The sequence below is a fragment of the Elephas maximus genome, chromosome 5 (assembly GCF_024166365.1).
Source record: "Elephas maximus indicus isolate mEleMax1 chromosome 5, mEleMax1 primary haplotype, whole genome shotgun sequence".
Classification (NCBI taxonomy): Eukaryota; Metazoa; Chordata; class Mammalia; order Proboscidea; family Elephantidae; genus Elephas; species Elephas maximus.
Genome location: NC_064823.1, coordinates 4,074,031 through 4,362,388, shown reverse-complemented (window position 1 = coordinate 4,362,388; position 288,358 = coordinate 4,074,031). Strand labels below are relative to the sequence as shown.

Sequence of the window (288,358 nt, the reverse complement as noted above, 5' to 3'; positions counted from 1 at the left end):
CAGTATGACCTCATGTTAACTTACATAATTACATCTGCAAAGATCTTATTTCCAAAGAAAGTCACATTCACAGGTACCGGAGGTTAGGACTTCAACATATCCTTTGGGCACACAATTCGACCCATAATAACAACCTCTAATCCAGAGGCACCAATGATCCTGATCCTGCTAAACCACAACTTGAAAGACCCAAGGCCCCTAAAACGCCTGTAACACCTCTGATCATTGTAGGGAGCATAGGTTGAAAAGGGGAGGATGAGGCTAGAGTGTCACAATTGTCCAGATGAGAGATGGTGACATTCTAGCCAGGACAGCACCAGTGAGAATGGAAAAAATCATATTCGATCGACATGTCAGAAATAAGAACGGTAAGACTTGATGACAGCTTTTTCTGTGGCACATTTCTCACAGTAATTACGTACGGATTTACATACTTTTGATGATGATGATGATAGTGACATAGCAGAAGGAATTACTGGATTTACATAAACCTGCCTGTTCTTGGATCACATTGTGGGAAAAGAGGTTAAAAAAAATAAAAAACAATGCTGCATAGAAATTATATCTTGTAAAATTTTATTTTATGATTTAAAAAGAGAAAAGGGGAAGAACTTCAGAGACGATAAAGAAATGGAAGATGAAAAACTAAAAAACTAAGGCCACTCTGGACGTGAACAAGTAATAACGGGTTTTTCTGAGAGTGCCAGGAATTGCAAAATATCCCATATTCTCTGCCAGAAAGCCCTGATTTACACAACATCTTTTCTAGAGGACCAGGTAAAATTAATAAAAAAAAAAAAAAAAAGTGAGCTAGGACACAGTTACTTTAATTCCACCCATCTTAAATTCTCTTTTTGTTTACATCCTACATGGGTCAGAGTGCACACTTGCGAACAATATCATCTACTTTACCTGATTACCACTAAGGTATTTATTACTGTTTTCATGGAAGCTAAGATGCCATAATTTGTAAGACATTATTATTTTATAAACCACTAAGAATGATAGAACACTGCTATTAAATTATGATATGGCATTGACTGTAAAAAGCCTCCCAATTTCTGAGATTTAAAAAAAGAAAAAAGGCAGGAAAATGTACCTCTCAGAATTGATGGCATATGGTAAAATACACTAGGCAGCTTACAGACTTCCCAACAGGACCAGGGAAAAGGGTTTAGATGCCACAGAGCCGGGAGCAAAGTACCTATCCCAGACACGCCCACATCTGCTCCTTGGGGCCTAGAAGGCTTTAGAAACATTCGGGAAGGTGTTATAGGGTAAAAACATCAGAAAGTTTAGTAAAATGGAAAGAAAGTTTTATTTGGCATATATTCAAAAAGGCAAAAGTCTCACAGCGGACAGGCATGCTGCTGGAGCTAATGCCTGCTGTAGTCTGAGGAAAGTGTATATTAACATCACAAATGGGTAAAATAATTGAAAGCTTCACCTTTTCACTGATTGGCTAAAAACTGCTAGATCAACATGAGTCTACATTTCGAATCATTTTTCTTAATAGTCATTGGTACAGGTTTCAATAATGACAGTCAAGAAGGTCTTCACTGGTCCAACAAATTTTCTGTTCACTAAAGGCTAGTAGAAAAAATAAGAGTGGAAAGTCTTTTGTGTTCTGTTCGATTGGTTTGTGGGAAAGTTTCCCTAAAAGATCTTTTCCAAGATTGTCCTAACTATTTCTTTATATCGCAGGGCCCAGTTGATGTGTCCTTGTGAGTCCTCGTGAGTTCAGCTCCACCTGGATCACATATTTTATGCTCAAGGACAGGGAATCATGGATCCAATAATATCTCCTAAATCAAGGGGAAAAAGTGCCAGAGGGCAGGGGCCTCTGCCCTGCTCCCTTAAATCTTTCAAATGAGAAGTTTCAGCCACTGGGAATGGTGTACATGGGAACAGGAGTACCCACCAAGCTAGGTACCCACAGGCTTACTTGGGTTTACTCACTAATCTGTAGTCCACAATTTCCCCTATTTTTCAGCACATCAGTACCTTGCTTACTGGTTAATCCGCCCCTGGCACTGGGGAGGGTTTCCATGATGACAGAGTCACTTCCTTTCTCTTCCCTGGAGCTCTCTGCAGAGTGTTGTAAAAACCCAACTCCTTGGGTTGGGCCCTTTTTCCTCCACCCCCAGACACCTGAGCCCATCTGCCCTGGAGATTACAGAACCCAGCAGAGAGTCATCGGGCAGAATCATTCAAACCCATTGATGGGAAGACTATCTCCAGCTGCTACTCTAGCTGTTGGTCGGTGTCTCATGGTTTAGACAAGCTCTCTTCAAGGAAAACCTGGAACAGAAATTCTCAAACTTTTTAGTCTCAGGACCCCTTTATACTCTTAACAATTATTGAGGACCCCAAAAAGCTTTTTTTTTTTTTTCTGTGAGTTCTATCTATCAAGTTTTGCCACATTTAGAAGAGTAAACCGAGAAATTTTATTAATTCATGGTCAAGTAACAGTAATATGCTTATGACTGTTATTTGACCATGAATTAACAAAATTATTACATGTAAGCATAGCACATTTTTATGAAAAAAAACCTATATTTTATCCAAAACCAAAAATAAATTGTAAGAAGAATGATATTGTATATATTTTTGCACTTTCTCTAATGCCTGAGTTGATAAGCTAGATTCTCACATTTGCACCTCTATTCAGCCAGCTTCCCTACCACACATCATGTGGCACTGGGAAAACCCCTCTGTTCACATAAGAGAATGAAAGTGGAAAAGATAAGTAATGTGTTAGTATATATTATGAAAATAACTTTGACCTCATGGACTCTCTGAGAGGGTCTCAGAGATCCTAGGGGTCCCCAGATACACTTTGAGAAGAGCAAGCCTACAATAAACCCTCCTGTAGACGCCTTGACCCTCTGGCTGTTATTGATTGCTACTTGTCCCTGGCCAGGACCAGTCTTTGCTGTGAAGCTAAAGGAGCTTCTTAACCCCAAACCACCCCAGAGACAGAGAGTAGGGCTTTTTTTTTTTTTTAATAATTTTTATTATGCTTTAAGTGAAAGTTTACAAATCAAGTCAGTCTCTCACACAAAAATCCATATACACCTTTCTACACACTCCCAATTACTCTTCCCCTAATGAGGCAGCCTGCTCTCTCCCTCCAGAGTAGGGTTTTTAAGAGATGTGCTTACAGATGAGTATGGAACCCGGGTCCTGGGAGATAGCACATGGCAAGAATAGGCATGAATAGACTATTAAAACAAAACCAGGATGCCTCCGGGCTCTATCCTCCACAGTGAGATCACTTCATCTGCCTTTCTCCACAGGTGAGTCAACAACTCCCCATATTAGGTAAACTGTAACAGAGAGCAAGCCTGTTACGGTTAACCTGTTAGGATTAAGTTTAGCTGAATACTAGCACATTTTGTTTGTTTATTGTGGCTTAAACAAGATAGAACTTTATTTCTCTTTCACATAGACAGCTCAGGACTGGTATAGTGGCTCCACGAAATGACAGCAGTCCAGCATCCTTCCAGCACACTGCCTGTCCTCCCCACATTGTGGTGTTCATCTTCAAGGACCAAAGTGGCTGCTGAGCTCCAGCCACAGCAATCATATTCCACCAAGGAGGATGGAGAAAGGGAAAAAGAATACAGGAGCTGTATATGCTTTTGCTTACAGCTCATATTTACCTACAAAGGAAACCAGGAATGTATTCTTTTGGTTGGGCAACAATATGTCTAGATAATGAAGAAGAGAATAGTGGTTAAGAGCTAAGGCTGCTAACAAAAAGGTCAGCAGTTTGAATCCACCAGCCACTCCGTGGAAATCCTGTGGGGCAGTCCTACTCTGTCCTATAGGATCAATATGAGTCAGAATCAACTCAACAGCAAAGGGCTTGGTTTGGTTTTGGTTAAGGAGGCTTGGCCACAAACCGTCAATGAGGTGCTCTTCCCCCAGTGAGAACAGCAAAGCCAAATTGAGATATAGACATATGATTTAAAAAATAATATTGGAATCATTATTCCCTGTCCTTGAGCATAGACAGTGTGACCCAGCTGGAGCTGCGCTCACAAAGACTTGCAAGGACTTACAAGGACACATCAACTGGGTCCTGAGGTATAAAGACAATAGCTAAGATAATCTTAGAAAATATCTTTTAGGGAAACTTTCACATAAGTCAATCAAACAGAACATGAAAGACTTTCCACCCTTATCTTTTCCTATTAGCATTAAAAAAAAAAAAAACCAAACCAAACCCGCTAGGACAGAGTAGAACTGCCCCAGAGGGTTTCCAAGGAGTGCCTGGTGGATCTGAACAGTGACCTTTTGGTTAGCAGCTGTGGCCCTTAACCATTATGCCACCAGGGTGTCCCCAGAGGGTTTCCAAGGAGTGCCTGGTGGATCTGAACAGTGACGTTTTGGTTAGCAGCTATAGCTCTTAACCATTATGCCACCAGGGTGTCCCCCTCTCAACATTTAGTGAATGGAAAATTTGTTGGACCAATGATGACCCTCCTGACTCTCCTTACTGAAATCTGTACTAATGATTGTTGAGAAAGACAATTCAAAATGTAGGAGCACAGTTTCTAGCCAATCTGTGAAAACATGAAGCTTTCAATGGCTCTGCCCATTTGTAATGTTAATACATACTGATGATTCACGGCTGTGGCAGCGTGCTTGTCCGTTTTCCCATTCTTGCCTGTTCTGTAATGTTTCCTTGGACTCGAACAGACATGGCTCTTAGCAGCGTGCTTATCCATTTCTCAACTTTTGCCTTTTTGAATATATGCCAAATAAAACTCTTTTTGCTTTACTGAACTTTGTGATTTCTTTCACCTACAACACATATGGCAGCTGCTCTGTGATTCACCAGTCAGGTCAGGTGACTCCCTTCTGCCCACCAGCTTCTCAGCAAAATTATGTTTCTACATGTCATGGACCTTCCAGGTTGCTAGCATTATTTACAACCCTGAATGTTAAAGCCTTGAACGCAAACACTCAACCATTCTACACAATCTCTACAATTTCAAATTATATATTTTACATTAAAAGTAATATCTCTCTCAAACACTGAAGGTAAATACGCTTAAACATTAACCTCAAAGTTACAGGGCCTATCTGCATGGCATTTGCAGACAGGCTGTGCCTCAAACTTCTAGGCAGGCAGAAGACTGGTAGGAATGAGGCATGAACACCCACTGGCATCAACCATTCCATAGGTGCTACGTTCATCCGTGATCAAGCCGGACACACGAGTCACTTACACAGTGCTGGCAAGTGACAGCCATTATTATTATTTATAGAAAAATAATAACAGATCCTCCAATGGGAACCACTTACCTTTCCCCAAATTACCCACGTCCATTCTTCTGTAGCTAGGTAGGCATGCTGTGGTTCAGGTCAGATGCTATCTTCACGTCACCTCTGCCTCTAGCTAGTCAGTGCTAGTCATCTAGTGCTGCTATGACAGAAATACCACAATAAACAGAAATTTATTTTCTCACAGTCCAGGAAGCTAGAGGTCCAAATTCAGAGCGTCAGCTCCAGTGGAACACTTTCTCTCTGTGTCGACTCTGGAGGAAGGTCCTTGTCATCAATCTTCTCCAGTCGAGGAGCTTCTCAGCAAAGGTTCCCCAAGTCCAAAGGATGCACTCTGCTCCCCTGTTCCCAGTGCTGTTTCTTGGTGGTATGAGGACTCCTGTCTCTCTGCTCACCTCTCTCTTTTATATCTCAAAAGAGATTGGCTTAGGACACGATCCAGTCTTGCAGATATCATCAACATAACTGTAGCTAATTCATCTCATTAAAAACATAGTGATAGAATGTACAACACACAGGAAAATGACAAAATGGTGGACAGTCACACAATACAGGGAACCATGGCCTAGCCAAGTTGACAGATATTTTGGGGGAACACAATTCTTTAATCCACGACAGGAGGCCTGCATGGTTCCTAAGGTTTCTGCTCTGCCGCTGGGCCTCGCTGGGCCTTGCCTGGCTGGCAGAAGACCCCTGCACAGAATCTCCCATGCCTCTGCCACTGGGCCCTTCTAGGTTTCTACTGCTAGCTCCCAGGCCTGCGTAGTCCCTCTCTTGACACCACGCTACCCCGGCTGGTGCTGCTCAAAGGCCTGTGTGGCTCCTGCCACAGTGCCCAGGGGGTACACTCAGGCCTCTCCCCCTCACAGGCAAGTGCTACAGGTCTTTAGCAGCAAGCAAACCTCCTGCACGAAGGCACCCAGCTGTCTCCATGAGCTGGCAAGCAGAGACAGATAGGGTTAACTGTGCTGGCAGAATAAAAGGGCTATTAAAAGATTGCCATCTAGAGGTTAGGTAAACAGGAACCACACCTGGTCAACGTGAGATAAGGCTGAAACAACCCATGAATTACTGTCTCCTTCTTAGTGTTTTTCTAGTCCCTTCCCCCTTTTCAGGCTCTGCATGTGTGGAAGAACAAAGTGTGACCGCTGTTTAACCTTCCTTAGCCCTCCGAAGATGGCGATGTAGTGCCAGAGTTCAGTGCGCTTGCACTATGTGCTGTAATAATGATGCCAAGGGTTGCCAGGAGGACGCCATCTTGAATAACAGCTGGTTCCACCTTAAATTGCAGATGCCCATGCAACCTAATTAACAGGCACCACTATTCTGAGACGTACCCACCCCTTGAAAGAAGCCCACTAAATAGTCATTACTCTATTGTCTCCACCAAACCCACATAAGCCCTAGACTTGCTTCCCTTTTCAAGTGAGGTTTTTGAAGAGGCTTGGTCTTCCGCTGACTCCTTTTGCTCGACTCAAGCAAAATAAAGGTTGCCGAAGATAAAGTTTGTCTTTCGCATGTATTCTTACTTGGGAAAATATAAGGACCCTTCAAGTCAAATTGGTGATTGGTAACAAAGCCACCAGTGCTCTCTCTCTCCTTGGCCAGCCATCCCACCATCTCTCCATCTTCAGTGTTACGGCTCTCTCTCTGGGTCTAGGAGGTTCTCAGCGCAGGCACCCCAGGTCCAAAGACACGCTCCCCTCCAGACTCTTCTTGATGGTAGTGAGGTCCCCCCAACCTCTATGGGACTGGCCCTTACATAAGCCTAGCAGGAGGGCAAAACTAACAAATTCCCTAACTGGACCAACTACGAGGGGCTCAATCTTATGGGGTGGATTTTCCAAGCCGTATTTGTATAGTAAATTGACCAATCCCTTGCAAGATTGTGCCCCAGCCAATTATATTGTGGGAATTACAAGGCCATGACTAGAAAGACCATATAAAAGTAATTCACTGCACCACACAGAATTACAGGGCATTTTTCTTCAGTTTTTTTTCTGTAAGTAAAAATGTTCCTATAATATATACACACTAATTCTATAATTAGATGAAACAGTAATTTATTTTCAAGAGCCCAGCCTACCAGCTCTATCACTCATTAACTAAGGGGTTTATTCATCCATAATGCAAGTAACTGAGACCAGAAGATAATTTAGGAAATCCGATTCTTGAAACAGCACATTACCCCACGATTCATTCTACTTCCTTTCACGCCACGTTTCTTGAGTTAAATATAAAAATTACAGCATGACCTTTCTTATTATCTCAAAATTACATTTTGTGGTTTAAACAAAACCTAAAAATAAATGTGACCCTGTGAATGACATTTCTGAAGAACAGCCATCAAGGGATCATGTGTCTGACCTGCCACTACCATTAAAAGTGAGCCAGTGGAAGAAGAAAGCTGTAAAGTTTAGACTTGTAAGGAAATAAAGGAACACTCCCCAGGAGGAGTTCTCCTTCTGTGTTTTTGACTTTGTCATTTTAGAGTGTATTAGTTTCCTAGAGCTACTGTAACAAAGTACTCCAAGCAAAGTGCCTTAAAACCACAGCAGTTTATCTCACAGTTCTGAAGCCTAGTTCAGATCTAGGGTGCAACCAGGGCCATGCTCTTTCCAAAGGCTCTGGGGAAAGGTCTTTTGTTATCTGTCCCAGCTTCTGAAAGCCCCAGGCATTCCTTGGTTGTGACAGCATCTTTCCAGTCTCTGCCTTCGATCTTCACAGGGCTGTCTTCCCTCTGGGTGTGTCTCTGTATCTCTTCTTTTCTACAAAGACACCACTCATCCACCCTTCTCCAGTAAGATCTCATATTACCTTAACTGACCCAAGACCCAAAGACCCAAGCAGTACGCTCAAAGGTACTGGGGGTTAGGACTTCATCATATCTTTTAAGGGGATACAATTTAATCCATAACACAGAGGAAATTCTTTGCAACTGAATCTGGCAAATTCAAATGAAGACGACTTTAGAAACAACTGCCTTCCAAGATGTTTATCTGCACTGTGTTCACCATCCAGCCCTCAGCCTGGGGTGCAGCTGGCTCCAGGTGGGAAGGATGGGCAGCGCTGATTGAGGTGGCTGCAGATTCTGCTATGCAGAGGACACCTCCTTGGTTTCCAGAGGGTCCTGTTAATTACCACACCCCCACCCAGTGCTGCTTTCCCTCTAGAAAAAACATTCCCTGAAAATCTGGCAGTTGTTCTTATTTTTACAGTTATGCTTGTTGTTCTTACCCTAGAGTCTAAAGGCTGACAACCAACCAATTTAAACACGCCAGATGTGCTGGAGAAACACCCAAAGGCATGTGTATAAAAGCACTAACTTCACATTCAAGGAATAGCCCACCTGTATTTCTGGAAGCCTTCTATAGACCATCATGATACAGAGGTGAAATGAGTCTAGATGGGACACAAGGCTCAATTACTTGTCTCAGGAAAATAAAGAGGAAGCTGAGTATTGCACTGACTTGATCTAATCCATATCTAGCCACTAATTAGCACCAGAAAAGTAGTGGATCCTAACACACACATCATGGATACACAATAGCAGCCTTGCCCAGTGCAGCCTTAGCTGTCATAAATGTGCAATGCGCACAGGAGGCTCACGATACAGTGTAAAAGTTTGACGATAAACAGCAGTAGGTTCTCCATAGAGCTAAGGAAGCTTAAGCTTCAGGGCCCCGTCACTTACACAATCCCTTCCTGTTTTCCTTCTAAATAAATATTTGCTCTCTTATCTGATTTTCTATTTGTATTTTTTTTACTGAAAGAGGCCCCCAAATACTATAAGCTTCAGATCCCACAAAATCTGGATCCTCCTTTGTAACATTAGACCAATGAGTCATGTACTCTTACTTTTTTTTTTAAGATAAATGCATGTAGCCATTTGAAAAGCTATGTTCTTACTTTAGAGTTAGTTGGTTCTGTAAACACACAGTACCTGGCCTTTGTCAGTCACGTCTGTGTGAGGATTCAGTGACTTTCTTCTTCTGAGTTCTACGAGAAGTCATGAAGGGACAGTTATCTTTTCCTTGCCAGCTTTTGAACCACTTCCCCTAGCAAATAACACAGGCTTCATTTCCTCACCTGGGCATCCCATGCTTCTTTCTGTGTCTCTTACCTGTGTTGATATTATTTAAGTAACAATCATATGTTTTGAGAGATATTTGTTGTTGTTCTTACGTGCCGTCAAGTCAGCCCCGACTCATGGCAACCCCATGCACAACAGAATGAAACGCTGCCCAGTCCTGCATCATCCCCGTGATTGGTTGCAGATCAGACCGTTGTGATCCACAGGGTTTTTCATCAGCTGATTTTCAGATGTTGGTAGCCAGGCCTTTCTTCCTAGTCTGTCTTAGTCTGGAAGCTCCATTGAAACTTGCTTAACATCATAGTAACCAACACACAGGCCTACGCTGACAGACAAGTGGTGGTGCTTTTGCCCTGCAGGACAGAGTACAGCTGCCGCATAGGATTTCCAAGGCTGTAAATCTTTACAGAACAGACTGCCGCACCCTTCTTCTTTGGAGCCCCTGGGCAGGTTCAAGCCACTGACCTTTTGGCTAGCAGCCAAGCACTTAACTACAGCACCACCAGGGCTCCTTTCAGTAAGGTTAAAAAAAAAGAAAGCCCAGTTAAATTCACACTCCAGACTGAGAGAACACAAGCATGAGTTTTACCTACCTCAGAAACAGGGGTGGTTCAAGGAGCTAAAGGAACATTAAGGGAAGTATTATTTCCTTATAAATGAGTCAAGGAAGACTACCCAGAGGAGATGGCATTTAAACTAGGTGCTGAAAAAGGTATTTGTCTGGTGAAAAAAGTTGCAAAGGGTGTTCATGCACCATGAGCAGCATGAGCAAAACACTTGAAAGCCTTTGTTATGTTCAGGAAAAAGCAAACCCTCTGGGGCTAGAAGGCAGAATGCATTAGTAAAGGTAGGGGTGCTGGGGAGACTGGAACTAGACTGTGAAAGTCTTATGAGCCTCGCTAAGGAATTCAGATCTTTTCCCATGGGCAGTAGGGAGCCCCTGAAGGTCTTTAAGCTGGGGCAGGGACAGGACGCATCAAGACGAAACCTATGTTTTGGAAAGATCACCCTTGCACCAGTCTATCAACAGTGTACAGGGTAGGTTAGCATGAGGAGAAACCAGGAGGAAGGAAGCAAAAGCAGAAGAAAAGGATGGGGAAATCCCTAAATTTCAGTGAGTATTTAACCAAAAAGGTAATGCTTTTCCTCTGTCAGCAGAAAAGGGAAGTGATGAGCAAGTTGAATTCCACTATGAAAAAAAGAAAAAAAACTCACTTTCTGTGCATCTGAGTTCTAAAACTGCTACGTGTGTGTGTATGCAATGTTATACAAGAAAATGTTAATGTTGGCCATCTTTGGGGGGGGAGATTAAAGGCAGTTTTCATTTTCTTCTCTACCCCCTCCTCTATTTTCCAAATGTTCAATACTCAAATGTATTTCTTTTAGCAACAGGAAAAAAATATTTTTAAAAGACCATTTAGTTTCTAATTAACCTAAATTAGCTCTCTGGTGTGTTGGAAGTTTGTGTTATACTTTGGTTTTGGGTCAAGCTGGGGAGGGGAGCAGGAATGTCAAGGATGCTTCAAAACTCAGTTCCACTCTTCCCTGACAAAGCCCCCAAGGTAAGCTCCCAGGATAACGGATGTTTTCAAATCTCATTGCAAAATAAATGCATGTGGGCAATGGTGAGGGTGGTGGGTGGATATACCTATGAAAAAATGTGTGACTCTTGTATAGTCACATAAAAACAAAAAAACCAAACCCATTGCTGTTGAGTCAATTCCAACTCACAGCGACCCTATAGGACAGAGTAGAACTGCCCCATAGAGTTTCCAAGGAGCACCTGGTGGATTCAAACTGCCGACCTTTTGGTTAGCAGCCATGGCATTTAACCACTAGGCCACCAGGGTTTCCAAAATATTCACTTAGGCATCATATATATTATAAAAAGTCGCTCAAACAGATAATGAGGAGGATGGTTGTCTTGGTCATCTAGTGATGCTCCAGGAGAAGACTTTCTCTTTCTGTTGGCTCTGGAGGAAGGTCCTTGTCCCTGGTGGAGGAGCTTCTCAGGCACAGGGACCCCAGGTCCAAAGGATGCACTCTGCTCCTGGTGCTGCTTTCTTGATGGTAGGAGGTCCCCAACTCTCTGCTTGCTTCCCATGCCTTTTATCTCTTGAGAGATAAAAGGTGATACAGGCCATAACCCATGGAAGGTCCCTTTACACTGGATCAGGGGGGTGACCTGAGTAAGGGTGGTGTTACAGTCCCACCCTAATCCTCTTAACATATAATTACAATCACAAAATGGGGGACAATCACACAATACTGGGAATCATGGCCTAACCAAGCTGATATACACATTTTTGGGGGAACATAATTCAATCTATGCCAATGGGCATCAGAGAAAAGCACCCTCTGGGTGAGGTATTCAGAAATGGTGAGACTGGAACTAGTTTATCTTCGAAGGCTAGAAAAAGAAAGGATACAAGGATAATACTGCCAGCTGGCATAATGATGGGAGCAAACAGGAATGCATGGGAGTGTCTGGCAGAAGGTGAGGAGACCAGGTAACATGGAGGAAAGGAGTCATGCAGGAAACCAGGTTGGAAAGGTGGGCTTGAGGCCAAGAATCCCTTAGACAGTGGAGAATCACTGAGAGTTCTGAGTAATAGTTCTGACGTGAGAAACAGAGGACTTTAGGAAGACCAGTTTGAGGGTGGTGGGTAGAAGTGCCAGGAAGGAAACTGGGTGGCAGTGGGGCTTCCTGATTGCCACACAGGGAGATCTAACTGTATGTTGCCAAGGCTGTATTTTCACTGGTTCCTTCTAAACCCACTACTTCCTTCTGGACTTGATGTTCCTTCCTCTTAAAAACAAAAAACAAAAAAAACACAGCTTTATTAACATATAATTCACATAGTATATAATTTACCCATTTGAAGTACAGAATTCAACGTTTTTTGAATTGCATTGACTTGAAATCACAGTGTTGTACCCACAATCTAATTTTAGAACATTTTTGTAAAAGAAACACGCACATATTAGCAGCTCTGCTAACCATTCTTCTGTAACTATTGCCCCAGACCTGAGCAACCCCTGATCTGCTTTCTCTCTCTGTCTCTGGATTTACCTGTTCTGGACATTTCATATAAATGGAATCATACAGTAAGTGGCCTTTAGTGTCTGGCTTCTTTCACTTAGAGTATTTTCAATCCCCATTCATGTCATAGTCCTTTGTCTTTTTACCGCTGAATATTTCATTGTATTGATATACCACATTTTATTTGTTCATTAATCAGTGGATAGATGTTTGGGTTATTTCCACTTTGGGGCTATTGTGAATAATAATAATAACATAAACATTCATATGCAAGTTTTTGTGGGACATAGATTTTCATTTCTCTTGGGTGTGTACCTAGAGGTGAAATTGCTGAGTTACGTGGCTTCTTTTTCTGTTTTGACCTACTCCTTTGCACATTCTCTAATGAGCCTTACTGTCTGTTTTTGAAACTGGCTTATTTCTTACCCAGTAAAACTCTAAATTCCACCCAAACATTGAAGTGTCCACCCTAACTTAACCTCACCTGTGATCTGCAAAGCCAAGAAGGGAATAGGTAGTGTGTGTCCCAGTCATCTGCTCTGCTCAGGAAAGCAGATCTGATCACCGAGCAAGTCCCAGCCACCCGCATACAGGCTGCCCTTGTGCCTTCAACACTTTCATGGTAAATGAAACCAAATGTCGGTCTATCTTCAAAGTCTGGGCAAATCAGAAGCATCCTTTACGGAAGCAGATTTCAGCCCAAACAAGGCTCGTCCGCTAGGACTCTGTCCCGCTGTCTCCTGAGACGAGGATTCCTTAAGGGAGAATCTCAGGGTGTCAGAACCGGTGCCTGCCGGAGCAAAGGTGGGAGCCCGATCCTGTAGAAATGCACGTAAATTGGAAAGTGTTTTCTGTTCTAAGCAATAACATTTGAAAAACAAATGACAACCAGTGGAAAAGAAAAAAAGCAACACTTTGGAGTCCTAGGTCAAGGAGATGTCATTTGAAACGAACCAATTTTTTTTTTTAATGCAGCCACAGCTGAGGTAAAAGAGAGTTATGAGTAAATACCTTCTATCTCCAGATTCCAGAACACTTTCTGCCCTAGAAGCTAACAGACAGTCACGCTGTGTGTGATGGTAACCTAAGATACAGACAGTACTAAAAAGGTCAGGTTGGCCCAAACCAGCTAATTGACCTACGGTCGATACCAAAAGCTGTCAGCGTGTAGTTAAGCAATAGCAAATGACTAACCTGTACTGAAGACTTGACAATGGAAGGAGCAAGATTTATACCTCAATATTGTTCCAACAATATTTCAACATCCCTGCCAGCCCTGTGCGACTATAGATAGATTCTGCTAAGAGTAATAACCTTACTCCCAGAATCCTGTATGTATGGGAGATAGGGTGCTAGGGGAGCAGACATGCTCAGACAGGTGTTATAAAGCTTGAGTTTGGCAAGAGATGAATGTTCCAGTGTTATAGGACAAAGCATTCCGGGGAACACGAGATGATGGCCTGTCGTCCTGTTATTGGGAGCCTGTAACCTACAAAGAAACATGAGAGGTAGCAAGTAACTTGATGTTAGAAATAGCGAACCACCTGCCTTAAGAAAGTAAGGATTTAACTCTCCTGGCACCAAAAAAAAAAAAAGTATTGTTTAAACAGCCTTGCTAGTAATAATCAAGAATGTGTACTGTTCGATAGGAAGAGACAGATATCTACTTTCTCTTGTTTCCAAACTCTCTAATTTTGATTAACCAAAATATCTTCCAGAGAAATAATTCAAAATGTCTATTTTGAAAATTTCTCAGAAAAGGATCTTTCTGAGGAAATGGACACAGGTGTGGAGTTTCTCTTTTTTCAGTATTTTATTTTTGATGGCAATATACACAACCAAGCATACATCCATGTGTAATTTCTACATGGAAAGTCTAACATTGGCCGCATACCTCACGTTCTCACTGTCTCTACTCATACTGCTTCATCACCATTAATTTAGGCTCTCTGTGCCTTAAAGTTCTCATTTGGGCTTTAACTGTTGTCAGTTTAAATTCATACAGATAATTCTTTATAAGAGCACTATTCTTGAGGCAAACATTCTTTAATCACTGGACCAAACTATTTAGTTTAATGATGGCTTCATGGCGCAGTTTCGGTTCAAGGATTAAAGATTTTTTCTGGGCATTAGATTTGGGGGATCCCCCAGTCTCAGTGGATCCAGTAAGCCTGGTTTCCATTTGAGTTTGAAGTTCTGTTTCACACTTTTCCTCCTTCTGATCAGGATCCACCTGTTGACTCCTTGATCAAGTTGTTCAGTAATGGTAGCTGGGCACCATCCATTTCTTCTGGTCTCATGGTAATGGAGGTAGTAGTTTATGGAGACAATTAAGCCTGCAGTCCATTTCCTTCTCTGATTCCTAGGTCTCCTTCTTTCTCTGCTATTCCAGGCAAATAGAGACCAATTGTTGTATCTTGTGTGATTGCTATTCACCGAACTAGGTGGTAGAACAAAAACTCTAGAAACAATGTTAGGACAATTGCCTGGTTAGACTGAAGGTGTGGGGTTTCTGACAACAAAATATGTTCAGTCTCTGCCTTGGGGAACACCCTAGGCAATAGGTTTGCCTCTCCTAGCCCTTCTCAGCCACCACCCTGGTCCCTTCCAAAATTAAGGTATGCCTTCCTGTCCAAAGCAGGCTGCATGTATATAGGCTCAGGCCAGTGCTGGTGAGTGGGAATTCATTTTTGCTGCCTAGTTTCTGGTATGCTCAAGAAAAGTCCTGATCATTCATGCATCTGATTCAATCTCACCCAGTTCCTGCTCTGCTTATCCAGATGGGGCCCCGCCTCAGTTTTCCCGTATGAATTCCAGTTCCCTTGTCCTAAAACCAAATCTATCAGTCGAGGCTCTAATCCTCTGCCAAACCCTAATGGTCCTCCCTTCCCTGGCTTCCCTATATTTAGCCACATAATGATGCCTTTATCATAACCCTGCAGGTTCTTTGATGCCAGACACCAGCTCCACTTGACTGCCCCACCCTGAACCTTATAATTTGAACAGTTGTACTCCCCTTGTGGGCTCTTCTTTAGCCAGACACTTTCCCTGTTCCAAGTCCCAGATGCTCCCCTTTACCTCCTGGCTGATTGCCTCGTGATTGATTGAGGTTAGTACAGCAGAAATTCAAGGATATCCAGTACACCGTGAGGCTGGCCTCTGGCCTCTTGCATGTGGGTTTCAGTTACAACACTTCAATTTCCCTGTCCCCTCCCTCCCCCCTTTCCTGGCTTGCCCAAGAGCAAACATATTAAAAAAGAAAAAGGGAGGAGGGAAGGAAACAAGGAAGTGAGGAAAGGAAGAAGAAAACTCTAGGGCTTTAAATTTCACAGTAAGCCCCCAAACCCAGTAACAGACTTCAACCAAATAGCAATGCCTTAGAAAATCTTTCTTTTAATACTAAATTCCCAACAAGGAAACTTTGCATTTAGGTGAGTTCTTATACTCAATTTCTTACTTTTCAGCACCCAGAGGTGAAGGCCCAGCAGGCAGTTTTCCCAAGGTGAGAAGTAGAAATTGTGTTAACTGACATTTAATGAAAATAAATATTTTATCAATGAGAAAGCAATTCCCTCTACTTATGGTAAAAAAAAAAAACACCAAACCCCCTACCATGGAGTTGATTCTGATTCACAGCGACCCCACGAGGTTTCCGAGGCCGGCCATCTCTACGAAAGCACCCTTCTCCTGAGCAGCCACTGACGGTTTCCACCTGCCGGACTCTGTTTAGCAGCGGCTCACCTTAACCACTGCTAACGAACTTCATGGAATTTGGTCACAACCTCATATCTGCTAATGAAAAACAACACAGCAACCTGCACATTATATGAATTACGTTTCTCTCTCTTTTTTAAATCAATTTGAACACTACAAATATGCATATGTTGTTGTTTTATAAGAAAAACAATTGAACAATACAGAGGTATGTAGAGTAGAAAAGTCAAAATCTCTATCCACCTGTCCTCAGGCCCCAGGGGGAGAGACTCACCACATCACACTTCCCAGGGCAGCGACTGTGAACCGTCTGCAGGATGTCTTCCAGGCCTGTTTCTGTGTCTGTGAATTTACTTACATGTATAGGGTGTTGCAGTTTATTTCTAGCTTTTTTACATATGTTAGATTGTGCTGTACATATCATTCTGAAACTCGATTCATATTAACGTAAAAGCATTTTCAATGTCAAGACATCCACCAGTACCAGTGGCCACTGAGGCGACCGTGACTCATGGCAGCTCCACGTGTGTCACAGAGAGCTGTGCTCCTTAGGGCTTCCACCGGCTCTGTGATGGTTAGGTTATGTATCACCTTGGCTAGGCCATGATTCTAAGTACCTCACTTATCCCACCCCTTGCTTGTCAACATGGTTAGTTTCCAAAGACCAGGTCGTTGTGCGAAAATTGGCATTATGCAAAGATGGAGGATTTTCTTTTCCTGTTTTCAGATCATCCTTTTGTCTGATTTATATTTAGAAAATATGATCATAGCAATAATAACAGTTAAGACTTACTGATGTGGTCATCACTGTGATGAGTCCAAAACCAAAACCAAACCCATTGCCTTGAGTCAATTCCAACTCATAGCAACCCCGTAGGGCAAGGTAGAACTGCCTCATACAGTTTCCAAGGAGTGGCAGATGGATTTGAACCGCCAACTTTTTGGTTAACAGCCAAGCTCTTAACCTCTGTGCCCCTAGTCCAGTTGTGGGTTATTCCTCTGTGGAGAAGGGGGCTTGGAGAAGATAAAGCCAGGCTGTGAGGCTGGAGGGCCCATAGCTTAGCTACTTCACCTTCCACCTGTACTGGGTCAGAGCTTCCCTCTTGGAGCCACTTCCAGGACTGCACTCCCATCCCTGCAAGCCCTGCGTTCACAATCCCTGAGTGGGAGTCACTGAGGCACAGGGCTTCTAGCAAACGGCACTGGGAGCCAGGTGCATACCCAGCCCCACAGAATTCGAGGCTTCGGGCCCAGCACGGCTCACTTTGGGATATCATTAAACTCACACGTATTCTTTCCAAACACCCTCTCCAGTGCCTCTTTCCTCCCTTCCCACCCCACAGCAATTTTGAGCTGCAGGGCTTCAGGCCACATAGGAGCTGAGAACCCAGAACAGGTGTCTGCTGGCTTGGGGCTGCCTGTGCGTCATGCCTGCGCCATCGCCACAGCCTATAGTGAACAATTTCACATTTTTTCACCACCTCAAAGATTCTGCTTCTATGTATGGCTGGCATCTGTCTCTCTCTCAACCGCACAGCACCTTCCTACAGAGTCAAAGCCTTTTTTCAAATTTGCAGTCCCTGACAGGAGCAGATGACCCAATAAGCAAGGTAAGCAAGAGTTAACTTGTGCTAATTTACTAATATGTAGTGAACAATTTCCCATCTTTGATGTGGTGAAACCCATGTGAAGTCATTCACTACAGATGATCTGGTATGCAAGATAAGCACCACTGGATAATCCAACTCTGGGTACAGGGCAGCCAGCTTCCTGGAGGCCACCTGGAGACCCTCCTCGAGGGAGGGGATGTCCCACAGCTCTTGCCACCACACCTGCTACCTTGTTAATGCACAAAATAGTTGGATGATAGATTTTTTTGCTATTGTTGTAAATGCCAAATGCCAGCTAACAAAATAATGGATAAAGGAGGAGTAGGTGTATTATGTAATTATCCTGCATTTTGTGATCTGATGTAAAGGGAGTTTCCTTAAGTGTGTGGCCTGCAGCCAATATATATGGATGTTCTGGCAAAGATATCTCTCTCTCTCTCTCTTTCCATCCTGCTTCCAACTTGTCATCATCTGACATCTGGTTCTCGAGACTTGAGCCAGCAGCCTGTCACCTGATCTGCAGATTTGGAGATTTACCAGCTCCTGCTGCCCTGTGAGCAAGCAGCCTGCCATCTCACCTGCCGATTTTGGGTTCATCAGCCCCTGCAACCAAATGAGTCAGTAGAGGCCTCCCATGGATTTGGGACTTACCAGCCTCCATAACTTTGTGGGCCATTTCCTTGAAATAAATCTCTCTAAATATATTTATATCCATATGCTTCACTGGTTTTGCTCCTCTAGAGAATCCAGCCTAAGAGAGGGTGATTTTTCAGAAGTAGATGGCCAGGCCTTTCAGTTAGCTGACTTCCAGTTAAACAGATCTGCCAATCATTTCTTTATGGCTTTTGAGGTTTGTGACTCATTTGAAAGACCATCTTCACTCCCTAGATTGTTAAAAAACTACTACTATGTTTGCAGCCATCTAACATACTCCACTGGTCTCACCCGTTCGGGAGCAAGGGATGAGGAAGAAACCAAAGACACAAGGGGAAGATTAGCCCAGAGGACTAATGGGCCACAACTACCACAGCCTCCACCAGACTGAGCCAGCACAGCTAGGTGGTGCCCGGCTACCAACACCGACTGCTCTGACAGGGATCACAACAGAAGGTCCTGGACAGAGCTGGAGAAAAATGTAGAACAAAATTCTAACTGGCACACACACACAAATAAAAAGAAACCAGACTTACCCGTCTTACAGAGACTGGAGAAACCCTGAGAGTATGATCCCTGGACAACCTTTTAGCTCAGTGATGAAGTCACTCCTGAGGTTTACCCTTCAGCCAAAGATTAGAACGCCCATAAAACAGAGTGAGACTTAAGGGGCACATCAGCCCACGGGCAAGGAGGAGAAGACAGGAGAGGACAGTAAAGCTGGTAATGGGGAACCCAAGGTCAAGAAGGGGAGAGTGTTGACATGTTGTGGGGTTGGCAACCAATGTCACAGAACAATGTGTATTAATATTTTGAGGAGAAACTAGTTTGCTCTGTAAACCTTCATCTAAAGTACAATTAAACACACACACAGACAAAAAGCAAGGCTAAGCAAATTAGCCTCTCATTCTTGCAAAATTGCCAACCCTTATTTATGTATATAGTACTGTAGGGAAAAAAAATATAGCACTGTGTACTAAGCACACAATAAAATAAATTGGAATGAATCAAAAAAACGGCTCCTATACTTTCTTTCAGTGCTTTTATAGGAATGTTATAAACATTAGGATTTTTAGTTCATTTGGAATATGCTTCTGAGTATGGTATGTAACCAAGATCCAACTTTTTTTTTTTCAAAATGGGTAGTCTGTTGTCCCAACACCATTTATTGAGCAGTAAACGAACTGGTCTTGAAATGATTACCTTGAACCCTCCCATTATACCAGCTTTGTTTATTTTTTATTCTTTTTTGGGTGATAATTCTCAACTTTCTAAGTAGACTATAATAATATCATCTGCAAATAGTGAATTTTGTCTCTCATTTTCCAAAATCTGTACTTTTTCTTGTTTTATTATATTGGCTAGGACCTCCAGGACAATATTGCATAGTATGGTGATGGAATTCTTGTCCTGTTCCCATCTTTAAAGGAAATCTTCTAATATCTCATCATTAACTATGATATTTATTGTGTCTTCTGTGGTTTCTAACTTTATCAGAGCTTATTAATGTTTCTTTTTTAATAAGGAACACATGTTGAATCTATTAACTGCCTTTTCAGCCTCTAATGAGATGATCATTTGATTATTCTCCTTTAATTTACTAATACACTGAATTGCATTATTGGATTTCCTAATGTTGAAATTGAAGCCCTGGTGGCATAACAGTTAAGAGCTACGGCTCCTAACCAAAAGATCGGCAGTTCGAATCTATCAGGCGTTCCTTGGAAACTCTATGGGGCAGTTCTACTCTGTCCTATAGGGTTGCTATGAGTCGGAATTGACTCAATGGCAACAGGTAATGTTGAAATTTCCTTATTTTCCTGGGAGTTATATTTCTCAATTTTTCAGTATGTCTTCATTTTCTGATACAGAACGTAAAGATTTTTTATTCCACGTTATTTAAGAAGATTTGGAAATGAAAAGCAAATTATTCTGCTTTTTCAGTACCCAAAGCCCTGTTAAAAACCCAAGCCCATTCCGTCAAGCCGATTCCAGCTCACAGCGAGCCTACTGGACAGAGTAGAACTGCCTCATGGGGCCTCCTAGGAGCAGCTGGTGGATTCGAATTGCTGACCTTTTGGTTATCAGTTGAGTTCTTAACCACTGTGCCACCAGGGCTCCTAAAGCCATGTTAGTTGTACATAAAATGTTTTATTTTATTTCCTTCTTAAAAATTAGTCCTCAGGTTGATAGTGTAGCATGTGGCCCCCAGCATTAAATTTCCTTTCCTGAGACATCTGTCTCCTCGCTGCTTTCCTAAGTGCTCAGTGATGGGTTACAGGTAAGACAGGGAGCAAAGGCCCTGAGATTAGAGGGTGCCTGTTTGAGAAATAGCGAAAAGACTGGCATGTTTAGAGGAGAAGCAAGTAAAAGAGAAACAGACTATACAATCAGGGAGGTAATAGGGGGTTGAGCTTGGAACCTAGAAACTTAGTAAGACAGAGAATAGAGGGGCCCCAAAATCGGCTAACAAAGTAACAAGAAATGGGCCAGGGCACAGAAAGGAAGCCATTACCTAGAACAATGGGGCAGGGTATCTAAAAATAGCCCACAAATTGCTTTAGAGTTGCCTTTCAGAAGCAGTTGGAGAAGGCCAGGCCCAGGGACATGCGCAGAACATCCACCTGTGACCACTGTGTGTGACCTTCCACCAGGGGCAGTGCGGGACTACAGCCCCAGCCGGGGACTCGAACCTGGCGAGCGGAAGACTGCGCAGGCGCATCACCCCATAATAAGTCCTGCTACGAACCCCAGAGGCCTCAGGGGCAGGAGCCATCTTGGAAAGCTGCTGCCTGCTCACCTTAGTTAACATATCCGCGCCTGTGCCTATGAATAGACATGCATCTTTTCCCACCCAAGAACTTTTAAAAACTCGGGCCTGTCTTTTGTTCTGTGAGATGAGAGTGAGCATTGCTCCAGTCCCTCCTCATCTCCGCTTGCAAGCCTCTTCAATAAAGCTTTGCTCGTCTGGAAAACTACGTGCCTTACCTGCTCATTCCTGACCAGTGAGAGGCAAGAACCTCGTTCCGGTAACACAGGGATCCTGCGAAGCAATGAACGTTAATTAAGCAGTTTCCATGTGCCAGGTTGTGGGCTGGCTGTTGTGAGGTTTTCAAAATTAGTAAAAGCCAGTCAGTCCTCAGTCCACTGAAGCAAAACAGATTCATGAGAGCCTCATCTTTTGAATCTAAAAATTCAGCGAGGACCTGTGATTGTTACCCAGTTCACTGAAGGCACAATGTAAAATGTCTTAACGGCAGCCGCGACTTTGTTTTTATGCAGATAGAATTCTCTTCATATCTTCCACACATGGTATCGTGTATGGTTAAATAATTAATAATTATTTTAAATACTGTAGGTGGTGTTGAGAACAGGCAACCACAAGAAGCATTACACGTACACAAGGTCATTTAAACCATTAAATCAACGTACACCAGGTAATTTAAACCATCTTTGTATTCTTACTGGTGACGTTTGAATTGTTTTGAAATAGTCTTGGTGACCTCTCAACCTGAACTTAGTTCTTGTTTTCACTCATTAGAATCACGTCAGTTTTTTTGGTTTTTCCTCCTCTCTCAAGTATTCAAATAATATTAACTGGTACATTTCTACTTGCCAATAACTGATGATGAAATTTCCTGTCATATTTACTGGAAACATATTCTAGTAATTTGTATGAATGCATAATTTATGAATCAAATGTCATTTTCTCTGGCTCAATTATTTGTGAACACTTGCAGTAACATTTCAATAGACATAAATGGAAAAAAATAACCTCTTACAAAAACTTTTTCTATAAGACAAGTAGAAATGATATGAATAATAACATTAGAATAGTATTGAAGAAAACAAAATGAGGAAGTAACATTTTTAAAAGGTTGTTTCATTTCCTAGCTGTATCGCTAACTTCTTAGTTTTTTTTATTAGTTGTTAGAATAACGAGAAGAGTCAAGTGGGCGAAACTGCACCTTTTAAAACCACTACACACTGCTTTTTCAAAAACAAAATTTAAAACTAACATGATATGTGATGCTGAGTTATGCATTTTGAGAAAACAGAATTCGGGGAGAGATTTTGAAATAATGTTAAGAGAATGGAAAAAAATAATTGAAAAATCATTACTATGGTATCTAGGAGATGGGCAATCATTTTGAAATTTTTACTGAAAATGTCCTTTCCAGAAGTTTTTAAACTAAAGGCAGCTTTGCCTAGAAAAGTAAGAAGAATATTTGCTTACAATGGAAAATCAGGTTTCAGCTGAAAAAGAAAGCATATTAAAAACAACAAAAGCAAAAATTCCAACCACACTTAAGGCAATTCCAAAAGAACGTTTGTGGGTTTTTTTTTTTAATTTATTTCTAGTGTTTTCTTTCCCCAAAATTGCAAAGAGACTGAGAGAGCTAAATGACCTACTAGTGAGTTACGAAGAAATTATAGTCACAGACAATAGTAAAACAAATAAAGAATTTCTCTTTTCTATTTCTTTTCCAAATTATCTTTTCTTCGTAATTATCTTTTCCAATGCTAAATGATAGAGATGAATTACTACCGGTAAATTCAAGAGGCCAGATTCCTGTGGTTTCCGAACTTTTAAAATAAGGGCTTTTTTTGTTTTAAATTGGTTCTTTAAAAATTAGGAAAAGCACATCCTTGTTGAAAAATTATTTTAACACAAATATACACATAGGAAAACATGAGCATCCTCCACTCCACCTCACTCATTTCCACTTCCACTTCTGAGTAGACACGTAGTTTTACATGTGAATATAAACATATACTTATTTTACATGTTGTTCTACAACTTCTTTTTTTTATATTTAATATGCCCAAGTTCACACAGTTGGAAAGACCTAGGTCTGAGACATGACATCCAGCCTGTCTGTCTCTAGAACCTACTTTGTTTCCAATGTACAGTTGGAAGGACATGGCACCAATTTGGGAATACTGGTTTGGTGGTATTTGTATAGTTACATGACATCAGTTAAGTATAAAATATATCACTAAACCCTTTGTCGTCAAGCCAATTCCACATAGTGACTCTATAGGACAGAGTAGAACTGCCCCATAGAGTTTCCAAGGAGGCTGGTGGATTCAAACTGCTGACCTTTTTGGCTAGCAGTGGAGCTCTTAACCACTGCATCACCAGGGCTCCTAGGCAACTGTTCATTATTATTTTCCTACAAATGAGAGATGCTCTTAAAATATTTTTTTAGAATGGGGTTGGAGAGAACTAACATTTTTCGAGAACCTGTGATGTTCTAGGCTCCATGCTAGGTGCTTTACCTATTTTATTTAGTTCTTTCATTTTATAGATGAGGGATATGAAGCTCAGAAGTTATGTGCCCAAGCTCCCACAGTTGGAAAGGCTGAGGGTAAGGCTCTGCTTCCAAAGCCCACAAGGTTTCAGTCCACCGTTGCCAAGGACACAACATTGAGAAGGCTGAAGTGGCAGAATCGTGTATGGTGATGTTACACATCAGTTAGAACAGAACCTTTGCCCAGCTGACGCAGACCTTCATGGTCTCTCTGAAAGGCGTGTCGACATCTCTTGACTTTCAAAAATGTTTGCTTATAGCACTCAAGCTTCGTAATCTACCAACTAGCAGTCAGTTAAGTGCTGTACTTTTTAATCAAAAGTTAACTATAATGCTGAGATTGTGAATAAATAACACCATCTATTTATCTATGGAGCCCTGGTGGCACAGTAGTTGAGAGTCCAGCTGCTAACTAAAAAGTCGGCAGTTCAAATCCACCAGCTGATCCTTGGAAACCCTATGGGCAGTTGTACTGTGTCCTATAGGATCGCTTTGAGTCGGAATCGACTCGATGGCAGCAGGTTTGGTTTCAGTTCTTTATTTATAGATTTTCATATTGAATAGGAGAAGTAAAACTCAACATGGTATACTGAGGTAAATGATTCTTTCTTCAAAAAAGTACCAACACAGACAATATTTTAATATCTAATAAGCTTCATATTCTACTCTTCAAGAACTGCTAGCTGATAAATGATCAAGCTTGTTTCTAGGATATGAAAGCCCATTAAACCGTTAGTTTATAAAGTTATTAGGGTGTATACTTAAGAATGCAGACTCTGGAGCCAGACTGCCTGAGTTCTAACGTACACAAAGACACATGCTAGATAGGTAAACAGTGGGCTGCGTTTCAGCCCCCACTCAACTGCTTCAGTTGGACATTCTTGTGCAGGACACAACCTGCACAACCGCACATGGCAACTCTGCAAGCTGATGTCCAGCTCCTTGGACTATGGATGCTAGTGTTCTCCATGTCATGCCAATTTATGAAAACATCACACTTGTGAAAAAAGGAGGCAAAACAATCTACAAGTTCAAAACCACTTAGTATATTTGCGATATTGTAATTGAACACCTCTTGGGTTCTTGTCCTGGCCTATTAGCAGATCAAAATAAGACAGACACCAGTTGCAAGGGAAACAGAAAGTGGCAAACTTATTGTCTGTGCAGACAAGGAGCAACATAGAGCCTAGTGGCCAAAAGACCACGTGCTCCCTGCCCCAGTGGATCAGGGATCTTTTATGTCCTCAGGTGGGGGGGGGCCGGGGGAGAAGGACAGGGATTGACACCTGAAATCCTACACCCAGCCCTCCCATACCCAAATTTGGAGATGTGGATGCTGAGTCATTCTTCATAGGAAGCTCGAGTTATGGCACTTCTCACTTTCCAAGGGGGCTCAGGTAGAACTGTGGACTGGAGAATATCCTCCCTTCCAGTGATGCTGGGTGGTGGGGGGTGGGGGGTCGGAGGTCAGGTAAAGACAAGATTCCTTTGCTTTGTGCCTGTGCCTAGATCTCAGTTCGAGTGTGCTCAAAGATCTACCACACAGAACAAACCGTGATTTGAAGCTGAGATTTGCAAGAATGGCAAAGCGGGCTTTCAACATTGATAATGAAATCATCCACCCCTTCCCCCACGTATGAATATAGAAACTGTAGTATTACTCAATCACCATAGTTTTCCTCAAGTGGAGCCACTTTTGGAGGAAATGAAAGGACTACAACTGTGTGGTATTGGGATTTAACTAGTGTGGGGGTTGTTATTTGCCATTGAGTCCGTTCCAACTCGTGGCCACCCCATGTGTGCAGAGTAGAACTGCTCCATTGGGTTTTTGAGGCTGTGACCCTTCGGAAGCAAATCACCAGGCCCTATTTCTAAGATGAATCAGGATGGGTCCGAGCCACCAAACTTTCAGTTAATAGTCCAGTTCTTAATGGTTTGCACCACCCAGAGACTCCGTAGCCCTTGCAGGCTCATCTGATCAGATCAGCATGCAGTAATCAGGAACATGAGACCCTGGATGTGGTTCAAGATATGTGTCTCCAGGAGGACTAATTAGCAGCTCGTAGAGATGAAGCAGTTCTCTGGTGCCCCATTAATTACAGTGCTGCTGGCAAGTCACATGAACGCCTCCTGCACAAAAAGTTCACACCCCTGGTGTTGCTAGTCAGATCTGTGCAAGATCTTATTGCTGTTCATGGTTATTTCCCTGATAATTGCTCCCCAGAGGTTGGCCTGGCTACAGCCTAGAATATTTGAGCACAGTAATTTGCAAGATTTATGGAAAACAATTTTTCAGAAAAGTGCTCTCAATTTTTATTGGGCAAATTCCTCTTTCTCTGGTAAGTGCTGGAGCACTGGAGAAGGCAAATGTTTTAACGGACAGCATAAAAGTAACATTTTTCTTCTGAAGTTGATGGTGTGCGCTTAGGGCTTCTAATCCCATTTTTTATTATGGCAGGTGTTGAACACAAATTAAAGGGAGAGGAAAAACTCCGAGACTTCAGCCTTGTGATCTGCACAGCTCAGTAATGGCTGCATCATTTTACAGACTTGAATCACCCACCTCTAGTTCTTCCATCCTCAGGGAGGACACTTTTACTGAATTTCTCTCCCCCAGGTTCTAGCCACCTACTTGTCTCTTGTTTTACACACACTGAACTCATTACTTTCTAAGATTTAACACAGAAAATGAAAATGGCCAAGAGCAGTCTTTCTAGTCTCTGGGAGGAAAGATTAATGGCAGAAACAATCATCTAATGAGAATGTTAGGAAAAAATGTAGTGCAGGTAAACATTACCCATGTGAGTGCATACAGCGCCTGGTTGTTTTTTAGAATCATAGCAGTTGCGACCATTATCAGCTTGTTTTTTCTTCTATGGCAGGAAAGAACAACAATGGGGACTTGGAATGAGCCATCTAGCAATTTGAAGGTATAATGACAGCAATACAATTCATTCATTCATTCAACCATGTGCATTTATGAAGCACTCAGCTCCTAAATGAAAGGTTGGCTGTTCAGATTCACCCAAAGGTGCCTTGGAAGAAAGGCCTGGAGATCTAATTCTGAAAAAATCACAGCCATTGTACTCTGAAACACATGGGGTCATCCTGAGTCAGAACTGACTCAACTTGACATCGACTGTTTTTTGTTGTTTTTTTTTTTGGTACTATGATTTACACAATAATGGACTCAAACATACCAGCAATAATGAACATGGCACAGGACCAGGCAATGTTTCATTCCATTGTACATCAGGTTGCCATGAGTTGGAGGTTGCTCAACAGTAACTTATAACAACAACAATGTTTTACACACCCCTTTTTTTGTATTTCCAAATGTAACCCACTCTCCTACTTTTCTTACATATGGGTAAGGTGGCCCCCTTCTTTTATCTCTTAACACCGTCTGTGCATCTCTATCAATGCATTTATCACTTTGTGTTGTAATTTTGTGATTATATGTCTGTATTCTCTGTTGACAGTGGACTGAGTAGGGAAGGCCTTGATAGAGCCCACTCTCCTTTAGATAATCAGCATCTGGCCCAGGTGTTGAGTTAATGAATGACAGCATGTGTTCAACAAAATAATGAGACCTCATATGGTAGCCAAATAAACTCTTATTATCCTAAAGCCTTCTCTGAGAATCAATGGAAAGTTTGGGCATTTATGAGGAGTTATGAAGTTAAAAGAAAAAGCTTGTTCTCCGAGAGTGAAATAAAATAGGACTTAATGGCACAGTGGTTGAGTTCAGCTGCTAACCAAAAGGTCAACAGTTTGAATCTACCAGCTGCTCCTTGAAAACCCTGTGGGGCAGTTCTGCTCTGTCCTATAAGTCAGAATTGACTTGACGGCAATGAGTTTGGTTTTCTTGTTTTTTTCTTTTGAGTTTTAAAAGCTGTTGTTAGATTAAAAAAAAAAAAAAAAGGAATTGTAGAGATCACGTGGCAGATTCCACTCCTTTCTCTGTCTTCCTCCATTGTCATTGTTAGATGCCAGGATTCTTTGCCCTCCTCTACAAGTAGAAAAATGTAGGTTATGAAACCTACTTAAGGTCATGCAACTTGTCAACGACTGAGGCATAATTAAGCCAAAACCAAACCCCCTACTGTCGAGTCGATTCAAACTGCGGTAACCCCATGTGTTAGAGTGTAGCACTGAGCTAGCTCCATAAGGGTTTTCTTGGCTGTAATCTTTACGGAAGCAGATCACCAGGCCTTGCTTCTGTGGTGGTGCTGTGTGGGATCAAACTTCCAACCTTCTGTTTAGTAGTTGAGTGTAAACCATTTGCGCCACCCAGGGACCTACGGTATAATTAGGATCCAGGTTATCGGACTTCCCCAGTTCACATGCCTTGAAAGGCAGAGCTGACCAACTCTGCAAGGCAGACCCACACACAGGTACTGAAAATACTAGCCAAGGGCATTTCCTGATTTACAACTCTTGGCAGAAGTTACCAGGAGTATGCCCACGTGACTCCTGAAATAGGCAGGGATAGGGTGGAAGGCATCAGCTTAGAAGTCCAACACACCTGCTTTGAATCTTGTCTCTGTCACTTACCAGGTGTGTGACCTTGGGCAAGTTTCTTAGCCTCAATGACCCTCAGTTTCCTCATCCATAAAACAGAACAACTCTATCTCTTAGGAATGCTATGAAGATTAAAGAAGACTAGGCTGGTAAATCACTCGGCACAGTGCTTGGGACATGACAAATGTTCAGTGAATGTTAATTCCCTTCCCTGAGACTTTTTACCTATTCTGAGTCGTATGATCATTCCTTCTGCACTTGCTCTGGTCAAAGGTTTTTCCACCGAAATGTTAAATGCAGCAAAACCTGCAAAAGCTTAAACCTATATAACGCAGAAAACTGTCAGAGAAGGAAAATTTAAATATTTTCCACTAATAGAGAGTGACAGAACAGTGGTAAGACTGCACCTGTCAAAGGCAGAAAACTTGCAAGACCCAGAAAAACAAGGCCATCCTGTCAAGTTCCGGCTCTCACAGGTTTCACTGTGAGAGTATAACTGCCCCATAGAGTTTCCAAGGAGCACCTGGTGGGTTTGAGCTGCCAGCCTTTTTGCTGGCAGCCATAACTCTTAACCACTAAGCCACGAGGGTTTCCATATATATGTGTGTGTTTGTGCATGCATACGTAGGTATATGTTTCATTACATACTAGCTAGAACGTCCTACTGTGCTCCTAGAGTTTATTATTGTATTATTAAATGCAAGAAATTATGCTCTTTATTAATTAGCTATATCCTGGATTCATTCTTTCTGATGTGGGAGGACACAGTCTTCTCCCACTTTGAAAACATCTTCCAGTTCCACAGGGATCAATGGTGATTCAGTGGAAGAATTCTCTCCTTCCATGCAGGAGACCTGAGTTCGATTCTGGCCAATATACCTCACATGTAATCACCACCCGCCTGTCAGTGGAGGCCTGAGTGTTGTTATGATGCTGAACAGGCTTCAGCGAAGCTTCCAGACTGAAGCAGAAAGGCCTGGCAATTTACTTCTGAAAATTAGCCAAAGAAAACCCTTTGGATCACAACAGTTTGACCCACAATCCATCATGAGATTGGTGAAAACCGGGCAACTTCACAGCAGCTAACAACAACACCCTGTTCAACAAGCCTACCTGGGTAGAAGGACAGGAAATTAATATTTACTTAGCCCTGTTGGTGCGGTGGTTAAGAGCTTGGCTACTAAGCAAAGGGTCGGCAGTTCAAATCTACCAGCTGCTTCTTAGAAATCCTGTGGGGCAGTTCTACTCTGTCCTATAGGGTCAACTCGAAGGCAACAGGTTAGGTTTTTGGTTTTGGTTTTTATGTGCCAAGGTGGCAGTAAGGCTCTGAGGTTAACTGCATGGGCTCTGGAGCCACAATGCCTAGGTTTAAATCCAGGATCCACCATTTAACTAGATGGGTGGCCTTGGGCAAGTAACATAATTTCTTGATATCTAGAGTTTTATCTATAAAATTGTGGTGATTGTATTTACCTCATAGGATGGTTGTGATAATTAGTTAACTGGAGCAATGCTCACAAAATAAACACTCAATAAATATTAGGTATTCTTACTTTCTTATGTTATATATAGCTTGATACTCCCAGTAACCCTTCAAGGGCTATGCTTTTCTCTCTAATCTCCTCTGAATGAGAAAACTGTTCTGGAAAACCTGCCCCAGAGCACAAGGCTAAGGCTCAAAAGGCTAAGAAAAAGGTTGGTGGCTCGAATCCACCCAGTGGCTCTGCAGGAGAAAGACTTGGTGATCTGCTCCCGTAACGATTACTGTTGCCATCGAGTACGTGTCGACTCATAGCGACCCTACAGGGCAGAGTAGAGCTGCCCCAACGTGTTTCCAAGGCTGTGAATTTCTACAGAAGCAGACTGCCACGTCTTTCTCCTGCAGAGCGGCTGGTGGGTTCAAATCGCCAGCCTTTCAGTCAGCAGCAGAACACTTAACCACTACACTACTAGGACTCCTTCCTGTAAGGATTACAATCTAAAAAAGCCTGTGAGGCAGTTCTACTCTGTCATATGAGGTTGCTATGAGTTGGAATCAGCTCAACTGCACCTAACAACAATAGCAGCGTTTAGCTAGCACACAGCAGCCCTAATGTTCTGGCCCAGGGTCTCATGATTCCGGAGCCCTGAACTTTCCTCTACAGCCTGGTGCCTTCCAGAAAGCAGAGACTTTTGAAATATTAAAACAATAGACAAAACATTAATTATGAGACGGATATCACATATGTTCTAAAGCATGGTTAACATAAAACTTATTCTCCCGCATTTGTATGGCTTTAAATGAGTTTAAGAGCTTTTGTTCCAGGTTAAATAACAGCCAAGGTCATGGTGACATAACCCTGTAGTGACTTGGCAGCCAGAAGACAGCCTTTGAAAGCAAAGGCCACATAGCTGTTTCAGTAAGCAAAAGAGGAAAGGAACTCACATTTAAAGAGCACCAATATGCTATGCTACACACTGTACATTTGTTATTTAATTCCCTCAGCCAAGTGGTATGGATTGAATTGTGTCCCCCCGAAATATGCATTCTAAACCCTACCCCTTGTACCTGTGGAAGAAAGATGTTTACCTATGTTTTATTGACTATACAAAGGCATTCAATTGTGCGGATCATAACAAATTATGGATAACATTGCGAAAAATCAGAATTCCAGAACACTTAGTTGTGCTCATGCAGAACTTGTACATAGACCAACAGGCTGTCGTTCAGGGTTGTATCCTTTCACCATCTTGTTCAATCCATATGCTGAGCAAATAATCCCAGAAGCTGGGCTAAACGAAGAAGAGCAGGCATCAGGATTGGAGGAAGACTTATTAACAATCTTCGATATGCAGATGACACAACCTTGCTTGCTGAAAGTGAAGAGAACTTGAAGCACTTACTGATGAAGATCAAAGACTACAACCTTCAGTATGGACTCTACACCTCAACATAAAGAAAACAAAAATCCTTGCAACTGTACCTATAAGCAACATCCTGATAAACAGAATACTGAAATTGTCAAGGATTTCATTTTACTTGAATCCACAATCACCACCTACGGAAGCAGCAGTCAAAAAATCAAACAGCATATTACACTGGGCAAATCTGCTACAAAAGACCTCTTGAAAGTGTTAAAAAGCAAAGATGTCACTTTGAGGACTAAGGTGTGCCTGACCCAACGCACAGTATTTTTAATCACCTCATACCCGTGCGAAAGCTGGACAACGAATAAGGAAGACAAAAGAAGAATTGATGCCTTTGAATTATGCTGTTGGTAAAGAATATTGAACATACCATAGACTGCCAGAAGAACGGACAAATCTATCTCAGAAGAAGTACAGCCAGAAGACTCCTTGGAAGCAAGGATGGTGAGGCTTTGTCTCACATTCTTTGGACATATTATCAGGAGGGACCGTTCCCTGGAAAAGGACATCATGATAAGTAAAGCAGAAGGTCAATGAAAAAGAGGAAGATCCTCAATGACATGGATTGACAGAGCAGCTGCAACAGTGGGCTAAAACATAGCAACAATTGTGAGGATGGCACAGGACAGGGCAGTGTATAGTTCTGTTGTACATAGGGTCTCTTTGCATCGGAACTGACTAGACAGCACATAAAAACAACAATAATGTACCTGTGGAAGGAGTCCTTATGGCACAGTGGTTAAGTGCTCATTTGCTAACTCAAAGGTCAGTGGTTTGAACCCACCAGCAGCTTCAAGGGAAAAAGACAACCTGCTCCCGTAAAGATTTACAGCCTTGGAAACCCTATGGGACAGTTCTACTCTGTCCTATAGGGTCACTATGAGTTGGAATCGACTCAATGGGAATGGGTTTGCTTTTTTTGGTACCTGTGGATATAATGCCATTTGGGAATAGGCTTTTCTTTGTTATGTTAATGAAGCCATATCAGAGTAGGTTGTGTTTTAAACTAATCACTTTTGAGATATAAAAAAGGCACAGAAGAAGGCAGACACAGGAGGAAGACCAACCCTATCTGAAGAAGACAGTCTACAATCCCAAGAACTCCAGGAATGACCAGCTAGAGAAGCTGAGACAAGGATTTCCTCTGAGGAAACAGAGACAGAGGTTTCCTTCCTGTGAGGCAGTGCCCTGAATTCGGACTTCTAGCCTCCTAACTGAGAAAATAAATTTCTGTTCGTTAAAGCCACACACTATTTTTTTTTTTTTTTGTGCTTTAAGTGAAAGTTTACAAATCAAATGTCTCTCATACAAAAACTTATACATACCTTGCTATGTACTCCTAGCTGCTCTCCTGCTGTTGAGACTGCACACTCCTCCTCTCCACCCTGTATTCCCCATGTCCATTCAACCAGCTTCTGTCCCCCTCTGCCTTCTCATCTCGCCTCCAGACAGAAGCTGCCCACATAGTCTCCTGTGTCTACTTGATCTAAGAAGCTCACTCCTCACCAGCATCATTTTCTGTCTTATAGTCCAGTCCAATGCCGGTCTGAAGAGTTGGCTTCAGGAATGGTTCCAGTCTCGGGCTAACAGATTGTCCAGGGAACATGACCTCTGGGGTTTCTCTAGTCTCAGACTTTAACAGTCTGATCTTTTTATGAGAATTTGAGGCCTGCGTCCCACTGTTCTCCTGCTCCATCAGGGATTCTCTGTTGTGTTCCCTGTCAGGGCAGTCATTGGTGATAGACGGGAACCATCTAGTTCTTCCAGTCTCAGACTGATGTAGTCTCTGGGAGCCCTTTCTGTCTCTTGAAAGCCACAGACTTTTGGTGTTTCTGTTATAGCAGTACTAAGAAACTAAGACACAAAGTAGGTACTATTTCCTCCATTTATAAGATGAGGAAATTAAAGACCAGACAGGTTATGTGACTTCCCTAAAAGCCAGGCAGCTAGTAAGTGTCAGAGGTAGAAAAACAACACAGATCTACTTGGTTCCAGTGCATTAGAAATAAATCATCTCCATAGATATTTGACATATCTTTATGACATCCTCCCAAATCCCTTGCTTAATAAATACTAGCTAAGACTTATCAGAGGGCAGCAGTGGTTCAGTGGTAGGTTTCTCACCTTCCATGGAGGAGACCCAGGTTTGATTCCTGGTCAGCATACCTTAAGCACAGCCACAACCTGTCAGTGGAGGCTTGCGTGTTGCTATAATGCTGAACAGATTTCAGGGGAGCTCCCAGACTTAGAAGAACTAGGAAGAAAGGCCAGGTGATCTACTTCTGAAAATCAGCCCATGAAAAACCTATTGATCACAATCGTCCGAACCTCAGCCAATCATGGGGATGGTGCAGGACTGGGCAGCTTTCGTTCCACTGTGCATGGGATCCCTGTGAGTCGGTGACAACTTGATAGTAGCTAGTAACAACAAGGCTTATTATGTTTACCATGTGGTAGATCCTGTTCTAGACACTTACAGGCAACATTGCAGGGTACTAACGCCAGTCTTAGCAGGCTGTTAACATTATCTTCAGCTTACTAATGGGGGACTAGGGTGTTGGGGAGTGGATAGCTTGTTTCAGGTCACAAATCCTGGAGGTGGAGCCAACTGAGTCCAGAGTGTGTGATCTTAAATGCTAAGCTCTGCTGCCTCCCAATATAAAGAACTATGAGTATGGAAAGCAAACCTAGTAAAGATTCGTTAGCAACATGCTAAATCAGAAAGGGCACTGGACTAGCACCATTGATCTGAATTCTAATCCCGACTTGCTCATGGGGCAATGTTGAAAAAATTCATCCTCCTGGGGCTCAGCTTCCTCATCTGTAAGTTAGAAAAGTTGGGCTTGGATTTATTCTAGTGCTAAAATTCTATGATTTACAGAATATCAGGATAAGTGACATAAGCAAATCAATAAAGAAAATTTTATTTGGCCATAGATATTTTTCCTCATTAAAGAGACCACTTAAGACTCTAAGGCAGTTTGTTAGTATTTCCCTGAGCTAGAAACTTACTTTAAACCTCATATTTTACCACTCTGGGGAATGCACTTAATGTATTAATTTAGAATTCACGTGTTCATGTGAAAGTGATAGATAGGTAGGTAGGTAGGTAGGTAGGTAGATAGGTGGTAGATAGATAGATTAGGTCGGTAGGTAGGTAGGTAGGTAGTAGATAGATTAGGTAGGTAGGTAGGTAGATAGGTGGTAGATAGATTAGGTAGGTAAGTAGGTAGGTAGGTGGTAGATAGATAGATTAGGTAGGTAGGTAGGTGGTAGATAGATTAGGTAGGTAAGTAGGTAGGTAGGTGGTAGATAGATAGATTAGGTCGGTAGGTAGGTAGGTAGGTAGTAGATAGATTAGGTAGGTAGGTAGGTAGATAGGTGGTAGATAGATTAGGTAGGTAGGTAAGTAGGTAGGTGGTAGATAGATAGATTAGGTAGGTAGGTAGGTAAGTAGGTAGGTGGTAGATAGATAGATTAGGTAGGTAGGTAGATGGTAGATAGATAAATTAGGTCGGTAGGTAGGTAGACAGATGTCGCACTATAAGGAGCCCTAGTGGTACAGTGGTGAAGTGCTGGGCTGTTAACTGAAAGGTTGGTGGTTCCAACCCACCAGAGGCTCCTCAAGAGAAAATACCTGGCGATCTGATCCCTTAAAGATTACAACCTAGGAATCCCTATGGGGCAGTTCTACTCTGTCACAGGGGGTCGCTGTAAGTCAAAATCAACGTGACAGTACCTAACAACAACACATCACTATAGTGACCCTTAACTTTAACAATGCGAAGATTGGCAGCAAAAAAAGAGAGAGAGAGAGAGAAGGACGACAGTGAACTGAAAAGGTGGATTTCTTAGGGGTGTCCATCTAAATTCAAATGTATCCTTCAGTGGGGACAGGATTAGACGAGAGGATCAAGTCACAGTGAAATCACAAAATGGTGCAATGAGTGATGTTTACTGACTTCTTCCCCACTCGCTTCCTCCCAAGCTTTGGGGAACGTAACAGAGCTCTAAACTCTAATTTTGCATCTCATGGACACTCCCATGGGAATTCATGTTGTAATTCACTAATGTCCCTGTTGCCAACTTTAACCACTTAAAATCATAGAAATCAGCTGAGGAAATGTTTGTGCTGCTTCCCATAGAGGCTGGCAAGCAGCAGATCCCTTTGACATATTTAAAGAAGCCATGAGAAGCACTTTGTGGTGAACTGCAACAGTTCTGGGGCTCAGGAAGAGAACAAGTACAAAGCCTTCCTAACAGGTCAAGGAAAATGCCAAGAAAGGGAGCCAGAGAACTGACCAAAATAACAAGCAGATTTTACCCACCCTCACCTCCTTTTTTTTTATTGTAAGTTTTCATTGTGAGATAAATATAGGTTTACACACAGTTGTTAAGAAATAATGCAGAGCAATCCCCTGTACCTTTATCCAGTTTCCTTCAAAGGTAACAGTATCACAACTGGATATTGATAGAGATACAGTCAGGATACAGGATACAGAACATTTCTATCAGCACAAAGATCCCCGTGGAGCCTTTTTATAGCAACATCCACTTCCCTCATACAATCACTCTTTCCTTAAACCTTGAAACCATTAATTTCTTCTCCGTTTCTAGAATTTTGAGAGTGTAAGAATATTATAAAAATGGAGCCTTACAGTATGTAACTGTCCCAGATTGAATTGTGTCCCCCAAAAATATGTGTATCAATTTGGCTGGGCCATGATTCCCAGTATTATGTGGTTGTCCTCCATTTTGTGATTAACATAGTTTTCCTATGTGTTGTAAATCCTAATCTCTGCCTGTGGTTAATGAGGCAAGATTAGATTATGTTAAAGAGGATTAGGGTGGGATGTAACACCCTTGCTCAGGTCACATCCCTGATCCAATGTACAAGGATTTTCCCTGGAAAGTGGCCTGCACCATCTTTTATCTTACAAGAGATAAAAGGAAAGGGAAGCGAGCAGAGGGATGGAAACCTCACACCACCAAGACAGCAGCATCAGGAGTAGAGCGCATCCTTTGGACCCAAGGTTCCTGTGGTGAGAAGCTCTTAGTCCAAGGCAAGATTGATGAGAAGGACCTTCCTCCAGAGCCAACAGAGAAAGCCTTCCTCTGAAGCCGAGACCCTGAATTTGGACTTCTAGCCTTTTTTTTAGCCTACTAGACTGTGAGAAAATTAATTTCCCAATGTTAAAGCCATCCACTTGTGGTATTTCTGTTACAGGAGCGCTGCATAACTAAGACAGTAAACTTCTGGGAGTGACTTTTGTTCACTCAGCATAATTCTCTGGTGATTGAGCTAGGTTGTTCCATGTATCAACAGTTTGTACTTTTTACTGCTGAGTAGCAGTCCATCGTCCTGATGTAACAGTTAACCATTCAGCCATTGGATGACATCTGGGTTGTTTCCAGTTTGGGGCTATTGTTAATAAAGCTGCTACAAACATTTATGTTTAGGCTTTTGTGTGAACATTGTCTTCATTTCTCTGAGATAAATGCCCAGAAGAGCAATTGCTGGGTCATATGGTAACTGTATTCGACTCCACGGCAGCAGGTTTAGCAGGTATGGTAACTGTATGTTTGTTTTATAAGAAACTGTCTGTTTTCCAGAAAAAAAAAATTTTTTTTTTGTTTTTTTTCCAGAGCAGCTATAAAATTTTGTATTCCCACCAGCAATATATAAGAGGTGCAGTTTTACCATATCCTTGCCAACATTTAGCGTTTCCCTAGTTGTTATTTTAGCCATTCTGATAGATATGCAGTCATATTTCATTGTGATTTTAATTTGTATTTCCTTAATAACTAAAGTTGTTGAACATTTTTCATGTGTTTATTTACCGTTTCTGTGAAATGTCTCTTCACGTCTTTTGCCCACGTTCTGGCTCGATTATCTGCTTTTTTCCTATTGAGTTCTTTATATCTTCTAGATACTAGTCCTTTTTTATATATGTGGTTTCCAAACATTTTCTCCCACTCTGTAGCTTGTCTTTCTGTCCTTTCAACAGTCTTGTGGAACAAAAGTTTTAATTTTGAGGAAGTCGAATTTATTCAAATTTTCTCCTATGGGCTGTGCTTTTGGTGTCAAGTCTAAGAACTCTTCACTTAGCTATAGATCCCAATGACTTCCTGTTTTTCTCTAAAAGTTTTACAGTTCACATGTAGGTCTATGTCCCATTTCAAGTTGATTTTTATATGAGGTATAATACTCAGGTTGAGGTTCATGTTTTTGCCTGTCAATATCCAATCACTTCAGCACCATTTGTTGAAAAGGTATCTTTCCTCCGTTGAATTGCTTTTGCATCTTTGTCGAAAATCAGTTAGGCATATTTGTGTGGCTCTATTTTTGGATTCTCTATTCTGTTTCATTTACTTTCTATCCCTCTACCAGTACTGCGCAGCCTTGATTACTATAGCTATATAATTTCTAAATAAAGTGATTTTTCTCACTTCATTCTTTTTTTTTTTGAAATTGTTTTAGCTAATCAAAAATAAATTCACTTTACCTAGAATAAATTTTAGAATAATCTTGTTTATATCTAGAAAAAAATCTTGCTGGGATATTTTTATAGTTTATTTTTGTTGCTGTTGAGAATATACACAGCAGAACGTACACCAATTCAACAATTTCTATATGTCCAGTTCAGTGACATTGATTACATTGCTGGAGTTGTGCGGCCATTCTCACCCTCCTTTCTGAGCTGTCCCTCCCTATTAGCATAAGCTCACCACCCCCTAAGTTTCCTATCAAATCTTTCCAGCTACTGTTGTCAATTTGATCCTTATAGCTAGATCTTAAAAGTCTTGCTGGGATTTTGATAGAAATTGCATTAAACCTATAGATCAATTTAAAGAGAATTGTCATCTTTACTATGTTGAATCTTCCAATCCATGAGCATAGTGTAAAAAAATGTGCCTCTCCATTTATTTAGATCTTTGATTTCTTTCATCAGTATTGTGTAGTTTTCAGCATACACCTCCTGTGCATGTCCTGTTAGATTTACATCTAAGTATTTCTTTTTTTTCCCAATAGTTGTAAGTGGTATTGTATTTTTAATTTTGGTGTCCCCATGTTCATTACTAGTATGTAGAAATAGAACTGAGTTTCGTATGTTTATGCTGTAACTGCAACTTTGCTAAACTCACTTATTAGTGCTAGCGGTGATTTTATTGATTCCTTGGGACTTTCTACATAGACAATTACGTTACCTGCAAATAGAAACATTTTTATTTCTCTCTTAGCAATCTGTACTGCCCTGACTAGAACTTCCAGCTCTGTCATTGAAAAGAAGTAGTGAGAATGTGTATCCTAGCCTTATTCCCAATCTTAGGGGGAAAGCATTCAGTCTGTCACTATTAAGTGAGTATAATGTTAGCTACAGGTTCTTTGTAGATGCTTTTCGTCAAGTTGAGGAAGTTCCCTTATATTCCTATTTTTCTGACAGTTTTCATTGTAAGCATTAAATTTTGTGAACTGCTATTCCTGCATCAAATGATATGTTCATGTGGCTTTTCCTGTTAACATGTGGGTTACACTGGTTGACTGTCAAATATTAAGCTAGCCTTGCATCTCTGGAATAACTCCCACCTGGTCATGGTATATAATTCTTTTCATATGTTGCTGAATTCTATTTGCTAATATTTTGTTATATTTTTCCATCTATACTCATGAAGGATACTGGCCTGTAGTTTTCGTCTTAGTTATCTAAACCCATTGCTGTCAAGTCTATTCCAACTCATAGTAACCCTATAGGACATAGCAGAACTGCCCCATAGGGTTTCAAAGCAGCAGCTGGTGGATTCGAACAGCTGACCTTGGATTAGCAGCCAAGTTCTTAACCCCTGTGCCACCGGGCTAGTTATTTAGTGTTGCTGTAACAGAAATACCACAAGTGGGTGACTTTCACAGACAGAAGTTAATTTTCGCACAGTTTAGGAGGCTAGAAGTCTACATTCAGGGCACCGGCTCTAGGGAAGGGCGCCCTTTCTCTGTTGGCTCTGGAGGAATTTCCTTATTTCTTTGGAACTGCTGCTCCTGGGTGATTTTCATGTGGCTTGAGCTCTCTCTTTCCCCATCTCTGCTTCCTAGCTTGCTTGTTTAATCTCTTTTATACCTCAAAAGAGATTGACTCAAAATATGCCCTACAATAATCCTGCCTCATAGCATAAAAAATAATTATTTCCAAATGGCATTATAACCACAAGTATAGAGGTTAGGATTTACAACACATGTTTTGGGGGGGGGGGGGCATAACAGTTTTCATTTTTTGCGCTGCCTTTATCTAGTTTTGGAGGTTTTTAGTTTCATCAAATTAATTGTAAAGTGTTTCCTCCTCTTCTAGTTTCTGGAAGAAATTTTGTAGAATTGGTGTTAATTATTTTTTAAACGTTCGGTAGAATTCTCCAGGGAAAGCACCCGGGCCTGGTGATTTCTTTCTTGGGAGCTTTTAAATTATAAATTCAACTTACTTAATAGTTAGAGAACTGTTCAAAGTATCTATTTCAGATTGAGTGCGTTCTGGAAATAAGATCCTGTTTTAATAACTTTTCCAAGTATCATGGCAGTATAGATAGTTTCATATTTTCTAATTTCATTGAAAGTGATTATCATATACTTGATAGAAAAAATAAGAAACCAGTTCGTTTTGGTAATTTCATTGATATTTTCATTATTCGTCATCATTTTCATTATCATCTACTAGTATTTCCCCAGTTCCTGTTGGAGATTATACGACTTGGTGACACAGATCCTATGACCCAGTCACTGAATCATCACACGTGCAACTAGGACATTCAAAGTGCCCAAGGATCCACACTCACATGTAGTCTCTGCCCACTACCCTCTTCCCCAAATCTAGAAAAGAAGCTGAGAAAAGATCTTACCCAAACTTTGGGGCCTTGAGTCCCAAGTTGTCCTACGGCCCCTCTGTTTTCTTCACACACGCACAGGCTTTTCCTACAGTGTTGGGATCCAGAGAGAAAAAGTCCCCACAGTCAGGGAGAGAGTGATTGAAGGCGGAGAATCTCCAGATCCCATTGTTTCCCAGGAACCCACAGTCTCCAGCTAAGGAGTTGCTGAAGAGTAGCTGAGTCTGATTCTATCCTAACTACACCCTCACAACCCATTCTTCAATGAGCAACCAAATGTTTTACATTTTGTTTTTCAACTTATAATTGGTATTTAAAAACATAAATCAGATGTTGCCGTGCGCTTCACGGCTTACCCTCCAATGGCTTTCCATTTCTCAAACGAAATCTGAATTCCTTATATGACAGTTGTAATCTGGCTCCTGTCACTTTGGCTTCCTTTTTGTTCCTCAGCACCACCCAGTAGTCCCTGGGTGGTGCAAACAGTTAAGCACTTGATAACTAATTGAAAGTTCAGTGGTTCAAATCCACCCTGAAAAACAAAGGACTAACGAACCACATGAACCACAGCTCCACCAGCTTGAGCACAGAAGAACTAGATGGTGCCCCGCTACCACAACCAACTGCTCTGACAGGGGTCATGATAGAAGGTCCCAAACAGAGCAGGAGAAAAGTAAAGGACGAAATTCAAGATCACAAAAAAAGATCAGACTTACCAGTCTGCCAAAAGTCCACCTTTCAGCCAAAGATTAGACAAGCCTATAAAACAAACAATAACACACATGAGGAATCCACTTCTTAGTTCACCCAAGTATGCAAGACCAAATGGGCAACACCTGCCCAAAATCAAAGACAAGAATGCAGAAAGGGACAGGAAAACTGGATGAATGAACACAGGGAACCCAGGATGAAAAGGAAAATGGGAAGAGTGCCGACACATTGCAGGGATTGCAACCAATGTCACAAAACAATTTGTGTATAAATTTTTTAATGAAAAACTAATTTGTGTTGTAAACTTTCACCTAAAACACAATAAAACTAAAAAAAAAAAAAAACCCACCCCGATGCATCTCTGAAGAAAGGCCTGACGGTCTGCTTCGAAAAGGTCACAGCCTCAAAAACCCTATGGAATGCAGTTCTACTCTACACACATAGGGTCACCATGTGTCCAGATCAACTTGATGGCAACAGGTTTGGTTTTTGGTTTAAACACCACCCGTCTGTTAATTTGCTGTACTGGGGTGGCTTGCATGTTGCTATGATGCTGGAAGCTATGCTATCAGTATTTCAAATAACCAGAAGGGTCACCCGTGGTGAGCAGGTTTCATCAGAGATTCCAGATTAAAACAGACTAGTAGGAAAGGCTTGGTGATCTACTTCCAAAAACTAACCAGTCAAAACTTTATGAATCACAACAGAACGTTGTTGATATAGTGCTAGAAGAGGAACTCCCAAGATTGGAAGACACTCAAAATATACAGTGGCTGCAACAATGGACTAGACCACACCAGTGACTGTGAAGATGGTACTGGAGAGGGCAACATTTTGTTCTATTGTACATGGGGTCACCATTAGTTAGAACCAACTTCATGGCAACTAACAACAACAAACACCAAATGCTTCCCTATCTCAAGGCCATTACCCTGACAGTTCCCTTGCCCCAGCTCTTCCCATAGTGGGGCCCATGCTCATCCTTCAGCCTCAGTTCAAATGTTACTCACTCTCGATTGCATGGCCCTATTTACTTCCTCCATAGCACTGACCACACTGTGTAATTACCCTGCTTACTTTGCTGGCTTGTTGTCTGTCTCACTCAACTGGAGTAAAACCTCCATCACTGCTGTATCCCCAGCATCCAGCACTGTGCCTGGCACCTGATGGGTGCTCAGTATAAATCCTTGTAGAATGAATAGATGAAGGAGTACTTAATGATCCCTATTCCCTCTGCCCCAAATAGGAGATAATAGTGACAACTCGTTTTAATTCTCCCGGAATCCAGATTTCTGGGTTCATGGCATTGGGGTGACCCACTCAGACCATCTACCCTTGGTGTCCTTTTGAACCTTGAGGCTTTAAGAAACTGTTTTCCTAAAGTCACCCTCAGGTCGAATAACTGCTTAGTAAACAGCTTAGAGGAGATTGTTTTGCCTTAGGCACTGGGTTCTTTTGGAAAATTATCTATGTGCAGCTAGCTTCGAGAAGCAGTAACTCCAGGGTCTGGTTATAGGTTGTGGTTTTAGAATGTACTGTGGTTTTGCCCTTAGGAAACCCTTGTGGTATAGTGGTGAAGTGCTATGGCTGCTATCCAAGAGGTCGGCAGTTCTAATCCACCAGGCGCTCCTTGGAAACTCAATTATTCAGTTCTGCTCTGTCCTATAGGGTCGCTCGGAGTCGGAATCGACTCGACGGCAATGGGTTTGGTTTTTGGTTTGGGTGTGTCCTTACGGGACAGGGAGCGAAGGCCCTGAGATTAGAGGGTGACTATTAGAAATAGTGAAGAGACTGGTGTGGTTAGAGGAGAAGCAAGTAAAAGAGAAATAGACTATATTATAAGAGAGGTAATAGCGGGTTGAGTGTAGAACCTAGAGACTTAGTAAGACAAGGAACAGACGGGCCCCCAAATCTGCAAACGAAGTAACAGGAAATAGGCCAGGGCGCAGAAACAAAGCCATTCGCCAGACCAATGGGGCCGGGTATCTAAAAATAGCCCACAAACTTCTTTAAAGTTGCCTTTCAGAAGCAGCTGCAGAAAACCAGGCCCAGGGACATGTGCAGAGCATCCACCTGTGACTGCTGTGTGACCTTCCACCAGGGGCAATGAGGGGTTACAGCCCCAGCTGGGGAATCGAACCCAGGAAGCAAGAGACTGTGCAGGCATGACACCCCATAAATCCTGCTACAACCCCCAGAAGCTTCCAGGACAGGAGCCATCTTGGAAAGCTTCTGTGAGCGCACCTTAGTTAACATATCCCCGCCTGTGCCTATGAATAAACATGAGTCTTTTCCTGCCCAAGAACTTCTAAAAACTCGGGCCTGTCCTTTGTTCTGTGAGATGAGGGTAAGCATTGCTCTAGGCCCCCTTTGTCTCTGCTTGCAAGCCTCTTCATAAAGCCTTGCTCGTGTGGAAAACCACATGCCTTACCTGCTCATTGTTGACCAGTGAAAGGCAAGAACCTTATTCCAGTAACACTTAGTGACTCTGTAACAAACTGACCCTGAAACCCTGCTCATACTTTGATGTTATCTCCTGATAGATTAACATAACAATGGCCTATATAACCCGATTTCACCATCCCCTCTCCAGAGCGCCTTTTTGAATAGGTTAAGATGCTGCCCATTCAAATTGTACCTACTTAGAGTAAATATATTCTGTTACACTAACTTTTGGTGTTTCTCTGCACATGTTGTGGAGTAAAAGTGTCCCGTAATTTAGGAATTTATAGTCTGAGGTTGGTTCTTAAATAAAAAGGCAAAAAGTCAATCTGCGAAGAATTACAGTTAAGATGAAGTTGGGATGAAATTACCATTTTGAAAACAAAACACATAACAGCTTATATCCACATCTTCAGGTGTGGTTTGCTAAATCATCCAGAGTGTATCCTCAAGAAGAGATGACAGGAATGCAGAGACTTAAGCCTCTTTTGCTATGAATTGCATGGGGTCTAGAAAAAAATGAGCACCCAAAGCGAGAATTTGCCTGTGCTTATCAAAAAAAAAAAAAAGTTTTTTTATCAAACACTGAGCCCTGGTGGCACAGCGCTTAAGTGCTTGGCTCCTAACCCAAAGGTCGGCAGTTCAAATCCACCAGCGGCTCCATGGATGAAAGATGTGGCAGCTTGCTTCCATAAAGATTACAGCCTTGGAAACCCTATGGGCAGTTCTACTCCATCCTACAGGGCTGCTATGAGTCGGAATCAAATTGACAGCAATGGGTTTTATCAAACACTATACATTTTAGGAGAAAGAGTATCTGTTTCTAAATAAGCAGCCCTTCTTTAAACATAATTACTCCCAAAATGCAGAAAATCGATTCTTTCATAGCTAACAATAAGCCAAGGGGGAATGGTGAGAGAGGCCCTGTTTGCTCTGGTGCTGCTTCCCTCTCAGGCGCCTTCTCTCCCCTCCATTTTTCCCAGCCTACGAGGCCCTAGGCACTACAGCCTTAGATTCTCCTCGGTGCTCCAGGCAAACTCCATCCCAGGAAGCTGCTAATAAGAGTTACCTGGAGGAGGAGACAATTGGAGTGAAGCTGCTCCTTTGTTGTTTGATTTATTGAATGTCTTAAAGTGAGACTGTGTTCGTGTCTGCCTTATGTAAAAATTTAAAACACCGAGTTACTGAGGTCAAGAGCTGGGGACTGTGGTCTTGGGGCACATCTAGGTCAACTGGCATAACATAGTTTATAAAGAAAATGTTGTACATCCTACTTGGGTGAGTAGTGTCTGGGGTCTTAAAAGCTTGTGAGCAGCCATTTAAGATACTCCACTGGTCTCACCCCATCTGGAGCAAGGGAGAACAAAGAAAACCAAAGACACAAGGGCAAGATTAGTCCAAATAACTAATGGACCACAACCTCCACCAGACTGAGTCCAGCACAACTACACGGTGCCCAGCTACCACCACTGACTGCTCTGTCAGGGTTCACAGTAGAGGGTCCTGGACAGAGCTGAAGAAAAATGTAGAACAAAATTCATATTCACCAAAAAAAGAAAAAGGTCAGACGTAATAGTTTGACAGAGACAGAAAGAACCCCAAAACTATGGCCTCTGGACACCCTGCTAACTCAGAATTGAAGCCATTCCCAAAGTCCACCTTTCAATCAAAAATTAGACAGGCCTATAAAACAAATAATAACACACGTGAGGAACATGCGTCTTAGTTCAATCAAGTTTATGAGACCAAATGGGCAACACATGCCCAAAGGCAAAGACGAGAAGGCATGAAGGGACAGGAAAACTGGGAGAATGGACATGGGGAACCTGGGGGGAAAGGGAGAGTACTGACACATTGTGGGGATTGCAACCAATGTCACAAAACAATTCATGTATAAATTTTTCAATGAGAAACTAATTTGCACTGTAAACTTTCACCTAAAGCACAACACAATTTTAAAAATAAAATTTTTTAAAAGAAAAAAATTAAAATTAATAAAAATAGAAAATAATTTTACTTAAAGAACAAACCTCCAGCTCACCTTCACAGAATGAAGATGTCTTCCTGACAATCACTCAAAAACCAGTGTCAAAAACCTAAATTCCTTAGAAAAACACCAAAAATTTGCAATAACATAATATATTTATTGTGAGTAGATACGATTCGAATCGGGCAACATCACCTGAACATGTCAGGAAGGCACTCAGAAGTGAGGACGGTGAAAGCAGTATATAGGTCATTGTTATGTTAATTTCTCAAGTGATAGGAACAGTCAGTCATCAAGGATATGCCATACAGCCAAAAACAACTTCTAACCAGACCCTGGAGTTTCTGCTTCAGTTCCTGCTTCTATGTGCAGCCAGTTCTCGAAGCTGGCTGCACTTAGATAATTTTCCAAAAGAACCCAGTGCTTAAGGCCAAACAGTCTCCATTAAGCTGCTTACTAAGCTATCGTTTGACCTGAAGGTGACTCCAAGGAACCAATTACTTCAAAGTTCAAAAGGATAGCTAAAGGCAGATGGCCTGAGTAGGTCACCCCAGTTCCATAAACCCAGAAATCTGGATTCCAGGAGAATCAAAACATTCTTGTCATTCCCTCCTTCTGATCATGATTCTACCACAGAACCTTGGATCACAAACATTCAATAATGATAGCTGGGCACCATCCAATTCTTCTGGCCTCATGGCATAGGAGACAGCTGTTAATGGAGGTGATCAGACACGGAGTCTAGTTTCTCCTCCACCTGGCTCTCCTTTCTTCTTCTGCTCTGGATGAACAGAGGCCAATTGTTGCAACATGGCTGGCTACTTGCAAACATTTAAGTCCCCAGATGCTATAGGTCTTTGTACCAAGAAAACAAATCCCATGAGGCATTTGTTTTTACATTAAGCAGCATCGGTAGCTGCTTTTCCTGTGCCTCAGCAGCAGCTACATTCTGCAAAACCTCGGATTGCATATTATTAATATAAACACAGCAATGTTCGTCTATTAAGGCTCAAACTCCTCAATGGGAAACTAATGCTAGTCTATTTTCTAAAATCACAGCTCAAACTTCAAATACTTCTCTAGTTATGCTCTTTATAACTTTGCTAAGGTTATCAACAGAAACTCCTAATTTGAGAATTACAATATCTAAACCAATTTAAAGTCTGGTGATTTCCCTTAAGGCAAGAATCAGCTATTTCAGTAACTAAAAACACTATGCTGGCTACAGAATATTCTATGATAAGGGTTTTTCTCATCTCCTGATTCTTCTTTTAATCATCTTAAACTTTCTATTCTGGTCTTACCTTTTCATTACCCTCATACTTCTTATTTTTTCTTCTGGCTAATCGATCATATACACATATAGAAATAGAATAAGAAGATTTGGTATGAATCTGCAGGGAAAAAACAAAACAAAACCCATTAGTTAGATAATTTAGGGGAAGGGAGGAAAATGGTTTCTTATATCCAGAAAATGGAATATTAAAACATCAGCAATATTCCCACATAAAACCCACAGTAATCGTTGAGTCCACTCTGTCCTATGTAGTTAATTTCTGTTCTATGCAATTCTCAATCAGCCACAGTCTGTGAACCTATCTAACACAAAAGTATTAGAAATCTTGATTCTATCTGGTTGTATTCACATTCAAAATATCACAGTCCTTTTCATATGTCCAATAGAGTCCATCTTTTGTTGAAATATTTTGATCAAACACTTTCAGCAAGCCAGCAAAGTAAAACTTATCTACAGATGACAAAACTTAATATAGCCATGATCAACTTATAATAATTCTTAAAAGTGAAAGCTGTGAAGGAAATTAATTACAAAAGTAAAGCAAAGCAAAAAAAAAAAAAGCCAATTAAAAAAAAATCTTTATACAAAGATATCTCTGAACATAATGATAAACCTTATTGCCAAAGAGTTTCACATGTAACACATAATAACTTTGAGATGTAATACCATATAGTCAGGATACACCAAGAATATATCAAGATTATCAAGTCTCTAAACATCTGAATAGCAGAAAAAACTCCACAGCTAAATGATGTGAACTCTGCAGATAAAACCACTGGTTTTGATGATGCTAGACTCAAAATAAATAAAATTGTGACCAAGTTATCAGGTAAAAAATAATAATAAAATTATGACATAATATTATGCATTTATTGTCTAATATCAGGCAAACATCACTGACACATAAATTTTTAACCCAAAGAAAATTTGGCACTCTGATTTCACAACATGCTTTGTGTAACTCATAAAACATTAAATAACCCGCCCCCCCTTTTTTTTTCTTTTAGCACTTTTTCCATTATAAAGCAGGAACAAATCTTTTGTGGCTTTCCAAAAAGTTTGAAAGTTGTCAGCAATTTATCACAGGTCACAGAGAAGCAATACTTGTGGCTGGTTTTGAGCATGAACCCAGTAATTTATTCTAATATGATGCTAAACCCTTGCCTTCAAGGCAGATTACTCAAAGAATAAAATTAACTCTTCAACCCAATAATATTTTTAAAAATATATTAACACCAAGAAACCGTTTTTTTTTTTTTTTGGTCTATATGCTATTTGACACTAAAAACACTTAAAAATCTCATAAATTAATCCATCAAATTTTAGCTATGACAAATTAAATACTTAGACCATATTAAATAAATTTCCAATTAATAAACCTTTTAAACTTTCTGTCTTTGTTACATATCTCTTATGGCACAATGCTTTAAGTGGCAAAAATGAACATTCTCATTAGCAGACCTAAATACACATATATTCTTTCTCTGTGGCATGAAAAGCAAAAGTATATAAACTTAAATTGTAACAAATATTCATCAACTTAATCTAATATCAGTAAGTTACCCGAAGATCTGGGAAATTATTTTAAGCCTATATATTACAAAATACAGTTACTGTTGAAACAGAGTACAGGTGCTGTTGGGTGGATTCTGACTTATAGCCACCCAATGCACAACAGAACGAAACACTGCCTGGTCCTACACAATCCTCACAATCATTGCTTTATTTGAGCCCATTGTTGCAGCCACCATGACAGTCCATCTCCTTGAAGGTCCTTCTCTTTTTCACTGACCCTCTACTTTAGTCACCAGCGTTCAATGCATCAAATCTATTATTGAGATGGTCTCTAAATTCAGGTGGATATACTAAAGGTTGTACTTTGGCTCTCATGAGCTTGTTTTCATATTCTTCAGATTCAACTTGAACGTGCATGGGAGCAATTGATGGTCTGTTCCACACCTGGCCCTTGACCTTTTTCTGACTGATGATATTGAGCTTCTACATTCTTTCCACAGATATAGTCAATTTGATTCCTGTGTATTTCATCTAGTGATGTCCACGTGGATTCTGTTGTTGTTGTTAGGTGGCGTTGACTCAGTTCCTTACAACAGAATGAAACACTGCCTGCCCCTGCGTTATCCTCACAATTGTTGATATGATTGAGCCCATTGTTGAAGCCACTGTGTCAATCCATCTCATTGAAGGTCTTCCTCTTTTTCCCTGACTCTCTACTTTACCAAGCACGATGTCCTTCTCCAGGGATTGGTCTCACCGGGTAACATGTTCAAAGTACTTGAGACGAAGTCTCACCATATTTGCTTCTAAAGAGCATTCTGGCTGTGCTCTTTCCAAGACAGATTTGTTCGTTCTTCTGGCAGTCTATGGTATAATCAATATTCTTCACCAACACAGTAATTCAAAGGCATCGATTCTTCTTTGGTCTTCTTTATTCATTGTCCAGCTTTCACATGCATATGAGGCAATTGAAAACACCATGGCTTGGGTTAGGCACCCCTTTTCCTTAAAGTGACATCTTTTTTTTTTTAAACATTTTCAAGAGGTCTTTTGCAACAGATTTGCCCAATGCAATGGGTCATTTGACTTCTTGATTGCTGCTTCCATAGGCATTGATTGTGGATCCAAGTAAAATGAAATCCTTGACAACTTCAATGTTTTCTCTGTTTACCATAATGTTGTATATAGTCACCGTTTATGTTGTTGAAAAAAGGTATTTGCAATGAATAAGTCGTTGGTCTTGCAAAATTCTATCATGTGATCTCTGATGTTGTTTCTATCACCAAGGCCATGTTTTCCAACTACCAGTCCTTCTTTGTTTCCAACTTTCACATTCCAATCACCAATAGTTATCAATGCCTTTTTATTGCATGTTTGATCAATTTCAGACTGCAGAAGTTGGTAAAAATCTTCAGTTTCTTCATCTTGGGCCCTAGTGGTCGGTGCATAAATTTGAATAAGAATCAAATTAACTGGTCTTCCTTGTAAGCATATGTATATTATCCTATCACTGACAGTGTTGTACTTCAGGGTAGATCTTGAAATGTTCTTTTTGAGGATGAATGCCATGCCATTTCTTTTCGTCATTGCCGGCATAATAGACCATATGATTCTCTGATTCAGAATGGCCAACACCAGTCAATTTCAGCTAAGGCCTAGGATATTGATCTTTATGCATTCCATTTCATTTCTGACAACTTTCAATTTTCCTAGATTCATACTTCGTATATTCCATGTTCCAATTATTAATGGATGTTTCTTCTGATTTTTGTCGTGCCACATCAGCAAATGAATATCCCGAAAGCTTGACTCTGTCCACATCATTAAGGTCAACTCTACTTTGAGGAGGCAGCTCTTCCCCAGTCGTATTTTGAGTGCCTTCCAGCCTGAGGGGCTCATCTTCCAGCACTATATCAGACAATGTTCCACTGCTGTTGATAAGGTTTTCACTGGTCAATTTTTTCAGAAGTAGATCACCAGATCCTTCTTCCTAGTCTTTCTTAGTCTGGAAGCTCAGCTGAAACCTGTCCAACATGGGTGACCCTGGTGGTATTTGAAATACCAGTGGCATAGCTTCCAGCATCACAGCAACACACAAGCCATCACAGTACGACAAACTGACAGACGAGTGGTGGAAAGTTTGTTTCAGTAGTCTGTATTTTCATTCAATCTTTTACCGTTTCCCATATTATTCTCAATCTAACCTTAGATTTTATTTACTGGATTTTTAAATAAAAAATGCCTCTATTCCACCGTATCATGTCATTTCAGGTGTTTCTCACTATGATTTCCATCTCTGTGTCTCTTAAAATTCCTCTATAATAGAGAGAACTTGGTTATGGTTCCTTTATGATAGGGATCCACCCAATTTCTGATAACCGTATGAAAACAGTGTTTTTCTTATTTTAAACCTGGTCAACGTCCACAGTATTTATCTTCCTTTCCTTTGACTTAAAAGGTCTTCACGTGGCTAGGGGGCCCTAGGTCTTCAAAAATATCCTAGGAGCAACATTGGCCTCAGAGGAGGCCAAGGAGGCCTGATCCTGCCCCTCCCTGCCTCTCTAAAGCTCACTGTCAAAGAAAAGAATGAGTCAATCTCAATTCATTTGCATATATTTAAGATGGCCTAGGTATTTTGAAAGAGGTAAGATAACCAAGTTCTTTCCCTTTTACTACTGTCTTGGTAAATAGTTTTGCCTTCTCTTTATCTTAATCTTTTACCTATCCAGTAAATCCCAAAGCTTTTCAGCAATTTTGTAAATGAACCCATCAATTCTTGGCTAGCCAATTCTTTTTCCACCTAGGTTTGTCCTATGCCTTCCTTTTTCCCATTCTGGGAAAAGGCAAAATTACCCCCTTTCCCTTAAATAAAACACATTTCACATAATATCTACCTTAAGTTACTTAAATTTTGCTTTTGAGGTTGACATAGTACAGAACATAAAAATAGTTGTCAGAATGAATTCACTTTCATTAATTCCTGGAAATATTCAGACTATTAAATTTATATAAACATTTATCACTAAACTGATCAGAATTACATTTTTTGTTGGAATATTATAATCTAATTCAGTGATACCATCCAGACATAGGGAAATATTCCCTTTTCATAACCTTATCTTCTATATGGATATTTTCCTATCACTGTGGTTAAAAGCTTGGCTGCTAACCAAAAGGTCGGCAGGTTGAATCCACCAGCCACTCCTTGTCCTATAGGGTCACTATGAGTTGGAATGGACTCAATGGCAAGGGGTTTGGTTTTTGGATCTTCTGTGTTCTTTAAAGAGCAATTTAGAAGAATTTGTTCTTTTTTAAGGCCTTGTTATACCAATCAAAATAAACAATCCATCCTTTTTCAGTGCATTTTTCAAATAGACTAATTTATATCAAAACTTCTCAAACTAGCTACTAAAAACCCAGATCATAAGACAGCCACAAGAAGCAGTTTTACTTGGAACAAAAAATTTAAAAAACCAGGACCAAAGAAGGCCTTATGAAAAATCAGCAACTGCCAACCACAGCCTTCTGAGGCAAGACAGAAACACAATGATCTTTCTAGATCAGAGTCAAGCTCTCAGAATAAAACAAGACAGGAAAATCACAAAAACTCACTGAACTGTGAGGCCAGCTCAAAAAAAAAAAAAAAAACAGGCTTATACTCTTAATATAACAGAAAACAAAGCAAACGGGAAACCCAGTTTCTTAAAATATAGATGGTAATTGTTTGCTAAGATCAACTCAATTCAATAGAAAAACAAGTTCTAGAAAAAACTTACTAACTTTCCAGATCCTCAGGTGGAGGGATCTCAGGCCCTCTGACAAAATCTGAGCACCAAACAAAAGTTCCCCAAAGAGGCAAGAAAAGACAATGCAAATGAGAACTCATTTTCCCAAAATGAAAAGAAAAAGACAGAAGATGGGAACTCATTTTCCTCAAGCGATTACTGAAATTCCAGATTACTTCTAGTATCTTACTGGGTTTCTAGTATCTTCAGCTGATAGTGTAACCCAACGCCACTCGGGTTCTTGTCCTGTCTCATTAGCCGATTGAAATAAGACAGACACTGACTGCAATGGAAACAGAAAGTGGCAAGTTTATTGTCTGCGCATACAAGGAGCGCGTGGGGTCTAGTGACCTAAAGGCCACGTGCTCGCTGACTAAGGGGGCCGGGGAGCTTTTTGTTTCCAATGGCGTCAGGGGGTTGGGTTTGGTACCGGAGACTTCTGCCTTTAGCCCTCCCATGCCTATATTTGTGGGGGGGGCGGTCAGTTGAAGGATGTGATTTCAAGCTGTGCTTGCTTCAAGGTGTAACTAGGGCTAGTCAGTGGACAGAGCCACTACCTGCTGTGACTTCCTGCTCAAAACAAGCTTGTGGTTAGCAAGACAAAGAGGGGGGGAAGGGGTGTTGATTGGGGTTTTCAATATGACCAAGAGGTCTGTTTCAATAGTGTTTTGGATCATGGACCCCAAACCAGCATTGTGGTGTGGGGGAAGCTCCAGGTTCACTTCTCTTAGATGTCAAAGATTCTATTCTCTTAGGTTGAAACTTAGGTTTCCCAGAATCAAATAAAATTTCTAGCAGGGATTCTGCTGTGGGGTTTGGTCAGTTTTTTTCTTTCACAGTGTATGTAACTCCAGTGCATAAGAGTTTTCTTGTGGCTGGTGGGCAGCCTAATGCTCTGCCCTATTGAGACAGATAGGGTTAACCGTGCCAGTGGCTGAACAAAAGAGCTTTTAAAAGATTATCATCTAGATAGTTGGGTAAAGAGGAACCACACCCTCTGCTGAGACAGATAGGGTTAATTGTGCTGGTGGAACAAAGGAGGTTTTAGAAAGATTACCATCTAGAAGTTGGGTAAACAGGAACATGAGCTAAGATTGGGGTAGCCCAATTACTACCTCCTTCTATAGGGTCGCTATGACTTGGAATGGCATTGGTTTTGGTTTGGTTTTTGGTCTTAGTGTCTTTCTAGTCCCCTCCTCCTTTGCAGGCTCCGCATGCTCAGAGGAGCAGAATGTGACTGCTGTTTGACCTTCCTTAGCCCTTAGAAGATGGTGATGTGCCGAAGATCAAGTGCGCTTGCACTATATCCCATAATAAGTGATGACAAGGGCTGCTGAGAGGACTCCATGTTGAATATCAGTGGGTTCCATCATAGATTCCAGATGTGCATGCAACCTAATTAACATACACCGCCATTCTGAGAAGTACCTGCCCCTTGAAAGAAGCCCACTAAATACTCATTGCTGTATTGTCTCCACTGAACCCATATAAGCCCTAGCCTTGCTTCCCTTTTCCAGTCAGTCTTTTGGAAAAGCTTAGATCCCTGCTGACTCCTTTTGCTTGACTCAAGCAAAATTAAGCTTGCTGAAGATAAAGCTTGTCTTTCGCATGTATTCTTACTCGGGAAAAGACAAGGACCCTTTGTGTCAGACTGGCAATTGGTAACGCCATCTCCTGTCCCAGCTTATCCTACACAAGTGTCTTTCTGTTGGTGGTGAGCACCCTAGAGGCCCTTACAGTGCTCAAACTTGTGCACATATATTTTTGTGGCATAAGAAACTTTGGGTTCCTTTTGTAATAACTATATGGAACTTAGTTTCATTCTTTCTAAACCTAGTTCATTCTGCCAGGTAGAAACCCAGTCTCTTACAATTTAGAATAGATGTCTTTTTTAAAACAATGTCTTTCAGAGAGGCTATTTTAGAATTGTGAATATGTTTGGAAGCCTGAAAAATACCAACAAAATAAACATCCCACTGTTCTTGTCTGGTTTTGACACCATGGTTTTCTAATTTAGACCTTAAATATACTAGTCTCTCCAATTGAAAAGTTCCCCAAAGTGGCCACTGATTTGACAAACTGTTGTTAGGGAGCTCAAACAAAAATACAAACAAGGCCTAGACCCATAGTTCTTGGCCATGCAGTGAGCTGGGTTCCACTAAGAAAGTCCACTGCTTTATTGGATTGGGTATATCCCATTTTGGGACAACCCTAAGTGCTACGAAACAACAAATTCACTAAACTCAAAATAAATGTTGAATATAAGCTCAAAATGCAGGAGTGGAGCTCAAGAATCTGTGAGGGCTTGTGGAGACAGTAAGCAGAAGGGACTTCTGCAGATGTCACACCTGTGTCTAGACAGGGCTCTGGGGGATGTCCATCAGCTACTACAGGTCCCACTTCTAATGTTAGAAATTGTCAAAAACCTAAATTGCTTGAAGAAACACCAAAAATCAGTGTAACAGAATATATTTATTGTGAATAGATATGATTCAAATTGGGCAGTGTCACCTGAACATGTTGGGAGGGTACTTTAAAGGGGGAACAGTGAAAGCAGGTTATATAGGTCATTGTTAGTTTCTCAAGAGATAGCATTAAAAAGCACAGAGCAGGTTACAGAAACAATCACCAAAGACATGCCATATGTCTTAGTTATGTAGTACTGCTATAATAGTAATACCAGAAATAGGTCCAACAGAAATTTATTTCCTCACAGTTTAGGAAGGTATAAGTCTGAATTCAGTGTGCCAGCTCTAGCAGAAGGCTCTCTCTGTCAGCACAGGAGGAAGGTCCTTGTCTCTTTTGAGTTTCTGTTCCTGGGCAATCTTCATGTGGCTTGGCATCCCTTTTCCCCCATCTCTGCTTCTTTCCCTTGCTTAATTTCCTTTATATCTCAAAAGAGATTAACTCAAGACACATCATACGCTAATCCTACCTCATCAACATAAGAAAGACAACCCATTCCCAAATGGGATTATAACCACAAACATAGAGGTTGGGCTTTAAAACACATATTTTGGGGGTCACAATTCAACCCATGGCACCGTATATCCTATAACAGTGTCTAGTCAGATCTTAGAGTTCCTCTTTCTCGAAACTGACAGCCTATGGATAATTTTCCAAAAGAACTCAATGCCTAAGGTCAAATGGTCTCCACTAAGCTGTTTACTAAGCTATTGCTTGACCTAAGGGTGACTCCAGGAAGCCAGTTCCTTCAAGGCTCAAAAGGACACCTAAGGGTAAATGGCCTGGGTGGGTCTGGATTCCAGGAGAATCAAATGATTTTGTTACCAGTTTGGTAGTTTTTTTTAAGTGCATTTGCCATACAATCTAGCAATTTCTTTCCTAGGCATTTACCCAAGGGAAATGAAAACATATGTCCACATAAAGACTGGTACATAAATGTTTATAGCATTTTCTTCTTAAAAGCAAAAAACTGGAATCAATCCAAATGTCAAACAACAGGAGAATGAATAAATAAAATTGTAATATATATGGAATACTACTCTGATACAAAGAAATCAATTTGTCCTTTGTCTTAGGTTCCTGAAAGATAGCCCTTGGAATTCCCCAGCAATAGAGGTGTACTTGTCTTCTAAAAATAGCCAGAAAACACTTAAATATGTGCAAAGGAGTGGGAGCTACACAGATCCCACTCAGTCAGCTAAGCTTAGGAAACGAGGAGGGCATGATTAAATTAGTCTAGAGTATTTGGTGATTCAATCAGTCGTGACCATGTTGAGGCCCTAACCATGACTACACAATGAAGCCAATAAAAAGACTTTGATCATGGAAGTTCGGAGGCTTCCTGGATTGGTGAGCGCATGTACACTTGGGTGGATGGTGTAGTGTCCCTGGGGACAATGGAATTCTCATGCTGGGACCCCTCACAGACCTTGTTCTGTGTATCTCTTCATTTGTATCCTTCTGGTTATAATAAATGGGTAACTGAAAGTATAGTACTCTCCACGGATTCTGTGAGTAGTTTCAAGGACTTACTGAACTCAGTTGGTGGACAGTAAGAGTCAGCAAGATCTGGCATCTGCCTATTTGGCAGTCCGAAAGATTGTGTCCTTTTAACTTGTGTGCTCTGACTTAGTTCGGCTAGGATCAGGGAAAGAGTTGACAGGTCTGAAGTGGAGGAAATACGTGGATTTCTGAACATGCAGCTGATGCCTGCTGACCTGCCCCTGGGTGGTCAGGGATGAGAGAAAAAGCAACAGCCGGTCTTTTTTTGGCGTGGGGGGGAGGGGAGATCTGAAGTCTAGGGAGTTGTGTGGACCCCTTTTCTTGTGGCTGGTACCCTTTGACCTGGCCCCAGACAGCTGGGGATGATAGTGCCACTTTGAGTGGCGACAAGGAAAGAGATACAGGAAGGTGAGGAATGGATCCACTTCCAGGTGGGGATTAGATGTCTTCGTCATCTAGTGCTCCTATAACAGACATACCACAAGTGGATGGCTTCAACTACAGAAATTTACTCTCTAACCGTCTAGTAGGCTAGAAGTCTAAATTCAGTGCACCAGGTCCAGGGAAAGGTTTTCTCTCTGCCAGCTCTGGAGAAAGGTCCTTGCCATCAACTGTCCCCTGCTCTAGAAGCTTCTCAGGCACAGAGACCCCAGGTCCAAAGGACATGCTCTGCTCCTGGCACTGCTTTCTTGATGGTATGAGGTCCCCCACATCTCTGTGCTCCCTTCTTTCTTTTATATCCCAAAAGAGATTGGCTTAAAAAGTAATCTAATCTTGTACATCTCGTCAATATAACTGCCACTAATCTATCTCATTAACACCACAGTGAGAGGATTTACAACACATAGGAAAATCACATCAGATGACAAAATGGTGGACAATCCCACAATACTGAGAATCATGGCCCAGTCAAATTGATACACATATTTTTGGAGGGCACAATTCAACCCATGGCGATGCTGATCCTTAGCATGCAGTTAGCAGTAGAGGTGTGATTTGGCCATTTTGCCCCTTGCTTAGTTTTTTTTTTTAGTGCAGTTTAGTGCAGTTCGGGCAACTACCCAGCTGCTGGATGCACAGGTGTGCTATATTATAATTGCTCGGTCACCATCTCCCTAGCTACTAACGGACGTAATAGCTGCTAATGGACATAAAGTAAAGCATGCACTTAGAGGGAAACGATCGCCCTCTGAAGAAACTCAGAACTCTATCTTAGTGGCGTAAAGGGGGAAGGAATGTTCCTAAAGCCAGCAAAATAGCCCACTCTGAACAGGGGCAGTGACGTCTATTGCCTTCAGAGGGCTTTCCACCTTTATTGCCACCTTTTACCTTTTGTTACTGCCTTTCATTGCCCCTTCCCCTACCTATTCTCTGTACCTGCTATTTGGCATGTAGACATGGCTGTCCAATTAGTATTTAATCCCAGGAGAGAGGAATTTAGGAGCTCTCCTCCCAGGACGTGAACTGGGGCACGCTCGGAAGCCATCTAACCCCGTGGGTGGAAGCCTAACTCTGGGGAACCTAGGCTGATGATGATGTGTGCTGTTTTACTCATCCCTGTCCTGTTTATTCTGTAAATAATAAATGCCTATTGGTCACACCATTAGAAGTGTCTGGTCTGTGCTCTGCTCCAAACGTTCTTTCACTAAGAACTTGTGAATGTGGTGACGTTGCACTCTGCTTCACCAGCCATAAAGTATGATCTTCACTCTCATATTTCAAACTGGAACTCCAGAGTTGTGGTCAGCACATCCACATTCACGGAAACACGGAGAATTAGAAAGAAAGGTATATACCTTTTTTTAAAGAATTCTTAGAAATACCAAGTAATACTTCCTCTTGCACTTCTTCACCAGAATTTAGTCGTATTACTGTTATTTAGTCATATCACTGTTAACTCAGAACTGAAACCATTCCTGAAGCCCACTCTTCAGACAAAGATTAGACAGGACTACTAAACAAAAAATAATACATGTGAGGAATGTGCTTCTTAGTTCAATCAGACATACGAGACCAAATGAGCAGCTCCTGTCCAAAAGCAGGATAAAAAGGCAGGAAGGGACAGGAAGTGGTCAAATGGACACAGGGAACCTGAGGTGGATGGGGCGGGGGGAATGTGCTGGCACATTGTAGGAATTGCAACTAACGTCACAAAGCAATAGGTGTATAAATTTTTGTACGAGAAATTAACTTGAGCTGTAAACTTTCACCGAAAGCATAATTTAAAAAAATTTTTTTTTTTTTTAGTCATATCAACTCACCTTCCTGCAAAGAAAACTATAAAGTATAGACTTTTAACTGGCTGGTTCTGTGCCCAGCTAAAACTCAGAAGCTGTTACTCAAGAAGGGGGAAATGCATAATGCCACTGTAAGACAGGCATTGTTATCTCCAGTTTATAGTTGAGGAAACTGAAACTCAGACTGGCTAAGTAACTTGGCCAAATTCCTCCAGCTTATTACATGTTATAGCTGGAATTCAGCTTAGATCTATCTCATTCCAAACCCCTGCACTTTCCAGGACCCAGCACTAACCCGGCCTCTCCTACCACAAGGGTTTGGTTCTGAGCAACATGCCAGAAGATTCTTTGAAGCTACACAATAAACATAGCACATCTTCTAGTCATACACATTTTATTCCCAAGATTTAGGATAAAACAGTTTCATTTAAAACAAACATAATTGTCTTATGGTACAGAAGACCAAATTTGCAATCATTTTTATGATGGAACAGGAAACTAAAGAAATTTTACAATTGTGTTGGGCCCTGTGGGCTAACCAAGTTTAAGAAGTCCCTCCCTGCCCCGTCTCTGCTATACCTCATGGTTGTATGTTGACACTGGTCATTTCTGGTTTCTGTCTTTATCATCATTTGCAGGGTATTCCTTCTTTGGTACCTATAGCCTTCTAGGCCCCAACTACACTTACTTAATATCAGCTTTCCAAGCTGCCAATTGATAAAAACTCTGATTTTCAATTGAAATGGTCTGTTGGCAGTGTTGAACCTTAGGGTTCCATTTGTATAGAATTCCTGTGTAATAATGTTATTACTGTTACAAAATATAATTATCCAGTCAGTTCAACCAGGTTTGGAAATACCTACTGATTTGCAAAAAGTGTTCTCAATTTCAATGTAAATAGTTCTATGTATCCCTGTGGACACACAGTCTTCATTCAGGGTTGTTACATCACAGCCTAGCTGTTCCTTTGATTCCCACGCAGAGGAATTCTGCCCATCGATTTTTCATGGGTGGAATTTTTTAATTGTGGAGCTTCATGTGGCTGATGAGATCCTATTATGGTATCTGCTTGAAGGTTGTGGTTCACTTTTAAATAAAGCTTTGGCAGAATTATTACCAGTTTTAGTGTTTGCCCTCTACAATTATTGTACAAGCTGATGGAGAGTTTAAGAATACAGTTTGGAAGACTGTCAGATTGGCTCCAGACATCTGATAGATGGACATGAAAATGAGTAGGAGATTTAGATACACATGAAAAAATTATTTCCTATTTTTTTAGTCTATAGATACACAAGGCCTTCTTCAAGGGGTACCAAAGTTTGATTACAACGAGATAAATTGGTTGTTATTTGTATGCACAAGTATCTCAGAGACTTACTCTCTGATGTCGACAAAAACCAGAGTGGTTAGTTTGTCCTAGCCCTGACACACAGCTTGCTGGTTACTGGATGGGAAAAAAGGAAGCAGGGGAGAGAGGGCGTATCTGAAATATTAGAAGTGGGGAATTTCATTTTCTAATAGCTTGGACTCATGAACAGATGATGTTCAAGCCAGACCAAAAGTAAGATTGTGGTCACTGCATTTGCCACACTGGGGCACAGGATATTTAGATATTGAAAAAAATGAGAACACCCTGAGAGTCAAAGAACTAGTGTCCTTTGGAACCCAGGACTCTGGTTCTATGATGACCCTGTTATTAACACAGCTTGGGCTGGCTGGGCCTAACTCATCCCAGCCAGGATTTAACTTAATTAGTAAAGAATGTCTGCCTTGAGCATTGTGCTCTTTTAAAGCACTATCCATATGGGATCAAATTGACAATAGCGACTCAAAAGGCTAGAGAAGAAATGTAGGGGGCAGTGAGTTCAAGTTAATGGTGTAGGAGTAACTCAGAAAAGGAGGGTGAGAGTGGTGGCACAACTTGAAGAATGTAATCAGTGTCACTGAATTATACATGTACAAACTGCTGAATTGGCATATGTTTTGCTTTTACATTTTCGGCAACAAAAATAAATAAAATAACCTTTTTAAAGGGTTGGGAAAATATCAGTTATAATTTACATCTCTAGTGAGTGTAATTATTGTATTTCATTGAATTTAAAAGGCAGTTACAATTTCCGAGGTGTTAAAATGTAAAAAAATAAAATAAAATACCAAAAACCCTCATGTATCTTAGAATTGAGGACATATGGTAGATGAGGGTTGGACTGGGAAACACATTACCAAAATTGGGAAAGAAACCAAAAGAAATGCGTGTACAAACATAATGATGTTTATTTTAAGCTGGCAAGAATATTGTCTCAAAGGCCATATTTGGGACAAGATTCAGAATGAGTATGTCAGGGCAAACTATATGTCAGGGCAAACTGTAGACCATGTTAATTAGAAGCCCTGAGTCGGATGACTATTATTTGGCAAGAGTCCATTAAAAAGAGGATCTGTGTCAAGATCCAAAACAAAACCAGCTGTCCTCAAGTCTATTCTGACTCACGGCAACCCCACGTGTGTCAAAGCAGGACTGTGCTCAGTAAGGTTTTCACAGCTATGAACTTTCAGAAGCAGCTTACCAGGCCTTTCTTCCAAGGTACCTCTAGGTGGATTTGAACATCTGTCCTTTTGGTTAGTAGCCTAGCACTTAACTGTTTGTACCACCCCCGGACTCCTATTCGTTAGTTTGTACTGAAGCACTTACACCTACCTAAGCCCACTGCATTACCTGTAAAGAGCTATCTAAGGAGAATCTTTTCAAACGGCTTCTCATTCCCAGGAAATACTTTCGAGGAAGACTGGAACTTAGTACGCTCACTTAAACTGATCGGTGTATTTTAAGTTTTTTGGTCGTGGGTTTAAAGGTTCAAATAAATTTTAGTTGCCATGTAGGCTTGGGATTCTGTCAGCTAGAGACTGATGATAACTCTAGTCAAAAATGATGCTATTCCATCATGTTTATATTTATAATTACAGTACGATATTTTCTCTGCTATTTACTTACATTTTGAATGATTAGCTCTGGGCCATTGGTCTTAATATCCTACATTTCTAATCTTGTCAATTGTCTGTAAAACCAAGATAATTTATATTTTGCTGCTTCGCTATCAATAAAGAGTTGTTGATATTAATTGCTATCTAGTTGATTCCAATTTCATGGTGATCCCATGTGTACAACGTAGAACTGCTAGGGTGGAGTTTTCAACACTGTGACCTTTTGGAAACAGATCGCCAGGCCTCTGGGTGGGTTCAAACTGCCAAGCTTTTTGCTAGCGGTGGAGCTCTTAACAATTTGCACCACCCAGGGACTCCATCAATAAAGAGGGGCTCTGCTTAATAACAGTGCATTGTCTGTTTTCTAATCCTACTCTTCAACCTGAAGCCTGGGAGATAGAATGTTCAGCTCCCTACATTGTACCCACTCAGCTACACCATAGAATCCTTGGTCCAATTTCTATAATGAGGAGACTGCCCTAAATAGAATGCTGAGTAGGTAGGGAGGGATTGAAAAGTTAGAGAAGTTTGGACTTAATAGAGTAAGTAATAGGATGAAATTATTTGGCAGAAGTATAATATAATTGGAAGTGGTATTTTCGGTAATTGGGCTGGCCACCACAATGGGGAAAATGGATGAGAGAAGGTAGGGAGTTTACAGTCTGAAAGCAGGTCCACACAAAAATAAAACAGTGACATAGATTAATCGAACAATGTAACATGAGATGATGTAACAGTATGTCATAGATTGAATTATGGCCCCCCAAAATATGTGTCAATATGGCCACCCCATGATTCCCAGCATTGTGTGGTTGTCCTCCATTTTGTAATCTGATATGATTATCTTCCATTTTGTAATGTGTTATAAATCCTAACCTCTAAATGTTAATGAGGCAGGATCGGAGTTGGGTGTATCTTGAGTTAAAGCCCTATGAGTCACACACTTACTCAAATCACACCCTTGTTTGAGTCACAGCTTTTATCTTACAAGAGATAAAGGGAGAGAAAAGGGAGTAGACAGGAGGGGGACCTCACTGCCACCAAGAAAGGAGAGCCGGGAGCGGAGCATGCACTTTGGATCTGGGGTGCCTGCTCTGAGAACCTCCTAGACCCAGTGGAAGATTGATGGACACATGAGGATTTCCAAGGAACACCAGGCCCACAGATGTTGAAAGGAGACAAGGACCTTCCCACAGAGCTGACAGAGAGAAAAAGCATTCCAAATTCAGATTTCTAGACTTCTAAACGAGGATGGAATAAATATCTGTTTGTTAAAGCCATCCACTTATAGTATTTTTTTATAGCAGTACTAGATAACTAGGACATAGTATGAGAAATTTTCCAAGAGGGATTAATATTTATTGAACACCTCTTTTACTATGTGGTAGGCTTTATTGCTAGGAGTATTTCTATGATCTCATCTATCTAACTAACTATCTAACTGCATGAGATAGGTGTGGTCATTCCCATATAATGGGAATACAGATTTAAAAAAGTAGTTTGGTGAAATGATGGACCTTGGCCATCACTCAGCTTCTCGTAATAAAATTGATTAGAATCCAGGCCTCACTGACTCCAAAGCCATTGCTCTTTCTGCAAAATCAGGTAGTCCTTCCTTATACTCTGAAAACTACAAAATACTGTTCAAAGAAATTAAAGATTTAAATGTGTGGAAAGATATTCCATGTTCTTGGATCAGAAGACAATATTGTTAGGATGGCAATATACCCCAAAGTCATTTACGGATTCAATACAAGCCCTATCAAAATCCAAGATAGTTTGTGGTTGTTTGTTTTGTTTTGTTTTGCAGAAACTGACAAACTGATCCCAAAATCTATATGAAAATTTAAGAAGCCCAGAATAGCCAAAGCAATCTTGAAAAAGAACAAAGCTGGAAGACTCATCCTTCCTGATTTCAAAACTTACTACAAAGCTACAGTAATTGAGGCAGTGTGGGACTGGCATAAGGATGAACATATAGAGGGTAAACATATAGATCAGTGGAATAAAATTGAGAGTATAGAAAAAACCCTCACATTTATGGTCAATTGATTTTGACAAGGGTACCAAGACGATTCAATGGGGGAAAGAACATTTTTTTCAATAAATGGTGCTAGGAAAACTGAATCTCCACATGTAAAGAATAAAGTTGAACCCCTTTCTCATGCCATATAAAAAATTAACTCAAAATGGTTCATAGATTTAAATGTAAGAGATAAAACTCTTAGAAGAAATACAGGAAGTAAATCTTTGTGACCTTAGGTTAGGCAATGGTTTCTTAGATATGACATTAAAAGCACAACTGACAAAAGAAAAAATAGATACATTGAACTTCGTCAAAATTAAAAATGCTCCAGGTATGCAAGGATGGTTCAACGTTGAAAATCAATCAACGTAATCTACCACATAAATAAAGCAAAAGAAAAGAATCACATGATCATCTCAATCAATGCAGAAAAGGCATTTGACAAAGTCCAACACTCATTCCTGAGAAAAAATTTTCAATGAAATAGAAGTAGAACAGAAATTCCCCAGCATAATAAAGGGCACCTGTACAAAACCAACAACCAACATCATTCCCAATAGACAGAGGCTGAAAACATTCCCCCAACAACAGGAACAAGACAAGGATGCCCTTTATCACCACCCCTATTTAACATTCTGCTAGAAGTCCTAGCTAGAGCTATAAGGCAAGAAAAAAAAAATAAAGGAAGGAAGGAGTAAGGAAGAAGTAAAACTATCCCTATTTGCTGATTATATAATACTATACATAGAAAGCCCAAAGGACTCCACAAGAAAACTACTAGCACTAATAGATTCAGCAGAGTAGCATAATACAAGATAAACATACAAAAATCAGTTGGATCCCTATATACAAATAAAGAGAACTACAAAAAGGAAATCAGAAAAGCAATACCATTTATAATAGCTCCTAAAAAAAAAAAAAAACTTAGGAATAAATCTAGTCAGGGATGTAAAAGATCTATACAAAGAAAACTACAAAACAGTACCGCAAGAAACCAAATGAGACCTACATAAAATGGAAAAACATACCATGTTCATGGATTGGTAGACTCAACATTGTGAAAATGTCAATTCTACGAATACAATACAGTCCTGATCCAAATACCAACAGCCATTCTTTAATGAAATGGAGAAACTTTATATGGAAGGGAAAGAGCCTCAGATAAATAAAGCACTATTGAAGAAAAATAATGAAGTAGGAAGACCCATACTACCTGACCTCAGAAACTACTATAGTCAAAACAGCTTGGTACTTGTACAACGTCAGACACATTGACCAGTGGAGCAGAACTGAGAACCCAGCTGTAAATTCATCCACCTACGGTCACCTGATCTTCGGCAAAAGCCCAAAGTCCATTAAAAGGGGAAAAGACAGTCTTTTTAGCAAATGGTGCTGGCAGAGCTGGATGTTCATCTGTAAAAAAATGAAATAGGACCCATACCTCACATCATACACAAAAACTAATTCAAAATGGATCAAAGGCATATATATATAACCAAAAAATATAAAAATCCTAGAAAAAAATAGGGTCAATGCTAAAGGCCCTAATACGCAGCATAAATAGCATACAAATCACAACTAACAATATGCAAACTCCAAAAGATAAGCTAGATAACTGGGATCTTCTAAAAATTAAACACTTATGCTCATCAAAAGACTTCCTAAAATAGTAAAAAGAGAACCTACAGACTAGGAAAAAAAAATTGGCTATGACAAATCTGACAAAGATCTTATCTCTAAAATCTACAGGAAAATCTAATACCCTACAATAAAAAGACAAATCACCCAATTAAAAAATGGGCAAAAGATATGAAGAGAGACTTCACCAAAGAAGACATTCAGGCAGCTAACAGACATGTGAGGAAATGCTTGAGATCACTAACCATTAGAGAAATGCAAATCAAAGCCACAATGAGATACCATCTCACCACAACATTACCAGCAGGAACCAAAAACACAGAAAATAAGAAATGTTGAATAGGTTGCAGGGAGCTTAGAACTCTTATGCACTGCTGGTGGGAATGTCAAATGGTACAACTGTTTTTGGAAAACGGTATGGTGCTTCCTTAAAAAGCTAGAAATAGAAATACCATACAATCCAGCAATCCCACTTCTAGAAATATACCCTAGAGAAAAAAGAACCCTCACACAAATAGATATATGCACACCCATGTTCATTGCAGCATTATTCTCACAATAGCAAAAAGAAGGAAACAACCTAAGTGTTCATCAACAGATGAATGGATAAACAAACTATGGTACATACACACAATGAAATACTATGCAACAATAAAGAACAATGATGAATCTGTGAAACATCACACTACATTGATGAATCTGGAGGGCATTAAGCCGAGTGAAATAAGTCATCACAAAAGGACAAACGATATATGAGACCACTAGTGTAAAAACTCATGAAAAGGTTTAGACACAGAAAGAAACAATCTTTAATGATTTCTAAGGAGGCGGTAATTTAAGCCAAGAGTAAGACAGTACACAATACTGAGGAAATCAGCACGACTTGACTAAGGCAAGGTCATGGGCCCTTCATAGACACATCCAAACTCTCCAAGGGACCAAATTACTGGGCTGAGGACTGAAGACCATGGTCTCAGGAGATATCTAGCTCATTTGGTATAACACAGTTTATAAAGAAAACTTTGGTGAGTAGCATCTGGGGTTTTATGAGCGGCCTCTAAGATACTCCACTGGTCCCAGCCCATCTGGAGCAAGGGAAAAGTGAAGAAAACCAAAGTCACCAGGGAAAGATTAGGACCACAACTACCAGAACCTCCACTAGGCTGAGTCCAGCACAACTACATGGTGCCTGGCTACCACCACCGACTGACTGGACAGGGATCACAACAGAGGGTCCCGGACAGAGCTGGAAAAAAATGTAGAACAAAATTCTAACTCAAAAAAAGACGAGACTTTCTGGTCTGATAGAGACTGGAGAAACCCCAAGAACATGGCCCCAGGACACATTTTAACTCAGTACTGCAGTCAGTCCTGAGGTTCACCCTTCAGCCAAAGATTAGGCAGGCCCATAAAACAAAATGAGACTAAATGGGCATACCAGCTCAGGGGCAGGATGAGACGGCAGGTGGGGACAGGAAAGCTGGTAATAGGGAACTCAAGGTCCAGAAGGGGAGAGTGTTGACATGTCGTGGAGTTGGCAACCAATGTCACAAAACAAAATGTGTATTAATTGTCTAATGAGGAATTAATTTGCTCTGCAGTCCTTCATCTAAAGTACAATTAAAACACACACACACATGCACACACACAAACGAGATACCATTTCACTCCCACAAGGGTGGTTAAGATAAAAAACAAAATATAAATGTTGGTGAAGATGTGTGGAAATTGGAACACTTATCTATTGTTGATGGGAATGCAAAATGGTATAACCACTGTGAAAAACAGTGTGGAAGTACCTCAAAACACTAAAAACAACTACTTTATAACCCTGCAAGTCCATTCCTAGGTATATACCCAAAACACTTAAAAGCAGAGACTCAAAAAGAGACTTGTATACCAATGTCCATTGCAGCGCTATTCACAATGGCCAAAAGGTTGAAACAACCTAAACACCCCTCAGCAGATGAACAGATAAACAAAAGTGGTACATACACGCAATGGAATACTCTCAGCCAGTAGGAGAAAAGAAGCCTTGATAGATGCTACAATATGGATGGAGGTGGAAGACATTACGCCTAGTGAAATAAGTCAATCACGAAAGAACAAATATTGTATAACCTCACCTATATTAGCGGTTACTAGGGCTGGGTGTGAGGGGGGAAGAGGGAGGGTTAAGGGTGATGGAAGTATCACATTGATTAAGGGTAAGGTTGCACAGCTGATTATTGTCATCACTATCAATAAGTTGCAATAAAAAATTGAATTGGCAAAAAAATTAAATAAAAACCCTTGTGTTTTAAAAGTCACCATCAAGAAACTGTACTTTTTAAGTCATACCTTTATCACGAAATATTCACTCACTTATTTTTTATTGTCTATATGTTCCTGCTGGAATGTAAGCTACACAAGGGCAGGAAATGGTACTTAACTTACTCAAGTATCCTAAGCGCCTAGAACAGCACCTGGCATATAAAACCCAAAACCCGTTGCCATGGAATTGATTCCAACTCATAGCGACCCTAGAGGACAGGGTAGAGCTGCCCCTCCATAGAGTTTCCAAGGAGTGCCTGGTGGATTCAAACTGCCTACCTGTTGGTTAGCAGCCATGGGTCTTAACCACTACGGCACCAGGGTTTCTGCCTGGCATACAGGAAACATTCAAATATTTGTTACAGGGCTTGGAACCAGTTCGGAATATTCAGTAATTGCAGAGGTAAAGGCGGGCAGCGTAACACATTGCACAGCAACCAAATATGTTGCCCCCTAGTCGGAAACAAACAGCGGCGCCCTGCTCAGTGATGGCGGCCCATCATGCCTCTTTGAATGTGCGTCACTCTCACAGTCCTGCCAATAATCCAATCTCCCGGATCAGGCTCCTGAAACTTTGGGAATCCATGCAGGAAACTGGATTATTGGCAGGACTGTGCAGAGTGACACACTTTCAAAGTGGAGCGGACAGGGCACCTGCTGTTTGTTTCCTACTGTGGTCAAAATCCAACAGGCAACAGATTTGGTTGCTATGCTCTTGTTTATGTTGGCGATTACTGCCTGAGCCCTTCAAAACCAGTTCAGAGCCCTGAATTTTTATAAGAATAAATGAAATAGGGAAAGGTTTGTTTTTTAATCATTATCATTGGCTCCAACATTGAAATGGCAGGATTAGATAGCAGGTTGCAACAGAACTGAAAGGTGAATGTGTTCCTGTATTCCATACTTTGGTATTATTTATCAGGCACAACTTAATCTTGAATCATTTATGATATGCTTAACTCAAATATAAAAGTTGCATTCCTTAGGTCTTCTATATAACAAAAACTGCTAGCTGCCGATGTAATTTCAGGCTGTTTTGTTTTCTTGTAGGCAATGTGCTCATCATCTAGAATGCCACATTTCCCCATCGCCCTTGCAGACAGGTGTGGCTGGATGACTAATGAGATATATGTGGAAATTGTTGGAGGTCCTCCTAGGATAGCTCTTTGAAATGGGAACACATAGCTGGTGTAATCCTTTTTTTCCCTTCATGGGAGTCAGAATCTCTGATGATGCAGAGACAACCACCACCCGCCCTGTACTGCCTGCCTCCACACTACTTTAGACAAGAAAGAAAACAAGCTCTATCCTGCTTAAGCCACCACCATGTCAGGCCTCTTTCCAGCTAAACACAAATCCTAACTGATAACACTATACTGTCATCTTCCTTGAAGCTGTGAGGATTTCAATAACAAATGTTCTATAAAAAATAATGACAAATCTTTTGCTTTATGCATTTATCTTTTAAAGAATAAGATGTGCACTTTGTATTCTGAGCAAATCACCAATCTTTTTTTTTTTTTTAATATTAATCATTCAAAAGAATGTTTGGTTCTTAGATAGGAAGTAGGGAATAATAATCATTTCATTTGACATCATTGTGTTACAAGATTAGGGTCCATGCCCTGGAGCAGTTGAGCCAATGAAACATACTCCAAGTCACAAAGAGTGTGCAAGTTTATTAAGGAGATGTATATACATCGCTGAGGACTCAGAAGCAACACCAGCTGCCTCTATGGAGTCCCAAAGAGCAATTTTACCTTAGAGCTTATAAAGAATCTTCCAAGGGTTAGAAGTGTCTTTGTAGTTACCTGTCCCGAGGTATGCACAAGAGGAGTTATTCATTACAGGAAAGCGACAAAAGACATCTGCCAGACATCTCTTTATTAGGCTAAAGATATACATATCAGATACCTGGGCTCTGATTTTCCTGTGGCGGTTGTAAGCCACCGGTGGTCGGACAGAACAAAAGGTTATTTGCATCAGTTTAAAATAATGTACAAAGTCATTAACATTAGGTCAAAACAAAGTCATTAACAAAGATATGGGAAGGAGAAGGCAAGCAGAGGAAGAACAACTTACAGGTTCATCATGACCAAGCTCTCAATTGCCCACTTTAAAAAAGGAGAAAACATGCTGGGGAGGATTGGGGTCACAATTGGGCCTGAACTTCTATGAGTAAGATCATGAAATACTTGGGCTTTGATGTTATGACTGTTAAAAATCATTAAAACTCACTGGAATTTGAACATAACGTTTATTCTGAGCAGTTACTCCATATGCGTATAGAAAGCCCATTTTGATCCCAGTAAGAGCAAATGCCTCAAAGAAGCTAGGTACCGTGGACCTCATAAAGAGAAGAGGAGGAAAGAGATATAGAAGATCAACTGTTCGCTAATCTTAACAAGATTGATTGAACCCTGCCTTCCGCCTTTACTGAAATCAACTGGTATCAGTTTACTTTTGGTCTGGCTGCTAATAATCTGGCCCCCCACCCACCTGTAGCCTTTAGGTTTTTTAATATTTAAATTAGGAGGCAATGGTTTGACAACTAGCCTTATCTAGCAGGCTAGGACAAATTTACATTGCTATAGGGCAGCTTCTGGGAGGCTTTTGCAGTTTGGGTTAGGCTTTTTGTGGTTCAGATTTGGCTTCCTGGATTAGAAAATCTTAAAATCAAAGAAAGATATGTTATTAATTTTCCTAGTCAACAGGACTCAGGAATAAAGAGAAAGTCTGATGGTTCCTTTAATCCCACGTGTAAATAAGCCTAAAAAAGAGATTAAAATTTAACTTCTCTTGGTCATGGACTTCTCGACAGTTTGAGTGTCTATTACTGCTTCACAGAAAAGAAGCAAAGGTTTTTTATTAATTTGCTCTTTTTATTTGTGTCTGTGTAAGTCTGTGTCCTCTGATTTAGGAAATAATATTCCCTGTCCTTGACGATACAGAATGTGTCCCAGCTGGAGCTGGACTCACAAGGACACATCAACTGGGCCCTGAGGTATAAAGACGATAGCTAGGATAATCTTGGAAAATATCTTTTAGGGAAGCTTTCACTTTTCACATAAGCCAATCAAAAAGAACACTAAAGACTTTCCACTCTTTTACTGTTAGCACTCAGTGAATGGAAAATTTGTTGGACCGATGAAAACCCTCGTGTCATTACTGAAACCTGTACCAGTGATTGTTAAGAAACACAACTCAAAATGTAGGATCAGTTTCTAGGCAATCTGTGAAAAGGTGAAGCTTTCAATGATTTTGCCCATTTTCAATGTTAATATATACTGAGTCTGCAACATTCGGGCAGACATGACTCTAGCAGCATGCTTGTCTGTTTTCCCATTCTTGCCTATTCTGCAATATTCCTCCGACTCGGGCAGACATGGCTGTGGCAGCACGCTTGTCTGTTTTCCCACTTTTGTCTATTCTGTAATATTGCCTTGGATTTGGGCAGACATTTGCTCTGGCAACATGCGTGTCCAAGTCAAAATACGCCAAATAAAACTTTCTTATTGCTTTACTAAACTTTTTGATTTTTTTTCCCTACAACACCTCCAGGAAATAGTAAACACCAAGAAGTACTCAGCTGTGAAAACAGAAACCACCTACCTTACTGTCTCCATTAACATGAGTTTATGATTCCATTATTTTCATTAACATAGCTGGACTATTCCTGGAAACACTTATTTAGGCAAATGCTTTATTGTTCATTACAAGAACTCCGAAAGACTCATCAGCTCTTTAACAGAAAGCATCAACAGTATACCTATCAAGACTCTTTGGACCTCTGGCCTAACAATCTTCACCTTGCTGTTTCTATCATTTCTAAATTATTATGTTCCATTGAAAGGCCTGCCTTAAACCAAACTACAAAATCTCAATAAAATCAATCCTTCCTTCTTTGAGACACTCCCCTCAACCCCCTACAGTACTCTTTCTCTGCTGGGTTTGCTAATTCACTGTAACAGCTCACAGAGCTCACAGGCTATAATTACGGTTGTATGGTTTATTTGGGTAAAAGAATACAACTCAGGATCAAAATTAAGAAAAGGTACACGGGCAAGATCTGGACCTCCCCAAAGCAGAGAGCATGTTCTTCCCTTCATCAACCAGGGCACCCTCAGCCAGGACAGCTCTCAGAGCAGAAAAGCTCCCTGAGACCCCAGATTCCAGGGCTTTTATCAGCCAATCCATGTGCTCCTTGTCCATTACCGAGTGGCCTCCCTAGATAGGTCAAAAAAAAACACCCAACCAAAGGCACTGCCATTAAGTAGATTATGACTCATAGTAGAACTGCCCCATAGTGTTTCCAAGGAGCAGCTGGTGGACTTCAACTCCCGACGTTTTGACTAGCGGCAGCTGTTAACTCCTGCGCCACCAAGGCTCCTAGTTAGGCCTAACAAATCCTCAAGGGTTAAAGGCCAAATAAGGGACTTCATTTCACCACAGGAAACATTCATAACTGTATCGAAGAGCAAACTGGAGTCTCTATTAAAATTAAAGAGCTTTACTGGAGAAATAGAGCGACCCAGATTGGGCAGCACTTGATGAGGCTTCACAAAAGTACTCCTGGGAAAGGAATTTTTCATAGAGTTTAAGTACAGAAAATTCAGGAACTTTGAAGGAAAAATTTCTGATTGGTTGACTTTTTTTAAAAAAAAATCATGCTTTAAAAGACAAAAGACAATTACAAGATCCCTTAAGCACTGTTTTGTTAATCATAAAGTTTGAGTCAATTAACATCTATGGATATTTTGGAGGACAGCCTGAGTAAGTGTTCTTCCTGGGACCAAGCTGTGAGAGGAAGGGAGGGGAGGGGAGCCTCAGGCTTTCTAAGGTATTCTGGCTTTCTGACTTTAGAGTGGTAAATACTAAAAATGGAGTTCAGCCTACGTCTTTGAAGGAAGACTCTCCTTATGCAAAGCATCTAGATTTTGGGATTTCCTTTATAACTGTTACATTCAAAGCTTTCTGTTCCTTTACTTCTAAGTTCCTGGCTCTCCTTCTCTGACCAAGTCTCAAGTTTCTTCCTCTTCTGTAAACTCCTTAAACGTAGGTGTTTCACAGGGTTTTCATTCTTAATATTTTTCCTATCTTACTCAAAAAACATTTGTGTGTGATCCCATTATCTACGGCTTCAACTATAGAACTCCCAAGTCTTTGGCCCTGACCCTGCTATGAACTCCAGGTCCCTAGGTTCAGTTGCCTACAAAGTGTCTCCACCTGGATTTTCCAAGGGCCTATCGCACTGATATGTTCAAAACTGAATTCAGTATCTTCCCTGAGAGTGGCATCTTCACCTGTTTCCCATATTTGGTACTATTATCCACCAGTCACCCAAGTTATCCCTAGACTCTATCCTCTCCCCTCTTGTCCCCTGTCTTAGTTACCTAATGCTTCCGTAACAAAAGAGGACACACGTGGGAGGGTTTAAAGAACAGAAATTTGTCTTCTCATGGTTTAGGAGGCTAAAGTTGGAATTCAGGTTGTGGCTCTAGGGGAGGTCCTTCTTTGTCTATTTCCATTCTAGTAGCTGCCAGCAGTCCTTAGCACTCCTGGGCTTATAAATACCATCTGCTGTGTACCTGTCTGTCTTCTTATGGCATCTTCCCCCTGTGTGTATCTCTGTATTTATTTTGTTCTTTTTATAACTCAGAAATGATTAGGTTTAGGACGCACCATTCTCTGATATGGCCTAAATAACATAATGAAAGAAAACCTTTATTTCCAAACAGGGTCATATTTACAGGCAAAGGGGCTAGGATTTCAACACATATTTTGGGGGGACACATCCCTAGATTCAATCTCACAATCCTATGGCCTCCTTCATAACTCTTAAATGTGTGTCCTGCCCACTGGTTAATAAACCGCATCCAATTTATTTGTCTGGGTGGTGGCATTGAGGAAGATGAGGGTGTGCGTCAGAATCACCTGATTAGTATTCTTTTTGAATAGGTATATATGCCCTGTCCCTACTCCGGAGATTCTGACCCAGTAAGTGTTCTTCCTCACCTGCACTGCTCTTAATTCTATCCCCAGTCTCCAATCTATCTTCCACATTGCTGACAGAATGATCTTTCAAAAAATGCAAGCCTGCTACAGCAACCTATCTATTTAGTCTTCAGAATCATCAGGATAAAGCTCAAACTCCTTTTAAAACCCTTAGGCTTTGGTCCTTGCCCACAGCTTCCACCTCATCTCTTGTCACTACCTTATGGGCACCCTACACTTATGCCTTATCAAAGTATGGTACCTGATGTTCCTGGAACATGCATCCTTTCCTCACTTTGCTGTTCTTTTCTCTGTGAATGTCCTCTCTGATCCCTTTGCTTGATCTTCTTCAAAAACCTCTTCTGACTTCTTCAGGAAATTAGGTATTTCCTCTTCTGTGTTTCCATGATGCCTTGTTCATATCATGATTCTGTATTTATTATCAGATAATTATTTGTGTTTATACAATGTCTCACACACTAAACTCTAAACAGACTTTGTTCAATTCATCTTTGTATGTCCTAACATAGACCCTGGCACATGATGTGTATTCAATAAAAGTCTACCAAATGATTTTTTTTTTTAATGTACTTTAGTTGAAGGTTTACAGAGCAATCTAGTTTCTCATTAAACAGTTAGTACACATATTGTTTTATGACATTGGTTAACAACCCCACGACATGTCAACACTCTCCCTTCTCAACCTTGGGTTCCCTATTACCAGCTTTCCTGTTCCCTCCTGCTTTCTAGTCCTTGCACCTGGGCTGGTGTGCCCTTTTAGTGTCGTTTTGTTTTATGGGCCTGTCCAATCTTTGGCTGAAGGGTGAACCACAGGAGTGACTTCGTTACTGAACGGAAAGGGTGTCCAGGGGTCATACTTTCAGGGTTTCTCCAGTCTCTGTCAAGCCAGCAAGTCTGGTCTTTCTTTTTGAGCTGGAATTTTGTTCTACATTTTTCTCCAGCTCTGTCTGGGACCCTCTATTGTGATCCCTGTCAGAGTAGTCAGTGGTGGTAGCCAGGCACCATCTAGTTGTACTGGACTCAGTCTGGTGGAGGTCATGGTAGATGTGGTCCATTAGTCCTTTGGACTAATCCTTCCCTTGTATCTTTAGTTGTCTTCATTCTTTCTTAGTCCCGAAGGAGTGAGACCAGTGTAGTATCCTAGATGGCCATTCACAGGCTTTTAAGACCCCAGATGCTACTTACCAAAGTAGAACGTAGAACATTTTCCTTATAAACTGTTATGCCAATTGAGCTAGATGTTCTCTGAGACCATGGTCTCCACAGCCCTCAGCCCAGTAATTCTGTCCCTTAGGGAGTTTGGATGTATTTATGGAGCTTCCATGACTTTGTCTTGTACAAGTTGTGCTGGCTTCTCTAGTATTGTTTACTGTCTTGCCCTTTGCCAAAGTTATCGCCTAACTATTGTCTATTCGGTGTTTCTCCATCTCCACCCCCCCGCCCCCTTAACCATCAAAGATTGTTTCTTTTTTGTGTGTAAACCTTTTCATGAGTTTTTACAGTAGTGGTCTCATATAATATTTGTCCTTTTGTGATTGACTTATTTCACTCAGCATAATGTCCTCCAGATCCATACATGTTATGTTTCATAGATTCATCTTTGTTCTTTATTGTTGCGTAATATTCCATTGTGTGCATGTACCACAATCTGATTATCCATTTATCTGTTGATGGGCATCTAGGTTGTTTCCATCTTTTTGCTATTGTGAACAATGCTGCAATGAACATGGGTCTGCATATGCCTTATTTGTGTGTTGGCTCTTATTTTTCTAGGATATATGCCTACAAGTGGGATTGCTGGATCATACGGTATTTCTATTTCTACCTTTCTAAGGAAATGCCATATCGTTTTCCAAAATGGTTGTATCATTTTGCGTTCTCACCAGCAGTGTATAAGAATTGCGATCTCCCCGCAGCCTCTCCAACATTTGGTACTTCCTGTTTTTTTGATTTGTGCTCCAACATTTGTTATTTCCTGTTGTTTTTATTAGTACCAGTGATGCTGGGGTGAAATGGTATCTCATTGTGATTTGGATTTGCATTTCTCTAATGGCTAGTGATCGCATTTTCTCATGTGTCTGTTGGCCTCTTGAATGCCTTCTTTGGTCAAACGTCTGTTCCCAAATGAATATTTGAAGCAAGTTTTAATTTATATTTTTCTAACGGCTTAAAGTATACAGTGTGTCATGGATTGAATTATGTCTCCCAAAAATGTGAATCATCTTGGCTGGGCCATAGTTCCCAGTATTGTGTGGTTGTCTGTCATTTTTCATCTCATGTAATTATCCCATGTGTTGTAAATTCTAACCTCTATGATGTTAATGAGGCAGGATTAGAGGCAGTTATGGTAATGAGGCAGGATTAGAGGCAGTTATGGTAATGAGGCAGGACTCAATCCACAGGATTAGGTTATATCTTGAGTCAATCCCTTTTGAGATATAAAAGAGAGAATTGAGCAGAAAGAGAGGGACCTCATACCACTCAAAAGCATGGGAATGCAGCTTATCCTTTGGACCTGGGGTGCCAGTGCTGAGAAGCTCCTCGACCAGGGGAAGAGTGACGACAAGGTCCTTTCTCCAGGACCAATAGAGAGATAAAGCCTTCCTCTGGAGCTGGCATCTTGAATTCCACCTTCTAGCTTCCTAGACTGTGAGAGAATAAATTTCTCTTTGTTAAAGCCATCCACTTGCAGTATTTATATTATAGCAGCTCTAGAAAACTAAGACACAGTGTTTAATACATAACAAAAACAACACTACTGACCAATTTTCAGGATAGCATGTTCTCTGAATTCCTTTTTATAATGACAGTTTTTATTTGAACAGTACCTTTACTTTTTCAAAGAATTTTCCCCCCATCATTTTATTATAAATGTTTCCAAACACACAGAAAAGAAAAAGAATTGTAAATGAACACTCATATACCCACCACCTAGCTTCTACAATCAACAATTTGCTATGTTTGCAAAGCACTTTTTATGGACTAATTTTATTATCAGTTTTTATTTCACCTAATGACTCAGGTATGATTCTATTTGTTTTATAGATAAGGAAACTGAAATTAAGATGGTTTGATGACTTGCCAATGAGATGTCTCACATGAGTTGAGATCAGCATGTGCCAGCTGACTCATCCACACCCTCTGGGTGTTAGATATATAACTTAGGTCTGAAAAACATTTTGAATATCCTTGGTGATAAATAGCTTCCAATTTCACAAGGCAGAGAATCAAGGAAATCACGGGAAAACCAACAAAAAACATTTCTAAGTCAAAGAGCTATTCTTTCTGTGAACTCAAGCACTCTGTGGATTCTGTGACTAACTCACACATCATTCAGAGAGGAATTCAGTCTTAGGTTTCACTCCGCCTCACCCCACTTCCATTCCTAGTTGGTCATCATTTCCTGCCCTATCTATCTGAGGTTTCTCTTTTAGACATTTTTTTCCCCAGTAGCATCAACTTGATGTAGGTCCAGAATCTCACCTCACCTGGTCTCCTGTCTGCTACCTTTTCATGTGCCAGAGGAATATGGCATCCAATTAAACCCAGACCAAACCCACTGCCATGGAATGGATTCCAACTCTTAGCAACCCTATAGGACACCGTAGAACTGCCCCATAGAGTTGGCAAGGATCACCTGGTGGATTCCAACTGCCAACCTTTTTGGTTAGCGGCCATAGCACTTAACCACTACACTACCAGGATTTCCTAATTAAAGCACCAAAAAAAAAAAAAAAAAAACCCAGTGCCATTGAGTCGATTCGGATTCATAGCAACCCTATAGGACTAGCGTTTCCAAGGAGCGCCTGGCAGATTCAAACTGCCGACCCTTTGGTTAGCAGCCGTAGCACTTAACCACTATGCCACCAGTTTCCAATTAAAGCACAGTCCTTACCATATCCCTTCCTGTCTCACAGATCATCAAGAGTCCACCAGTGCCTGCCACAGTAAGTCCGATATATATTAAGTGCCTACCTTCCACAATATAACCTATCGAAGCATCTCTCACTCCCTGGCTTCCATCCTACCTAACAAACGGGAGTCGTTTTCACAAACACACCAAGCGTTTTTCTGCTTATTTCCTTTTTTTCATGTATAACCCCCCTCGCCACCCGCATTCCACATGCGTGAATTCTAGACCTGAATCAACATACTGATCACCGCCCAACTTCGCCCAGAAAACCTTTCTCCATCCCCTCCCCTTCACCACAGTAACCTTTATCACCAACTTGATGGCACCTTGTTTTTTTTTTTTTTGTTACACAGATTTTACTCTGCCTTGTGGCGCTTTATGGTTTGATTTGTCTTGCACCTCTGTCCCCTTTGCCTGAGTGTTAGTCCTTTGTGTTAGTCACCGTTGCCCTCGCACACAGCCGGTGTTTTAACGTATTTACTTTCGTTTAATACAATCACACCCCGGCAGAACGGTCGGCGGCGAACGCCCTTTGCTGCAGCCACACGCACACGCACACACGCCCTATCCCACTCGGACACACACTTGTCCCCCGGGCCACAGCTGTGCAGCGGCCTCGGACTCCCAGTCTGTGGGCGCTTCCATTTCAGCCGGCGGAGGGGAGGCCTATTTCTTAAAACCACTCCAGCAAACACTAGTTACTTTAAATGTCCGACAGACGCCATCCTACGTAGTAGTTCAGACCCTTTCTTTGCGAACAGTATTGCCCCACGTCTACAACCCCAATCTGGTGGGCCGGGTCCGGCCCCACCATCACCGCTTCCCCTCCCTCTTGGCAGCGCCCGCTCTGTCGGCGCGGCGCCGGCTGCTTACCCTCCCGGTCCCGCTCGCCGGCGGCAAGTTGTGTCGCCGCGGCTGCCGCTGCCCCTGCGTCTCCTCACGGGACTTCCTCCACAGGCCTGGGCCGAGCGAGAGGGAGCCCGGCGAGGGGGAGCCCGGCGAGGGGGAGCCCGGCGAGGCGGCGCCCGGCGAGGCGGAGCGCCCACCCCGCTGCACGGCCTGAGGGTCAGCTCGCCCTCCGGCCTCGGCCGGGCTCCGCTCCTCCGGCGCGCGACGAGCCGCGGCTGTGGGGGCTGCGGTGCCCGGCATGTATCGGAGCCCGCGGCGGCTCGGCTCGGCTCTGCTGCGGAGGGACGCGCCCGGCCTGCGCCGCCTGCCCGCCCCCGGCCCGCGCCGCCCGTCGCCCCCGCCGGCGGCCGTCCCCCGGCCCGAGTCCCCCCGGCTCCTGGCGGCGGCCGCGGCGGCCTCCGGCGCCGCGAGCTCGTCTTTCCGAGCAGGTGAGTGCGCGGCGGGTCCGGGCGGAGAAGGCCGCGGGAGCGGAGGCCGCGGGAGCGGGAGCGGGGCCGCCGCCGGAGACGGCGCGGAATGAATGGCGAGCCCGGGGCCTGGGCGGGGGAGGGCGCACTGGCCGGGAAGCGGGGCCTGCCTTCCCGAGCAGTGCTCACGTCGTCTCCCTTTTCCTCTTCGCGTCTCCCTTTTCCTCTTCGCGTCTCCCTTTTCCTCTTCGCGTCTCCCTTTTCCTCTTCGCGTCTCCCTTTTCCTCTTCGCGTCTCCCTTTTCCTCTTCGCGTCTCCCTTTTCCTCTTCGCGTCTCCCTTTTCCTCTTCGCGTCTCCCTTTTCCTCTTCGCGTCTCCCTTTTCCTCTTCGCGTCTCCCTTTTCCTCTTCGCGTCTCCCTTTTCCTCTTCGCGTCTCCCTTTTCCTCTTCGCGTCTCCCTTTTCCTCTTCGCGTCTCCCTTTTCCTCTTCGCGTCTCCCTTTTCCTCTTCGCGTCTCCCTTTTCCTCGTGCCCTCCCTTGCCTGGGGCTCGCATCACGCAAGGTAAGAACCGGGACACTGTGTTTAGGTTCCCGTTTGATTCTTGGATGCCGAACTTTCAGCAGCTCTCGCTCCTACAACAACGTTAAATACCCCTTTTCCAAGGCCGCAAATTGTATGTGTTGGCTATATTTTTTATTATGCTATTTGTGGAGAATTTTATGCAAAAAATGGCACTTAGTTGATGCTGTGGCTTGCATGGCCTAGATGGTCTTTCTTAAGTCGTGTTAACAAGGTATTTGAACGTATTGATTGGTTTTCCGTTTATTTGGAGCCTTCTACTCTTAATACTTCTGTCATTCTTTGTCCTGTATGCCTGGGTCAAGATTTTGTGAAGGTGGATGCTTTCTGTTTGCCAAGAGCCAGTTTTATACATCATGAAACCCTGGACTTGGCCTCTTTGGCACCTTAGTTTCTGCCTGAGGACACATTACAGTGGCCACAAATTAAATAGAAATTAATCATGCTTTTTTTAAAATTGAGAAAGGGGGTTTTGCTTTCAAAGCTGACAGTTACAACAGTAAGAAAGCAAATTTTGCTTGCGTTCAAATTGATGTTTCTGTTGAAGACATCTGTATAACCGTACAGATTATAACGACATTTTCAGCAGAAAGTTCTTAATTCATTTAAGAACACCAAATTGAGCAGTAGGAAGAATATATAAAGATGCATTGTGGCTCGCTTTAATTGACAAAAGTGATCATCCAAAATCTGATTGAAGCCAAAACTAAATTCTATTCAGATTATTGGTCGATGTTTAGGCCAGGATATACTTTCAAAATTAGGGTGTTAATCTGGTTACTGGAGACTCTGAACTCTTAAATTCTTATTAAAAACCCATTGCCGTCGAGTCGATTTGGACTCAGCCACCTTACAGGACAGAGTAGGACTGCCCCACAGGGTTCCAGGGAGCACCTGGTGCGTTTGAACGGCCGGCCGACCTTTCGTTTAGCAGTCAGAGCTCTTCACCACCACACCAGCAGGGCTTCCATTGTTCTTATTAGGAGTGACTCTGACAGTCATAGATTTTTTTTCCCTCAGCTCTGTAGGAATTTGGCACATTTGTGAAATAACTGTTAGAATGAGTCCCACCTAATAACTGTTAGTGTGGATTTTATTTATTTTTTGCTGGAAATTTTCAAGTGAAATGTGATTTTTAAGGTGAGAGAAAAGTAAAACCAGTTGGTATCTTCTCCTGTATTGGCTCACATCATAAATCCCTTCAAAGCCCCTCAAAGATGGGGTTAATCAGCAGGTAAGTCTTGGGAAAACAGATAGCTTAGTCTCCGTGACACAGATACAGACAGCTGTGCTGTTAACTGAGCAGTAAATGCTCAAGTCAGAACATCTGGAATGTTAAGCTTTTGACATAGGGAAGTTCTGATAAAGTTTTTTAAAAGTTCTCTGAAATCCTCTAGTTTTACAGATAAAGAAAGTGAACGATTTTGTGGTGCTTAAACTACTGTAGACAATTACAATGAAGTCTGGGCAGTTTTCCTGTTTGCTGCACTTTAGCTTCAGCAACTGTTGGAAGAAACATATGTGAAGGCATCCCCCCCCAAAAAACCAACCCACTGCCGTCGAGTCGATTCTGACTCATAGCAACCCTATAGGACAGAGTAGAACTGCCCCATAGAGTTTCCAAGGAGTACCTGGCGGACTTGAACTGGCGACCTCTTGGTTAGCAGCTGTAGCCCTTAACCACTACACCCCCAGGGTTCATGCATTCATTGCTTAATCACTCATACATTCAAGGTGTTTAGACAGAGTGTCTCACACACTGTGGGCGCTTTACTTTAGAGGAAGTAAATGGACATGAGCTCTACTCTGCCCTTAAGGAGCTTACTGCCCAGTAGAGAAAGAGATTTGCACAAAGAAATGACTGTTCAATGAAATGGAAACACCTTTTATTCTTTTGTAGTTAACGGTTTGCAAATGGCACCAGACACAGGAGTGCAGAAAGTCCCTTTCGGCAATGTTAATCCTCTTAGGCTTAAAGAGTAGTTGGCAGCTGAGCTGGGCCTTGAAACATGGTTAGGACTGACAGATTAATATAGAGCGTTTTGTTTGAGAAAAAGCACAAGTGGAAGGGGGAAGGCAGAGGTGTGGATGAGCAAGGGTGAGAGGAGAGGTAGGATCAGCATTGGGGGCTTTTTAAAAACGCAAGTTCTTGGATCCTGCCTTACTCATTGCCATCAAGTCCGATCCAACTCATAGCGACCCTACAGGACAGAGTAGAGCTGCCCCATGGGGTTTCCAAGGAGCGGCTGGTGGATTCAAATTGCTGACCTTTTGGTTAGCAGCCATAGCTCTTAACTACTGCACCACTAGGGCTCCAGCGTCCTACCATAGACCTTATTGAATCTGAACCCCCTGATGGTGGGCCCCACATTCCCAAGCAAAATAACAACAAAACTCTCCAGATTTTCCTATGCCACAGAGTTTGGACATCTGGCCCCCACATGTGAGAGGGGCCTTGAAGAAGCTAAAAGCTACTCTTCCCTCCAGAGTCTTTTTTGGGGATGGGGAGAAGTAATGAACCCCAACACCTTGCCTCCTTTGATAATCACTTAAGAGTTCCTAACTTATGTCTCCTTGGCAACAGAGGTTACCGGGAAGACGAGTATAGCTCCTTAAGAGCCATCAAATCAATGGTTGTTAGAATTTGAGGGGGACCTTGGAGATGATCTCATTGACTGTTTTGGTACCTTTCCTCAAGCAAGGATAAAACCCCCAAAAAAAAAAAAAACAACCCAGTGCCATCGAGTCGATTCCAACTCATAGCGACTCTATAGGACAGAGTAGAACTGCCCCCATAGAGTTTCCAGGGAGCACCTGACGGATTCGTACTGCCGACCCTTTGGTTAGCAGCCATAGCACTTAACCACTACGCCACCATAAAGAGGCAGCAGTTGCCACGCTCCTGGATGAAATGGTAGCTGGAGGTCATCCGTGGGCTTATAAATGCCGTCCTCCGGATCCCTCCTCAGATAATGAAGAGCTGGCTGAACTACTGTTCTCCACTCTTGGAACATGCTGCTTTTTTTCCTTGGTACAGTATTAAAGGCAAATACCAGCTCATTTGAGGAGGCGGCTTTATTTCGGATGTCTCTGTTTTCTTAGCTATGTGAGTAAGCTGCTTATGAGAAGGAAGAAATGGTAAAGCTTGTAATTACCAGGCTTCTACAGAATAAATTGCTTTGCTTGTGAGAAAACTAAGGTGTCGTCTGCCTGTAGCATTCAGTGGTAAGCACAGTGAACTAACTGGGAGCTTTTGAGTTAATAACCAGGTCTCCAGAACCACATTCAACACACTTATATATGAACATTTGCAAACCATTGGACCTTGCCTAATGTCTCTCAGCAACACTGAACTTTACCTAGGAAGAAAGCATAAATAAGATCAATTGATATCCGTTGATCTATGAGCTTTACTAAAGCCTTTAAATGTCAAATATTACATTGTGCCACACGGGAATTGTGGCAGGAATTCAGAAGAAAGGGACATTCTTGTGGTTGGATTTGTTTGGAAAAGATGACTTTGAGTAGATGAAAGGAAGGCAGTTTGATGGGAGGGAACAGGGTGGGTGGGGCAGGGAGAGAAGACCACACAATGCCTGGAAGAAGATGGGGGTGTGGCACAGAGATAACACCTTCGGAAAAGGGCATTATGGCTCTTTGTGTGCTTCTGATGCCTCCCAGGAAACCCTGGTGGCTTAGTGGTTAAGTGCTGTGGCTGCTAACCAAAAGCCTGGCAGTTCAAATCTGCCAGGCTCTTCTTAGAAACCCTGTGGGCCATTTCTACTCTGTCCTGTAGGGTCACTATGAGTCAGAATTGACTCTATGGCAATGAGTTTTTTTGTTTGTTCAGTGCTCCCCAGAGTCATTAAAATGCAGATTTCTGGACTTTTAAAATACAGACCTACCTGAATCATTTCCTGAGGCGAAGCCTGCATAATTGTGTGATTAACAAGTGCCCCAGGTGATTCTTTCTGGAAAGCATTTTACAAGCCCCATTCTTTCCTTTCCAAAAGTACTTATCCCTGGCAAGTTTGAGAAACCCTGAAAAGACTCTGGAAGAGTGTTAAGTCCTCTAGGCTTGGGGCCTCAGGCAGTTCTAGAGATCCTTGAGCTAGACCATTTACCTCAGTGAAACCAGCCCTTAGGAGTGGAAAGGAATTAGAGTTAAGTATTTATGCCATTATGGAAACCCTGTAGTGGTTAAGTGGCACAGCTGCTGACCAAAGGGTCAGCCATTCGAATCCTCCAGGTGCTCCTTGGAAACTCTATGGGGCAGTTCTCTTCTGTCCTATAGGGTCGCTATGCGTCAGAATTGACTCGACAACACTGGGTTTTGTTTTGTTTTTTATTTATGCCATTATTATGCCCTGGGTAGTGCAAACAGTTAAATGCTGGGCTCAAACTCCCCAGAGGTGCCTCAGAAGAAAGGCCTGATCATCTACTTCTGGAAGGTCACAGCCATGAAAACCTACAGAGCACAGTTCTACTCTGAAACACATAGAAGGAAAAAAACACCTTGTTGCCGTCAGTTGATTCTGACTCATATTGACCCTACAGGACAGAGTAGAACTGCCCCATAGAGTTTCCAGGGAGCACCTGGTGGATTAGATCTGCCTACCTTTTGGTTAGCAGCAGCTGTAGCTTTTAACCACTATGCCACCAGGGTTTCCATAGGGTCACCATATATATGTGTGTGTGTATATATATATATATAAGACATAGGTTTCTTTGATGTTTTTTAAGAGAAGTGAGATGTCTTGGAAGGAGACAGGAAAGTAGCCTCACAGCATCTGCGTTTGCTGTTAGGAGTCACTCCTGACTAATCAGCATTTGTAAGGCCTTGATGGCCACTTAAAATGGTTATCATTCTTGAATAAATACTTAGAGATCTGCAGGATGATATTCATGGGTGTCTGGCCTCATGGTAGACCCACTTGAACTTTCGTGGACAGCAGCGAAGATATTTTGGATTTGTCCTCATCTTTAAAATGGGGGAACATCAGCCTTCCCACAGGAAGGACTTAAAAACATCAGTTGTCCCCTTGTTTCTACCTGGTTTCAAAGCAACACGCAAACATACAGTTCCCCTGACATGTAGTGTCAGGGATGTGGGCAGGGTGCCCAGGAGAAAAAGGGCGAAAGAAAGTTATTACCATCTGTTTTGGATGTTAATATAAAGTACCTTTTTCTCCTTACGGTGTCCAAAAAAACACTTGGGCGCCACTTGTATCTTCTGAATTACAAGCTTTGTGAGTGAGGTCTGGGCATCTAGTGATTTTGGCATATAGCCAGGGTTGACACAACTTACTGACAACGCAAGTGGACAGCCAGTGGGGAAACTTGTTTTACTAAATGCTTGGAATCCTGTAATAAGTTTGTTACTAACGTGTTGATTCTCATGCCTCCAAAAATTAGAGACTGGTGTTGGGCTATGGGAGCCCTGGTGGCGAAGTGGTTATCAGCTGCTAACCAAAAGGTCGGCAGTTCGAATCCACCAGCGCTCCTTGGAAACGGAATGGGCAGTTCTCTTCTGTCCCATAGGATCACTATGAGTCAGAATCAACTCGATGGCAGTGGGTTTGGGTTTAGGATTGGATTATAGGGCGCCCTGGTGGTGGAGTGGTTAAAGTGCTCAGCTGCCAACCAAAAGGTCGGCAGTTTAAACCCACCAGCAGCTCTGTAGGAGAAAGATGTGGTAGTTTGCTTCCGTAAAGATTACAGCCTTGGAAACCCCATGGGGCAGTTCTACTCTATCCTATAGGGTCACTATGAGTTGGAATCAACTCAATGGCAGCGGATTTTTTTTTTTTTTTTTTAATTGCATTACACATGGTTTCTGGGTGGCACAAATGGTTTGTGCTTGGCTATTAACCTAAAGGTGAGTGGTTCAAAGCCATCCAGCAGTGCCACGAAAGAAAGGCCTGGCTATCTGCTTCCATAAAGATTACAGCCAAGAAAACCCTATGGAGCAGTTCTACTCTGTAACACATGGCATTACCCTGAGTCAGAGTCAACCCGACAGCAACAGATATTGGATTATGGGGGGTTGTGCAGAAAGAAAAATACTAAAACCACTTTTATTCAATCTTCAGAATTGGAGTAGTATGAGAAGTTCATCAAAATAAACACTTAAAAATTACAGCGCAACCAAAATTACATTATTTCTTGCTGTCTTCCTTTCCTACCCTTCTTTTCTATCCTCATCTCTTTGAGCTTCCGGTACTTGGGCAGGTTCATTTGCCAGTCTGCAAATACGCTCTCTCAATATCTTGTCCAATACAACCCCCCACCCCCCAAAAAACTAAACCCGTTGCCATTGAGTCAATTCTGACTCACAAGGTACAGTAAATTACATTGTAGGTTCTAATAATACCTTGAATATAACACTTTTCATTTCCTTTTTGTGTTTTGTTTTCATGGGTGTTAACCATGATTGAGAGTTTGCTGAAGGAAGACGTTTGCCTTTCAAATCTTGTAGGTCAAATACATGTGCTGAGATGTAGTTCTAGAATTTTTCTTTCAGGTGGTTCATTCTTCTGAATTTTATTTGAAAATAATTTCATGGCTTGATATTTTTAAACTACATAAGTAACACATACCCAGTAATAAAATTTTTTTTTCCTCAGAATGTTAAATATCTTTGTGAGTACTAATTATCTCTAGAATCTTAGAGGGTTTCCTTACTGTTGGTATTCCAAAGTGTCAGCAGGAGAAATGCCTCAGCATCGCATGATCCCTTTCCTTGTAAAGATAGCGCAGGAAATTTTTCCATCATTTCTTGCATTATTTTATGTACTGGATTATCTCTTATTCTCATGTTCTTGAGTTCCTGTTAGATTGTTGCCCATACGGATTCATCCTCCATGTCTCTTCTCTCATGTTTTAATACCTTTATCTCTTCTGTAGTTCAGGAGATTGCCTGAACATTTATATTTTGCAGTCATTTTAAGTTTCTGAACATTTTCTAGTTCTCTAATTGTTCCATTCCTCATAGAAGCCTATTCTTCTTTTGTGTCTACAATATTCTCTTGTATCCTGAGATACACAGAGGGTATGTATGCCTGTTTCTTCCTCAGGCCTCTTTGCGAAAGAGGAGAGCTGTTTCCATGGGAAGGTTGTGTGGCGAGTGGGCAGCCAGGATGCACTGTAGAATGTGTGAGAGGGGGCACAGGCTGGGGACCTCCACCTTTGCCAGTGTAAGGAAGGTTTCATTCTGTTCCTTAGTCTGCTTAGCCCCTCAACATGTCCTCCCCGCTCCCTTTTTCTTTTTTTTTAATATTGCTGACTCATTTAGAGGTTCAGAGTTAGCTCCTGATCTGGTCTGCTTCTCTTTCGGGTTCATTACCCTCAGGAGCCTTTCCAAGGCATGTCATCCACTTTTCTTTGACGCAATTCCCTGGTTCTATCTAGAAGGCAAAACCACCTGTGCCAGCATTTTTCTGTGTTGGAGGCGGGGCAGGGTATAACTAGTACAGCAGTTTCATATTCCAGTCTTCAATCAATTACCCTGGCAATTGCTCCTCAGCCTCTCCTGCTGTTTGTATTTGCTGACTCTGGGCCTGGAGTTTCTTCAAGGCACCCTTGGGAAGAACCATGTTTACTGTTGGTGGTCCTACATTTTCTTCCACTCTGATTTCCCTGGTAATTCAAACCTGTCTGTTTCTGTCTTCTTGGAGTTCCTCCAAATTTTTGGCCTTTTCTTGTTTCCAATGTTATTGTTTCATTCTTTTGACATTTTTTTGAATTTATGTACTTTATTTCTAAAAGATCTTAGGAAGGAGACACAGTAAATGTATGTCTGACTTCACTGTCTTGATCTAGAACCAACATGCTCAGTGACCTATTGATTGCATGCAGTAGATCAATTCCCCTTTAAAAATGAGTTGTTGGATAATAAAGGGCATTTGTACAAAGCCAACAGCCAACATCACCCTAAATGGAGAGAGCCTGAAAACTTTCCCATTGAGATTGGGAACCAGACAAGGATGCCCTGTATCACACTCTTATTCAACATTGTGCTGGAAGTCCTAGCCAGAGAAATTAGGCTAGGTAGAGAAATAAAGGGCATCCAGATTGGCAAGGAAGAAGTCAAAGTATCTCTATTTGCAGATGACATGATCTTAAACACAGAAAACCCTAAGGAATCCTCCAGAAAACTACTGAAACTAATAGAAGAGTTCAGTAGAGCATTGGGATACAAGATAAACATACAAAAATCATTTGGATTCCTCTTCGCCAACAAAAAGAACATCGAAGGAGGAAATCACCAAATCAATGCCATTTACAGTAGCCCCCAAGAAGATAAAATACTTAGGAATAAATCTTACCAGAGATGTAAAAGCCTTATACAAAGAAAACTCCAGTACACTTCTGCAAGAAACCAAAAGAGACTTACATAAGTGGAAGGACATACCTTGCTCATGGATAGGAAGACTTAACATTATAAAAATGTCTATTCTGCCAAAAAGTGATCTATACATTTAATGCAATTCCGATGCAAATCGCAAGGACATTCTTTAATGAGATGCAGAAACAAATCACCTATTTCATATGGAAGGGAAAGAGGCCCCGGATAAATAGGGCATTACTGAAAAAGGAGAACAAGGTGAAAGGCCTTACTTTACCTGATTTCAGAACGTATTATACCACCACAGTAGTCAAAACAGCCAGTACTGGTACAACAACAGATACATGGACCGATGGAACAGAATTGAGAATCCAGACATAAATCCATCCACATATGAGCAGTTGATATTTGACAAAGGCCCCAAAACAGTTAAATGGGGGAAAGACAGTCTTTTTAACAAATGGTGCTGACATAACTGGATATCCATTTGCAAAAAAATGAAACAAGACCGATACCTCACTCCATGGCCAAAAACGAACTCAAAATGGATCAAAGACCTAAGTATAAAATCTAAAATGTTAAAGATCATGGAAGAAAAAATAGGGACAATGTTAGGAGCCCTAATACATGGCATAAACAGTATAGAAAACATTATAAAGAACGTAGAAGACAAACTAGATAACTGGGAGCTCCTAAAAATCAAACACTTATGCTCATCCGAAGACTTCTCCAAAAGAGTAAAAAGACTACCTACAGACTGGGAAAAAGTTTTTAGCTATGACATTTCTGATCAGCGCCTGATCTCTAAAATCTACATGATACTGCAAAAACTCAATTGCAAAAAGACAAATAACCCAACTAAAAAATGGGCAAAAGATATGAATAGATGCTTCACTAAATAAGACATTCAGGTAGCTAACAGATACATGAGGAAATGTGCACGATCATTAGCCATTAGAGAAATGCAGATCAAAACTACAATGAGATTTCATCTCACTCCAACAAGGCTGGCATTAATCCAAAAAACACAAAAGAATAAATGTTGGAGAGGCTGTGGAGAGATTGGAACACTTCTGTACTGCTGGTGGGAATGTCAAATGGTACAACCACTTTGGAAATCGATTTGGTGCTTTCTTGAAAAGTTAGAAATAGAACTACCATACGATCCAGCAATCCCGCTCCTTGGAATATATCCCAGAGAAGTAAGAGCCTTTACTTGAACAGATATATGCACACCCATGTTTATTGCAGCACTGTTTACAATAGCAAAAAGATGGAAGCAACCAAGGTGCCCATCAACGGATGAATGGATAAATAAATTATGGTATATTCACACAATGGAGTATTAAAAACCCTACGCATAGATAAAGAACAGTAAGGAATCTGTGAAACATTTCATAACATGGAGGAACCTGGAAGACATTAGCTGAGTGAAATTAGTTACAAAAGGGCAAATATTGTAGAGACCACTATTATAAGAACTTGAGAAATAGTTTAAACTGAGAAGAAAACATTCTTTTGTGGTTATGAGAGGGCGGGGAGGGAGAGGGGTATTCACTAATTAGATAGTAGATAAGAACCACTTTAGGTAAAGGAAAGAGCACACAATACAGGGGAGGTCAGCACAACTGGACTAAACCAAAAGCAAAGAAGTTTCGTGAATAAACTGAATGCTTCGAAGGCCAGCGTAGCAGGGGCAGGTGCCTGGGGACCATGGTTTCAGGGGACATCTAAGTCAATTGGCATAATAAGATCTATTAAAACATTCTGCATCCCACTTTGTAAAGTGGTGTCTGGGGTCTTAAACGCTAGCAAGCAGCCATCTAAGATGCATCAATTGGTCTCAACCCACCTAGATCAAAGGAGAATGAAGAACACCAAGGACACGAGGCAATTACGAGCCCAAGAGACAGAAAGGGCCATATGAACCAGCAACTACCTCATCATGAGACCAAAAGAACTAGATGGTGCCCAGCTACAACCGATGACTGCCCTGACAGGGAACACAACAGAGAACCCCTGAGGGAGCAGGAGAGCAGTGGGATGCAGACCCCAAATTCTCATAAGACCAGACTTTTAATGGTCTGACTGAGACTGGAAGGACCCCGGTGGTCATGGCTCCCAGACCTTCTTTTGCCCCAGGACAGGAACCATTCCCAAAGCCAACTCTTCAGACAGGGATTGGACTGGACAGTGGGTTGGAGAGGGATGCTGGTGAGGAGTGAGCTTCTTGGATCAGGTGGACACTTGAGACTGTGTTGGCATCTCCTGCCTGGGGGGGAGATGAGAGGGTGGAGGGGGTTAGAAGCTGGCGAAAAGGACACGAAAATAGAGAGTGGAGGGAAAGAGCGGGCTGTCTCATTAGGGGGAGAGTAATTGGGAATATGTACCAAGGTGTATACGGGTTTTTGTGTGAGAGACTGACTTGATTTGTAAACTTTCACTTAAAGTACAGTAAGAACTGTTTAAAAATATATATATCGTTCATGGGTAGCAGAAACCGTTTGCACTGAACTGCTAAAGACTGGTATTTTGAACATACCAGCAGTGCTATAGGAAGAAGGGCTGGTGATCTACTTCTGTAAAGATTACAACTAAGAAAACCCTGTGGAACAGTTCTACTGTATAACAAAAAGGGTTGCCATCAATTAGAATTGACTCAATGGCAACAGTTTTGGTTTCTTTTTTTTTTCTCCCCATAAAATATTATTGCTCTTTAGATTTTCTTCCCCCCAGCCATTTAAAAACGTAAAAGCCATTCTCAGTTCACAGGCGTCACAAACACAGGCAGCAAGCCAGATTTGACTCACAGGCCATAGTTTGCAGACTCCTGATGTGGAGAGAAGAACCTAGTAGTGTCAGTGAAATACTTCCTTTAGCTTCTACCATTCCATTCATTACTGCAAAAATGGGCCTTTTTTTTTTTATTGTGCTTTAAGTGAAAGTTTACAGTTCAAGTTAGTTTCTCATACAAAAATTTATATACACATTGTTATGTGACCCTAGTTGCTTTCCCTCTAATGTGACAGCACACTCCTCCTCTCCACCCTGTATTTCCTGTGTCCACTCATCCAGCTCCTGCCCCCTTCTGCCTTCTCATCTTGCCTCCGGACATGAGCTGCTCACTTAGTCTCATGTGTCTACTTGAGCTAAGAAGCACACTCCTCACCAGTATTATTTTATGTCTTATAGTCCAGTCTAAACTTTGTCTGAAGACTTGGCTTTGGGAATGGTTTTAGTTTTGGGCTAACAGAGTCCGGGGGCCCTGTCCTCTGGGGTCCCTCCAGTCTCAGTCAGACCATTAAGTCTTGTCTTTTTACTAGAATTTGAGTTCTGCATCCCACTTTTCTCCTGCTCCATCAGAGACTCTCTACTCTGTTCCATGTCAGGGCAGGCATTGGTGATAGCTGGGTACCACCATCTAGTTCTTCCAGTCTCAGGCTGATGGAGGAGTCTCTGGTTTATGTGGCCCTTTCTGTCTCTTGGGCTAATATTTTCCTTATGTCTTTGGTGTTCTTCATTCTCCTTTGCTCCAGGCGGGTTGAGACCAATTGATGTATCTTAGATTGCCACTTGCTAGCTTTTAAGACGCCAGATGCCACTCACTAAAGTGGGATGCAGAACATTTTCTTAATAAACTTTGTTATGCCAGTTGACCTAGATGTTCCCTGAAACCATGGTCCCCCAGACCCCTGCCCCTGCTACTCAGTCCCTCGAAGTGTTTGGTTATATTCAGGAAACTTCTTAGCTTTTGGTTTAGTCCAGTTGTGCTGACCTCCCCTACATTGTGTGTTGTCCTTCCCTTCACCTAAGACGGGCCATTTTCTTGAGTAACCCAGAAATGCTAGTGATGGGTACGTGAAGTGACATAGACCCGTGTGTGTGCATAGAGTATCCTCCAGTTTTTTTTAATTGTGTTTTAGGCGACAATTTATAGCGCAAATTAATTTTTCATTCAAAAATAGTATCCACAGATAGCTTTGTGACATTGTTGCAATTTCCGCAATGTGTCAGTGCTCTGCCGCTTTCCTCTTCCACCCTGGGTTCTCCATGTTCATTGGTCCAGTTTTCCTGTCCCTCCCTGCCTTCTCAACTTTGCTTTTGGGCAGGCGTTGCCCGTTTGGTCTGTTATACTTGATTGAACTAAGAAAGAAGCACGTTCCTCACATGTGTTACTGTTTGTTTTATCTTTGGCTAAAAGGCAGACTTCTGGAGTGGCTTCAGTTCTGAGTTAGCAGGGTGCTGGGAGGACATAGTCTCGGGGGTGAAGTATCCTCCAGTTTGGTTGACCTTTGTGCAGGTGACGTTTGGCACACATTTTATTAATGTCTTAGTGGGAAGCAAATTTAGTTTCTGCTTTTTCACAGTTCACTTCAGAGCATTGTACTAAAAAAGCCTGACTTGTAGAAATGACTGGCCCACCAGCTAACAATTGAGCTTATATTGTGGAGAGATTTCTTTTTCCATAGAAATATTTTCTAGATGAATTCGGCATGACTAAAGGTACGACTCAGCCTTGCCTGGAAAACCCTTTGGCATTCTTGTCGAGTCTGCAACTGCTGCATCATAAAGAAAGGTCATTGGATTGTCAGGCTGTGTCTAGGTGCTTGTATTTTTAGACACGTTAGTTCGAGAGTCCTTCCCTTCACTTAATATCTCTGTTAATGTCATGCGGATCATGACACTGCTTTGTACACTTTGTTCTTTGCCAGCGTGTGTGCCTTGATGGTGGTGACGTTGACAAATGGAGGGAGGTGGAACTTGACCTCTGTTTATTCCTGGCACTAAGAATGAGCTGCTGTGTGTGCCTTTGGCAGGCTCCATCCCAGCTGTGGTGACTCGGTTGCAGCACTGTGGGAAATGCTGATGAGCAGGAGTCCAAGGTTCAGGTAACCCTGCAGAACCAAATCGTCTTACTTAGTAGTTGTGCGATCCTGAGAAAACTATTTAATCTCTTAACCTCAGTACCAGAGTCGGCAGAAATGGTGAATACAGTACCTTCTTCAGCAAATTGTTGGAAAGAGTAAATGAAAATACCCGGAAGTAGCATGACATATGGTAGGCTGTCTGTTAATAGCCCTCTCCTTAAACCCAACAAGTGAATTTCATGAGGTTTAACAGAATAGCTGACATTTAACTGATCGCTTTTAAATAAATCCTCACAGCAACCCAGTGACACAGTTATCACCAAATGAAAAAAGCTGAGGCACGGAAAGGTTAAATTGTCCAGGATCATTTTAGTAAAAGGTGGAGTCACGATTTGAAATCAGCCAGCCTGACTCCAGAGTTCATGTGTTTTAACTCAACTGAACTGTCGCCTGCTCGCACAGAGCAAAGCTGAGGCTTCAGCCACGAAGCATTCATATACTAACGTACTCTGTTGCTAAGTACTCCAGGCCTGCCTGTGGCATTTAGTCAGAAGAGCTCCTTAAACAGGTTTGAAGACTGGTCACTGACTGAAGTATGGACCCTCACCAGAAAGTAGTATCTTCCTAAATTGGCACTTAAAACCCAATTTCTAGGACCCAGGAGTGAATGTATTATTATTCCAGATTCATACTAATGCGCAGAATTTGAAGGTGTCCACATGCGTTTACCAGGTGGACCTTCAGTGGACTTGTAGCACTGTTTGAGTTTTGGTGTTCTAGCTAGCAGGGTGCATACTCACAGAGAGGACCCTGATCACAGCCTGACGAAATTCCAAAAAGACAGAGTTGCATTTAATAGTGACTCTGGACATTTAAACTTCTGAACCTCTGTCCTCATCATTGGTGTTAATAATAGCTGACTCACCTGCTTCGAGGGGTTCTTGCGAGGATAACAGGAAGTACTCTACCGGTGCAAGGCAGTTCCTTCGTCTGTGTGACAGGATTCCTTGGCACATCGCTGTCACTTGCCACCTCTTATTAACATTTTTAAAACATTGGGCTGGATACCAGGAAAGTGGTGGACAAGGTAGAAGCAAACCCCGCCCTCATGGAGCTTCCAGTCTAATGGGTAAAGGATAGGAATTGTAGTTCAGATATCCAAGGGCAACCTAAGTAAGAGAAGCCGACCAAAAAAAAAAACAAAACCCAAACCCCTTGCTGTTGCGTCAATGTCAGCTCATAGTGAGCCTATAGGACAGAATAGAACTGCCCCATAGGGTTTCCAAGGAGTGCCTGGTGAATTTGAACTGCCGACCTTTTGGTTAGCAGCCATAACTCTTAACCACTTCGCCACCAGGGTTTCCATGTAAGAGAAGCAGACCAGGTGTAAGGAAAAGAGAGCAGTTGGCTTGATGAAAGAAGAGGAGGCTACAGCTGTATGTGACACCCTGTAGGCTCGGGGGCTAAGAATCTTTGCTGGTTCCTTCAGTAAGTCTTAAACATGTACCCCGTATCCTCCGTCCTGGGCTACCAAGCAGTTTTACCTTGATGGGTATCTTATGGGCGTTTTCACTCACTTATCTTGAAGGTGGGCACACTTATGCAGGAACTTCTCTAAGAAACCTTATGAAAATTAGCTGTTTTGTCTTGTCTAAACTTTGAGGTGATTCAATTCATGGCCAGTAGATGGCAGCATTGGACAGATGTTTCAGTGAAGCGTTCCTGTGACGTTGTTTGTCGTTTTTTGTGTACTTTTTTCCCTTAAGGTTTTCTTGGGCTCAAGGTTGATGAGCTCCCCCAGTTTCCCAGGTGTGTATCCAAGACAATTGTGGCTTTTGTTCATTCTTTGGTTTTTAATTGTTGTTTTTGCTGAGCCACCGTTTGAAGAGACTAAGGTCTAATTGTGAGAGAAATTACTCAGACTCTGAATGGTTTGGACAAAGCCCAGGACAAGCAGTTGCTGGGTAACTAGAGAAACACTATGTGAAGAGAGGTGTCTTTTGTGACTTCTGAGTGATATTAGGACTGTTGGGAATGTGAGGCACAGTCAGTTTGGGTCTCACTGTTGAGGTTCTCATCGAATGTTGTAATTATTGATGGCAAGGTGTTTCATTAAACCCTGGTCATTTTCTTCTAATGGTCAGCACACTTAGGAGCTTGTATCTGCCTGTCGATCTATTTTTAAGAAGTATGTATTAATGGAAAGTGTTAGGGGGCAGCATGTGTTCTAATATTTTAGTGATTGGCCCACTTCTCTCTTGCTTTGTTTTTTAGGAAAGGAAAAAACAAAACAAACAGAAAAACCCATTGTCATCTAGTTGATTCTGAATCATAGCGACCGTATAAGACAGAGTAGAACTGCTCCATAGGGTTTCCAAGGAGCAGCTGGTGGATTCAAACTGCCGACCTTTTAGTTAGGAGCCTAGTTCTTAACCACTGTGTCACCAGGGCTCCAAGGGGTGAAGGGAAACGAAATTCCAGGAGAATGTGCACGCCTGCTGAGATTTTTATACTACAGTATTTCAGGAATTTAAATAATCTGAATTCTCGAGCCAATCCTTACAGGCGGTTATAAGAGTAAGATGAATCATTACTCCTCTAAAGTAAAATAAGGTTCAAGGAATGAAGACTTCCTGTTCTGAATGTGTATGGAAGTATGTGGATGGAATTAATAAATGGCCGGAAATGGGGGTGCTGCTGCTAAATGAATAGCCATGCATAAGAAATAAAGCTATAAATTATATATCATGTATATCGCATTTAGAATGAGGGCTGATACTTTTTTCTAGTGAAATGGCTGAAGAAAATGAATTCAGGGTAAAAAAAAAAAAAAGAGTACATACAGAGTCAAATAAAAAATGCTCACCTCCAAACAAATATAAAACTGGACCTAGAATCCAGTATGAGTGCCAAATAAAGTTCAACAGAGGTTTTGCCAAGATTTAGTTCTTTTCAGTTTCTTTCCACAGGGATGAATTGTTTGTGCTGTCTAGCCTCAGGAAATAGGCTTTGAATATTGAGTTATTCTACTTGAAGATCTTTTTGAAGTTCGTTATAGCAACCCTTATTAAGGTATATAACTAAGGTATATAACCTCTATAGAAAGAATTGAAAGCTTGGGATCCGACATATATTTATGTGTGGAAGCAATTGTTTTGAAATAAAGTTATTTTTAAAAATGAGTGGGAAACAATGAGAATTGTTACCAAGTTATTCCCTCATGTTTAAAATGGGGATAATAAATAGTTACCTCCCAGAATTGTGATGAAATTTAATTGAGAATGCAATTAAAGCGAGCAGATTTTGTGATTGGTGAATATTAAGTACATAATAGTCATTAGCTATCATTGTTATCCTTCAGGTGGGAGGGAGAGAAACGTGCCCTGTAATATAATCTTCAACCTTATTTTGTTGTCAAATTTAAATAAATACACTTTCTACGTTGCAGTCTTTAGCAAGTCTAAGCCATGTATCACCAGAAAGTTTTGGAAAACATACCCTTCAGAATGACGCACATGTAAGTGCATATGTTCTTGGGACTAGAAGTAGAAAAGAAAAACCGAAGATGGGAGAAGTGAGTTGGGGACTTTTCCAAATCCCTTAGGACTTGATTCAGTGACAGGACTTTATGAGAAGAGTATTTTTGAAGTATAGAAAATCCAGTTTGGATGTTAGGAAGATAAGCACAGAGGTAACAGATTACCCGTGACTTTGGAGGTAGTTTTAGTCCCTGGAGCAGCGTGGAGACAGCCTTACTGTCTAGAAAAGAGCATCGGTCTCCAAGCTTTTTTGGTCGTATATTCTATCACTTAAAAAAAGAAAAAAAATTAGATATATGCTGTGTATGTGTATGAACTGTATACATGTCTACTTTCAATGTCTATATTAAACATTTCATTTCAGCGTTTGCAGATAAAAGATAGAAGTTCTCGTTTTCTTTCCAGGGGATCGATTGGTGTCTGCTGGGATGGAACCACCCGCACTGAGAAGATGATTGCTGCAGAGTAGAAGTTCTCAGACTCTTTATTCTCAGAATCCCTTTTGTTGTTGTTTTTAATTGCCATCGATTCGATTCTGACTCACGCATTCTTTAAAAATATTGAAGGCCCCAGAGAACTTTTGTTTATATGGATGATATCAGAAAATAAAACTTGAGAAAAATTTTAAATGGTTATCAATTTATTTCATAATAATGAACTCATTAATGTTAATAAGTAACATTTTTAAGGAAAAATAACTATATTTTCCAAAACAAGAAGAATTTAGTGAAAAGAGTTGCATTGTTTTATATTTTTGGAAATCTCTTAAAACCCTGCTTAGTAGGAGGAGATAACTGCATTCTCATTTCCGCTTCTGTGCTGAGCCCGTTGTGATAGGTGGTTTGGGTTGAAGTATATGAAGAAAATTCAGTCTGTGTTATTGAAAAAGAATATATTAGTACCCTTTTTGGATATTGTAGTATTTGTGGTAGCTTCTTAAAGGTTGATGGTTGGCAGCCACGTGGACTCTGAAGCCGTATCTACGAACTTTTGCTATCCTCTTGCATTAAAATGCGTTGATGTGTCTGGTACTTTGAGTGCAGCTTTCACCCACGTGTGATTTTGTAATACCAGCATTGGTCATTTGGAAAATAGCGGTTCACCGGGTTACCCAGGTCTTCCAAATGTTATACGGTATCAGAAAATAACAGTTGATATGAGCACCATGTTCGTCAGACAAGTCATTAAGTATTGAGAACCTGTCACGCTCACCATGGCAAATACAAGTTTTCACTTGAAAATTTTTGTCATTGACTCAAATACTCTCAATAGTTTTCCTTTTAGGTGACAGGCTCACTTCAGACATTTTAGATAAAATGTCTGCCTAATATCTATATATAGTCAACCAGAAGGTAAAAACGATGTCCATGAAAAGAGGGGCCGGATCACCTTGTAGTGCAGGCAGTCGCACAAGTGCTTTTCTTCAAGACATCGTATTTTGGTCTGCAGCAGCGGTGCTTTATGTGTACTTTCCATTTGTCACACTGAAGATTGAAAAGACACGGATTCAAGCCTCCAGATTTAACAACCGGCGTTTTAACTCGAGTACGTGGTGGCGAAGAATACAGTGGCTGCTAGTACCGTTTGATACTGTTGTCTTCATTCATGCTAAGACACCAGGAGTTTTAGCTACTGTAAACAAGGATCCGCAGCACAGTGAAAAAGGCAAATGATGTGTGGCAGTCTGCTTCCATAAAGATTTACAGCCTTGGAAACCCTACGGGGCAGTTCTACTCTGTTCTACAAGGTTGCTATGAGTTGGAATCGCCTCAACAGCAGTGGGGTTTTTTTTTTTTATTATTATGAAAATAGTTTTGATTTTGTATACCTCCTAACTATTGCCAAGGCCATCTTTTCCAACTATTAACCCTTCTTCTTTGTTTCCAATTTTTGCATTCCAATCACCAGTAATTATCAATGCATGTTTGATAAATTTCAGACTGGAGAAGTTGGTAAAAATCTTCATCTTTGGCCCTAGTGGTTAGTGCATAAATCTGAATAATAGTCAGATTAACTGGTCTTCCTTATAAGTGTTGTACTTCAGGATAGATCTTAAAATGTTCTTTTTGACAATGAATGTGGTGCCATTTTACTTCAATTTGTCATTCCCAGTATAGTAGACGTTAAGTATATCCAACCTGAATTTAGAGACCGTCTCAAGAATAGATTTGATGCATTGAACACTAATGATTGAAAACCCGACGAGTTGTGGGATGACATTAATACATGACAATCATACATGAGGAAACCAAAAGTCACTAAAGGGGAAAGAAAAAAAAGATCAAATTGGATGTCAGAAGGGACTCTGAAACTTGCTCTTAAACGTAGAAATGGAATGGAAGAAATGATGAAGTAAAAGCTGAACAGAAGATTTCAAAGGGCGATTCAAAAAGAAAAAGTAAAGTATTATGACAAAATATACAAAGACCTGGAGTTAGAAAACTAAAAGGGAAGAATACACTCAGCATTTCTCAAGAAAGAACTGAAGAAAAATTTCGAGCTTTGAGTTGCAATACTGAAGGATTCTATGGGGAAAATATTGAACGACGATGCAGGAGGCATCTAAAGAAGATGGATGGACTATGCAGTCACTCTACGAAAAATAATTGGTTGACGTTCAACCAATGGTCCTGAAGGAAGAATTCCAAGCTACACTGAAGGCATTGGTGAAAAACAAGGCTCCAGGAATTGATGGAATACCAATTGAGATGTCTCAGCAAATAGATGCAACGCAGGAAGCGTTTACTTGTCTATGCCAAGAAATTTGGAAGATAGCTACCTGGCCAACCAACTGGAAAAGATCCATATACGTGCCTATTCCAAAGAAAGGTGATCCAGCAGAATGTGGAAATTATCGAACAATATCATTAATATCACTTGCAAGTAAAATTATGCTGAAGATAATTCAAAAATGGTTGCAGCAGTACATTGACAAGCAACTGCCAGAAATTCAAGCTGGATTCAGAAAAAAATGTAGAATGAGGGGTATCATTGCCAATATCAAATAGATCTTAGTTGAAAGCAGAATGCCAAAGAGATGTTTACTTATTTTTATTTATTGACTATGCGGTCATTCGACTGTGGACCATAACAAATTATGGTTAACAAATTGCGAAGAATGAGAATTCCGGAACACTTAATTGTGCTCATGAGGAACATGTAAATAGATCAAGCGGCAGTTGTTCAAATAGAACTAGGGGATACTGTGTGGTTTAAAGTCAGGAAATGTGTGCTTCAGGGTTGTATCCTTTCACCATGCTTATTCAGTGTGTTCGCTGAGCAAATAATACAAGAAGCTGGGCTACCTGAAGAGGAAAGTGGGATCGGGATTGGAGGGAGACTCATTAACAACCTGTGCTATGCAGATGACACAGCGGTTCTTGCTGAAAGAGAAGAGGACTTGAAGCACTTACTGATGAAGGTCAAAACTAAAGACTTAAGTATGGATTATATCTCAACATAAAGAAAACAAAAATCCTCACAACTGGGCCAATAAGCAGCATCATGATAAATGGGATAACATTGAAGTTGTCAATGATTTCATTTTACTTGAATCCACAGTCAATGCCCGTGGAAGCAGCAGTCAAGAAATCAAAAGACACATTGCATTGGGCAAATCTGCTGCAAAAGACATCTTCAAAGTGTTAAAAAGTACCCTGAGGACTAAGATGCACCTGACCCAAGCCATGGTATTTTCAATCACCTCATACTCATGGAAAGCTGGGCAATGAATAAGGAAGACCAAAGAAGAATTGATGTATTTCAATTATGGTGCTGGCAAAGAATATTGAATATACCATGGCCTGCCAGAAGAACGAACAAAATGTCTTCAAAGAAGCACAGCCAGCGTGCTCCTTAGAAGGGAGGATGGCAGGACTTCATCTCACTTTGGACATGTTATCAGGGAAGACCAGTCCCTGGAGAAGGACATCATGCTTGGTAAAGTAAAGGTTTAGCAAAAAAAAAGAGGACCCTTAACGGAATGGATAGACATAGTAGGTGCAACAGTGGGTTCAGACATAGCAATGATTGTGAGGATGGCACAGGATCGGGCAGGGTTCTGTTTTGTTCTACACGGGATTGCTATAAGCCGGAACCGACTCAGTGACACCTAACAACATACCTCCTAAAGGGTTTCAAACATTCCAAAAGGTCTGTGGTCTTATCTAGAGTAGTGTTTCCTACTGAGGATTCAAAAAACCAAACCCCTTGCCATTAAGTCGATTCTGATTCATAAGTAACCCTGTAGGACGGAGTAGAACTACCTCATAGGGTTTCCAAAGCTGTAAATCTTTATGGGAGCAGATTGCTAGGTCTTTCTCCTTTGGAGCTGCTGATGGTTTGAACTACCGACCTTTTGGTTAGCAGCCAAGTACTTCACCACTGTGCCACAAGGGCTCCTTTACTGAGAATTAGTGGTATGGAAAATAAGTTGTGTTAAGACAACCATTTCAAAAAAGTGAGATGGAATAGAATAGAAAATATCAACATGCATTTCATGTAGCAAAGGTAATTGTTTCATGAAGTTTGTTTTAGATATTTATATATGCCAAGCATGTACTGGGTTGTGAATGTAACTTAATAAGGTAAAAATAAGGCTTTCCTTTCCTGGTAAGGGGACTTGAGAGCCGAGGTGATTGTTAATGTAAAACTTCCCCGTCTTTGACTTCTGACTCCAAATGATTTAATTCCAGGAACACAAGCTGCTAGAGTATTGACTTGTTTGCAATCCAAAGGAGGACTTGCCCAATATGCTTTTTAATTAGGACGAAAATTAATAAATTCAGTGCTGCCTGCAGTGGTTTCAGGGGCCTTTTAAAGAACTTGTAAACGTTAACAGTCTGTTTTTTATATAGCATAATTAAGGTGTGGTATTCGGATGTTGATTCATCCTACCTGGAATTGATAGGTATTCCTACCCTGTTTCTGCATGATAGTAAGAAGAACATTTCTGCTAAACACCAGCAGGTAGATAATATTGGAATGAGCCCCCTTGAAAAGTCAGACAAATTATTCAAGGATGTTAATCTAGGAATCACCCTTCTTCTCTCTTTATCAGGCTTTGTTGTTGTTGTTTTTTCCCTAGCTTTAAGTATAATTTACACTCCATAAAATTCACCAATTGCACGTATACATCTCAGTAGTTTTTAGTGAATTTATAGAGTTGTGCAAATATCACCACCACCCAGTTTGATAAAATGTCTCCGTGCCCTCAAAATTCCCTCAAGGCCCTTTTCAGTGAAGCCTCACTTCCATCCTCAAACGTAGGCAACCACTGATCTGCTTTCAGTCTTTATAGATGTACCTTTTCTGGACAAAACCTCAAAACCCAAACCCATTGCCGTCGGGTCGATTCCAACTCACATTGGCTGCAGAGTAGAACTGCCCCACAGGGTTTCCAGGACTGTAATCTTTGCAGGAGCGGATTGCCGTGTCTTTTCTGCCATGGAGCTGCTGGTGAATTCAAACCTCCAGCCTTTTGGTTCGTAGCCACGTGCTTAACTACTGAGCCACCAGGGCTCTTATTTGAGTGGGTATGTAGTGGCTATCTCCTTGTAGTTTTAATTTGCATTTCCTTAATGACAGATAATATTAAACATCTTTGCATGTGCTTATTTGCTGTTCTGTGTCTTCTTTGGTAAAACGCCTGTTCAAGTTTTTTTTTGCCTGTTTTTTAATTGATGAATTCTTTTATATACATATTTTGGATAAAAGTCATTTATAAGATACATGATTTGCAAATGCTTTGTCTCAGTCTAGTGGCTTGTCTTTTCATTTTTTTTAATGGTGCCTTTTTAAGAGCAAAATATTTTAATTTTAATGAAATTCAGTTTATTAATACTTTTTTCTTTTAGGCTTAGCATAATGCTTTTTCAGGTTCATCCACGTTGCATGAATCAGCAACTTGTCCTTTTTCATCTCCAAACAGCATTTCATTGTATGGATGTACCACAGCTGCTTAGCCATTCACCTGTTGAAGGGCATCTTGGCTGCTTCTGGGTTTTGGCAATTGTGAATACAACTGCTAGAAACATTTGTGTGCATATTTTCTGTGAACGTAATTTTCACACACCTGGGAGCGTGATTTCTGAGTCAGAACTGACTGTACAGCACATAACGACAATATGCTAAATCAATGCTTAATTTATTAAACTGCCAAATGGTCTTCCAGAGTGGCCTAACATGGGAAGCAATAATGAATGGCAAAGGAATAATATATTATTAAATATTTGATGGAATTCACTAGGGAAGCCATCAGGGTCTGGACTTTTTAAACTAGCAATTCATTTTCTTTGCTGTCATGATTAAAGGACATCCATAGAGCCAAGGGGGAAGCGGGGGGTGGGATCGGGAGTACCCCTGGGCAAGAATTTCACAGACTAGCACTCTTCTCACATAAAGTTCAATAGTTGTTTTTTGTTTTTTTTTTTTAACTTTTATTAAGCTTCAAGTGAACGTTTACAAATCCAATCAGTCTGTCACATATAAGTTTACATACATCTCACTCCCTACTCCCACTTGCTCTCCCCCTATTGAGTCAGCCCTTTCAGTCTCTCCTTTCGTGACAATTTTGCCGGCTTCTCTCTCTCTCTCTCCTCCCATCCCCCCTCCAGACAAGAGTTGCCAACACAATCTCAAGTGTCCACCTGATATAATTAGCTCACTCTTCATCAGCATCTCTCTCCCACCCGCTGACCAGTCCCTTTCATGTCTGATGAGTTGCCTTCGGGGATGGTTCCTGTCCTGTGCCAACAGAAGGTCTGGGGACCATGGCCGCCGGGATTCCTCTAGTCTCAGTCAGACCATTAAGTATGGTCTTTTATGAGAATTTGGGGTCTGTATCCCACTGATCTCCACTGATCTCCTGCTCCCTCAGGGGTCCTCTGCTGTGCTCCCTGTCAGGGCAGTCATCAATTGTGGCCGGGCACCAACTAGTCCTTCTGGTCACAGGATGATGTAGGTCTCTGGTTCATGTGGCCCTTTCTGTCTCTTGGGCTCTTAGTTGTCGTGTGGCCTTGGTGTTCTTCATTTTCCTTTGCTCCAGGTGGGTTGAGACCAATTGATGCATCTTAGATGGCCCCTTGTTAGCATTTAAGACCCCAGACGCCACATTTCAAAGTGGGATGCAGAATGTTTTCATAATAGAATTATTTTGCCAATTGACTTAGAAGTCCCCACAAACCATGTTCCCCAGACCCCCGCCCTTGCTCCGCTGACCTTTGAAGCATTCATTTTATCCCGGAAATTTCTTTGCTTTTGGTCCAGTCCAATTGAGCTGACCTTCCATGTATTGAGTGTTGTCTTTCCCGTCACCTAAAGCAGTTCTTATCTACTGATTAATCAATAAAAAACCCTCTCCCACCCTCCCTCCCTCCCCCCCTCGTAACCACAAAAGTATGTGTTCTTCTCAGGTTTACTATTACTCAAGATCTTATAATAGTGGTCTTATGCAATATTTGTCCTTTTGCCTCTGACTAATTTTGCTCAGCATAATGCCTTCCAGGTTCCTCCATGTTATGAAATGTTTCACAGATTCGTCACTGTTCTTTATCGATGCGTAGTATTCCATTGTGTGAATATACCACAATTTATTTACCCATTCATCCGTTGACGGACACCTTGGTTGCTTCCAACTTTTTGCTATTGTAAACAGAGCTGCAATAAACATGGGTGTGCATATATCTGTTTTTATGAAGGCTCTTGTATCTCTAGGGTATATTACCAGGAGTGGGATTTCTGGGTTGTATGGTAGTTCTATTTCTAACTGTTTAAGATAACGCCCGATAGATTTCCAAAGTGATTGTACCATTTTACATTCCCACCAGCAGTGTATAAGAGTTCCAATCTCTCCGCAGCCTCTCCAACATTTATTATTTTGTGTTTTTTGGATTAACGCCAGCCTTGTTGGTGTGAGATGGAATCTCATCGTAGTTTTAATTTGCATTTCTCTAATGGCTAATGATCGTGAGCATTTTCTCATGTATCTGTTGGCTGCCTGAATATCTTCTTTAGTGAAATGTGTGTTCATATCCTTTGCCCACTTTTTGATTGGGTTGTTTGTCTTTTTGTGGTTGAGTTTTGACAGAATCATGTAGATTTTAGAGATCAGGCGCTGGTCGGAGATGTCACAGCTGAAAATTCTTTCCCAGTCTGTAGGTGGTCTTTTTACTCTTTTGGTGAAGTCTTTAGATGAGCATAGGTGTTTGATTTTTAGGAGCTCCCAGTTATCGGGTTTCTCTTCATCATTTTTGGTAATGTTTTGTATTCTGTTTATGCCTTGTATTAGGGCTCCTAGGGTTGTCCCTATTTTTTCTTCCATGATCTTTATCGTTTTAGTCTTTATGTTTAGGTCTTTGATCCACTTGGAGTTAGTTTTTGTGCATGGTGTGAGGTATGGGTCCTGTTTCATTCTTTTGCAAATGAATATCCAGTTATGCCAGCACCATTTGTTAAAAAGGCTTTCTTTTCCCCAATTAATTGACACTGGTCCTTTGTCAAATATCAGCTGCTCATATGTGGATGGATCTATGTCTGGGTTCTCAATTCTGTTCGATTGGTCTATGTGCCTGTTGTACCAGTACCAGGCTGTTTTGACTACTGTGGCTGTATAATAGCTTCTGAAATCAGGTAAAGTGAGGCCTCCCACTTTCTTCTTCTTTTTCAGTAATGCTTTGCTTATCCGGGGCTTCTTTCCCTTCCATATGAAATTGGTGATTTGTTTCTCTATCCCCTTAAAATATGACATTGGAATTTGGATCGGAAGTGCGTTAAATGTATAGATGGCTTTTGGTAGAATAGACATTTTTACTATGTTAAGTCTTCCTGTCCATGAGCAAGGTATGTTTTTCCAGTTAAGTATGTCCTTTTGAATTTCTTGTAGTAGAGCTTTGTAGTTTTCTTTGTGTAGGTCTTTTACATCCTTGGTAAGATTTATTCCTAAGTATCTTATCTTCTTGGGGGCTACTGTGAATGGTATTGATTTGGTGATTTCCTCTTCGATGTTCTTTTTGTTGATGTAGAGGAATCCAAGTGATTTTTGTATGTTTATTTTATAACCTGAGACTCTGCCAAACTCTTCTATTAGTTTCAGTAGTTTTCTGGAGGATTCCTTAGGGTTTTCTGTGTATATAATCATGTCATCTGCAAATAGTGATAACTTTACTCCTTCCTTGCCAATCCGGATACCTTTGATTTCTTTGTCTAGCCTAATTGCCCTGGCTAGGACTTCCAGCACGATGTTGAATAAGAGCGGTGATAAAGGGCATCCTTGTCTGGTTCCCGTTTTCAAGGGAAATGCTTTCAGGTTCTCTCCATTTAGAGTGATATTGGCTGTTGGCTTTGCATAGATGCCCTTTATTATGTTGAGGAATTTTCCTTCAATTCCTATTTTAGTAAGAGTTTTTTTATCATAAATGGGTGTTGGACTTTGTCAAATGCCTTTTCTGCATCAATTGATAAGATCATGTGGTTTTTGTCTTTTGTTTTATTTATGTGATGGATTACATTAATGGTTTTTCTGATATTAAACCAGCCTTGCATACCTGGTATAAATCCCACTTGATCATGGTGAATTATTTTTTTGATGTGTTGTTGGATTCTATTGGCTAGAATTTTGTTGAGGATTTTTGCATCTATGTTCATGAGGGATATAGGTCTATACTTTTCTTTTTTTGTAATGTCTTTACCTGGTTTTGGTATCAGGGAGATGGTGGCTTCATAGAATGAGTTGGGTAGTATTCCGTCATTTTCTATGCTTTGAAATACCTTCAGTAGTAGTGGTGTTAACTCTTCTCTGAAAGTTTGGTAGAACTCTGCAGTGAAGCCGTCCGGGCCAGGGCTTTTTTTTGTTGGGAGTTTTTTGATTACCGTTTCAATCTCTTTTTTTGTTATGGGTCTATTTAGTTGTTCTACTTCTGAATGTGTTAGTTTAGGTAGGTAGTGTTTTTCCAGGAATTCATCCATTTCTTCTAGGTTTGCAAATTTGTTAGAGTACAAATTTTCATAATAATCTGAAATGATTCTTTTAATTTCATTTGGTTCTGTTGTGATGTGGTCCTTCTCGTTTCTTATTCGGGTTATATGTTTCCTTTCCTGTATTTCTTTAGTCAGTCTAGCCAATGGTTTATCAATTTTGTTAATTTTTTCAAAGAACCAGCTTTTGGCTTTGTTAATTCTTTCAATTGTTTTTCTGTTCTCTAATTCATTTAGTTCAGCTCTAATTTTTATTATTTGTTTTCTTCTGGTGCCTGATGGATTCTTTTGTTGCTCAGTTTCTATTTGTTCAAGTTGTCGGGACAGTTCTCTGCTTTTGGCTCTTTCTTCTTTTTGTATGTGTGCATTTATCGATAGAAATTGGCCTCTGAGCACTGCTTTTGCTGTGTCCCAGAGGTTTTGATAGGAAGTATTTTCATTCTCGTTGCTTTCTAAGAATTTCCTTATTCCCTCCTTGATGTCTTCTATAACCCAGTCTTTTTTCAGGAGGGTATTGTTCATTTTCCCAGTATTTGATTTCTTCTCCCTAGTTTTTCTGTTATTGATCTCTAGTTTTATTGCCTTGTGGTCTGAGAAGATGCTTTGTAATATTTCGATGTTTTGGACTCTGCAAAGGTTTGTTTTATGACCTAATATGTGGTCTATTCTAGAGAATGTTCCATGTGCGCTAGAAAAAAAAGTATATTTTGCAGCAGTTGGATGGAGAGTTCTGTATAAGTCAATGAGGTCAAGTTGGTTGATTGTTGTAATTAGATCTTCCGTGTCTCTATTGAGCTTCTTACTGGATGTCCTGTCCTTCTCCGAAAGTGGTGTGTTGAAGTCTCCTACTATAATTCTGAAGGTATCTATCTCACTTTTCAATTCTGTTAAAATTTGGTTTATGTATCTTGCAGCCCTGTCATTGGGTGCATAAATATTTAATATGGTTATGTCTTCCTGATCAATTGTCCCTTTTATCATTATATAGTGTCCTTCTTTATCCTTTGTGGTGGATTTAAGTCTAAAGTCTATTTTGTCAGAAATTAATATTGCTACTCTTCTTTTTTGCTTATTGTTTGCTTGGTATATTTTTTTCCATCCTTTGAGTTTTAGTTTGTTTGTGTCTCTAAGTCTAAGGTGTGTCTCTTGTAGGCAGCATATAGATGGATCGTGTTTCTTTATCCAGTCTGTGACTCTCTGTGTCTTTATTGGTGCATTTAGTCCATTTACATTCAGTGTAATTATAGATAAATAAGTTTTTAGTGCTGTCATTTTGATGCCTTTTTATGTGTGTTGTTGACAATTTCATTTTTCCACATACTTTTTTGTGCTGAGGCGTTTTTCTTAGTAAATTGTGAGATCCTCATTTTCATAGTGTTTGACATTATGTTAGTTGAGTCGTTACGTTTTTCTTGGCTATTATCTTGAGTTATGGAGTTGTTATACCTTTTTGTGGTTACCTTATTATTTACCCCTATTTTTCTAAGTAAAAACCTAACTTGTATTGTTCTATATCACCTTGTATCACTCTCCATCTGGCAGTTCAATGCCTCCTGTATTTAGTCCCTCTTTTTGATTATTTTGATCTTTTACCTATTGACTTCCATGATTCCCTGTTATGTGTTTTTTTTTTTTAATTAATCTTATTTGTTTGTTTTTGTGATTTCCCTATTTGAGTTGATATCAGGACGTTCTGTTTTGTGACCTTGTGTTGTGCTGATATTTGATATTATTGGTTCTCTGACCAAACAATATCCTTTAGTATTTCTTGTAGCTTTGGTTTGGTTTTTGCAAATTCTCTAAACTTGTGTTTATCTGTAAATATCTTAATTTCGCCTTCATATTTCAGAGAGAGTTTTGCTGGATATATGATCCTTGGCTGGCAGTTTTTCTCCTTCAGTGTTCTGTATATGTCGTCCCATTCCCTTCTTGCCTGCATGGTTTTTGCTGAGTAGTCTGAACTTACTGATTCTCCCTTGAAGGAAACCTTTCTTTTCTCCCTGGCTGCTTTTAAAATTTTCTGTTTATCTTTGGTTTTGGCGAGTTTGATGATAATATGTCTTGGTGTTTTTCTTTTTGGATCAATCTTAAATGGGGTTCGATGAGCATCTTGGATAGATATCCTTTTCGTCTTTCATGATGTCAGGGAAGTTTTGTGTCAGGAGTTCTTCAGCTATTTTCTCTGTGTTTTCTGTCCCCCCTCCCTGTTCTGGGACTCCAATCACCCGCAGGTTATCCTTCTTGATAGAGTCCCACATGATTCTTCGGGTTTCTTCATTTTTTTTAATTCTTTTATCTGATTTGTTTTCAGCTATGTTGGTGTTGATTCCCTGGTCCTCCAGATGTCCCAGTCTGTATTCTAATTGTTCGAGTCTGCTCCTCTGACTTCCTATTGCGTTGTCTAATTCTGTAATTTTATTGTTAATCTTTTGGATTTCTACATGCTGTCTCTCTATGGATTCTTGCAACTTATTAATTTTTCCACTATGTTCTTGAATAATCTTTTTGAGTTCTTCAGCAGTTTTATCAGTGTGTTCCTTGGCTTTTTCTGCAGTTTGCCTTATTTCATTTGTGATGTCTTGAAGCATTCTGTAAATTAGTTTTTTACATTCTGTATCTGATAATTCCAGGATTGTATCTTCATTTGGGAAAGATTTTGATTCTTTTGTTTGGGGGGTTGGAGAAGCTGTCATGGTCTGCTTCTTTAAGTGGTTTGATATGGATTGTTGTCTCTGAGCCATCACTGGGAAACTAGTTTTTCCAGAAAATCCGCTAAAAAAAAAATGCAGTCAGATCCCTATCAGAGTTCTCCCTCTGGCTCAGGCTATTCGGATGTTAATGAAGCCGCCTGGGGAGGGTGGGGGAGGGAACAGAGAGATAGGAGAGTAGCACCTCAGAATATAGCCAGAGTTGCTTGTCTTGCTTGGAATGACTATTATATCTGAGACTCCCGCGGGGCGTGTCGCCTATGTGTGCTGGGTGTGTGGAGATTGCCCCCGGGGGGTCTGGCCCGCTGGAGTCAAGGTCAGATCCTCCGCTTCCAGCCCCACGCCCAGCGTCAAGGCTCCCCTACTGGGACAGTGCACTCTCTACTCCAAAATCAGTCGCTGCCTCCTGGGGACTTCATGTCCCTCCAGCCGCGTTGTCGTGCCACTCATGCGAACCAGTTGGGCCGCCTCCCGGGGTTATTTCAGGTGGGTGGAGCAGCTCCCCGTGCTTGTGCCGTGACCGAGTGTCCCGGCTGGGATGCTGTTCTCCCCGCTCCAATACCAGTCGCTGCCTCCCAGGGACTTCTCCTACCGGCTGCATCCCACGCCGCTCACGCGACCCGGCTGAGCCCCCTCCTGGGGTTAGTTCAGGGGGGTGGAGCAGCTTTCCGTGTTTATGCCGTACCTGCGTCCAGTCCAAATCCCGGCGGGATGGTTCCCCGGCTGGGACGCTGCTCTCCCCGTTCCAAGACCAGTCACTGCCTCCCGGGGACTTCTTCTACCGGCTGCTTCCCACGCCGCCTGCGGAACCGGCTGGTCCCCCTCCTGGGGTTAGTTTAGGGGGGTGGAGCAGCTGTTTGTGCTTGTGCCGTACCTGACTGGTACGCTGGCTCCAGGCTCTGAAAACAATCGCTGCTTCCCCGTATTAGTTCGTTCTCCGTCTCTAAATCTGTTTGTTGTTCAGGGTTCATAGATTGTTGTGTATGTGATCGATTCACTTGTTTTTCCGTGTCTTTGTTGTAAGAGGGATCCGAGGTAGCGTCTGCCTAGTCCGCCATCTTGGCTCCGCCTCTCCTCAGATTCAGTTCAATAGTTTTTATGAGTAAAAGCTGCTTAGCTTATTGTACACCTTTGGCTGATATCCAGAGCACTACAATATGATTGTTTTTGACGGTTCTTTATTTCCCTACAGTGTATTTTTAATACATCAACCAGTGAGGTATTTTTAAAATATAAATCTGATTCTCATACCTGCATAGTACTCTCCAATGGCTTCCTTTCTCAGAGAAAGGCCAAAGCCCTTAGAATGGCCTGTAAGATCCTACATGATATATTCCCTTGTCTCTCATTATCTCACTGACCTCATCTCCTTCCGTTCATTCTGTTCTGGTCACACCAATCTTTGTGTTCATCCTACTTGCCAAGCATAGTCCTTCCTCAGGGCCTTTGCACTTGCTATTCCCTCTGTTTGGAATTTTTTCCCCGTTGGATCATTACAAGGCTTATTTCCTTACCACCTTCGCATTTCTGCAGAAACCTTGGTGGCGTAGTGGTTAAGTGCTACAGCTGCTAACCAAAAGACCGTAGTTTGAATCCACCAGGTGCTCCTTGGAAACTATGGGGCAGTTCTACTCTGTCCTATTGGGTTGCTATGAGTTGGAATCGACTCAGTGGCAACGGGTTTGGTTGTTGGTTTCATGTTTCTGCTCAAATCCCATCCTTTAGTGGAGGCCTTCTTGAGCATTCCATATAAAATAGTAACTCCCTGTGTTAGTGGTTAAGTGCTACAGAGGTCGGCAGTTCGAATCCGCCAGGCGCTTCTTGGAAACTCTGGGGCAGTTCTACACTGTTCTGTAGGGTTGCTATGAGTCGGAATTGATTCAACTGCAGTGGGTTTGTTTTTTTTGTTGTTGTTTGTTTGGCCATCTAGCATTTCCTGTCCCCTTTTTCACATTTATTTTTCTCCCTAACACTTTTCACCATATGACAAACTCTGTTTTCATTTGTCTCTCCCCAATAGAAGGTAAGCTCCATGAGGACAAGGATCTTAGTCTATTTTGTTCACTGTGCATCTCAAGTAGGCTAGAGTAGTGGCTGGCACATAGTAGGCACTGTGAGGGACCATTTGTGTGTGTGAGAGAGTGAGGCAGAGGATGGTATTGGCTACCAAGTGGTGTATGGAGAATTAGAGCTCCATATCTAAGTCCTGTTTGAATTTTAAGTCTTTTTCTGGTTACTCTTATCCATTCTGATTGTTTTAATCCTTATTGTACCCTAGGCCATTGCATATAGTTAGCACTTAGTTTTTCTCTTGTAATTCATGTGTATTAATCTTTCCCCAAACACTAATCTTTTTGAAGGAAAAGGTTAGCAAATTATTTCATTGGCATGAGGCACCCTTCCCGAAACTCAGAGAATAGGGAAATAAGAATGTACAGTTAGCCAACAGATTATCCCTTAGGCCTGTGGGATTAGATTAGATCAAGAGATTAGCTGGTGATGGTCCCACAGCCTGAGAGTGAACTGCAGAAGGTGATCAGCAGAGAGCACAATGAGGACAGAGCCCGGCACATTGGAGGCCCTCAGTAAGAGGTATGAAGGAAGGCGGACTACTGGAAATCCCTCTCAGGGCCGTCCGTGTCTTTCTGTCCTAATTTTGTGCTCACTATGCAACAGGCTGATTCATTAATCAGCTTCCCAGGTACCTTCGTATCAGAGGGGCATGTCCTGTCACCGTCCCTTTGTCACCAAATAATCGGGCATCCAGGTTTGCGTTAGTCTATCCTGGGGACCGTCTTTGGATTTTCCGCAAGATCTAAGGGCCAGACACAGGACTGTAGTAAATGCCCCCTGACACTTCCCCTGTATCTCGTCTCTTACTCAAATTTTTGCCTTGTGACAGCTTTCTGAGGTGAATGAACCTATAGTGAGACAGCAGCGAAAGGTCTATGCCAGTAAAGCTTCCTTTAAAAGCAAGTTTGATACATTATTCCAAACCTGAGTAGTTATCACATCTCACAGAAATTGTCCATTCTGGATCTCAGATGTGAGGAAACGAAAAGCCTTTCTGAATACAACATCCAGGTTTTCTTAACAGAAACGATATAGTTTAATAGAGAAAAATGTGTCTGTCTCTAGTGAAAATAACAGAGACATTCTATGAAGAGCACATGACCCTGCGTTTGAAAGCTTTCCACCGGTTCTAACCAACATGCATTTTCCAAATAATCTTGAAGAAATTGTGATCATTTAACAAGTCCTCATCATAAAGTTACATAAGCAGAACTGGAGAGTTGTGACCCAGATGAGTAATCATAGACCTGGGACTAGAATCAGCGCTGTTGATGGCCCATCTCAGGTGAGGCTCAGTATTGGGCCATGCCACAGTGTGTCCTGTAAAGCTTTGTTTTTTGGCAGTAGGTTTAGTTTTGGGAAACCATCAGAAGTCTTTCAGAGCCAAGTCACAAATAAGGTAGATGATCAGATTTAATAGTCTGCTATTGGTCCAAAATGCGTTGACTCTAAAAAGAATGTTTTCCTTGAGTATTGTAGCTAATAGCCTATGAAGGCATTTCAAAAACTAGAATTCCAAAAAATATTTTGAATGGTGGTAGCAACAACACTGGACTCAGTAGCCATCTAGGTAACTTTTGAACGACAGCGCATTGGGATGAGTATATCGTATAGTAGCAACCTAACGTCTATTGAGTACCGCTTACTTTTTATTTGGATTCTTGCATTTAACCCAAAAACCCAGTGCTGTCGAGTCGTTCCAACTCATAGCAACCCTATAGGACAGAGTAGAACTGCCCCATAGAGTTTCCAAGGAGCACCTGGCGAATTTTAGTCTGCACAGTAATCTTATAAAGAATGTAAAAGGTACTTAACATGCATAATTTCATTTATTATTCTTTTAAATTTATTTTTAACAATAATGTGTCTTAAGGATTAAGGACCCTGGTCTTGGACTCAGAATGCCTGGGTTCAAGTCCCAGCTCCTCCACCTGATGGCTCCTTCACTTCTGTGACCTTGGGCACAATATCTAACTTCTGTACAATTGCCTAATCTGTAAAATGGGCATAAATGTATTTCGTTGTGATTAAATGAGTTAGTGCATGTTAAATACTTAAACCAGTGTCTGGCATATAAAGGTGCAAATATTAGTACTAGTAGTAGGTTTGATGCAAATTATAAGGAAATACATACAATAAAATAAAACATCAGCCCTGTCCCCATCTCCCAATTTTACTCCCCAGAGGCAGCCACCTCATTCCTTTCCCCTGGTGTTTGCCTCCAAATAATAGGATTTTACTGCTACTTTTTGATTTTCTTAGTTGCAGGCATTATCTGTTGACCTGAGTCCTGTTTTCCTAACCTCCTTCTCTCCAGTTATCTATTGAAGTTCTTTCTCCTCTCATCGATATTCGCCTTTTTTTTTAATCCTTGGCTTACTCTCCCATTTTGCTGAAGTGCATTCTGTAGAAACTTACTGACAAAAGGGTACACAAGAATAAATTTTTGGATTTTGTTCTCTGGAAATGCCCTTACTCAGCCATTGTACTTGAGTGATAGTTTAGTTAGGAATAAAGATGGAAATTGAAAATCACTTTGTCAGAATTTTATTGCTCGATTGTCTTGTGGCTTCTTAGGAAGCCAATATGTTTCTTCGTCTTTGTATGGCACTTCCTTTTTTCCCCCTTCTCAAAGCTTTTAGAATCTCCTGCCATCCTCTTGGTTAGCGGCCGAGCGCTTAACCATTGTGCAACCAGGGCTCCTCCTCTATCCTGGTGTTGAGAAACTTCTCAGTAAAGTGCCTTATTGTAGGCCTGCATTTATTGTGGGCTCTTTCAGTCTGAAAATTCATCCTTCGGTTCTGGGAAACACCCCCCCCCGCCCCTTTCTTTTTTAAATATTCCCTTTGTGTTTTTTTTTTGTTTGTTTTTGAAGCTCTTGGACTGATCTTCAATTTTTTATCTTTTTGTTCTATGTTCTGATAATCTTTTTAGGCTTTATTGTCTAATCACATCCAGTTTTTATCTTTGAATCTTTATATTTGATTTCTAAGAGTTCTTTTTTCCTGATCATTTCACTCAGTGTTTTTATTATAAAATAATATACAAATACAGAAAACTACACAAAACAAATGTATAGCTGAGTGGATTATTTATAAGGTCTGGAAAGGACTTTGCCAGCTACTTGGGGACACCATCTCATTCCCAACTTCTTCCCTCTTTCCAAAACTAACCACTGTCCTTCTGTAGTCATCATTTCATCACTTCCTTACATTTCTGTATGGTTTTGTCAATCAACTGTACATCCTAAGGCATTATAATTTAGTTTTGAGCCCGTTTTTTAAAAATATGATACCTTAAGTTTTTAATCTATGGGTTAAAAACGTAAGGAAAACTCCATCCTTTTCCTCACAATTGATCTTTTGAAGAACTAGGATACTTGGTTTGTAGAGTGGCCTACAGTCTGGATTTTGCCAGCTGTGTAACTGTGGTGCAGTTCAACATAGTACTCTGTCCTGGGTGTTTTATGCAAATTGGCATCTGGACCCAGATGCTTAATCAACCTTTTATCACTTTGGCAAGACTATATAGTGTTGTGTTTTTTCATCAGGAAGCATGTAATGTTTGGTTGTGTCTACTTTTGTGATGTTAGCTGCTATTGATGTTCATTATCTAAATGCATTAGTTCACTGGGAATTGCAAAATGATGTTATTCCAATTCTATCGTTCCATTTTTATGTATTAGCTGCAATATTTTTATACCACTACACTGGTAGCGTAGTGGTTAGGAGCTACAGCTGCTAACCAAAAGGTCAGCAGTTCAAATCCACCAGATGTGCTCCTTGGAAACCCTATGGGGTAGTTCTACTCTGTCCTGTAGGGTTGCTAGGAGTTGGAATCGACTTGACGTCAACGGGTTTGTTTGTTTTGGTTATTTGGCTATCAAGTTGTACAGTTCATAAAGGAAAGGCAGGACAGAGTCTTGGTTTTTTCTCTTTGTTTTCTAATTTTCAAAATAATATGTTGGTTCCCTGCTATCTTTGGAAGGTGACTATTTGATCTTTTTATTAAAATGTGGTAAATATATATATATATTATGTACAATTCTGTGACATTAATTATATTCATGGCATTGTGCACCACTATCCACTTCCAAAATTTTCCGTTGCTGTCCATAGAAAACTCACTGCCCCCCGACCGATAACTCCCTTTTTCCTCCTCCCTCGGGTCACCACTAATAAAATTTGTTCTCTATACACTTGCCTGTTCTAGATGTTTCATGTAGGTGGGATCATACAATATGTGTCCTCTTGTGACTTATTTCACGCAGCACAATGTTCTCAGGGTTCATCCTTGTTGTAGCGTGTATTAGGACTTCATTGTTCTTTATGGCTGAGTAATATTCAATTGTGTTGTGTATATACCACATTTTGTTTATCCATGCATGTGTTGATGGTCACTTGTGTTGTTCCTGCCTCTTGGCTGTTGTGTCCAGAGTTCTTTTGACATGAGTCTTGTAGTCTTTCCTAGCTTCCCTGCTATCTGCAATGACAGAATATTTCAGAGTCATATACTTCCTTACCCAGACCTAGAATCAGCCATTTCTGCAAGAAGCCCTCATTTCCTTTAGTGGAAATTGCCTTCCAACTCTGCATTTGAACTCCCTGTGGGCACCAGCGATGCTCATTGCTATTTGGTCATCGTTTTTAGGCCTTTTCTGTGGACATAGAATACTTCATAAGCTCATACTGATACTTCCAATTAAGAACTATAGGGTTTTTACTGAACCCTCTTTTCTTTAAAGGAATGATAGAATTGGAATATCTCATAATTATTCATATGTTCATTTTTGGATCATATAGCTATTACATATTATACTTTCCCTTTTAACCTTATTTAAACTTGATTTTCTCTAAGTAGCTATATGTTTAATGCTCACCACCAGTTCTTAAACCAGTGTCCCTGGTTATTTTGGTTTGAAGCTTGTTCTCTAGTTCCAGAGGTAGCAAAACTTTTCTGAAGAGGCCAGGATAGTAAATATTTTAGGCTTTGTGTGCCGGAAGTGGGCTTATTCTGTGTGTTTGTATATTTAACAGCCCTTTAAAAATGTAAAAACCATTCTTAGCTCAAGGACCCTGTACAAGACCAGGCCTGTCCATGAGGCAGTATTCCAGGGGTTCTTGTATATTGATAAAACCCTTAGCTCACATTTTCTTTCCTTGTGTGTTTTAAATACGTTACTTCATTTTCTTCTGGCATGAAGCGCTGTAGTTGAAATCTGATAATCTAATTTTATTTTTCCTGCAAGCCACTTGTTGTTCTTGCCTAGATGCCCAAAGGATATGTATATTTTTTTGTACAGTCCGGTTGGTGTTGGTCATTTTTTGGTTGATATCGTTAGGTATGCAATGTGTTTTTTCAATATATAGTTTCAAGGTTTTTTTTTTTTTTAGGGAAATTTTCTTGATTTATAGTTTTTAGTTCTTGTTTTGCACCTTTGCATTTATTTTCAGCTATAAAAACTATTATCCGTATGTTGGATCTTTAATATTTGCCCCTTTCTCTTAAATCATTTATCATTTCTTTTTTATTTTTGTTGCTAATTTTTTTCCTGTTGCCTCATTTCTAAGTTTTCTAATTCTGATTGATGCTATTCTTTCTTGTCATAGGGTACAGTTTTGATTTGTTTTATGGGCATGTCCTTCTGTCATGTTTTCATTATCTGAACGACTGTTATTCTGTTCCTTATCCTCTTTATGTGAAATTGGTTTTTCTAAATTTTTAGAAGGAAGTGTGATTCAGGATGGTTCTTATGACATCAGATAACTCCTCAAACCTTGGAAGTACTATACCCCCATCTTTTTCCCTTTAATTTTCATATGGTACTTACTTTTTATCACAATAAGAATCCCAAGGCCCAGCTTGGGAAAGATATGTTGCCATCAAAAGGAATGTAGAGTGATTCTATTGGAACTGAACTACATCGAGCTAGTAGTTCACCTGGAGCCTGATGGAGGCCAAATATCAGTTTATTTCAAATCTAAAATAATTCCACAGTGCGCTTGTGAGTTTTCTGTGGTGTCCTGGGTGGGACACCTTGGCACACGGTTTGGTGGGGGGTCACAATTCCAGGTGAGGCTGCTGCACCTGATCTTGCAGCCACACTTTGAGAACCACTAGGACATTTAATGGCTTTTTTTTTTTTTTTTAAACTAGAAGTGTAAGAAGAAAGACATCAAAGTTGTATTGTCAGCCAAGAATAAAATTTCTTTCTCTGGACCCGTGTAGTCAGATAGGCAGGCAGATCAGTTAGACTGAATTAAATACATTGAAGTCAAACCGTTTGGAAGCATGTGTGTTTCTGTTTGTGTGTGAACTTATACATGTACATTTAAATGTATGTTGGGAAAATTGGTATGTGTTACATTGTCTTAGGCTAGTTTCCTTACTGAAAAAGTTAAAAAAAAAAAAAAAAACTATACTGAATTGAGGAAAAGGCACAATACAGAGCACACTTACATGTTTGTTGATCTTGATGTTCAAGGACTTTTGCTGGTGAATTTGCTTTTGTGACCTGCACAGTGAATTTGATTGCCTGCCAGTTTCCGATACAGTCAGTCAGCCTGTCATCTTATTTTATAAAGGAAACCTTGTGTCTTTCAAGAGATGGCAAGGATATGACATGGTAGGGAAATCCAAATTGCTTGGTACCAGGATTCATCATATGCAGATCTTGCCAGAGTTAGAGGTTGCTCCAAGTAAAACTTGCCCCTAATTTATATGGTAATGACGAGAAAGCACAGTTGACCTCTAAAAGAGCAGTCAGCTGCTTACAAGTGAACTGACAGGTACACCTCCCCTCACGCTACTTAGTTGAAGATTGTGCTCTATTCTCCTAAATGAATTATAGTCTGCTGGGATAAAAATGCTCTTGAAGACAATGTGACTGGTGCTTCTTGCACCTTTCCTCGCTCCTTTTTCCAGGAGCCCAGGATACACAGGCTACTCATGAGAATTTGGTGTCCTGAGTGCAAACTTGGTAGGCAAGCAAAATCAACTGTGTTGTGCCCTCTTCCCATTCTGGGTTTTTAAAAGAATGTATCAGTTGATCTTAGATTATAGACTGTATTGCTCATTGTTCAGAGTTCTACAGAAAGTCAGAGCCCTGATTTACAGTTACGATCTAAGGGAAATGGAGTGTGGATCCACTCCAGCCGTTACTTTTCCTAACAGAAGGGTCCCTGTGGATGGTGTGGCCAGAGCAGCCGCCTGCTGAAACTTGGCCTTGGCGGCAGGATTCACATGGGCTTCGTAACATCTGGCTCGTTATGAACTGTTCACGTTCTTACTGAGATACGTAGAAAAGGAGGGCATATTCTGTTTAGTCATGCTTTTGTAAGACTAGTTCTACAAAATATAAAGACAAACCCTAGAAGAGGACATAAAGATCAAAGTATTTCTCAAAGAGTTAGTTATCTTAATTCATCAGAGACAGTTTTAATAGTAGTATTTAAATTGCCTGCCCTAGTAGGAAGTCGAATCTGCAGACTCCTTTAATCCATCTCTGTAGACCTGGCTTTGTACGTGAACGTGGCGACATTGCCCCAAATTGAGCTCCTGGCTTCTACGGACACCAAATGCTTTATCGTACAGTTGAGCTAGGTGAGAGTGGAAGGGCGGGCAGGAAAAGGAGCTGAGTGTGTAACTGTGCTTTCCTTTCCTGTAGTGTGTTCCATGGGAAACGGTCCGAGCAGACTTTATAGTGTTCTCGCCAAGACGCTGAACAGCAGCGCTGCCTCCCAGCACCCAGAGTATTTGGTACCTCCTGACTCAGAACATCTGGAACCCATTGATCCTAAAGAGCTCCTTGAGGAATGCAGGGCTGTCCTGCACACTCGACCTCCCCGGTTCCAGAGGGACTTTGTGGATCTGAGGACAGATTGCCCCAGTAGCCACCCACCTATTAGGGTCATGCAATGGAATATCCTCGCCCAAGGTATGCCTCATGCTTTGTGCCTGAGCAGTGCACTGATGTCTTAGGTGGAGGGAAGAAGTGTGGGCAGATGGAGGTGTAGGAGGATGGGGTGATGAGGGGAGCATGAGAAACTCTCGGGGAGGGGGGTGGTGGTGGTGGTTAGGAAAGCCAGTCATCTGGTTTTCATCAATAAAACTGGAAACTCAAGATTTATTCATTACCTTCCATGTTTGTGGGCAGTCTTAAGTACCATGAAGGTCTGTTATGTTACTTCCCAACAGATAGAAATTTAAACAACCTCAAATTTAATCAGTCAGTTAAATGGAACAGCCTCAAACTTTCTGTTGACCCCAGCTTTCAGTCCGTAGCACTGACATAGCATTCTTGCAGGGGAGAAACCGAGTCTACTGAACTGGCAACACGTAGAACTTTCTGCAGGGAGTGGGGTCTGTGGTTGGGTGGTGGTGAGTCTGAGAACTCGCGAGCAACCAGATTCTTATCCACATACACCTGTATAGCTTGAGGCCAGTGTTCTGTAAAGTAGGAGAATGTGTGAAAACTTTCTGCCTTCCTTTACAAAATAGCTAAAGAGATGTTTTCAGTTCTCTATTCATTAAGATATTTATTACGGTTAAAAGGATTCCATTTCTGAGCCTGCTGGATTAAAAACCAGATGTGTCAGTCAACTCTGTAGCATTGCCTTTCGTGTAGCAGTTTAAATTTTGCTAGACTTGCCAATATGATTCTTTTATTCGTCTAGCTGTTAATGTATAAGTAAGAGAAGCTTTCTATTTAAAGTAGATTCCATTCATCCTGAGTGGTGTCCATTTTCACCCTGTATTTGAATGGCTCTATTTTTTTTATTATTATAGTCAGTGTTAAAATCATATAGAGTTAAACATATTTGCCTCACTTGACATAGTTTACGCCCCTGGGACTGCAAAGAACACTGCTTCTTCAATTAAGGCAAAAACCAAAGATCTTATGTCTGGAATATAGTTAAATGAAATAGTTTTATTACAAAAGAAAATCAATGTCTTGCATCATCCAGATGGTAAGAGGCGCTTTAGTTCGAGTGGGCTGATGCAGTTTAGACAAAGAGCCACTGAAAGCATCTGAAGGAGAGGAAGCCTTGTGAACGTGTTGAATAGTGTCAAACCTAAGGAGACTCCCGGGTACTTTGAAGTTTTTCTTCTGTAGTAGCTGACAACTGACTGGCTTTTTTATTTCAGCTCTAGGAGAAGGCAAAGACAACTTTGTACAGTGCCCTGTTGAAGCACTCAAGTGGGAAGAAAGGAAATGTCTCATCTTAGAAGAAATCCTAGCCTACCAGCCTGATATACTGTGCCTCCAAGAGGTGGACCACTATTTTGACACCTTCCAACCACTCCTCAGTAGACTGGGCTATCAGGGCACTTTTTTCCCCAAGCCCTGGTCGCCCTGTCTAGATGTAGAACACAACAATGGGCCAGATGGCTGTGCCTTGTTTTTTCTCCAAAACCGGTTCAAGCTAGTCAACAGTGCCAATATTAGGCTGACAGCCATGACGCTGAAAACCAATCAGGTGGCCATTGCACAGACCCTAGAGTGCAAGGAGTCAGGTCGACAGTTCTGCATCGCTGTCACCCACCTAAAAGCACGCACTGGCTGGGAGCGGTTTCGATCTGCCCAAGGCTGTGACCTTCTCCAGAACCTGCAGAACATCACTCAAGGAGCCAAGATTCCCCTTATTGTTTGTGGGGACTTCAATGCAGAACCCACAGAGGAGGTCTACAAACACTTTGCTTCTTCCAGCCTCAACCTGAACAGCGCCTACAAGCTGCTGAGTGCCGATGGGCAGTCAGAGCCTCCCTATACTACCTGGAAGATCCGGACCTCGGGGGAGTGCCGGCACACCCTGGATTATATCTGGTATTCTAAACGAGCTCTGAGTGTGAGGTCAGCTCTCGATTTGCTCACTGAAGAACAGATTGGACCCAACCGACTACCGTCCTTCAATTACCCTTCAGACCACCTGTCTCTAGTGTGTGACTTCAGCTTTAATGAGGACCCTGAAGGACTTTTATAAATACTTGTCTGTGTCTTTTTAATCACAAGAGTCTTAACCAGGGATGTTTCAGGAAACTGAAATAGGACAAGAAGTTGCCTGAGGAAGGCTTCTTGGCTTCTCTCTCTCTTCATGTTTCCAGCATGCCCTTGGGAAGGAATCCCATTAGTTCACTAACTTTTTTCAATTAAAACCTACAGCAAAAAAGGTGTTTGCACTCCAGTTTGGCTTGTATTGTTTTCTTTCCCTTAGTATTAACGTTTTGATAATTTAAGGGCATTATAAAATCTCAGACTTGCTTGAGTCTCCCACAATTAACAATAGGTATGCAGGAGCAGTTTATCTAGACAGCATTTCAAGGTATTTATTTGTGGGTTTTTAAATATCATCAAAAGTTATGCATGGTAATATTTATTTTTTAAATATCTTCATGTAAAATTAATAAATTATGGCAGTATGAGCATTTTGTAACTGTACAAAACACAAGTTATAGTGACTATCTTAAAGCTTTAAAATGTTTGCATTTGGGGTCTAACAAAATAGTTGTGCACAAGGGAACTGTTTCCTCGAGGGGTTTTGTGTGTTTGTTATTCAAGTGGAAGAAATCAAGTCTCCCAGATAGGTTGTTCATACATAATCCTTGCTATAGCTCCATGTGCCCCATTGTTGTGTTTCTTGAAGAGATTCCATGGTCAGTCTGTCTTCATTATTTAATCACATTAGGCATTTATACTTTTCCATTAGAATGCTACTGGTATACATTTGAGGTCACTCCAAGTCGTCATTTGTACTGCAATCTGCTTTTCACAGTAGATGATTTAGGGGCTGTTATGTGGCAATAGCTAAGAATGTCAGTGGGACCTTCTTTTCACAGATGGGAAACTAGAAAGCCTGTTAGTAGGGGTGTCATTGAAATTTCCCCAGACAGCTAGATGACTGTGGTTTAGACAGCAAGAAAGGAGAGAGTTAGGCGGAAAGATAACCTGGAATTCTCTTGTATCAGAAAAGAAAGCGGTAAAAAGATAACAGGTGAAATCCCTTTCCCAAAAAATCCCCAACAAAGTAACTTATTCGTAATTCATAAATATTTTAATTTGTGAGTTGTAAATATCAAAGATTAATAAATGATCTTTTAAAGCTAGTGCTTGTAGTATTTTTGTCTTTTTAGCCCCCCAAAGAATCTGGGTATAGACTTGGTCTTTTGATACTATTATGTGGTGGCCTACACTACCCATTTATACAGACCCTTCATTTTAAAAGTGGGCGAAGGTGGGTCTACAGCAGCACATCGAAGGCATCAATCCTGTGGTTATAGGGATCTCTCAGCGTCAAAGCTGGAGTTCTCTAAAATGGGCTCACTCAAACATTCTGCATTGGAACTAGTTTTGAAAACAAATGAAGTCGTGAGTATATTGCATACACAAAATTTGGGGGCTACGTGGAAGGAATGGCAAGGAGGAAGAATATCTATACCAACTGCAGTACTGACTCAAATTTTAGCACGATTAATAGTACTCATGTGTCAACTGAGAAAAAGAACACTGATGAGAATTCTAATTAGGCAGGCGTTAAATATTGTGTGCCTACCCCCAAAGTCCACCAGCCTGATATTATCATGAGAGCCTTAAGCAAGTAAATCCAGGTGAGAACTGAAAGCCAAAATTATGTTTGAATTTTGTATGTTGTCCACCGTATATGAATGGGGTATGAGTTGAAGGTGGGGTCGGGGTGGTTGGGAATGCCATTGAGTAAATCAAAGACTTCTGGAGATAACGTGATTGAGATGTGATTGTAAATTGTCTTAGCATTAAGAAAAAAAATTCCCAGTGGAACTCTGTGAGTTATCCTTCAGAGTTACTATGTTGTTGTGGAAGCTGCCATCGAGTTGGCTCTGAAATCATGAGGACCCCACGCACAACAATGGGGTTGGGCTATTGTGATCCATAGGGTTTTCAATGGCTGACTTTTCAAGTAGATCTTCAGGCCTTTCTTCCTAGACCGTCTTAGTCTGAAAGCTCTGCTGAAACCTATTCAACGTCATAACCCACATGGCAGCATGCAAATCTCCACTGACGAGATGGGCGGTGGCTGCGCTTGAGGTGCACTGGCTGGGAACCGAACCCAGATTTCCCTCATGAAAGGCAAGAATTCTACCGCTGAACTGCCACATGCCCCAGAGTTATCATAGGGGGGGGAAAAACCCCGTTGCTATGGAGTCAGTGCCCACTCATAGCGACCCTGTAGGTCAGAGTAGAACTGTCTCCACCGGGGTTTCCTGTCCTGTCATATGCTGTCGTTTCATAGCAAGAGACCACTTATTTCAACGATGCTCTTGCATTTATCTTTGTTTGAAATGTAATTGTGTGAACACTTTGTGTGAAGAATAAGCATTTTTTAGCTAGTAGTATGTAAATCTTGTTAGGTCTCACTTCTTATTTGTGCTTTACCTTAGGTCCTTCTTTATAGACAGCTTCGCCTTTTGAACTATCAGAGGAACCTGAAGGCATGAGGGTAGATAACACATCTCTGCTACTCAGGGCCAAGCAGTTCAGGATTGTTAAGTATGTTCCACGCATGAATTTCTCGTATTCCTTCCCTGTGTAACTTTTGGTTCGGCCTTTCCTTTCATATCCCGTATTTTGATTGTCGTTTTAAGAGTTCTGCAGATTTGAAGAGGGGGTGACAGTGGCCATGGATTTGTTCTTCCTTTATGCCAGCTTTCAGTAGACTCCATTCTACATGGTGATGGGAATGACTGCCTAACTTATGTAAACAAAGCATTATGGTGTACACATGGGGAGAAACTAACATTTGAGTTCCTTATCTTTGAGAGCTTTACATGTGATGTTAAAGCTACTCAATTTATAGGTTGGGGCTCAAAAAATCAAGCAATTTGACCAAAGTGACAGCTAATAGTAACATAATCAGAATTCAAACCCAGGTCAGCCTTGATTCCAATGTGTTTGCCTCTTCTCCACCACGTTCCCTTGGTCTTGAGCACAAACGGGAAAAAAAGTGATGTGGGAAGAGATTTGCTCATTTATAAGTGATGAGTTATCACTTATAAATATGACATCACATCAAATATGACAAATGGCAAATACAATATTGGAATAGAATCAAGAGTGGCTGGATGAAAAAATTTTAATTATCCTAATACAGGAAAATTTCAGTTTTGCCAAAAGTAATACATCTGATACCGTGGGTACTTTGAAGGTGGCTTTTTAAAGAAGCGATAAGGAGAGCAGCTACTCTACTACTGTTTCAAACTAAAAGATGAAACTGATGCAAATACTCCCCATCTGAACCATTTTTTAAGACATGCAAGATTTGATAATAATGAAGGGAATGCTGCATAGAATTAGTGTGTCTTGGACTTGAAAAAGGATTTCCAAGATTTTTTTCTTTTAAGTCTAGAGAGAAAAACACATGCTCATAATCATAGTTGGTTTCAGTTTTAGAAAAGGAAAGGCATCCCAAGCAGGACTGTGCTTGCAGAAGGAACTCCGACGGACGTTTTTTTTTAATGGGTTGTGTAAAAATATTGCAGAAGCAGGCTTTTTATCCAGAGTGGGTGGAAACCAGAATGGCAAAGGTCTGGAAAGGATTGGGCTTATAAAATAAGAAGAAAAAAACCCAACCCACATTATGCAGAAGGGCACAGCTTTGTCAGAGAAAAGACTTAGACGGGACTGGTGTGATCTTGAACAAGCCACTGCATCTCTAGGGCTGCAGTTTTCTCATCTGCAGAGCATATCGTTATACCTGCCCTTGTTGACCACATATATTTTAAGGTGTTAACAATATCTGTAAATGGTAACAAGATATATATATATGTAAGCTACTGAATAATAATGCTTAAGGTTCACAGCAAGGTAAGGAAGGGAAGGACACTACTTAGTATCTTAAAATATTCGTGGATGTCGTAACACCCCACCTGTAATTGTTTTTAGCCAAACAGAATAATCCTCCAATCTGAAAGGGTGGAACTAATAGTGTTAATAGGAAATTATGCCCAGAATAGGTGAGGGCCTGACAAAATGGCAAGAAATTTTTTTCCCCCTAGTTCCTCTTCCAGGCAGATTTGAGTTTGTGGGAGAAGACTCCTTATTTCTTGAGGATGTCAGTCCTACTGTGGTTTGTATAAATGTATGCCTTTGAGTGACAAAACGGAATACCTGCCCAAGTTTTTGTGGAAAGCTCACTTCTAAGAAGATTCATTTAAAATTAGACGTGCAGACACAGCCATTCCTTTTGACAGAATACTAGGAAAAGCTTTGCTGCTTCTAGGCCGCTGGTCAACTTGACTGGATGACTCTCATAACTGACCAATTATTATTATTATTTTGCTTTGGCTGTGAAGACATTCGAAACCAAATATTGTAGCTAAATTTTAGTTGTGTAAAATTTTATAGCATGTATTTTATATATTTTTCTTCTTGCCATCCTTTTTTTCTTTGCCTGATTTTCTCCCACCTGTTTAGTGTTAACTTTATTTGCATAATATTATAAACTATCTGAAGTTCTTTTGAGAATAAAATCAAAATCAAACCCATTGCCATCAAGTTGATTCTGACTCTCAGCAACCCTACACGACAGGGTAGAACTGCCCCGGAGGGTTTCCAAGGAGCGGCTGGTGGATTCGAACTGCTGACTTTTTGCCACATTAGACTCAGGCCTCTAGACGTAGACAACTTATATATAAGAATGTGGAAATACAATTACAGTGTCCTGTGGAAACCCTGGTGGCTTAGTGGTTAAGTGCTATAGCTGCTAACCAAAGGGTCAGCAGTTCAAATCCACTAGGCATTCCTTGGAAACTCTACCGTGTCCTATACGGTCACTATGAGTCAGAATCAACTAGACGGCAATGGGTTTTTTGGGTTTTGGTGTGTATAATGTTGAGAAACACCGGTAAAGAAACAGGATGGAAGAATGGACACGGAATATGCCTGGCTCCTAACTCTGGTTTCCAGAAATAAGTTAACTTGGAGAGAACACAGCGAAATTCTGCAGCATTTTAAAATTTAAGTAAGGATTACTGTATACAGGCTCATTCATATAGGGGCTTTATTGTCTGTCCCTCCCCTACCCTTTTTTTTCAGATGGGTGGGAGTGGGGATTGAGACTAAAGTTTTAAACTGGGTGCCAGAAGATCTATTTCTAGGTCTTCCACTGGCTAGCTGAGGTGAGACTGGGAAGTCAGACATTTTTCTGAACCTTAGTTTCTTCCTTATCAGACCAAATAATTTCTAAAGCTTTAAAACTCTGATTTGAACTTAAAAACAGTTTCAGTACTGCTGTCACTGTTCAAAAATATTTTTGGAACTGTCTCCAGAGCTAGTTTTACGAAGCACTCAAGAAAACCAGTGTGAACTTTATAGTCGTGTTTCATTTTTGGACCAAATATGGCATCACCTAGAGCTTGACTCAAATCAATTTGTTAACCTCAAATGACTTAGCTGTTTCTAAAACTAAACTCTCCTTCATCAGGAAATTTACCTCTATTAAGTATGTTTAAGACTCAGATTCTGTTCCAAGAAGCTGTTCCGAAGTACTTTGAACAATGTAGCATTGTTGGCATTAGTATATAGCTTTCCAAAGTAATTTCTTTAAAGGGTCAGTGCACATGAATACAGTAAGTATACTGTTTAAGACTGCTCATCCTCGGATGTTAAAACCAAGAAAAAGGCATTAGAACTGATGAAATACATACAATGTGGAGGGTTTTTCTTTTTAAGGTAGTTGTTGTAATACTTAATATACTTTTACACAAATAACATGCGCCCCTCCCCCACAAAGACCACCTTGCCAATTGTCTTCCACATGTTGCTGTGGAAAAAATTAGTATGGGGAGGAGGGCGTGGCACTTGCATAAAAATACGTTGACATATCTTCAACTAGCTTCCTTTTCCTGTTAGACATTCTAGAAAAGCATAGGTTAGGACATAGATCCCTACTGCCAAAGCTTGCCTTATTGAAGCTATAAAGTCAGTGGTCCAAACTCTGGAACCACCTAGAGATATCTGGACAGTACTGATAAAAAGCCTGCCTCCTCACCCCGAACACTGTAATTTAGTTGGGATGGAGCGAGATTTGGGCAACAGGATTTTTAAAAGCTTCCCAGGTGATTCTAATCTGCAGCCAAGTTTGGGAACACTGTTAAATTGCATCAATGTCCTACAACCCAAATAATCGGCAGATTATGTAAAATTGAGATTTCTCCTTTTACGACTGATAGTATCACTTCACTAAAGAAAAACGTAAGATTTTTCTCAAAGTGAAACAACATAATACAATGGGATGGGAGGAAACAGTATCTTGGAAGAAGGCAACTCTTCTGTTAAATTTATGGCCTTACAGTTTTTTTTTAGCAGAACGTTCTGCATTAAACAGTTTTATGTTTTCACTTTGCAAATTGTGATAATGTTAAGTCCTGAACCCACAGGAAGTGTTACTACTGAGTCAGGGTTCAAAAGCACAGTTAACGCTGCCCAAAAGCTGAAGTAGGTACATGTCGACCAAGGCTTCCTGCTGCACTTGAGTTTTTCAAAGGTCTTGAGGCTACGAAGCCAGGAGGAGGCCAATCAGCGCCTTTGCAAAGGGTTCACAGTATCTGCTCATTCTCCCATGAGAACTGGAATCACTATGCACTGAGTTGCTAAAGAATACCACTAGGTTTTGACTACTGGGGACAATGATAAGGGGGTTGAAGTACAAATGAATCACAGCTCCGTGGGCTTGTAGCACTATGAATGGCTGAAGGCTGTAATAAAGGGCAAAGTCACACTGATACCAGGGGGATTGGAGTAGGGCTAGTTACTCTTGGCTCCTCACAATCATGTGCTCTGGAGTGCCCTCAGAGCAGATCAGGATCACAGGAGACTTTGCAAATAACCCTAAGCCCAAAATTTCATCTTTGGGAAGTTTGTCTGATTACTAGTAATGAAGTAGTTTGTATACAGTGGTCAGAAATGTACATTCCTGACTGAAGTACGCTGTGCCAGAGGCCTCATCCCCAGTCCCTTTCTAGAGCTGCGCTCATTGTCACTGTCTTTATCAACAGTCTCAGTGGCCTTTTCTTTGGCCTAATTTGCTTTGCCCTCCCTGCTGCCCTTGACAGTGTTGCCCACCACTATACTACCTCATCCGTCCTGTTTTATTTCCTATGAATACTCCTCTCCCCATCCCTTGTCTTTATATACTTTGTATTTTACCTAAGAGTTTACTCAGAGTAAACTACTCCCCATCCTGAATTCTTTCCAAACCTATTTCAGAATTTTTTTTTGATGTCTATAGCCTTCAACTCAGGAGATAAAACTGAACTCAAATCTAGGTGAAGGAGGAAAAGAAGAGTGGTCTGGAGCGAAGTCATCAGTGGAACAGCTCAACGAAGGATAAAAAACCAAAACCAGACCCATTGCCATTGAGTTGATTTCAACTCATAGTGACCCTATAGGACAGAGTAGAACTGCCCCATAGGTTTCCAAGGAGTGGATTTAACTGCCAAACTTTTGGTTAGCAGCCGTAGCTCTTAACCACACGCCACCAGGGTTTCCCAATATAGGATGGGTTCTTGAAATATTTGAGAAAATGAAACAGTATGTTTGTAGCCCAGAGAGGCCTATTAAAACAGGAGTGGCAAGAGAACGAGATTGGCCAGACCGAAGGACTCTAAAAGCTATGCTTTCAATTTTTGTCTTTTCAGCAAGACACAATTGAAGAATTTAAAGAAAAAAGTAAATGAGATTTGTTTTAGAAACCTCTCAGCTGGTAGCATGGAGAATGAGTTAGGAAATAGTTGTAAGGGAATAAGGGTAGGGATGATGGGAAAGAAGGTTTTTAGAAAGTACTTTAATCAATCAGACGTGGTGCATGACTGGATGTATAGGTAAGATGTCTAGAATGACCCTCAGGTTTCTTCTGGCCCAAGTCATGGGTTGCTGGTAACGTCATTTACTGAGCTAAGGAAGTATGAGAGAACAGATTTTAGAGGGAAGAGAGTTCAGCTGGATATTCGCGAGGAGTTGGCCAGTAGGCAACCCATCTAAACTCAGGGAAAAGGTTTAGGCTGGAACAACAGATGTGGTAGCCAGCAATAACCACATTCAAGTGAAATCGTAGTAGTAAACGTTTTATATACTACTTGCTATATGCCAGGCACTGGTTCTAAATTCTTAGTAACCCATTTAATCCTTACAACAACCCTATGAGGGAAAAAATCCCACAGACAGAGCCTTGGTGAGTACGAACATTAAAGGAATGCTAAGGGAAGCAAAGTAGATTGAGTCAGTCAGGCAGGAAGCAAGAAGAGGGGTGTCATGGAAAACTAAAAAAGTTTTAAGAAGTAGGTGAGATGTGAAACCTCATTATAAAACAAAGTGTCTGCCTGATCTGACAACTGGGCTACTGGAGACCTCAGTGAGGTCTTCTGAGCCAGAAATCAGAACTGCAGGTTATTAGCTGAAGCGATGGTTTGTAAGGTGTGGAAGGGGAGGAGACAATGAGTACAGGAGGACACCTCCTTCCTGAGACAGGTGGTCAGGATGGATGCTAGAGTAAGTAGAGGCTCTACAGCAAGAGGTCCAGAAATTAAGCAGTGTGCAACTCAGGACCCCGGCGTTCTCTGTAAAGAGGAGTGTGTACCGGTCATTTGTCGAGAGGGTAGCATGGCCTCTAAGAAGGATGGTGAAGGCTGGAATTGTTCCTGGAAAATGGCCTAAGGCATATGTAGACAGATTGTTAATCATTGTTTAAAGGTCTGGTGGGGCTGGAAAATGTCATGGCATCAACCCATGGTTGTGTGTTTTTTCCTTCAACATGCTGGACATAAGCAAATATATGGTTATCCTGATTTCCAGTACAGTTTGGAGAACTTGAGATAAAAATCCAAACCATTACATAATTTCAGTTAGCAGGAACACTGATCAGTATGTACCGTCAACATATATATGTCCAAATCTAGACTTCGGTGTACTTATTCTGAAAGAGAGGTTGAGCATTTTTCAGGTAAAGTAGTGGCGGGGGACGGGGGTTAAGTTAGGTAGGCCTGGCTTAACCTAATGAGAACCAATTAAGAATGTAGCATAAGAGGCAAGATTTACTTTAAATAAAATTTAAATATCCATTAGCATGTGAGTTAGATTCTTAGCAAATATGTTATCAAAATCAATAAATGAGTGTCTAATATACTCAGAACTTGGGGAGGAAGGTAGGTATGCTTTAAAATATAATCTTTGCCCCGGGATCGACTCGATGGCACTGGGTTTTTGGGTTAAAGGAGTATTATAGAAGACACGACAAAACAAATAAAACCACAGTACAAAAAATAACATAATACAATTAAATGCCAAAGCATATAGTGCAGATTTTGAAATCTTCACCCAAATGGGGTAAGAATCAACTGAGTTTTTCTTTAAGCTTTATTTAAAAAGTACTATCAGATATGTTTATGTAAAAGGTAGAAGATTATAAAAGTGCTGTTATAAAAATCTTAGCTAACCTAACTGGACTGAAGCAGTACCCGATCAAGAAGTCCCTGGGTGGCTCAAACGGCTAACTGCTCCTCTGCTACCCTGTGGAGCAGTTCTACTCTCCACACACACCACACACGGGTCGCCATCAACTGCAATCAACTGGGTGGATCAAATGCGCAATTAAAGGCAAGAAGATGTTAAATACCAGTTTATCTAAATTTCTAAAACATGTGAAAAATAGACTTTTCTTTGTAGGAGAAACAGCATTAAAACTTGGGGCCTTAGGACCTAGTTTTGTGTGAAATTAGGAAATTCCTTTAATCCCTGGTACCTCAATTTCCTATTCTGTAAAAAGGGTAGAGTATTACAGTCATGCGTAGCTTAATGTCCCTGACACAGTCTATGAAACAGACACCGTGATTGGCACGTTGTGTGAACACCCTATCATAGACAGGCAGCCCCTAGACTACCACTCGGCTCCGTTCCTAAATCTGTCTTTAAGGTGAAACTGTACTTAATTTGGAAGAGTTAGGTACAGTTTGTATCTAACATCAGTCAGTCAAATGTTTGTCTTAGTATGTAGTATGTAGTCTACCTTTCTCTGCATAAAAAACATTAAACACTTCCAGACAGACTAAAACATGTTTAACATAATCATCCAGCAACAGTAATAATGTTTTGGTGCCTGTTTGTTATTATGAACCACCGTACGTGCGGTGAACTTTTTCTTTCCACAGATTGAGTTTTTAATATAATAGGCTTTACCAGGGTTGGGACCACAGACGTATATGCGGTAGGATGTTAGATGGCACACGACTGTACTTGTTCTTTCTCACCTTCAGAAGATGGCTTGAGAAACAAATGATCTGATTTGAAAGTGTTTTATAAGTTCTTTTAAGTGTGGCCGACTAAATTACTAAATTAATTATAGTAAGTAGAATGTTATTTAGTTCAAGACAATAATCAGGAAGTGGCAACATACAGATTATTTGCCAAATATTAATGTAAAGGAACAAAATCAGGAATAGAATTTCTTCACACAGGAGTTGGGAAGGAGAAATAGGACGTCCGTGACTTTAACTAAAACAGCATCTCCATACTGGCTTTTGATTATTATTACTATAAATACCACCAGAGACCAAAACACACAAGATAAATTTCATTTCTATATTTCAGAAAACCTACTTGAATACACTTTGAAACAAGAGTACAACAAAATAGAATATACTTCAAATGTTGAATATACAAACTATTATAGTTCAAATCTGAACACTGGTACTTGCCCTCTTAAACTTCAACTAAAAAAAAAAAAGAACGAACAAAAGAACGAACTCCAGGTTTGAGAGCTACCTGACAAAAATTCATGCTAAGCCTGAACTTCCACGTGACCGCAGAACTGACTGACGTGTCCGCACAGATGCCAGGGCTAAGTGAGTGACACGGGCATGTTACAGCGAAAGGCCGGAGCCAACTGTTAATTTGTCCACAATTAAGAAACTGACAGACTTAAACTACCATATAAAAATGTTACATGTAAATTCTATAACAATACTGTGCTAGGTACAAGATTTTTAAAATTTTTCTTTTAATAAAAAAGCTTTACACAAACAAGCCGTTAGCTTATTTCAAGAAAGAAAACCAAAAATGTCTAAGGCCTTTGTTTTAAATCAGCTTAAGCTATATGATAAAAAAAAAAATTCGCACTAGATCTTTTCTGCTATCCTCTTTCTGAAGCTTTTGGATCCATCCTTCAATTCACATTCTAAAATACCTATATTAGCAGTCTTCACATAGCACCAGTTAAGTGAGTACTGTGCGAACACAGTAGTAATTGCTGGTATGCATATAAAATGCATCAAAAATTGCTATATGTAACAATGAGATCGCCCATCCTAACCCCTCCCCACTGAAAACTATGTAACCTCTTACAGCATTTTAGTGTTCCAAGTCTTAGTGTAACTTGAGATTGTAGTGAGCTGCTTGGTCCCTTTCCATCCTTTTTCTAGTTGACGGATTCAGTTGTTTCCTACAGTAAGAGGCAGTTTTCTGTCAGCATCTCAGTACGTAGTTCATTTCCCACTGAAACATGGGATAGGTAATTTATTTCCAGTAAGTTTGATTGTTTTTTATATGCATTAAAAATGTTTTAAAGTCTTCTTTTGACTTTTCTTGATGACTCCCTTCCAAGTATTTATGTCAGCACTGTTCAACCAATCACTACCAGTCTGCAGCAGAGCTGCTGTTTTATTTCTCACATGTCACCAGTCCTTCTGTTTTCATAGTTACAGGAAGGGCAATAGCTGAGGGTGCACTGACAACCACTACATGGGTTACTGTCTTATTTCCATCTGCTGGCTTTTCGTCTTGTACCAGCTGCAACGTTTTTACATCATGTTCCTGTTTTTTTGCCACTGCTTCCGATTTAACCTCTGGCCCTTTTATGACAGCACTGATAACTCGTGGAGGAGTCTGGCCAGATGCCTGCTGAGCAGGCACTGATAGTCTCATCACAGGTGTGCCGTGGGCTAAGGACACAGGGGTAAGTGCTCTCACAGCCAGCGGGGTTCCGACAATGTTAATGCCCCCTGACCCAGTCAGACTGGACTTTGTCTGCAGTTGACACTGTGCAAGCTGGGCAGCTGGGATGGTGATAATTTTAGCAGGCTGCATGGTGATTTTGTCTCCGTTTTCAGTAGAGGCTGGCATCACAGTAGGGATTGTCTGAATGACCACCTTTGGAGAGGCTGCTGTTGTGGGACTAGTGCTGGTTATTAATGGCGCACCGGCGTTCACTGACTGAACGGCCACAGTTGAAATCTTCTGACCCAATGACGTCATTACTACAGGTACTTGCATTGCCACACGAACTGTCCTAATAGGGGGAAAAAAAAAGAAAAGTTGATTATATTTAATGCCGGATTAGAAAAGGAGTCTCTTAAAGCAAAAAGATGAATGCAAATCCAAAATGTGCAAAACAAGTGCTCCCAAATTTTAGACGTACTGACAATCCTTGAAGTTTACACTAAGAGATATGACAAAATAAATATACAAAAACTAAAGCATACATTAAACTCTTTCTAAAAAACCAGTTCAGATCAGCTATCTACTTTAACAGCATCAAAACATACATTTAAAACACCAAGCACTTTTCAAAACCTTGACGATAGTGAGTTCTTAGAATGCTAATATATCTTAAGAAGAGACATTTCATTTTCACCAAGGAGCCTTCTAAAAGGTGAAGACAGTATTACAGCAATGGTTTACCTCACCTTGGAGCTGCTGTTGCTGGCACAGATGCTGTGGTGGTAGGAGACCTGGATGAAGCCTCGTGACCCGGGGAGGTGATATTCACAACCCGAGCCACACTCTTCTCTGCTCTGGAGCAGTTTAGAGGAGATGAATTTTTTCCACCACGAACAGAGGTTGCTGCTTTCAGGAGACTTTCTGCAGACAGTGACACTCGCTCTAATGATTTTTCATCAGGGGCTGCTGTTAAATCTTCGTTACAGGTTTCACTTTTGTCATCATCTATGACCACTATGTTCTTGGGCATATCCTTGAACTGATACACCAGCCGCTGTCCTTCTACCTTGGCAAGAATCCCCCTTTGGTAGTAGTATCTGCAGAGGGAACAATTACTCAATGAGCCATTTTATAGTTTTGTTTTTAATACAAGTGTATTAGTTTATTTTTCTCATTTTTATCTGGTTTTATACAAATTCTAATATGGATACAAGAGCCAAAAATAGTGTCCTCTTAAATCCCATTCTTTAAGATATAAATGTGTTCTATACAGAAGAGACCCAAAGCCAATATAGTAACTGGTCTTAAAACTTTAATATCCTTATACTCCACTGAAATCAGCCCTTTTAGTTCAGTCATATATTTCTATTTTCTGTACATCCTAGAAAGACGAAAGCTAGGCAAGGACAAGAAAAAAGGTTTCCTTTCCTCAAATTAAATGGGAAAATTGAATTGTGGACTTATTTTTAGAATAATAAATTATACTTATTACTCTGCCCATTCTTAAAAGTAATTTTCATAAATTATGCAATAGGAAAACTGATATTACATCACCCTGTCAAATAACTATAGTTAACTACATACCTAAGACAACATTACCGTAACTTAAATGTGATACAAAGCAATACTAATGCCATTTTCAGAGGACTAAAAAGGACTCAAGATGGTCTGTTTGCGGACTTGTTTTCATCTAGTGGTTAGTGAGTATGGTTCCTGTACTGCCTAAACTAAAAAAAAAAAAAAAACGCCACATAGAGCACACACTACCATTTTACTTATTCCTGTAAAAGCTGAGAAAGCAGCTCGTGCTGCAGTGATCGCTCAAAAGGCCAAGGGTTTAGAACAGGAAAGAAAATTAAACCCAGCGCCTTGGTCCTGTGAACTTCAGATCTATGGAGCAGCTACAGGGTCATTCTCTTTGTTAAAGGGAATAATTTAATCCAACTATAGGATATTTCACTCTATCTTACTGACACTGGTAGAAACTTAATTCCAATTTACACAGGCTATAAAAACAATCTAATGTTATGTGGAAAAAATTACCTGAACTACGCTCTCTGGGATATGTGAATGCTATCACATAAACTGTGTGGTCATTTACAAACGTCCTTCGCAAGTAATACACATTACGATCAAAGAGTTTTGTACATTTTTTAAGCTGACAAAACTTGAGAGAAACTTTCATGTCAAAATATATTTCATATAAACTTACAAGAACTATAAAGCAAATTAACAATCTGCAAACTCTATTCCATTCGGTTTTTGTTTTTAAGGCGTGTAACTTTTTTTTTTTTTTTTATAACTTGGTTTTCTTTTAAGAAACAGTCCTAAATACAAAAGCACATTTTCTGGGGAAAACAAAAGGATTTTCAATGATGTTGAAATTGTAGACATCTAGACCGAACTCCTCTCTACCTATCTCCAAATCCAAGAAGCATTCTAGAATATCACTAAAAGTTAAAAAATTACATGGGGTTTTTAGACCTTCTCTTTAATTAGCTAATAGATAACAAAGATATTTAAGTTTGGTTTGACTACTAACTCATTTGTATTCTTACCTCAAAGCTCGTCCCATGGTTTCATAGTTCATGTCTGGTTTGTTCTTATGCTTTCCCCAAAGCTTAGAGACAGCCTTTGAATCCACAAGCTTGAATATGCCTTTCTCTCTCTGAGTCCACTTAATATACCGAGGACAAGTATTTTTATCTTGAAGTAGATCTAAAAGAAACTCCCATAAATAGGTTGTGTTTCCTTTAAAAACAAAGAGAAAACAATGGTAGAAATTGATTATAAATTCATTAACATAATTAAAAGCAAATATTTAATTACGCTGGGAAAAACCATCCATTTCCGACTGGTAAAACACACATATCATAAGAATTTCGTTAAGTACTTGACCGTATCATAATCATCTGTACAGTCTGTCTACTTATGTTGTCTGTTAGATGACATATAAAGTGTCTTTTAACATAAAAATCCTGAGTATACTTATCTGCTGTTTTTTTAAAACAGTATCCTATGTAGCTGAATTCCAAGTTGTGTGATAAGATATATTTACAACAAAAGAAAAAAAAAAACAAGTAGCTGCTGAGGCTGCTTATGTACAACCAAACGCCTCCCGGGATTTGGCTCCTTGGTTTGGCGGTTAGAGTTGTGGTTTTATGGGAAATCCCAGTTAACTGGCTTCCTGACGAGTTCAGAACTTCTGTTCTACCTGCTGGCTGGCTGGCTGAGTAGCCTAAGGTCTTAAACGCCTGCCATCTGCCACCCAAGGCAGGACAATCGGTCTCAACCTGCCTGGAGCAACAGAAGAAGAAATCAGGAACAGGAGGAGGAAATGGCAAGTGTGGCCAACTGCCTCCATGAACAACTGCTTCCTTCCTCATGAGAACAGAGGAACCGAATGCTGCCCAGCTACCGTTACTAAACATTTTGATCAAATAATCTGTAGAAGAATCTTGATTAGGGCGGGGGAGGGGAATGCAGAGCAGAATTTCAAATTCTCATGGAATCTAGATCTTCTGGAGCCATGGAGGCTGGAGGAACCCCTGAAACTACTGCTCTGAGATAATCTTTAAACCTTAAACCAAAAATACCCCCTACAGTCTTCTTAAAACCAAACAATAGTTTAGCTTAGCTAGCTAAGGATGTCTGCCTTGAGCACCGTCCTCTTTTAAGAACTATCTATAGGGGAATCAAACTAACAGCAGCTCGAAACATTAGACAGGAGTCTTAGAGAGTAAGTTTACGTTAATGAGAAAGGAACAACTTGAAAAAGGAGTGTGAAAATGGTTGCGCAACTCAAGTAATGTAATCAACGTTGAAGAATTATACTCACAGAAATTGTTGAGTTGGTATATGTTCTGCTGTGTATATTAACAACAAAAGACCCCTCCACCCAATAGTATCCTATTTATGTTTCACGTTGTGATCATGAAACGATTAAAAGGTCCTGGATTTTGTACTGTCACGTATCATCAGTAAAGGCAAAGGTGTAATGCCTAGCACGAAGTTAACGTGAATTAAATAGAACCTAATTTATTAACTAAAGGACCCCAGGCAGCACAGTGGTTAAATGCATAGTTGCGAACCAAAAGGTTGGCAGTTTAAACCCACCCAGTTGCTCTGCAGAGAAAGATGTGGTAATCTACTTCTGTAAAGGTTACAGTCTTGGAAACCCTAGGGAACAGTTCTACTCTGTCCTATAAGGTCGCTATGAGTCAGAATTGACTTCATGGCAACAGATTTTTAATTTATTAACTTAAACATAAATTTAAATTCTGAATATCATGAATATAAAAAATGAATGTATTTTATTACATGGTAAGCCCAAATTCCATGATTAAAATTCCTTGAAATGCATATTAATTTTATTGAAAAGGCAGGCAATATGCAATGACGTTTGCAAAAATTTTAGGCATCAGTCCTAGGATCCTTTTGTAAAAAACATACTTTTGATTCACCTATGATGAACTCTGAGGTACATGTCTTACGTAGTACAAATGACCCATAACCATTTAAAAATTCTCTTACCACTACCCACTGGACTACTGGTCAGTTTAGACTCTTTCTATTGATCACATCCAGAGGAGTGAAGATAATCTATTAAAAGGATTCATTACATGTGACCAACTCAGTTATTACAGACATTTGAGCTTCAGTCTTAAAATGAGCTCTTAAAAACAGAAAGTAATATGAGGAGTCCCTAAACTAGTCAAGCATTCATCAAATGTTAATGATATATAACACTAGCTCTGGATCATTCTACTGGCAAAATCCGAAAGTGAAGAAACATTAAAATATTTCTGTAGGATAAAATACTCCCACTCCTCACTTACTGACACAGTTATTAGGTTCCCAAGACCAGGTTGTTCTATGAAAATGGAGAATGAGCACATCATATCACAAAATGGAGAATGGCTACATCATTACATAACTGCCAAACCGCTGAGAATCATGGCCCAGCCAAAATGACACATAACCTTAACCATCACAGCCAGTGTTACTCTCACCTCGGTGTCTGTTGCTGCCAGACTGTTAATATACAAAATAGCTGGACAGTAGATTTTTTACTATTGCCATATGTGAAATGTCAGATAACGAGATAGTCAACGAGTGCACAGTAGGTGAACAAGTGTAGTAGAGGATAGAAACACATTAAAAATCTGGTCTTTGCCCTCAAGGAATTTACAATTTAGTTGGAAAGAAAACAAGAAATAAGTAGATGACAAGTTAAACAATATAAAAGATATGTAACAGTTTGAAATAATATATTGCAAGGCAATGCATAATTATTTTCCAAACGAATGCTAGAAAGTAGTATCTCAGATCTGAAGAGTTAAAGTAAAATGGATTGGTTAAAAAGCATCACAAAAGTCTTGAAAAATGGCTAAGATTTGCACAGAAGGGATGGGAGGAATTTGGGTAGATAAAATAAGGAACTGAATCCCAAAAGGAAGAAAACATCACTTTTTTTTTCCATTTGAAATGAGGAAAGAGTAATGGGCAGTGGGCATCAGAAAACCAGGCTTTCAGGCTGCTGGGATTTTTGTACTTCCTCCGTAGCCTCCAGGAGCAGAGACTCTTAAATTGATGAAAAACAGAAAAGAATCCTGAGGAGATAAGAATATATTTGCCTTACGTAGCATGGCGTCTGTTCTATTACCAGTTGCCAATAAATGGCATATAACAATAAACAATGTATGTGCCACCACTGAGTCACCAGGTCATCTCTGAGCTCCCGCTATCTATCCCTCTATCCCTCTTGTATCCTCAAATGCAGATTCAAGTTACACGCTATGTGAGCACCTCCAGGTGGGAAGCTCTCAAACCAAGCCCCCAATGTGAGCACTGACACTCCTCCTCTGGCACTTCCTTTAAATTCTGGATTTCCTTTAAAAATCAAAAAAACTCACAAATAACCCACAGTTGAGCCCAATGTGCATCTCTTGACCTAAAAGACCATCAGTATCTTCAACTTCACAGTGTTACGTTCGTATCTCTGAAGCACTATTTAGAAGATCACCAGCACTACCTACAACTCTTACACAACCTTCAACTCCCTCAAGATGTGTAGCTGGGGGCCTTTTTATTTTGTTCACAACCAGGATATTATTAGGAGTCCCTGGGCGGCCAATGATTAAGCATTTGACTACCAGTTGAAAGGCTGTCAGTTCGAACCCACCCAGAGGACGCTCGGAAGACAGGCTTGGCGATCTGCATCTGAGAGGTCACAGCCTTGAAAACCCTACGGAGCAGTTCTACTCTGCACCGTGGCATCACCCTGAGTCAGAATGGACTCCACAGCAACCAGTATCGATGGTAACGAGCGGACACAGGGAGGGTGAGCAGAGAACCTCGTCTAGAGGACACTTCTGTGTGCCTTAAGACAATGCCTTGCACATAGCAGGGATATGAATGCTTCTCTTTGTTCAGTTAGATTCATTAACATTCCTCAATTAATTAGACTCATCAGCATTCCTCAGACTATCTTTAACAAACTCCGTATTTAAAGATAAATATGGAGTATTATTTTAAAAAATTAGTCTTTAAATACTAGTTCCCATTCCCAAATTAAAATTAACAATTCTATTTCTGCTTTTTAAGGAAAACTGGATTCAGAAAGGGAAGCCTTCATCAGGCACAGTAGTTCGTTAAGCCTATGACAGACGTTGTCGTGATTTTACAGAAGTAGAAAGGAAACAAGCTGATTCTGAATCCAGTTTTGACTGTATTAAGTTTACTCTTCCCGTTACAACAAGCTGCCTCCAGTTTAATAACAAAAGGTGATTTTAACTGGTAAAAACAGGTCATCGCATTTCCCCGGTGTTAGGCGTAAGTACAAGAGATACCACTAGTGATGGAAATTCTTAAACAAAACCAAAAACGGTAATGGTTTTGCTTCCTAATATTTATCACTACTATGTAACTTCTGAAGTTTTCAATATAAATTAAAACATAAAATCTAAGACCTAAAAAATATGAAATGACCAAAAGGAAATAAGCATCCTAAACGTGCCCCAAACTGAATCATCCGCTACCAAATAAATAAGAATCCAACGTAACCGAAGTTTCTAACTCGACACCAGAGGCGTGACTTCCACTAGCGACTTAATTTCTGCTTTTATTAATGATACAACAAACTTGTGTCTATTAATCAAAAATTTACCCAACTATTGAATACTGGTCTCAAGACACAGCAGTGGCAGATTTTTTTATTACCCGATTCTGAGAAAGAACACAGCTAAAACCACTACTGAAATGTTACTTGGCACCAGCTCACTCAACAAACAAGAGGGGAGGCTTGCTGTGGTTTTTGTTTTCAATTAGAACATACAAATTCTAAAGCAAAAGTATGGTGAGTTTTGTTCTGACTTTTGACTGAACTTGTTGACTGGGGAATTCAGCTTTCCATGAATCCTCGCACTGCTTCTGTCAATGAAGAAATGAAGTCTCAGAAACAAGTCTCAGCTGCAAACCTCCTTTAATTCTAAGTGACTGTGGGGATGAACGCTATACACACAGCCCCGCAAACTGGCTCTTCAGAAGGGTGTGTGTCAGACTTCCCTTGGGACCTTTTCCAAAGACGAATGCCCGTCCCCGTTTCTATGACCATGGAATCTCTGTGGGGTAGGGACTGGGCATGGAGATTTTGAAAACGCTGCCCCATGTGATGCTGAGACCTACCCTGGTTAAGCACCACTACCAGAGAAAGCACTACCATATGTGCATGTACCAGAAATAATTTTCTTACAAATGCTAAAATGTCACCTGACTGAAAAAGAAATCTCAGCTACAAAACAGCCCTCCCCAAATTACCTTTTCCTTCTCTGGGTTTCTTCTTTATACCTAACTCAGGAGACCCATTGGAAATTGGTGATTGCTGGGTCTTTGGTTTACGGCCAACTGAAAAAAATAAGATATTGAAACCATACGTTGAAAACAGGAAAACAAGTAGAAGCATGATTAGCAAACTCTGATAACACATTACAGGCAGCCCCCGGTTATGAATGAGATCAGTTCCCCAATCTGCCTTAAGGCCAGTCTGTAGGTAAGCCGGGACAGGTGTGCACAGTTCTCACTGAGCCAGGCCAGTCTGTAGGTAAGCCGGGACAGGTGTGCACAGTTCTCACTGAGCCAGGCCAGTCTGTAGGTAAGCCGGGACAGGTGTGCACAGTTCTCACTGAGCCAGGCCAGTCTGTAGGTAAGCCGGGACAGGTGTGCACAGTTCTCACTGAGCCAGGCCAGTCTGTAGGTAAGCCGGGACAGGTGTGCACAGTTCTCACTGAGCCAGGCCAGTCTGTAGGTAAGCCGGGACAGGTGTGCACAGTTCTCACTGAGCCTTACTTTAGTGCAAGAAAGGCTTGAAAACTTATCGACAAGTTAAAAGTTGCACGTGCGGCAAGCGAAGGTGACTGATGAGAATCTGTTGCCAGTAGGGGTTAATTCGGTGGGAAGTGAGGGCAAGTTTACATAACACTGAAGGGCAAGGTGAGCTGTCAGTATTCATGAAATCCGGCACTAATCTGTGGAGTAGCATACTCAGTGTAAGTGGGAATTCCTTCTAAAAGGAGCGTCAAGAACTTACGCAATTTTAGATTAAGGAAGTTAATCAGATACTACTAATCTATCATTTACATGGTCAGAGCCTCAATGTAGCAATGGAAGCTCCCAATATCAAGTTATTTTCTGTCCTACAGGGTTATTACAAACAGCTTTACCTACCTATTGCAAAAGATCTGATAATTTGCAAGGCACTTTGAACTCAAATGAGGAAAAGTAAAAACTATTATTTTAAACATGTTCTAACTCTCTGAGCCAATCAATTTACCAGAATTTAAATATACGTGTTCAAATTTCCCCATCTCAATGTGCAGGTACATAAGAAGGGTTAAAAAAAGAAAAACTTCCAGTAATTTCTTTGTATGTTTAATAAATGTGTGTGCCGTTTCCCCTTGTAAGGCTCCTTCAAACAGACTTTGAACAGAAAAGCCAGGGCTACACTCCTCTCTCTGCTGAAGAAGCCTCAGACCAGAAACCAATCGTACCTGATCCTCAGCACTACTGGATGAACACAGACGGGGAAGGGACGGACGCCTCAGGAAAGAGGATGATAATATTCACATACATTATATTTGCAGATTAAATATCTTACTACTGTTATAATTGTTGTACATCTGGGATTTCTATTATCCCTCTACTCATTGGCAAGGGTTATCAAGATTAACGAAAGAACTAACTAAAGTGTCTTAATTTATATTTCAAAATACATAGCTATTACTTTCTAGGATTTCATTCTGGTAATCCTAATCAATAAGAAGCCTGGTTTGGCAAAAATTAAAACACAAAGTTTGCTGGCCTCCTTGTTTGAAAATAGAGCTTCAGTTCTCAATTTAAATATTTGTATGTATAAATCAGCACCAAGACTAGCATCTTCACCAGCTCCTAAATTCAGCACAGAAGTCCAGCTTCCTTAATGGAAATATTAGCCCAATAGGGGATTTCCCAAATCATGTTCCTTGAGACATTAAGAAATTAATCTTCAATAGGAAAAAAGGTTCTATAGTCAAGTAACTTTAAGAACAGTGCATGCTATCCTTTCTTGGGGATTCATAATGTATATAGTAAATCAAAAGAGGTCAGAATAAAAAGAAGGCTCTGCTATTTAAACATAATCTATCTAACTTTGTATGTTCCAAATGTATTTAGCCAGAAAAGCTTTTTTAATATAAATAAGGGTGTTATAGGTAATTTTAAAATGATCATTAAGAATTCTCAAAAAGATAAAAATAGTACTAAACTGGCAAATCATTTTTCCTGGTTTATATCATACCGTATGGGCTGATCAATCTACTTATCTTCAGTTCTGATTCCCTAAATGACCTTTGCTTTTCACAGTTTTTCCATCTTCTTCTTTTTCTTTCAGTTTTTTTCTTTCAATGGTGAAGCCTACTATTTACAGGCAAAACAGAAGAACCAATTTCCGTCTTATTTTAAATGTAAAAATCTCTGAAGTATTTTGTAAGAGCTCCCAGTGGATGCAACCCCTGGAGGGAGGGCTACAGCGGGCAGTGGGTAAACAAGGCTGTAGGGGGGAGGCGGGGGGGGGGGGCGGTGGTGAACAAGCCTATTGGTATGTAAGCCTTTTCTTTAAACATTTATAGCAGGAACTGACGTTTCCTTCTGAATTCTCTCCTTCCTACCTCTCTCAAGATACAATCTACATATACTAGATGGGGAAAAGGACTCTGTCTTAATCTTCACTGTATCCCCCCCCCCCCCCCCGACAACGAGCACCCAGCTGTGCACACTGCAGCAATTCAAAACACATCTGTCTAATGAAGGAAAGAAAATACGATTATTTCTCACACACATTTCCACTTATTTTTGCCTTTGATGTTTTTCACTCTAAAATGTGAACAAAGCTAATGGGAAGAACGTGGAATCAGATGAGTACCCAGTTACTCAGGATTCCATTTCTCTGAAGCTTTACTTCTGATTCGTCAGGGACAAGGACCTGCTTACGGCCCACCTTCTGGTGGCCTCAGAGATGTGGGGGAGCCTGGGCCTTGCCCACTAAGGCCAGGGGAGCAGGAGCCAATCAAGTGCTAAGTGGAACCGCCCCTTACTTCTCCCACCGGTGAGCTGCAAAATGCTTTCATGTAACTCTCTCTCCTGGACAGGAAAAAGTTTATTCCACTTAGAAGTCTCCCGGCAATCTTGGTGTCTCAGAGCAGAAGGTACGGGAAGCAAGTAATATTGGTTTTGTTTCTTTGTTTTTAATGTCCACAAAAGAGGGAGAAGGTAAGACTATGAAAATAGAGAAAATAAAAAATAAAATGGTTTTGCAAAAGGTCCAGAAAGTAGAAGAACAGCTAAGACAAATGTACAGGGCATCTCTATCTCCCTTCTGTCAAGTCCAACACCTGTTAAAATCTCATCCTCAGGCAAGCACTTTGACTACTCAAATACTGAATTCTTGAAACAGTATAAACATGTTAGAACAAAACTAAAGCCTTGTCAATTCTTTGAAAATATCTAGTTAACATCAACCTTAAACCTATATTATAAATTATTTCTGTATCCGTTGATGGGGACAAACATCAGAAAAGAATTTCACTTGCTTTCTCAGAAATTTAGGAGACTCTACCTTTTTTCTTTTTCATTGGTTCATGGCTATCCGGGGACGTAGGAATAGGAGAGGTGTCCATGGGTTCAGACCCTTCAGTTGACACCTCCACCACAGTCTCTGTAATGACATCTGGCCTCATAGCAGCGTGGATAAATTCTGGAGTTGATACACAAGGAGGGACAAACACTTCCACTATAAAAAAAAGTTGAGAAATTAAAATTTCCACCCCCATTAATGTTTCTTATGTGGACAGTTCAAGTGGTGAGGCTTATTAAGAATTACTCAAAGCACGATAAGCACTTAATACTCAAAAAGTTAATTTGCTGAATATGATCTAAAGTACATAAGGAAATAAATGCAAACAAAATCAACCTGAAAGAAATATTATCTGCATAAGGCCAGGATCACAAGTCGTGACCCCCACACCCCACCTTTCTTCACACTTTTAGATGCTTCCAAGCTCACTGAAGAAAACTCTGGATTATTCTGACAATTGGGAAATTATTTGAAAATAAAGTCATAGTGTAATAGTGAGTTCTTTACCAATTACTTTCTTCCCACGTGCCCACCATTTTTCTTTAACTAGGTAATACAGGCACATGGTACGAAATTAAAAACATTTATAATGGGTATTCAGTAAAAAGTAAGCGCCTACAGTTCATTTTAGAATATAAAGAAAAGGAAAACCTGGACATTACAGAATATCATCTTTCAATAGTTAAAAATTTTACTTAACAGAACAAGGGTCTGTTCTGGGTCACTAAAATACATACAGATGGCTATTTGGTATTCTACTACATGGGGGCAAGAGTAATTCAGTTGTAGAATTCTTGCCTCTCACGAGGTAGATCTGTGTTCAGTCCCCGGGCAACGCACCTCATGCGCAGCCACCACTTCTCTGTCAAAGGAGGCCTGCGTGTTACTAGGAGGCTCAACAGGTTTCAGCGGGACTTCCACAAAGTAAAATGGGCTAGGAAAAACGGCCTGGTGATCTACTTCCAAAAATCAGCCAATGAAAACCCTATGGATCACAATGGTCCAATCTGCAATTGATCATGCAGACGGTCCCAGGCAGCATTTCCTTCTGCTGTGCATGGGGACGCCATGAGTCAGGGGCTGACTTGATGGCAGCTAACAACATTCCACCACATACAATAATGTTGCTCCAACCACCTTCCCATACGCTGAATAATCAGGATATGGGACTCTTTAAGAGATGCAGTTAATACATACTACCGTGGATTAATATATTGACCAATAATGTCCTAATTTTCTTCTCATATAATACATGAGATTCCAAATAAAAAATATGGTTGCTCTTAGCACTTGTTGTAAATCCCTATGAGAAGAGGGCCATAACTGTAACAAGTCAAAGTAACATTTTAAATTAGTACAAATTAAAATTAGGACAATATGACTATCAAGGGAAGTCTCAAAGAAAAAAAGGATCAAGGAAAAAAAAAACTCACAGACTGAAGGGAATATGAAGCTATCTCCTCTCTCCTTCATGGACGGTTCCCTGAGTTACTACCTATTCATCACCGAATAAACATGTGAAGGTGGTCAGGGGAGGCAGCTGCCTAGTCTGCCACGCTCCGAGGGATTACAAAGGCTACGGACGTGGTACTGGAAGTGGCAGCACACGTTTGGCTATGATGACATTTTATGTATCATTTATTATGAAAATTAAGTTATTTAAAGTACTTAAGATTTGGGAACTTTGACAAGTAAAGATCAGTTGTTGCTTTCAATTCATGATAATAGACTTTTGAGAATTCTGACAATCCCCTTGCATTAAAAACAAGAAAACCTTTGTTCTTGAAATATGAAGTGATGTTACATGTTTAATATAAAAATGAACAATTCACATACCAGGACTTCTTGAATCCCTCAAGCAGGTAGGAGATTCCATGTGAAGCAGGGCTTCAGCAGCTTCAATGGTCTTATCCGTACAGTGTGCATTACTGCTATGAACTGACGCTTCCACTGGGGAAAAAAAGTTCTACTCAATTAAAAAAGCACTTTAAGTACATTCACATTTGTTACTAAACACATTACTAAAGGAAAACACATTACTGAAAAATAAATATAAATTCACACCTATGTAAGTAACTCTAAATAAGCCACTGATATGTCTACATAATTTACAGAAATAATTTAAAAATCAAAGCAAGCCAGTATCTACACTTTGTAAAATGAATGTCGATTACAGAGCAACCAATGAGACTGATAAGAAATTACTGAGATGTTCCTACATTTTATCTAAAAGAAAACAATGAAAAATCCTTGAAATTTTAACACTGCAACAACTTTAGGCCAAAACTAACTGGGGTGGGGAGGGTGGGGAGAAGGACAGCTGTAGATGAACAATCCCACGAAATCAATGATATATTCTGATGTGCTCCAACTAAAGCCAAGGGATAGTACCTAGCAGAATCAGTCAGAAACACATCATATTTCTAATTTAATGATTCTGTTCAATTCTTACAGACTTTCCTAGGTAAACAAAAACTCTCTAGTCAGGGCTGCCTGGAGATGGATAACCACAGGCATTATTAGCTTTAGCTCCCGAGCACGTGGGAACTTTCTTCACAGTAACTTTGCTCTATTCTTTCTTCAGGACCTCACTGGACTTTGGTAGGCTTTTCCTAAGACATTTTAGAAAAAGAGTTTCCATGCTTCTGTGAACCTTTTCTAATTCTACCACCCTCTGTATCTCTTCTAGCACTTATTTTATGCTCTGCTTGATTAAGTTACTCATGAAACAGTAATGCTTCGCACCACAGCAGCTTGGTTTTCAGGTCCAAAACTGGAGTTCCAGCTTAACTTAACAGAGCTTAAGCCCCTATTTCCTTTTTTACAAAACAGGACTACGTATTACCTGTGAGAACTAAAAGTACAATGATTCCCACAAAACTTTGGGCAGTGCCTAACATATAGCTTAATAAACGGTGGTAACTGCTTATTTTAACACTCCTACATTATAAACTGTTTCAGGTCCAGGGGGCTATTTTAACTCATCTTTGTGTTTGCTGTAGTTCCTAACGTAAGATTCCCAAATAGTAGGCACACAAGTATTTCTTTTATGTATTGAATTTAAGGAAAACCCACCGACCTTTGAGGACAAACTTAAGAACTTATTATCCTAATAATAGATTGATCTCACGTCCTGACTTAAAATACTGAATAGTCTACTACAGAAATATGTAGTAGTTACCAATTTGATTGTCTCAAGATATCCCCCCCGCAAAGGAGCTAAAAGGAAACATTTACACAAATTTCATCAAACCATACTACAAACCCACAAGTTCTACATACTAAAAACATGCATCCTTTTAAATTGTTTCCAGGAAACTTTTAATTAAAAAATAAAAAGTCCACTTAGTCTCAGAACGCTCAAATGCTGGCGCCTCAGTCCTAAGCCCCAGCCGTGTGGACGGCATTTAGGAACACCCAGAGCTGGTTTTACCACCTGTCGCACATCACCCACACTCTCACCAAGGTGCCGGTTCTCTCCAGTTGCTCTTTCCATTTATGGAAATCTGCTCAAAGCTAAATGGTTCCAGAGAGGCAGCCAAACCTCTACGTGAATCTATCTTTAGGTGACCCTGCTTACTCTCATCTGCAGCTTCACTGAAGCAAAGGATGCGATCAGTCCTTCTAGCTCAACTTTAAGAAACTTAGTAAGTATAAAATATATTACCACTTGCAACTATTTTTTTCTAAGTCCCTCCCTACAATACTCACACTAAGGAATCTTTGAAAGCAACTTCTCAGGTTTTTGAAATTTATCCTAGGAACCTCATTCTCTTTAAAGTCGGCTTGTGTTGCAATTTAGCTGTTTTCTTAGGTGCTATTAATAAACCATCCTGGATAAATTAATTCCTTACATAATTGTATTAAGACACACCCTACAAACTCTACCATATTAAAACCAAGAGCTTCAAATATACAGCAACAGAATTTTATGAGATTTTCAAATGTTTTAAGATATAAACAAAATGAAATTTGCCTAAGGGTCACATATTATGCTACCCTGAATTCTTAAGTAAGGTGCATTTCCAAAACCATCGTTTTATGGTTTCTTATGTCAGTGGAAGTTATTTCTTAAAAAATGTACTTTCTTGTTCGTACCTCCAATCCCAGCCTTCCCCACCCCTCAAAATTCAACATATTATCCCAGATATACTCTACAGATTAAAACAAGTTCATATAAACTTAAGAAAATTTACTTATTCATACTTTAAATGTAAAAGGATATGAATGTAAGATTATGCATAAATCTCTGAATTACCAACTAGAAGATCTATTACTCTTGGTAAACTCAGCACATGACATAAGGATTTACCATGTGTCAGCCCTGTGCTATGAACCAGGTATACAAGCGTGAATAAATCTCTAGCCTCATGAAGCATATACTAATAGTTCAGAGAGCATTAAAAACATAGCTGGAAGTAAAAAATTTCAAAGCTAAATAAAGGTGTAAGATAATTTAAAGGCACTCTGTAAACAAATTGTTAAGAAAGCACTGATTTCTCTTATTTTTGATGCTCACTCATTTTACCTGTTATCTTTATATACTTACACAAAACAAAAACGCTAAACACATTCAAACAAAAATCTGAGAGCCAAATCTCAGATCAATTTTTAAAATAATGTAGTGTCCACGAATACTTCACGTTTTTATGTAAGCACTCTTTACATAAGTCAACGAGTAACTTTTGATAACAGAAATTTATTCGAGTCTGTGTAAATTTTTGAAAACTTTTCAATACTAATTTGCTCAGATAAATAGTTCAAATAAAATTTTAAATTCCATACAATTCTTGAGAATAAACATGAATTTATTGGTATCGTTTAGCAGTATTATGCACGCTATAACCAAAAAACCAAACCCACGGCCGTCGAGTCGATTCCAACTCATAGCGACCCTACAGGACAGAGTACAACTGCCTGATAGAGTTTCCAAGGAGCGCCTGGCAGATCCGAACTGCTGACCTCTTGGTTGGCAGCTGTCGCACTTAACCACTACACCACCAGGGTTTCCATGCATGCTATAAGCAAAGATTAAAAAATAAATTTCCTTATTTCTTGCTTAATGCTTGATTGACTGTTATCTTTCTAGCCCTGCAGAGAAAAAAAAACAAGCAACTCACTTAAAAAACAAACAATGAAACTAAAGGTAATCTGACAGATGTCATTTTCTAGTCACCACTAGCTGGTGTTGCTGGTCAATATTACTTCGAGAAATAAATGCCTCAAATAAAATTTGAAAACAATTATAATTTTATTCATAGTGCAAAAAAAAAAAATTGCTTATCCTTGCCTTTACTATAGATAAAAGTCTTCTTGTTTCATTTCTATCTTTCTAATCAAACTGTGTTTGTATGGTAGACTACTCCAGCCTCACTCAGCAGCTGTTAGCGAATACCAAACTTGGTAAGTAAGTCTGACAAGAAGCATACCTCTCCGCTTTGCAGAAGAGAATGCTGGCAATGCCTTCAGTTCATAACAATGTTCTCAGGTCAAAAATAAAACTTAGTTTGCAAGTAACAGAAAAAAAAAGAGTGGGAAACAATTAGGTGGTGGTGGTATCCCCCAACAAGCAAGACCATGAACTACCACTACAAGGCCACCACTCAACTCCTGCACCTGACTGACCACAGCTCTCTGCTAATGCCCCAAGGCTCCAACAGTTACAGGTGAGAGAAGAACACAAATGAAAGTAAGAAGGAAGGACAAGAGGTAAAGGTCTGGGACTAGTGTAATTTTAAATCTTCCAGTAGCCACATTAAGCAAAATGGTGAAACTAATACCTTTTATTTAATCCAGTATTTCCAAAATATTGTCTTTTCCATATGTAACCAATATAAAAAAATTTTCCGTTGCTTTGGAATTTAAAAATTCAGTTTCTCAGCCACATTTCAGGTACTCAGTAGCCACATGTGGTTAGTGGCTACCATGGGGACCTGAACAAAGCTGTAAATCAGCTACCCTCAAACTTTTTTTGGTCAAAGGACCCTTTTACACTCAAATTATTTAGGAATACAGAGTTTTGTTTTGTTTTTTAATAGATCCTTCTTATAATTATATTTGAAATTACAACAGAAAATTTGAAATATTTATTAATTCATTTTAAAATCAATAAGCCCACTACTTATAAACAGTACTTTTATGAAAAGTTACTTTTCTAAAAGAAAAATAAAGGAGTAGCTTTGTTACAACGTTTGCAAAACTCTAACGTTTAATCTAATGGAAGACAGTGCATTCTCATTTTGCATTTTCATGCAATCTATTGTAATATCACGCCATGTAGCCTCTAGAAAATTCCTCCGTACACTTATGACAGTGAAAAGACCAGTAATAATGTCTTAGTATTATTTTGAAAACAGTTCTGACTTCATGAAATGAGTAGCCATCAACACTGATTCCAACTCAAGGCGACACCCCACGTGTCACAGCGTCAGCGTGTGTCACAGCAGAGCTGCACCCACAGGGTTTTTAACGACTGCTTTTCTGGAAGTAGGTCACCAGGCCTTTCTTCCATGTCACCTCTGGGTGGACTTGAAACTCCAACCTTTCAGTTAGCAGCTGAGTTCACCAATCGTTTGCACCACCCAGGGGTTCCTCTGACTGCCTAGACCCCTCTGAGTCCCCAGGCCATGTTTTAAGAACCACAGCTGTAATTTGTTATGAAATGTAACTAATAACAACCAAATTCTACGCTCACCTATATATAAACTTGAGCTTTTAAACATAAACATCTGTGTAGATGAAAATCTGTGATTCCATTTCCACAGTAAAACAGTATTTTGTCCACTTACCTACACAAAAGATTTTTTTAAAGTTTTTATAAGTATTTCTTTGCATCGTTTTGAAGATTTAAGATATAGATACATAAGAAGTTTAAACAGTTATCAAGAACACTCTCCTGACAGCCTTTTCCCACCAATCAATGTTTCTAAAAGATACCGTTTCACGTTGAATTATCCTCATTGACTCTGCTCACACTGACATTCTTTAACTCAGTTTTTACATAAAATGTAACACCAATGCTGCCATTAATTCTGAAGGGTAATTTCTTATAACACATTTTTAAAATAATTTTTAAAGCGAAATTAATGCCATTCCTCCAGTTTTATTTCAACACATGCTTCATCTTTTCACATACTGCTAAATTTAATTTTTTCAAGTTGATGACCTTTACAAGACTGACACTACCTCTTTCAACTTACAGTGAATGAGAAAATGTGATTTTCAGGTTCAAATTTCATGATGAACTTTGATAGACTAAACACATTTGTGTTGTCAGTAAAAACATTTAGGCTAAATTTCCCCTTTCCATTGAATAGCAGCCTTAAAGTAGAGCAAAACTTCTGGGGATGCTATTTCTCCAATTAAAAAAAAAAGAAAAAGAAAGTCAAGGTGAGTATACTTGAAAATAACGCAGAATATTTTAAATTGAAAATTTTCCAGAAAACCCAGACCATATATGTACACAACATTTTCACATAACCAGTAGGAAAGTTAACAGTGCTAGACATTCATTTTTGCCCCCCCAAAAACCCCAAAAAACAAAAGCCTGGCTAAACCCACTGACATCAAGTCGATTCTGACCCGCAGTGTAGTAGAGCTGTCATCTTTTCAGAAGCAGACTGCCACATCTTTCTCCTGCAGAGCAGCTGGTCAGTTATAACCTCCAACCTTTCCGTTAGCAGCAGAGCGCTTTAACCGCTGTGCCACCAGGACTCTGTATAATAGGCTACATACACTAGAAATCAGCCTAAATTATTAAAAAAAAAACCCGTACATAGACTTATTCAACATACAAACAGGACCTCAAACTCTAACATGGCACGCATTTGTATTTTCAAAGATTGGCTAAAAAAAAATTAACCTCCCAGTCATGCATCAAGCAACCTTATAAAACCACAAGAACGTGTTGCCACTGAGTGGATTCGGACTCACGCGGCAACCCTATAGGTCAGAGTACAACTGCAGCATAGGGTTTCAAAGGAGCAGCTGGCAGAGTCCAACTACCCACCTTTTGGTTAGCAGTTGACCGCTTACTCATAGAGCCACCCGGGCTCCAGCAACCTCAGAGATACAGTCAAATCAAATGATGTAAAAAAATCCAATAAAGAGAAGCCTTCACTTTCCATTAAATATTTCTGAGCCACTTACAATTTTGGAACGTTGAAAGTTATCAGAGTCATCTAGTCAACCCTGTTCTCTTATGGAAAATGAAGCACCAAAGGATATAGTCACTAACATACAGCTAGTTTAGTGACAGCTAGATGTAGCTCGTCTCCTGACTTCAGAGCCTCATACATCATGTTGCCATTAGAAGTTTTATGAAATATCTCAGATTTTACCACAAAAATATTATGTACGTCAAAATGACAGTGATTTTAATAAGCAAGCTTATACAGCAATAAATAGGCACTATTTACTTTATCCTTTACTCCAACTTCTATGGCCGCAGAACTGTTTATCTGGTAGTGAAACAGCGCCCGTACGTAGTATCTAAGCCTCTAAAATGAGGGAGGACACCTTTTGTAGCAATAGTAGTGGTAATGCCTACGTTCCTTGTACTTGTTTAGAAATAACACTTACACTAACAATATTCAACTCAAAGCTTATCTCCTCTAGAAGTTTTCTTTAATATTAATCATCCAATACTAATCAACATATTACAGCAATCACTGTAGCTATATTAACATTCACATATTATACAGATTTTGATCTGTCTCACTTAACACTGTAAAATTTTTGTGAGAAAGAATTATGTCTAACACTTGCTTATCTTCCCCCTCCCCAAAAGCAAGATAAAAAGGTATCATTCTGTCCATTTTACAAAATAAAAATTTTACACCCAACATCACTGGAAATTAAAAAAAAATTAGCAGTAACAAAAACTATAAACGTGATTCTCCATTTGCTGGGCCACTTTTTCTCCCCAACGTTTGACTCATTAAATTAACCTTAGGTAAATTAGCAAACCTCTCTCGATTTCTCTTCTAAAATAGTGCTTGTAAAGGAGCTTCGAATTACAGGAACATGATTGAGAAAATACCTTTGAAACAACCATATGTAAAACACATTATTTACAAAACATTATTATCATCAAAGGGAACTTCATTTTTTAAGGTTTGCATATACTAAAGAAATGTAATAGGACTAGTAAACTGTATTTAACCTTTTTGTAAACCCTTTTCAAAGAGAGAGAAAACATTTGTACTTTCAAACTGAGAACTGTCTCTATCCACTCAGAGCAAAGTACTCACAGGTTACATATAGTTTCACTGGTAATTCCGAAAGCTTGTGAAACATCTTCCATTGGCAAAATTAAGCCTTCTAACCTTTTACAATTATCTTTTAAAAACTCTTACTGCAGGGGCTATTCTAAGGTTCTCTAGGCTTTCACAACCACTGAGACAGTATCTCTTTAAATGTACATGCTTAATACCCATGGAAATACCATCACCCCCAAAATTTATCAGTATCATTAATACCAATAACATAAAGTCAAAAGTTCTATCCCTTGATTCATATTATGATACCAATGGCCTAAAGATACACAAACCAAATTCTCATTGTGCTCTGCCTCTTATTCACTAAAACTTAAGTTCTTGATCTAAGCAGAAAATAACCGTCAGACAAATGGGTTTTAATGACAACTCAGTGATTTTTCCTTCGGGATCTTTGAGCCGTGTAGTATAACATTTTGCAAAAAAAAAAAAAAAAAAAAAGGTTAATCGCTTGGTGTATTATACAATACATTCGGTTGTATCACTCCAGAGTGAATTTAAAGCTCTGCTAAAATTAAAGAAACGTATCTTGTTTCTGCGATTTCCCCCTATCGAAGTGAATCACGCAGTTTCACCAAACAATTACAAGCCCCCTACCTAAAAACAATGGGTGGAAAACAGAAGGTAAAATCTTTTACACATTACGATTCGCTGGACGTTTCTCGTCCTCCTATTTCCAATAATGGCGATACAAAACGGGACCCGGGGAAAACTACATGTACGTTCATTAATAACGTAAATTGCACTTAATCACTGCCACACCAATTCAGGGCCCTCACTGCGCAGACTATTAAGTAAAGCTGCTTTTTCCATGTAACCCAAGCCCGTGCCCTTCCGCTGCAGCAGCGGCGCTGCACATCCCCCACCCCTGCGGCCACTTCCGTGTTTACACTCCTCTTCCCTCCAATTCCATGCGTACATTGTCAGCTTCACTCCCGCCCAATCTCCATTGGCCCAGCGCAAACCCCTAGTCCCGCCCCCAGAAATCAACGTTCTTATTTGGACCGTCTCAGAGAGCAGATTGGAACCAGAGGCCTGTCAATCCCGTCTCTTCTGTCCTCTCCGCTGCGCTTCCGCTATGGTGGGAGGTTGGGGGGGAGGGGAAAGGGGGCAATTCCGTGCTGAGACTTCCCCAGGGCCGAGACTCCTTCCCGCCCGCCCCACTTCTTTACATTCACCCACTGTTTACAAAAACAAATGTTCTTCCCTGACGCCCCAGCGCTCCAGGTCAGGGCTACAAAAAATATTCCGTGTCCTGCCCACTACCCCCCCAGAGAAAGAAAAAAAAAAAAAAACAGGAGGGAAGGGGCATAAACCTAGTTTCTCCGTAAGCACCCCATTATATGAGGAAAGGCGGGCCCCTGAGACGAACACCATCCCGGTTACCTAACATTATTAAAATGACCCTTTCCAGAACCGTTACTCCTGAGGCTGCACAAGGTGGGGATGTGAGCGGGATCAGAGCATTTTTTTTTTTTTTGGTGGGTGCTGGTCTGACCTATTCCGGGGCTGCCCGTCCATGCGGAAGTCATGATCTGCGGCCGAAGTCCGAAAGGCGAACGCGGCGGGGGCGGCCAGCGTTCACGGGAGAAGCCCGCCGCCCCCGACCGCCGGCAGCAGCGGCCTCTCCGGCCAGACAGCGTGGCAGGCGCAGCCGAAAGACAACAGCCTCACTCACTTCCTGGTTCCTCAGCAACTGGGGTGAAGCGCACAACTCGTCCGCCCCCGAGTCCCAACTTACCCGTGGCTGGGTTCTGCAGCACCCACCGCCAGCGCTCTGCTCGGCGGCTGCCTCCCCGCTCGCCAAACCCACCCAGAAGCGACAGCGCCAATTTCGAGGCAGGTTACACACCAAGGTGATCACTTCCTGATTCGTCGCCTCCATTACTTCATTCACTACCCCCCTTTCCCCCGGCCGCCCCAGTGACTGAGATAGACACTGTACCCCCTTGCACTGACCGCTGAAAAGGAGTCACCCCGCTTTCTGTGCACCCCTTCTCCTGCTGCACCGATGCACAGGACCAAAGTTCCCCGATCCTTACCGGCCCGGATGAGCAAATCCAGCTGGTTCGTGGGTCCCTCATGCAGAGACGTCGCCATGTTTATCCCGGGGCTGGAGCTGCTGCTTCACATTGACTTCCACCGTGAGCAGCGGCGGCGGGGAGGAGGCGGAACCGCGGCCGGAGACACACGCCGCGCGCCGACCGACACACTCACGCACTCGCAGACACTCGGACGCCCGGATCCCTGCGCGTCCTCCGACAGGAAGCCGAGGCCGCCGCGCCTCCCGCCGCGGGGCCGAGAAACCCCACCACCTAACGGCAGCAGCGGGGGCGGCGGCAACAGCAGCAGAGGCGGCGGCGGCGGCGGCGGCGGCCGGGACTGGCAACGCGATCCTTCCGCCCCGCGCTCAGACAGGAAGTCCGGGCGGCCGCTCTGGAGAGCGCACACGACCGGCGGCGGGCAGACACCTGAGGCGGGGAGGTCGCTCCGGGAGCCGCAGCTGGGACTCTGCCCCTCCGCAGGAAGACGCGCGTTTACGCTCTGGGGAGGGAAGGTCTGCGATTGTGCCCCTCTGGAAAAGAGCCACTAATCAAATTTTCTTCCAGGAAGAGATGTAATAGCTAATCCCACAGCTGTAAATAAAGGTGGCTATTTAACCTGTTCTGGCCTTTTCAAAGCTTATGCTACGTGTAAAACGTTTATTTTAAAGAGCAGCATTTTAAAACAGGAACAACAAAAACTCATACCTAGAAAACATTTAAAAGCTTTACTTGGAAGGTAAGGAGCTTCCAACTACTTTGAGACCGACTTTCTTTTCCCTTTACAGAAGCCTCAGGAGAGTACACTGAACAAGTATTTAGTAAACAAGAGAACACGCCAACCTCTGGAAAATTAGCTTGTTGTCAGGGTGCCCTCCCAATCGGTTCTGACTCATAGCGACCCTACAGAGCGAAAACACTGCCCGGTCCTGTGCCGTCCTGATAATCATCGCTATGTTTGAGCCCATTAGATTAAACCAAAACCAAACCAAACCCAGTGCCGTTAAGTCGATTCCGACTCACAGCGACCCATTAGATTAGACTTCCCCAATTAGCTAGTCGTGAAATCCACGTACCCTTCCATTTCTATTTGGTTCATCTGAAAACCAGGGAACGTATTAATTTTATATCATCATCTACTTAAAGAAAAACCTTTTTGACAGAAACTAATCTTACTACAAGTACATATTAAAATATAATACCCAAAAAATGGCAGTAAGTTGCCATTTAGTGACTATTTATAGAAACTAATCTTACTACAAGTACATATTAAAATATAATACCCCCCAAAAAAAGAGGGCAATAAGTTGCCATTTAGTGACTATTTATAGAAATACATACAGGAAATCAGCGATGATGAAGATGAGGCTTCACTGAAACAAGAAAACTGTATCCTGGTTTCAGAATTCCGTGATATTAAAAAAAAGTATGAAACAAAATGTTGCCCTCAAGTTGCTTCTACACAAAATTTATGTGAAACAGTGCCTCCTACAGAATAAGTGCTGGGTATTTGCTGAATAAACACAAAAAAGAGATTTGGCAATTATAAATTTAAAATAACTGACAATTTTATGATCTGAATTAACTGAACCTTGCTAATAGTCTAGAGAAAGAAAATGTTCCCCAGTGGTAATATTAATACAATATCCTTTTATAAAAAATTTGCTAGAAGTCAGTAGAGAGAACAGATTTACACAGCCCATGACCTTTCTTATTTCTTCTAATATTTATTTTCCCCTAGCCCTACCACCAACCCCTTTTCCCCCAAAAAAGAACCTACATGGCTTTTCCAAAGTACAATTTCCCTTTAACCAAATAAGAGTAAAATTTCCTGAAGTGGGTAAACTTTCCATGAATAGGAGAAAGGAACTATGTAACTGTTAGCCCTTACTTTTTATTTCTAATCGTTTTAAAATTAGGATCATCCACTGATAGGCATCATCTTACACTGAGACAGTAGCCATGTGCGGGATGCTAAGGAACCCTAAGGGGTGATTTCTGGCTTTAGGCCAGATAACAAATCTCAATTTCCACTCCTATCAGTCATTAGTTTTTCATGTATTCCGTTTAGAAGGGAAAAGAGTAACGTAAGCTAAGGTGTTTTTTTTTTTTTTTTTTTTCTGGAGGTGACAGATCAACTGGGCTTAAGAAGAATGAGTACTCTCTTCAATGTAAGAAAGAACTTTTACCTGTTTATTTGCTCCTTGAGATACATCTTAAGTAGTGAATAGTTTATGGATGTGTATTTTACTTTATTCTCTGTACATAAATATCCAAGACAGCCCTATAGTTTAAGCTCTAAGAGACCAGAAGCTGTATCTACTCCTGAAGAGAACCTGAAGTACTTACTGATGAAAATCATAGACTACAACCCTCAATATGGATTACACCTTAACATCAATCAAAAATCCTCACAACTAGACCAATAAGCAACATCATGATAAATGGAGAAAAGACTGAAGTTGTCAAGGATTTCATTTTACTTGGATTCACAATCAACATCCACGGAAGCAGCAGTCAAGAAATCAAATGACGTATTGCACTCAGCAAATCTGCCACAGAAGACCTCTTTAAAGTGTTAAAAAGCAAGTATGTCACTTTGAGGACTAAGATGCGCCTGACCCAAGCATGGTATTTTCAGTGGTCTCATATGCATATGAAAAACTGGATAACGAGTAAGGAGAACGTAAGAAGAACTGATGGCTTAGAATTTTGGTGTTGGCAAAGAATACTGAATATACCATGGACTAATGAAAAAACCTGTCGTGGAGGAAGTACAGCCAGAACGCTCCTTAGAAGGGTGGCCTCCTGTACATACTTTGGACATGTTGTCAGAAGGGATCATTCCCTGGAGAAGGACATCATGCTTGGTAAAGTAGAGAGTCGGTGAAAAAGAGGAAGAACCTCAAGGAAATGGATTGACACAGTGGCTACAACAGTGGACTCAAGCATAACAATGATTGTGAGGATGGTGCACAACAGGGAAGTGTTTTGTTCTTTTGTACACAGGGTCACTCTGAGTCATAAGGAACTCAATGGAACCTAACAACAACACCCGTAACTAGGCTTTCAAAAGCCACCAATGCTTTTTAGAAACCAATAATACTGTACTGAGAATATCAAAAACAGGTAGGATGCTACTGGAAATATAAACTGGTATAAACTTTTAGGAAAGCAATCTGGCATTATATATCACAAGTCTTAAGAAAGGTTCATATTTCAGAAATATTTCAGGAATTTCATTTCTGAGACTTAGGCCTGAGAAAATAATCAAGACATTCAATGGATTTTTCTTTTTAAAATAATGTTTGATGAATTTTTAACATGAGAAAATACAGTGTAAATGTGGCAAGATTTAAATATATTTTCCCTACTCTATGTGACTCAAACCATGTACATGTGAGAGAGAAAGAGAGTGTGTATGTATGTGTTTATTCATCCATCCATCCGCGGGTGGTACAGATGCTCGGCTGCTAACCAAAAGGTTGGAGGTTGCAGTCCACGCAGTGGCACCTCAGAAGAAAGGCCTGGCGATATACTTCCAAAAAATCAGCCATTGAAAACCCTATGGGGCACAGTTCTACTCTGATACGTATGGGGCCGCCAGGAGTCGAAGTTGATGTGGAGGCAACTGGTGATATATGTTCTTCTTGTTCAGTGCTATTGAGTTGGTTCCAACTCATATGGACCCTATGTACAACATAACACTGCCCGGTCCTGTGCCATCCTCACAATCTTTGCTACGCTTGAGCCCACTGTTGTAGCCACTGTATCAATCCACGCTCAGCATTTTGATGGTATATATATGTCACGCAGTGGTTAAGTGCTTGGCGGCTAACTGAAAGGTTGGCGGTTCAACCCCACCAGCCACTCCACGGAAGAAAAACATGGCAGTCTGCTTCCACAAAGATTACATACAGCCTTGGAAATCCTATGAGGAGGTTCTACTGTCCTACATGGTCACTATAAGCCAGAATCAACTGGACAGCAATGGGTTTGACTTTGTATGTACATACTTATCTGCATTTTCAAGTCTTCAACACTAAGCAGGTATTTATAAGCAGAATTTTAAAAAACAGAATAGGAATATTTAGGCTAATATGGTAGATATTTCAGAGCAAATTCATATTCTGCTAATAACATTATAGAAAGGTGTCCTCTATATCAAAGTTATTGCTGTGTCCCACCAGCGGGAAGAAAAAAAAAGCTAACTCTTATTTAATGCTTACCAAATAGAAGTCACTATGCTCAACGCTTTGCCTTGTATTTTCCACTTATTCCTCCCTATGTTCCTCTGAAACAGATATTACTATTATGCTCATTTTATAGATGAGGAATCTAAAATTCCTTGCCTGAGGTCAGATAGTTAATGAGGGGCAGGATGGGATTTGAAACCAAGCACTCTGACTTCAGAGCCCTTAAACACTCCCAAGTACCAAAGTAACATTGCTTGTTTATCTGTTATGATGATTTAGTACCTATGGATTTCCTTGCCATAAATTTTTATATTCTTCCCTTCAAAAGGCAGAACCTAATCCCTCCCCTTTGAGTGTATGCTAGACTTCATAAAGCTCAGTAAAGCTGAAGTGATGGTGTGGAACTTCAGAAACCCTGTAGTAATAGGCACAGTGGCATTCTGCTTACTCTGTTCCTCTTGGGTCACAGCCACTTGCTCTTGGAGAAGTCAACTGCCATATTACGAATATACTCAACAGCTCTGTGGAGAGGTTCACGTGGCAAGGAACTCTGGCATCCTGCCAAGAGCCATGTGTCTCAGCTCTCTTGGAGACAGGCCCCTCCTCTCTTGCCCTAACCAAGCCTTCAGATAACTCCAGCCTTGGCTAACAGATTGCAACCTCATCAAAGACCCTAAACCAGAACAATCCAGCTAAGCCACTCCCTAGATCTTTAACCACAAAAACTGTGACATAATGCTTGTTGTTCTAAAGTACTGCTAAATCTATCTAGCAATAGATAATTAATACAGGGAAACCAATTAAATAAACCCAAACCAGCTGCTATGGAGTTGATTCCAACTCATGGCGAACCCATGTGTACACCGTAGAACTGCTCCACAGGGTTTTTGAGGCAGTGACCTTTCCAGAGTAGAGGTATCTTCAGGTGTACCTCTTGGGTGAGTTCAAACCGCCAATCTTTCAGTTAGTAGTTGAACACTTAATCATTTGTGCAGGAGGAATGGACAATTTAAACTCCCAACCTGGCGTATCTTATTCACAGCTTGGAGGAAAAAAGGCTGAAGTTTATAAATGCCCTGTAACTTTCAGCTACAGAGTCCTGTGCAGCTCTTTTCATTAAGTCTTTATAGTCTGGGCATCAACTCTTTCATCTTCCAATCTCTGCATTTTGTAAACAATTCTTTATTAATATAAATCTTTATAATTAAAGTCTGTGAGGGTCAACAAGCTGGAATCAGGTGATTCAGGATCATTAAGGAAAGCTTAGGGGCCCTAGTGGTGCAGAGGTTAAGTGCTTGGCTGCTAACTGAAAGGTGGGCAGTTCAAACCTACCCGCCATCTCGAGGGAGAGATATGTGGCGATCTGCTTCCATAAAGATTACAGCCTTGGAAACCCTATGAGGCAGTTCTACTCGGGTCCTATAGGGTCACTGCATGAGCTGGAATCGACAGCAACAGGTTTTGTGTGTGTGTGTGTGTGTGTGGTTTAAGTAAAGCTTGGTTCATTAACATTAGATAATAGATAACAGACAAAGGAGTGCAGTCCACAGACTGGAAAAAAGAGGAATTATTTCATGTTTTCTACTAATATTTAATTCTGTGTGTGAAGTTTCTTATAATGCTGATCTGTTTTACTTAATAGGTTTATAAAACATTAAGATGAAAATGTCTGAAACTATAGTTACATAGTCATCCATTTATCCAACAAATCATTACCCAAGACCCACTCTGTGTGACTTCCTGTCCTAGAAGGCAGTTACTATCAGTGACTTCCTGTCCTAGAAGGCAGTTACTATCAGTGACTTCCTGTCCTAGAAGGCAGTTACTATCAGTGACTTCCTGTCCTAGAAGGCAGTTACTATCAGTGACTTCCTGTCCTAGAAGGCAGTTACTATCAGTGACTTCCTGTCCTAGAAGGCAGTTACTATCAGTGACTTCCTGTCCTAGAAGGCAGTTACTATCAGTGACTTCCTGTCCTAGAAGGCAGTTACTATCAGTGACTTCCTGTCCTAGAAGGCAGTTACTATCAGTGACTTCCTGTCCTAGAAGGCAGTTACTATCAGTGACTTCCTGTTCTAGAAGGCAGTTACTATCAGTGACTTCCTGTCCTAGAAGGCAGTTACTATCACTATCCAGTATTAGTGAATTAGGTGACCAGAGGAAAAATTAAACCCTCTCAATCTGCAGAGAACCAGCATCAGGGGTGAAATTCTTAAAGACAGTATGATAAGTGTCATGGCTACTTTTAGATTCTCAAAGAAGTCCAGAGCTCCCAAAAGTTATTTTATTCTGTTATCTTATTATATGCTAACAACATTTCAGGGCATGGATCATGAAAAGCCTATTAGTGCAGGTCCAGTATGCACCATTTTTGAAGACTGATGACTTGCCTTAGATTCTTGTTTTTTTGCACTCTACTTAAGTTCTTTCTGGGCCAGACTCTCCTGAGCTTGTTGATTCTTCACTTTCTGATTGATACTAGACAAAACACTGCTTCCAATTCTTAGCGCATGTCACCTAAATATTGCAGCTAGTCTTTTTTAATGGATGTTACACAAACAACTGTTTTCCAATAGCATTAAGCACTCATATGTGCATGACACTCTATAAGGTGAGTTAAAATAGTTAACGATCTCTATTTTAAATAACATTTATGACAACCGATTTCAAGGGCTTGGGCCCTTTAGCAATTATCATTAGAGAATATATAGTATCTTTAATACACTGGAAAAATTTCTTTAAATTCCTGTGAAACTTTATAAGGACTAATACATTATTATTTAGCATGTGTATGAAAAAATTACAATGGCATTTTTAACTAAAATGTATTATAACTATGTCAAATTCCATTTTGATTAATTCCAAATGGAATATTTTTAAGAGAGGGGAATATTCAAATTAACTCATTTATTACCCTCTTTTTATAGCATAGCTCCTACACTACACCCATTGAAAAGTTCTTCAGAAGCTGACACTGTGCTTTTAATTACCAAACCTAGTGACCACTTCATCTGACTCTGCGTCTCCAAACAAATGACATTACTGACCACTCCTTATTAAAGCCCCATGATAAACTGTCTGGCTTTGTGTTTTTCCTATTTCGTTTCGGTTGCCTTTACCCACTTCTAGGCCAGATGCTGTGGACTAGAATCTCCAACCTTTTGGTTAGTACCACCCAGGTATTCCTAAACCTACTTCTATAAAAAAAATGTGACTGTTCTCCCCAAAGTGTTATCCTTAGCTGCCTTCTCTTTTCATTCTCCACTCTCTCCTAAATGCTACTGTCCATTCACCCCCAGGGTTTTTAATATTATCTCTACACTGATTCTAAAATCAGCAGCTACAGTCTTGACTTATTTTTTTTAATGCTCTAGATACTAATTTCCAGTTGTACGGTAAACATCTCTATTTGGAGGGCCACTGGTACTTTAAGGTCTTTTATCTACAAATTCCTCCCTTTGTTTCCTCTATCAATAACATCACCATCTTTCCAGGCTAGAAATCTTGAGTCCTCTAAGTTCCTACTTTAAAGAGTCATCTCTTACGATTTTTGAGGGAGATTTAGAACATACAGGAAACTAAAGAAAATAATATAACAAATACCCGTGTTCCCATCACCAAGAATCAACAACTATTAACATTTTGCTATTTGTGCTTTAAGGGTTTTTTTTTTCCTTTTAAAAAAAGAATACAGATAAAGGTAACATCTTTATGTATACATCTATGTATCTATGTATGTTTGCATATATCCCTGAAAGATATACAGTATTATTTTACATGCTTTGCTTACATAAATGCCATTATACTCTACATACCGTTCTAAAATCTACTTTTTTCATTCAAGATTTGCAATCTATCTATGTTGGTATATGTAAATGTTAGCTTACACTTTTTTTTTTAATTAACTTTTATTGAGCTTCAAGTGAACGTTTACAAATCAAGTCAGTCTGTCACATATAAATTAATATACATCTTACTCCTTACTCCAACTTACTCTCCCCCTGACGAGTCAGCCCTTACAGTCTCTCCTTTCGTGAAAACTTTCCCAGCCTCCAACTCTCTCTATCCTCCCATCCCCGCTGTAGACAGGCGATGCCAACACAGCCTCAAGCGTCCACCTGATATAATTAGCTCACTCTTCATCAGCATCTCTCTCCCACCCACTGTCCAGTCCCTTTCATGTCTGATGAATTGTCTTCGGGGTTGGTTCCCGTCCTGTGCCAACAGAAAGTTTGGGGACCATGACCGCCGGGATTCCTCTAGTCACAGCCAGACCATTAAGTATGGTCTTTTTATGAGAATTTGGAGTCTGCATCCCACTGATCTCCTGCTCCCTCAGGGGTTCTCTATTGTGCTCCCTGTCAGGGCAGTCATCGATTGTGGCCGGGCACCAACTAGTTCTTCTACTCTCAGGATAATGTAGGTCTCTGGTTCATGTGGCCCTTTCTGTCTCTTGGGCTCTTAGTTGTCGTGTGACCTTGGTGTTCTTCATTTTCCTTTACTCCAGGTGGATTGAGACCAATTGATGCATCTTAGATGGCCGCTTGTTAGCATTTAAGACCCCAGACGCCACATTTCAAAGTGGGATGCAGAATTATTTCATCATAGAATTATTTTCCCAATTGACTTAGAAGTCCCCTTAAACCATGGTTCCCATACCCCTGCCCTTGCTCCGCTGACCTTTGAAGTATTCCGTTTATCCCGGAAACTTCTTTGCTTTTGGTCCAGTCCAGTCCAGTTGAGCTGACCTTCCATGTATTGAGTGTTGTCTTTCCCTTCACCTAAAGCAGTTCTTATCTGCTAATCAATCAGTAAAACACCCTCTCCCTCCCTCCCTCCCTCGTAACCACAAAAGTATGTGTTCTTCTCAGTTTATACTATTTCTCAAGATCTTATAATAGTGGTCTTATACAATATTTGTCCTTTTGCCTCTGACTCATTTCGCTCAGCATAATGCCTTCCAGGTTCCTCCATGTTATGAAATGTTTCACAGATTCGTCACTGTTCTTTATCGATGCATAGTATTCCATTGTGTGAATATAGCACAATTTATTTACCCATTCTTCCGTTGATGGACACCTTGGTTGCTTCCAGCTTTTTGCTATTGTAAACAGAGCTGCAATAAACATGGGTGTGCATATATCTGTTTGTGTGAAGGCTCTTGTTTCTCTAGGGTATATTCCGAGGAGTGGGATTTCTGGGTTGTATGGTAGTTCTATTTCTAACTGTTTAAGATAACGCCAGATAGATTTCCAAAATGGTTGTACCATTTTACATTCCCACCAGCAGTGTATAAGAGTTCCAATCTCTCCGCAGCCTCTCCAACATTTATTATTTTGTGTTTTTTGGATTAATGCCAGCCTTGCTGGAGTGAGATGGAATCTCATCATAGTTTTAATCTGCATTTCTCTAATGGCTAATGATCGTGAGCATTTTCTCATGTATCTGTTAGCTGCCTGAATATCTTCTTTAGTGAAGTGTGTGTTCATATCCTTTGCCCACTTCTTGATTGGGTTCTTTTTTTTTTTTTTTAATTAACTTTTATTAAGCTTCAAGTGAACATCTACAAATCCAATCAGTCTGTCACATATAAGTTTACATACATCTTACTCCGTACTCCCACTTGCTCTCCCCCTATTGAGTCAGCCCTTTCGGTCTCTCCTTTCGTGACAATTTTGCCAGCTTCCCTCTCTCTCTATCTTCCCATCCCCCCTGCAGGCAAGAGATGCCAACACAATCTCAAGTGTCCACCTGATATAATTAGCTCACTCTTCCTCAGCATCTCTCTCCCACCCACTGACCAGTCCCTTTCATGTCTGATGAGTTGTCTTCGGGGATAGTTCCTGTCCTGTGCCAACAGAAGGTCTGGGGACCATGGCCGCCGAGATTCCTCCAGTCTCAGTCAGATCATTAAGTATGGTCTTTTTATGAGAATTTGGGGTCTGCATCCCACAGATCTCCTGCTCCCTCAGGAGCTCTCTGTTGTGCTCCCTGTCAGGGCAGTCATCGATTGTGGCCGGGCACCAACTAGTTCTTCTGGTCGCAGGATGATGTAGGTCTCTGGTTCATGTGGCCCTTTCTGTCTCTTGGGCTCTTAGTTGTCGTGTGACCTTGCTGTTCTTCATTTTCCTTTGCTCCAGGTGGATTGAGACCAATTGATGCATCTCAGATGGCCGCTTGTTAGCATTTAAGACCCCAGACGCCACATTTCAAAGTGGGATGCAGAATGTTTTCATAATAGAATTATTTTGCCAATTGACTTAGAAGTCCCCTCAAACCATGTTCCCCAGACCCCCGCCCTTGCTCCGCTGACCTTTGAAGCATTCATTTTATCCCGGAAACTTCTTTGCTTTTGGTCCAGTCCAATTGAGCTGACCTTCCATGTATTGAGTGTTGTCTTTCCCTTCACCTAAAGCAGTTCTTATCTACTGATTAATCAATAAAAAACCCTCTCCCTCCCTCCCTCCCTCCCCACTTCGTAACCACAAAAGTATGTGTTCTTCTCAGTTTTTACTATTTCTCAAGATCTTATAATAGTGGTCTTATACAATATTTGTCCTTTTGCCTCTGACTAATTTCGCTCAGCATAATGCCTTCCAGGTTCCTCCATGTTATGAAATGTTTCACAGATTCGTCACTGTTCTTTATCGATGCGTAGTATTCCATTGTGTGAATATACCACAATTTATTTACCCATTCATCCGTTGATGGACACCTTAGTTGCTTCCAGCTTTTTGCTATTGTAAACAGAGCTGCAATAAACATGGGTGTGCATATATCTGTTTGTGTGAAGGCTCTTGTTTCTCTAGGGTATATTCCCAGGAGTGGGATTTCTGGGTTGTATGGTAGTTCTATTTCTAACTGTTCAAGATAACGCCCGATAGATTTCCAAAGTGGTTGTACCATTTTACATTCCCACCAGCAGTGTATAAGAGTTCCAATCTCTCCGCAGCCTCTCCAACATTTATTATTTTGTGTTTTTTGGATTAATGCCAGCCTTGTTGGTGTGAGATGGAATCTCATCGTAGTTTTAATTTGCATTTCTCTAATGGCTAATGATCGAGAGCATTTTCTCATGTATCTGTTGGCTGCCTGAATATCTTCTTTAGTGAAATGTGTGTTCATATCCTTTGCCCACTTCTTGATTGGGTTGTTTGTCTTTTTGTGGTTGAGTTTTGACAGAATCATGTAGATTTTAGAGATCAGGCGCTGGTCGGAGATGTCACAGCTGAAAATTCTTTCCCAGTCTGTAGGTGGTCTTTTTACTCTTTTGATGAAGTCTTTAGATGAGCATAGGTGTTTGATTTTTAGGAGCTCCCAGTTATCGGGTTTCTCTTCGTCATTTTTGGTAATGTTTTGTATTCTGTTTATGCCTTGTATTAGGGCTCCTAATGTTGTCCCTATTTTTTCTTCCATGATCTTTATCGTTTTAGTCTTTATGTTTAGGTCTTTGATCCACTTGGAGTTAGTTTTTGTGCATGGTGTGAGATATGGGTCCTGTTTCATTCTTTTGCAAATGAATATCCACTTATGCCAGCACCATTTGTTAAAAAGGCTTTCTTTTCCCCAATTAACTGACACTGGTCCTTTGTCAAATATCAGCTGCTCATGCGTGGATGGATTTATATCTGGGTTCTCAATTCTGTTCCATTGGTCTATGTGCCTGTTGTTGTACCAGTTCCAGGCTGTTTTGACTACCATGGCTGTATAATACCTTCTGAAATCAGGTAGAGTGAGGCCTCCCACTTTCTTCTTCTTTTTCAGTAGTGCTTTGCTTATCCGGGGCTTCTTTCCCTTCCATATGAAATTGGTGATTTGTTTCTCTATCCCCTTAAAATATGACATTGGAATTTGGATTGGAAATGCGTTATATGTATAAATGGCTTTTGGTAGAATAGACATTTTTACTATGTTAAGTCTTCCTATCCGTGAGCAAGGTATGTTTTTCCACTTAAGTATGTCCTTTTGAATTTCTTGTAGTAGAGCTTTGTAGTTTTCTTTGTATAGGTCTTTTACATCCTTGGTAAGATTTATTCCTAAGTATTTTATCTTCTTGGGGGCTACCGTGAATGGTATTGATTTGGTTATTTCCTCTTCGATGTTCTTCTTGTTGATGTAGAGGAATCCAAGTGATTTTTGTATGTTTATCTTCTAAACCTGAGACTCTGCCAAACTCTTCTATTAGTTTCAATAGTTTTCTGGAGGATTCCTTAGGGTTTTCTGTGTATAAGATCATGTCATCTGCAAATAGAGATAATTTTACTTCCTCCTTGCCAATCCGGATGCCCTTTATTTCTTTGTCTAGCCTAATTGCCCTGGCTAGGACTTCTAGCACGATGTTGAATAAGAGCAGTGATAAAGGGCATCCTTGTCTGGTTCCTGTTCTCAAGGAAAATGCTTTCAGGCTCTCTCCATTTAGAGTAATGTTGGCTGTTGGCTTTGCATAGATGCCCTTTATTATGTTGAGGAATTTTCCTTCAATTCCTATTTTGGTGAGAGTTTTTATCATAAATGGGTGTTGGACTTTGTCAAATGCCTTTTCTGCATCTATTGATAAGATCATGTGGTTTTTGTCTTTTGTTTTATCTATGTGGTGGATTACATTAATGGTTTTTCCGATATTAAACCAGCCTTGCATACCTGGTATAAATCCCACTTGGTTGTGGTGAATTATTTTTTTGATATGTTGTTGAATTCTATTGGCTAGAATTTTGTTGAGGATTTTTGCATCTATGTTCATGAGGGATATAGGTCTGTAATTTTCTTTTTTTGTAATGTCTTTACCTGGTTTTGGTATCAGGGAGATGGTGGCTTCATAGAATGAGTTGGGTAGTATTCCGTCATTTTCTATGCTTTGAAATACCTTCAGTAGTAGTGGTGTTAACTCTTCTCTGAAAGTTTGGTAGAACTCTGCAGTGAAGCCGTCCAGGCCAGGGCTTTTTTTTTGTTGGGAGTTTTTTGATTACCGTTTCAATCTCTTTTTTTGTTATGCATCTATTTAGTTGTTCTACTTCTGAATGTGTTAGTTTAGGTAGGTAGTGTTTTTCCAGGAATTCATCCATTTCTTCTAGGTTTGCAAATTTGTTAGAGTACAAATTTTCATAATAATCTCATATGATTCTTTTAATTTCAGTTGGGTCTGTTGTGATGTGGCCCTTCTCGTTTCTTATTCGGGTTATTTGTTTCCTTTCCTGTATTTCTTTAGTCAGTCTAGCCAATGGTTTATCAATTTTGTTAATTTTTTCAAAGAACCAGCTTTTGGCTTTGTTAATTCTTTCAATTGTTTTTCTGTTCTCTAATTTTTTTTAATTCATTTAGTTCAGCTCTAATTTTTATTATTTCTTTTCTTCTGGTGCCTGATGGATTCTTTTGTTGCTCTGTTTCTATTTGTTCAAGTTGTAGGGACAGTTCTCTGCTTTTGGCTCTTTCTTCTTTTTGTACGTGTGCATTTATCGATAGAAATTGGCCTCTGAGCACTGCTTTTGCTGTCTCCCAGAGGTTTTGATAGGAAGTATTTTCATTCTCGTTGCATTCTATGAATTTCCTTATTCTCTCCTTGATGTCTTCTATAACCCAGTCTTTTTTCAGGAGGGTATTGTTCAGTTTCCAAGTATTTGATTTCTTCTCCCTAGTTTTTCTGTTATTGATTTCTAGTTTTATTGCCTTGTGGTCTGAGAAGATGCTTTGTAATATTTCGATGTTTTGGATTCTGCAAAGGTTTGTTTTATGACGTAGTATATGGTCTATTCTAGAGAATGTTCCATGTGCGCTAGAAAAAAAAGTATACGTTGCAGCAGTTGAGTGGAGAGTTCTATGTATAAGTCAATGAGGTCAAGTTGGTTGATTGTTGTAAGTAGGTCTTCCGTGTCTCTATTGAGCTTCTTACTGGATGTCCTGTCCTTCTCCGAAAGTCGTGTGTTGAAGTCTCCTACTATAATTGTGGAGGTGTCTATCTCACTTTTCAGTTCTGTGAAAATTTGATTTATGTATCTTGCAGCCCTGTCATTGGGTGCATAAATATTTAATATGGTTATGTCTTCCTGATCAATTGTCCCTTTTATCATTATGTAGTGTCCTTCTTTATCCTTTGTGGTGGATTTAAGTCTAAAGTCTATTTTGTCAGAAATTAATATTGCTACTCCTCTTCTTTTTTGCTTATTGTTTGCTTGATATATTTTTTTCCATCCTTTGAGTTTTAGTTTGTTTGTGTCTCTAAGTCTAAGGTGTGTCTCTCGTAGGCAGCATATAGACGGATCGTGTTGCTTTATCCAGTCCGAGACTCTCTGTCTCTTTATTGGTGCATTTAGTCCATTTACATTCAGCGTAATTATAGATAAATAAGTGTTTAATGTTGTCATTTTGATGCCTTTTTATGTGTGTTGTTGACAATTTCATTTTTCCACATACTTTTTTGTGCTGAGACTTTTTCTTAGTAAATTGTAAGATCCTCATTTTCGTAGTGTTTGACTTTATGTTTGTTGAGTCGTTACGTTTTTCTTGGCTTTTATCTTGAGTTATGGAGTTGTTATACCTCTTTGTGGTTACCTTATTATTTACCCCTATTTTTCTAAGTAAAAACCTAACTTGTATTGTTGTATATCGCCTTGTATCATTCTCCATATGGCAGTTCTATGCCACCTGTATTTAGTCCCTCTTTTTGATTATTGTGATCTTTTACATATTGACTTTAGTGATTCCCTGTTATGAGCAATTTTTTTTTTTTAATTAATCTTAATTTGTTTTTGTGATTTCCCTATTTGAGTTGATATCAGGATGTTCTGTTTTGTGACCTTGTGTTGTGCTGGTATCTGATATTATTGGTTTTCTGACCAAACAATATCCTTTAGTATTTCTTGTAGCTTTGGTTTGGTTTTTGCAAATTCTCTAAACTTGTGTTTATCTGTAAATATCTTAATTTCGCCTTCATATTTCAGAGAGAGTTTTGCTGGATATATGATCCTTGGCTGGCAGTTTTTCTCCTTCAGTGTTCTGTATATGTCGTCCCATTCCCTTCTTGCCTGCATGGTTTCTGCTGAGTAGTCTGAACTTACTCTTATTGATTCTCCCTTGAAGGAAACCTTTCTTTTCTCCCTGGCTGCTTTTAGAATTTTCTCTTTATCTTTGGTTTTGGCAAGTTTGATGATAAATATGTCTTGGTGTTTTTCTTTTTGGATCAATCTTAAATGGGGTTCGATGAGCATCTTGGATAGATATCCTTTTCGTCTTTCATGATGTCAGGGAAGTTTTGTGTCAGGAGATCTTCAGCTATTTTCTCTGTGTTTTCTGTCCTCCCTCCCTGTTCTGGGACTCCAATCACACGCAAGTTATCCTTCTTGATAGAGTCCCACGTGATTCTTCGGGTTTCTTCATTTTTTTTAATTCTTTTATCTGATTTTTTTTCAGCTATGTTGGTGTTAATTCCCTGGTCCTCCAGATTTCCCAGTCTGCATTCTAATTGCTCGAGTCTGCTCCTCTGACTTCCTATTGCGTTGTCTAATTCTGTAATTTTATTGTTAATCTTTTGGATTTCTACATGCTGTCTCTCTATGGATTCTTGCAACTTATTAATTTTTCCACTATGTTTTTGAATAATCTTTTTGAGTTCTTCAACTGTTTTATCAGTGTGTTCCTTGGCTTTTCTGCAGTTTGCCTTATTTTGTTTCTGATGTCTTGAAGCATTCTGTAAATTAGTTTTTTACATTCTGTATCTGATAATTCCAGGATTGTATCTTCATTTGGGAAAGATTTTGATTCTTTTGTTTGGGGCGTTGGAGAAGCTGTCATGGTCTGCTTCTTTATGTGGTTTGATATGGACTGCTGTCTCGGAGCCATCACTGGGAAACTAGTTTTTCCAGAAAATCCGATGATTGGGATGCTGGCTCCAGGCTCCGAAAACAGTCGCTGTTTCCCCGTATTTGTTCGTTTTCCGTCTCTAAATCTGTGTCTGTTGTTCAGGGTTCGTAGATTGTTATGTATGGGATTGATTCCCTTGTTTTTCCGAGTCTTTGTTTCAAGAGGGATCCGAGGTAGTGTCTACCCAGTCCACCATCTTGGCCCCTCCTCCCCCAGCTTACACTTTTTAAATGCTACAAAGTATTCCAGTGAATAAATTTTATTTATCAAACTATCTGCTGGTAGGCAAATAAAGTTGTTTCTATTTTTCAACAATGCTAAAAAAAAAAAAAATCTTATCTATTTTTCTTAACCGCGTCTACTAAGTCTCTCCCCAGTATATACCTATAAATTGAATTTCTAGGTCATAGAATAAGCACACTTTTAGTTTTATATGTCACTCTCCAAAGTGGCTGTACAAATTTAAAATTCCACCAGTGTGTAAGCGTTCCCATTTCCCCCATAGTTTTGTCAATACAAGGTATAATCAAACTTTAAAATTTTTCGCCATCTGTTGAGTGATATTTTTCATTGCTGGATTAATTTGCATATACTTGAGAAGTACTGAGAATAAGCATTTTAAATATATTTATTAGCCATTAAGGTTTCTCCTTCTATGAACTGCTTGTTAATATCCTTTGCCATTTTTCTATGGCACTTTTTGTCTTATTGATCTGTAAAAGTTGTTAATGTATTATAGTTCAGATACATATTCAGATCTAGTATGTAGGTAATATTTTGTGCCAGCCTGCTGCCTGACTTTTAACTTGGTTGGTCCACAATATCTTTTTTCTACAAAAATTTTAAGAGTTGATACAGTTTTCCTTTATAGCGTATGTTAAATAACCCTTGGAATAAAAAAGAAATCATAAAATCAAGAAATATTTAGAAATGAATGACAATTAAAATATATATCAAACTATGTGTAACCCAACTAACACAGTACTTAGAAGTCAAGAAATGAAAAGGTTTAAAAATATTCAATTCACTGAAGAACACCAAAGAAACAAGGAAAATATGAGCCCAAGAGATAGAAAGGGCCACATAAACCAGACACTCCGTCAGCCTGGGACCAGAACTAGATGGTACCTGGCTACCACCAGTGACTGCCCTGACAGTGAACAGAACAGAGAGTCCCTGATCGAGCAGGAGAAAAGTGGGGTGGAGAACTCAAACTCTAGTAAAAAGACCGCACTTTATGGTCTGACTGAGACTGGAGGGACCCCAGAGGACATGCCCCCTGGGCACTCTGTTAGCCCAAAACTAAAACCATTCCCGAAACCAATCCTTCAGACAAAAATTAGACTGGACTATAAGACATAAAATGATACTGGTGAGGAGTGTGCTTCTTAGCTAAGTAGACACATGAGACTAACTGGGCAGCTTGTTTGGAGGACAGATGAGAAGGCAGAGGGGGACAAGAGCTGGTTGAGTGGACGTGGGGAATACAGGGTGGAGAGGAGAAGTGCAACGTCACATTATAGGGAGAGCAACTAGGGTCACATAACAATGCGTGTATAAGTTTCTGTATGAGAAAGTGACTTGAATTATAAACTTTCACTTAAAGCACAATAAAAAAAACATTCAATTCCCTAAGGAAAAAACGGCAAACTCAAAGAAACAAGAAGTGAGGAAATATAATAAAGGGGCACAGAAAAAATGAAATAGATAACAGTAATTTAAAAAAAGTCAAAAGATAACTTTAAAGAGATTAATATGATAAATAGACCTTGCCAAGAGTCACGAAGAAAAAAAGCTGCAAATAAAGTACAGAGCAAAAGGGAGAAATAACCACAAATACAACAGATATAAAAAACAATAAATTAGTATTATGAACAATTACATGCTAATGATGGCAATGGGTTTTTTTTTTTTTAAGAGATGAAATCTAGATGAACTTATAAATTCCTAGAAATATATAAAATTCTCAATAGGTACAAGAAGAAAAAAAAAAATTGAATAGTAACAAAGAAATTGAAATGTTACCCAAAAACCTTTCCCTTCACCAAAAAATATCGACTATCTTTTTAGGCAAATTTCGCCAAATTTTAAAATTAATTCTCATATAACTTGTTCCAGAAAATAGAAAAGAAAAATAAGCAAAAACCTGGATTACTTTACGAGCCTAGTATAATCTTCATTCTAAAACCAGATAAGGATACACGAGAAAAGAAAATTATAATTCCATTTATGAATATAGATGCAAAGGTCCTTAAAGCAAAACAAACAAAATATATCCTCAAACTGCAAGGAAGTTCAAGGTCTAAGAATCTGACCCCAGTAACAGACTGCCGTTGTTGTTAGCTGCCATGGGGTCAGCCCCCAACTCATGGTGTGATGAAGAAAAACTAAAGGCTTTATCAAAGAATGCCAACAAAAGCATTTGATAGGAATCCATATGGATGGCGCCAAGACAGGGCAGCATTTTGTTCTGTTGTACACAGGGTTGCTATGAGTAGCAGTGGACTCAATGGCATGTAACACCACCACAAAAAACAGAACCAAAAGAGTAAGAAGGAACTTCCTTAACTTGGTCCATATTTTATACCACCACCTACAGCAAAAGTGTTAAACTTCACTTAAACTGAAACTTCAAATATACCTTTCAAGATTAGGAATGAAACAGGGATCCCCGATAGTATTGCTACTCTTTAACAAAATATTGGAGTTCTTGACCAACATCATAAGAAGTGAAAAAGAAGATGACAGGAAACAAAAGAAGAGGGCTAAACTGTCCCAAGAGAGGCCCTCCTAGACCATTCAGCTCCCAGCTGATCCACCACCAGGCGACCTGGAGATAAGAGGATTCACTCAATCCCAATTAGCAGAACCACACAGCTAACCCACGAACATAAGAGAAATAACTGTTGTTGTTTTAAGCCATTAAATTATGGGATGGTTTTTTATGCCGCAATAGCTAATCTAAGTAGGGAGTCATGGGTATCTATGCCTGGGCAAGTTGAAAAGTAAAATGTGGTAGATCTATAGTATGCAGTGTTGTGCAGCAGTTAGGAGAAACAGATTAAATATATACAAAGCAACATGCATGGATGTTAAGAATAGGGCTTACTGAAAAAACTAAGAACAGTAAAATACATAATCCCATTTATATAAACTTTACATACAACACAATATACATTTTGCTAAAATACTCAATAAACACGCATACGTTAATCAAATTAAATTTAATGCTTATGAGGAAGGGAGGAAGATGAGATGGTGATAAAGAGGAATAAATCAATTCAAAAATAAATAAAACAAGAAAGGGCATAAAATAGAGATATAATTTTACTTTTGTTCCACATACAAGGCCAATTATCCTAATGTATTTTTTTGAATAGTACATCCTTCCCACTGATTTATAAATCCATGTTTATTATGTATCAAATAAAATTTTTTACATATATTTGTTTCTGGGCTCTCTATTCTATACTACTAAACCACATGGCTGTAGGTCAATAACGCACTTTTAAAATTTCTATAGCTTTAGAGGAATTCTTTATTATCTAGTAGGGCAAGTACCACATACTTTATTCTTCCGCAGAATTGTTTAGACTATATTAATGGCTCTTTATAGTGCCATGCACACTAAGAAAGTTTGTCAGATTCTACCAAAACAAGTCTGTTGGGATTCTGACTGGAATTGTACTCAATTTACGGATAATTAGGGAATAGTTTTGACATATTGAGTTTTCGAACGCATTAGTGGGTTAAAGATTAAAGGAACCAAATAGTTTTGGCCTGCTTCGGTTTTCCATTTCCTCTGGAGTAAGCTATGTTTTCTTTTATTTTTGTCCATTGATAAAGTTAAATAATTATCTTCATAAAGGTATTGTACATTACTGTTAGATTTATTCGTAGACACTTAAGTTTTTGTTGCTAGTTTGAATGGGATCTTTTTTGGTTCGTTTTCTTAATGACTACTGTCTTATATACACTATTCCGATTAATCTTCCTGGCAGTTTTAATAATTACTAATATTAGTTAAGGGTATTAATAATTAAAATTATCTGTACAGTCTCTTAGATTTTGTTAATTAAGCTGTCCGCAAACAACAATTTTGTTTCTTCTCTTCTACTCTCCATAGCTATTTTTTTGTCTTATTGCATTAACTATAATCCCCGGTAATGCTCATTAATAAGGATGTTTTTATTCCTGAAGTTTCCCCATCAACTATGATATTTGCTATAGATTTTTTAATATATACCCCTTATTATAGGTTGAATTATGTCCCCCCAAAATATGTGTTATAATCCAAACCCCTACACATGTGGATGTAATCCCATCTGGGAATAAGGATTTCTTTGCTATGTTAATGAGGCTGGATCAGTATAGGGTATGTCTTAAACTTTTAAGTATAAAAGGAGTAGATGAGGCACAGAAGTAAGCAAGCATGAATAGGGAAAAGCAAGATTTCATGTGAGATCTCCAAGGAATGCCAAGAGGAATTCTAGGAAAGCTGAGACAAAGGTTTTCCCCCAGAGGGAACAAAGAGAGCCTTACCCTTGAGCTGGGGCCATGAATTCTGACTTTTACCCTCTTAAGCTGGGAGAAAATAAATTTCTGTTCATTAAAGCCACCCACTTATATTTCTGTTACAGCAGTACCAAGAAACTAAGGACACCCCTTATCAGGTTCCAGTACAGATTAAGTCTTTATTCCCAGTAGGTGTGGAATTTCAGCAAATGCTTTTTTTGATGATTATGTTTCTCTTTTTATCTATTAATGTGATTAATTATATTAATAAATTTTCTAATACTTAGCCATCCTTGCCTTCCTAGAATGCATTTAATCATTATGTATTTTTTAAACAAAGTGAGGCTTGCTATTCTTTATTTAGAATATTTATAGCTTATGATCATAGAAGAGATGAGTTTGGCAAGAAATTTTCTATCCTTATACTGTATCAGTTTGGGAGTTAAGATTATACTAGCTTCATAAAATGTGTTGGAAAGCTTTCTCTCTTGCATTGTTTCCTATGACAGTTTGTGTATGACAGGGATTATGTATTCCTTGAAATTTTAGCAACAGACCTGCGTCTGACGGATTTTATTTGACTATGTACTTGAGGGGGCTGAATGTTTAGAATGGTTATTGATTTGTTTAGGTTTTCTATTTATCCTTGAGTCAAATGTAATCTGTATATTTTCAAAACTGTCCATTTCATATGTTTTCAAATTTCTTGGCTATAGGTTGTTCAAGTATTGTTATGACTTTTCAACTCTATTCTGTTGGTCATATTTTTGCTCTTCACAGTGCTCATTTTTCTTTATTTGTCCTTACAGAGCATCATCCATTTTATTAACTTTTGAGTTTTATTAACAATCTATTATTCGGTTTTGTTTTCTATTTCATTAATAGTGGCTTTTATCTTTATTACTGCCTTTCTTATACTTTATTTGGATTTATCCTGTTGGTTCTTAATTAACTTCTTGAGTTGAACATATGTTCATTTGTATTTGATCTTTTTTATTTTCCATTAAATACCTTCTAAGCTGTTAAATTTCCCAGTGAGTTCTACTTAAGCCACATCTCAGATTTGGTTATGCAGTGCTTTCAATGTTATTTACCTGAAAATATTTTAGAATTTTAATTTCCTTTTTGACCCATTAATTAACTAAAGTGAGTTTTTAGTTTCCTGTATTATGAAGTATTTTGATTGTCTTTTCATGGTCGGTTTCTAATTTTACTGCATCATGATCAAATAATATATTTGGTATGATACTGATCTTCTAGACATTTAAATTCTTTTATGGTCAGGTACATGATTTAATTATACATATACAAACATATACAAATGAAAAAAATGTACAAGACTGTATTTTATTGGGTTAGGTACAATGTCCTATATATCTGAAGTTTATAACTTCACTAATTCTATGGTTCAATTCCTTGATGCTATTTTAAATTTTGTGCCTGCTTGATTTTTCAATTTTGACATAAGTGTGTTAAAGCCCCACTATTGTTGCAGACATATCCATTTCTTCTCACAATTATGACTGTATTTCCTTTAAATGTTATTTCAAGGGTATGTTATTAGATGCATGTAAGTTTAAGACGTTTATACTTTCTGAATGGATTGTTCCTTTTAGTAGTTTGAAAGGTCTCTCTTTGTCCAACTAGAGATTATCAACCTAAATTCTATTTTGTTACACTAGTTAGTACTTTCCTGATGAATGTATTTCTCCATCCTTTCTATTTAATTTTGTCTTAGATACGTATCTGTTATAAAAAAAAAAAAAGCAACCTATTGTGATCTTAACATAATTTCTGATATGTTTTAAACTAACTTCTACTGTTTTAATTTATGATTTCTATTTCGAAACTCCGCCTCCCCTCCCCCTTCCCGCACCATTGCCGTTTGTTAAATTGGTCAACTTTAGTCCCCAATCTACATCCAACTTAATATTTTGGAAGCTATACTTTCTATCATTTCAGTATGCTCTAAATGTTTAAAAAAATGTCCCTTTTTCCACTTCTCCAGATCATGTTTCACCTAAAACCCACTGCTGCTGAGTTGATTCCGACTCATATTACTCTACAGGACTAGGACAGAACAGGACTACCCCAAGGGGTTTCCAAGGCTATAATCTTTTTTTTTTTTTTAATTTATTTTTTGTGCTTTAGGTGAAAGTTTACAAATCAAGTCAGTCTGTCATACAAAAAGCCATACACACCCCGCCGTGCACTCCCAGCTGCTCTCCCCTTAATGAGACAGCTCATTTCTCCGCTCCACCCTGTATTCCCCATGTCCATTCAACCAGCATCTATCCCCTTCTTCCTTCTCATCTCGCCACCAGACAGGAGGTGCCAACATAGTCTCATGTGTCTACTCGAGCCATGAAGTTCACTCCTTGCCAGCATCATTATCTACAGTCCAGGCCAATCTTTGTCTGTAGAGTTGGTTTCAGGAATGGTTCCAATCTTGGGCTAACAAAGGATCTGGGGACCATGATCATCACTGTCCCTTCGGTCTCAGTCAGACCATTAAGCCTGGTCTTTTTACAAGAATTTGAGATCTGCATCCCACTATTCTCCTGCTCCATCGGGGACTCTCTATTGTGTTCCCTGTCAGGGCAGTGATCAGTAATGTCCGGGCACCATCTAGTTCTTCTGGTCTCAGGATGATGGAGTCTCTGGTTTATGCAGCCCTTTCTGTCTCTTGGGCTCATATCTACCTTGTGTCTTTCGTGTTCTTCATTGCCCTTTGTTCTAGGTGGGTTGAGACCAATTTATGCATCTTAGATGGCCACTTGCTAGCGTATAAGACCCCAGACAGAAGGCTGTAATCTTTACAGAAACAAACTGCTACATCTTTCTCCCAGCGAGCAGTTAGTGAGTTCAAACTGCTCGCCTTTTGGTTAGCAATGTAGCACTTAACCATTGTGCCACTGGGGCTTTTTATGTTTCGCATAGGTCCTCACCAGTTTATTCAAGGGCCACCACAATCTGGCCCAAATGTACTTTCTGGTCTTATCTCTCAACCATACCCTGCTACAAAGCTTAAACTACAAAACTTGACTATTCGTCAGTCTCTAAATAAAATACAAACTTCCTGGCACTCTGGTTCATGACTGTCTCCTCATTCACTCAATTCATACTCTATTGAAAGCCTTCTTTGTGCTTGGCTCTGAGCAACACCAGTAAACACAACAGATTTGGTCTCTGACTTTACGGAGCATAGTATGGAAACATTAAACAAATAAACACAAATATAAATGTAGCAAAACTTCATGAATAAATAAATCCAGGTAAGTCATCCCCTATCCTGAAACAGCAGTAACACAAGTATACAACTACCACCAGGTGGCACCAAACCATAGACGGGAACATACACTGATCTGGAACCCCCTCCACACACATGCACCCTCCTCCATGCAGACTGACCCAGGTAATTTCATTAAGTGCACAATAATGCCACATTTTATATGATTTGAATTTCTTGGAATACATTTACCACCTTAGGTGGGAGTTTACTATATCATAAATTAAAAACCCTGATGGTGTAGTGGTTAAATGCTATGGCTGCTAACCAAGAGGTCAGCAGTTCAAATCCACCAGGTGCTCCTTGGAAACTCCTTGGAATTGACTTGAGGGCTGTGGGTTTGGTTTTTTTTTTTTTTTTTTTAAGGTAAAAAAGGGACCCTGGTGGCACAGTGGTTAAGAGCTTGGCTGCTAACCAAAAGGTCAGCAATTCAAATCCACCAGTCATTCTTTGGAAGCCCTATGGGGCAGCTCTATTCTGTCCTATAGGGTTGCTGTGAGTCAGAATTAACTCAACAGAAGTTGGTTTTTGGCTTAAGGAAAAAAAAAAGAATGAGGTTGGGGGAAACTATGATAGAAAATAACAGGGCAGTCCCAATTAAGATTGCAGAGTATCAGCTAAGGCCTCTCTCACTCTGAGAAAGTGACATTCAAACTGAAATCTAAAGGCTAACCAGAAATTAGAAATTGAAAAATGGCAAGTAATCTGTTCCAGAAAGAAAACTGCACAGTGAAGGCCCTGTGGAGGTACACTTTGGATTAAGGAAATGACAAAAAAGGCAATGTGACTACAACAGTGTGTGTGGGGGGCGGGGGGGAGGCTATGACAAAATTCATTGGAAGATCATGATATAATTCATTAGGAAGACTATGATATAATTCAGTCCTTAAGAGCTCGGGCTCTGGTGCCTTACTTACTGTCTGAATTTAAATCCTTGCTCCACCACTTAAACAGTTGTCTAACCTTGAGAAGCTTACTCAGTCTAGGGATGTTGAGATTATTAAATATGTTAATATATAACACCCTAGGAACTATTCCTGGCAACACAGAAAAATTAAATTTAGGTTTCCTGGGGTAGCTATTATTGTTACTGATTTTAGATGGATGAAAGGAGCCAAATTATTCAGTATCTTGAAGGCCGTGTTAAACACGCAGAATATTATCCTAAACGCAATTAACCAGCTGCTGTCCAGTCAATTCAGACTCTGCAACCCCCTATGTGTTACAGTAGTACTATGTTCCATAGGGTTTTCAATCGCTGCTTTTTCAGAAGTAGATCTCCAGGCTTTTTTTCTGAAGTGCCTCTGAGTGGACTCGAACCTCCAATCTTTCACTAGTAGCCGATGGCATTAATCGTTTGCACCATCACCCCCCAAAAAGGAGACCAAGCCCACTGCCATTGAGTGGATTCTGACTCATAGCCACCCTGTAGGATAGAGTAGAACTGCCCTCTAAGGTTTTCCAAGGCTGTAAACACTTTTTTTTTATTATTTTTATTGTATTTTAGATGAAGGTTTACAGAACAACAAGTTGGTACACATATTGTTTTATGACATTGGATAACAACCCCACGACATGTCAACACTCTCCCTTCTCGACCTTGGGTTCCCTTTTAAAAGTTTTCCTGGTCCCTCCAGCCTTCTAGTCCTTGCCCCTAGGCTGGTGTGCCCCTTTAGTCTCATTTAGTTTTATGCGCCTGTCTAATCTTTGGCTGAAGGGTGAACCTCAGGAGTGACTTCATTACTGAGCTAAAAGGATGTCTGGGGGCCACATTTTCACGATTTCTCCAGTCTCTGTCAGACCAGTAAGTCTGTTTTTTTTTTGTAAGTTAGAATTTTGTTCTACATTTTTCTCCAGCTCTGTCTGAGACCCTCTATTGTGATCTCTGTCAGAGCAGTCAGTGGTGGTAGCCTGGCACCATCTAGTTGTGCTGGACTCAGTCTGATGGAGGCCGTGGTAGATGTGGGTCTATTAGTCCTCTGGACTAATCTTTGCCATGTGTCTTTAGTTTTCTTCATTCTCCCTTGCTCCCGAAGGGGTGAAACCAGTATTGTATCTTAGATGGCTGCTCACAGGAATTTAAGACCCCAGACACTACTCACCAAAGTAGAATGTAGAACATTTTCTTTATGAACTATGTTATGCCAACTGAGCTAGATGTTTCCCAAGACCATGGTCCCCAGAGCCCTCAGCCCACCAAGGCTATAAATCTTCATGGAAGTAGACTGCCACATCTTTCTCCCACACAGCAGCTGGTAGATTCGAACTGCTGACCTTTTGGTTAGCAGCCAAATGCTTAACCCCTGTGCCACTTACGGACTCCCAAATGCAGTCAGAACCCATTGAAAGGTGCTTTGTAAAGACATACCATGATTCGATTTACAAATAAATATTTTAAATCACCTTGGCTATTATGTGAAGAACAGATTGCTGGGTAACAAGAGTGAAAACTGGAAGACCGGCTGGAAGGCCGAAGGCTACTGCAGTAAAAACAAAAAAACCAAACCCAGTGCTGTCCAGTCGATTTCAACTCATAGCAACCCTCATGTAAAAAAAAAACTATAAATTAGAGTAGGCTAGTAACATTAGCAATGAAGATGGGAAAAAACTGGGTAGATTCAAGATATATTCTGGAGGCAGAAATGGCAGGATTTGGTAATGGACAGAGAAGTAAGGAAGCTGAAGGTGTAAATGACGCCTTCTCAATCAGAAAAACCTTTGCTTCCCAACTGAATGTCGCAGTGCTTGAGAGCTATGGCTGCTAACGAAAGCATCAGCAACTCGAATCCACTAGTCGCTCCCTGGGAACCCTATAAGGCAGTTCTACCTTGTCCTATAGGGTAGCTATGAGTTGGAATCGACTCGACCTCAATGGGTTTTTGGGTTACCAGGCATAGTTGAAACATGAACTCCTCGTCAGAATGGCAAAATAGCTCTCTTACTCTCACAACACTGATTTTATTAAACCTTAGGTTATAAAGAGTTGTTTTCCTATGTATTTTCCCCACTAGAGATCAAGCTCCTTTACAGCAGGCACTGTGTCTAATTACTTGTTCTAGTCCTCATTAAAAAAAAACCACATAGTGCTATGAGTACAACAAGCAGTCTCAGGTAACCCTACAAATGATCTCAGAGCCACAGCAACTTCCCTTGCTCTTATCTTCTGTTGGAAAGCACAGGAGTTCAACCTGCTTACTCCTTTCAGCTATCTTTTGTAGTTTTGTTTAAGACTAGTTGCAGAATCAACTAGAGTCTCCCATTAGCCCCCCTATTTCTTGCCGCCTCCAAAAACAACTATATACGACTTCTTTTTGTTAAACAGTTTGCTACTACTATAAAAAAACAGAGGGTAACAAAACTAAGCATAGGGTTATATGACCATACAGTTTAGTCTCTGATCTATAGTTCCTGACTCCCTTTGTGAAACAGTAAACTGAATGGACTGGCTTCTGCCCCTTACTTTTATTCCTACGGCTAAAGTTCATCAAAAATTCTTCCTTTTTGCCTGGAGGCCTCTTCCCGGAACACAAGCTTGCACATGAAGCCTAGACAGAATAATTATTGTCTTCTTGTCTCAAGTACATGACTGGCACCTCTGCAGGCCTCCTAACTAGGCAAGTAATGTTAGCAATGGAATTAAAAACAAGTGCAATTCTGCCAACCTTGCTTTTTCCAAACCAGATGGCTGAAGCTTAATGTTGTAAACCCAAATAGATGCTAACTATAGACCAATGGGAAACCCTGGTGCATAGCAATTAAGAGGTACAGCTGCTAACCAAAAGGTCAGCCGTACAAATCTACCAGTGCTCCTTGGGAACCCTCTGGGGCAGTTCTCCTCTGTCCTATAGGGTCACTATGAGTTGGAATCGACTCCACGACCCCATAGGGTTTCCAAGGAGTGCCTGGTGGATTCAAACTACCAACTTTTTGGTTAGCAGCCGAACTCTTGACCACGACGCCACCAGGATTTCCTCTTTTTGGTATAACTTGTTGCCTTCGAGGCAATTCTGACTCATAGCAACCCTATAGGACAGAGTAGATCTGCCCCCGTAGAGTTTCCAGGAAGCAGCTGATGAATTCGAATTGCTGACCTTTTGATTAGAAGCCAAGCTCTTAACCATTGTGCTACCAGGAGTCCTCTTTTTGGTACAGTGACTGTGTATTCCTTCCATCTTTTTTTGATTCTTCCTGCCTCATTCAATATTTTTCTCATAGAATCCTTCAGTATTGCAATTCAAGGTTTCAATTTTTTCTTTAGTTTTTTCAGCTTGAGAAATGCCGAGCATATTCTTCCCTTTCGGTTTTCCAACTCTAGGTCTTTGCACATTTCATTATAATATTTTAATTCGTCTTCTTGAATCACCCTCTGAAATCTTCTATTTAGCTCTTTTACTTCATCATTTCTTTTGTTTGTTTTAGCTACTCAAAGTTCAAGACCAAGTTTTAGAGTTTCTGCTGACATCTGTTTTCATCTTTTCTTTCTTTCTTGTCTTTTTAAAGACTGTTTTCTTCATGTATAATGTTCTTGATGTCATCCCACAACTCATCTGGTCTTTGGTCACTAGTTTCCAATGAGTATAGTTTCTAAATTCAGGTGGGATATACTCAAGGTCATACTTTCGCTCTCATGGACTTGTTTATTTCTTCAGCTTCAAATTAAATTTGCATATGAGCAATTCATGCAAAAAGAAATGACCAACTTTTAAATTTTTTTTCTCCTCTTGAGCCAAATCCTTAGTTTCCTTTTCAAAAGACTTATTTTTCATTTTAAATAATTATCCTAAATCTGGCTTTATTTGCTGAGAATTAATTTGCAGAAAAAAAGTAATATGGTAAAAAAGGAGTCAGATTTTCCTAAGTGTTGTCCAACACCATTCACAGGAAGTACCTTTTTGCTAATTAGAGACATTAACCTTCTATTTTTGATGTGAGGCTTACTAGAGTGATCTTTTGCAAGCTCATCTAGTAATAAAATCTTTCTCAAGTTGTGGCTAGCAAAGAATTCGTTTTGTTCAAATATATTCTTAAATAAGTCCTGAAGCATAACTACATTCTATCACCATCCAGTCTAATAGAAAACATATGAAAAGCATTTCTAGTTAAATAAAACAAATTTAACTGCTCATTCCTTTTAAGAGAGTACATATATTTTGGCTGATTTACAAAGTGCAACGAAGTCAGGCACACGGTTATGACTAAACGCTGACTTATACTTGGAAAATATGAGTTCTATTTCAAAAACTGTTATTCTATCTTAATAACGCTAATGGGAGGAGAGAATATGGGCTATATTTTTACTTCCTTTCATGTGCTCAGTGAAAAAAAGTGCAACGACGTAAAAAAATTAAAAGTCAAAGTTAGTCCTACCTTACCTCCTAACTCCACTCCCAAGGGGTAACTAACCACTGTTATTAATAGGCTGAGTTCTTAGCACTGTTCCCTGATTTTGCCATGAATGGAAAAAAAACGTCACTAAGGTTTCTGACGGTATTGTTTTCACACACAGAAAAAGTTACAAAGGATGAGACGGAGGAATGCTTAATTCCATTTGACTTGCTCCTATGCTCCTAAACCTGGAGACCTTAATCTAGGTTAGTTACGAGGCAATTCTTTATCTCCCCTCAGCTTTCCCCAAGCCTGTACATTCCATAATATTATTTGCTTGAATGTCTGCTTTTCTCAACTTAATTTTAAGCTTCTTTGAAGCTGGGAACTATGTCTTATTCAACTATGAATACCTTACTCCCTGGGAGCTATGACAGTACTTCAAATACCATAGGTCGCTATGAGTCAGTACAGACTCAACAGCAATGAGTTTTTGTACATGATAAATGTTAAGTTTACCAGTAACTCAACTGTACTTAATAACTATTATATTTCAAAGGGGGCAATGGAGACATTATCTACTACTTTAATTGCTTAAAAATAAACAATTCATGAGTTTTATTATTTTAGCATAATTCCAAATATTATCTCTAAAGAACAATTTCAGGAGCTGTTAATTTATATAATCTGTTATATAATCTGATTTGTGACAAAGCAGTTTTACAGTATGAAAGACTTGTCTCTTTTCTCCACCAGATTCTAAGCATCATAAATGCAGAGACTGTCTATTTTGCTATCACCGTCATCCCAGGCTACCCAAATAGTGTGTGGTAGTTAGTAGGTGCTGAATGTTGACTGATGACTTAATTAGTAGTAGAAATGCTTTATATCATCTCCTGTTTTTATATGGAACAGCCATGATCTGCTTTTGTATAACTAAATGTATATATGAGTAAAGGGCTTTATAATGAAATTTTTCTTAATTAAAAAAAAAAAATTATTATACAATATTCAAAACATGCCCAAAAAACTATGAAGAATTCAACCAACAGACAAGTACCTACCACCTAACTTAATATAACATTGGCAGCAATGTTAAATCCCTTTTCTGTACCCCATCTAATATATTCCCTTTTCCTTCTTCCTTAAAATAATCCCTATCCCTACCTCAAGACATATTCCAGTTAAAAACTCGTTCCAGTCAAAATATAACACAGCATTGTACCAAAGCACTCAGCTTCTTAATCTCAAAAAGAAAGGCTGGTTGTGCAACTACCTTAATCTCTTTTGCTTAGTATGGGCAGTGAGCACACCTGAGCACCTACACCTAAAAAAATTAGAGAGATACAATTCAATGTAAAGTGAATAGGAACAGTTAACTAGAGGGCTTGTAAATTAGGGGCTCCGGAGGTCAGGCTTTATTTTAGGTAATGCTCTGTCTTATTTCACTTCTCATTTACAGTACTCAGTATTTTGGAAACAACTACATTTGTATAAAAAATACTTTGCTTAGAACTCTTAAAAGGCTTCCCGTTGCCCTTTAGAGAAGGCCTTACACATACAGGGTTTAGAAAGCCCTCAACTCTTTAACCTCATCTGAAGGAGTCCTGGTGGTGCAATGGGTTAAGTGCTCAGCTGCTAGCCAAATGGTCAGGGGTTTGAACCCACCAGTGGGGCTCTGTGGGAGAAAAGACCTGGTGACCTGCTTCCATAAAGATTACAGCCTTGGAAGCCCTATGGGGCAGTTCTACTCTGTCCTGTAGGGTCACTATGAGTTGCAATCAACTAGAAGGCACCACTGCCAACAACAAGCCTCATTTTAATCCCCTTTTCTTCTCATAATTCATATTGTAGCCATACCAAATTCCTTTCGGCAAGTCAAACAGGCCATGTTCTTCTTATTCCAGACTTTCAACTCTATAGTTCTCCCTTCTTGGCATACTTTCTGCCTGGCTAATTACTTCAAACCCTTCAAGTCTGTTTACATGTCCTTCCTAGGGGAGGGATTTCTCTGACCTCCTAGGCATTCCCCTTCCGTTTACTTGCACAGAATCTTTCATTAATCCTATCATAGCACTCATCACATTTTATTGTAATAACATGTTTAACTGTTCATCTTCTCCTCAAAGCTGAAACCCCCCAGTGAGGGCAGTGACAGGGTCTTGTTTACTACAAGACATTGCACCTCTGAGCCAGGCACACTATACAGGTCCTCCGGAAGTGTCTGCTGGATAGATGGCGTAAAAGAATGTATGAATTCACCCAGACAGACATTTTAGAGTATTTCTATTTGTATATCAAAGAAGTACCTTGAGCTATCCCTACTTAGCAATGTTTGCTTGTTTGCTACGATTTTAAATTACTATATAATCCAGATTTAGCCCTCTCCTCAGTCTGAATTAACAAAATCACAGTATTTTGACACACTGTTGCCAAAACAGCTGGAACTAAATTAGTGTTTAAAGAAAAAAGTCCTCCTGAGTACAAACAAATGAATCCTGGCGGCTTTCAAAGCCAAACAAACATCTTTTAATAATCAATTTTCTAGATATACTTCTCTTTCCTTTTATGTAAGATAGATCTGTCTTGAAAAGTATATGAATACCACTGAAAATTATTCCTTTTCATTTCTGCTTTATTAATTGACAGAGTAGTTCTTTGCTTTTGGCCACTATCTTCTTCTTTGCATAACTAGTAACCTGCAAAGTAATACTTAACTGCCAGAAAAATCACTGGTTATTTTAAAGAGCCCTTAAAGGATCCTGTGTTAAAACAACAGTTTTAGAAGCAGAAGCTTCATTTCTTTTCCTTTTTAGATCACAAAATCCAACTAAAAAGTGACACTCAATTAAGCTAAAACTCCATTATTTATTAAGAAAATATGTCATATTGAAATACTTTTTTCATCTTCTATACTCTCTATAATCTAACACCTATGGTTACTTTGTGTACATTTCAACACTGCAGTTAAATGATTTTTTAAAGACAGCCAAAAATTTAGAGATGTTACTCAACGCAAACAGGGACTTCCACAACTGCAATTCACCTCAATTTTTCATAAGCCTGATATTTTAATGTCTAATTCCCAGTATATGGGGATTTCAGAGTCATTCATAATTGCATAGTACTATATTTCATTGATTCTAAGATGTACGTTTCTGCTATATCTGAAATTTGGATGCATGTTGTAACTCATGGTCCCTTAAAATTTATAATTGGCAGCCTTTTTTTACCTTTAGTGGTATAAAAATAATATTTCTTATAATTGATGCCATCTCAGGCTAAGTGAAATATAGTTATTAAAATATTAAACTTTTTTCTAATAATGCTTTCTAACTTATCTATGGGGGAAATCACAGTACAGTTATACAAGTCAAACAATCCTAGAATCAGAACTAAATGAATTTGAGATTCACATTTTACTTTTTTAGAAAACTTGTGACTAGGCTAAACTCGAGAAAATGAGATAATTGTGCAGAAAATACTCTTAAAGCAACATTTAGGAAAAGGCCCAGACAGAAGCAGAAATAACAGAAAAGGCACAAAAGACTTGAAGATGTTCAGTCAGTGGTAGCTTCCAAGAAAGCAGAGGCATGAAATAGCCCTACAGCTTCATCTATAACAAGAAACAAGTATTAGGAGCATGGTGGGGGGATAGTTCAGCAAATTGTTTAGGAAGAAAAACACTATTTTAGTATATCTCCCTCCTTAAGGAGGAACCAATGTCACCTTTTAAACAAAAATACGGTATAGTTTAGTTGCTATCATTTTAATTACATGTAAAACTGTAAGCATTCTTAAGAAATTAAAAACCAACCTACCAGCATAGTCTTCCTTCTGGCTCAATCTGTTTCACCTTCAGGTAATCCTAGGATAGGGGCTCCTTTTCAGATCCCCAGTATTTCATGCCGATCTTCTACCCCGCTGTGGCAACAATATTTTCTAATTAAAAGAGTCCTTTTGTGCCACAGGGAGGATTTCTGATGGTACAACAAATACAAAAGTTATCCCAGCTCATCATGAAGTCAGATTAGTCCTGAGATACTTCAAGGAAGAAATCTGGCTCCTTATCTTATTTTTCAAGAGCGAAATCTGGTTTTTTTTAAACTGCACTTTTAAAAATCTAACCTTTCATTTAGTTAAAAAAAAAAAAAAGCACTGCTTTCTTGTTGAATTCTATAAAAATTCTTATCATTTATCCATCTTTTCAACTAATCTTTAAACACAATTTTTTCTGATGACTAAAAAAAGTTTTCCAAGTTCTCCTGATAATAAACTAATAAGAGCAACTTTTTATATTTTGATACCTGGTTAAGAAGACCCGCCCCCAATGATCAGAAGAAAACAGTAAGAAGCAACTGAACATTTTTGCAGCCAATGTTTATTAGTAAAGATTAATAAGCCTACTTGTATTATATAACATGATATTAATTATGCTTAAAATGTACGTTTTAGAAAAATGGAATGAAATGTAAAAAAGCAGAAGTTATTGCCGGTAAGATTTTTACTGTTTATTTTTTGCAATACCTCCTAATTTTTCCAATGAGCATGTATTGCTTTTATTATAAGGAAAAAAAATACAATTTTAAGCATAAGCGAGAATGATTAAAACCTACTGTGATTTTAAGACAAAGTTAATCTAAGTATAACAACATTATGGCTTTGATATATTTTGGATGATTATGTTTTTGGATGACTACCTTTTTACATTCTAAAAAACTCTAACATACTGAGTATATAGATAACATGTAATCAAAACAAGAAAATATATTTTAAGATTTTACGTATGTGGTTCTTTGTGATTTAAAAAAATAATTTACTGTATTTTTTGTTGTGGCAAATATAAATGGTTCTTGATTATACTGAAATACTAAGTCAGTTTGTTTCAGTCTGTATTTCCTAACCAGCTACGATGTGTTCCACTACACAGAACAAAACAAAACACAGTGTTCCCTCACTGGGAAAACAAAAGGAGCATACACACAAGAATGCTGTAAGAGGTTACATGCTCAGGTGCCTGAACCCAGATGGAATAACAAGATCAGAGACGGGAGTTTTCAATGTAGGCCCAATCACTGTGTGAAGTTTCCTGGAGTTGGGCCTTAAAGAATGGATAATACCTGAACCCATTCCAGACAGAGGGAACTGTATTTGAGCAATAGCTCAGAAGCATAAACAGCACAGTCCGTCCAAGGGGCAGAAACAAAACAGCAAGGGGAATAGAGTATTTCAGCAAATAAGAAAGCCAGGTTATGGGGCATCTACTTCTGGACGACTCTGCGAGTCACTGAACTTGACAGAGGAGTAGCCTTGAAACCTGATAAACAGCTTCAAGAGAGTAAGTGTAGATGCCAGAGCACCGTAAATTAAGGGAAAAAGTGATGAAGAAAAAGTATAGACTAAAAGTATAAAGCACTGGTTCAAAAGAGTTGGAAAAAATACAATAGAGAAAAGAACTTACATTTTCTGTTTTGATGTATGAAACACCTGTCCATATTAGAAGGCACAAGGGAATATATGCTAATGAAGTTAAGGGAACAGTTATGGAACACCTGTTGTGTCCCAAGCATTGTGCTAGGGTCTTTATATATTTATTTACGCGATCCTTACAACCCTGAATTCCTATTTTAGGACAGTAAAACTGAGACTCTCAAAGATTAAATGCTACCCAAGTAACAGGTAAAGGGGAAATTTGAAACTAAGACTAATCCAAGTCAGTATTCTTTCCTTTTCTATTAAAGAGAACCACTTAAAAGCCTAAAAAATACATATATATTAAGCTCAGGAATAGGCACCCAGGATTTTCTATCCTATTTGGCTACACTTTGGCTCTTCTTCCTGTTCCTCAAAACATAAGCATTCCCTCAGATTAATTACCGCACCCTTTGTTCTGTATCGTGTAAATATTTCACCCTTGGAAATTTCATTTATTTCCATGCTGGCTTCACATAAGCATCATTCCCAAATAGGTATTTCCCTGACCTTTTTTTTAACTAAGCTTCAGCTGTACTAGATGTCTTCCATTTGCCACCACCCCCCACCCCCACCCCTCCCCTCCACCTATTCTCCACTCTTCATCCAGCTCTCTACCAGGAGGCTAACTTCATCAGCTGGGCTACCAAGGCTTCAGACTGGGTTTGACAAAGAGCACTGTGGCAGGAGATTAGCGGGAAGGAGGAGAACGAGATTGAGGTATTTATTACCTGGCCCCCTCCCTGTGGCACTCCCCTCCAGTCAGCTGTGTCCTTTGAGCCATGGTCTCAGATTCTCCCAAGGTGACACTCTCTCCTGGCCTCTCTCCTTCTGGGTTCTAGTAACCACTCACTCCCCTTGGCCCTTGGCCCTTCGGCCAAACGGCAGAAACAGCTCTGCTCTTGCTATACCCTGTTCACATGTTTGTAACTAGCCCTTTATTAAAATATGTCTTAAATCATGCCATCTCTTTTGTGGTGAGACGTCGACCACACATCTACGCATCGTTAAATGCCTAAACATTCCCCCTTAGATGCTCTGCCTCAACTCAAAATTGACTTGCTTACTACCAAATTTATCTGTTTTCAGAAACAGTCTTGCTTCCCTCAAATAACTACATGATACTATATTCATCACTTGTTGCCGGTGTTAGTCGCTATCGAGTCAATTCTAACTCATGACAACCCTATGTGTGCAAAATGTGTGCAAGGGTTTTCAAAGCCGTGGCCTTGCAGAAGCAAATTGCCAGGCCTGTCTTCCGAGGTATCTCTGGATGAGTTCAAACCACCTACCTTTCAGCTAGTAGTCAAGCACTTAACCATCTGCACCACCCAGGGACAAAACTGAGTAATTTTACCTAACTATGCAGTTCTACTCTGACTTACAGGGTCACTATGAGTTGGAATCAACTCAACAGCAATGGGTTTGGTTTATTTTTTTTATGGCTCCCCCCTTATCCGTCACATCAAGTCCTATTGGATTTTATATAATGGTATTGCTTATATGAGCCCCTTCTGTTCCTGCTGCTACTACCTGTTTGAATATTTCTCAAGTAATGCCTCAATTCATACAGCAAGACCTAGTCTTCCTGCCTCATCTTTTCCCCTATAATTCAACCTAAATCTACTGAAATACTATCTTCATAACACCCCCTACTCAAAACCTTCCAAGTCTTCCTGTTTCCCAAATGTCTAATTACTAAATCTGGAGATTCAATTCACAAGCTAGTCACAACTCTTAATGGCATCTCCTGTCAATGTCTTGTTTACTCAGTATTTTCTAAACATGCTTTGAATTCCAACACTCCACCCACCTATTCATGATATTTCCCTCAGTCTGCAGTGCCTTTCACCTAACTCCTATCTGCTTATCCAAATCTACCATCTGTCCTCCTTCTGTATCCTTTCTCTAAATATTCCCTGATCCTGTACACTGGACTGACTTCTGAAAATTTCTTTGAATTTGTAAATAGTGCTCATTTGGCCTTTTACTATTTTGTATTTTGAATATAATATATATTTTTGTCTCCATATTCAAACTGTTAACTCCTTGAGGGAAAGAAACGTTAAAAACAAAGACTTGCAAAGTATTTACTGATATATTCTTGAAAACTCAAGTACAGGATTAAAAAGATATAGTAAAAACTGTCTATTAAGGTCAAAGATGAAGAAGCGTATCCAAGACAGCTTAATCTCAGTCAAGTTAAAGACTTCTATCAAAGCTTATCTATTACTGAATGCATGAATATAAACTTGTTAATTTTAAAAAATTAATTAACAAACTTTTCATAGTTATGTAATTTTTAAAAGTAAAAAACTGCATTTTCAAGATTTTAGTATCTTTCTTGGTAAGGAATACAAGTGACTACCTCCCCATCCCCAACTCACCCCATCAGCTTATAAACCAGGCCACCTGGACAGGTGGAGTATGAAGTCACCGGGGAAACTATGGAAACCCTGGTGCCATACTGGTTAAGAACTACGCCTGCCGACCAAAAGGTCGACAGTCTGAATTCACCAGGCTTTCCTTGAAAACCCTATAGGGCAGTTCTACACTGTCCTATAGGATCACTAGGAGTCGGAATTCACTTGACAGCAACAGGTTTGATTTTTGGTGGGGAAAGTATTTCAGGCCTGCCAGAGTCGAGACCACCCTTTATCAACGCTTCATTACTATTTCTCAAAACAAAAAAAAAAAAAATTTTTTTTTTTTTTTTAAACATTACTAACCTGGGAGGCGGAACCAAGATAGTGGAACAGACAGACACTTCCTGCGAGCCCTCTACAACAAAGACCCGAAAAAACAAGGGAAACGAGTATATTTGTGACAAGCTGGGAGCCCTGAGCATCAAAGGCAAGCTTAGACAACCAACTGAGGGGCAGGGGGAGGAAGAGACCATTCAGAAGTGGAGAGGAGTTACGACCTGAATCGTGGGGAGCCCTCAGGCAGGATTCCTGGAGCCCCGGCGGTGGGCTCCTACTAGGGTTTGGCCACAGTTTCCTCTGGGAGAAGCAGCCAGCCACACAGCCCACTCACACCTCCGGAATCGAGGAGAACGGCACTCTCAGAAAAAGCTAAGTACTTGCGTACATTTTACCATGCCCTGCCTCCACCCCCGCCCCCAAGCCGGCTTCAGTGGCTGAATCCCTGGGCCTGAGAGAGACCCTACTAAGCACCTAGAGCCATCCTCCCGGCCTAGAAGAAGGAAAAAATTTGTAACTGGGGGGAAAAGATAATTTGCTAGCTCCATTAACCGGAGGAGCTCAGGACAGGCGCAGCTCCTGTCCAGGCATACACCGTCCATGGCCTTGAGCACTCTTCCCTTCTGTATGGACCTGTGTGGGCCTATTTCAGCAGAATAGGCCCTTGTTGGCAAACTCCAACCATTTCAGCTGTGTGGTAGAGATGTGGGTGTTTCACCTCTGAGTTGCTTTGACTATTAAACAAGGTCCTCACCTACCCACATCAGGGACGTAAGGACTGGAAGCTTCACTCAGGTCAACCAGCCACCTGAGACGGGTCCAGAGATAACTGGTACCTCCCAGTCCTTACAACCAAAAACGTTGGGTGCCCATGGTCCCTCTGCAGAACCCATCCACCAGCACGCTCTAGGGAACAGAGATGCGTTTTCCTCAGAGACACTTGGGGGTCGGTTCTTAGCCGCCTGCCTTGTTCAGAGCATGACCCCCTGCTGAGATCAGATACGGGTATATAAGCCAATCACCCCTGCCCCTCTAAGACTGTAGGACAGAGCCCGTACCACACTATGATCAGTTACCTGGAAACCTGAGCTGAATTCATACAAGAAAATTTAATGGACTCCTAGACTGATATGCCTGATAACAGGTCTAGCCAGCTGGGGGCAGGACACCAGAGCTCCAAAGAAGAAAATAAGCTAGCTCACTCAAGCAACCCATACGGGTATACCAAAACAAAACAAAGCAAGAAACTACGACACATTAAGGAAGCATAAACTAATACAATAACTTACAGATGGCTCAGAGACAACAGTCAATATCAAGTCACATAAAGAAATAGACCATGTCCACCTCAACAGGCACTCAAAACAAAGAACCCAGAGATCTTCTAGGTGAAAGTGCATTCCTGGAATTACCAGATGCAGAATACAAAAGTTTAATATACAGAACCCTTCAAGACGTCAGGAAGGAAATGAGGCAATACGCAGAACAAGCCAAGGAACACAGAGATAAAGCAACTGAAGAAATTAGAAAGATTATTCAGGAACATAATGAAAACTTTAATAAGCTGGAAAAATCCATATACAGACAACAATCAGAAATTCAGAAGATTAACAATACAATTACAGATTAGACAACTCAACAGAAAGTCAGAGGAGCAGAACTGAGCAAGTAAAAGCCAGAATTTATGAACTCGAAGATAAATATTTGGCACTAATATATTTGAAGAAAAATCAGATAAAAGAATTAAAAAAAAATGAACAAACCTTAAGAATCATGTGGGACTCTATCAAGAGAAATACCCTACAAGTTACTGGAGTACCAGAACAGGGAGGGATAACAGAAAATACAGAGAAAATTGCTGAAGATTTGATAGCAGAAAACTCCCCTGATATTCTGAAAGATGAGAAGATATCTATCCAAGATGCTCATCGAACTACACATAAAGTAGATCTCTAAAGAAAGTCACCAGGACATATTATAATCAAACTTGCCAAAACCAAAGATAAAGAGAGAATTCTAAGAGCAGTGAGGGATAAATGAAAAGTCACCTACAAAGGAGAGCCAATAAGAATAAGCTCGGACTACTCGGCAGAAACTAAGCAGGAAAGAAGACAATGGGATGACATATTTAAAAAATTGAAGGAAAAAAATTCCTACCAAGAAACATATATCCAGCAAAACTGTCTCTTAAATATGAAGGTGAAATTATGACATTTCCAGATAAACATAAGTTTAGGGAATTTTTAAAAACCAACCCAAAACTACAAGAAATACTAAAGGGAGTTCTTTGGAAGAAAATCAATAATATCAGGTATCAACCCAGAACTAGGACACTGGGCAGAGCAACCACAAGTCAACCCAGACAGGGAAATCCAAAAAAACAAAGCAAGCTTATAAAAAAAAAAAGCCCCAAACAGGGTAACAGCGATGTTATTATATAAGAGAAGACAACATTAAAAAAATAAAGAGGGACTAAGAAATGTAATCTTACACCTTCCATATGGAGAGGAAGATACGGCAATACAAAGAAATAAAAGTTAGTTTTAAATTTAGAAAAATAGGGGTAAAAAATAAGGTAACCACAAAGGAGACAAACCATCCTACTCATCAAAATAAAATACGAGGGAAAAATAGAGACTCAGCAGAAACAAAATCAATAACAACAAACATGAGGAAAGGACAATATATAAAGAAAATCTACTCAGCACATAAAAGCAAGTGGGAAAAAGAAACTGTCAACACACAAAAAAGACATCAAAATGACAGCACTAAATTCATACCTATCCATGATTACCCTGAATGTAAACGGACTAAATGCACCAATAAAGAGACAGAGAGTGGCAGAATGGATTAAAAAACACGATCCGTCTATATGCTGCCTACAAGAGACACACCCTAGACTTAGAGACACAAATAAACTAAAACTCAAAGGATGGAAAAAATGTACCAAGCAAACAACAATCAAAAAACAGCAGCAGTAGCAATATTAATTTCTGACAAAATAGATTTTAAAGTTAAGTCTATCAGAAAGGATAAAGAAGAACACTATATAACGATTAAAGGGACGATACACCAAGAATATATAACCATGTTAAATATTTATGCACCCAGTGACAGGGCTGCAAGATACATAAAACAAACTCTATCAGCATTGAAAAGTGAGATAGACGGCTCTACAATAATAGTAGGAGACTTCAACACACCACTTTCAGTGAAGGACAGGACATCCAGAAAGAAGCTCAATAAAGACACTTAAGATCTAAATGCCACAATCAACCAACTTGACCTCGTAGACATATACAGAACACTCCACCCAACAGCAACCAAGTATACTTTCTTTTCTAGTGCACATGGAACATTCTCTAGAATAGACCACGTATTGAAGCAAGCCTTAGCAGAATCCAAAACACTGAAATATTACAAAGCATCTTCTCTGACCATAAGGCCATAAAAGTGGAAATCAATCACAGGAAAGGCAGGGAAAAGAAATCAAACACTTGGAAACTGAACAATACCCTCCTCAAAAAAGATTGGGTTACAGAAGACATTAAGGATGGAAGAAAGAAATTCAGAGAATCCAATGAGAATGAAAACACTTCCTATCAGAACCTTTGGGACACAGCAAAAGCGGTGCTCAGAGGCCAATTTATATCAATAAATGCACACATCCAAAAAGAAGAAGGGGCCAAAATCAAAGAATTATCCCTACAATTTGAACAAATAGAAAGAGAGCAACAAAAGAAACCCACAGGCACCAGAAGAAAACAAATAATAAAACTTAACTAAATGAAATAGAAAACAGAAAAACAATTGAAATAATTAACAAGACCCCAAGCTGGTTTTTTGGGGGGAAAAAAAAAAATCAACAAAATTGATAAACCACTGGCCAAACTGACAAAATAAAAACAAGAGAGGAAGCAAATAACCCAAATAAGAAATGAGATGGGCGATATTATAACAGACCCAACTGAAATTAAAAGAATCATACCAGATCACTATGAAAAACTATACTGAAACAATATTGAAAACCTAGAAGAAATGGATGAATTCCTAGAAACACACTACCTACCTAAACTAACACAGAGGTAGAACAACTAAATAGACCCATAACAAAAGAAGAGATTGAAAACGTAATCAAAAAACTCCCAACAACAAAAAAAAGCCCTGGTCCGGATGGCTTCACTGCAGAGTTCTACCAAAGTTTCAGGGAAGAGTTAACACCACTACTACTAAAGGTATTTCAGAGCATAGAAAAGGATGGAATACTACCAAACTCATTCTGTGAAGCCACCATGTCCCTGATACCAAAACCAGGTAAAGACACCACAAGAGAAGAAAATTATAGACCTATATCCCTCATGAGTGTAGATGCAAAAATCCTCAACAAAGTTCTAGTCAATAGAATTCAACAACATCAAAAAAATAATTCACCATGACCAAGTGGGATTCATACCAGGTATGCAGGGATGGTTCAACGTTAGAAAGACAATTAATGTAATTCACCACATAAATAAAACAAAAGACAAGAATCACATGATTTTATCAATTGATGCAGAAAAAGCATCTGACAAAGTTCAACACTTGTTCATGATAAAAACTCTCAGCAAAATAGGAATAGAACGAAAATTCCTCCACATAATAAACGGCATTTATACAAAGCCAACAGCCAACATCACCCTAAACGGAGAGAGCCTGAGAACATTCCCACTGAGATCGGGAGCCAGACAAGGATGCCCTTTATCACTACTCTTATTCAACACTGTGCTGGAAGTCCTAGCCAGAGCCATTAGGCTAGATAAAGAAATAAAGGGCATCCAGATTGGCAAGGAAGAGGTCAAAGTATCTCTATTTGCAGATGACATGATCTTATACACAGAAAACCCTAAGGAATTCTCCAGAAAACTACTGAAACTAATAGAAGAGTTCAGCAGAGCATCGGGATACAAGATAAACATACAAAAATCACTTGGACTCCTCTATGTGAACAAAAAGAATATCGAAGAGGAAAAAACCAAATCAATACCATTTACAGTAGCCCCCAAGAAGATAAAATACTTAGGAATAAATCTTACCAGAGATGTAAAAGACTTATACAAAGAAAACTACAGTACACTTCTGCAAGAAACCAAAAGAGACATACTAAGTGGAAGAACATACCTTGCTCATGGATAGGAAGACTTAACATTATAAAAATGTCTACTCTGCCAAAAGTGATCTATGCATTTAATGCACTTCTGACCCAAATCCCAACGACAGTCTTTAATGAGATGGAGAAACAAATCACCAACTTCCTATGGAAGGGAAAGAGGCCCCGGATAAATAAGGCATTACTGAAAAAGAAGAACAAAGTGGGAGGCTGTACTTTACCTGATTTTAGAGCCTATTATACCGCCACAGTAGTCAAAACAGCCTGGTACTGGTACAACAACAGATACACGGACCAATGGAACAGAATTGAGAACCCAGACATAAATCCATCCACATATGAGCAGTTGATATTTGATAAAGGCCCCAAAACTGTTTAATTGGGAAAAGACAGTCTTTTTAACAAATGGTGCTGGCATAACTGGCTATCCATCTGCAAAAATATGAAACAAGACCCAGACCTCACTCCACGCACAAAAACTAACTCAAAATGGATCAAAGACCTAAATATAAAATCTAAAACGATAAAGATCATGGAAGAAAAAATACGGACAACATTAGGAGCCCTAATACGTGGCATAAACTGTATACAAAACATTATAAAGAATGTAGAAGAAAAACTACATAACTGGGAGCTCCTAAAAATCAAACACCTATCCTCATCCAAAGACTTCACCAAAAGGGTAAAAAGACTACATACAGACTGAGAAAAAGTTTTTAGCTATGACATTTCTGATCAGCGCCTGATTTCTAAAATCTACATGATAAAAAATGGGCAAAAGATATGAAAAGACACTTCACTAAAGAAGACATTCAGGTAGCTAACAGATATACGAGGAACTGTTCACGATCATTAGCAATTAGAGAAATGCAGATCAAAACTACAATGAACCCCAACAAGGCTGGCATTATTCCAAAAAACACAAAATAATAAATGTTGGAGAGGCTGTGGAGAGACTGGAACACTTCTACACTGCTGGTGGGAACGTCAAATGGTACAACCACTTTGGAAATCGATTTGGCGCCTCCTTAAAAAGTTAGAAATAGAACTACCATACGATCCAGCAATCCCACTCCTTGGAATATATCCTAGAGAAATAGGAGCCTTTACACGAACAGATATATGCACACCCATGTTTATTGCAGCACTGTTTACAATAGCAAAAAGATGGAAGCAACCAGGGCGCCCATCAACGGATGAATGGATAAATAAATTATGGTATATTCACACAATGGAATACTACACATCAATAAAGAACAGTAAGGAATCTGTGAAACATTTCATAACATGGAGGAACCTGGAAGACATTAGCTGAGTGAAATTAGTCAGTTGCAAAGGACAAATATTGTATAAGACCACTATTATAAGAACTTGAGAAATAGTTTAAACTGAGAAGAAAACATTCTTTTGTGGTTACAAGAAGGGGGAGGGAGGGAGGGTGGGAGAGGGGTATTCACTAATTAGACAGTAGGTAAGAGCTATTTTACGTGAAGGGAAAGACAACACACAATACAGGGAAAGTCAGCACAATTGGCCTAAACCAAAAACAAACAAGTTTCCTGAATAAACTGAATGCTTCAAAGGCCAGCGTAGCAGGAGCAGGGGTCTGGGGACTATGGTTTCAGGGGACATCTAAGTCAATTGGCATAAATAAAATCTATTAAGAAAACATTCTGCATCTCACTTTAAAGAGTGGGTTCTGGGGTCTCAAACGCTAGCAAGCAGCCATCTAAGATGCATCAACTGGTCTCAACCCACGTGGAGCAAAGGAGAGTGAAGAACACCAAGGACACAAGGTGATTGATTACGAACCCAAGCGACAAAAAGGGCCACATGAACCAGAGACTACATCATCCTGAGACCAGAAGAACTAGATGGTGCCCGACTACAACCAATGATTGCCCCGACAGGGAACACAACAGAGAACCCCTGAGGGAGCAGGAGAGCAGTGGGATGCAGACCCCAAATTCTCGTAAGACCAGACTTAATGGTCTGACTGAGACTAGAAGGACCCCGGTGGTCATGGCCCCCAGACCTTCTGTTGGCCCAGGACAGGAACCATTCCCAAAGCCAACTCTTCAGACATGGATTGGACTGGACAATGGGTTGGAGAGGGATGCTGGTGAGGAGTGAGCTTCTTGGATCAGGTGGACACTTGAGACTGTGTTGGCACCTCCTGCCTGGAGGGGAGATAAGAGTGTGGAGGGAGTTAGAAGCTGGCGAAATGGACACGGAAAGAGAGAGTGGAGGGAGAAAGCAGACTGTCTCATTAGGGTGGATGTAATTGGGAGTGTGTAGCAAGGTGTATATGGGCTTTTGTGTGACAGACTGACTTGATTTGCAAACTCTCAGTTAAAGCACAATAAAAATTATGAAAAAAAGGTCAAAAAAAGATTACTAATCTGTAGTTATCATCACAAAGCAAATTTATACGTTTAAATAAACATGTCCATTGAAAACATTTCAAAACATATTTGGTTTTTCCTATATAATTTAAAAGAACATTACTATTACACATAAACTCTATGAGGGAAGTGTAGACTATTATTTTATTCTATAAAAAGGTGAATAAAATATCCCACAATAAATACAATAAAATAGCGATCGTCTTATACAGAAAATGAGATGTCTAGATGTAAATCATTTTATGATTTTAGTACTCCCACCTAGATAACATCATGAACATTGTTTCTAGTATAGACATATAGATAGGGGTATATAGGAATAAAAGAAGAAAAACTTCAATGTGAACATGCAGAGAACTGACGTAACAAGTCAATAAATATAATTGTGAACATTTTGTAGATTGCTATAATCTAAATGATAACACAGGAGCATTCCAGGAAGTGTCTCCTAGATGTCCAAAAGGAAATCTTATTCTATACGGATCTCATTTTCTGCAATTCAGAAAATAAAAACTGCTATAGTCACCCTGTGAATGTTCTTTTCCTTCTCCTCCCGGTCAGCTTCTTTTCCAAAACCTACACCTATCTGGAACTTAAGTTACAAATTTGTATCATCACAAGAAATGAACCTGATCCTAATCCACTATCTAAAAGGAAACATGTAGTAGGGTAATTCATAATAATCTTTGTTTATCTGTATATTGACTAGATGTCAGAAGAATGAAAATTTATTCAGATGTTAACTTATTTAAAATATGCATTTGATTCTATAATGAGAAAGAAATTTTAGCTCAGACTAGCTGATTCTAAAACTAATCCATGAATACTAACAACCCTTACAAAGTTATATTAGAATACATGAATTCACATGGAATTAAATATTGAGAGGAATTTCTGAGGTACTTTTATACTATTTTAGAATAAGGTAAATTATTTACTAATAGCATTTTCTTTCAGTCTTGAGAAAATATAAATCAAAAAAATACTACCAAAAACTTTTTTAGAAATCATGTAAGTAAACTGTTCTTTTACCCAACTTTTGCATATCCTCCTTTTCAAGGTCATAATTATTCAAGTCTGTGCCCTGCAAATGACATCATCACCCTCAGAATTCAAGGAGATGAGTTAAATTCTTTAAGTGTTACATTCATTTCCTATTTAGAGTTACATTCTTACCTGAGTTACTTTAAATTAATGAAATTTTTATAATCAGCTGTACAACCAATAAGATTTGACTGACCTGCTCTGGTATTTTAACGTGATAAACATCCTTATCTATTTCTGGAAATTTGACACTAGTTTTAAATTGGTCAAAGGTTCCAATTTGCTACCAAAAGCATAATTCTTTTTTTTTTTTTTTAATTAAAATATCTTCCAGAAATTTCAAACAGGTTCTACTTTTTTTGCATTCAACTTAAGCTAGCACAATAGCCCTGGCGGCACAATGGTTAAGTGCTCAGCTGCTCACTGAAAGGTCAGAGGTTCAAACCCACCAGCCACTCCAAGGGAGAAAGATGTGGCAGTCTGCTTCCGTAAAGATTACGGCCTTGGAAGCCCTGTGGGGCAGTTCTACTCTGTCCTTGAGGGTCGCTATGAATCATAACGGACTTGACAGCAGCGGGATTTGTGTTTGGTTTAAGCTAGCACACTTTTGTCTGTGTGTGTGTTATTGGTGAGTGCTCTGTTTAATTATGCTCCTATAATAAAATCAGTTACAGTGTCTACAAAATACCATCATACATATTACATTTAACTGTTCTACCTTTTTTCTTAAGAAGAAAATTCATCTATGCCACTATGCTTCTAGCTTCAGACAAGAAAACTCTCAAAAAAAAAAAAAACGTATCTTCCTGTCACCTGCATCTTCTACTGTAAATCCGGTACCACCCCAGACTATAGTCATGAAGCTTATATGAATGTTTGCCTACCTATTTTGATTACCACCTCACCTAGGGTTTGCTGGCACTGCTGTCATCATTGCTCTCAACAGCAAGGTATCTTTCAATCCCTTGGGCTCAACAAAACATAAAATTAGGTAAAGAACAGCTTTAAACTGGAAACAGCTAGTAGTTCTAGGGAGTGCTAACGGGCCTCAACGAGCAAAAAGACATCACATATTCAAGATTTTTCAGCATGAGAGTTTACTACATTGATAGAAATACAGCTACATATTTAAGAATTTTTACTAGAGTTGAGACCAAGTATATGGGTTCTTTTTCTCCATTAATACTAAAAACGTTTTAATACTTACTATAAAATAGTGACTACAATCCTCTGGTAAAACACTCTGTTTTCGTTATTATCAATGGCAAAAGTGGAAAGATTTCTCCAAGAAGTATAGTTATTAATCCCCAATTAAACATACAACTATCTCACCAGAGGCAGACTGAAATACCAAGATTTCTAAGACACAAGGGGAATAGGCTAGTTGAAGATGTTTCTTCCCTAAGAAAAGAGGGGAATCATACTGCTCCATCAACACTGATTTAAAGAAGCTCCTAAACTGCTATAGGATAAAAATACACTATTTTTTTTAATGAAAAGAAAATGTTACCCTCATATGACTGGCCTACTGACCTCTAAAATAACAATTAGCGAGTATGTGCACTCTCAGAAAAAAACACTAAAAAATAATTGTATTTACGGAGCTGTAATTCTGTCCTTAGGGCCTATGACATGAGACTCTGTTATACCTCAAAGAATCAGAATGTGCAACTCTTATATCTACATAAATTACCTTCAGCAAGAGATGTGTCACTGGTTTCCAAGCTATACTAAATAGTATTAAAAAGAAGTTCTTCAGGGTATTATTCAGCTGGCAATAGTAATGCTGAAACTTACAAAACGAGGAGGTTATAAATAATGAACATGTTTAAGACGTCTACCTGTTTCCACATTCTCGGTCTCAACTTCTTGTTCTTCCGCCACATCTTGCATCATGTAAGTCTCCTCACCATAAACCAGAACCTGGGCTGCATAGCCCTGCTCTAATCTGGCACTTGGAACTGGCTCCACAATCACTGCTGGGTATTCAGAAACCTTGCCACTTTCCTACAAGAGCAAATTTGAGAAACAATCAACCTTTTTATTCACACATTCTAAATTCATTTACAAACCCTTGAGCTCATACAGTCTCAGGCAGTCCGCACAATCGGTTTCATGTATTACAAATGTAAAAACCAAAACAAGAAACAAAGGGCTAATGTTAATAATCTTTTCAAGTCTCAAGAGGTGGGACATAGATTTACAATTTTCAGTAATCAGGGCTTTAGGATTAAGACGGCCGATTAAAAACATGTATACAATGTCAAGCCCACTAAAATGACAGTAAACAACTTTTTTTTTAGACATAAGCCCACGAGGACAAAGAATACAGGACAAGAGATAAGAGCAACAAAACCTTGGAAGTTTGAAAGCAAACAGATGAGTATTAAGTGGGTTAGCCAAATCACAGCCTGGGGGCAGAAAAAGGAAAGAAACAAGAGACTTTACATTGGAGAATCCATAGAAGGTAAGAACAACAATTACTTATGGAAACAGAGGAACAACAAAGGGTGGACAAAGAGGAGGAGGTTAAACAAGAAAGATTAAATGAAAGCTGCTTGAAAAACCATTTAACTCCTAGCCCTCTTCTTCCGTCATTATGTCCTCCACCACCTCAACAGAAGACGAAGGAGTTACTTTCTGAAGAGGGAAAAACAACAGGGGCTTTGAGGTGTAACAGGCAGATTTGCTATTATCAGCCCTGTATCAAACAGTTTGCACTCAGTTTTTCAGTCCTCTGCTATTAAAAATGAACAGACTGCCAAGTATCACCAGGCAACTGAGGAAAAGCCTCTAACACAATACATCCATATATAAACACACACACACATCCATATTTCTCAGAGAGCTAAGACGTTACATCCATAAAAGAAGAACAGAACACAGTTTAATAAACAAAACAAACCCACTGCCATGAGGATGATTCTAACTCATAGTGATCCTATAGGACTGAATAGAACTGCCCCATAGAGTTTCCAAGTAGCGCCTGGAGGATTTGAACTGCCAGCCTCTTGGTCAGCAGCCATGGTACTTAACCACTACACCACCAGGGTTTCCACAGAGTTCTTAGAAATTAAAAACACAGTAGCTGAAATGAAAAAAAAAAGTAGAGCTTGGGAGATAAAATTGAGGCAATCTCCCAAGAAGCCGAGGGGGGGAAAAAAAAAAAAACCAAAGCAATGAAAAATAGGAGGGAAAAGATAAGATTATTAGGACACCAGTCTAAAAACTCCAGTACCTAAATAATAGAAGTGGGGGGGAGACGGGGAGGTTGGAAAGAAATCTAAGAGTAATTCAAGAAAATTTCCTAGGGATGAAGGATATGAGTTGCCTGTTTCAAAGAACTCAAGAACTCACTAGGTGCCTAGTACAAAAAATTAAGGGAGACCTACAATGAGACACACTATTGTGAAACATCACAATACTACAAACAAAAAGAAGATTCTAAAGCTTCTGGAAAGAAAACAGAGGTCACATAAGAGGATCAAGGCTCAGAACGACTTAAGTTTTCAAACTAGTCACACAGGAAGCGAGATGACAATGAAGCAATTTCTTCAAAATTATTTAGAAAAATTATTTCCAACCTAGAATTCTTTACCCAGTCAACCATCTTATGAAAATAGAAGATTTTCTCAGACATGAAAGATTTCAAAACATTTACCACCCGTGTATCCCTTATTAAGAAGCAAGTGGGAGTACCACTACTGAACATTTTGATCAAAGATTCTATAGAAGAATCCTGATCAAAAGGGGGGAAATGCAGACCAAAATTCTGAATGTTAATGAACTCCAGACTTCCCAGAGCCATGAAGGTTGAATGAGCCACTGAAACTACTGACCTGAGATATCTTTTTTATGTGTGCTTTAGGTGAAAGTTTACAGCTCAGGTCAATCTCTCATATACAAATTTATACACACATTGTTATGTGATACTACCTGCAATCCCTACAACATAACAGCACACTCTCCCTTTCCATCCCAAGTTTCTTGTGTCCATTCAACCAGTTCCTCTCCCTTCCTGCCGTCTCACCCTGCCTCCAGGCAGGTGCCACCCATTTTGACCTGAGATAATCTTTAAACCTAGCTGAAAATATCCCCTGAGGTCTTCTTAACACCAAACAATAGTTTAACTAGTTAAAAATGTCTGCCTTGAGCATTATGCTCCTTTAAAAACTATCTATATGGGATCAAACTGATAACAGCAGATAGGAATCTTAGGGAACAGTGAATTAATGAGGAAGGAACAACTCAGAAAGGGAGCGTGACAAAAGGCTGCACAAATGTAATCAATGTCACTAAATGGTACATGTAGAACCTACTGAATTGGTTATGTTTTGCTGTGCATATTCTCAACAACAGCAAATTAAAGAAAAAAAAAAGCAGCAGCAGCAAGTGGAGAATGTATTCTATCAAAACAAGAGAGTAAATTTTTTAAAGAAGATGATTTTGGATACCAGATATGGGAAACATAACAACAGGAGAGACAACAGCAGTCTTCACGAGAATGGTGAAGGAAGGCTTCCGGATACCAATTATACACCAGATATAAAGGGCAACCAGTCCAGATTGTAGCAAGGTGACTCCTGAAACAGCAGGATGAGCTGCCATCACCAAGACAGCCATTGCCCATACTCCTAAGGACAGAATGTCCAGATAAGCCTGGACATTTACTCATATTTGGCTTTCTTTGATGCAGCTACTCCTTCCTCCTTGCCCTGATTGATGCTAGATCAGTTGAGAACACTTATTTCACCTCCCAGATGACTTATGCTTTGACTTACTCCTAAGTGTTGGATGAAGACTACAATGACCTAACAAACAAAAAAACAGAACAGCACTGTAATAAGCAAGGGTCATGGTGGGCAAATTCCACCCTCATGGCTAACTGCGAGTTAAAGATCAGCATAAATTCAATTCCCAACTGGAAATGCATCGAGGACTCACTTCTCTATCCTCATTGTCAGCAATTCCAAGCAACACTCTCTCATCCTCAGCCACCTAGGGCTAGGACAGGTGGTACTGGCTATAAGCTTGGTGGTCCCCAGCCTCCTAACTTATGAACTGTCAGCCCCTTCTCGCTCTCATACCAAGCCACCTGGAGCTAGATGAGAGCACACAAGTTAAAAGGACACAGTCTTTCAGATTGCCGAACTGTTGTTGTTGTTGTTAGGTGCCGTTGAGTCGGCTCCGACTCATAGCGACTCTATGCACAAAAGAACGAAACACTGCCCGGTCCTGCACCATCCTCACAAGCGTTGTTATGCTTGAGACCATTGTTGCAGTCACTGTATCAATCCACCTCGTAGAGGGTCTTCCTCTTTTCGGCTGACCCTGTACTTTGCCAAGTATGATGTCCTTCTCCAGAGACTGATCCCTCCTGACAACATGTCCAAAGTATGTAAGACACAGTCTCGCCATCCTTGCCTCTAAGGAGCATCCTGGTTGTACTTCTTCCAAGACAGATTTATTCGTCCTTCCAGCAGTCCACAGTATATGCGATATTCTTTGCCAACACCACAATTCGAAGGCATCAATAATTCTTTGGTCTTCCTAATTCACTGTCCAGCTTTCACATCCATATGATGCAACTGAAAATACTATGGCTTGGGTCAGCCGCACCTTAGTTTTCAAGTTGACATCTTTGCTCTGCAACACTTTCAAGAGGTCCTTTGTGGCAGATTTACCCAATACAACGCATCTTTTGAGATTTCTTGACTGCTGTTTCCATGGCTGTGTATTGTGGATCCAAGTAAAATGAAATCCTTGACAACTTCAATCTTTTCTCCGTTTATCACGATGTTACTCATTGGTCCAGTTGTGAAGATTTTTTTTTTCTTTATGTTGAGATGCAATCCATACTGAAGGCTGTGGTCTTTGATCTTCATTAGTAAGTGCTTCAAGCCCTTTTCACTTTCAGCAAGCAGGGCTGTGTCATCTGCATAACGCAGGCTGTTAATGAGTCTTCCTCCAATGCTGATGCCCCGTTCTTCTTCATATAGTCCATCTTCTCGGATTATTTGCTCTGCTATACAGATTGAATAGATACGGTGAAAGAATACAACCCTGGCGCACACCTTTCCTGACTTTAAACCAATCAGTATCCCCTTTTCTTGATCTATGTAAAGGTTCCTCATGAGCACAATTAAGCGTTCTGGAATTCCCATTCTTTGCAACGTTATCCATAATTTGTTGTGATCCACACAGTCCAAAGCCTTTGCGCAGTCAATAAAACACAGGTAAACATCCTTCTGGTATTCTCTGCTTTCAGCTAGGATTCACCTGACATTAGCAATGATATCCCTGGTTCCACGTCCTCTTCTGAAACCAGCCTGAATTTCTGGCAGTTCCCTGTAGATATACTACTACAGCCGTTTTTGAATGATCTTCAGCAACATTTTGCTTGCGTGTAATATTGATATTGTTCTATAATTTCCACATTTGGTTGGATCACCTTTCTTGGGAATAGGCATAAATATAGATCTCTTCAAGTCAGTTGGCCGAGAAGCTGTCTTCCATATTTATTGACATAGGTGAGTGAGCACCTCCAGCGCTGCATCCGTTTGTTGAAACATCTCAACTGATATTCCATCAAATCCTGGAACCCTGTTTTTCGTCAATGCCTTCAGAGCAGCTTAGACTTCTTCCTTCAGTAACATCAGTTCCTGATTATATGCTACCTCTTGAAATGGTTGAACAGCAACTAATTCTTTTTGGAATAATGACTCTGTGTATTCCTTCCATCTTCTTTTGACGCTTCCTGCGTCATTTAATATATTCCCCATGGAATCCTTCACTATTGCAACTTGAGGCTTAAATTTTTTCTTCAGTTCTTTCAGCTTGAGAAATGCCCAGCATGTTCTTCCCTTTTGGTTTTCCATTTCCAGCTCTTTGCACATGTCATTATAATACTTTGTCTTCTCGAGCCACCCTTTCAAATCTTCTGTTCAGCTCTTTTACTTCATCATTTCTTCCTTTTGCTTTAGCTGCTCGATGTTTCAGAGCAAGCTTCAGATTCTCCTCTGACATCCATCTTGGTCTTTTCTTTCTTTCCTGTCTTTTCGGTGACCTCTTACTTTCTTCATGGATGATGTCCTTGATGTCATGCCACAACTCGTCCAGTCTTTGGTCACTGGTGTTCAATGCATCAAATCTATTCTTGAGATGGTCTCTAAATTCAGGTGGGATATACTCAAGGTCATATTTTGGCTCTTGTGGACTTGCTCTGATTTTCTTCAGTTTCAGTTTGAACTTGCAGAGGAGCAATTGATGGTCTGTTCCACAGTCGGCCCCTGGCCTTGTTCTAACTGATGATATTGAGCTTTTCCATCGTCTCTTTCCACAGATGTAGTCAGTTTGATTTCTATGTGCTCCGTCTGGCGAGGTCCATGTGTATAGTCACTGTTTATGTTGGTGAAAGAAGGTATTTGCAATGAAGAAGTCGTTGGTCTTGAAAAATTCTAACATTCGATCTCCAGCACTGTTTCTATCAGCAAGGCCATATTTTCCAACTACTGATCCTTCTTCTTTGTTTCCAACTTCCGAATTAAAATCACCAGTAATTATCAATGCATCTTGATTACATGTTCGATCAATTTCAGACTGCAGCGGCTGATAAAAATCTTCTATTTCTTCATCTTTGGCCCTAGTGGTTGGTGCGTATATTTGACTAATAGTTGTATTAACTGGTCTTCCTTGTAGGCGTATGGATATTATCCTATAACTGACACCATTGTACTTCAGGATAGAACTTGCATTTTTTTTGACGATGAATGCAACACCATTCCTCTTCAAGCTGTCATTCCCAGCATAGTAGACTATATGATTGTCTGATTCAAAACGGCCAATACCAGTCCACTTCAGTTAACTAATGCCTAGGATATCAATGTTTATGCATTCTATTTCATTTTGGACGACTTCTAATTTTCCTAGATTCTTACTTCGTACATTCCAGGTTCCGATTATTAATGGATGTTTGCAGCTGTTTCTTCTCATTTTGAGTCGTGCCACATCAGCAAATGAAGGTCCCGAAAGCTTCACTCCATCCACATCATTAAGGTCGACTCTACTTGGAGGAGGCAGCTCTTCCCCAGTCATCTTTTGAGTGCCTTCCAACCTGGGGGGGCTTATCTTCCAGCACTATATCGGACAATGTTCCACTGCTATTCATAAGGTTTTCACTGGCTAATACTTTTCAGAAGTAGACTGCTGGGTCCTTCTTCCTGGTCTATCTTAGTCTGCAAGCTCAGCTGAAACCTGTCCTCCGTGGGTGACCCTGCTGGTATCTGAATACTGGTGGCATATCTTCCAGTATCACAGCAACGTGCACGCCCCCACAGTACGACAAACTGACAGACACATGAGGAGATTGCCAGATAGGCAGACAAAAGTCCCTGCTGGCTCTCTCTGCCCCTGTGGGTTTCCATAATTTCCTGGAATGAATCACAGAATTTACAGTGGTTAAGAGCTCAGGCTGCTAACCAAAAGGTCGCCAGTCCAAATCCACCAGCCAGTCTTTGGAAGCCCTACAGGGCAGTTCAGCTCTGTCCTATGGAGTTGCTATGTATGAGTTGGAATCAACTCTACAGCAGCAGGTTTGGTTTAGTTTTGGCTAACTATAAGGCCTGGTCCCTCCTGATAATGTGTCCCAAGCACATCAGATGAAGATTCATATCGTTACTTCTAAGGAGCATTCTGGCTGTATTTCTTCCAAAACAGATTTGTTTGTTCATCTGGCAATTTATGGTATATTCAATATTCTTCACCAACACCACAATTAAAAGGCATCAATTCTTATCTGGTCTTCCTTATTCATCATCTAGCTACTGCATGCATATGAGGCAACTGAAAATACTACGGCTTGGGTGAAACCTTGGTGGCGTAGTGGCTAAGAGCTATGTCTGCTAACAAAAAGGTCAGGACTTCGAATCTACCAGGCACTCCCTGGACACTCTATGGGGCAGTTCCACCCTGTCCTACAGGGTTGCTATGAGTCGCAATCAACTCAACAGCAACAGGTTTTTTTTTTTTTTTTTTTAATGGCTTGGGTCAGGCACACCTTAGTCCTCAAAGCGGTATCTTTGCTTTTCAACACTTTAAAGAGGTCTTTTGCAGCATATTTGCCCAATGTAATACGTCATATGTTTCTTAACTGCTGCTTCCATGTGCACTGATTGTGGATCAGAGTAAAATGAAATCCTTGACAACTTCAATATTTTCTCCATTTATCATGATGTTGCTTACTGGTCCAGTTGTGAGAATTTTTGTTTTCTTTATGCAGAGGTGTCATTCATATTGAAAGCTGTAATCTTTGATTTGTAAGTGCTTAAGTCTTCACTTTCAGCAAGCAAGACTGTGTCGTCTGTGTGTCGTAGGTTGTTGATGAGTCCTCCTCCAATCCTGATGCCGTATTCTTCTTCATACAGTCCAGCTCCTCAGATTTGCTCGGCATACATAATGAATAAGTATGGTAAAAGGATACAACCCTGAAGCATACCTTACCTGATTTTAAACTATATAATATCCCCTTGTTCTGTCTGAATGACTGCCTCTTGGTCTATGTACAGGTTCTACATGAGCACAATTAAGTGTTCTGAAATTTCCATTCTTTGCAATATTATCCATAACTTGTTATGATCCACACAGTCAAATGCCTTTGCATAGTCAATAAAAATAGGTAAACATCTTTCTGGTATTCCCTGCTTTCAGCCAAGATCCACCTGACATCAGCAGCGATATTCCTTGTTCCACTTCTTCTTCTCAAACTGGTTTAAACTTCTGGCAGTTCCCTATTGAGGTACTGCTGCAACCGTTTTTTAATTATCTTCATCAAAATTTTACTTGCATGTGATATTAACGATATTGTTCGATAATTTCTGCGTACTGTTGGATCACCTTTCTTTGGAATGGACACAAATATGGATCTTTTTCAGTCAGCTGGCCATAGCTATTTTCCGAATTTCTTGACATACAGACAAGTGGGCACTTTAGCACTGCATCTGTTTGTTGAAACATCTCAGTTGTTATTCCATCAGTTCCTGGAGGCTTGTTTTTCACCAATGCCTTCAGTGCAGCTTGGATTTCTTCCTTCAATACCATCGGTTCTTGATCACACATATGCTACCTCCTAAAATGGCTGAACACCTGTTTATACGTATCTTTTATAAATATAATTACCAATTTATTATAACCAGAAAGGATGTAAAAGAAAAGGCTTAGGGCGAGCTTCAGGAGGGGTCCCAGGGCTGAGCTCCCATTTCCCCAGGGGACATGCTTACCCAGGCTTACCCTCCTGGGAGCAGATGTTCACTCTCTCCAACCCGGAAGTGTCCCCCCTCACTCCATGCCTCCCAAAGCTTTTACTGGCCTTACCATTTTGGGGGGTGGAGGCGAGGTAAGCCTCTGTTCTTGTTGTCTCAGGAACCCAGGACAGAAAGCCAAATTGCTTTCTGCATCTCACAAGCACTGTCTTCATGTGCCCATAAACCTGCTAAACGAACATGCAATACCTGATCCATACTACAGCACTGCCAAGTAACTGACCAGGATGCCCCTGTGTATGTAAGTCGGAACAGGTACAGCTCTTATCTAATGTCAGTTAATCAAATGTTTGTCGTAGTATATAGTGTACCTTTTTACGCATAAAAGCATTAAAGAAACACTTCCAGATACACTAAAACATCTTTAACATAATAATACAATTAGTAATAATGTTTTGAGGCACGCCTCAAAGTAGCACCCGTTTGTTATTACCAGCCATTTTTACTAATAGGCTTTAGGGGGTTGGTCTGTAATTGCTGGTTGCAGTAAGTCAAATGTTAAGTCTGATGTTCCTAACCGAGGATGTTCCTGCCTTGCCTGTAGGGTGTTTTCAACCAATCGCTTTTGAGATATTACAAGCAGATTTGATGTGGAAAGAAGGAAACACAAACGGAGAAAGACTGATGCCATGTGGAGATAAACAAGAAAGAGAAAAGGATTTTCCCCCAGAGACAACAGAGAAAGGCTTTCCTCAGGGCCACTTCCCTGAATTTGGACTTCTAGCCTCCTAAACTGTGACAAAATTTCTGTTAAATTAGCCACCCACTTACAGTATTTGTTATAGCAGCACTAGGAAACTAAAACAGTAATGTATATTCTTTTTTGTTATTCTTAAACAGTATGTATTTTATACGCTCTTCATTTTGTTTGAAACATGCCACAAATAAGTTTTAAATAAATTACAAAAAGATGAACTGAATTAAAAAAAATAAAAAGGACACGCTGAATGGTACACTGAATTTCTACTCTCTGTAATGCAAAAACAGTGAGTCTAATTTTTTTTAATAATTTTTATTGTGCTTTAAGTGAAAGTTTACAAATCAAGTCAGTCTCTCACACAAAAACCCATATACACCTTGCTACACACTCCCAATTACTCTCCCCCTAATAAGACAGCCCACTCTCTCCCTCCACTCTCTCTTTCCGTGTCCATTTCGCCAGCTTCTAACCCCCTCCACCCTCTCATCTCCCCTCCAGGCAGGAGATGCCAACACAGTCTCAAGTGTCCACCTGATCCAAGAAGCTCACTCCTCACCAGCATCCCTCTCCAACCCATTGTCCAGTCCAATCCATGTCTGAAGAGTTAGCTTCGGGAATGGTTCCTGTCCTGGGCCAACAGAAGGTCTGGGGGGCCATGACCACCAGGGTCCTTCCAGTCTCTGTCAGACCATTAAGTCTGGTCTTTTGAGAATTTGGGGTCTGCATCCCACTGCTCTCCTGCTCCCTCAGGGGTTCTCTGTTGTGGTCCCTGTCAGGGCAGTCATCAGTTGTAGCTGGGCACCATCTAGTTCTTCTGGTCTCAGGATGATGTAGTCTCTGGTTCATGTGGCCCTTTCAGTGAGTCTAACTTTTTAATACTAAAAAAAAAAAAATTATGTCCTGCAGATTGGATACACTAACAATTGAATACTCTGTTTCTTGGCTCAGCTCTACAACTACGACCTACAGGTAGTAAGTACCACCTGGCTATAAAATAGTTGCTTCACGGGATAGGTGAAGACTGATGAGTTACTCAAGAGAGCAACATGACGACTGGCACTGGGACTAGTGTTGATCCAAAGAATGAATACTTCATTTATGTATCTAGTCAATTCACTAAGGTTCTGTCCTCAGCATCTCCTTTCTTTTCACTCCATACTACCTTCGCAAGCAAGCCCACCCATTCTTAATGGTTTCAAATAGCACCTCTATGCTGATGATTACTAAATATTTATCCTCTGCCCTGATCCATCTCCTGAACCCTAGGACCAAATAGGAATATCTAGCCAACACTGTAAGCTTAATGTGCCTAAATGGAACAAATTATCATATCAACATCTCTTTCTGTCCTTCTCCTCTGTGTTCTTCTCTAAACCTCAGTTTTGTATTTTAAAAAAGTGATTACAATAATATTCATACCTCTCAAAGTCCCTTGAAAATTAAAAGAGATAAAATGCACTAAGTACTTAGCACAGTGTCCAGCACAGAGTAAGTACTCAATTTTTATTACTATATTCTAACAATCATAACGGTATTCAAACCTGCTACTTGCCCTGAACTTTAGAGGGCATCTTTTCACATTACAGTCAGACCTGCTCACGTTACTTCTCTGCACAAAAAGCGTTAATGACTCCCCATTTGTCTAAAAGTTTAACATACCAACCACTGGCTTCACTGCTCTTGGAAATATTAACCCCAACCCATTTTTATAGCCTTATTTCCTACTGTTTGACTACCGGCTTTGCCCCTAATTCCCAAATATGCAAGCCTCCAAGACTTTTGTTAATGTTAGTTTGTAGCCTGGAATTAGTTCCACATCTGTCTAAATCATTTCCATACACTGAAGGCCCAGTTCTAGGGAGTCTTCTATAATTTCTCAATCTGAATCAATTTTTCCTTCCCAAATACTTCTAGAACAAGTTGTTTGCCTAATATTAACACTTTTCATTGTCCCATATTTGTAATTATCTGTTTACATACCCAACTCTCGTCTAGATAGTAAGACGTTTGATAGCAAGAGTCCATATCTTAGTCGATTTTTATGTCCTCCTCAACAACATGCACTTCATATAAACCAAAGTACTACCTAAGTAATTGTAACTTGGTTCAAAGTAAGACAAAACTCAACAAACTTTAGCAGGTATTTATAGGCTCAACATAGAGTCCCTGGGTAGCACAAATAGTTAAGTGCTAGCCTACTAGCCAAAATGTTGGCAGTTCAAGCCCACCCAGATGTGCCTCAAAAGACAGGCCTAGAGATCTGCTTACAAAAGACCACAGCCTTGAAAACTCTATGCACCAGTTCTACTCTGTACATCTGGGGTCACCATGAATCCAAACTGGCTTGACGGCAACTACCGTATTTTTACACAACTTCTACATTTGTTTGCCAACCATGCCTTCCCCTCAACAAGGTATTTTCGTAAGCGCCACTATACCAATTTTTTTTCATACGTTGCTGTAAAAAAAAATTAGCATAGCATGCTTATGAAAATACCTCACAGGGGGAGGGCATGGTTGGCACACATCATTTGGGTAAAAATATGGTTAACAATAAGACAGACTCAATATTTGCTAATTTATGATAGTAACTTCGTGAGCGGTTTCTTTGCTAAATGATACAGAACAGACACCATTAAGTGCAGATATGTAGTTAAGTATTTTTTTGTATTGCGAAAAGGAGTTAGTTATTTTTACTGGAGGGAGGGGTAGAAGAGAAAGGAATCAAGAGTCTTTGTTTTATAATAAAATAGCAAACAACATGTCCACTAGGTTATTTTACCTAGGATTACTATCACCTTGTTCAAGTCACCAAAATATGTAATAGTAAAAAACACGAAATCCAGATTCACTGGGTCTTGTTTAGCACTACCTACCTAGCTCCCTATAAGCTAGGACTGCCAGACTTAGCAAATAAAAATACAGGACATCCAGTTAAATTTAAATTTCAGATAAACAATAGTTACTATTTCCCATGTGACACTTGGGACACACTCATAGTAAAAAATTATTTGTTATTTATGTGAAATTTAAGTTTAACTAGGCATCCTGTATTTTATCTGGCAACTTCACCATAAGCACTAACAGTGATCTCAAAACCTTCCATTTAAGGACAGATTCTTAGTTTAAAGAGGCAAGACAAGGCCAATTCTTTCGGTTAGCAGCTGAGCATTTCTCTTTAACGCTGAGCAGAATTCCTTTGTATGGCTGTACCAACTCTATATCCATTCACCTGTCTTCATATGGCTATTATGTTCTTATGAGCATTCCTTTCATTCCCTTCCATTCTATACTTACCTAGGAGTCAAATTACCAGATCTTTTACTACGTGTGTATTTAATCCTAAAAGAACTGTTAAATTATTTTCCAGAGTGGTTATATCATTTTACATTGCCACTAGGAATGTACAAGAGTTTTGGCTGCTCTACATCCTTTCCAAAACACACAATCATATTCACCATTCTATGTGTATCGCAGCATCTCTTTGTGGTTTTAATTTGTATTTCCCTGATGGCTATACTATTGATCATTTTTATAAGTGCTTATTGGCCACTCATGTAAGTGTGTTAAATCTTTTGGCCATTTTAATGGGTAGTCTCCAACTTACTCAGTTGTATGAGGTCTTTATATATTCTTAAATACATGTTCCTTGCCAGAATATGTATTGTAACTATTTTCTTCCAATTTTTGGTTTGGCAAGAAACGAAATTATCATTTTCTTAATGGAGTTTTTTAAAAGAGCAGATGTTTTTCATTTAAATGATGCCTAATTCATCATTTTTTTCTTTTAAAGTCATGCTTTTTGCGCTCAAGCTAGGAAATCGTTGCCTATTTAAAGACAGAGAAAATTTCTCCTGTGCTTTCTTCCAGAAATTTTTATATCTTTAAATCTAAATTTATGATCAATTTTGAGTTATTGTGTATTATATGAGAAAAGACTGTGGTTAATTTATTTGAATGTGGATATCAAGTGTTCCAACATCATTTGTTGAAGACTATTTTTCCTCCATAGAATTACCTCTGCACCATTATTGAAAACCAATCAGCCATACATGTGTATATTATGTTCTATTGATCTACATGTTTATTGGTATGCTAATACCACACTGTCACAATTACTGGAGCTTTATACTATGCATTTAAATACGGTGTATAAACTCTCCAGCTTTGTTCTTAACTATAATAAATGCTGTATCTCTCCATTTATTTAGGTCTTTTTTAATTTCTCTCGAAAATGTTTTATAGTTTTCTACGAGTATACAGGTCTTTCACATATTTTATTAAACTTATCCCTACATTTTTTGATGTCCTATTAAATACCGTTGTTTTTAAATCTCATTTTTCAATTGTTTATAGCTAAAAAAAACAACGGTATTTAATAGGACATTTTTTGATGTCCTATTAAATACCGTTGTTTTTAAATCTCATTTTTCAATTGTTTATAGCTAGTATATATAAATACAATTGATTTTTACATATTGATCTTGTATCCTCTGGCTTCCCTATATTTATTAGTACTAGCAGCTGTTGCAGAGACACGGTAAGATTTTCTATGTACGTGATCATATAATTAGAAATAAAGACAGTTTTCCTTTCCAGTCTGTGGGTTTTTTATTTATTTGTCTTGGTATGCCAATGCAATGCTGTAATAGAAATGGTCAGAGAGGACATCCTTACCTTAAATGCCTTAAAATGAAAATATTCAGTCTTTCATCATTAAATATAATGTTGGTAATGGGTATTTTACAATTGACTTTATCAGGCTGAAGAAGGTGTCTTTCATTATTACTTTAGGGAGTTAGTATAATGAATAAGTGTTCAATTTTGCAAATGGGTTTTTAGTAGCCACAGATATGATTACACTTTTTTCTTTTTTATTCAGTTCATATGTTTGCCCATAAGCTGGTCTGGAAGACTGAAAAGATTCCAAGCAAACAAGAAAAAGAATCCAGAGTACAGAATATGCAGACTGATAACTCAGTCATGCTAACAGACCACTGTATTAGTACTAAGAATCAATAACAGCAGCATCTTTCATAGAAAATAGAGAAAACACATTTTTTTAATGCCATAAATGCTCCATTTTCCAATCTCATCTCTGGATCAATATTTGTCCTTTATTGTGACAATATTGTTATAATTTAGATCCCTTCTAATATTCAGTCTTTATTGAGTGATACTAGAAGTTCACTTATTTCTGTTACTGTTACTATCTACTCCCATCTCTTAGTCATCAATGTTATCAATAACAGAAAAATAACAATATGTGCTAATGGTTCAAAAGTCTACATGTATAATGATTTATTAATTATACAAATTAATAAGTATATGTAATAGATTAAAATGATGGATCCCCACACTGAATTAGATATATCGCCAAGAACCAGAGATGACAAGTAAAGTGAATGCAAAATTCTATTTCAGATTAGTCTAATGTAGGTTTTTAGGTACAGTATATATCTACACAACTCTATAATCCACAACAATACATCTTATTAGGGATTTAAGTCTCTTTCAGCTAGTATTATGGCGTTATTTCTTTCAATTTTTTTCTTCAAGTTTCATTCTAATATATACACATTCTAATCAACTCTTTTTTTTTTTTAATCAACTCAGGTGAGCCCTACAGTAATTTCTTCCACCTTCTATTACCCAAATTATAAGAAGATACATGACAGGCACATATACAATTTCATGCACTGTACATTTCTACTCTCAAATAGTTTGCCATTAATTTCAAAATTAGTTCATGCATTGATTTCTATGAACAAAACAGAAATGTAATAAATTCAATGTCTAACCTCATGATTTTCTACTCCGTTGCTGGAAAGCTCCAACACAGAACCTCCACTGTCAACCACTGCTGATGTCATTGTTTATTCCCTGAGGAAGCTCCAAGCGTTATTAATCAATGTAATTAAAAGTTCATGGACACTTGCCAGTGTTACAGGTTTGCATTGTTTTTAAAGTCAATAGTGATGGACTGGAATATTTATCCAAAAATCCAGTCTTCTAAAGATGATGAACCAGAGAGCCTAAAAAGAGGAAGAATTTGAAAAGTTATAAAAAATACATACAGAAAGATATACAGTGCAATCCAACTTTTAACATTTTTTTTAAACTAAGAAAAAAATATGCTTATATAGCTCTGGGTCAAAAGAGGGCAGTAATGAACATTCTATGTCTCAGAGTTAATAATATTCAGGCTCGTGAACATACTGTAATAAATTCTTACCAAGCTATGGCACTGCAATGATAGTATGATGATATTTACATGCTAAAAAATAAAATATTACAACATTCTCCCTTTATGAAGATGTAATTCTATTCCCAAAATACTTTGGTAGAAATTTCAAAAGTCTTTCATGTATTAAAAACATAAAAAGTGCTAAATTAAGACAACTTCTAAAACTGTCTAACAAATTAAAAGATTTATTGGTTTGTAAATATTTCATTCTTCTTTGGCTCATTTGATTTGCTTGTTTGAACAATATAACTAGAACTGTCTTTTGCTTATGGCAGCAATCTCATTTTGTATTCACACTTTGAATACAGATTATAAAACAGATTAATTTGAGTTGCTTATAATTTCAAATAGAGTAGGTTGAAAACAAAGTAACAAAACCACCTGGAACGCCTCTGATATTACTTTACCATTGTTTTTACAATAATTATTTTGCTATTGGTCCAAAATGCAATATATCAAATGGTTTCAAGTAAGCATAATTCAAGCTGTTTTTCCCCTTGAAGAGATGAATGTCAATATATACATCTGGATGCTTATATTAAATTACTCTTGAAAGACTGTATTTTATTCGATTTTCTTGTACAAAGAAATTAGAGTTTTTTTCTAACAGGAATTTTTTCATACGGAAGTTTTAAATGCAGAAAAATTAAGTATATTTAAAGAAAAAGAGAATTATTTCTCTACTAAATGATTCCATATAACACTATGTCCTTACATTAAGTTTGACTAATGGCATCACACAAATGTAGACATAAAGTAATAAAGAATTTTCATAAACATAAAAAGAAAAACCTGAGGGGGAAAAAAGGCAGAAATTTCACCTCCCTACCTAAGATCCACTCAGTACTATGAGTCTGATATCATCAGAAAATGAGATAAGACGTATTTGTACCTTCAGAAGAAAAATTAAGAGAAATCCATGGTCCCGTTTTAGCATATAAAGTAACAACTATTTCCAATTTGTTTTCAAAAAACACAGATAATAATAGCAGAAATAGATTTTACTCACAATTTGGATGTTAAGTAGTTTAAGCATCCTCCACTACTTTCACAACTCGGCAAGAGCTAAAATCGGAACCAGCAGTTCTTTGGAACTACTAGTGGAAGAGGAAAAAGAGAATATTAATATAATTCTATTCAAAAATATTCTGTCCAGAGTAAGTATGATTCAGATAATATGTACTTATTATAATAAATTATACACATAATGATACACATTTACATAGCGAACACAATAAATATTTCTAGGTTATTGAGGAATCAGAAGTTTTTTTTCTACTTTTAATAATAATTTTATTAGAAGTTTTTAATAAAACTTAAAATGTCAAGTCAGCGCTAAATAAGGACAAACCCAACATTAATTGCCTATGCCCTGTATTATGAGCTACATTTCAATCAACCCACAGATGTTTTAACAAATGGTTTCAAATATAATCTCTCTTCTCCAGGAATATAAAATCAAGTTTAAAAAAGACCACTAACGAAAAGAACAGACTTAATGGTCTGACTGAGACTGGCGGGACCCCAGAGATCATGGCCCCCGGACTCTCTGTTAGCCCAAAGCTAAAACCATCCCTGAAGCCAACTCTTCAAACAAAGGTTAGACTGGACTATAAGACATATGATGATACTGGTGAGGAGTGTGCTTCTTGGCTCAAGTAGACACATGAGACTGGGTGGGCCGCTCCTGTCCAAAGGCGAGATGAGAAGGCAGAAAGGGACAGGAGCTGGATGAGTGAGTGGACACAGGAAATACAGGGTGGAGAGGAGGAGTGTGCTGTCACGTTATAGGGAGAGCAACTAGGGTCATGTAACAATGTGTATGGGTTTTTGTATGAGAAGCTGACTTGAATTGTAAACTTCTATTTAAAGCACAATAAAGACTAAATAAAAAAGACTACTAACCCAATAATTACTATAAAAAACAATGTTAATGATATTATTGCCTATTAAGTCACCTTTTTGCTCCCTCATCCCAAACTTAGCATTCATACACATCCAAACATCTCAAACCCTATTTCTACTTCCAACCCATGGCCCGATTCTGACAAGCTTCCTCAAATACCCTTTCCTCTTTCAAAGGCTAATTTACTGGATCTTGGATCCCTAGTGGAGCAGTGGTTAAGAGCTACCGCTGCTAAACAAAACACTGGCAGTTCGAATCCACCAGCCACTCCCTTAGAAACCTTACAGGGCAGCTCTACCCTGTTCTATCAGGTCGCTGTGAGTCAGAACCAACTCAGTGGCAACAAGTTTGGTTTTTGGTTGGGTACTAGATCTTAAGCCTTGCTTCACCAATTATTCCCTCTTTATCCTTAACCTCCTCTCCCTTAACACTGGCTCCTTTCCCTCAGTATATATTTTTAAGATTCCTTCATCTTAAAAATGAGAAAGTCTTCCATTAACCAGCACACCTCTCCAGCCAGAAAAAAAATCTTCTGTACTCTGTATCCACATCCTAATTTCCCAGGTACTTCTTTTACGGAAGCCTGGCATCCATCCATTCAACTGACATTTTTACTAAATTCTGGTTATCGATTCCCTCCTTGAAATATACTCTGTTTCATTGATCACTGAATGTTGATCACTCCCTCCTTGAAACTCTCTGCCAGATTAAACCCTGGTGGCATAGTGGTTAAGTGCCACGGCTGCTAACCAAAGGGTCAGCAGTTTGAATCCGCCAGGCGCTCCTTGGAAACTCTATGGGGCAGTTCTACTCTGTCCTATAGGGTCGCTATGAGCCGTAATAGACTCGAAGGCAATGCGTTTGGGTTTTTTCTTTTTTTGGTGTCTCTCTAGCTTAAAAAAAAAAAAAAAACCCACTGCCCTGGAGTCAATTCCAACTCATAGCAACCCACAGAACAGAGTAGAACTGCCTTATAGGGTTTTCAAAGCTGTAAAAACCTTTACAGAAGCAGACTGCCACTCTTCCTCCATGGACCAGCTGGTGGGTTCAAACCGCCAACCTTTTTCTGGTTACCAGCCCAGCACTTTAACCACTGCACCACCAGGCCACTCCTTTTCCATCACCTCTTGCAGACCCGCCCCTAACTTTCATGGCGCTTGAACGCAAGAGCACAAATGGAAGTCTATATACCTTATGTCTAGGTACTTCAAAGCTATATATCAAACAGACAAGCTATTAAATACTATCCTATCCTCCTAGACTGACAAATAATACTTTCTTAATAACCCGAAAGGCCATATCCTGATTACAAATTCTAGGGCTCTTTCATGTTCTGTAGGATATGCGAAGGCAAGCCCTCTCCCCTTGCCTGTGGCCTGCCTCCCTACTCTTCAACCTTTGGATCCACCCCATATCATGAGGGACCTCATATATATAAACGTGGACATCCCGGCCCCCATGTCCAACTCTGGCCACATGCTTGCAAACAGCTGCCTCCTGGCCAACTCTCAGGCCCAGGGGAGCACATACACGTAGTTATAGTCAAAGAGAGGGGAGATTAGAGAAGAGGCCTGTGAAGGGTCACGTGGGTCTAAATACTCAGAGCCTGATCTAGAAATACAGGCCAGGTGGACTAGTCCCATTAGCCCCCCAAAATCCTCATCCTATAAGGAGGGGTGTAACTATAGACCAGATGAGGCTAAGGATAGTGCTACTTTCTGTTCAACATGTAGATATTTCCAAGGTTTCATCCCTGGTCTTTTTCTCTTCTGATTCTTCATACTCTCTCCAAGCTATCTCAGTTACTCCCAGAGATTCACTCAAATCATTCTCTAAACCATTCTCACAGGCTCCAATTTGTCTAGCAGACATTCTCTTGCCTCTGCTTCTTTCTAGAATTAGATAGGGTATAAATAAATCACAGGCATCTATTGGAGGGTGTCCCAAGTACTCCATTAATTCAGTCACTCAACAAATATTAACTGAGCATTTATTTATTTTTTTTAGCACACCAGGGGCACCAAACTAAAAACCCACTGCCGTCGAGTCAATTCTAACTCATAGCTACCCTAGAGGACAGAGCAGAACTGCCCCCATCGGGTTTCCAAGCCTGTAAATCCAGACTGCTACATCTTTTCTCCCACGGAGCAGCTGGTGAGTTCAAACCACTGACCTTTTGGTTAGCAGCTGAGTGCTTTAACCACTGTGCCTCCAGGGCTCCTGCTAGGAGTATAGTATTGACTAAGACAAAAGTCCCTGTCCTTATGCATCTTGCATAGTCATGGGGAGAGAGAGAGAGAGAGAAAAAAAAAAAAAAAGAATGTCTAACATACAGTATGTAAAAAAAAAAAAAAAAAGTATGTAGACGGGGATAAAGGCTAAAGAGAAAAACCAGTAAACAGAGGGAATATTTAGCAGGGAGGTGGATTTCAGTTTCAAATTCAGTGGTCAGAGAAGAATTCTTTAAAAAAGTGATAAATGAGTAAAGACCTGAAAGAAGTAGAGAGTCATCTGTGCTAATGCCTGGGGGGAAGGGCCTTATAGTCAAAAGGAACAAAATTTAAAACCTCAAGATTTTTTTTTTTTTTCAAGAGGGAGAGTGCCTGACTAGTTCAAGGATCAGCAAGGAGGCCAGTGTGGCTGGAGTGACGCAAGCAAGGGGAAGAAGTAAAAGATGAGGACAGGAAGGTAGGAGAGGGTGGCCATGTAGACCCTTTATGAAAACTTTTGACTTTTACTCCAAGAGAGAAGAAAGGTTTTACGCAGAGGGATGACCTCATTATTAAAAAGATCCTTCAGACAGACGCTGGGTTGAGAACAGACAAGAGGACAAGAGCAGAAGCAGGGAAATCAGTTAAGAGGCTACTGCGACAAATGAGAGCAGATAGTGGCTAGGACCATAATAGTAGCTCTGGAGGTAAATGGACAAAATTTGCTAGCAGGCTGGATGTGGAGTATGAGAAAAACAAGAGTCGGGATGAAACCAAACACAGTGATCTAAGGGAGTAACCATTAAACGAAGTGAGAAAAACTTGGAGAAGTCCAACATGTCCCAAAATAAACTCATCATTTTTCCTGCTACCTCCCCAAACATACTACCTCTCCTACAGTGCCTAGTGCAGTAAGTTACCCCAATATCCACACCAGTTATCTAAAAACAAGTATCGGAAGTCAGCTAGGACTCCTTCTGCCTCGACATCATCATATTCTCTCACTCACAATTCCTTTTCATTAACCCCATATCCTCTGTCCTAGTTCAGGCCCTTATTATAATTTGTCCATACTGTTATAATAGTCTCAGAATTTGCCTCCTTGCCTCTAATCTTCCCTTGCTTCTAGTCCATCTACTACAATACCAAGAGCAGTATAAAATGGAATATAATGTCAGTTTCCTTTTAAAAATATTCAATAGTTCCTTATCATCTGCGAGATGAAATCTCGATCTCTTTACAAGCATTCTAATTTAGTAGGAAGGGGTTGGGGATGTACGTTTATTTTTCAAAAGCTCTGAAATGTTCATTCTGACATGTTCAGGTTTAAAAATCACAAACTCAACCTATGCTTCCTTGTCCAGCCGCTTCTCCCATTAATCTCTCCCCCTAACTTCATGCTCAAATTGTTTGGAGCTCTCTATACTCTTCTCTCTCTTGTCTTGAACATTCTTTTCCAGTTTCTCCGTTTAGCCAATAGCCTAGCTGTCTTACAGGTCTCAGTTTTAATACAACCTCATCCCTTCAAGGCTTAATCATTATAATTTCCTAGAATTCTCTTCCGCAATCCATATTATACACCTCCCTCCAAAAATATCATGGAAATACAACTTCCAACAGATGATTCACTTGCCACCTCCTATTAACATTATCAAACCCCACACCTATACCTGCCTTTCAGCACTTTCTAAAATACTGCTCCTCTTTATTTTTCTAGTCTTACTTCCTACTATTCTTCCAAAGGACCAGGTTTTAGAAATCTGTGTATCCACTTTTATCTTTTAAACCAGTGCTTTCATATGGTAGATACACAGTAAATATGTAATTAATGCAAAAGTAAACAAGCACGTTCCACTTAGTCAAGTATCTCCACTTGTCCCAAGTATCACACATACCGTACTCATTCCCATCTCTATCCCTTTGCTCGTCCTCTGCTCTCAACAGGGATGTTCTCTTCTTTGTTTATTCAAATCCCAACTATCCCTCAAGGACAACTTTTTTCCATACGATAGCAACGCCTCTTTCCTATCTCTTACGATACCAGTTTTTTTAATAATACTTATTAAGCACTTAGTACATGACAAACACAGCTCTAGCTAAGAAGACAAACATGAAGTCAGGACCAAGTCTTCAAACACCTTAAAGTCTAGTGAGGAGGAACACATAGAAGCAATTACAATAATGTCATAATGGAAACTGGACAAAGTAGAGTGGAAACATTAAAAAAGGAACATTCAAGTCATCCTCTGGGAGTCGACAGAGACTTCAGAGAGGCACCAATAATTCGTCTGAAATGAGAAGATGGGGTAGAAATTGGCATGGCAATGAGGGAAACAACTTTAAATAATGAAAACAAAGTGAATTCTTGGGGCAGTAGAAAACTCTGGGGCAAATGATAGCAAACCTAAGTAATACCTAGTAAAGTCTCTCCTCAGACTATAATTTAGTTACCTAGAGCACAGATCACACTCTCACCACAAACAGTATAGATCTATAATTTCACTTACATAAAATACAGAAACAGAAAAACAAAATCTATGGATGTTAGAAATCACGACACTATATTCTTGATACTATTAGCCAGGGGACCAATACCACTAATACACAAAAAATATTCAAAAATAGATGTATAAAGGTATCTTAGTTATCTAGTACTATTATAATAGAAATACCACAAGTGGATGGCTTTAATAAACACAAATTTATTCTCTCACAGTCTAAAACACTAGAAGTCCAAATTCAGGGCACTAACTGCAGGGAAAGGCTTTCACTGTTGTCTCTGGGGGAAGGTCCTCATCATTAATCTTCCCCTGGTCTAGGAGTTTCTCAGCAAGGACCCCAGGTCCAAAGGACGTGCTCTGCACCCAGCCCAGTGCTTTTTTCTTGGTGGTAAGAGGTCCCTTTCTCTCTGCTGACTGCCTTTTTCCTTTACATTTCAAAAGGGACTGACTCAAGATACAACCTGATCCTGTATATTGAGTCCTGCCTCATTAACATAACTGTCTCTAATCCTGCCTCATTAGCATCACAGAGGTTAAGATTTACAACACATAGGATAATTTCATCAGATCACAAAATGGAAGACAACCACACAATACTGGAAATCATGGTCTAACCTAGTTGACACACATTTTGGGGGAACACAATTCAATCCGTAACATTCTACCCTTTGGCCCCGCAAAATTCATTTTCTTGCCACATGTAAAACACATTCACCCCATCATATCATTCCAAAAGTCTTAAATCAACTCCAAATTCAAAATTATCTGCTACAAAATTTCTATTCATCTGTGGAACCTACAAGTTATCTGCTTCCAAAGTACAATGGTGGTACAGGCACAAGACAGACATCTTCATTACAAATGAGAGAAACTGGAGGGGAAGAGATAACAGGCACCAACCAAGTCCAAGACCCAGCAAAACAAATTACATTTGCTTTCAAGTCTTGAAAACAATCCTCTGCTCTCTGAGACCATCTAAGCAATGGCCCTGCCCTCCAGACTCTGGGTACTGGCCATGCTCTCTGGACTCTGGGTGAAGGCCCCTCGGCCTGAACTTCAGTTCCACCTTCCAGGCCCACTGTAACAGCAACTCTGCTTCCTTCCATTTGGGTGGCCCCATTGTCCCAGTCTGTCTGAATGGGGACACTATCCCCTCGGCCCCTGCAGGCCCCGTTCTTCTGACCCATGAGCATGGCAGCCCCACCCCTCAGCTCTGGGCAGCGGATTCAGCCCCATACCACCAACAATTGTGAACGGAAGTGCCACTGTGGAACTGGGTTGGTGAAGATCTGACTCTTTGAAACACAGGAGGCTGCAGTTCCACTCTTTGAGACCCAGCAGGCTGTGGTTCCACACTCTGAGACCGAGGCAACTCTGCTTCCTGTGCTCCTTGGCTCCTCAGCTTCTGCTTCCTGGTTCCTTGGCCTCTCAGCCTATCAGCCCCTTGGGCTTCCTGGGCCGGCTGGCCTCTGCCCTGCTCTGGCAAGTGTTACAAAGCTCTTTAGTCCTAGTGTTAAGTCCTGGAGGCAACCCATTCCACCAGTAAACCCTGACCAGAGGCACTCAGCTCTCTCGTTTCATGGGTTGGCAAGCCTAGCTCCTCTGATAAGTGTCCATAGGTACCCCACTCCACCAGGAAGCTTCCTGTCTGAAGGCACTCAAAATTCTTGCTCTGGGGGTTGGCTTCTGTGATGTCTCACACGGTCTCCTGGTTCTGCTGCTGCTGCAGTTTCTTTAACAAACAGAAATTGATTCTCTCACAGGGGAAGTCTTTCTCTGCCAGATCTGGGTGAAGATGCTTGTCATCAATCTTCCACTGGTCCAGGAGAGTCTCAGCACAGGGACCCGGATCCAAAGGACACACTCCACTCCTGGCTCCTCTTGCCTGGTAGTAATGAGACCCCTCTCCTCTCTGCTCCATTCTCCCTTTTGAGATATTTTAAAAAAAAAAAAAAAAAACAGCAAAGCCTAGGAAAGGATGAGAATCTGATTTCCAAAGTCACCACATTATAATAATCTGAAGCCCCCATTTTCAACAAAAAATTATAAGGCATAAAGAGAAACAGAAAAAGGATGGCCCTTTCAAAAGAACAAAATTAAGTGACAGAAGCTGTTCTCATGCAAGGCCAGATAATGGACTTCCTAGACAAAGACTTTAAAACAGTATGTCTTAGTCATCTAGTGCTGCTATAACAGAAATACCACAAGTGAGTGGCTTGAAATAAGAAAAATTTATTCTCTCACAGTCTAGTAGGCTACCAGTCCAAATTCAGGTCGTCAGCTCCAGGGGAAGGATTTCTCTGTTAGCTCTGGAGAAGGGTCCTTGTTGTCAATCTTCCCCTGGACTAGAAGCCTTTCTGCGCAGAAACCCTGGGTCCAAAGGATGATGTGCTCTGCTCTAGACACTGCTTTCCTGGTGGTGTGAGGTCCTCCTGTGTCTCTGCTCCCTTTTATCTCTTTTATATCTCAAAAGAGACTGGCTTAAGACACTAATCTTGTAGATCTCATCAATATAACAACTGCTAATCCATCTCATTAACATCATAGTGATAGGATTTACAACACATAGGAAAATCACATCAGATGACAAAATGGTAGACAATCATACAATACCGGAAAGCGTAACCTGGCCAAGTTGACAGATATTTTGGGGGGACACAATTCAATCTATGACACAGTATTAAATATGCTCAAAGAGCTAAAGGAAAACCCAGACAAAGAACTAAAGAAAATCAGAAAAAAAATACATGAACGAAATTAGAATATCAGTAAAGAGACTGAAATTATAAAAAGGAACCAAACAGAAATACTGGAGCTGAAAATAACTGAAATAAAAAATTCATCGGAAGTTATAACAGATTTGAGTAGGCAGAAGAATCAGTAAACTTGATGACAGGACAACTAAAATTATTGAGTCTGAAGAATAAAAAGAAAAAAGAGTGAAGAAAAATAAACAGAACCTAAGGAACTTGTGGGACACCATCAAAGGGACCAACACACACATTATGGGATTATGGGAGTCCCAGAAAAAGAAGAAAGGAGCAGAAAGAATATTTGAGGAAACAATGGCTGAAAACTTCCCAAAACTGACTGAAGACACGAATTTACACATCAAAGAAGCTCAAGGAAATCACAAAATCCAGTGAACTCAAAGAGATCCACATCAAAATACATTATAACTCTCAAAAACAAACAAAAAAAAGGAGTCTTGAAAACAGCGAGAGAGAAGTAAATCATCACATATAAGGGACCCCTCAGTAAGACTAAACTCCAATTTCTTCTCGGGAACCATGGAAGCCAGATGCAATGGAATGACGTATTTAACGTGTTGAAAGAAAAGAACTATCAATCAAGAATTCTATATCCAGCAGAACTGCCCTGTAAAAATGAGGGTGAAATTAAGACATTCCCCCCAGTTAAACAAAAGCTGAGTTTGTTATCACTAAATCCACAGTACAAGAAATGATACAGGAGACCTTCAGGTTGAAATGAAATGCTCCTAGATACTCAAAGCTGTATAAAGAAAGACCTTTGGTAAAGGTAAGTTCATGGGCAAATACAGAGGCCAGTTTTATTTCTGGTTTGTAACTCAGCTTATTATATACCACATGGTTTAAAGAATGGGAATCCCAGAAAACTTAACTGTGTTCATGCAGAATCTGTTCATAAACCAAGAGGTAGTGGTTAGAACAGAACGAGGGGACACTACGTGGTTTAAAGTCAGGAAAGGTGTATGTCAGCGTTGTATCCTTTCACCATACTTATTCAATCTGTATGCTGAGCAAATAATCCGAGAAGGTGCACTATATGAAGAAGAATTTGGCATCAGGATTGGGGGAAGACTCATTAACAACCTACAATATGCAGATGACACAACCCTGCTTGCTGAAACTGAAGAGAACTTGAGGCACTTACTGACGAAGATCAAAGACCACAGCCTACAGTATGGAGTGCATCTCAACATAAACAGAACAAAAATCCTCAAAACTGGACCAATAAGCCACGTCATCATAAATGGAGAAAATACTGAAGTTGTTAAGGACTTCATTTAACTTGGATCCTCAATCAGTGTCCATGGAAGTAGCCGTCAAGAAATCAGATGACGTAACGCACTGGGCAAATCTACTGCAAAAGACCTCTTCAAAGTGTTGAAAAGCAAAGATGTTACTTTGATGACTAAGGTGCACCTGACCCAAGCCATGGTATTTTCAATCACATCAAATGCATGTGAAAGCTGGTCAGTGAATGAGGAAGACCGAAGAGGAACTGACGCCTTTGAATTATGGTGCTGGTGAAGAATACTGAATATACCACGTACTGCCAGAAGAACGAACACATCTGTCTTGGAAGAAGTACAGCCAGAATGCTCTTTGGAGGCATGAATGGCAAGACTTCATCTCATGTACTTTAGACATGTTATTAAGAGGGACCAGTCCTTGGAGAGAAACATCATGCTTGGTAAATCAGAAGGTCAGTGAAAAAGAGGAAGACCCTCAATGAGATGGACTGACACAACGGCTGCAATGGTGGGCTCAAGCATAACAATTGTGAGGATGGCACACAACCGGGCCGTGTTTCGTTCTGTTGTATGCAGGGTCACTACAAGTCAGAACCAACTCGATGGCACCTAACAACAACACATGATTTAAAATACAAATGCATAAAAAATAAATTATACATTTATTTTATTGGACACACTATGTATAAAGATCTAAGTTGTGACGACAACAACAACAAAAGGAGGGGAGACAAGGAGATATAGGAACAGAATTTTATTGTTATTGAAGTTATGATGGAATCCATTTAAAATAGTATATTACAAATTTAGGATGTTAAATGCAATCTCCATGGTAACTACAAATATCTAAAATACATACACAAAAGGAAATGAGAAGGGAATCGAAATGGTCTACTACAAAAAGTCAGTTAAACACAAAACGTTTAAATATTGGATGAAATAAGAGACAAAAATATACTTAATGCTATTGAACTGTACACTCAAAAATAGAGGGAGAGAAAGGAGTATTCACTAACTATATAATAGACAAGAATTATCTTAGGTGAAGGGAAGGACAACACACAATACAGGGGAAGTCAGCACAAATGGACTAAACCAAAAGCTAAGGAACTTCCTGGACACAAGCAAACACTTCGAGGGACTGAGTGGCAGGGGCAGAGATCTGGAGACCACGGTTTCAGGGGACATCTAGGTAAACTGCCATAACAAAGTTTATTAAGAAAACGTTCTGCATCCCACTTTGGTGAATGGCGTCTGGGGTCTTAAAAGCTAGCAAGTGGTCATCTAAGATGCATCAACTGGTCCCAACCCATGTGGAGCAAAGGAGAATGAAGAACACCAAGGACACAAGGAAAATATGAGCCCAAGGGATAGAAAGGGCCACATAAACCAGAGATTCCATCAGCCTGAGACCAGAACTAGACTGTGCCCAGCTACCACCAATGACTGCCCTGACAGGGAACGCAACAGAGAATCCCTTTAGGAGCAGGAGAACATGGGGATGCAAACCTCAAATTCTGTAAAAAGACCAGACTTAATGCTCTGCTGAGACTGGAGGGACCCCAGAAGGCATGGTCCCCAGACTCTCTGTTAGCCCAAAACTAAAACCATTCCCGAAGCCAAGTTTTCAGACAAAGATTAGACTGGACTATAAGACACTAAATGATACTTGTGAAGAGTGTGCTTCTTAGCTCAAGTAGATACATGAGACTAAAGGGACCACTCCTGTCCGGAGGCGAGATGAGAAGGCCGAAAGGGACAGGAGCTGACTGAATGGACACAGGAAATACAGGGGGGAAAGGGGCGTGCTGTCACGTTATAGCGAGACCAGCTAGGGTCACATATCAATGTGTGTACAAATTTTTGTATGAGAAACTAACTTGAACTGTAAACTTTTACTTAAAGCACAATAAAAATAAAAAAACAAAATGTTTAAACGGTAAATTTTATGTTATATATATTTTACAACAATTTTTATAAGATTACCAATAGTAGGCTACCTATTCATGTAATGAAGTAAGGGGTCTGAGAAAATATACATGTAACTGCTTATTTGAACAAAAAGAAATACAGTAAAAATAACCCAGAAACTAATGAGAATTGTTATCTACAGGATATAGTGGGAACAGAGGGGAAAGGAGTAAATTAGAAAGGTAGAAACGATGAGGTTAGAGTAACAATTCTCTGAGAATGCCTTCTCGTATTGCTGACTTTTAGAACCACGTTACCATTTCACACTCTCAAAAAAATAAATAATAAAACCAGATGTGAGGGAAACCCTTAGTATTGCTAACAGGAACAAATGAATCTGTTTTACAAATGAATAATAGAACCACACTAAAGGGAATAGAGAAAAACAATTTAACCTAAATAACTTTGGAAAAAAGTATTTTGACTATATATTCTAAAGATGAAGACAAAAATACCAAAAACTAAACCAGTCACCATGGAGTCAATTCCCACTCATGGCTACCCTACGTGTTTCAAAGTAGAACTGCACTCCGTAGGACTGTCAGGGGCTGTAATCTTACCAAAGTAATCATCAGGACTTTCTTCCACAGTACTGCTGGGTAGACTCGAACTACCAACCTTTCAGTTAGTAAATAACCATACACAAATATTGTGCTCTAAGTAGTTTGTATTTCACAGCGATATGAATTAGCAATGAGGGTAGTGGTGGTTCAGTGCTAGAATTCTCATCCAGGAGGCCCAGGTTTGATTCCCAAGCCAATGTATCTCAAGCACAGCCAGCCACCAACCGTTTGTCAATGGAGGCTTGCATATTGCTCTGATGATGACTCAACAGAGCTTCCAGGCTATGATGGACTAGGAGGAAACGCCTGGTGGATCTGCTTCCAAAAATCAGCCAACGGAAGTCCTATGGATCCAGTAGTCTCATCCGAAATCCATCTTGGGGATGATGCAGGACTAACCGGCATTTCGTTCACTTGTGCATAGGGCTGTCATCAGTCAGGGGGCAACTCTTGACAGCTAACAACAACGTGAATTAGCAATTCAATTCTGAAACTATTTTTATCCTAGGATTAAGCAAATATACTGTAGAACAAGACAGCTAGACTTTTCACTGTCAGACTGAAGCGTTATAAATAAGGAAAGGATGAAGGCTAGAATGAACCTTGCAGCAATGGACTGGACTTGATGGTGTCAGTATGAACTCACTGTTTCTGCTATACATACAGATAGACGGACATAGATGTGTATATTTCCTAGTTAATCCCACAGAGGGCCTAGAAGCAACGACAACCAGGAGCAATGAGGGCAGCTGCCCAGTTCTCCGTTTCTATATCCCTTCTTCAACAAAAGAAACTATGATTCCTTGAATAAATGGCTAATTCTAGGGTTGAGGCAGGAAATATCTTAGGAGATGAACCTGGAATATTACTTTCCAGATAGTAGAGAAGTCTCAAAAACTGATGGAGATATGCCAAAAGGAAAGAGAAGCTAATTTGAAGGGCTCCCAATAACCAAAGTCAAGGACAATTTGACTAACGAAACTAACAATAGTAATGGACTGTAACTCATAGAATGAAATAAAAATCCATGGGCTCATAATGATATAAATACACAATTTAATAAATTAAAAAGAAAGAAGGTACAGTTCTTCCTAAAAGTGCAATTCAAATTAATTAATGTAAAAAGAATAATGGAATAGAAAAATATCATTTGGCAAACACCACAATAATACTGCAGGAAGGAATCATAAATGGATGAAAGTATGATGGGAAATGGTATTTTCATGGCCTCATAATATCACTCTTCAAGATACCCATTAAATGCAAAGGGAACAATAGTTGACTTTATAGAGGAGAAATCTGGCACACAGATCCTTAATCAAGTGGTACCATCACTAGTAATGGGACAAGTGGACATAATGGGTCTCCTGAAATGGTGTACTAGGAAGAGCACAACAATACTTCTGCGGTTTTCTGGCCAACAATGCATAACCTGAATTTAACCATGAGGAAACATCAGAAAAATTTACGGATAGTCTACAAACCAATGGCCAATACTGTTCAAAAATGTCAAGGTTACAAAAGCCAAAGAAAGGCTGAAAAATTGTCCCAGATTGGAGGAGACTAGGAAAATATGAAAACTAAATACAATGTGGGATCCTGCAAGAGGATCCAGGAGACAACTGGTGACATCTGAATAAAATCTGCACAGAGCGATGATTACACTATGGTACCATCTCTACCAATATATGTTGATTTTAAAATTTTTGGAAATACAAAGGGAAGTAACCAAAATAAAAATAAACTTGATGTGAGAACTTAAAGGATATCAAAGGTTATTACAACCTTCCGTTGGCCTAGGACAGGAACCATTCCCGAAGCCAGCTCTTCAGACAGGGATTGGACTGGACAATGGGCTGGAGAGGGATGCTGGTGAGGAGTGAGCTTCTTGGAACAGGTGGACACTTGAGACTATGTTGGCATCTCCTGCATGGCGGGGGGGAGATGAGAGGGTGGAGGGGGTTAGAAGCTGGAGAAATGGACACGAAAAGATAGAGTGGAGGGAGAGAGCAGGCTGTCTCATTAGGGGGAGAGTAACTGGGAGTGTGTAGCAAGGTGTATACGGGTTTTTGTGTGAGAGACTGACTTGATTTGTAAACTTTAAAAAGCACAATAAAAGCCTTAAAGCACAATAAATTTTTTTTTAAGTTTATTACAAGCCTACAGTATTTTAGGGAGTGATATTTGTGAAAAAATAAACATATAAATAAATGAAATAATCTATAAACAGACGTACACATATGAACATCTGATTGATGACAAAGGCTTTTACTGTAGAGCAATGGAAAAATGAGTTTTTCCATTGTTGAGTCAACTGGATATATATGTGTGGAAAAAAATGAATTTGACTGTACTCTATATTAAAAAAAAAATCATTTCCAGGCAGATAAGAATCTAAATACAAATGGTAAAACACGAATGGCCCCCAGGAGTTAATATAAGAGAACACTTTCAAGACTTTGGGGAGAGAATGATTTCTTAAACACAAACAAAAAGAAGCAACCAAAAGAACAAAATTGATAAAATGGACTGAATTTAAATTAAGAGCTTCTATCATTTTTTTTTTTTATCATTAAGACAATGAAAAGCAAGACATCAAATTGGAAGATATCTACAACGCACATAACTGACAAAGAGCTCATACACAGAATATTAAAAAAAAAACAAAAAACTACAAATCAATAAGCCAAAGACAGACAACGCCTTTCCCCCTCAAAAGGGCAGGAGATTGACCAGGCACTCTGTGAAAGAGATATCCAAAATAACTACTAAAACAGGAAGCATGGGAACCCAAGTGTTACTGAAGAAATGAAAATTAAAACCACAATGGGATACCACTACATGCACTAGAATATCTAAAGTCAAAAAGTTTAATGACAACAAATATTGACACGTATATGGCACAAAATGTGAACCTGTGAACCAGAAATTTCACTCTTATCTGGCACAGGTGCACACACATGTGCACAGAGACCTATACTACAATAGTTGAAGCACATTATTTGTTAGGGCCCCAAGCTGGAAACAACACTGGACAAAGTACAGAATACCTACACGATAAAAAACTACATAACAATGAAAATCATAGTGTATTCATAGAATGAAAAACTACGTAACAAGGAAAAACTACAGCCACACACAACCAAAAATTCTGTAATATTTTGTGAAATAAGCTCAATATTCAAGAATATAGTGTGTTTATATGCATAATTACACGATTCTATTCACTTAAAATTCAAGAACCATCAAAATTAATCGATAGCCTTAGATACTCGATTAGCAGTTACCTTTGGAGAGGAGGGAGGAGCAGTGATTGGGAGGGGACGTGAAGAAAGTTTCTGGGACACTGGTAAGGTTCTATTTCCTGTTGGTGGTAGTTACACAAGTGTATTCACTTTATGATTAATTCACTGAGGTGTACACTATGATTTGTGCATTGTTCTATGTGTGTGTTATCTTTAATAAAATTAAATATTTAATTATAAAATGGAAAAAAAATCTTCCCACCGAGAACACAACAGGCTCAGAGAGTTTCACAGACTGGTTCTAACAAAATTTCAAGGATCATTCCAACTTGAGACAAACTCTTCCAGAGAATAGAAAAAAGGAAATACTACCTAGTTAAGCTAATAAGATCAATACATCCTTGATATCAAAACCACACAAGAACATCCTAAGAACAAAAATTACAGGCCAATTATATGGGATCAAATTGATAACAGCAACTCAAATGATTAGAAAGAAAACTTAGGGGGCAGTGAGTTTATGTTAATGGAGGAGGAACAACTCAGAACACAAGGATGAGGATGGTTGCACAACTCAAAGAATGTAATCAATGTCACTAAATTGTACATGCAGAAACTGATGAATTGGTCTATGTTTTGCTGTGTATATATTTACCATCAACAACAAAATAAATAAAATTTAGAAAAAAAATTATAGGCCAATATTATTCATGAACATAAATGCAAAAATCATCGAAAAAATGCTTAGTAAAACAAGTCCAGTAGTGTACAAAAAAGGCAGTGTATCATGATCAGTTCGGGTTTGCACCAAATACGCAAGGGCAGTTTAGCAGTAGAAAACCTGTATCATTTACCACACTCAGAACAGGAGGCTTAGTGCATCTCAACAGATAGAACAGACACTTGTTAAACTTAAAGAGATTCAGTAAAATATATATATGTCAATTCAAAAACAAATACAACAAAGAACAAGTGACAATGTGTGTGTGTGACTGTGGAAACTAGGTCTTAAAAAAGGCCTGTGGCTTCTGACATGGTCGCTCTCTCTGTCTCTCTCTCTCTCTCTCTTCGCTTGCTTTGGGGGAAGCCAGATGTTGGGCCTACACCTACAGCTGTTAAAGTTTTGGAAGTGGATCCTCCAGCTACCATCAAGTCTTCAGATCACAGCACACCCAGCCTACATTTTAAGAGTGGCCTCATGAGAAAACCGAAACTAGAACCACTCATCTAAGCCATTCCCAAATATCTGATCCTGAGAAACTATATGAGAAAATAAATGTTTGTTGTTTTAAGCTATTAAGTTTGTTACGCAGTAAGAGATAACCGATTCAGATTTTGGTGCTGTAAGTGGGGAAACCTAAAATGTGGGAGTGGCTTGGTATTGGGCGGTAGATGAAGCTAGAAGGGCCTTGAGGTATTTTGAGGACAACAGTACTGAAAGCCTAAAGTGTCTTAAAGGAACTGTAGCAGCATTATGCCCTTTAAGGAGGCTACTGTTCAGGGCTTAAAGGGAAGTGAGAAACGGGTTAGAATTTGGAAGAAGGGGAATTCTCCTTGTGTAGTACCAAGCAAAGTGTTAATGGTGCTGCTTGGTTTCTTTATTGTTTATTAATAAAATGCAAGAAGATAAACTAAAGGAAAGACGGATGTTCAAATATGAAGAAGCTGGAACTTGATGATTCTCAGCCTTTCCACATAGCTAATAATGTTAAAATTAAGTAATGCCTTCTGAAAAGAGATCAAATTCAGGGCATTGCAAGGAAAACATGATCTAATAATGAAGCAAAATGTGACTGTAAAATCCTTTTTGAAAATCTCAAAAAAATGTAACATGGTGCCTCAGAGTATTATTTGGTCAGACAAACCACCAAAAACAAAACCCACTGCCATCAAGTCAATTCTGATTCATAGCAAATCAGAATTTCCAAAGCTGTATATCTTTACAGAAGCAGACTGCCACATCTTTCTCCCTTGAAGCAGAGCAGCTGGTGCATTTGAACCGCCTTTTTGGTTAGCCACAGAGCGCTTTAGCCACTGTGCCACCAAGGCTCCTCGGTCAGACAAAAACCTAACCAAACCCATTGCCATTGAGTTGATTCTGACTCATAGCAACCGTAAAGGACAGAGCAGAAATGCCCCATAGAGATTCAAAGGAACACCTGGTGGATTCAAACTGCTGACCTTTTGGTTAACAGCTGTAGCACTTAGACCACCAGGGCTTCCAGTCAGACAAAAGGCCCTCTAAAAACATTTAGGTTGTAACTCACATTCTTAATCAAATTAATAATGCTTCTAAGAAGCTTAAGGATGTTACCCTTCAGCAGAAAACCAAAGTAGAGGACTTGACAGTAAGGATTTGACAGTAAGGCTTTCAATCTAATGGAAGAGACCTCCATAAGATTCACAGATGACCCACAAAAAAATTTTTAAAAGACCATATCAAAGAAATACTGCCAGCTTGAACAGAGAGAAAACCATATATTCCCCCTTCCCCTCCAAAAATTTATATTTGTAGGAGCAGGCTGAGAAATACACTCAGCCACACACGCAGTATATCTTTCATGAAAAAGAAAAAAGGCTTAGAGGGCAGAATCAAGAGCCTAGAGGACAGGACCAAGAGTATATGGAGAGTAACTCGGGGCAGGAGTAGAACTGAGTCCCAGTCAAGGAACTTCCTGCATTTGTCCAGCTGGATTTCAGAACTGCTGTTGACCAGTGGAGGGCAGTGGTGGTTCAGTAGTGGGATTCTCATCTTCCATGAGGAGGCCCAGGTTCGATACCCCAGCCAGTGCACTTCAAACACAGCCACCACTAACCTGTCAGGGAAGGCTTGCATGTTGCTGTGATGCTGAACAGGTTTAGCAAAGCTTACAAATTCAAGACAAACTAGGAAGAAGACTGCATGATCTACTTCCAAAAACCAGCCAATGAAAACCCTATGGATCAAGCAGTCCAGTCCTGCTGTGTATTGGGTCAACTTGAGTCAGAGGCTGACTTGATGGCAGCTAACAACAACATACACCAATGACTCCTATGTGTGTCCTGTTTTCACCTCCCTTTGAATAAGTGTCTAGATCTGTCGTCTTATGCCATCCCACCACTGGTATGCTGTGCTTGGAGACACAGATAACCTGCCTCTTTAATTCACACATCTACAACTCAGGGCTCCAAACTGGTTATCCCTGGTTCAATCACAGCCAAGAAAGTAACACTAGAACACACCCAAACTTTTAAGATTTGGCTGAACCAGAATCATAACCAGAACGAGAAAAACTACAGGTCAAAGCCCGGCTAGAAACTTAATCTCCCCCTTAGAAACCAAGGGCAGCACACGTGTTGCATAGCAACAAAATCTCCTGCCCACTGGATTTTGCACAAAGTTGGAAATGGTGCTGTCCCACTTAAAGATGGTGGCTGACCATGCCACTTTGAATGTGTGTCACTCCCCTTAGTCCTGGCAATAACCCAATCTCATGCATCAGGCTCCTGGAAGGGCTCACTACACCTCTTCTGAGTCTCCCATTCAGGGCTTCGATCCGTAATTTTTTCCATTCTGGTTATGGTTCGGGATCATCCAAATTATAAAAATTTGGATTTCTTCCAGTGTTGCTTTGCTGGCCACGACTGGACCAGCTGGAGCCAGTCTGAAGCCCCGCTACACATCCAGGGGAACTGGAATCATGGGGCTACCCAAGCAACTACACCTGAGGAATCTCATCAGCACCGAGACCTAATTCAGATCACTGAATTAGACTCTCAACATTCAGCCAATGATTTAATCTTTAATGGAGGGAAACTACTGAGGGCCTCAGAAGAGAGTGAGTATATTCTGCATGGTGAAGTAATGTAGAAAATTTGTGGCCATAGGGTAGACTCTAGCAATTTAAAAAATATGCCCACAAATTATTTGATATTGCCTCCACTCAAGAGGTGGAGCTTAAATCCCGTCCCCTTGTGTATAAGCTAGCTGAGACTCACTTCTAGCGAATAGGAGGGACAGTGTACAACTTCACAGACTAGATTTATTTATTTATTTTTACAGGCTAGGTTTTAAAAAAGCACTATGGCTTCTGTCTTTCTCTCTCTCAGATCACTTGGTTGAGAGAAGCCACCTACCATGTATAAGCAACCCTACACAAGCCCATGTGGAGAGGAAATGAGGTCTCTAGTCAACAGCCCAGAAGTAAATTTGGAAGTGAATCCTCTAGCCTCAAGTTTTTAGATAACCGTAGCCCCAACCTATATCCTGACTGCAACTTCCTAAGAGATCCTAAGCCAGATCCACCCAGCGAAGTCTCTCTAGGATTCCTGAACCTCAAAAACTGTGAAATAATATTTATTGTTTTAAGCTGTTAAGTTTTGATGTAATTTGTTATGCGGCAATAGATAACAAATGCATCCTCTCAGTAGATGCAGTAAATCATCTGATAAAATTCAACATGTTTTAAAAAAAAATTTTTTAATGAAAAAAAATATATCATCAAGACTCAGGGCCAAAATACTTAAAACTTTCCCTCTGCTACTGGGAAAAGAACAAGTATACCTCCGATTGCCACTTACATTCAACACTGCACTGGAATTGTGTAAAAAAGGCATGGAGGAACCATCTGGCCTCCTCTAACCTCACAAAGGGGAGGGAGAATTAAGATCAACAGCCCAACTGCAGGGACCATGGTCTCAGGAAACATCTAGCTCAACTGGCATAACACAGTTTATGAAGAAAGTGTTCCACATTCTACTTTGGTGAGTGGCATCTGGGGTCTTAAAAGCTTGTGAGCAGCCATCCAAGATACTCCACTGGTCTCACCCCTTCAGGAACAAGGGAGAATGAAGAAAATTAAAGATACAAGGGAAAGATTAGTCCAAAGGACTAATGGACCACAACTACCACAGCCTCTACCCGAGTGAGTCCAGTACAACTGAATGGTACCCAGCTATGACCACTTGACTGCTCTGACAGGGATCACAATAGAGGGTCCCAGACAGAGCTGGAGAAAAATGTACAGCAAAATTCTAACTCACAAAAAAAAGAGCAGACTTACTGCCCTGACAGAGACTGGAGAAACCCCGAGAGTACAGCCCCCAGAGTATGGCACTCCTGAGGTTCACCCTTCATCCAAAGATTAGACAGGCCCATAAAACAAAACATACCAGCCCAGTGGCAAGGACTAGAAGGCAGGAGAGAACAGGAAAGCTGGTAATTGGGAACCCAAGGTCAAGAAGGGAGAGTGTTGACATGTCATGGGGTTGTTAACCAATGTCATAAAACAATAGGTGTACTAGTTGTTCAATGAGAAGCTAGTTTGTTCTGTAAACCTTCATCTAAAGTTCAATTTAAAAAAAAAAAAAAAAGATCAACAGCCCAAGGCTGGTTCCTATGAGGCGGAGATCAAACATACCTCTACCCTCCAACCTTTTTGCCAATTCTAACACCATCCATCCCTCTCATGGTACTCTCTCCATTTCTCTGCTGCGTTCAATAATTCGTTGCAATGGCCACACAGAACTCACAGACAATACTCAACGATTATGGGGTTTATTAGTGAAGTAACAGGTTACAATTCAGGATCAGAAACGACTCAGGATACAGTTTTTCAATCCAGACAGCTTCTTCTCAGCCATGCCTGCAGGCTGGCCTCTCCCTGGTCCTCGGGCCAGCCCTCGGCCCCTCGGGTCTCTTGGGCCGGCCCAGCCTCTGCCCTCCTCAGGCAAATGTTACAAAGTTCTTTAGCTCCACTGGTAAGTGCCCAGAGGCACCCCACTCCACCAATAAGCCTCGGCCTTAAAGGCGCTCAGCTCTCTAGCTCTGAAAGTCTACAAACCTAGCTCCACAAAGTGCCTGGAGGCACTCCACTCTGCCAGCAAGACTCCCCCGCCGCGCCCCGCCCCGAAGGCGCTCAGCTTTCTCATTCCATGGGTTGGGAGAACCTCGCTGTGGTATCTCCTGGTTCTGCTGCCTCTGTGGCTGCCATTTCTCTGCTGCTGTTTCTTGCCGTCTCGTGTTACACCTCTGTCTCCTGGGTCTAGGAAGTTCTCAGCAAAGGGATCTCAGGTCCAAACAATGTACTCTACTTCTAGCTCTTCCCTCTTGGTGGTAATGAGGTCCACACTTTCCACCTCTGGGATGGCATATTTTAGGCCTAGTGGGTGGGTAAAACTGACCAATCCACTCGTTAGGGTTCCACACACCTTATTTGCATGGTCCCACCCCAATAAGGTTTCCATGCACCTTATTTGTCCAATCCCCTTGATGGGCCACAGGTACCTTACTTGCACAGCCCCACCCAATCAGTTGGTGGGAGTTACAAGACTATGGTGAGAAAAGCCATATAAAAGCAATCCATTGCACCACAAATTGTAACCAGTAGGGTTAGATAAGGAAAAAAATAAAAGGCGTAAGAATTCGAAAGAAGAAAACGAAACTAATCATCTGGAAATGGTAAGACTGCCTACATAGAAAATCCAAAACAATCTTCAGATATTAAAAATAAGAGGGTTTGCAAGGTGCCTAGATAGAAGGTCAATACATAAAAAAAAACAACAGTTTTTCTATATATCATTAACAAAGAGAAAAACGTAATTTCTGAAAATATAGCCACAAAAACTATAAGATACCAAAGAATAAACCTAAGCAAAGATGTAGGAGACCTATATGGAGAAAAAACATAGAATTTATTGAAAAGATTTAAAGAAGTCTTTATATACAGAGAGATATCATGTTTATGGATAGGAAAGCTCACTATCAAAGATGTCAGTTCTCACCAAATTCATATACAGATTAAATATATTTGCAGTCAAAATCCCAAGAAGGTTTTTTGAAAAAACTTGATAAAAAGTCAAAAACATATGTGAAAGAGTAAAGGGCAAAAGTTAGCTGTCTTAGCTTCTTAGTGTTGCTGTAACAGAAATACCACAGTGAGGGGCTTTAACCAACAGAAATTTATCGTCTCACAGCTTAGAAAGCTAGGAGTCCGAATTCAAGGCACCAGCTCTAGGGGAAGGCTATCATGGAAGATTCCTGACTCTTTTCAGCTTATATTCTTCGGTTCCTTGGCGATCTTCACATGACAATCTTTCACCATCTGTGGTTCCCTGCTTCTATGCCTAATCTGCCCTTCTTTACCTCAAAAGAAATTGGCTTAAGACACACCCTACACAGATATGACCTCATTAACATAACAAAGAAAAACTCTATTCCCAAACGGGATTATATTCTATTACCCAAGACTCTCCTGAAGAACTTTTCTCACAGCTGTCAAGTTGATTCTCACTCATAGCAACCCCATTAGGACAGTGCAGAGCTGGCCCATAGAGTTTCCAAGGCTGTATATCTTTACAGAAGCAGAGCGGCACATCTTTCTCTTGCAGAGCGGATGGTGGGTTCAAACTGCCAACCTTTCGGTTAGCAGCCGAGTGCTTAACCACTGCGCCGCCAGAAATTCTTTTGCCCTACTTAGTCTATAGTAAAAAATAACGCAACTCTTGGTGGCAGATCACTTCAGATCACATCATGGAGGTAATTACATTGTATCACAACAAGGAGGATAACTACATCATTGTATAACTGCCAAATTACATCATTACATAACTGCCAAACCACTGAGGATCATGGCCTGGCCAAGCTGACGCACAGTCTTAATCCTTACAGCGGTTGATTCAGATATTTCAAATTGGATGCTAGAAATTTACAGAATAAGAGAAATTGCAGGAAAACTCTCATAAAATCTGCAAGAGACCTTACTAGCTCATTTTATAGAAAAAGAAAAAGGCTGAAGGGGATGATTGGAAAATCAAGTGAAATGACCTACTAAAGAAAAAAACAATTTTACATTTGAAGACTCTTAGGCCATGGACAATATCTTAAAACCTACATGTATGCGTGACCCTGACACTGAATCATCCAATTATGATTCAGATATATACTCTTAATTATATATATCCAGACCCAATGCCATCAAGTTGATTCTGACTCACAGCCATCCTATGGAACAAAGCTGAACTGCCCCATAGGCTTTCCTAAGCTGTAAATCTTTACGGAAGCAAGAAGAATGTTACGTCTTTCTCCTATGGAGAGCCTGGTGGGTTCAAAATGCCAACCTTTTGGTTGTCAGCCAAGTGCTTTAACCACTGTGCCACCAGAACTCCTTGTATATATGTAGCATAGATAAGAAGTGAACTTAAATAACTGATAACCTCATCTAAAACTCTGTGTAAGATATTTTCATTCTTTCCTTGCCAGGCATGTTTTAGCTTTTTTAGCATTTTCATCAACCAAAGAACTGGACTGGCCAAGTTCCCGAGCATAACCTAATCAACGTTAGCTTGTCAACCTGCGTTATGACGTGGAAAATTTTCTAACAGGGAAGTATGATGTCAGAATACTCTGAATAATCAAACTTTAATTATTTAAGGAGTTGATGAGCATAGAGACACCAAGACAAAATCAACTCAACCTGGCTACCTACGATTACCACTGGGGCTAAAAGTGATAGTGCTGCCTCGCTACACCCCTGTAGTGTCTCTGCCCTCCTCATCTGTCGCCATCTCCCACATGGTCAGATCCCGAGGTAGGTTACCAAGTGTCCCGTCACCAGCTGCTGTGGAGTAGAATCCACCTCACAGCGACTCGGGCAGGGCGGAGCAGAGCTGCCCGAGAGGGTTTCCAAGGCTGTAATCTTCACGGAAGCGAACTGCCACATCTTTCTCCCATGGAGCAGCTGGTGGGTTCAAACCACCCATCTTTTGGTTAGCAGCCGAGTGCTTTAAGAACGGTGCCACCAGGACTCCTGAAATAAGCATATGGAGGAAGCAATGACATTAACAAGACCCGATTATCTTCTGCTTTTAATTTTTTGTTAATACCACATGTTTCAAGTCGTGGAATGCATGCTGAGTCATTGAGTATGTTTAAATTTTTAATTGGTAATATAGACTTTGAGAACTATCATGTGAAAATACATGATTTATAGGAGCCCATCTGGCCAACCAGACTTCAACAGCAGATTTTACTGCGGGCACCCTCCATTTGGGTACAGGGAGCACCTCTCGTTTTGCCTAATACCCCAGCTATTTTGCTTTAACAAACGTTTCTTTCACCTTTTACCGTTACACAAGTCCCACTGGAGGGAAGCAAATATTGTCAGTGAGAAAAGTATACTCCCAAAAGAACTCCAGAGGCATAAGAAATGGGCGGAATATCAAATGTCCCACAAGTCACAAAACGGTTAAGCACATCTTAAAACCCAAACTATCTCCAGGCTAAAGATAAGCGACAGAGATCTGAATATTAATCACTAACCCTAATCTACTGATTAGACTTACATGAATATTCATTCCTAAACTTATTCCATGAACTATTTGAAATGAATATTAAATTGTGGATATAAATATGTTTAGCCTTGTATATTCTGTAAATAAACAAATTTCAAAGTCAAGAAAGATCCAGACAAAAGGACGTGGACTACAGGTTTCAGTTAGGGAAAAAGTAACAACAAGAGTCAAGGCCTATACCCTAACCATAGCCTAGATGTTTGAAAAGTCTCAAGTCTAGTCATAATAGCCTCTTGTTCATCCAAAAACAGATAGAAGACTTTGTTTCAACTGGTTTAAGGTAGTTATGTCACTCCTTTACAGGAAGCTGGAGCTAGAAATAATCAGGATATTTGGCAGATACCTCCAATGAAACCTAGAGTCTCGTTAAGTTCTGTTCGACAAAGCAAATTGGGAGAATTTTTCTTCTGTTAGGAGGGATAAATTGCCAGTCCAGTCACTGCCAACCTAAACCCTCTATGGATAACTCTAACCTTAGCCAACCTTACAGAGAACTGCCTTTTACAAAAATCCTTCTAAAATTCTCGTTTGATGGGATATGAATCCATTAAAGTGAATTTATCCTGGAGAGAAGTCAATAAATAACAATATTCTTCCTTTTTCCAAAGAAGAATATTCTTCTTTCTTCTTCCAAAGTGCTTTATTTATAAAGCACTTAATATTTGCCAGACATTGTTCTAAACTTTTTGTATGTATTAATTCATTTAATCTACACGGTCCTATAAAACAGGCATTATTATCTCCATTTCACACATGAGGAAACTGAGGCAGAGAGAAGCTGTTGTGTTTTAAATAACTTACCCAAGGTCAAACAGGCAAGTTACATGCTGCTCTTAAGCCATTAAGCTCTCTGGTTCACGACTGTTCAAGGTTTTATTTGGTTTTGTTTTGTTTTTTAAGTAAAACTGCAAAAGAATCACATAGAATCTCTCCCACCACACTCTGGAAGATTTTTCTACTTACTTCCTTACTGGCTCATAACATGGGCTGAATAGAAGGCTTAGAATACGCTACATGGAAACAGCATATACCTACGTAAGTACTGGACGCCCTGGTGGCGTAGCCGTTAAGTGCTATGGCTGCTAACCACGAGGTCGGCAGTTCGAATTCACCAGGCGCTCCTCGGAAACCATATGGGGCAGCTCTACTCTGTCCTGTAAGATCGCTACAAGCCAGAATTAACTCAACGGCAATAAAGTATACAATTTCTTCCCTTTCCAAAATAAGAAGAGGAATGCAGTGCACTGGATCACTTCTGCGTGGCCTTTCTCGCCACGGTCTTGTAACTCCTACCCCAGCGGCTGGGTAGGACCGTGCGAACAGGGTAATTATGGACTGCCAAGGGAACCGGTCAGTTTTGCCACCCCACTGGGCTTGAAATGAATCATCCCAGACACAGGAAAAAGATACCACCACTACCAAGGAAGGAGAGCCGAGAGTGGAGCACGTCCTCTGGACCCGGCATCCCTGTGCTGAGAAGCCCATGGAACCAGGAGACAGAAAAATAGAGAGCTGTGACACGGAAGATGGCAAGAAACAGCGGCAGAGAAACAGCTGCAGGAGACAGAATAATAGGCTTCCCAGCCTACGGAGCAAAAAAGCTGAGCACCTTTGGGCAGGAGGCTTACTGGCGGAGTAGGGTGCCTCCAGGTACTCGGTGGAGCTAGGTTTGCCAATCCACAGAGCACCTTGGGCACAGCCTTATTGGCCAAGTAAGGTACCTCGGGGTACTTATCAGCAGAGCTAAAAGAGCTTTGTAACACTTGCCCGAGCAGGGCAGAGGTGAGGATCAGGGAGTGGCGTGCCTGTGAGCACAGCTGAGAAGCTGTCCTGATGGAAGAACTGTATCCTGAGCATTCCTGAACCTGAATTATAACCTGTTACCTCCCTCATAAACCCCATAATGATGAGTACTGTCTGTGAGTTCTGTGTGGCCACTGCAATGAATTATCAAATCCAGCAGAGAATGCCATGGGAGGGATGGTTGGTGTGAGAATTGGTAAAGATGGCAGAGAGAGGAGGCATGTCTGACCTCTGCCTCATAGGAACCAGACTTGAGTTGTTGATCTTGATTCTCCTTCCCCCTTGTGAAATTAGAGGAGGTCAGACGACCATGCCCCAACTTCTTTACAAAGGGTGGGTGGGCGGGTGGGTGTAAATTAGTTTAACTCACGGTATTAACAATTCTCCTTCTCTTTTGCACTCTTCAGGGTTGAACTTAGTAGAAAGAAATGTTGGCCTGAAATTCTGTACCTCAAGAAAAAAGATCCTCAGATGTGGTGCTTTTATCCTAATTCAAGTTTACCCATATTTCAAGTAAAAGATCACTTGGAGCCAAATCATAAACTTCTATGGTGCTAAATAAAAGGCCCCCTACAGAAACAACTAGGAGAAAAGTATACCTGTCTCCCACTCTGAGCCCTAAACTATTTACAGGGTAATCTCCTTTTAACTAATTAAGCCAAGGTTTAAGGCTTGCTCTAGAAGGCCTAGAACACAAACATTTCTGGTCCAATGAATAGATGGATCGATGAACAAATAAACACATACCTATTTTTATTTGAAGGACTAAATAGCATCTTTTCCATTGTACCTAGGACTCTCATCACCAGGCAAAGGAGACCAAACCTCTTCCACAGAGGTTAAAACACAAATCTTTGGCCTCAGCAGGGCAAGATCTCTTTTAGTGAGAAGAGGTGTGTCGGGAGTCTCCAAGACCACACCACATGGGGAGATTTGCTAGAAGAATTTGTCATATATTCATGACTAGGATATATTACAGTAACATAGTAAAAATATACAGCCAGATCATGAAGGAAAAAGATACAGGCAGAGTTGAGGAATCCACCTGCAAGCTTCCTTATGCTTTCTCCCCCCTTCGGGAGGTCACAGAGAGCAAACCTTCCCCCAGCAACAAAAATGCTGCAACACGTGTGCAATGTTTCTGTCCAGAGAGGCCCATTAGAGAGTCAGTGCCAAAGGTTTTTATTGAAGGCTGGTCACACAGGCACCCTTTGCCTAACATGTACCAAAATTCCAGACTCCCAGACGGAAGCAGATGTTCAACATAAACTATATAGTTTGCACAGTCTAGGCACAGTGAATCACCCTTGTCAGTTAACTGCTGACTGGGAACACTCCAACACCAAACTCCCAGATGTCAGCCAAGGGCCAACCGAGTCTCAGGCCTGCTTGCAACTCTTCTGCACAGCAAACCGTTTAACTTCTCCGACCCTCAGACCCCTCATGTGCACAAAGGGAATAATGACAGAAACTACTTCATGGCTACCAATATCATTGTAAGTTACTCTCATGGTACTGTTATCCAGTATTATGGCAAGACTTAGAGGAAACATGGTCTAAGGCTCGACTGATGACACTGATGAGCAAAGTGTATAGAAAGGAACAGATAATGTAAACATTCAACATACACTTCAACTTCAAACTTAAATTTCAACTCAGCAACAACTTTTAGAGGTGGGTAAAATCATAATCCCAAATGAAGGGACAAGGACCCCACCCTCCCCTGCACAAAATATATAAGAGGTTTAAGGTGCTTTATCATTATAGGGCAACGTTCTGTTTGAGTTTAAATGCTTAGATATGGCATAGTGAGAAGGGCATCTCCACTTCCAAAGACAGGCAGATTTGCAATAAACATGTAAATAAACCAGAATATAAGCTCCACGAGAGCAAAGCTATAGCCATCTTGTTCGCTACTCTCAGAACAGTGTCTGGCGCATAATAGGCAACAATTTTAACCTGACTCAACTTTTTCTTGTTCCCGATTTCCTTCTTCTATCTCATTATCTCAAAGCACTTTAGGAAAAAAGTTAGCATCTTTTAAAAACTAGAGATATATCCACATTAAACCAAAAAAACCAGTTGCTGTCGAGTGGATTCTGACTCATGGAGACCCCCTGAGCATCAGAGCAGAACTGCACTCCATAGGGTTTTCAGTGGCTGTGGTCTTGTGGAAGTCAATCACCAGACGCCAGTCCACTGAGGCACCTCTGGGGGGATCTAACCACCAACCTTTCAGGTAGTAGGCGAGCACTAGCCGTGTGTACCACCCATATTCAGGTTAACATGTAGTAACTCAATGTAAGTACTAGACTAATACAGAACTAGAGTAATTTAAAAATAACTTCTAAATTCTGATGTATCTCGGCTAATGTGATGTCTAGTTTATTTGAAACATATCTGGTTTCCTTATAGCTGGGTTTATTTTAAATATTAAATACATATGACATTATAAAGAGAAATATTGGAAGCTACTGTTTACTTTCTAAAACCCACAGATTTTTTTTAATAGCCAATACTAGTACTTTGAAAACATAATTTATCTTCAGAACTTTTATTCACATGTATAGCTTTGAAGGAATATATTCCAAACTGTCTAATCAGAAATGAAACGAGATTATTTTCTTCTTACTAGTTATACCATACAATCACTGTAGCTTTTTTTTTTTTTTTTACTAGTGAGGCAATGAATCAAAAAATTACCTAGAAAGTCAATCATATACAACTACAAGAAAAGTTATCTGTATATTTTAGCCCATATTAACTAATTGAAAGTATAATTTTAAAATACTAACATTAAATTGGATAAAGTTGTTACGACAATAATCTTTGCCATTACTATAACTGTACTATGAACTTGAAGTTTTACAGATGTTGGCATTTTATTTTTAGATAATTTCAAATAGAAACATCAGGAAAAAGTTATGTGCCTTGGTTTCTTTATAAAGCTAAAATCATTAATAGAATAACATTACATATAACATTTATCCACACCCAGAAACTGTTAAAGGGAAAAAAAACTGATGTTAATGAGCTGTAAATTAGCTCATTAGTCAAAAACGAAGGTCACTGCAGTATTTTCCCAATGGTTTCCCACAGTACTTAGGAAAAAAAAAAACTCTGTAACATGCTCTGTATAAAAATCCCTGGTGGCACAGTGGTTAAAGCACTTAGCTGCTAACCGAAAGGTCAGCAGTTCAAACCTGCCACTCTGCAGGGAGAAAGATGTGGCAGTCTGCTTCCATGAAGATTTAAAGCCTTGGAAACCCTATCAGGCAGTTCTACTCTGTCCTGTAGGGTAGCTGTGAATGTGAACTGGAATCGACTTGATGGCATTGAGTTTATTTTAATACAAAGATCAGCCTGGGGCTAGCCCAGCCCACCTCTCTGACTTCATTCCTCACCCTTCCTTCACTGTCTTGCTAGCTAAGCTGCAGCCACACTGGCCCTATTCCTACATCTTTCTTCCGCAGAGTGCCTGGTGGATTCCAACTGCCGACTTCTCAGTTGGCAGCCGAGTGCTTAACCACTGCGCCGCCAGGGCCTCTACTATGTCAAAGGTGAGATTAGTTCCTCTTATTTTAAATAAGAGTTAAAATGAGAGAAAAATAACTGATTTGCCCATATATTTCTCGGGGTTATACTCATTTATACTTACTAAATACATTCTTGTTGCTGGAGAGTATTTTGATTCTTGTAGTGTTTACCGTGCACTAACAAAACCTTGGAAACTCTATGGGGCAGTTCTACTCTGTCCTACAGGGTTGCTATGAGTCAGAATCGACTAGACAGCACTGGGTTTTAACAAAACCAAAAAACTCTTTGCTGTCGAGCTGATTCCAACTTAAAGTGACCCTACAGATAGGAAAGAGTAGTATTGTCCCATACAGTTTCCAAGGCTATAAATCTTTACGGAAGCAGACTTCCAAATCTTTCTCCCAGAGGTTCGAACCACCAACCTTGCAGACAGCATCTGAGTGCTTTAACCGCTATACCACTTTAAAGAGCACCATAAAAGGTCAATAAATACATAAATATAAAGGATTGTTTAAGTATGTTTTTTCTTGTTTTGAAAGACATAATATTGCAGGAAAATAATTACAAAACTGTATTGCTGGGCTTACAGCACATTAAGACGTAATATATATGACAATAGTAGCAGAGAGGAGGGAAGAGAAAATGGAGGTTTACCAGAACAAAGCTTCTATATTTTACCAAATTAAATTAGTCTTAATGTGAACTAGAACGTGATAAATTAAAATGCATATTGTAATCCCTATAGTACCTAATAACTCAAAAAATGTAGTTAAAAAAAACTAACGAAGGAATTAAAATGATAAACTAGATAATATCTACTACAAAAAATGCAGGAACATAGAAATGAAAAAGATATGAGACATACAGAAAATAACTAGCAAAACTGCAGACAAAAATCTATCAATGATAACACTGAATGTGAACAGATTAAACCCGCCAATCAAAAGGCAGAAACAGTTAACTATGTTTTTAAAGGACTTAATTATATGCTGTCTATACGACACACTTTCACTTCAAAAAAACAAATAGGTTGAAGGTAAAAGGATGGAAAAAGATATGCCATATAAATAGGAAGCATAAGAGAGCTGGAGTGACTAACCAGTATCAGACAAAGAGGAGTATTTTAATGAGAAAAGGGTCAATTCATCAGGAAGATATGACAATTATGTATGTATACCAAAACCCAAAAACATGAAGTAAAAACTGACAGATTTGAAAGGAAAAATAAACAACTCAATAATAATAGCTAGAGAGATCATTACCTCACTGTCAATAATTGATAGAACAATTAGTCAGCAAGGATATTGTTGTTAGCTGCTGTTAAATTGTCCCTAGACTCATGGTGACCCCATGCACAACAAAACAAAATGCTGCCATGTCCTATACTATCCCCATAATTGGATGCAGATCAAACCACTGTGATCCATAGAGTTTTCACTGGCTGACATTTTGGAAGTAGATCGCCAGGCCTTTCTTCCTGGTCTTAGTCTGCAAGTGCCACCGAAACCTGTTCAGCATCATAGCAACATACAACCTACCACTGACAGTCAAGTGGTGACTGCACATGACGTCTGAACACTATTAACCAACATAACTGACATCTATAGACCATTCTGCCCAACAAAACTCACACCCACTGCTATCAAGTCAATTCTGACTCATAGCGACCCTATAGGACAAAGTAGAAGTGCTACACAGGGTTTCCAAGGCTGTAAATCTTTACAGAATCAGACTGCCACACCTTTCTCCTGCAGAGCAGCTGGTAGGTTCAAAGCAACCTTACAGGTTAGCAGCCAAGTGCTTAATCACTGTACCATCAGAGCTCCTTCCCACTCAGGAGTACAATATACATTACTCTCAAGCACACATGGAATATTCCTCAGGATACGCTATATGCTAGGCCATAAGAATGTCTCAATTAAGTTTAAAAAGAGAGAACTCAAAGTGTGCATTCTCACTACAAGAGAATTGGAAATCAACAACAGAATGAAATTTGGGGAATCCTCAAACATTTGGAAATTAAATAACACACATCTAAATAACCCATGGATCAAAGAAGAAAGGAAGGACATTAGAAAATATTTTGAAAACAATGAAAGTAAAAAAAAACATATGGAAAATTATAGAATGCAGCCAAAGCAGTGTTTTGAGGGAAAGTGATAGCTTTAAGTATCTATATCAGAAAGGAAGATCTCAAATCAGTGACCTAAGCTTCCACCTTAAAAAAAAAAAAAAAAAAAAAAAAACACACAAGCTAAACCTAAAGCAAGCATAAAGAAGGATTTTTAAAGATTAAAACTGAAATCAGTGAAAGAGAAAACTAGAGTATCAATTAAACCAAAAGTTGTTTCTTTGAAAATATCAACAAAATTGACAAACCTTTAGCTAAAATGACCACATAAAAAAGATGTAAAAAAATGTAATTCCTTACCAAAATTAGGAATAAAACAGGGGACATCACTACTAACAATGGTGAAATTAAAAGTTTATAAGGGAATATTATTAACAACTGTATGCCAAAAAAATTAGGTACTTAAATAAAATGGACAAAACCCCTAGAAAGACAATTATCAAAACTGTCTCAAAAAAAGGAAGAAAATCTGAATAGGTCTGTAACAGGTAAGGAAACGGAATTAGTAGTTTAAAAACTTCCCTCAGAGAAAAACTTAGGTCCAGAAGTAAATTGAATATGTTTTTAAAAATAATATCAATCCTTCACAAACTCTCACAGAAAATAGGAGCAGGAACATTTCTCAATTCATTTTATAAGGCTAGTATATATTACCTTGATATCAAATCTAGGCAAACTTCACCAAAAAAAAATAAAAAAACTACAACCAGTATCTGTCATGAATACAGACACAAAATCCTCAACAATATATCAGTAAATCAAATCCACCAAAATATGGTAAGAATGATATACCATAACCACGTGGGATTCATCTAAGAAAACAAGGCTCATTTAACACCCGAAAATCTATCAATGTAATACACCATCTTAGTGGAATGAAGGGCAAAAACCACATGACCATCTCAATAGACACTAAGGGACCAATCATACAGGTTTGTCCAGGACTGAGGGGTTCTCAAGACACATACTTTTCAGTGCTAAAACTGGGACAGTCCTGGGCAAACTGGGACAGCTGATCAAGCTAACATGCAGAAAAAGCATTTGACAAAATCCAATACCCGCTCATGATAAAGACTATGAACAAATCAGAAATAGATGGGAACTCACTCTACAAATATACAGCATCTATGAACAACCTAAGGAGCCCTGGTGGTGCTACAGTTAAGCATTCGGCTACTATCCCAAAGGGCGGGAGTTTGAACCTATCCAGAGGCTCCGCAGAAGGAGATGCTTCCATAAAGATTACAGCCAAAAACCCCTACAGGCAGTTCTATTCTGAGACATCCGTTATGAACTAGAATCAACTCCCCAAAAACAATAATGAAAAACCTACAGCTAGCATTATACTTCCACCACTCGTCCGTCAGCTTGCTGTACTGTGGCGGCTTGCGTGTTGCTAGGACGCTGGAAGCTATGCCACCAGTATTCAAATACCAGCAGAGTTACCCATGGTGGACAGGTTTCAGCGGAGCTTCCAGATTAAGATAAACTAGGGAAAAAGGCCTGGGAAGCTACTTTAAAAATTAGCCAATGAAAACCTTACAGATCACAACAGAATATTATCTGACTCACTTGCTTTGGACATGTCATCGGGAGGGATCAACTGCTGGAGGGGGACATCGTGATTGGTGAAGTAGAAAACCAGCAAGTGCCAAGCAGACCCTTTGAGAGACAGACTGGCACAAGAGCCACAACAATGGATTCAACATGCCAGCAATCATGAGGATGACACAGGATAGGACATTTGCTCTGTTGTATAAAAAGGTCACCTTGAGTTGAAGTCAACTCAATTGAAGCTAGCTAGTTATCTAGCATTATACTTAACGGTGAAAGACTGAGTTCTTTCCTCCCAACGATGCAAAGATGTCTGTTCTCACCATTTCTATTCAACATTGTACTAGAAGGTCTAGCCATGAGAAGAATGGAAGGAGGGAGTGAGAAGGGGAAAGGGGGGAATTAAATGCATTCAGATTAGAAAGGCAGAAGTAACACTGCCTTTATTCACAGATGACGTAACAGTCTATGTAGAAAATCCAGAATACACAAAAAACTAACAAATGAGTTCAGCAAAGTCACAGGATACAAAATCAACAAACAAAAATCAATTCTATTTCTATACACTAGCAACAAAAATTAGAAATAGAATTAAAAAAAAAAAAATTCCACTCACAATAGCACCAAAAACGCTTTGGAACTAACTGAACAAAAGAAGTATAAAACTTGTACACTGAAACTTACAAAACATGGCTAAGAAAAATTAAAGAAGATGTAATTACTGGAGAGAAATTTTCATGTTCATGCACTGGAGGGCTCAATATTATCAAGATGGTGATTCTCCCCAAATTGATTTACAGATTCAATGCAATCCCTATCAAAATTCCAGCAGACTTTTTTTTTTTTTTTTATAGAAATGAACAAGCTGGTCCTATACACCCAGCTTATCAAAATAGCCAGATATTTTACTCAGGACCCAAAATAGCCAAAGCAATTTTTAAAAACAAGCAAAACTGGAGGGTTCTCATTCCCCAGTTTCAAAATTTACCATGAATTACAGTGATCAAGAAAGGGATGTACCAACATAAGGCTAGACATAAAGATCAGTGCAACAGAACGACGAGTCAAGGAAGAAATCCTTACATTTATGATCAGGTGATTTCTGACAAAAGTATCAAGGCGATTCAACAGGGAATTAAGTCTTTTTAACGAATGGTGCTAGTACAATCCATATATATGCAAAAGATGAATTCAGATCCTTATTTCACATCATACACAAAAATTAACTAAAAATTCATCAAAAATCTACAAGAGCTAAAGTTATAAAACTTCTAGAAGAAAATGAGAGAAAATCCTTGGATTAAACAGAGTTCTTACAACAACAAAAGCATGATCTATAAAAGAAAAAACTGAAAGACTGGACTTAATCAAAATTAAAAACTTTTGTTCTTCAATAAGACCCATTAAGAAAATGAAAAAAACAACCACAGACTGGGAAAAAATATCTGCAAATCATGTATCTGAACAATAATTTATATCCAGAATAAATGAAGAACTCATATCTCAATAATGAGAAAACAAACCACCCAGTTTAAAAAAGGGGGCAAAAGATTTGAATAGATATTTCACCAAAGAAGATAAATGAATGGTTAATAATCATATGAAAAGATACTCAACAGCATGAATCATTAGGAAAATGCAAATTAAAATCAAAATGAGTTCACCACTTCATCCCCATGCGGTAAAACCGTACTGCTATCATAAAAAAGACGGACAATAACAAGTACTGGCAAGGCTATGAATAAATTGGAATCCTCTCACATTGCCGGTAAACCCCTTGCTATCGAGTCAGTTCCGACTCATAGTGACCCTATAGAACAGAGCAGAGCTGCCCCTTAGGGTTTCTAAGGAGCAGCTGGTGGATTCTACCTGCTGACCTTTTTGTTGGCAGCCAAGCTCTTAATCACTGCACCACCACAGTTCCTACATTGCTAGTAGGAATGTAAAATGCTATAGCCACTTTGAAAAACAGTTTGGCAGTTTCTTAAAAAGTTAAACACAGGGAAAATGCAGAACAGAATCTCAAATTCTCACGGACTCCAGACTTTCTGGAGCCATGGAAGCTGGATAAACCAGAAAACCAAACCAAAACCAAAACCGTTGCTGTCAAGTCAATTCCAACTCACAGCAACCGTACAGGACAGAGCAGAACTGTCCCAGAGTTTCCAAGGGGCACCTGGTGGATTCGACTGCCAACCTTTTGGTTAGCAGCCGTAGCTTTTAACCAGTACACCACCAATGGAGGCTGGATAAACCCCTGAAACTAATGCCCTGAGATAATCTTTACACTTGAAAACAAAAATATCCCCTGAAGTCTTCTTAAAACAATGATTTAATAGTGAAAAATATCCTCCTTGAGCATTATGTTATTTTAAGAGCTATCTATATGGGATCAAATTGACAACAGCAACTCAAAAGGTTAGCTAGGGCCAGTGAGTTTGTTAATAGGGAACGATTCGGAAAAGAAGGCTGAGATGGTTGCACAACTCAAAGAATGTAATCAAAGTCACTGAACTGTACGTGTAGAAACTGTTGAACTGGTATGTTTTGCTGTGTAAATTCTCAACAACAAAATAAAATTTTTAAAAAAGTTAAACATATGCCTACTAGAAACCCATTGTAATGGAGTCAATTTTGACTCATAATGACCCTACAGGACAGAGTAGAACTACCCTATAGGGTTTCCAAAGAGCAGTTGGTGGATTCAAACCACTGACCTTTTGGTTGGCAGTTGAACTCTTAACCACTGCACTACCCAACCCCATTGCCGTCGAGTCGATTCTGACTCATAGCGAGCCCACAGGACAGAGTAGAACCGCCCCATAGAGTTTCCAAGGAGCGCCTGGTGGCTTTGAACCGCTGACGTTTTGGTTAGCAGCTGTAGCACTTAACCACTAGGCCACCAGGGTTTCCCACTGGGCTCCACGTGACCCAGCAATTCCATTTTTTACACAGGAGATAAGTAGCCCTGGTGTTGTAGTGGTGGCGGTGGTGAAGCTTTTGGCTGCTCACTGAGAGGTGGATGGTTCGCACTCACCAGCCATTCCATGGAAGAACGATGTGGCAGAGTCTGCTGCCATAAAAATTACAGTCTTGGCAACCCTGTGGGGCAGTTCTACTCTGTCCTATGGTGTCGCTATGAGTCAGAACCAACTCGATGGCAATGGGTTTTCTGTATCCAAGAGAAATGAAAACATATGTCCACATAAAGACTTGTATACAAATGTTCATACAGTATTATTCAGAATAATCAAAAACTAGGAGCAATCCAACTGCCCATCGACTGGCGAACAAATAAAATGTTATACATCCATACGACTGAGTTAAAAAAAAAAAAACCCACTGCCATCAAGTCCTATTCTGACTCATAGCGACCCTAAAGGACAGAACAGGACTGCCCCATAGGATTTCCAAGGAGCGCCTGGTGGACTGAACTGCTGACCTTTTGGTTAACAGCTCTTAACTACTACGCCACCAGAGTTTCCAAACAACCGAATACTATTCAGTACTAATAAAAGGAACAGACTACTGATACATGCTGTAATATGGACAAACCCCAAAAGCATCACGCTAAATTAAAGAAACCAGATGCAAAGGACTACACAGTGTACAACTCCATTTATATGAAACATGGAGAAAAGGCAAATCTCTAGGGACAGAAAGCATATCAAGCAGTTGCCTGGGACTGGAGGTGGGAATGAGGATTAACATTAAATCAACTAGAGGGAATTTTTGGAGGTGATGGAAATGTTTTAAAACTGGTTTGTGGTGATAGTTTCACAAATCTAAATAATTATTAAAAATAATCATGTAATCAAAATGGATTAATATTCTGGTATGTAAATTATAACTAAAAAACTTGTTTTTTTAAAAAGATGTACCTACCCAAGAGAAATGACGATGTATGTCTTAAATGAGAGGCAATGACTAATCACAATAGTTAAGTCACTAAGCTTAAAAAACAGGCTGACATTAAATATTCCAGTTTCAAATGCTCAAGATACTTCAATATTCTACTTCATATGTTTACTAGATGCTTCAAGTACGTTAATGTGAATACACGCTGTAAACTGTACTGCCCTATTTAAACTTCAAATATTCCTAAATTCCTTTAAATGTAATTCCAGTCTTACATAAGGAAACCCTGGTGGTGTAGTGCTTAAGAGCTGTGGCTGCTAACCACAAGGTCGGCAGTTCGAATCCACCAGGCACTCCTTGGAAACTCTGGGGCAGTTCTACACTGTCCTACAGAGTCGTTGTGAGTCGACATCGAGTCGACGGCACTGGGTTTTTTTTTTTCTTTAGGTCTTATATAAAAATTCTTATATAAAAATTCTATCTTTTGAAGAAATTCCGAAACACAAATATCCAATCCTGTCTTAGAAAAGCATACATTCGCCCATGATTCTGGCACTAGAAAAAATGCTTAATATACCTCTTGATAGAGACAGATAAAAAGAAAAGCAAATCTGATTACCAAACACACGATTACTGTTCTCTCATTATCGGATTAAAATTTTAAACCATACAGCTGAAGTAATGTTCTCGACCACAAGAAAGGGAGAAAATTTTACAGTTCTTCAATGAAGTGTCTTCCTCCTAATCACTCAGTGAAGTACTAAGAACTTAAAGAAAGGCTGCTCTGCCTTTAAACTTAAAGAATCTAGCTGCTAGATTTAAAACTTAAAGAATCTAGCTCCTAGAAAAAGAGCCCAGGAGAGCTGGCACATGAAAAACATGACGGAAACTGTGCAATCTAGATTACTCCTGGCGTTACGGGCTGTTTTTTCTGGTCTTCACTGACACGAAATAAAAATGCCCAGCTGGAGCAGGGAGGGGGCTCGGCTGCCCTCCTCGCAGAGCTGCCCCGGCAGTCACTGGCCCGGCCGTGCCAGACCCTCACCGTCCTCCTCCCGCGCGCGCCCCCGGAACATCCAGTAGCGCCGTCCCTGAGGGCCAGCTTCGCAAGGAGAGGATCCAGACGGCGGTCGCTGGATGTGCGTGCCACTGAGCCCGTTTTTGTTTCGTTTAAAGAACAGATTCCGATCAGAGCCAACCCTCCCCACCCCTCGGGAATTGGGGGAGGCGGCAGCAGGAGGCCGGCGTGGAGAGCCAGGATAAAAGACCGACCGAGAACAACCTGCCGCGCACGCTGGCAGCGGGGGGCGCGGGGGCGGCGGCGGTAAGGCCGACCCCGGGGGAAACCGGTCTCCAGCCTTCCGAGCCGCGCCGAGCGGCCGGAGCCTCCCAGGTCCCGCCCCGAGCTCGCCGCCCAGCCCCGGCGCCGGCCGCAGCCTCTCGCCCTACACAGATCCTCCCAGGACGCGCTTCCTCCGGAGCCGGACCCCCGCCCTGGCCTCTCGGCGGGACGAGGCGGGTCAGCACAGTCCGCTTCTCGGCAGGGGTGACTCGCGCAGAGATGTAAACACGGCGAGACCAGCTGCGCTCGGCCCATCCCCCCGCCGGGGTCCGTAACCTCTCCCCTCAGCCTTGCCCCGCGCCCCGCGGGCCCCGTGGGTCGGCGCGCAGAGCGCCTGCCCCTTCTCCGAGTCCTCGGCCACGACCGTTGCCCCGGGACACTCGACCCCTTCCCCAGCCCCGGCCGGTGTCACCACCACAGCCTCCGGGAAACCCCTCCGCAAAGCGGGGAGCAAACAACACAGGCGCGGGGCGCAGAGGGAGGCGGCGGCACTCGGGACTGCGAGGCAGAGCGCCGCGCCCTCCGCGCTCCCTCCCACCGCCCTCGGCTGCCCGCGCTCTTACCTGCTCTCCGCGTCGCCTGGGAAGACCGCGGCGTCGCTTTCCCTCCCAGCAGGGCCGCGGACTAGCCGCCGCCGTCGGCCAGGCGTCGGGACGGGGCCAGGGCCTCCCCGGCAGCCCGAGCCGCTCCACAGGGAGAGGAGGAGACAAAACAGCGCCGCGCCGCCCCGCGCAGCGCCCCCCGCCCGCGCCGCCCCACCGACCCCCAACCGCCGAGGCGACGACGGCGACAAGAGCCGGGCGCGGGGAGCTATGGTGGCCCCCGCCCTCGCCCCACTCCCAGCCCCCTCCCTCCACCCCCCGCCTCGGCTCCTCCCCCTCGGCCTCCTGCCGCCGCCGCCAGGACACTCGAGTCCGCCTCCCCCAGCCGCCCGCCCGCCCGCCCGCCCGCCCCGAGCGCTCCTCCCCTCCCCACGCGGCGAGGGGGAGCGGCACCGCCAGTCACCGCAGCGCCTGTCAAACCAGCCGGCTATTTATACCCGCGGGGCCCGCCGCCCTCGGCTCCCACCCGCCCGCCCAACCTGCCTCGGCTTCCCTCCCGAATCCGGCCGCCCCCCTTCTCGCCAACTTCTCCCAAACCCTTCTTCTCAGGTGAAGACGCTCGCCCCGACCCCGCTACTTGTCTGGGGCTGCCCAGTGCCGCGCCCGGCTCCAGCCCGGTGCGGGGCTCTGCCGCGCGGGGCAGGCGCGTGGGGGCGGCGGGGCCGCACTTGCACCTGCAGCGCCCGCTCACCCCTCTCAGCCGACCGGGACCGCACGCACACACCCTCGCCACTATCTCCGGCCCCCCTCGACCCCCAGCTCTCCGCCGCATTTCCAGCCCGGGACCCCCGCCCCAATCCCCCCAAGAGATGGCTCCGCACTTGGGCGGCCTGACGGATACTGGGGACCCGGGGTTGGAAAAACTCCTCTCCCAGGTCCTTGCAGTCTCCACTCCCCAGCCGCGACTGAGTAAGCGGTGGGGGCCGCCGGCAGGCGGGAGCGCGACGCAGGCCCCGCCCCGGCCCCGCCCCGGCCCCGCCCCTGCCGGTGACGCCAGAGGCGCACGCCCTGCCTGCCCAGCGCCGGTCGGCCCCGCCCGCTCCTCCTCCACACTCGCAAACGCCGGGCCTTGTGCACCCGCGGACCCCGCCCCATTCCCAGAAATTACCACCCGCCCAACGGCCCGGCCGCGAGGCGGTTGGTGCCCGCGTTTGCTGGCAGCGGGGCGGCGGGGCCCAGCGCGCAGCTGCGGAGCGCGCTGGGTGACCCCCTCGACGCCACCCGGGAGCTGCTGGCGCCAGCACCGAGCCATTGTCGCCCCTCGCTCGGTCGGTGACGGAGAAGTCACTCAAGTCCGACTATTGTTGGTGCGAAAATGCGGGAGTGTTTTGATGCGGGAGTAGTTTGAGCCCACTGCCTACGAAATCGAAAATGAAAACAGCAATAGCTGAACGCTTCTGGCTTCCACACTTTCACACAAAGGGGAATCTCTGAGCAAGGCGCTCTCACGCGCGTTTAAGGGCACAAAAGCCAATGACACGGTGCCCTGGGTGTCCTGCGTTTGGAGCTTCCTATTAACGGTCTTTCTTACGCACAGTTATGCATGCAAACGCCCCGGTCTATCCCCCTACCTCTTCCCGCCGCCGCCGCGTTTTCTTGGATTTGTTTCTTTAACAAAGAGCATGACTGTCCCAGTGCGCGCAGCGGCTGATTCTACCCCGGTGCCTGGCACTCCCCACTCTGATGTACTTGGCACCTGGCACAGGATTTATCAGGTTCATTTCTGGGCCCCAGCCTTAATCTTTTTGCTGCACCACAACCAATCCTAAGCGAAGAAGAAACGGTGAGGAATATAAGTGGAGCAGTTCTGGAACTGAACGTGGGAACCATACAAATAACCCTAGGAGCAGGGCTCAGATGTTCAGGGAACCACGGGAGTCTTCACTGATTTAAGTCCCTGAAGATTCTAAGAATTTAGTGATCTCTATTTTAAAGCTGTTACTGCCTCTCAGTTTACTGGGGATGATTTTTCCTTTCCTATCTTAAAAAAGCAACTCTGGGGGCTCCTTATTTAAGGGATTCTTTTCTCTTAAATATAGGAGAAACTGGATAACAAAAAAGGATTACTCGAAAGATCCTTTTAACGTGTACAAGGTTTTGTGGATTCCTGTGCTTTAAACACGGTGATTATTGGTACCTTTTTGAACTAAAGAACATGTAAAGCCTGGATAACATTCAAACTTTTAATAGACAGTAAACAAGATACTATCTATAAACATAACACCCTTTCTAGGGCAGTATTTTTATCCTCCATTCTTGTAAGGAAACTGGTGGCATAGCGGTTATGAGCTACGGATGCTAACCAAAAGGTCGGCAGTTTGAATCAACCAGGCACTCCTTGGAAATACTATGGAGCAGTTCTACTCTGTCCTGTAGGGTCGCTGTGAGTCGGTATTGATGGCAATGGGTTGAGTTTTGGGGTTTTTCATTTCTTATAAAACAACCTATCACAGAAACCATTGTTTGCTTTCATGTTTGTAAGGGGTTAATTGATTAATAATGCTACCCCATCTCCATAACATTGCAGAAGATATGATTCAGTTAAGGGACATGCAGGAACAAAGCCCCATTCCTATGGTTAGATACAGGCTTCACCTACAGGGTCAAATCATTTCTGTTGTCAGCCACTTTGAGAAGAAATATCTCTTCCACCACCAATTGGAAGTTAGCTGGAAATTCCCAAATAGATAGCAGTGGTAGATAACATAATTGTTCCCGTTTCTTCATTTCTCCATGCATGCATGTCCTCTGAAATGTTGCTTTACAGTTCCTCTCCTCAGAGGCAGAATGAATGTTTCCCCACCCCATAATGTTGGGTTTGCATCATCCTGAGACTTTCTTTGGTCAAAGGAAGTTGAGCAGAAGTGGCGATGTGACAGTTCTCAGCTTGGCCTCAGGAAATAATTGTGTTTTTCTGCTTGCTTCTGTCTCACTTCTGCCCTTCACAATGAGGAGAACGTGCTTGAGGTAGTCAGCTGGCCCAAGGAGCAGGAGAGACACTTGGAGTGGACCTGAAACCACCCCCAGTTTGGAGACATTGACCTGCAGAATAAGGAATTATTGTTTTTAGCACTGTGTTTTGGGGTGGGTTGCTAGACAGAACTGGTGTTGCAATATAGCTGGCTAATAAAGTAGCAGATGGAGCAATCTACTGCCTTGGTATTGGCCTTGAAGATAGCAAACTTGATGTCTTTGAGACAGCTCTTTAGCAGTGGGTCTTAGGAAGACATATCTCTATGGAGGCAGGCCGAGTAAGAAACCCAGAAAGTTTGCACCAAAGCATCCCAAAGGCCTCAGGGTTAGTAGAAAAGGGCTGAGGAGGCCAGGAGACCTAGAAACAAGTTAATGATTATATAATTACAAGACCTCTGTGTTGTTGTAAACTGGATTGTTTTTGTTGGTTTGGTTTTGTCAACAATTTTTTAATTCCACAAGTGATTCATTAATATAATCTTATCAATTTTCAAATAATAGAGAATAGATTTTTAAAAATGCAATTCCTCCTTCCCTCTCTATATCCCTTTCTACTCCTCACTTACCCTCCACATATACTCAGCCATCCCATTCCTCTACGCTTCCACACATAAGTGACAGCTTAGCCTGTAAGCTTCCAGACTTTCTTCTGTGCATTTATATGCATATATATGTATTTCTATAGATTAAATATAGATGGGATTATATATGTTACTAGATAGAATGCTTTTACATTTCTTTTCTCTGTGTTTATTTCCTCTATGTTCTCCCTAATTATATAGAAAGCCTTTTTAAATTTCAGCCTGTCTGCAGTATGATAGGGTAACCAAGGGAAGAGGTTTTTCCACTCTTACATCAGAATGTTAAATGTGAGGAGCACCCTTTTAGTCCCAGTATGAAGGTAATGGAAACCCTGGTGGCATAGTGAGTAAGAGCCACAGCTGCTAACCAAAAGGTCAGCTGTTTGAATCCACCAGGCACTTCTTGGAAACCCTATGAGGCAGTTCTTACCTGTTCTATAGGGTTGCTATGAGTTGGAATCAGTTCAACAGCAACGGGCCTTTTTTTTTTTTTTTAATGGGGGTGGCAGTAATAATCAAAATGAGGACCTCAAGGGAAGGCTAAACTCTTAGAGGGGCGGCAGGTAAATCAGTTGCCCCTCCCAACCCAGAAATTCACTTTCTTGAGCTAATCTTTGGAAGCTTAAAGTTACATTTGCTTAACTGAGGCCATACCCCCTTATAACATTTCAAAGCAAACAGTCCAAGAGAGCAAGGCAGAAGCTGCAATACCTTTTATGTCTTAGCTTTGGAAGTCACATACCATCATTTCTGCCGTATACTCACACAGATCAGCCCTATTTAGTGCTGGAGGGGTCTTCCCAAGGGCTTGAACACCAGGAGGTGAGGATCTTTGTGTTGGAGGCTGGCCACATAAGGGGATTCCACAATACTGAATTTTGAGTGACTGACACAATCTTTAAACTCACTGGATTCCCTCATTGTATGTGGGCAATTCCCAGGTTGCCAAAGACTGTGTAGCCTTTAAAAGAATAGCCAGAAAAAAAACTCTTCTTTTGCCTCTCGAAGAAGTAGGTCTGAGCAACTAGCCCCTTGTATTCTGGTGTTAAGGGAACTTACTGGCGAACCACTGCATCTGTCCCTCCCACCAGCCCTTCCTGGGTTTCTACAGAGGAAGTTCATTGTATGTCTCCCATGCTCTGGGACTGCAAAGGAACCCAGTCCCCAACACACGACTTGTTTTAGGTATTACCTTGCCTTTCATGAATCCAAATCTTTTAAATATTGTATGTTAAACAAATTCTAAGAGGCCCGCCTTAGAGACTGACCAAAAGCAAAATAATTTGGGGGGACAGGCGGAGGGGGGGACAGATGGAGGATGTTAAATTTCCAGAATGCAATTTGTGCCTTCGAATGCAATCAGGTAAAATAAGCAGAAAGTATAAAGTTGTGAATATGATAGGGAAGTTAAATTCTCACGAGTTGCATGAGTAATCTTACCACGTAAGGTTTTCTAGTAAAAGAAGTACTTAAGTCATTTCATAATTGAGTTGTTAGTTTACTTTAAAGCAGTCTTCCCTTTCAAATAGTGCTTTGGTTGGAAGCATTTTATTAATTCCATCCACAAATAATTTTTAAGAGAATATTTCATTGCTTCATTAACATATTTGAAGTGTTTTTAGATGGAGTACATTTTATTCTAATTAGAATTTCTAATATTTTCAATATTAAAACTACTTTTATAAGCAGATTTTGCCTCATCTGTATTATAAAATTAAAAGTCCAAAGAAATGAATACAAAGACACTATTAGCGATTTGAAATCATGTTAATCTTTAAAGTTTCTGAATAAAAATTAGTTTCTTAATAAAATTCAGGACAAATGCTGCAGTAGTTAATTAAAACACAAAGATAAATATCTTCCATAGGGAAAGATCGGAAATAAATTTCCATGTTTGCGAGCTGCATAGTTATCAAGGGCAACTTAACCGCATTTCTTCCTGCTACTACGATAAAATGAGTTAATAGAAATTTTTCTTTCCACTCACTTCTTGGATCACCCTAAAGACTGAAAAAGCAAACCATAAGTCTTGATTTTTGCATTACTGAATTTATTTGCTTTCTTCTCTGGGAGTTTTTCCTGTTGGCCAGCTAATTAGAGTGAGTGGCATTATTTTGGTGATGGTAGTAGTAAATAATAACAGCAATAACAATAATTGTAGCCACTATTAGCATACTGCTAGGTGCTTTGAGTTCATTAAACTTATGAGTTCAGCATTATCTTCTTCATCTTACAGTTGAAGCCGAAGCTAAGAGAGGTTAAGCCGTTTGTTCAAGGTTACACAGTAGGCAGTAGAGTTGGATACTGAACCGTTTTCCAGGTTCTGTGCTCTTCACACTTGTACATTACACTACTGAAACACTTCCTAGACACACGTATGGCAGTCTTATTTCAACTGTTTGGGTCCAGACATCAAGGATGAAAATTGCTCTCTATTCAGCCTTAACTCCAGCCCCGTGGTCTAGTCCCGCAAATTGGTAGATCACTGCTGCCACCTTGCAACCCTGCTTACTCTGCTTGGCATCACTATTCTGCCTAACATATCAGGCCCTACTGTAGATGGCCAAGTGTTTCTTGCCATGTTCTCTATCTCCCACTCCCCATACACCCCTTCGCCATTGGTTGCCAACAAATTGCCTCTACTGCAGCGTGTGGCTCCTGTCTCCTGCTCTTCCCACCCCCCTTCATGTCTGTTGCATTATGTCTAAGTTGACTTTCCACATCTGCTGGCGAGGCTGACTCCTAAGCAAAAGAGAAAGAGAAAAATAAAGGCCGGGACAAGAAGCCAATCAATATAGAGCATAAAAGGGTCAGAGGAGGACTGTCTTAGTCATCTAGTGCTGCTATAACAGAAATACCACAAGTGGGTGGCTTTAACAAACTGAAGTTTATTCTCTCACAGTCTAGTAGGCTAAAAGTCCAAATTCAGGGTGTCAGCTCCAGAGGAAGCCTTTCTCTGTCAGCTCTGGGGGAAAGTACTTGTCATCAGTCTTCCCCTGGACTAGGCGCTTCTCTGCGCAGGAACCCCGGGTCCAAAGGACACGCTCTGCTCCCAGCAGTGCTCTGCTCCCAAGAGATGGTATGAGGTCTCCCGTCTCTCTGCTTGCTTCTCTCTTTTATATCTCAGAAGAGATCCAGCCCAAGACACAATCCAATCCTGCAGATTGAGCCCTGCCTCATTAATACAACTGCTGCCTATGCCACCTCATTACCGTCATAGAAGCAGGATTTACAACACATAGGAAAATCACATCAGATGACGAAATGGTAGACAATACTGGGAATCATGGCCTAGCCAAATTGATAAACCTGTTTTTGGAGGACACAATTAAATCCATGACAAAGGTCATTATTAAAATGTGAATATCAGAGAGAAATGGAAAGAATGGAATACATGGGAAGAGGAGTTTTAAAATACTGTGAAATCTGCATGAGAGACTTGGAAACTCCAATACTGTAAGGGAAAAGAAATAAAAAGTTCCATGGTTAAAATTAATATTCAAGAGCACATAAATAGATACAATTATTGATAGTATCTGTACTTATATGTAACCCTGGTGGCATAGTGGTTAAGAGCTACGGCTGCTAACCAAAAGGTCGGCAGTTCGAATCCAACAAGTGCTCCTTGGAAACTCTCTTAGGCAGTTCTACTTTGTCCCATAGGGTCGCTATGAGCTGGAATAGACTCGACAGCAACAGGTTTGGTTTGGTTTTTTTGGTATATGTGTTCAGAGTCCTAAATAGCAACAAAATGCTTTAGAATTTTAGCATCATCTTTCTTTTTTCTTAATAGTTAATGTTTATTAAATGCTTACTTTCTTTTAATCCCCACCACAACCCAACAAGGTAGGTATTAATTATTATTATTTTGCCAATTATGAAACCGAGGTGACTGAAGGAGGGTAATAGCTTCTCCAGGACTACCAGCTAGTGAGTTGTGGAACCAGGCAGGAAGCCTAAATAGCCTGGCCCCAGACACCATGTTCTTAACCACTCTGCTCAGCTTTCTCTTCCTCTTCATTGCCATCTCCAGGGATAGTGTGGCCAGGCCAGCCTCTCCCTACAGCACGCTCCTCTGTGGATAGGCCAGTACCTTTGATGTTATGATTCAAGGGAGGTTAGAGAATTCAATTCACAATCCAACAAGCCTAATAGTGGCTCATGTTCCACTACTAGAGAATACCAGAGCCCACTTGCAAGATCTGTATTTTTATTTGGTTACCTAGGTAGGATAAGAAAATTAATTAATGTGTTAACAAAGATTAATTATGATACTACCTAGTATGACTGAGGAGAAAGTAGGTCCTTTCTGTGATCATGATAAATCAAAGAAGTAAGCTTTGACAGATGGAAGAGACAGAGAAAAGTTAAGAACGGGAGTCCCCAACCTCTAGATTTTAGTCTCTTAGATCTCTCAAGAATATTATATATTTACTCTAATTCAGTCGTTCTATACTTGAAGAAATCGAGGCCTGAACAATTAGCTGACTTGCTTTTGCTAATACAGCTAGGCAGAGTTGGAATTTGAGTCCAGGTTTTCTTATTCCAAGTCTAGTGCACTTTTCACAATGCTTCCTTTATGAGGTCAAAGAGGTAGGACATGGGGAAGGGGAGGGTCTTTGAAAATGTTCATGACCTTGAACCTAAAGGAAGGAATTTATCAATAACCAGAACCACTTGTGGTGGAGTCAGTTCCAACTCACAGCAACTCCGTATGCGTTAGAGGAGAATTGTACTCCAGAGGGTTTTTAATGGCTGATTTTTGGAAGTGTATCACCAGGCCTTTCTTCTGAGGTGTCTCTAGATGGACTTGAACCTCCAACCTTTCAATTACCAGCCCAGCACAAACTGCGCCACCCAGGGACCTTATAACATTCTCCCTTTATTCAGTAGGATGGACAGTGGAGTGGGTAGGTAGAGGTTTGGGGGGAGTGTGGGGAGGAAGCCAGGTATCTGATGACAAAGACAAGCTTGGCCCTAGTGAAACAGGGAGTGAGTAAGGAAATTAAGGAGCTACAGCAAATCTCAGGAAAGAACCAAAACTGGTTAGGCAAACTGTAGACTCAAATATAGACAATTATCTACTTTACAATTTTGTCTTTAGCAGTATCCATATGTTCAAAATGATTTTTCTTTTCAGTTTTTCCTCAAGATGCCCTGTACGTTTTTTATAAGGTGGTTTACATTAATTATAAGCTAATTTTAGTATTTTTTCAAATACTTACATGATGGAAAAATTAAAATTTTTTATGTTATTCTATTGAAATTTTCAGTCTTTAATATTTTCTATCTGCCGTTTGGAGCCCTGGTGGCACAGTGGTTAAGAACTCAGGCAGCTTACCAAAAGGTCGGCAGTTTGAATCCACCAGCCGCTCTTTAGAAACCCTGTGGGGCAGTTCTACTCTGTCCTATAGGGTTTCTATGACTTGGAATTGACTCAACAGCAATGGGTTTTTTTTTTCTAATTTACCATTAGCCCAAAAAGCCCTTCAGTCATTAATGTAATACTTGTTAAATTAGGCAGAAACTAAATATTACAGCAAAGGCAGAAAATTCTGCCTCTCAGGCTCTACAGTACTGAACTTCCAAATGACAGCATGCTGAGAGGCGCAAGGAGCAAATCTCTACCGGTCAGGTGAACACCTGGTAATCAGCACCAAGTGGGTAGCACTGAACATTCTGAGTGCCAGGTTTTCAGATAGCAACCAGAACATTGTCTTTAAATGATCTAGATGTCTTGGAAGGAGATTAAACAAGTTCACAGGAGTGTAGCTCATGTGACTCACCTGGTAGAACTCTCTCCCCACTGAAAGTCAGTACCCTGCTTTCCAGAAGCAAGTTTTTGGTGTGAGGTAAAGGAATGAAAAGGTTCTGATAAGCAAAGCAAGAGACTTTGGTGTACTTTGGGTATTCTAGCTGTTTCTATTCTTGTGGGAAAAACGTTTCAAAGATTTGGTTAGAGAAAAGAGAGTTGATCAAAAACAAATATGTATACACATATATTTAAATTATCAGGGCCTAGAGAGCTCTGGTTGTGCAAGATTAAACACTCAGCTGCTAACCAAAATGTTGGCTGTTTGAACAGACCCAGCAGCTCTGCAAGAGAAAGACCTGGAGATATACTCCCGTAAAGATCATAGCATCGAAAACCCTGTAGCGCAGTTGTACTGTGTCACATGGGATTGCTAGAAGTTGAAATTGACTCAAAGGCACCTAATAATAGCAAAGGCCATTTAGTATGCTAGGTAACAAACACTTCTTAATTTTTTTTTTTTAATTTCAGAACTGCAAAGTTAACTTTAGTCTCAAATGACATTATCACTCGATATCTTGGAAAGTTTTCTTGATGAGCTATGAAGAGATAAACTATTTCTTAAACAAAATATTCTTGCAGATAACAGATGAGATTTGAAGTGTTATAAGGGACTATTAAAAAAACCTGTTGCCATCAAGTCAATTCAGACTCATAGTGACCTATAGGACAGAGCAGAAGTGCCCCATAGGGTTTCCAACCAATGGCGGGTGGATTCGAACTGCCGACCTTTTCATTAGCAGCTGTAGCTCTTAACCATTGCACCACCAGAGCTCACAGGGGCTATGGCCTCACTTAATCAAATATAACTCAAATCCTCCAAGGATTAGCCAACTATCTTAGTTATCTAGCGCTGCTATAACAGAAATAGCACAAGTGGACGACTTTAACACAGAGAAGTTTATTCTCTGACCGTTTAGGAAGCTAGAAGTCCGGATTCAGGGTACCAGCTCTAGGGGAAGACATTCTTTTTCTTTTGGTTCTGGGGGAAGGTCCTTGTCATCAATATTCCCCTGGTCTAGGGCATTTCTGCTGTGTCCTGTAGGGTCACTATGAGTCGGAATTGACTCAACAGCAATGGGTTTTTTTGTTTGTTTGTTTGGTTGGTTTAGGAACTTCTCAGCGCCGGGACCCCGAGTCCAAAAGACGCACTCCACTCCCAGCACTTCTTTCTTGGTGGCAGGAGGTCCCTCTCCTCTCTGCTGGATTCTTTTTTTTGTATGTCAAAAGAGATTGACTCCAACTACAATCTAACCCTGTAGACTGAGTCCTCCCTCATTAACATAAGTGCCTCTAATCCTGTCTCTTTAACATCATAGACGTTAGGATTTACAACACATGGGATAATCACATCAGATCGCAAAATGGTCAACAACCATACAATACTGGGAATCATGGCCTACCCAAGTTGACACACATTTTGGGGGGGCACAATCTAACCTGTAACACCCAGGAAAGCAAATTTCCAGATCTTAAGAGGCAACTGATTTACCTGTTATCTGTCAGAGAACTTAATTCTCCCTTGCAGCCCTCACTTGGGTTATCACTCCCACCCCTATACTGGGCCCTACAGGGCACTCTTCTCATTTGTTGTTGTTATTAAGTGTCAACGAGTCCGTTACAATTCACAGTGACCCTGTATACAACAGAACGAAACACTGCCCGGTTCTGCACCACCCTGACAATTGTTGCTGTGTTTGAGCCCACTGTTGCAGCCACTGTGTCAATCCATCTCACTGAGGGTCTTCCTCATTTTTGCTGACCGTTTACCAAGCATGATGTCCTTCTCCAGGGACTGTTCCCTCCTGATAATATGTCCAAACTAGGTGAGACGAAGTCTTCCCCTTTAACATACTTATATTACTCCCCATTCTAATCCCATCGGTTTCAAAGCTCTCTACCTTCTGCATTCATTCTCACATACTTTCATTCCTACTCTGGCTCCTTTAGTCCAAGCAGTGGTAAATGTGTTTGGAGTTTGGCCAGCTCAGGAGTCAGCCCTATTCTCTGATAACCAGGACCTGGTCCTGTTCCCAGCAGCTATGCTTGTACCATGACTTTGCTCTCTAGCCATTGAACTGGCTGAGGCACCTCATCTAAGCTAGACCTTCCAAATTTATTCTTTCAAGAATTTGGAATAGGGACCAAGAGGCCAACTACAGTCTCTCCATGTGTCTGGAACCTTGTAGACACATGTTAGTAGCTTAATGAGAACCATTGTTGGCCATATGGAAGCTGAGAAGCAGGAAAAGTCCTTCCACTGTGGCTCTGTCAGAGGTAGAAGCAGACAACAGAGAACAAGAGAGTGTCTGAATTCCTGATAGTTTTCTGGATTCAGCCCATATCACTGGCTGGGAGTAAATCCAGCTTTTGAAGGCCCTGATGCTTATTCAATTTGGGGGGCCCTCTTTAAGAAAGGAAACCCTGGTAGCATAGTGGTTAAGAGCTACAGCTGCTAACCAAAATCTCTGACTTTTGAATCCACCAGGCGCTCCTTGGAAACCCAATGGGGCAATTCTACACTGCCCTATAGGGTTGCTATGAGCCAGAATTGACTTGGCAACAACAGGTTTGGGTTTTTTGTTTGTTTAAGAAAAACATAGGAAGTTGTTTTATAATACAAAATTAGGTATCAATATGAATATTTATTTAGAATGAGAAAGAAATCACAAACATGACAGATTTTCGAAAGCTGATAAATATGTCAAACATAAAAATCCAGGAAAACAAAATATTATTTTTTATTAACTGTCTACCATACCTCAAAAATAATTTTCCTGCGTTCATTGGTTGCATATCCCCTCACTGACTCTGCATGTGACAATTTTGCAATATTATTTTCTATGGAGAGAATAGAAAGATAATTCTATTTTTCCTGTAGCATGGAAGATTAAAATTTGCTTTTTATTATTTGTAATGTAGGGAGGAAAAGTTTCTTTTAGCTGCACAGCTTGTTATTGATAATGTCATATAAATTTTTAGAACTTTTTTTTCAATTTGAGGGAAATTCTATGTTTTTTTCATATAAAAGTAAGATTTCAGGACATTCCAGTTTGTTTTTTTTTTTTTTTATGTAGTGGCTAATCTTAAATATTGTTTGAATTAAAAGCACTCATTAATTAGCTTGTTATTTGACTGTCAATGAATACTGGTACTAGTTATAGGCTCCTGTGAGTCGGAATCGACTCGACAGCAACACGTTTGGTTTGGTTATAGTTTTATGTTATCTTTATCAATGTCAATACTTAAGGTAAAATCAGCAAGATATTTATATATTTTGCCAGTGTGTTCCTTTAATCCACTCCTCTTTGTCAGTTATGCTATGATATATTCCAAAGCTTATTCATTATTTATTTTATTCTGTATTATTGCTTTTGGTATGATCCGAAATTATGAACTTGAATTACTGCTTTTGGTATGATTGCTCATGTTTATCAATTTTTTTTTACTCCTTTGCTTTTTATCTGCATATTATACTTCAGTAAATAAATATTAAAATGATCAAAGAAGATACCCTTTATCTTAATTTCCTAGAACCACCGTAACAAAATACCACAAAGTGGGTGGCTTTAAAGGAGAGAAATTTATTATTTCACGGTACTAGAAATCTAAATTCAGGGCATGAGCGAGACCGAATGTTCTCTCTGTTGGTCCTGGGGGATGAACCCTCCTTGTCTCCTCTAGCTTCTGGTGGCTCCATGCGTATCTTGGCTTTCCTTGGCTTATAGATGTATCTTCATATGGCATCTTCCTCCAATATGTAACTCTCCCTGTTTCTTCTCCCCCCTTGTATGGCACAATTTAGAAGAGATTAGGATCTACCCTACACTGGTATGGCCTTGTAAACTTAATTGATAACAAAAGAAAATCCCTATCTCCAAACAAGTTCACATTCACAGGTACAGAGGTTAGGATTTTAAAATATCTTTTTGGCAGACATAATTCAATGCATAACGCCCTTCCTATCCTACCAGGACTCTGTAGTTCTTATCTTCTTGCAATGTTCTAAAATGTCTTTCAGATGACAGTTAAAATGCACATTCAAGCTTTATCAACTTTTTGAATAAATATTTTGCATCTTGTTTGTATATGAGTTTCTCTTCTGAATCTTCAAAAAATATACTGTAGAATCCTTAAATTGTTATCGTACCCATGTTACAAGGCTTTTACAGTTTTATAATGGACAGACAAGAACATAATGTTTGGTAAAGTAGAAGGCCAACAAAAATGAGGGAACACTCAATAAGATGGATCGATACAATAGCAGCATCAATGATCATGAAGATGGTGTAGGACTGGGAACATTTCTGTCTTAGTCATCAAGTGCTGCTATACCAAATACCACAAGTGGATGTCTTTAACAAAGATAAATTTATTTTCTCACAATCTAGTAGGCTAGAAGTCCAAATTTAGAGCGTCAGCTCCAAGGGAAGGCTGTCTCTCTGTGGGCCCTGGAGAAAGGCCTTTCTCATCAATCTTGCCTGGGACTAGGAGCTTCTCCATGCAGGAACCCCTGTTCCAAAGGACATGCTCTGCTCCTGGCACTGCTTTCTTGGTTTTTTGAGGTCTCCCGCTCTCTGCTTGTTTCCCTTTCCTTTTATTTTTTATAAGATAGAAGGTGGTACAGGCCATACCCCAGGGAAACTGCCTTTACATTGGATCAGGGATGTGACCTTAGTAAGGACATTACAATCCCACCCTAATCATCTAATAATCTAATCTTGCCTCATTAACCACGGGCAGAGATTAGGATTTACAACACATAGGAAAATTACAATCACAAAATAGAGGACAAACATACAATACTGGGAATCATGGCCTAACTAAGTTGACTAGTATTTTAGGGGGACACAATTTAAACCATGACAATTTACTTCTTTTATACATAAGGTCACAATAGTTAAGAGCTGATTAGATGGGAACTAACAACAACATCAACATCGCATTATATGTATACTATAGAGAAAAATCCAGGTTGGCATTTGTGTTCAAAAATTCTTCCAAGCATTAGAAATGGTTCATCAATGACATGAACCAAAAAAAGAAACATAAAACTGTTGCAAAATACTGATCCTCAGGTATTGTAGAAGCAGCTTTCCCCACAACCAGCCCCCTGTAAAAAGAAAAAAAATACCAGTAATGGATGGTAGAGATACCAGGAATGAGGGAATGGAAGGAGACAGTGATCTTAACCAATTGTGGTTAAAATGTCCTTCTTTTACAAATTTTATGAAAACACTTGACCCTGTGAGCATATTGATAGGGTTCATTCCAAGTCCTCCAAAGTACTCAGTTTAAGCAGATAGCCCTAAGTTTAAGTTAATTAACCTAGGCCCAACTGCTCATCTGCCCCAGTGTTCTCTGATTCACCTCAATTTCCTTATAACATATTCTCCTTTCTAGCTTGTTGTTGTTGTTAGGTGCCATCAAGTCAGTTCCAGCTGATAGTGACCCTATGTATAAAAGAATGAAATACCTCCTGGTCCTGTGCCATCCTCACAATCATTGCTGTGTTTGAGCCCATTGTTACAGCCACTATGTCAATCCATCTCGTTGAAGATGCTCCTCTTTTTCACTGACCCTCTACTTTACCAAGCATGATGTCCCGCTCCAGGGACTGGTCCCTTCTGATAACATGTCCAAAGTATGTAAGATGAAGTCTTGCCATCCTTGCTCCCAAGGATCATTCTAGCTGTACTTCTTCCAGGACAGATTTATTTGTTCTTCTGGCAGTCCACAATATATTCCATATTCTTCCCAGCACCATAATTCAAAGGCATCAATTCTTCTTTGGTCTTCCTTATTCATTGTCCAGCTTTCACATGCATATGAGGCAATTGAAAATACCTTGGCTTGGTCAGGTGCACCTCAGTCCTCAAAGTGGCATCTTTGCTTTTTAACACTTTAAAGAGGTCTTTTGCAGCAGATTTGCCCAATGCAATATCATTTGATTTCTTGACTGCTGCTTCCATGGGTGTTGATTGTTGATCTAAGTAAAATGAAATCCTTGACAACACCAATCTTTTCTCCATTTATCGTGATGTTGCCTATTAGTCCACTTGTGAGGATTTTTGTTTTCTTTACACTGAGGTGTAATCCATATGGAAGGCTATAGCCTTCGATCTTCATTGTTAAGCACTTCAAGTCCTCTTCAATTTCAACAAGCCAGTTTGTGTCATCTGCATATTGCAAGTTGTTAATGAGTCTTTCTCCAATCCTGATGCCATGTTCTTCTTCATATAGTCCAGCCTCTTGGATTATTTGCTCAGTATACAGACTGAATAAGTATGGTGAAAAGGAGACAACCCTGATGCATACCTTTCTTGATTTTAAACCTCACAGTAGCCCCTTGTTCTGTTCCGATGACTTCCTCTTGGTTTATATACAGGTTCCTCATGAGCACAATTAAGTGTTCTGGAATTTCCATTCTTTGCAATATTATCCATAGTTTGTTATGATCCACTCAGTCAAATGCTTTTGCATAGTCAATAAAACACAGGTAAACATCTTTCTGGTATTCTCTGCTTTCAGCCAGGATCCATCTGACATCAGCAATGATACCCTCATTCCACATCCTCTTCTGGATCTGGCATGAATTTCTGGCAGTTCCTTGTCAATGTACTACTGCAACCATTTTTTAAATTATCTTTAGCAAAATTTTACTTGCGTGTGATATTAATGATATTGTTCAATAATTTCTGCATTTTGTTGGAGCACCTTTCTTTTGAATGGGCACAAATATGGATCTCTTCCAGTCAGTTGGCCAGGTAGCTGTCTTCCAACTTTCTTGGCATGGACAAGTGAGCACCTCTGGCTCTGCATCCATTTGTTGAAACATCTCAGTTGGTATTCCATCTATCCTGGAGCCTTTTCGCCAATGCCTTCAGTGCAGCTTGGACCTCTTCCTTCAGTACCATCAGTTCTTGATCATATGCTACCTCCTGAAATGGTTAAACGTTGACCAATTCTTTTCAATACAGTCATTCTTTGCATTCCCTTCCATCTGCTTTTGATGCTTCCTGCGCCATTCAATATTTTGCCAATAGAATCTTTAAATATTGCCACTCAAAGCTTGAATTTTTTCTTCAGTTCTTTCAGCTTGAGAAATGCCAAACATGTTCTTCCCTTTCGGTTTTGCACATTTCATTACAATACTTTACTTTGTCTTCTCGAGCTGCCCTTTGAAATCTTCTGTTCAGCTATTTTATGTGATCGTTTCTTCTGTTTGCTTTAGCGACTCTACGCTCAAGAGCAAGTTTCAGAGTCTCTTCCGAGATCCATTTTGGTCTTTTCTTTCTTTCCTGTTTTTTCAATGATGTTTTGCTTTCTTCATGTATGACGTCATTCCACAACTCATCTGGTTTTCAGTCACTAGCATTCAATGTGTCAAATCTATTCTTAAGATGGTCTCTAAATTCAGGTGGGATATACTCAAGGTTGCACTTTGGATCTCGTGGACTTCTTTTAATTTTCTTCAGCTTCAACTTGAACTTACATATGAGCAATCGATGGTCTGTTCCACAGTCAGCCCCTGGCCTTGTTCTCACTGATGATATTGGGCTTCTCCATTATCTCTTTCCACAGTTGTAGATGATTTGATTCCTGTGTATTCCACCTGGTGAGGTCCACATGGTCCACATGTATAGTGCCGTTTATGTTGCTGAAAAAAGGTATTTGCAATGAAGAAGTCATTGGTCTTTTAAGAGTATGTCATGCAACTCCCAGCATCGCTTCTATCACCAAGGCCTTATTTTCCAACTACTGATCCTTCTTCTTTTTTTCCAACTTTCACATTCCAATTACAAGTAATTATCAATGCACCTTGATTGCATGTTTGATGAATTCCAGATTGCAGAAGTTGGTAAAAATCTTCCAGTTCTTCATCTTTGGCACTGGCAATTGGTGCGTAAATTTGAATAATAGTCGTATTAACTGGTTATCCTTGTAGGTGTATGGATATTATCCTATCACTGACACTGGTTGTACTCGAGGATAGATCTTGAAATGTTCTTTTTGACGATGAATGCAACATCATTCCTCTTCAATTTGCCATCCCTGACACAACAGACAATATGATTTTTCAATTCAAAATGGCCAGTATCAGTCCATTTCAGCTCACTAATGCCAAGGATATTGATTGTTACACATTCCATTTCATTTTTTATGACTTCCTATTTTCCTAGATTCTTACTCTGTACATTCCATGTTCCAATTATTAATGGATGTTTGCAGCTTTTTCTTGTCATTTTGAGTGGTGCCACATCAGTAAGTGAAGGTCCCGAAAGCTTGACTCCAAACATGTCATTAAGGTCGACTCTACTTTGAGGAGGCAACTCTTCCCCAGTTGTATTTTGAGTGTCTTCCAACCTCAGGCGCTCATCTTCTGGCACTGTATCAGACAATGTTCCATCGCTATTTATAACATTTTCACTGGCCAAGTTTTTCAAAAGTAGACTGCCATCTCTAGTCTTCTGTCTTAGTCTAGAAGCTCAACTAAAACTGGTCTACCCTGAGTGGCCCTGCTGGTATTTGAATACTAGTGGCATAGCTTCCAGCATCACAGCAACACGCAAGCCACTACAGTATGACAAACTGACAGACAAGTGGTGGCCTTTTTAGCTTAGACTACCTCAAGTGGGTTCCCACTTTTTTGCAACGCACAGTGTCTCATACAAGGCTTTACTGTATTTTTCCCAAATTAATGCATTAGACCTGTAAATGGTATACTTAATGTGTACTTTTACCTATTGGAATTGGTTTTCGACATCCTTGCCAGATTAATCTTCCTAAAGCATACCTCTGATGATGTCATTACTAAAACCTCTGAGTACAAACTTCTTATCCTGGCGATGAAGGCCTCCATAAAATGGCCCACCGCCTATCTTTTCAGGCTTATTCCCCACGACTTTCCTTTATAAAGTCTTGGCACCAGCCATAACTGGCTACTCACTAATTGTGCCCTGAGCTTTTATATCCATATGCCTCTGCTCAGACTCTTCCTCCATATAAATTTCTCCCTTCCTCTGTCACAGCTACATATTCTTCAGAGACTATCTCAAATATCGTCTCCAAAAAGGGTTTCTTGATTTCCCAAGCCACCCCTCGCCCTCAAGATAAGCGAGATTTTTGCTCTCCTTTTGGTTCTTACTTCGCTGATGACACTATATTTTTCCTTACTTTATAGTCACTGAATACAGTGGTGAAATAGGAGAACTTTCTTGGACACCAGCTGAAGGAAAGCTGAGCATAAGGATCAGCGCAAAGGTGGTTCTTATGCGGCAGAGGTCAAATATACCCCCTTTCTCCAACTTATCCAGCATTTCTAACACCAGCCATTCTCCTCATGACACTCTTTCTCTATTAAGGGCGCCACGTCCAACTCTTAAGTTCTATAATTTATTGCAACAATCACAGAGAACTCAAGGAAACACCATAACTGCAATAACAATTTTAACATAAGAGGAGGCTATAATAAAAAAACAGGATATGCATAGGGCAAGGTTTGGGAGGGGTCCCAACACAGGACCTCAACCTCTCAAGGAGATCTGCTTATGTCCCAAAGAATAAACCGATGTTTATTCTCACCCATCAGGAAACATTCAGACAGGAAATGTTCCGTGATGTCACTTGGCAGAGTTCACTGTTAGCTGCTCCTTTCAGTTGGCTCCCTGGCTCCTTCCAGCCAGTTCTTGGATGGTCCCTGCTCTTTGGGCAGCCTCCTGCTCAGGGCAACCCGTGCTTTCAGAGTGTTATGGCTCTTGGCTGGGGTTTGGCCTTTACACTTTGCTACCACTGTCCAGGTCCACTTATTGTCTCTGCCTTTTCTGGTACCATTGCAGCTGTTGCCTCCGTTGCCACTAGAGGTTTACCTGGTGTGGCATGTTCTCAGCACAGGGCACCGATTCCAAAGTATCAGCTCCCCTCCAGGCTCTCCTAGATCAGGAGACCCCCATGTGTGCCTCTGGTGTTCTTGGGTTTTTTATCCATCACCAGGCAGGCCCCCTGGCCAACCTAGATAAAGATCAACTACTGGGCACTGCCCGCAGCCAATCCATGTAAAGGCCAACTACAGGGTGGAGCCCCCAGCCAATTCCGGTAAAGGTTGGGAGTGGGGATGTGGGGGAGGGGGCAGCCAATCCCAATAAAAGTCAACTACTGAGGGGGACAGCCAATCCAGGTAAAGACTGGTTACCAGGAAGGGCTTCCCACCCAATCTGCATAAAGGTTAGCTCAGACAAGTCTCTCCAGCCAATTTGGATAAAGATCAGCCTGGGCAGGGCTCAGGGATCAGGACCAAAAGGCCAAATTGCTTTTTGGCAATGTGATTCCACATTGCCCATGTGGCCTTACATCTCACACAAAGGTAAAGATTCAAAGTCAGCAAACAAAGTAAGAAAAAAGAAAAAAATGTTATCATCAAAAAAAAATTCCTAGACAGAAGATAAGTGTTATTGAGATTATGGAGAAACTGGAACTCTCATCCATTGCTGCTGGGAATGTAAAATGCTACAGCCATTGTGGAAAACAGTTTGAAATTTCCTCTGAAAGTTGAGCATAGAATTACAATATGACTCAGCAATCCCAATCCCAGAAGAAGTGAAGGCAGGAACACGAGCAGAAACCTGTACACCGATGTTCATTACAGCACTTTGACAATAGCCAAAAGGTGGAAACAACTGAAATGTCCATCAACAGATGAATGGATAAACATAATGTGGTACATACATACAGTGGAATATTATCCAACCATAAAGAGAAGCAAAGTTCTGATGCACGCCACAACATGGATGAACATTGAAAACGTTATGCTGAGTGAAATAAGTCAGTCACAAAAGGATAAATACTGTTATGATCTCACTTGCATAAAAACAAATATATAGAAAACGAAGATTATGAATGGTTACCAGGTGTAGCAGGAAGGGGAAAAGCAAGGTTTTTTGTTTGGGAAGCATCGAGTTTGTGTTAATAATGGTAGAGTATTTTGGAAAAGGATAGAGATAATGGTGGCACAACATAAAAAATATAATCAGTGTCATTGAATTATAAATGTGGAAATCTGCTGACAAATGTTTTGGTGTGTATTTTTTCACCACAATAAAAAAGAAAAGGACACACACAAAATTCCTGGAAATTTCTTAAGAAGGTATCGAGTTAGAGAGCAACTTAGAGATCTCTGTAGGTCAACTATAGGGTCGCTATGAGTCAGAATCGACTCGACGGCACTGGGTTTGGTTTTTTTTTTTTGCTAGGTCAACTGAAAGAGATCATCATTGTATCCCAGAGAAAATGAGTTGACCTACATGGAGGGACCATGTACTGGAATGAATAGTGTCGCCTCAAAATTTATGTCCACATAGAACCTCAAAATGTGACCTTATTTGGAAATAGGGTCTTTGCAGATGTAATTAGTTCAAATGATGACAAACTGAAATTATGAGTCATAACTAGAGTCCTTGTAAGAAGACACACACAGGGAGAACACCGTGTGAAGACAGAGGCAGAGGTTAGAGTGATGCAGCCGCAAGCCAAGGAATGCCAAGGGTTGCTGGCAACCACTAGAAGCAAGGAGAGCAGCATGCAGCAGATTTTCTCCAAGAGCCTCAGAAAGAACCAACCTTGCTGACAACTTTTTTTTGAACTTCTGGTCTCCAGAACCATGAGAGAATAAATTTCTGTTATTTTAAGCCATTTTGTTATGACCACACCCCTTGGTAATTAATACAGACCCTATTTTGAGAACTACAAAATCTTCAAAGTTAAAATCATTCTCAGCTTGGCGAAATGGCCACACTGGGACAGTCATACAGAAACCAAGCAGGGTGATTCCTCACCTCCCATAACACACTACCTCTGAGGCATGTGCCAACTGAGTGAAAAGAAAGGAACTGCCCCACCCTTTTAAATTCTTCTTTCTCTCTCAGTGCAAATGCTTCAATTCATATAAATCAAATGTACATGTAATAAGGTTTTATAATAGATAAATACATTTAAGAGTAGTTAAGATGTACATTCTGGTATTACACTGTCCAGGTTTGTTCAGTTCCTAGCTTCTTTCCTTACTAGATACGTAACTTTAACCAAGTTATTTAACCACCGTGTTTTCTCTGCATCTCAGTTAATATCTATAAAGAGAAACAATAATAAGGCCTAATTAATGTCATTGTACAAATTAAATTAGTTAATCTGTAAAATAGGCATGATAATATTACTAACCTTTTAGGTTTTTTTTTTTTTTTTTTTTAGGAGCCCTGGTGGCACGGTGGTTAAGCACTTAGCTGTAAACCAGAAGGTTGGTAGTTTGGATTCACCAGCCTCTCTGCAGGAGAAAGGTGTAGCAGCCTGCTTCCATAAAGATTTACAGCCTTGGAAACCCTATGGGGCACTCTACTCTGTCCTGTAGGGTCACTATGAGTTGGAATCGACTCGACAGCAGCAGGTTTAGGTTTTTAATGAAAATTAAAAGAGTTAATATATGTACTTATGTATAATATATATGGATGTGTATGTGTGCCTGATATATATGTGTGCTCAATAAATATTAGCTGTTCTTATTACTTGTTATCCTATGTCTCGCTTTGCTCATCTGTACAATGGGGATAATAATAGTACCTCTCGCATGGACTTCTAAATATTAAATGAGAAGCGCTTAAAACAGTTCCTAGCACACAGTAAGCCTTCCATAAGGGCTGACCATTATTATTTTGCCACTATTATGCCTGCCCCCTATTGCAAGTTTCTTGGGGACAGTGACATTATTTTACACAACTTTATATTCAGCAGTGATTCAAATAGTGCCTTGTACATAGGAATCACTCAATAAATAGATGTGAAATCAGATCATGTTTTTTCCCCCAAAAAATATTGAATTGCATTGACTTTAATTTTTGCTAGTTCAGTAAAGAAATAAAAGACATGTATTTTCATAAATCCCTGAATGAATTCCCTACCTTCTTAACCTTTTTCCCACGTTCTACAAAATTCTTCATTTCAAGAACTCCTCCTCCAGATGGTGCTGAATAACTTCCTGAATAAGAAGTTATAGGAGTGCCAGAGTTGAACTGTCAGTCACCTGGGGATAAGTGACTGTTGCTTCCCTGAGTTTTACCAGGGACACTTTGGCCATAGAAATTGATTTTTAAAGCTAGTAAGTAATGATCTGTGGTTTTAAAGCACCTTGGAAACGATTCCAGGACTCCAAGAAAGCTAAAATATAATCTTGGATTTGTAACTGACTGCACATCTTTCTGTATCGTTGGTCTTCTATCCTTTAAATAAAGATAATAATACCAACTGGCCTCAACACTTTGTTGATGAATGATTAACCCAATGTTTAGCAAGTTAATGTGACTATATTGTGTTAGTTAAAAGACTCCATTGTCAGAGACAACATTGTTTTCTAAGCAGGTGCTTATTAGAAAGATCTTCCTCTTCCACAGTTCACATCTTTCAAAGGGGCCACATGGAGAAAGGGAGATTTTCAGAGAGCACCGTCATTGAAATAACCTTTCCGATCAGTGGGATAATAGATGTGTCAGCTAGATAGAGCTCTGGTAACCCCGGTAAGTGTCAAATACTCCTCTTTCTAGGTTTAACAAATAGGTAATACGCTATTTTCCTAGTATCTAGTGTGATAATTTCTCTTAGGAAAGAGACCCACGTTTGTTGGGAAAATTTCTTCATTAGCCTACTTGGAAGCTGAGAGGCTAAGTGTGGAGAACTGTTGTTGTCAGGTGCTGTTGAGTCGGTTCCTACTCACAGCGACCCGATGTACAACAAAGCGCAGCACTGCCCAGTCCAGAGCCATCCTTACAGTTGTTGATATGCTTGAGCCCATTGTTGCAGCCGCTGTGTCAATTCATCTCATTGAGGGTCTTCCTCTTTTTTGCTTACCCTCTACCTAACCAAGCATGATGTCCTTCTCCAGGGACTGGTCCCCCCTGACAAGATGTCCAAAGTGCATGAGACAAAGTCTCACTATCCTTGCTTCCAGGGAGCACTCTGACTGTACTTCTTCCAAGACAGACTGATTGGTTCTACTGGCAGTCCACGGTATATTCAATATTCTTCACCAACACCATAATTCAAATAAAAATAAAAATTCAAAGGCATCAGTTATTTGATCTTCCTCATTCATTGTCCATCTTTCACACACATATGAGGTGGTCGAAAATACCAGGGCTTGGGTTAGGCGCACTTTAGTCCTCAAAGTGACTTCTCTGGTTTTCAACACTTTAAAGAGGTCTTTTGCAGCAGATTTCCAAAGAACGGCCCTGCCTAAAATAAGGGAAGGAATTTGCTGATTCCTGTGAGAGGGAGAAGGTAGAGGTGAAGCCATTGAGATAATAGAAAGCTAGCTGGGTCCTGTGAGGTACAACCCATCCTGCAACTCTACAAATCTTTGGTAAATTATTAACCTCACAAAGGGTTTGGTTGTGGAATTCTAACGGATATCAGGGAAGAGGGAGGTCCTCATGACCTCTAAGGGAGAAAGTTGAGGGGGATTCATAGAAACCTTAAAGCAGGATCTGGACTCTCACAGTCCATAAAATTGGTGCTGGCACGAAGTTTACCTAAATCTCTGAGGGGTAGGGAGACCCCAGTGCCATCTGGTTTACATAAGTACCCACCAGCCAGTGCTGTCGAGTCGATTCCGGCTCCTAGCGACCCTATAGGACAGAGTAGAACTGCCCCACAGGGTTTCCAAGGAGCGGCTGGTGGATTCGAGCTGCCGACCTTTTGGTTAGCAGCCAAGCTCTTAACCACTTGTGCCACCAAGTAGTAGTAGGATACAGGTAGCTTATTTTCAAAATGATAAATACTTAAACAAAATGAAGACCAAAAAAATTTTTTTAAACACTATTAACTACAACAGTAGAGCATTTTGTCTGACAAAACCAGATAAACCACTTTCACTCTTAGAGCAGAAATAAACTATAACAAGCAAAAGTATTTGGTATGTTAACAATTTATAGCAAAACGTGGGAAAGTACTTTAAACCAGAGATTGCTTGACTGTACTGTAGCATCTACCATTGCACCACCAGGGCTCCTTAATTAATCTCTAAAGCTCATTAAATCCATTGCTGTTGAGTTGATTCCGACTCATAGCGACCCTATAGGACAGAGTAGAACTACCCCATAGGGTATCCAAGGAGCAGCTGGTAGATTCAAACTGCCTACCTTTTGGTTAACAGCCAAACTCTTTACCACTCTGCCACCAGGGCTCCAAAGCATCTCTGAAATGCAGAGATTATTCACAGTATTCCCAGTACAAATCTCAAACGCGAAGAATGAATTAATGGTGAAAGTTATAGAACTGTGATTGTACCACCGGAAAAAATTAAAAAAGGAAGAATTTTGCACTTTTTACATTAAATTACCAGGACTCTTGATTGCTTGTCACAAAACTGACTTGAACTTGCTTAGCTAAAGGTGAAAATTTATTGGCTCACATAAGCAAACCAAGGGACAGGCAAGGATAACTGTAACAAAACCTCTCATTTTCAGGATGCTCTCTCTCTCCATCTTTCTTCTCTGCTTCTCTTGGTGGTTTGGCTTTTTTCCCTCAAACCAGCTCTCTCTATGACAGACACTGCAGCCTTCAGGCCCCATCCTCACAGTGTCATAAACACCTGTGTTAGTTTCTTAGTATGTGGTTTTAAAGGACAGAAATTTTTTTCTCACAGTTCTGGAGGCTTGTAGCATGTGCAGATGAAACCATGTGATTTGAAGCATCATTGTAATTGGGTAATAATGACAGCTCTGAGCCAAGCACATTAGAAGGTACAAAAAGTAAATTAGTATAGAGATTTAGCCTTGTAGGTGTATTGATATATGGAAACTGGGCTTACCAAAAATTTTTTGTTGTTATAACTAACCACAGGCATATTTTTATAAAAAATAATAAATTTCTGCTGAAACATTGCCCCCCAATTTTATAGACAGTTGTTTTCGTGTCATCCGTTTGACAGTGTCACCTGGTACAGTCCACACACTCTGCACACCACTGGTCACATGAAACAATACCAGTTTCTATATGGACCTCATGGCTAGAGTGAGGAAGGGCCACTTCTCACCGAAAACAGTAATGCTATTTATCGAAAAATGGAAGAATGTTGGAAGAAAAATAGAGTTCAATGTAGCTCATTCCTTGGCTACTCCCTTCCCCCCTCCCCCACACACTCATACAGGAACCCTGCTTCCCATATATGTTGCTGTCGTTAGGTGCCCTTGAGTTGATTGGACTCAGACGGACCGATGTGACAGAGTAGAACTGCCCCATAGGGTTTGCTAAGCTGTAATCTTTATGGGAACACATCACCAGGTCTTTCTCCTCTGGAGCTGCTAGGTGGATACAAACTGCGAAAAACAATTCCGAAAATGCCCTTGCCTAATGTCATGGATTGAAATATGTCCCCCCAAAAATGTGTGTATCAATTGGGCTGGGCCATGATTCCCGGTGCTGTGTGACTTTCCTCTATGTTATAAATCCTGCCTCTGTGGTGTTAGTGAGGAAGGATGGGCAGCAATTATGCTATTGAGACAGGACTCAATCTAAAAGATTGGATTGTGTATTGAAGCAATCAACTGAGATATAAAAGAAAGAAGCTAACAGAGAGACAGGGAACCACATACCACCAAGAAAGAGTCACCGGGAGTAGAGGGTGTCCTTTGGACCCATGGTCCTTGCATAGAGAAGCTCCTAGTCCAGGGAAAGATTGATGAGAAGGCCAACAGAGAAAGCCTCCCCCTGGAGCTGACATCCTGAATTTGGACTTTTAGACTATTTTACTGTGAAAAAGTAAATTTCTCTTTGTTAAAGCCATCCATTCGTGGTATTCCTGTTATAAACCACACATTCCTGTTATAGCAGCACTAAATGACTAAGACACCTAATATCATCCACCCAGTGGCTCTGTGGGAGAAAGACCTACCGATCTGCTGGAAAGCCCTATGGGGCTGTTCTACTCTGACATATGGGGTCACTATGAGTCACTCAATGGCACCTAACAACAACAACAATATTACTGTGCCAGGAGCCACTACACTGCCACTCAACCCCCTCTCCCAGCATTGGGTCCTTACGTGATGTCAGTTCAGGATCAGGATGAATAGGCTTCTCATTTCCTTATAGTCTACACATAAACAATGCATCTGAAATATCCTCAAAAAAAAATTTTTTTAAGTGCATCTAAATACACAAAGATGGAGAAAAAATAAGATAAAGAACATTCCTGTTTATATAAGGGGAAAAAATGGAAAACACACTCAGAACATGGGCTGTATCTTCCTGGAGAGGGATAGATGTCTCTTTGTAGACTCAGAGTACTCAACCATAGAGAGAGCTTGTAGAGGGTACTACTAATGCCCTGTACGTCAACAAATATGCTAATTAGATGGGCAGAATTATGAATTTATAGATAGGGCACAGCTGCTGCAATTTCCATAAGGTGACTTTTTAAATCCAAAATTTTGCAGAAGCTGCTTGGACATTACTGAGGACGGTCAGTGGCATTCAAATTAAATGAAGATTATAAAAGGATGGTAAGTAAAGGAAGAGAGATAGAGACAGAGATACAGAAGACAGATGGGGGTGGGGGGGGGGGAAGGAAGCCAGAACTTGTTATCTTTTAAAATAGGTATGTTAATTCGATTCCCTTTTTTATTTTTTATAAGAACACCTTACTGCATGCAGAATTTCAGGCAGATTTGAGTACAGGGTAAAGAAACTTCTAAAGGAAGACTAGGTACCCTTTTCTTTGTTAAGAAAAATCTTTAGCTAGTGTTATTCCTTTATTTTTTATGAAGTAATTAATATTAAACAATTGTTGTGAAGTATGAATTTTGACATAGAATGCAAATCCATGAATTGGCCAGTATCTAAAGACCATCTTGAAAAAAAAATAAAGACAGACATGGTAGCAAAGACAAGCAGATGAATAATGAATGATTGGGTTCTAGACCAACCCCTTTAGCTCTACTTGTAGGTTCAGTAAGTCCATTTCAAGCCAGAGCCACCAGTAGATATAGTGCTAGAAGGCATTTAACCTGTAAATCCCTGATCTTGTTAACTACGGGCTAAGCACCTGATGCTGACCCTGGCTTTGGCTTTTAGATGTGCGCAAACTAAAGGAGTAGGGGAGGGGGGCTGGGAAGAAAGAAATTATCAAAGGGTCATTAGGGAAGAAACATGCTGAATAATTTATTATCTTTTTTTTTTTTTTTTTTAACCTGTAACAGGTCCTTTGCTTATTTAGTTTTTAAAATCGTGATTTAGGGGCAAGAATAATTTGTTATTTTTCTTCAGAGTTCTAGATTCAGTGGTGTTATGGATTGAATGGAAACCCCGGTGGCGTAGTGGTTAAAAGCTACGGCTGCTAACCAAAAGGTTGGCAGTGAGGTTCCACCAGGCGCTCCTTGGAAACTCTATGGGGCCATTCTACCCTGTCCTATGGGGTCTCTGTGAGTCGGAATCACCTCCACAGCAATATATAACCTGTGGTTATAATCCCATTTGGGAATGGGTTTTCTTTGTTATGTTAAGAGACCATATCAGTGTATGGTGAGTTTTAAGCCAGTCACTATTGAGATATAATAAGAACAGATCAGGCGTGAAGAAGCAGCAGAGAGGGGAAAAGCTAGATGCCACACCACATGAAGATCACCAGGGAACCAAGGAACAACGACCTTCCCCCAGAGCAAACAGAGAGAGAAAGCCATCCCCTAGAGCTGGCACCGGAAATTTGGACTTCTAGCCTCCTAAACTGTGAGATAATAAATTTCTGTTTGTTAAAGCCACCCACTTGTGGTATTTCTCTTATAGCCGCACTAGATAACTAAGACAAATGGATTCATAAACACTTAGCTATTGTCACAGACCCTCACGAGTCTGTCAGTTTGTCATACCGTGGGGGCTTGCATGTTGCTGTGATGCTGGAAGCTATGCCATCGTTATTCAAATACCAGCAGGAAACCCATTGTGGACAGGTTTCAGCTGAGCTTCCAGACTAAGGCTAGGAAGAAGGACATGGCAGTCTTCTTCTGAAAAGAATTATCCAGTGAAAACCTTATGAACAGCAGCAGAATATTGTCTGATACAGTGCCGGAAGATGAGCCCCTCAGGTTGGAAGGCAGTCAAAAGATGACTGGGGAAGAGCTGCCTTCTCAAAGTAGAGTCAACCTTAATGACGTGGATGGAATCAGGCCTTTGGGACCTTCATTTGCTGATGTGGCATGACTCAAAATGAGAAGAAACAGCTGTAAACATCTGTTAATACTCAGAACATAGAATGTATGAAGTATGAACCTAGGAAAATTGGAAATCATCAAAAATGAAATGGAATGCATAAACATCCATATGGACTGGTATTGGCCATTCTGAATCAGACAATCATATGGTCTACTATGCTGGGAATGACAACCTGAAGAGGAACGGCGTTGCATTCATTGTCCAAAAGAACATTTCAAGATCTATCCAGAAGTACAACTCTGAAGTGATAGGATAAATATCCATACACCTACAAGGAAGAACAGTTGATAGGACTATTATTCAAATTTACACACCAACCATTAAGGCCAAAGATGAAGAAAATGAAGATTTTTACCAACTTCTGCAGTCTGAAATTGATTGAACATGCAATCAGGGTGAAGTGATAATTCCTGATGATTGGAATGCAAAATTTGGAAACGAGAAGGATTGATAGTTGGAAAACATGGCCATATTGATAGAAAGTATGCCAAAGATCACGACAGAATTTTGCAAGACCAATGACTTCTTCATAGCAAATACCTTTTTTTCAACAACATAAATGGCGACTATACACATGGACCTCACCAGATGGAATACACAGGAATTAAATCAACTGTATCTGTGGAAAGGGGATAGAAAAGCTCAATATCATCAGTCAGAACAAGGTCGGGGCTGACTGCAGAACAGACCAACAATTGCTAATATGCAAGTTTAAGCTGAAGCTGAAGAAAATTAAAAGAAGTCCATGACAGCCAAAGTACGACCTTGCGTATATCCCACCTGAATTTAGAGACCATCTCAAGAATAGATTTGACGCATTGAACACTAATGACTGAAGACCAGACGAACTGTAGAATGACAACAAGGACATCACACATGAAGAAAGCAAGAGGTCATTAAAAAGACAGGAGAGAAATAAAAGACCAGAATGGATGTCAGAAGAGAACTTGCTCTTGAACATCGAGTGGCTAAAGCAAAAGGGAAAAATGATGAAGAGAGCTGAAAAGAAGATTTCAAAGATCGGCTCAAAAAGACAAAATAAAGTATTATGATGACATGTGCAAAGGCCTGGAGATAGAAAACCAAAAGGGAAGAACACACTCAGCATTTCTCAAGCTCAAAGAACTGAAGGAAAAATTCAAGCCTCGAGTTGCAATATTGAAGGATTCTAGGGGGAAAATACTAAATGACGCAGGAAGCATCAAAAGAAGATAGAAGAAATACATAGAGTCACTGTACCAAAAAGAATTTCAGGAGGTAGG

General features: G+C 40.3%; 4 protein-coding genes and 1 long non-coding RNA gene across 17 annotated transcripts; 2 read left to right on the top strand and 3 right to left on the bottom strand.

Moving 5' to 3' along the window:
- Positions 1-14,234: 14,234 nt before the first annotated feature.
- Positions 14,235-46,521, bottom strand: LOC126076705 (uncharacterized). Of its 3 annotated transcripts, XR_007517594.1 has the most exons (5): positions 46,468-46,521; positions 40,740-40,782; positions 40,039-40,111; positions 16,044-16,223; positions 14,235-14,892 (listed from the first exon to the last, which is right to left on the bottom strand). It is a non-coding gene; the product is annotated as an uncharacterized LOC126076705 (long non-coding RNA). The 3 variants fall into 3 exon arrangements; XR_007517596.1 differs by lacking the exons at positions 40,039-40,111; positions 40,740-40,782; positions 46,468-46,521 and adding an exon at positions 21,398-21,531; XR_007517595.1 differs by lacking the exons at positions 40,039-40,111; positions 40,740-40,782; positions 46,468-46,521 and adding an exon at positions 21,398-21,531 and having other exon boundaries at positions 16,044-16,220.
- Positions 46,522-77,902: 31,381 nt separating this feature from the next.
- NOCT (nocturnin) lies at positions 77,903-121,865 on the top strand. Of its 2 annotated transcripts, none has more exons than XM_049885275.1 (3): positions 77,903-78,190; positions 117,923-118,192; positions 119,404-121,865. In XM_049885275.1, exons 1-3 carry the CDS (start codon positions 78,001-78,003, stop codon positions 120,237-120,239), a joined length of 1,296 nt encoding a protein of 431 aa, XP_049741232.1. In that variant the 5' UTR covers positions 77,903-78,000; the 3' UTR covers positions 120,240-121,865. The 2 variants fall into 2 exon arrangements, with proteins under 2 accessions (XP_049741232.1, XP_049741233.1); XM_049885276.1 differs by lacking the exon at positions 77,903-78,190 and adding an exon at positions 88,675-91,985 and having other exon boundaries at positions 119,404-121,371.
- Positions 121,866-130,851: 8,986 nt separating this feature from the next.
- On the bottom strand, positions 130,852-258,645 carry ELF2 (E74 like ETS transcription factor 2). Of its 10 annotated transcripts, none has more exons than XM_049885268.1 (12): positions 258,444-258,645; positions 242,902-243,111; positions 232,866-233,006; positions 218,921-219,008; positions 217,466-217,699; positions 202,490-202,655; positions 145,221-145,334; positions 143,367-143,504; positions 140,036-140,122; positions 134,776-134,968; positions 132,964-133,314; positions 130,854-132,566 (listed from the first exon to the last, which is right to left on the bottom strand). In XM_049885268.1, exons 5-12 carry the CDS (start codon positions 217,535-217,537, stop codon positions 131,939-131,941), a joined length of 1,749 nt encoding a protein of 582 aa, XP_049741225.1. In that variant the 5' UTR covers positions 217,538-217,699; positions 218,921-219,008; positions 232,866-233,006; positions 242,902-243,111; positions 258,444-258,645; the 3' UTR covers positions 130,854-131,938. The 10 variants fall into 10 exon arrangements, with proteins under 10 accessions (XP_049741229.1, XP_049741228.1, XP_049741230.1 ...); XM_049885263.1 differs by having other exon boundaries at positions 130,855-132,566; positions 143,367-143,540; XM_049885264.1 differs by lacking the exon at positions 232,866-233,006 and having other exon boundaries at positions 130,855-132,566; positions 143,367-143,540.
- LOC126076703 (neural Wiskott-Aldrich syndrome protein-like) lies at positions 154,787-155,435 on the bottom strand. Its single transcript, XM_049885277.1, has 2 exons — positions 155,410-155,435; positions 154,787-155,234 (listed from the first exon to the last, which is right to left on the bottom strand). The coding sequence occupies exons 1-2, from the start codon at positions 155,418-155,420 to the stop codon at positions 154,787-154,789; spliced, it is 459 nt and encodes a 152-aa protein (XP_049741234.1). The 5' UTR covers positions 155,421-155,435.
- On the top strand, positions 257,496-259,825 carry LOC126077488 (nascent polypeptide-associated complex subunit alpha, muscle-specific form-like). The gene is made up of 4 exons (XM_049887041.1): positions 257,496-257,617; positions 257,840-258,057; positions 258,169-258,987; positions 259,032-259,825. Exons 1-4 carry the CDS (start codon positions 257,496-257,498, stop codon positions 259,823-259,825), a joined length of 1,953 nt encoding a protein of 650 aa, XP_049742998.1.
- Positions 259,826-288,358: the final 28,533 nt, after the last annotated feature.

Bases quoted from the DNA above. Each gene is read 5' to 3' on its own strand.
- NOCT (XM_049885275.1), top strand. From the start codon at position 78,001: ATGTATCGGAGCCCGCGGCGGCTCGGCTCGGCTCTGCTGCGGAGGGAC. The intron at 78,191-117,922 runs GTGAGTGCGCGG...CCTTTCCTGTAG, and splicing joins GAGCTCGTCTTTCCGAGCAG to TGTGTTCCATGGGAAACGGT. The intron at 118,193-119,403 runs GTATGCCTCATG...TTTTTATTTCAG, and splicing joins ATGGAATATCCTCGCCCAAG to CTCTAGGAGAAGGCAAAGAC.
- LOC126077488 (XM_049887041.1), top strand. From the start codon at position 257,496: ATGCCCAGCTGGAGCAGGGAGGGGGCTCGGCTGCCCTCCTCGCAGAGC. The intron at 257,618-257,839 runs GTAGCGCCGTCC...GCACGCTGGCAG, and splicing joins GCGCGCCCCCGGAACATCCA to CGGGGGGCGCGGGGGCGGCG. The intron at 258,988-259,031 runs GCCGCCCCCCTT...CCTTCTTCTCAG, and splicing joins CGGCTTCCCTCCCGAATCCG to GTGAAGACGCTCGCCCCGAC.
- ELF2 (XM_049885263.1), bottom strand. From the start codon at position 217,537: ATGACATCAGCAGTGGTTGACAGTGGAGGTTCTGTGTTGGAGCTTTCC. The intron at 145,335-202,489 runs GTAGACGTCTTA...TTTTTTCCCCAG, and splicing joins GACCGAGAATGTGGAAACAG to TGGAAGCGTCAGTTCATAGC. The intron at 133,315-134,775 runs GTAAGAATACAA...TTCCCTCTGCAG, and splicing joins ACCATGGGACGAGCTTTGAG to ATACTACTACCAAAGGGGGA.